Genomic DNA, 232,698 nt, shown 5'->3' with positions numbered 1-232,698 from the left:
GTTGATAGATGGTCTTGCACTTCAAATCACCACTAAACACATCTGTTCTCTTTGGCTTTCTCCTCAGGTTAAGTGTGTTTTTATCCCAGCTGATTTTTATTTTATTTTATTGTATATCTTTATTTTATTTTAATTTAAATTATTCTACTTTCTCTCTTACTGTATTTTGACTGCTTGAACTGTGATGTATTACGTGTTGTTGTCTTCTTGTTGTACCTAATATTTGTGAAGCACCTTGGTCAACTAAGTTGTTTTAAACGTGCTATATAAATAAAATTGACATTGACATTGCACTAGGCACCAAAAAAGGGGGCGGGGTCTATAAAAGGGGGTGGGAACCTCACCTGGGCCTTTCTTCCTGTATGGAGTCATACCTGAGAGAGAGAGAACATGAGGCAAGCTATTGTTTGGTGATTGATCTGGTAAGATCCCTTTTTTTGAATAAAGCTAATTAAAAGCATGACTTTAATAGTGAAACTGTGGAACATGAAATATATCTGTTTGCTAATTGTAACAAACTAAGTAAACATGTCAAACAGTGATTAAAAATGTGTTTGTTAGGATTCTTCATGTGTGGTTAGGGACAAAGACTTGGAGTGATTGCTTAGGCCCATATATGCTCAAGCACAATGAAAGTGAGTAGATCTGTATTCCCTTTATGTCCATTTATAAACTCAGATTACAGTCACCTGTGTTCTATTTTCATAAAACTCTATCCCAGCAGTCTTCATACTGTAATCTGGTCACACACTGTTTATTTTGGGAGGTTTGTTAATTTCATATGGATTTGTGTGTAATTTGTCCCCTTTCCTCCTTCATCATGGTCTGCATATATGCGTCCTATAGCTGCTGTCGAGTTGAGTGGAGACAAACTTTTTATTTCAGGCTTTATTAATAAAATCTGTACTTTGTGGTACAGCTTTTTTTAGTTCCACTTTATCCTGGGTCTTGTGCATTGAGTTTCCCTCAGGGTCAGACTTTATTATCTATTAAGAGTGTGTATTATTTCGACAAATGAAAGATACGTTTGCTGAAAAAGACACTTGTCCAACTCAAAAGATCTGACGGGAGGAAATAGTTCCTTGAGTCTTCATCGCCGTTTTCACGCTGTAACGGGCCGTTAAACAATAACTACAGCAACACTGCAGGAACATCCAGACCTATTGAGCTTGTCTGTGTTGGACTTGTGTACATGAACCCCACAGGATCCATCTAACTGTTACTCCAGCTCCCAGGTGAGCCCTGCATCTCCAACCCAATAAAAAACTCATGGAGCTCCGCTGACAGCTCTGTGCTGCAGAGGGCTCTGATCAAAAAGAGCTACAGTCGTTCTAATAGCCACATCTCATCGCATTATATTTCACACAGTAAATATGACAGTGGCCCCGTGAAATTTAGGACACCGAGCCGACAGCCCATTCTTTAACCCAGGCGGAGCTTTTCCAAGTGAAAGCGGGACAGAGTGATTGATTTGAACTCACTTGTTGTACTTGCAGAGACTGTTTGAGATATAGAGCTGCAGGTTCAGGAACTTTTCATTCTTCATTTACTTGCTAGTAAGATCTTGTAAAGACACATGCAGCTTTCCATAGATATGCTGAAAATATGCAAAACAATTGCAAATTGCAGTCTTATTTTAGTTACAGAATATGTCTACGCTTTTCTCCATAAATTATGGCTTTTGTTGTTACATATAATGAGAGGGACATGTGGCATTGAACAGTGCATATGATTTTGTGCTGCTGTTGCCTTTGAGCGGTTTGCACCAGCTGTTTTGTTTTATTTCCTGGAGGAGGATTTGAAGGAATTTATCTTTACACCTCGCGAAGCACCAATCTTTAGCCTGTGCTTCAGCAGCAGCATAGAAATCTTTCTCCTGCACTTTTCTGTGCCATCATCAGTTCACTTCAGCTTGTCTTTCTCTCTTTTTTGGCAGCTGAGTCAGTCATAGCAGATATCAAGGGCATAAGCAGATAACCAGATAATCCCACTTCAAGCTTCATTCCTGTGTAGTAGCACACAAAAGTGTTCAATTGTCTTCAAGAGATTCGACTCCGAAAGAATCCAGCTGCTCTTTCTGACAGCTCGGCTGACACAGCTCTCTCGTCGTTGTTAGGGTTCATTTACTGGTCGGGACACATAAAGACAAGACTCCTTGAGCAGGTCTATGTGAGATCAGGGTTTTTTTATGACACTGTACCAAAACTTTCTTTCTTAGGAGCTCTGATCAGTCATGTTTCAGGCATTTTATATCTTGTAAAAGATTCACCACTGGAAATATCAAAACCCCGCCAGTGAGTGTCTAATGATTTTCTAAACTGAGGTGAAATCAGGTGATGTTATGCTTTAATGGTATAGCTGTGAGCTTTGAGGAAAGTTTCTCTCTAACAAGGCAGTTGAGCAGGAGAAGTTGTTCAGGTGTCTTGAATCTGGTTATAATCTCATATGGGGAGAAGACTGTTAAATATTAAATATATCTTCTTTCTAATATTAGCTTCTCAGATTGTAGTGAAAACTTTTTGTTTCAAACCATCAATTTCAATCTTAATTTTCACTTCTTTCCCCTCATTTCACCCTGCTGCACATTAAACGAGTTTAATCCTTTTCTCTTTTTTTGACCTACAATGCAACAATATATCAGACAGTGCTGAGTAAGGATTGAAGCAGCCAAACTCATTTCATTACTCGCAGAGAGGATATGACAGACCGAGGAAATGCCACTTTAGGAATCCCGCGGGTACCCCCGTGTTCTGCCGCCACGCACCCTGCACACTTAATGGAATCTGTGCACTGCTGGTTTCCATATCAGTGGAGCTGAAATGTCAGAGGAGTAATGTGGACATCCCCCCTGACACTGCTGACTTAATTAAAGAACCCGGACACGTCTCAGGGATGTACCTAGAAGAAAAACAGAGGGTTGATGGGGGTATTTGGAGGTATATGTTCCTCTGCCACATGGTTAATGTAAATGTACAGGAATAATATTTTCATTCTATCACTAAAGACTTCTCAGGCACACAAATGCCTTAACTTATGTTGTTGTTGTTTAAGTGAGAAAATGCAATGTGCAGTACGTTATGTGTTGTGCCTGCTTTTCAGCGCTCAGTACTTATGGTAGCAAACCACAATGTATTCATGAGCTGCACTCACACAATTGTATGATGTTGTACAAAGTTGCTGCTTGGTATTAAAAAAAATAAAAATGCATGAGCCGCCTCTTCATGCCTTCTGTACACAACCTGGTTGTGGTTCACATTTTGGCTCAAGGCTCCAGAATATCATTTATTGACTCACTCAGTCTCATCCAGTGTGTGTGCATGTGTGTGCACATGCACGTGCTGAGGGCTATAGGAGAGATGGAGCAGCAGCAGGAGGTTTACATTAATATCAGATTTAAACATAAATCAAGCTCAGAGACAAAAGTTGAAATCATTTTGAGATTTTAGACGTTTCACTTCATCATATTTGTTCCCTGGTGTACTGCAACAGTGTGGAATGAGCTCTGAGTCAGCCAGCACCTACCTCAGCTCCAAAAAATGGTTCAATCATGTAGTCACTGGTTGATGCATGCTGGCTACCTTTCTATTTTTTTTTCTTTGTGGGAGTGGGCTTTAGCAATACCTAGTAGCAGAGAGCAGGATTGGCTTACCAGATGCTGGGCACAGCTGCAGGGACACACCCAGATGTTTGTATCTCCAATGTGCCAGCTAAAGAATTTTTAGCTTCACTGCTATTCTTCCACTCAAAACAACCACTACACACTGGAGCATCTTTTAACATATTGTGGGTGACAAGGAATAGTGTTGACCTAGTTGGAGCTTCTGTACTGTGCCATCAAACACCCCATCCTCTATATTCTGGGATCTATTGCATTGGGTTCCACAGACAGATATCTTTACTATCTTAGTATTTATGTAGTTTCAGTGGCAAAACTAAGATTTGTCTAAATCAGGGGCCATAGTTTACTCAGATATGTCCAACATTTATGCACAACTCAACATTTAAGTCATTCCTTGTTTACTGTTAGCTCTATAGCTTTAAGCAGATTCACAGAAGGCTGGGGTCCTCAAATTCAGGTTTGCTCTCAATCCCCACACTGCGAACCTTTGGAGGCAGAGCCTTCTGTGTTGCAGCCCCCACCCTCTGGAACTTTCTCTGTGCTGAAAACCGCAACGCTAGATCTCTGGACAGCTTCAAACAATGACACTGTTCATTAGAGCCTTTGGCCTCAGTCAAGGCTCCATCCTGCCATTAGTGCTGGTAATGTCAATCCTGTTTTGTGCGAATTAGTCTCTTTTCATTTCTTTTCTCTTTTGTCCCCCACGAACATAGTCACTCAACAAAATATCTATCATAATTATAAAAAATATCTTTCATAATTCTGATATGGATCGAAAGATCCTCATGCACTTCTGACCATTGATTGACAAGAGCATGTACAATGGGTTATGAGTGGAAATAATGCATGCTGGCCGTACTGAGCGTACTGTCCATATATATACATGAAGGTCAGTCAATCGATGGTTGGTATTAAAACAAGAAACACAAGGTGATGTTTCCTCAGATCAATGTGCGAGCAAACTCCACAAAGGTCTGACCTTTTCACTTAAATTCTAAATCTCCTCTGATCACTCACCAGCTTTTTTTCTCCCAGTGCCTTTTTTATTTATCTTTGAAGAAATTCATTGCAAGCATCAGTTTGTATGCATAGACTAGTTTCAACACGCTTCAACATGCACATGCAAATGCAGGGATAACAATCCAAACAAACAAAGTTTAATTACTAATGGATCTTGCATGTAGCTGTTAGAAAACTATAGTAATTAATATGCTTTAAACTAAAGTTTGAGTTTTGCTTGTTGCTTGTCAAAGGTCTCTGTCTGTGATCGTTCAGCACCATGGACAGAGTTCAGATCCATGGAAGGCTCCCACCGCTCAGACTGTCTGATGTAAGAAGTGGCCTGTGCTGTCATGGCCTGTTACATGACTAGATAAACTCCAGCGAACCTGGAACAGCTTGGCCTTGTGCGGCGGTCTTAGCCAATCTCTGCTTCCCTTTCATTTCGACCTTCCCTTTGTGAATGTGATACCTGTAGGCCGACCTGCACCTGAACCCTTTTGAGAAATTGATGCCCGTCTCGTAAAATATTTGAGAGCATTCAAACATAAAACCTCAAACTAATATGTCTGTCCCTGTGTGTGTGCTGTGTATTTGCCCGGAAGCCTTGTCTGATCCTGATTCACTGTTTTTGTAGAGAGTGTGAGTCACACAAAGAAGCCCACTGTGGGTGTCCACCCTCATGGGTAGTTCAGGCCTCGGGTGAAGTTCTTAATGCACTTATTGTGATATAGCAATGTGAAGGTCTTGTGCAACACAATTATCTACTAATTCCACATATGTCTGTCTGTTTGCCTGAGTTCAACATGTTTACTTTTACGTCCTTGGATAAACTACGCTGCCGGATCATTTCGATGATTTGATTATTTTCTTTTCACTACATTGGACTGACACAGAATTGCATTGGTGTCGCGAATGTCACAACATTCATAGGAGCACGCCCCGCTTGGAAAATGTTCCTCAAAGTGAGAGCAAATCTTTCGTTTTGTTTGCTGCAGTACAAATTGCAATACTCATTTACAGAGCATTTATTTTTAAAAGGTGTTAAACTGGGTCCGGAGATTATGTTGATTGCTTAACAGACCTAAAACAATGTTTGAAAACATAACAGCAGTTTAGTAGATTATTAAAATGTAGGATGAACACAAAGTTTTTTAACTTCACTCTGCACCACAGACTGCAGTAATGTGTCAAACGCATGCATCTTCAGAGGGCTCCTACAAAGTATCCCAGATAGATATTCAAATATCCAGGTGGAATTCTCAATCAAATGCTAATGAAGTTGTTCTCCAGACTTGTAGTTGAGAAAAGTACCTGTGTTGTGGATAGCTCATGCATATGGCCAGTAAGTGACCTGGAAAGGTGAAAAGAGGTCTTGAAGTTGATGTAAACCCCAGGTGTAATGCCTGCTGCAGCGATAAGGCCTTGTTTGTTTCCCCCCTACTGCAGTAAGCTAAAAATTGACTGGCACTATCTGAGCCTCTGGCGATTATCTGACGTGCCAGAGGGTTCATGCTGCAAAGACTAATTAGTTTCATTAACTTGCACTCAAGATAAAAAACAATTGCTTTCATGTAATTGAAATGCTGATTTTCCTATCCCTCAGCTCCCCCCTCCCTCACCACTGCCTTGACTTATTCTTCTCTGGATGCTATATCTGCACCCCGACCCGCCCCTCCGCCTCTGTACTTCTGCCTCATCTCACCATCACCTCTCTTTTTGAGCTTTTTGCTAATTAATTTTGTCATACACTAACACTTCATCAGATCTGCCAGCTCCAGTGAAAATTGCTTAGGTGTGTGAGTGTTTATTTTCGGGGGTGTCACATTCCATTTGGTGATCTCAGCAGGTTCAAAAACTAAACTCAAAACTGTATATTGCTGTATGCTAATTTACTCACAATATCAGTTCATAAAGAAAAAGCAGAGTAAAGCAACTCAGTCATTGCAAGGCCTGTGGACCAATGCATTGTTCCTTCGTGCTGACAGAATAAAAAATCTAAGTACATAAAAAACTATACATTACCTTTTGAAAATGCATCAACAGTTATAAGTACACATTATTCTGCGTTTTATAGACCTTAAAATAGAGAACTTTGGAAACACTGTTGGCTCCGTTTTATTTAGAAAACTCCAGCTATGAAATGTTTAGAAACTAAGATGTAGACGCTCACAACCACTCGCTGACTGGGTGTTTTTGGTCACACTGTAGCCTTTGCTGTTTCACCAGGCTCCTATCGCTTCACCCTCTTATGGAAGATAACAACTGACATTGGCACTGACTACCGGTATTGAACGCAGCCTGGATAATCAATTACAAGTGTTGCTGACCCTGTTGTCTTTGCTAACAGCTGTTGTGTAGTTAAATTCTGCCTCCTGTGGACAGAGATTGTTTTAGTTAGAAAATGCTGTTTACTAATGAAAATGTAATTATGGATGTAGCCTAAGGTGATCAGCTTGCAAATCATATTTTTTTTACTTTGATTCGAGACAGCTTGCCAGTCAAAAAACTTCATCTGCAAATTGTGTCATTTTCCTTTTTTTTAAATTACTTTTTACCACCATTGTCATCCAACAGCCCCCCTCCAGCATCATTATCATCAGCATCATTAATCAGCATCATTATTATCGTCTCCATAATGAAAAACAACAGCAGTAAAAGTTGTAGCAATAACTGAAACAGAAACAACATGCTGGCTTATGCTTACACCTGGCATCTCCACAATAAAATGGCACTTTTTCATTTAAGAGGACCTTGTGTGAATCTGGTGAAACAGGGATCTGACAAGACAGCGTTGGCAGTATCTCATGGACTTAAAACATGCACACACACAGGAACACTGATGTTGAGAGAGTTATTCAAGCCCTCAGCATACGACACACTCTTTAAATTTTGAAAAAGTTTCACATTTTTAAATTAATATGCATTCACTGCCACATTGCACATTTTATGTTCTCATATTTTACTTTTTATGTGCTCCCCTCTCCTCTTCCCTGCTCTTTTACATTTCACTACTTTTCTGCGATTTCTCATTTTTCAATTATCCATTTCTCCTCTTTGGCCACTACTATCAATCTTTACCAAACCAGCATGGAATTTGCAGGTCTCTGGAAATATTTTATAGTTACATATCATCATAAGTACAACAGCATTTAAAAAAATGTATGTCCATTTGTAGCTGGGCCCACTTAATGAACTGATAACACACATGTTGAACAGAATTTATTTACTTATATGCACATTGAGTCTGATCAAACATTTTTTGAATCAGATGCAGTCCAGTATTATTCTTTAAATTCACAGGTGTGACTCATGAATGGCTGTATTTCTCTGCAGACGGGTCCAAAACAAAAATTGTTGACTCAATTTCATTGAAATTTTGTACTGACATTCGTGGTACCCAGTGGATTAATCCTACAAGCTTTACTGAGCTGTGGCTTTTCTTGTAGCACCATCAGGAGGTCAGAGTTTCCACCTAATGCATTAAATGCTTTTATTTGTATTTGATGGACTGGTTCACCCCTCGGTAGAAACACTCATAGTTTCCAGAGGATAACCAATTAAGGATGATCCCCTAACGGTCACTCCAGTACCATGAGGTGACCCTCAATGAGATTTCTTGACAGCAAACTATTGGATTGTCACAACATTTTATAAATTCATTCATGATTTTGTGAGGAATTACTTTGATGATCCTGTGGATCCTAATTATCCTCGGGTTGATTTGACTGGAAACCTTTGTCTTTTTCCTGTCATCTCTGGGATGGAGCCATCTAATAAATACATAAATGACCCCACAAAATAAGATTTTAAATGTGCTTTGCACGGTGCTTTGGTTTATGACTAAATACTTACAAAGCTAATTACATTCCCATTAATCTGAGCTGTGCTTCATGTGTATTGCTAATTATCAACTGTTATCATGCCAATACACTTGAAAACAATGGCAAACATGGCAACCTTTAAACCTGCCCAACATCCGCATGTGAATGTAAGATGATTTATTTTCATGGTGATTAGTTTTTTAGCGTACCTTAATCTTTTCATTTTGAACTTTGACAATTTACATAATTCAAGTGTTTGTAATTATATCGGCACAAACTATATATATTATATTCTGGTCTTTAATTTAGAGCTGGAACTATATAATGAGGTGCACCTTACATGCAGGTAATGTGAGTTACACGGATGAGGCTGTCCCTGTGCTCTTACTTCACCCACAACCCTAGAGTAAGTTTATATTTGTGGTTTGGAGAAACCCAGCCTCCCATTATCACAGTGAGCATGTGAACAGCCTTTTGCATCCAGCTCTGCATAATTCAGAGCCCCTAACATGGCTGTCCTTCAGTTTCACCTGTAAATTACCCAAACTCCTCTTAATAGGCGGTAGACCGTGGCACCAACCCACTGCTGCCTCCTCTCCTCACTCCCTTTGCTCTCTTTGTCCACTATCTCTCTTCAAACATGGAGTCATATTGCTCTCTATGGAAATAAGGTTGTAGCTCACTGAACCCAGCTCCCTCTACTCCACTCACTTTGCATAAAATCTACCCTTTTCCTCTCCTCTTTAGCGGCTGTGAGCCTCTGTTCTTTTCTAACGTGGATGACGGATGACGTGAGTGATTTTGTGTGGTATTGTTTGGAGTGCAACACACCAGGGTTTGACCGAGAAGCACAGCGGGGACCAGCTCAGGCCTGTTTGCCCTATGAGCAGATATCGGCATTTCAACCAGAGGGGTCCGCGGCCAACATTAAAGATCTTTTCATACACACAGGCTGAATACATGGTATTGAGGCTGCACCGCCAAGCCTCTTGATTGCCCAGGGCTGCTTTGTTCTTTGAAGTGTTTGGGGTTGCATAAATCAAAGATTTAAAGATTTTGATATCCTGCCTTTTACACAGAAAGAGATGACAGGAGTGGGCATGAATAGGGAGAGAGTCGCTGTGCTGTTTCTGACATTTAGCATGTGTAATTTGCCAGGAGCCATAAACAAACATAAAAATAAATACAGAAACAGATTTTCTTTAGTAGCTTGAGAGGCAATGAGTCAGTATTTATTAGCAGATACACTAGATTTACAGGTTTATAGTCATCATTAAGTGGCTTAATAGTATGTTGTAAACATTTATGGGCTCTCTCTGAGGCTGAATTCATGATGATTATATAGTAGTTGTTATTTTGGTTCAACAGGAAATCTCTGTTTTCTTAAGCGTACAAAAATAATAACGACTCTTTGAATTAATCTGTGCAGCCGCTATAACAAGCCCCGGCTTCCTTGACATAAATATATCTATGAATTCTGCACTCGTCTGTCTGGCTGTCTGTGGAACACATATGTTGTGAACCTTTCACCTAATCCCCTCAACACATGCATTCACATGTGTTTACATTGAAATGTTTTTTCGCACATGTTTAATGTGGTTTTGAAACATTTTGGTGGACACTGCATTTGTTTAAAGAATTTCAAATTTTGATGCTCACATGAGGGTTTCAGAGCTGAACACACTGAAAATGTTTGTGTCATGACAGATTACATGTTAATACAAACAGGAAGTGACAGTGATAAAGCACTGCAGGTTGAAGGAGAGAGGGAGAGGGGAGTCATGTCAGTCTACAGCGGCGGCGGCGGCGGCCTCCTGGGAGGCCCCAGCCCCAGAACCTGAGTGGGAGGAGTCAAGGCCACTCATTGCCACCAATCGTTAGCATGAAACAGCACGGTGAAGTCTTTGCGTTGAGATCCTCCTGCTGCTCTCCTCTCCCACTTCTGTGAGGAATTGTAGAGACTTTGTATGCGGCACAGTCTCCTTCTTCCCCATCCTCCCAACATCGCTATCTCTCCCTCTCTCCCCCGCCCCTCTTCCTTGGCAAACACCTCACTATCTTTTAAATGTGATAACACAAAACTTTCCCTCCGTGCAACATAAAGAAGTTGTCAGTCTTACGAAACTTCGCTTCCACTTTCCCGTAGTCATCACTATACTAAGTGGGAAATAATTGAATGCCTCAAACTATAAGGACAACTCAGTAGATTCTTGTCTTGCCCCGGAGGCTTGTTTTCCTCTCAGCTCAGTCACACATCATTTGAGCGTGTCCTGGCCTTGGAAGCAGGGATCCTATTTAGTGGTTGTAATCTAGTCGTGTAATCTGGGTTAAAAGGTGGCTGCAGCTCTCCATACAGCGAGCCTGTTTCCTCTGCGTATGTGACATGCATCGCCACATAAAGCGTGGTTGCGCTGAGCAGTCGAAGCAGCACTTTCCGTCTGTAAGTGGAATGCACTGATGCTCGCTGACATAAATAGGTCCTGCATATTTGGTAACACATTGCCTGGATATATTTGGATGTGGTCCAATAAAACCTCTATTTGCTCTGTCTCCTTCTCCTTTTCTGTCACAACAAAGATGTTTTTATCTCTTTGTGCAAATGAATTGTAGTGGAGCAACCTCTTAATATTCCCACTATTAATTCAGAGGCCAACATGCATAATATTCTCTTAAGTGTAGATTTGCTTAAGAATGTGGATAACGTCCGGGGGGAAAAGAGGCTCTGTAGTCAGTGGTTCTCCAGCTCTCGCTTTCTTACGTCTCATTCTCTCTCCTTATGTGCTGTCAATACTGCAAGTAAGATGAAAGAGCTGTTTAGGTGAAATACAATACAGACATTTCTGCCTCCGGGTCCACTGGCTTCAGATCAATGGCCACCAGGCATGTTTTCCTGTAACTAACACACATGAATACCATTAGTAGATGGATCTGTAGTTAGCACCAAAGCTTTTTTTCTCTGTCTTCCATGATTTGAGACCATCCATGCATGAGGAGAATATTATCTCACCAAGCTCAGTTAAGGCTCGAGATTAAGGGTATTTTCTAAATGTCAGAGATGTTTCTTCATATTGACACACACATTATATTGGATTATTTTTTTTGCTATAGGAGCCCATGCAGTGATATCCTCAGCTCAGCTCCATTGAAAACCTATTGATCTTCCAACTCAATATAAAACAATGAGAGCCAGTGACTGTTCTCTCTGTCTCAAGCAGGCTTTCAGGTTTTTGAGCATGGTTACATTTCTATCCTTTAGATTTGAATGTATTTTCCTGTCATGGCGACTACAGCGTTTTATAAATAGGTGCCACATGTGTCTTTAAATGCCAAGCATTAAAAAAATATGTTATATATAAGCTTTCACACTTGTAGTCCATGCTGTGCCAGAACAATTTTGTCCTCTGGAGTGAAATCAATATCAGCACAGAGACATACTGTATGGCTGAAAGATGCACATAGTATCCAAACCCATTACCTTTAAAATGTCCTGTATAATAAAAAAAAGTCAAAACTGTATTATAGAATGACATTGAAATGTAGTTTAATCAATGGAACAAATAAATTGCAGTATTTATTTACGGGAAGCAAATTGCAATGCACTATACTTAATTCTCAAGCCTGAGAAAATCCTGTGTAACCAAGCTAACCCTCTGAATGCAGCTCATCTGTAACAATCTGTCCCACTGGGCACTTCATTTTAATTTGTTAAAATTCATAGTTGACTTCATTAGTAACACTTGTATGGCTGTATTAATTAACACACCATAATGCATTCATTCATTAACAAAAGAGCCATGGATGAATGGTCTTCATGTAAACAAAGTATTTAACAAATGCTTGTGAAAGATGTGAATGTGTTTAAATAGTCTTTTCATTGCCCTCCACAGCAGAAAGTTTGCTTGAAAGGATCATCAAAGTTTTGTGTTCTGACCTAGTTGTGTGCTCTGTTACACGAGCCACAATGATGTCTCAGTACAGACGACACCCCTTAATACTCATGTTCATCACTGTAGAAACAGGACCCTCATTGGTTTAAGTATGCAAGCATTTTTATCTAATGACCCATTTATCTTTCACGGATAAAAAAAACTAAACAGGAACACTGTCTGTCAAGTTGGGTTTAATAGACACTTGAACATTAAGCATCGATATTTTCAGAAAGTCTCTAATAAGCAGGAATGTGGTGCTCAAATGCCATTTGCCATGTTAACGCTGGGTTCTTTCTAAGCCTGCCTGCTTGAGTGGTGTGCTTTGCCTGTGGTAACGCTGGTTGCAGTCTTCTTTCTGAAACCGTAAAACCGTAAAAGTGACCTGTAGTAACTGAGCAAAGCAAACCTGGCTGCAGGACTCACCTACACAGAACCCTGAAGCTGCACCAGCACTGCTGCACGTAGAGCTGTTCACCTCTTTATTCAAAGTTCAGTGAGGCCACACAGAACAGGAGAATTATTTCAAACATGTTGTTGTTAAAACTGACGATAATGAGTCTCAGCCACCTGCTATGAGCGCCTGTTTATTCAGGGTGTATTATTTTTGTATGTATCACATGTTCAGTTTGCACCAAATTCAACACTGCACTTCCTTGGATCCTGAAATACACACATGCCAAGTGTGAAGCCGGTAAAATGAACCGTTGAGTTATAAAAGCCACATACAGACAGCAAGACACAGATGTTGACAGATTAAATCCAGGTCAAAGGTTTGATATGTTTGAACACAGCGGCTCCATCAGCTCAACAGATCAAGTCACTTCATTTTAACGGAGTAACCATTAGCTTTTGAGAAAAGATTTATGAAGAACAATTAAAACTATAGGTTTTAAAGAATCCTCTACACTTACTGAAAACTGTTTTTACTTAGAGGATTACCTAAACTTGAGTGCGACTCAAGCTTCAGTCTATTTCCATTAGTCTGTTGACAGGAGACGCTAACATGAAGATTTGATAATGGTGTGAAGATCTGGTACTGATATGTTCTGTGCCTATAGATTCTATTGTCCAGATTTGAGCATAGGTTTTGTCCTTTAAGGCTCTCTGCTGTCACTTTAAGTGCTGCGTACCAAATAGAACAAAGCAAAGTGTTTGTTTGTCTGTTGTTGTCAAGTTGAGTTTATTGTGTTTGTGTGTGTATCTTTCTATGAATATTACAGGACACATTCTGCTCCTGTGTGCAAATATGCCTACCAGACAATATTCCTGTTTTTATTTCCCTTTCTGCTGGCAACACAAGACGTCTTATGAGAGCACATGGCTTTTTAAATAAACCCAGCGAGTGTTTGATGTGTAAATGTGTATTCCAGACAAGTAAATAGAATGCTATCAGCTCCTCAGCAACCGTCTGTCAGAGTTTTCAGTTGTCACCAATGTTCCTCTTCTTCATCTACGCACAGTCCTCTCTCATGTGCGTTTCCTTTCTGCCTTGACAAGAAAGCAAACTGGCAAGTCTTGCCTGAGGCAGCACGAGTGTGCCTTTGTTTAAAAGGTTATACATTTGTGCTCATGCTGATAGAGAACTTACAAACCCAGTGGCACAGCAACAATTTGAACATGTTTCATCTAGGACAAAGTGATCACATGTGTTTGTGGATATGACGGTAAAAGTAGATGCTGAGGATGTTCTTCACAAGGATTAAATACATAAATACATTTTTTAGTTAAAAGAGAGTCTCACAAGTGTAACACAACACATACACATGTTCATACATAAATGCAATTACATCCACACCCATCCATGCTCACATACAGCACATGTGTACATACATGCACAGCAACTAAAACACACATTCATCAATGTAGCATAGCAGATAAAATGATACTTGACTTTATAAAAATAATACACTTTTTAAAATTACACTTATTTAACAAAATGATATTACAGCATTTTGCAATGTTTTCACATTGATATTTGAAAATAAGTTTCAGCATAATCCACCTCCAAGCTCCAGCTATGCATTCAATATGGTCCAAACATAGACAGAGTAGTATGAAAGTACACAAATCAGTTCAGAAAATACATCAATGTTTATTTAAAAAAAAGATATAGCCTAATTTTCGTCTACTCCATTATTTTCATGTTACTGTAATTAGATTTACTTGTTTGTTGATCTTGAACATGTTTTGTAAAGTACAAAAATCTTGTCCATGTCCATCGTCCATGTTATTAATCGTAATCTTATGATTTAATTTATGAAAAGGTATACTTTTCTTAAATTGAAATTGAGCTGTCATATGTTAGAGAGGTTTTAAATTGATAGTGGTTGTTATGTGTTGTAGTCACTGTATTGTGTTGTGAGTCTTTTGTAGTATATGGTTGTGTGTTAAGGTTTCTCTGTTCTTGAAGTAGTGTATAGAATATCAGCAGGGACCTACGGAACATTAGTCACTGTTGGTTGATGGGAATCTACAAATACACAGAGCATGGACAGTTTATTATGGTGAAAACTATGGGAACTACTGAGTACATGGATGCACAGAGGTACGGTGGGTGAGGAAGTGATGAGATCATTTTCATGACTGTTTTTATCCATTTCCTCCATTGAAACCTGCAATAACCCGCAGCTGCAGTTTAATATTCTATGTGCAGTAAAGCGTTGACATTCATACATACACTGAAAGAATGGCTGCAGCAGTTACCATAACTTCAGGTCCAAGAAAATGTTGAAAAAAGGAAAAACGTTACTATCTTTTATGTGCCAGCAGGCAGCCAGTCCTAGTTTTTAATATTTTAAATATCAAACAGACATGTTTTAATTTTAATCTTGAGGACACTATTCTTTAGTCTCTATCTCTCACACACACACAAACACACACACACATTCACACACACAGTTGACATTTAAAAGAACACAGATGAAAGGAAATTGTCTTCCAGTTCAAATCAGAATTCCTTATTGGCATCGTTCTGGACACAACAATCAAATTACAGCAGTACAGCTGCAACTGCAAGATATTTTCAGATTTTTTCATCACCACTAGATGACACTAAATTCTACACGCTGAACCTTTAAGACATTGATTGTGTTTTATTTGTGTGTGTGTGTGTGTGTGTGTACAAGATTAAAAACACATATTTGTGTCTTGTGCTCTTGTATCATCAAATTATTTTTGTTGTAACAATAACCCTTCAGAAATAGCCCGACATGAACAGAGCCCCAGCTGAGTGATATAAAAGCCATCTAAAGGTCACAGCCCCCCCCCCCTCCACAGTCACTACTGTACACCGATTACTGCCACCGCTACTGTTTACTTCATAACCCAAAACATTTGTTCATTTCATTTGTGGCTTTTAGAAGAACTAAATATCCCAGAGATATTTGTCCCTTTGTAATGTCTGATCTTACTATGAGCTCATTAAAGATACATGATCTGCATTCCAGCTTTGGCTGTTGGATAACTGCTTTGTTTATCTCCCTCTCTCTACGATTTGATGCAATTAAAAAGTTGTAATGAACATGACTAATTCCACCCTGCAGGGGATTTACATACACACAGTATGATGGCAGCTTGTCAGGATACACAGGCCATGGTACGTAGAGTAAACAGTATGTGCAGCAGTATATTTCCAGCAGAGTGACATCTTGTCAAATGTACCGTAAACTTAAATCAGGCCATTAAAAAAATGCAATTCCCTTACTATAGTAGTTAGCTGTAATAATCTTGCAAAGCCAATTTAAACAGTTCAGAAATTGCATTAATTTACATAGCATATTTAAATGCACCAAATGGTGCTGATGTGCATCAAAGAGCTATTCAATATACATTTAGAAAATAAAAATAATAATGAAAGAAATGAGGCAGTGATGTTAAATGTGGAGCTTGGGTCTCACAAGATAAGATTTTAATAAATGTGACAGACCTGTCAGTGAAATTAAAACAATGGACAAGACTAAGAGCAGGCGTGCCAACAGTTCTGTAAGGCTATTATTAGGCACAGCTGAGCCTTGAGCGAAATGCTAAAATGTTAGCTCAGTGGCATGCTAATAATGATAATGTTGATGTGCTAATGTAAGGTATAATGTTTACAATGTTCTCTAGCATTTGTGCATATTGGAATTAAAATCATAGCACAGTTGAGCTTGATGGGATTGTTGTTAATTCTGCAGCAATTTGGACCCAACCCATAGTGGACAAATTTTGGTTTTCGAGACAGGGATCACAAATGAATTCTGGTCTATATTCAGGCAGACATGTACGTGTGGGCCGAATGCAATGGTAAGGCAGCAAACAGTTTGGGATATATTTATTCAGAAACCAAAAAATCTGACTAATAGGTGGGACAGGGAAAAATTTAGGGAATCACTTTCATCATTATGGTTCATCATCTGGGCACCATGTAGATATCTGTGACAAATTCCATAGCAATCCATTCAATTTTTATGAAGACTATCTATGGTAAATAACGTGTTGTCAGCATCAGAGGAAAAGAGGTGATCACCAAGGCACCAGGATTCTTGGGATCATAAATATTTCTATTAATCTTGATAACAATGCAAGGACAATTCAATCTGGACCAATGTTGTGGAACAAATGAAAAAGCTGTCATTATTTTTTTTATTATAATATTTTATTACCATAGAGCCATTTTTCTAGTGTGGCTAGAAATAACTCCATAATGGGGAAATTAGTGCTATTGCATTTTGCATTTGTGACAATTAGCTTTGAATAGTGTTGAAATTGTAAGCCCACACAACAATTAAAGCTCCACGTACAGATTCAGTCCTGTACGTAACATCTCTGTGTGTATTTATGACGGGGAGAAAGGAGGACAGACTCCGATTTCTGTATTGATATTGCAGTTTTCACACACCACTGTCTGACGCCCCTTGCAGTAATAAAATCTTGTTCTAATTCTTTAAAAAGGTTTTGCTGCTGGGAATTATTGTTTCTGGCATAAATACCTCTGACTCTGGTTACTATAGCTTGTTGATTTTTGACCCCCCCCCCCAAAAAAACACACACACACACACACTTTCAAAAACATCCCAGGTCAAAGGTGGGAGATCAAATGCTGAAGGATTAATAAAACAATGAAGGCCTGGAAACTCTTTCAACTTCCTTGTGCTCTAGCATCCATAATACATGACCCACTATCAAGGACCATCACAACTGAGAGCGACAGACCTGGAGCAGCACACCGGTCATTCCAGGTCATAAATCCGCTAATATATATTTCAGGAGTTATCTGGTGAAAGCGAAGCCCCTCTGTTCTTTATGATGACTTATAAAAGATTCCTTTTTGTTTTCCTCTATACTTTGTTAATCTTGGTTTTAAGTGCCTCATCTATCTTTAATGCCAGCAGTCTTCCTGTCTTTTGTGTGATGGCTTTGATGTTAGCCTGCACTCTGCCTACCTGAAGCCCATGTATTTTTCATATCCTCTCTGACAAGCAGCAATGCATCCACAATGCAGTTCACATTGCTCAGTCAAAAGTACTAGTTTACGATAATAAAGCTGTGCTCATATCAAGAACAATAACATCCAAAGAATCAAACAGTTACAATGAGAAAACTGTTCTCTTCTGTTAGAAAGATAGAAAAGATAGATCAGATAAATCAAGGTCAAAAGCCCCAATTACACAGCGCTTGCTAATTAGAATAAAGAGCAATTTTCCCAGTATGATAATGCTTCAACCCTGTTGAAGTCTGATGAGTTATTGCAACTGAAGGGGGTGATCACACTGCGAATAATAGGCAAATATTGTTGCCGTAAATTTTGCTTCATTTGTTCAGTGCAAGGATAGATGCGCTAAGTCATGCTGTGCTGTGGCAGTTCTCCGCTCGAGGTTCACAGCGCACTGGCTGTTGTATGTACAGCATAGTAGCGCAGGGTCATGTGGGGGTGTCATTAATTAAAACCATGTGCTCCACGGAAGCGCCTCTCTGAAATGCAATAAAACAATTTTATAGGCCTCCGCTGCCCACATTCTTTTTCTCCACTTTTCATCTCTATGACAAAATGCCCTCTCCCCGATCAGAGCATAACTCTCCGCCCAATGACAGCTCCGGGATTATGACTGTGGGGAGGAGGCTGGAGGTGAGGGGGAAGAGGAGAGGTAACAACTGGGCTCCTCAAAGTCATCATGGCAGCCATAGATTACTGAGTATCCTCTCCCTCACTCTTCTTGGCAGGTGGGGGGCGAGCGACAGCATGCATACTTATCAGTCGTGGGAGGGATGAGGGACGAAGGGCAGCAGGAAAAGGATCGTATGGCCAGGGCCCTGGGAAAAAAAGCCACCTGATGCCACAGCTACTGGTGCAGCCCAGGCGCCTCTCGCTCTCCCACTCAATAGGTGGAGACAGGGATGTGACTGGAGCCTTAGCTGTGTTTCCATCAGCGCTTTGTGTCTGCCTTCACACCTCATATCTGGTTGTTTCCAGAATAGCTGCTCACATCAATTCTACGATACACAGCATCACTGATAAGGCATCGCATATACAGTATGTCATATGATCCTACTGTCTTACTTAAGCAGTGGCAATTCATGGTGAGGCTCATGATTTTATATCTTTAGTCCTCCCAGAAGCACACACGCATGTCACAACCAACTGTAAATGATAAAACCCGGTGTAGAAAAAGCACAGAACAGACTATAAGTCAATGACATACAGCTTCACACTTGAGTACAGTGACTAGTGTTTTTATTGGCTCAGAAATGCTGAGTCGAATATGGTTTGATTTGGACACGTGATACGTTCAATGCAAATAAGATACACTCAGGGCTAAGCTGGACCCAGTTGAACATGTCTACTTCTATGTTCTCGAATAAACTACAACTGCAGTTGGAAACTAGGTTTAACCATAATTGCAGAGCCTTCATTTTTAAAAGTTGTGGTCTCTCATCTGAAGACTGTTTAACTTGCTCAGCAGACCTCTGAAATGGCTGACATGCAATGTATTTAACAAAAACATCAATTGGGTCAGTCCTTCAAACTTATATATTAACCACACACGTGAATCATAAATAAGAAAATTCATTTACATTTTTATGAAAAACACTGATTATAAAATCTTCATTGCAGATAAACCTGGTATGATGATACAATGGTTTCTAATCTCACTGCATCACATGTTGTTTATAAAAAGCTCTGCACACTTCTACTAGTTTAACTATAATTTCATTTCAACATGAATCTCGTAACCTGACATATCAAATACCTGGATTTTCCTGGCATCTGATACCTGCAGTGTGAGTTTTGGTTTATAGTTTACTGTCTGATTGAACTGAGCCATATATTCATTCGCTCATAAGGCAATAACCTAACACGGTTTATTCAAAGATGTGTTTATCATCAAATCATGTCCAATAACTGTCTGAACCCTATCCTTTTTTCAAGGAGGTTAAATAAAAAAGAATATTCCATTCAAAATGAACTGTAGCACTAAAATCCCTTTGTGTGTTGAAATGAGCCAGGGGGCGTTCTCTGGCTCGTGTGTTTATCTTTTCAGTTAAAAGTATGAATGTGCTATTTATTCTCTAGAAAGTTCTTTTTAAGCTCAGCCAAGCAGGCAAGGACAACAACATTATGTCAGCGCTCTCAGGTGAATTGCGTACCTTACTGATATTGCCACGACAGTGCTGTCAACCTGCATGTCTGTCACATGCACAGATTGTCTGTGGTCCCTCGGTTCAGACCAGAAAAAAAAACATCAGATGCCAGGCTGCTCTTTGCATCACATTGAATGGAAGATATCAGATCTGGGAAAAAATCTAAATGGGAGGCTTTTCAGTGGCAGTCAGAATATGCCCTTGTCTTTCCATCTGTCCATGATGGCTCTCTGTATCTGTCCCCTCTGTTGTCTGTCTGTCTGTTGTCTGTCTATGCCTGTCACCTTTCTATCAATTTCTCCTCTCGTCCCCCCCCCCCCTGTCTGGTCCCCTTCAGCGCCCCTTCAGAACCACCTCTCTCTCCTTCTCTCTGCCGCCTCTTCTCCCCTGTCTCTGTCTCTCTTAACACCATCATTTGTCCCTTCAGTACCTGGCTCCCCTCTTCCTCAATCTCACACGGATTAACATATATTACACATTTCCCAGGCAACTCTGTAATAAAGGACTGTATTCAGCGTGTTTCTCCGAGAGCAGCAGTACGCACACACCCCCAAGGTCAGGACAGACCTGAATAGCCCACCATAATTCATTTTGGGGGTGTGCCAGTACTTTGGCATGCTGTCTATTTTGCATCGACTAGTGGCCCAGGTGTTGCTTTTAGATTACACTGTGTGCTCACACAGGCAAAGAGAAGGCCTGTAATCATGTTAGCTGAATAAAGAGACACAGTTCCTCACCCTCTTCATAAAATTACAGCCATTGTCAACACTCAGGACTTTTTATCCCTGAGAAACACGGATCCATGTCTGACAGGCCGTGTGTTCAGGCGTAGACACGACAGAGCTGCAGGTTGAAGGTTGAATGCGACAGGACGACAGGGTTGCAGCTAAGGTCAGGCTATAGCTATCTGGATCACCACCGCAACATGCAAAAGATACGCTATGAGACAACAAGTCGAAACACTCACCCGGACCCCTCTCCCACCCTCCTACACAGGTCTCTTTGGAGACATTTGGCAGACAGCGGAGCATCTGCCATTATCTCCGAAATTAGTTAGGATTCCCTCGATCCCTCATCACAGATCCATCTGCCTGGGTTATGCAATCGCTACAGCAATACACATGCATGTACTGTATATTACAATTCACGCCGCCGCCCGTCTGTCAATTAGGGAAATAACTCAAACAAACTGGAGCGGTGTCATTTCACACCGTGACCTCACCACCCACGGCCTAAAAATAATTAATAGTGTTGTAGAAAGACCAGGCGCACATCATTAACTTTCTTCACAGTGTTTCTGTTGGGGAAAACGGAGCAATCAATGAGAAATGCCGCATAAAATCAGACCTGAGGACAATATCCTGTGGAAACACACTCATCTCTCTCTTTCTGCCGAGGGAAGCAAGGAATTGGAATTATTGATGTCGGCCCTGAGCTTATACTTGCCATTCAAAAATATATTGAAATTGAATTGCAAAGTGTATTTTTGAGAAAAATTATTTAATGAACAAGGCAAAAAATGATGAGGAGCAAATCCTCTCACATTCAAACATAAATGATAATTCCAGTTTATTACAACTAGGGTCTTATTTTTCTAGTTTCTCAATTAAGAAATATTCTGTCCCAAGTCTTTAAAACTGCTACAGATATAAAAAGGAGAAAGGGATTTTCCTCTCTCTGACACTGAGTGCAGAGGTGTTCGTTTCACATCACTCCTATAATACTTTATTTCTATTTTTGATTTAGTCATCAGCGTATACAAACAGAAAGAAATGGTGGCGAGAGAAGGAGCAACGTGACATGAGACAAAAAGTCACAAAATGTGTCCCTGCCCAGAGACAAGAGCATTATAAGGAGTTGCTGAGAGTTGAACACACACACACACACACACACACACACATTGATTATTAGCATTCTTTGAAAGCTATTTTAAAGCTTTCATCTGTAGTTGATCAATTCAATATTTAGGACCAATAAACACAGAATGGAGAAACACTGCAGTGGTCAAAGTAGTTCGTAGTGTGAGGTGTGAATATACCATCACAGAGGTACTGTGAGAAAACACCTAAAGAGTATTAAATAAAGTAATTAAAAACTAAATATTTAAAAGGAGCATACTGACGACATGGCTTGGTGTAATTTAAGTTTGGAGATATTTGGAGATAGTCTCATATCACATTATCAGTGTTTCAGTCAGGAACACTTTGTCATGATTTACCCATTTGTTGCAAATGGGGATACAGTTAGGATTGGTGCTGAAGGCTCCATTCTTTGGATGTTCCCTGGATTAGCCGACCAGCGTGCTGAGTTAAACAGGGAACATGTGCAGAACCCCCCGCTGGGAGTAGCAGGCAAGGTACGTTTGTTTGAGATGAATATCATATACCACGGATGTGTTTGGACTCGAAGCTAAAAGTTGGAGGCTGGGGTGGGGGGGGGCAAGTAGCTGGCAGCAGGCTGGGTGGCAGTGTAGCTGAGCAGGGATCAGTGAGGATGAGGTCGTATTTAAGGGACCGTTTGGTGAGAGAATGGGCTGTGATTGGTGGGTGACTGACGAGCACCCATAGACCTTTCTGTAGCTGACAGCTGAGCACATGACTCCGTGTCCTGCATGAACTAATGCTTTGCTTCATTTCACTAAAAAAAGAAGCTTTCTAGAAGTATGCTTTCTATTTATTTCACTTTTTAATTTTTCTTTTCCCCCACTGGTTACGGTTGGACATTACTGAGCAGTGGATGTGCGTCTGCAACATTAAACCTCATTAAACCTGAAAAAATATGCCAGAGACGTCCCACAGCTCTTACCTTATCTCCTTTATATGTACATCATACAGCATCTCGATTATGCATCATGAATTATCTACATAAGCACAATCTTTGTATGCAAACACACAGACCCAAAGTGGCTCAGTAATTGGTTTTATGTGATACAACTTTTTTTCCAGTATTTCCAGTGAGTATTCCTTCTCGTGTGTGTTTATGTGTGTATGTGTATGCGACCCAAAGTTATCAACCGACAACCAGACTGGATTGGGGGATTTAAGATGAATAACACAAATCAGCTTACTCACAATAACACAAAAGGTCTTGCCGAATGCGGAGAGGCTCTGTCAGCACTTTGCGAGAGGCGGCAGGAGGAAACGAGCTCCACTGATGGTGTAAATCATAGATCAGTTCATTAGCAAAATGGCACTGATGGATTTACAATGGGGTCAGAACATTACCGAGCGCCTGGAGGATCCAGACTCTTTTCCACAACCTTGTGTAATGTTCCAGCTCTGTATCCTTTTTTGCTGAACATTTGAAATTCTCTGTTCCTCACCTCAGGCACCAAGTGGAGGAGATATATGTGCTGGGAAAAAAATGCCAGGCATCAAAGTATCTTACTTCTATTCAAAGCATGACATGCAAGCTCACAGCACGGAGAAAATAATTTATGTAATGACATATATCTGTATATAGCAGTCTTATTTGCATTCTGTCACATAATCGTCCTCATTTATCTCCCATGAGAAAACCTGTTATTGACAAAACAATATTGTATCTCAGCGTGAACATATCGACACATGCAACCAAGTAACAAACTGCGTGTCTTTGAACTGACCACAATAATGTACGTACCGACGAAAGAGAGAGGGCAGCATGCAATGTTGCCTTTGTGCTTGGAGCTTGTGAAATTTCCTGATCTCCCTTTATGCATGTATCAACTGGTGTGGATTTAAATGTGAATACTTGCAATGGGATAAACTGTCAGTTCTTCATCCCGCCCTTTTTGCCCAAAGCATGCTGATAAATGGCTCTGATGCTCCCGAACGGGTGAAAAGGCAAGAAAAAGGAGTGAATGAATAGAGAACTCAGAACCGATCATTTTTACCACAATCAATTACAATGTGTAGCTCACATGTGACAGGCCAGTTGTGATGCTATTATAGAACATGCAATTGTTCCTGGGTGATTTGTGCCCCCGTCAAAAAAACTAAGCCTCTGTTTATTTGACATGAGGGTGAAGTAGGCTCCGAGTCACACAAAACTTTCTCCTGCCTACGTAAAGGTTTTGTTCTTTTTTTCTCAGGCATGAATCACTTTTGCCTGGAGCCTTCAGTTTTGAAAGTCAAACAGGGCATTCATGCCCCCCTTAGAAACTCTCCAACTGAATTACATTTCTGTTGTGGAATGAAGTATGAACTCATTTGATCTCGGGGCAGTTAATTGACAATTTCTTTTGCCGGTCATAGCTTCATATAGGAAATGTCTGGAGGTGATTGGTGACTCCTTTAATTGTTGTGCTTTCATGATGCTATACACTTAATCACAGCTCAGCGCTTACACAACCACTGTATTTTATCATTTAGTTATTTATAACAGCCTGTAACCCATCTGACCCCGATTTGTAGTTACAGTCAGCCGCCTCAAGGGGATGTGTGTGTGTCGCTGTTATCAGACTTGTCCAGTGCTGACAGTGTAGGAGCTCAGACTGAGTATTTCATTTCAGAGCTGCAGTACCCAGTGCCCGCCTGCTGAGCGCAACCTAATCCATACAAGGTCAGGTAAAGGTGAAGCCTCTTCAGCCCTGGTGTAGAGTCTGCCATGCTACTGTGTGAGAAGTGTATTGTGGGCTATGCTCACACTCCACTAGACTAGAATGAATGTCACTCCCTGAGAGGAGCTGTCATGGACAGGCAGTGTGCTCCGAGAGGAAGAAGGCACAGCTTCCGCAACCGCCGGCCCACAGAGGAAATGAATGGGAGTGAGGACTGGAGCGGCGAAGGCAGTGGCTCTTAATTAGAGAGAGTTAGCTGAGAGGGATTTTATCAAATCTTGCGGCAGGTGTTTATAGAACATGAAATAGATTATGTTCAGAGTTGAACACTCCCTCTGTCAGGACCCTGGAAGAGCCGCAGAATTACAATTACACACCTGGAGAATTCTGCACTGCAGCGATGGGTGAAAGTGATTAAAAACATTAAATATGAGGTGGTCTCCTGTGAATCTTGGCAGCGCTGCCGTGCCGTAACTCATCGTTTTATGATCTCTAAGTGGCTGTAAATATTTCAAATGTGATCTGGAATGGGATATTATCACCATTATCAGTTTGATATTATTTGCTTCACATTTCACATTCTGCTCAGGATTGTGCTCTAACTTTAAAGGAGACATCTCTATAGAGATATCTCTATAGTTTTTTCTAAATGTAAAAGGTCACCATAGAAAAAAAAAAAAAGGTAAAGGTATCAAACGGTAATGGGAGCCCTGATCCTGAAGCTCTTCCACATTCACATGAGTCACCTCAAGCATCTAATCTGGCACGTCCTCAAACAAAGCCAGGTAGTCCTGAATCTGCCCTTGTGTTTAACGTTTGTATTTGGACCCTTTGAGTACACTTTTTCTACTTATGATGTATTTAGAACCTTTTGTTGTTGATTTATATTGTTGCACTTTCAGTTCTTTATTTCCTGTTTTATTTTGAAACTACTTTCCCCCTGTGTCATCTCTCACTTTACATCCTGTCTTTGTCTTTACCTTCCCCACCTTAATTTATTTCCTCTGTCTTCTTATCTTTGTGTATTGAGTCTCTGCGTTGCCCTTTGCTCAGTGCCAGTTTGTCTCTCTGATGGTCTGTGCAGGTTTTCCCTATGTTTCTTTCACGTGAGTTTGTTTCCCCATGAGATTTCGACCTTACATTTCAGACACCACTACCTTCTTGAATGCCTGTTCACCTAACTTATAATTCATAATAGAGACTATTTAATTAAGTGGCTGAGGCCGACATTTCCTACGCACACAGAGTGGACCAGCTGGCCAATCAGAGCAGACTGGGCTATAAGAAGTTGGGGCATTAAAGAGACAGGAGCTAAACTTAAGTTTTTCAGACAGAGGCTGCAAAGAGGAGCTGCAGCAAACGACAGTATGAGGAAAGCGATGTGTTTGCTGAACATTAAAGCATGTAAACCATGTCAAGTAATTACCCTCATTACATTATTCAGCCTGATTATTAGAATTGTATTTCTTTTTTCTTGATTGTGGGCTACGCCTGATATTTCCAAACAAATATATGTATCTTCATGAGTAACGTGGGGTATACAACCCCCACAACAAGGATCACAGTGTGTAAAAAAAATATATGAAGTATTAGCAAAATCCAATGGTGAACATGTTGCTGCTTATGGCAGAGGTGGTCTCAGACATGGCTGACATCTTTCCTCCACACTCTATATGTATAAAGCAGGAGGAACACACAGGTGCACAGAGTATAGCTCTTTAGGGATCTTTAAAACTGCATGTGGAGTGTGATGTATCAGTTATAAGCTGTTGTCTCATGACAGAGTAATAGTTTGCCACCTTTTTTGGAGCAGGGCTCATACTGGGCCATTCCCTTCGCTGCTGGAAAGGATTACTTCTTTGAAAGCTGGAGGCATAAAGAGACAGCATGATGGTTGCAAGCAGGCTGTGGTGCTGCACCTGTAGTGTGATGAGTCATGTAACTTTGCCTTCTGTGCTTCTTCACAGCTCTATGATGCAACAACCCTCCTTCTGCCACAGACACAAGGTTTTTTTATATGTTTTTTACCCACTGTTTTGTGAGTGGTAATTCAAAAATATATTGCATACAGGTCCCACTGTTGGCAGAAGTATTCAGGGCTATCTTGTTAAATGTTCCAGTCATAGGTTGGTTAAGTTTAGGCAAAAAATAACTTTATCCCATATTTTTGAGGATAAAATTGACCCTTCCACAATGGTTACCATGTGCAAAGGCTTCCTGGCAGAAAGCCTTGAATACAAACCCATGTGCCCAGGTCCTGGGATTGAGGTCACTGATATCCAACATCATCCACTGCACTGTCGTTTCAAGAATGTTGGTTGTGGCTCCCTTCCAAAATGGTGTATAAGAAACAGGAGAGAACAACAAGGAACAGAAACTCAGTGTGTGTGTTTTTTTCCCTGCAGGACAAGAGAAGACACAAAATCAATGGAAGTCTATTGTGCAGACGTGAATGGTACGAATGTTTGCAAGTGCAGGCAAGAATGGACACACATTACGGGTGGGCAGTAATGGTCAGAAATCCAGTGGGAGTGGGGAGAAGGAGGATTACGAAAACAGTCCTGTGCAGGATTTCTAGACTGGGGCTTTCAGTGTGAGTCAGTGGTAACAGACAGAGAACTGTGTCCTCTGTAGACTGGAAACACTAAGTGGCATTAACCAAGACATATCCAACAGATACTGAATCAGAGAGAGCAGTGCACAGGATCTCTCAGTGCAGGGGAGTTGTGAAGTAGGTAATTTAAAAGGTAGTTACAGTAACGGTAGCTTTAATTCATCTGCATTCATATTAGCATAATGCATGAAGTTGTCAAATTAACTGAAGCAATATCTTTGTGTGTAGTTAACTGTGGAAACTACAAACAATTTTGAGCCATGAAAGAAAAGTAATGATTTTTTTAATCTTTATTTTACCCCCTCTGACCAGACCCACCCCCTGTCTCTTTCATCCTGACCGCTGTGAAGGCATGCCCAGGCCGTGCATTCATCATGCAGCCACCATCATACACTTGAGACTCTGTGTGCAGGTTTGCCAGGTCTGCGGTTTTCCTATTTTTGAAGTGATGCCTATGGCTCATTTTATTTGTCCTCCAGTTTTCTATGCAAACATGTCACTAACCAGCTAATTGCAGGTATACTGATACAAAGCAAACATCAATGAATGTTAGCCGAGCTGCTCATACTTTTCCAATTATGAGTTTTGTTGCCCATACAATAAGGCACAATGAAAAGGACTGCTACTTCTTAATAAACACCTACGATTACAATCACAGCTACCAGGCTCCACTCCTGTGGAACCAGCTTCCACTCTGGGTTCAGGAGGCAGACACCATTTAAAGTTGTAAAAGGATAAACTCAAAACATCCCTCTTCTTTAAATCTTTCATAGTTAGGGCTGGATCAGGGGAGTCCTGAACCGTCCCTTATTTATGTTGCTATAGGCCTAGACTGCTGGGGGAACTCCCAGAATGCATTAAGCACTTTTCTCTGTCTCCCTGCCCCCACATTCATTTATTGTGGTTTTCTCTCCCTCTCTTTTTTTCTCTCTCTCTCTCATATTACACAAGTGTCTCTGACTCCAGTGCATCCAGATTACACCAACAATTATTATTATCATAATAATTATTATTGTTACACAACTCCTCCCCCCATCTTTCTCTCTTCTCTCACCTCTTTTGCAAAGTGCGGCTCTTGGATGGAACTGTTGGGTTTCTCTGTCATTTTCAAGGTCTCGACCGCACTTTGTTAAGTGGCTTGAAATAATGTATATAATGTTTTGGCACTATATAAATAAAATAAAATTGAATTGAACTGAATTGAATTGAAATGAACATCTGTTTAAAGACCAACACCTCACAATCAATCCAATGCTATAAATAGCTGAGCCAGAATCATTCTGACTATGCTGTATCTGGCTTACTTTAGGTTGATATTGTAACAGCATGTGGCTTTACTTGAAGCTCATCTGGTGATACGGGTGATATTGACCATTATGTCATCATTCTAGTTTATGTTAACTTTTATCCCTAGAGAAAGCATGCACTCAAATATAAGGAGATTGAAAGATTGCTGGAGGAATTCCAGAAATACATCAGCTTTCCTCAGATGAACAGTCTCGATCTGCTCAGAAGCAGCACAGCACTCGAGGTTAGGTTAAGTTTCTGACTAGGCAAAACTGTCAGTGCTGCTGTGTCCCAGTAAAATTTAACAAACCAACCCTCAGGTCTGTTATCCACAACCTCCTTCGACTCAGCAACGTTGTGAGTTTCAAGAGAATTTCCAGAAGTTGTTCACTGGGCTGCTGTCATGTCAGACACTCATGAAGATGTGGAAAGATGAGTCTGCATATGGGTATAAACTTCTGCATCATACTGGCTCTCATCAGGAGCAGATAGACCACATAAAAGCTGATATAAAGTCTGATAGCTACAACTACACACTCCCTCACCCTTCATGCAAAGCACACAAGGTGGAGGTCTTCTGAAGTCCCCGGGCACGTCCCTGCTAACTGTGATCTCTTCTTTGCCAAAAATGTGAATTACTCTTCATGAACTTTGACACCAGGCTCCCATTTTCATTGCCAAACAGGTGGTTGGATATGGTTGTTAGAGCTGATAATGGTCAGTTTTAATCGTTAAGATGGTCAGATATTACAAAATTGACATGTAACACAACAGCCCCATTTAAGATGAGTGCCCAGGCCTAAAAAAAAGTTAAATGTCTTTTCTATTTAAAGGTTCAGTGTGTAGAATTTTGTGATATCTAGTGTTAAAATTGCATGTTACAGGTGAACACCCCTCACCTCACCCTCTCCTTCCAAACATGAAAAATAACCTGTGGTAGCTTCAGTTGTCATAAAAACTCAAAAGGTGTTTAGTTTGTCCAGTCTGGACTAATGTAATAAACATGATGGCCTCTGTAGAGAGGGTCCCCTTGATGTAAATATGAAGTATTTAAATATAAAGGGCCTTTTCTGGGGTAAAGAAAGTTACAACTCATACAATTTAGATGAAATGAACTAGTTAAAACATCATAAGGATTACATTTCTGCCAATAGTTCCCTTTCACCTAAATCTTAGGTGTGAATTTTTTGTTTTTGATTTAAATGTGAATTTTGTATAACCTGTCAACGTGATTGTTTTTCACAAAGCAGTTTGAACTAGTTTTTCTAAGTCACTTAAGTTAACCAAACTACATTTCTTCCCGGGGTAGCTTTGCTTTAATTCAACTTCTTCCAGGGTGGAGTAATTGGTATCTTGCTAAGCTTTACTTCCAATGTAATTTCTCAACAATGGTTGTGTTTAATGCTGTCTTGTAAAGAAAATTGTCCACGCCAAGACAAAACCCAATGTTTCGGGCCAAAATATTCAGCACCAGCTTTTTTTCCCTGCAAAGAGGGAGGACTTACCTGCTAACAGGCACAACAGAAGAACCATGCTGCTGCCAACTGACACTGCTGCATGAGAAAGTAGATTTCATTTACATATTATTTACATATTTGTTTATTGCACTGCTGCCAGAGAGCAGTGCTCAGTGATTGCTCATTGTAGAAACTGTTCCTGCCTATGATATTGCAAGGTTTCAAGCGCACCCTGTAAAATACCATTATACGATATATGATGTGATTTGGTGTTGTGTAAATAAAACTGAATTAACTGGATAGAGCCCTGTCTTCTCTGTGAGTGTGTTGTTCAAAATCAGGGCCTCGCTACAATCCATAACACTCAAGACCTTTCCCTCACCACCAGCTCCAGGGATGCACAAACAACCCCCCTTCAACAGTCTTGACTTTCACTGCTGAACAGGTGAGAAGAGAACCGAAGAAACTACACACAGGAAAATCAGCCGGCCCAGATGATGTGAGCCCCAGGGTCCTGAAAACCTGTGCCTCCCAGCTGTGTGGAGTTCTTCAGCACATCTTCAACATGAGCCTGAGTCTCCAGAGGGTTCCAGTGCTGTGGAAAACGTCTTGCCTCGTCCTTGTGCCAAAGAAGCCACGATCCAGCGACACTGAGGACTACAGACCCGTGGCACTGACGTCACACATCATGAAGACCCTCGAGAGGCTCGTCCTGCAGCAGCTATGGCCCATGGTTCAACCACTACTAGATCGCCTTCAGTTTGCCTACCAGCACCGTCTAGGAGTGGAGGACGCAATCATCTACCTGCTCAACCAAGTCTACGCCCACCTGGACAAGCCGGCAAGCACTGTGAGGGTCATGTTCTTTGACTTCTCCAGTGCGTTCAACACCATCAGGCTGACGCTACTGGGTGAAAAGCTGACATCGATGCAGGTGGATGCCCCACTGGTGTCCTGGATTGTGGATTACCTGACTGACAGACCGCAGCATGTTAGTTTACTGTGCTGCATGTCAGACAGAGTGGTCAGCAACATTGGGACTCCTCAGGGGACTGTCCTCTCTCCCTTTCTATTCATTTTCTACACCACGGACTTCAGCTACTGCACAGAGTCCTGCCACCTTCAGAAGTTTTGTGATGACTCTGCAGTAGTAGGATGCATTACTGATGGGAATGAGAGTGATGCTGTTGTCTGCTGGGGCAGCAGCTTGAAGAAGAAGGACATTCATAGACTCAACAAGCTAATCAGGAAAGCCAGCCATGTTGTTGGGGGGGGGACTGGACAGTATCACAGTGGTGATGGAGAGGAGAACTTTGTCCAAAGTAAGGACAATATTGGACTTTCCGTCACACCCTCTCCATAATGTCTTGATTAGCCTCTGCAGCTTGTTCAGTGACAGACTCATCCAACCACGCTGCTCGACAGAACGCCACAGGAAATCATTCCTGCCTGTGGCTGTCAAATTGTTCAATGACAACGTGTAAAGTATAAAGATTAATAATGTGTATTGTACTGTGTATACTTTAACTTTACCTTTAACTTACTTTACTCATGCACAAATGTAAATCTATAAATACCCAGTCTTTACTTCTACATATGTATATCTCTATTTCTATTAGCCTTACTTGATTTTTATATTTTATGTTTATACCTGCTTTTGCTGTTTCACCTCTTTCTCAGGGGCTCTGTAACATTTTAATTTCCCTACGGGGATTAATAAAGTAGTTCTGATTCTGATTCTGATTCTGAAATCGATGGAAGACCCTTGTAGTCCAGACAGCCAAAAGGGTCCTCAAAGCCAGCAGCTCAAATCACACACAGATTCACAAGGCTGGTTGAGGACTTCCCCCCATCCTGAGCAGCCTTGAGCAATTCTTTTTCTGTTTTCATCAATTTACATCTTTCCATTCACCATAGGTGCATATGGGCTTCCATGCAAGTTTTTATTTGCTTCATTTTATTCCTGGAGTCCAATAGTTAACCCAATGGTTGAAACTAAAATCAAACCTAGTTTTGCAGTGAAAGACAACTGCATGTCTTAGACTTTTTGATAACAACATGATACCATTAATATATCTAACAACATACAGTAGTTTACATATAATATCAAAAATAAATCAAAAGCCACTACAGCCGCAGAACTCGTTCGATCACTTTCTTTAGTATTTTGTTATGTCAGAGTGAATGTATGTGTGAGGCCACAAATGCATGTGTGCTTTATTGGTCCGTGTAAATTTGTATAGTAAATATATTCTCTATATATACAGTAGGTTTCATAGTTCAGAGACCACTTTAGGAGAGGTGGACTCTTGCTCAGCTGGTGACCCTGCCCATCACTGACCTCCAGGCTCCTCCAAGAAGTGGGCTGTAGAATGGCAGCTGCCCCAAAAAATCCAAATACAGATACTGTGTCGATACATTTTCTTTTCAAGTGTGTTTGTGTGCAAGTGTGTGTGTGTGTTTGAAAAGAACGAGGGGCCAGAGAAAAGGACCCCAGCACTCGGTTGTACATTGACCAAATCAATGTCAATATGTAAATGAGAATAGCCCCCATGAACCCTCCACCCTGATTCCCTGTTTTAATATAATTTACAGATACTTAATGAAATGTGCGTATGTGGGAGAGCTGGCAGCCAAAATAGAGTCTTTGGGTGCTACATTTAGCTCCATCAAAGATTTTGAAACATTCTGATTTTGGAAGCTTTGTGTCATTGTGGGGGTGTGTGAATGGAAGGGAAATCATTTACATTGTACATCAACATAGGGCCACTATTTAGACTGATGTTATGACATACTCCAGGTGCTGGAGATTATAAATCATATCTAACATGGAGTCATCTGGCCATTATACTATAGTTTATTACAAATGCCAATCAAATACCTTCAGAGTAACACATTAGTCTAAGAGACAAGTGATGGAATAAAAAAGAGAAGATTATATTATTTGTGTAGCATACCTTGTAATGAGTACAGTTATTTGTGTTTCAATGTATAGGCCTGAATGCCTTTTCCAGAGAACTGCACCAAAAGCAACTTATAAACACCAGTGAGGCACTTTGCAGCCTATACAACTGACTACAAATGCAGTTTATTATAGACATCAGGCTAAAACTTATGGATTCTAATACAAATCATCCCTTCATGAAGGTTAAAATGTTTGATGATTCAACTGTATGATTATTTTGTCAGGTATTGTTTGTGCTGCTGCATCTGTATTGCATTATACACGGACACATTTCGTCACTGATATAAATAGGACGCACATACCTGAACACAATGGCACAATGGTTCATAGACTTTATGTAGCATTTAAGTGGTGCATTAAATCAGTGATTAATTAAGGTAATGCAACCTATTTTATCTATGCCAAGGTAAAGCTAATCGACCTTAACCACGGCCACATAATGACACCGTCTTTAACTTTATTGCATAATTAGACCTGGCCAATGTGCAGACACACCCCTGGCATCCCCTGACGCTCAGACAATAAATGTAAAGATACAAGTACAGTGAGAGCGGCTCCTCCCTGAATACAGAGCTCTACTCTCCATTGGCCACAGACCATGGTGCTGCAATCTAACCAGCAGCTACTTTAAGAACATCTGTTTTTTTCCATTGCCAAGGAAGTTATGTTTTTGTCTGTGTTTGTTTGCTTGTTTTTCTGGAAGCAGGATTACACAAAAACTACTTCACCGATTTGCAGGAAATTTTGCTGATGGGTGGGTTGCATATCCGAATCAGTGGGCAGATTTTTTTCCCATTGTCTTTAACATTACAGGATCATAATTTAAGGCTTAATGGAAAATCAGACAGGTTCAGGGGACCAATATGAATGACTCTGTGGAATGTGGTGCAGATTGAAAAGTGAATTTAAATGTGGTTTCAGAGGGGGGCTGCTGGGTCTTGGTAGAAGTATGAGCTCTCATTATTTACAATCTAGTCTTAAACATGATACACTAGTTAATTTATGAAGTAGTTTCAGGTTGAGTGAATATAATCAAGCTTTTCCATCAAATATAACCTGTAAACTGTTCTAATAAACAAGGACCATTTGTGGAATATGAGGCAGCTCTTAAAACATCTGATAATAGTGAGAGCAAAGTGGCTAACATATATATATATATATACAATTTCAAAAGCTGGTACCATAGAATCTTTCCATTTCTTGAAGAATGACTTATTATCAAAACAGTTGGCATTTATTTAATCAATTAATTCCTCCCTTCCTTGTTAACTGACTATGGCTTAGTTAACGGGGTAAATAAGGAATACAACAGCGACAGTCTCTCAGACAACACAAGCACTAAGAAAAACGAAGGGATTCATGTAAATGTGGTAGCTGATGCATTGAGTGAGAGATGAGATGCTGTTGTTAATAAACAGAGAATATCTATGCCAAATGACTCCAGGGAAAGTTTACCATGGGTCTCATTCAATAGAAGAGTTTCTCATTTTTTATCTAACTCTCCAGTGAGCCTGTTGGGTGCAGATGCTTTATGTGCACTGAATGCAGTTACTTACTGTGCACTTGATGAAAAATCATTTCTGTACATTCAACTGTGTTGCAGTTATATTGGTGGCCAGCTCAATCTCATGATTTGTCTTCCTTGTTGATGATGCAGAATGCTTAGTTCGGCTAAATCATTTCCAGCCTTAGGACACACACACACACACACACACACACACACACACACACACACACACACACACACACCTCTATTTATATGACTGTACTACATTTTCTGCAATGACAACTTATACTGGGGGGATTAACAATATATCTATCTATCTCTATCTATCTATATATCCATCTAGATAGATAGATTGATAGATATCTCAATTCATGCAGTATACAGTACTCCAACATAACAGTATTTAACCCCTTCACATTTTCCAGAGATTCATTGCATGGTTAGGGTGACAGTGATGAGAAAAGTTGATTTCAGCTCCTTTGCTTGAAATACAATATTCCAGTTTTTTTACATGAAGCAATTAAAGACATTGAGATTGTCACTGTTTTCCCACATTGATTGTGTCCTTGAGCAGGGTATTTTAGCTCCAGCTTCAAGCCCCTTTCTGAAACAAGATGAGTTTATTCTAATAGTTGTTTTCACAAGAAGTCAAATGAAAGTGCTGGCATAAAATACAGAAGACATTAAGAAAAGAAAAGGAAGACAACATAAAAAACTAATTTAAATAGGATTGAGGAGGACATAATAAAGAGGAATATTTCTGCAAGATCTTAAAAGAAATAAATGCTATTTTTGATACTTCAACACCTAATGAACCTGATGTTATTTCCATTTTGGCCTCTTTACCACTCAATTTTATGTTTGATAAACTAGTGAAATTGTGTTCAACTTTCTTTTCTGTTCCATTGCATCCTAAATGCCAGTATCCGTTTGCTTTCACATTTGAAGGTCAGCAATATTTGTGACAGAGAACTGTCCAGATCTTCTGAAAATTGATTGCAATATATGCCACGGGGCTAAATGGAGATCTTGATTATGCTCTCATGTTGGAAGCGCATTGTGTCATTATGTGGATGATCTCCCAGTGGTTTCCTTCTGTGAAAACATGCAAATTAACTCCCATTCCCTGCTAAAACATTTCCCCAAACAAGGTCACAGAGTATTACTTGCCAAGTTGCTGTTTTGCCAACCAAGGGTACATAGGGTACACTTTGGAAGATGGATGCCATCTCCTCTCACCAGACAAACTACTGTCTATAGCACCTCCAGCCCACACAAAGACAGGAATGCACTCTTTCTTGGTGATAACTCAGTATTACATGCAATAAAACTGAAGAGGACACTGTCCTTCTCACGGCCACACTGAACTCTGCACCTGATCCTCGATCAGTGGACTGAACATATGACAGCTGCATTCAGAGACTTGTAATCTGCTCTTACATCTGAGTCAAACTTGGGCTTGACAGACTGCATGTTCCCTTTTACCTGTATGTGCATGAAAAGGATGGCTTCGAATCATGGCTCGCTACACTACCCTATGGCTTTTTATCCTTCAAAGCTGTCTCCTGTAGTCCTGGGGATGACAGCTTGTTCGGAACCTCTGCTCAACAAGCTAAGTTGTAAGCCCTGAGATATGCCTTTGTTTTGGCTGAGATTTAAACTCAATAATGACACCTCACAGCGATACCCTATGGATAGAGGCATCCATGACTATGTGCTAACTCTAAATTACATTCTGAGAAGGTTTCACATACAGGTTTGTGATAACTCACCAGAACCTCAAACCTATCCATTATTTATAACATAATTTTATTTTAGAACCACCAAAGTTTCTCCTAGATGGGAAAGAGTTGTCAGGAGTTGCTGACCACAAAAGCCACAGTGAGGGTGGGAGGGAAAACACAACTGATCAATGCCACAAGGTGCCAAAAAGAGCAGAACAAGACAAAGAAGTTTTAGAGTGCAAAATGACAGAGGACAGAGACCTCACAAAAGTAGACATCAGTCATCAATGGACAGCACTCTACACAGTTTTTATGAATTGGAATCCTAGCGGATTACAACATCGTTAATATGTCAGTGATGCACCTCTAGACATGACTGTTGCAACAAGAAAACAGAGCAAGAGGAATCATGATCCTAAGCACTCATGAAAGTGTTTGGGCCTACACCCACATTGATTTTTACATTTAGATTCCTTTCTTCTGGATGATAGCTGTTGATTCTCTCAACTAGCAAATAATATTGACATGTACTTGTCGTATCAGTTGTAAAGGATTTCAACACCACTTTTTTGAGGCCTTTTCTAATAAGCAGCCAAGTTGGTTAGCGAGAGTTTTCAGGATCACTGAGATAGTTCAGTTCTGTATAAAAACTGACCAATCATTTCTCTTGGAAAATGGCATCACTATTCATAGAGGGTGAACGGCTTTGATGGTGAGAGGGGCTCTTCGGAGGACAATTTCCTCAGAGACCAACAAACCTCTTTAGCTTTTCCCTATTTTTATAAGAGCAGCCCTCATTATTGCAGAGGACCATGTCATCAGCATGAGTGCATGCCTGTGTAGGAGGGACCCTCCTGCCTTCTTAATTTTTTTTTTTTTCTGTTGGCTGCACGCAACATCAAAGCCATTTTATTGTGCTTTTGTACACTGACTACTCTATCATCCTACAGCAGAGACTGATTGAAGAACTAAAGCCTTGTACATGTTGTACTTATAAGATATGAAAATAAGCCTACTTACCACTTTGAAGTATGATTCATTTGTGTTTGTTTGTTTGCCTCCAGGTTGTTTTGATACTGCCCATTTTGTAGCTGAAAGAATAAAGCAACATTTGTCATACAAGTGATAAGAAAATATCTAAACAAAATTATTTATTGAAATACACATTATAGGTTGCTTGAAAAATATATACTTGCAAGTTGACTTGTACATACAGTATATACAATTATTCTGAAAGTAATAAGTCATATTTTGTGGTTCTTAAAGGAGTTTTAGGGTTGTTTTATTTCCATTATTTTATTTATTCATTGTCATTTGAAATGTTTTTGTAGGTGTGATCAGTCCGTGCATTAACATATTTGAGTTAATTGATTTGTGTTTATGTGTCTTAGACTTTGCATCCAGGCAGTTGTAACAGCAATTAGAAGTTTTTAACTCTCTGGAACTTTTGCCCTTTCATTTCAAAACTTCTGTGGTCGGTGGGCCTAATGTATGTTTATTGTATCACCTCTATCAGGGATCTTTACTGTTTGGAAATACTCCTCTAAATATGACCACTGTTTGGTCGAACAGTGTTAGATGGAACTCAGACCATCTCTAGGATAGATATTTTTGTTTGATGTTGAACTCTTGATTAAAATGAGGGAACTGTTGCACAATTTGCTTTAGTAATAATGCATAAGGTCCATTGTTATCTTTAACATCAGACTGGCTAGTCCTTAAAATTAAATTATTTCTAGGTATCTTAGCTATTACTGTAAACTGTGCTTAGTGGGAGCTGTTATTCTGAGAGGCCAACTATAACCTTATCTTAATTGCAGTTTGGTATAACAGTCTGGTTGTGGAATAATGGTTAAGTAGATTAAATAATGTATCTCATATGTGGGTCTGTTACCTGGGCTCAAAATAAATACATTCATTCAAGTCAACACATAGTGTGTTGTTTTATTCATTGGTTTTCATGATTCAAGTGTAAAACTCACTGCCTCCACAGGACCTTACTGTGAAACTAAAAATCTCTACATTATCTCACATAATGGTAGAAAATTTGTTCTGCTGTCACATCACCTGAACTTCATGGAAAAGTCGTACAATGCTGCCGTCTATCAGTGTAACTAAAGCTGAGTTTGCACAAACAGAAATAGCTGAAAATCTGAGGCAGATAGAGTAAGAGGTGGAGCATGAGTCTGAGAGGAAGGGCATGGTGCACAAACACAAAACAACATAAGAATGATAGAATCACACTGGAATCCAATTCAGAGGCCCAATCAGAGCAATGTGAACGGAGTGTCAAGCTGATGTGAGGTGGAACGACACATCTGATGAGACTCTGGGAGTGCACATCAGCAACCATCTCGCCCTGCTCCACGGATAAGATAGAGATTGGGATGCTTGGCTGTGAAAATCTCAGAATGGTGGTGAATCTGACATAGTTGTTTAGTTGAAAAGGTTAATCTAGTTGAATCAGGGTTTGGATCATGAACTGTCAGAGAAAAAGTACTCCAGAATTGTACCTTTTACAAAAGCTTGTTGCCAGAGCAACTATACCTATGCTCACCTTTCCTGCAAGTCAGTTTTTTCACTTTACTATTGGTGCCTTCAAAAGCACAGTTGTACCATACTTAAACACATTTGGTTATTTTCCATAACAACAACCTCTCCCTTAGCTTAACCATTCTGTGGTTGAGTGGCACAGATACTGCAGAAAGTGAAAACTTTTAATAGGATAGTTCACCCAAAAATGAAAATTCACTTACACTGATGATGGTATGGTGTCTGAAATTCCATGTTTTGTCTTCTCTTTGAAGGAAGTTGATCTATGGGTCGTAAGCCCATAGGTCCTGAGGATTGGGAGGGCCATAAGTTTAGGCTTTCAGAGGAAAACTGAACGTATACGTTAGGGCATTAGATCACAGCTCTAACGGTCACTCTAAATTTGAGCTGGCGCCTTTCCCTCCCTGTTACCAGACAGATGAGGAGGGTTGGAGGAAAGCCAGCTGTGTTTTCTTTAGGTTTAGGACAACTCTCATATATAAACAGGGAGTTGAATCTGTTAGGCAGAAAAGATTGACATTGGGCCCGGATCTCTCTCCAAGCAGACTGCAGTGCTTGTATTGATGCTGAACTTTTTGTAATAAACCTTTTATACAATCAAGACGGTGTCAGCGGAGATACCTTCATCATCTTCACATCATCGCTACCCCAATATACAACAATGGAAAAAAAATCTTGAAACAATTGTAGGTGGTGATGGTTCCTGGTTCTAATCCCAGTTATGTTGGCTTCTTTCTGTGTGGAGTTTGCATGTCCTCCCCCTGTCTGCATGGCTTGTCTCCAGGTAGTCTTCGTACCACAGTCCAATGACATGCAGATTGGTGTGAATGTGAGCACGAATGGTTGTTTGTCTCTATGTGTTGGCCTTGCAATGCACTAACGACATGTCCAGTGTGTACCCCTCCTCGCCCAATGTCCGCTGGGATTGGCTCCAACTCAATCTGCGACCCTAAAAGTATAAGAGGTATAGATAATAGATGGAAGAAACAATTGTCTGCTGTCAACATCCTTCATCCTGGCTCTGGGAGAATTTTGACAGAAGAAGCAAGTGTGTACAGAACAATCAGTGGGGGTTATAGCTCTGCAACAAGGTCATGATCCCTCACTGAATTCCCACAAGCTAACTTTGTTGTATAGGATCTTATGGACACTGCGGTCCAGCATGGAAGCCTGGTGAATGAGTGACTTGTTCACCTGCAACATTTGCTGTTGGATAAGAGAAACTATACCTTTAGCTAAAAAATTGTAAACTATGAAAATTAAGCTTCTTTTTAAATCAAAAACACAATTCCTTTTAAATGTAAGGAGTGATTCCTCCTGCATTTATCAGTTGTTAAGTAGAGATGCTACTTATGTAATACATATAATCAATTTAATATATTTAGAAATGCAGTTCAGTATGCTTTTTAAGTATCTCACTGCCACCAAAGAGTCATAGGAATGAAATGATTTAAGATTTGTCATGGCCCTGTAATGGTATTCTTAAAAACCTGAACTTCACACTTCAGTGGCCTGATAAAGAACTGGTCTTGTAACCATGGCCTAACCTCAGAGAACACCTTGTTAATGTTCTTGTAAATGTCTTTCAACTCTCCTGAAGCCAAATCATATTTCATTTTTCTATTGAAGAGTGCACATTTGAGTTCATAATCGCCTCTGCATTACGCCAGGGGCCCATTCGTCTCTCGCTCCTCTGATTTATGTTTCACTAATCTCTGCTCGTGGGCTTGTAAAGAGTGTAAATGTAGCTAGTGGCTGACCTGGATATCTGAGAGCATTATAAAGCACTGCAGGGACTCTCCCGCTTTGAGAAATTGTGAGGATGGCACAGTGCTGTGAGTACACATATTGTTAATGCGCCCTGTGCTTGGAGAGCCACCTCCGTGGGCAAGTTAGTGGCTGCACTTATCAATTAGCTCCAACTTACTGTTGCTGCAAGAGCAAATCACAAAACCACATTGAGGCATTGAATTTTCTGAGGATGAGGTGCAAGAGTTTTTTTTTCCAGGAGAGTCATCAAAATGTTGCACTAACCAACAAGCTATATTTGAGATGAAAGTTTTTCATAATTTCTGTGGTTTGTGTGGGGTCTGTGCAAACTGGTTTGAAGGTTGGGATTCTGTGTTGAAGTGGACTTCGGCTGTGGTTGTTTTCTTGAGTGTAATTTGCACATCAGGGGAGCATTCCAGCTGTGATGAAAGGAACCTGATTCATAATTCATGGAGTTGTAAATGTGGGTGCAACGGGCTAATGGGCAATGTGCTGTTATGTAATGAAACGCAGCATAATGAAATTTAGCAACATTATCTGACCCCTGTGATAGGAACCAGGGATTTCTAATGAATTTAATACTTATGGTTTGTCAAGTCAAGATTCATTTAATTTCTCTGTAAAATATGACAACCCCCTTTGTGTTCAAGGTAAAGTCATTATGAAGGATATATATCCAACTCTCGTCTTCTCACTGTCACCGTCTGCAATGGAAATAATTGACATGAGTCTCTCTTTGAAAGTGAGACTTTGTTGGAGCACAGGTCAGACATTCTTGCAAAAATAAATCATTAAAACAGAGAGATAAAAGAAAGGCAGGAGGACAGATTACAGAGAGAAGGATAAACAGAGGGTGGGAGAAAGAGATGGCAACAGCATGCTAAAGAAGTGCAGCTCCTTTGTTCTCATGCCACACGCAGGAAAAGGCCACATCAATGATGTTGGCTGTTTCCAGTGAATAGCAGGGAAATAAAAAAAAGAGTGGCAAGAGAGAGCTCGGTGAGAAAGTGAGCATATGAGATTCTGGAAGGGACTCAGTCCTCCCTGTCACTCGACCACCCTACCCAGAAAACACAAAGAGCATTATGCATGAAGCCCAGAAGGTCTCTGAGCACGCACCATGCTGTCGCCCAGCTCCGCCGTTACAAAGTCACTCTGACACCATTCCTCCAGGAATTCACAGTGCTGCATAACACAGTAAGATATGTTCAAATCAATGAGGGGTTAAGAGGTGATAATTCTTACAGCTTTCAGCCTTGACCACCTCCTTGCTGCCCCTATTCAAGTGTGACTAACAGCCACCTTTCAGATATGACATCTCCTTTCCTCTGGGTCTGGGCATAATAAAAATGGCATGCAGGAGCCATAAAAGATATTCAAATACATTGTGTCCTTTTTCCTTTTGAAGTCTCAAAGTGCTGTCTTGGATATTTCAGATTTTTGTGGATTTTCTCTTGGGTGGAGGAGCAAAACTCTCTTATTCTGCAATAAAGTTTTTAGAGTTGGGATGCCAGATACGGATGTGGCAATCACCCAAACATTGTGCAGATATTTTTTAAGCAGACACAGTTAGAAGGGGAACAAAAACAAAGATAAAAACCTGAATCAGACAGAATGAGCTATGTGATGGCACGTGCTGATAAAGAGTCACCTTACAACACAACTCCTGGCACAAATCCCAGCATGTCAAGGAGTCTTATCGATAAAACCAGTCAAAGATCTTTCCTTCCACCTGCTCTCTGGCATGCATGTTAATGCTGATATTTTTTTGGGTCTCCTTTTCCTGTATTCATCTGCATGGCTCAAGATTTATTCTCATTATTTCTTTACTCTGCTGTTATAGGGTAAGATAAAATATTACTTGAAATTCATATCATGACATATTCTTGACACTAATAATTCATTTATCTATATACTTTTCCCCTTATTCATCTGAAATTAATATGTGTGGATCCAAGGATGCGTGAGACACCATTCAGCATGTGGTGAGACAGTGAATTAATCCCTTGAACATCTTTAGAACATCTTGTTCTGTGAAAAATAACACACACGTAGACTGTATTTCTGTCTTCATAAACAGATTTTTTCTGTGTGAAGTAAATTATTTGAGGAAGTTGCTTTAAATTTGAAAGCCCACTCCAGTCATCGCCAAATAATCTATACGTGGTCGAGATTGAGGACTGAGGATGTTCTACCTTGTACATATTGTTAAGCCGTATGACTATAGTTGGGTTCGGAATTCCAGTGCCAATCAGACACCAGTTCCTACACAGTAGCATGGCTGCATTTTACATGAAAGAATGCTGACACCAGGACGAGCAGAGAGCTGGGAGAAGCAGCTTGAGTTGGTGGAGGTCGTGTCAGATCTGTTTGTAAACTGATGGAAGGAAGGGAGGAGCATACTGCCTGTGTGACCCCTGCATGCCAAACTCATCAGCCGTCAGTATAGGGGTCCTTGACCCCGTCTGTGGGGAGACAATTAATGACAAGTTCGGGGCTGAAGTATTTTCTGTATTAAGCACTGAAACTCTTTTTTCATTTAAAATAAATGTCTTCGGGATACGTTTTATTTAACTATTACTTAAAACTGTTAAAAGTGAATCTGTTCAATTTCAACCTACAATTTGCCTTAGCATTAAAAAAGCTGCCTTTAACATTAGCCAATCGTTTGTGCTTTTTTAAAGAAGAAGTGTTGGTTCTGGCAAGTATTGAATTATAGCACCTGTATTTGAAAAAACCCAAATGATACCGCAACCTTACATATGATTTGTGGATTATACAAATAAAATTAGATTTGATTATACATATTCCACAGTGAAAATAAAGGAAATGGCAACATTAGGAATATGGAGTTCTAATTCTAAGGATTTAAGAAGATGCTGTAATAGCAGGGACCTTTCTGATTAAAACTAAATCTCTGGAATACACATTCTGTTTAAAGATCTTCACAGAAACACTTAACAATAAGGCCACCATGAAAATGTAATGGCTGAACTTTGTGAGGGGCAGAGCGACACGTGTCATTTAGAATTCAGCTGTGTCACACCCGAGACCAAGCCAGTGCAGACAAATATTGGTTTTGTGTCAAAAAGCTACTTGAAAGTTGGATGTGATAATCTTTCTGCTAATGGCCTGGCAAAGGCCTCCTTAATATTCTGGCCCTAGCCTCCCTCTACTTTGGGTGTCTCCACAAGGTTAATTAGTGGAGGGTCCCCTGAGGTTCCCCATGCGATGTAGGCTTAGGATAGTGGAGGTGCCTCTACACAAACAAGGTTAATGGAGCCTCAGATAACTGCCCTTCTTCTATTTCCCTCATCCACATGCATCCACATGGAGAGTGCATGCTACTGCTGTGCTTGGGTTATTCATCAGCCTTTAAGGTGGAATGGCTGGCTGCCTTGGGAGTTTGAACTGTAGGTATTAGCTATTGAGATGACATTCCCATCTGTTTGCGGTCATTGCATTATTTAAGTAATACTTCAGGTGGCAATGGGGAATGGCAGTATGGTAAACAACCAACTCCTATTTCCGGCTTTAATATGTGATGAAAACAAAGAGGTTTAATCATCATGTGTCAGAGTGCAGAAACAGCAACAACAGGAAACATTTTTGCTACTAAAAAATGCAGTTGGATATCATTTCGCTGGGAAAACCATTTTCAGAACTATCATCCATCAGCGATCTTGCAATGTAGCAGCTTTTCTGATGTAGGCAATAATGTCCTATTGAGCTAATCTGGAGCCCATGGATGTATCTGTCATCGTTTCCCAGGAGAGAGAGAGAGGGAGAGAGAGAGAGGCAGTAACACCAGGCTTAAATCAAAGAAATAACACCCAGAGAGAACGGGGCCCTCCGAAGGTCACAGTGTCACAAATGATTTTGCATCGGGAGTCACACTCCGAATCACACCCTTGAATAAAGTGTGTCTCGAAGCCACTCCTGAGATGTATGGTTGAGCACATTGCACCTTCACATTCACACTCCTCTTTCCCACCTCGCCTGCCCCACCTTCCTCCTCCTCCCACCCCTGTGACCTCCATCAGGAACAACATGATTTATCACACCAATATCCCCGTCAGCACCATCCCGATTGCTTTGATTTCTCTATTGACATTTCCTACCATCCCACCTGCATGCATTTTTCATGCTCGTCCCAGAACGCTGGAAATGCATCCAGAGATTATGAAGACACTCTGTGTTTCAGGAGTTTTATGTCCAACAGTCATGTACTTTATGGTCCCAAGGTTTCGACGCTGGCCAATGCAGCTCAGTCTGTCTCTACACATCTTCTTGTCCATGTAACGACATCACCTTCAGAGGGAAGGGGATGAGAGGCATCCTGCTGCTTCTTCGAGGTCACAGGCAAGGAGGCCGTTGATGTGCTGGAGGTCTGTGAAGGGAATGAAAGGCGGGAGAGGAGCAGCTAAAAGTTTTAAAGCATGACCCATTCCTCCTTTGGTGACGAAGGTGGCACAGCGTGTGCCGAGAGGCTTGTGTAGGAATCTGGCTCCTCTTACTCTCTCATATGCACATCTCAGCACTTTCCCAGCCTCTGCTGTCCTTGCCGCTGTGTTTATGAGTGATTGTGTTTGTGCACATTACGATGTGTGCGTGTTTGCGGCCGCCCATGCATTCTCCTATGTTTATCAGGTGCAGTGCTTGGTTTTGTTTTGGTTGTGAATTCGATGCTCTGCAGTGCAGTGAGCCATGCTGTGTGATACTGAAGCCTGAAATAAAACGGGGCGATCTATTGAAGCAGACATCTCAGATGTCACCTCTCCATGCTGTTGAAGTTTTTTAGCATCAGTTTCCCATTGTGGGAATACAAGGATGCCTCCAAAAATTTCAGAGCAGCAAAAAGTCTTAAATGCATATGATCTGCATTGTATCTCCTGTGTAAAGATGTTCAGCAATGTTCGCTCATGCATTCCCTCGCGTGCACACATGATTACCAGATCGATCATCTTCAAGAGAGCTTCTCTAATGTGACATCATAATGTGACTTCGCTCTGGTTTGATCCCAGACAGTTATTTCCATCCAGGGAACTGCTGCGAAAACCTGCAGGAACACGGCACACATGTAGACCCAACACTTCACAAGCTCCTTTTGATGCGTCTGTCTCCAAGCATGGAGACCCACTGACTGTGTTATTCCACTGCACGTTAATGGAGGGCCTCCAGCTGAGCATGGCTGACAGACATCTGGAGGAGCGAGATAGCTAAGATGTGGCAGCTCCTGTCGCTGTATTGATTCACTCTCCAGCACTGACATCCAGAGCAGACACAAGCCAGGCTTTGGCAGTCTTATGTTCTTGGGCTGTTATGGATTTAGTGAAAGTTATTGCAGGTGATGCTGAGGTGTGTCAGTCAGCACCGGGGGGAAAAGTCGGCCCCGCTCTTCTGCTGGAGTGAAAAATGTTTACTGTGCCATAATCCGTCCAAACTCTCAGGGAGCAAATGTTGAGATGAAAGGAAGGGCTGGAGCTCATACATATGCATGGTGTGACATTGTGAACTCCAAAGGTTAGCGCAGAAATTGATGACTAATTATGTTTGCCGTCTGTCATATCAAAGCATGTGCTGAGCCCTGGGTAGCAATGACCGTCCTCTCCTCCGCCCATCTCCTTCACTTTCTTTCTTTGTCCCATCTCTGTCACTCCTGTGTCTATGTGGTGTCTCTCTTGCCTGTTTTAATTTCTCTGTCAGGCAGTCTGCTCACTGTCTGTGTGACTAAGCTGCTAGATTCCTTCCTTGTTGACTCAGCAGTTAAGTGCATTAATTTCCCATCTCTCTAACTCATTTAGTATTCTGTTGGTTAAAAAGAAAAAAAGAAAAACTGTTCACTGGCTCGCTAATGCCACATAAATCTATATGTAAACAGATAGTAAAACAGAGTCTAAAACTGCAGCTTTGAGCGGGATCACAACACTGTAACCAAGCCGAATAGCTTCTTTCATAACTTGTATGCACTGATGCCTCCTTATTCATGGATGCACCGTCTTTACTTCTGGCCTCAGTGTGTCAGATACATATATTCACAGAGGTCAGAGTTGGTGCTGGTCTTGTCTGGTTTTCTTAGAACCTGACAGACGTAGTGTAAGTGCGGGTGGAATAAAAGTAAATTGATCAATCAGGATTCAGTAGGAGAAAGGGTCATTAAAGTGTCCAGACTATGTGTGTGTGATTGTGTGAAAGAGAGAGTGTGAGACAGAAAGACAGGCAAGACAGAAAGCAAAACCGTTGGAATGCTTGCAGGCTCGTCTTTCTCCCTCTTTGGTGATCATCTACGCTATGCTGTCCAGACAGTCACGTTAATAAGATGGGCAGAGGCGGGCTGTAACTGTCTCATTGACTTTTGAGAAGGGCCCTGGAGTCAGGAGCACCAAGCAGAATTCTCCTTTGAACCCACTTCTGGGAAACGAGTTGAACAGGCAGCTCAGACAGAAGAAGATGCACAAAGACGAGAGGATGACTGACAGTATAGAAACTAAGAAATACCGGGAGGACAACAGAAGGCAGGCAAAGAGGGAAAGTATTACACAAAGCAAAAATGTTTTGGCCCAGATTTGGCCCACGCTGTCATCCGGCCCACATAAAACATAGAATGATGGTACTGGGGCAGTATGCTCCTATTTGCCAGATCTGGGCCACAAGTAAGCCATAGAAATACAGCATGTCAACCAATGAATTACATTTTTTTTTGTGAAATTTCGGCCATAGTCATTTTTTACCACATGGTCCACTTTAGGTTCACATCCAGACTACACCTCGCCCAGAGCACTGCATGTTTGCCAAGAAAGGCCCACATCTGATTTGGGATATTTGGTCCAAGTGGGCAACTTTAGGCTCACATACATTTTGTCCGGGCCACATGAAGGCCAGAAGTGCTGCATCACTGCCTGAAGTGGCTAACATCTGTACGATATCTGGGATCAGAGGGAGACACCTGAGACTGAAGTGGAAAAAGAGAACGGGATGACAGATAAATAGAGATCGACAGTGTGGTCCAGACTCTGGGCAGGCTCAGGGTGTCATCTCCCAGCTGCGGGCCCTGTGGGTTATTGGTCTACGACCCGGTGCTGTGTAAGTGTGACAGGAGGGTCGGACCTGACCACACAGCCTGTTGGGAGCTGTGGTTCTCCCTCTCTGCTACTCTGACAGCTTGCAGCTCACTGACTGTAAACTGACGATAGATTATTGAGGGAAGCCGCAAATTAGTTGCTCTGCCTCCATATTTGCTCGCATTCCTCAGGGGAGCGGAGCAGAGGGAGGAAAAGATGTTACATGTTATGATTACCACAGGGCCACTAAGACTGATTACAACAAGGAAAACTATCAAAAATGTACAAAGTCTGACTTATCGCATATGTTTGGTGACTGAAATCAAACATCTGCATTTTCACAGCTATACAGCCATGTGTGCTGTAAATACAGATGTTTGATATCTACCAACACATGCCGTTAAAGTAGGAATCTGTTTTTACCAAAAATATATGTTTTTTAAACTCCATGTATTTGATCCTCTTTCATATACACATTCTCTCTCTTTCTCTCTATTCTTCATTTTTAATCTGCTTTTTTCTCCCTGTTAATTTTTTTTTTTTTGGGAATCACATGAAAATCAGATTAAGCTTCATCCTGTGTCATAAAGCTGCACTGAAAAAATCCAACACCGACAATGAGAAGAAGTGCAAGATATAAAATCATATAATCACTATGTAATCTATTAAAGTGTTAGAGGAACACATAATTGCAGGTGTTAATTAAAGTTATATTTACAGCAGCTAGAAACTTAACTGGCTAAAGCTCTAAGATTTAAGTCTGGTGTTTAGTGTGTTAGCTTTTATTCTTTGTATTGATTTAAGTTTTAATTAAGCCTTCAAGGCAAGTAAGAACTAAATACCCTGCTTTTCTAGTCGTGTGTTTTACAAGCATCATGGATTGTTTTCTAGAGTTTATTAATTCTGAAAGTGAGAGTACATTGATAGAAGCATTTCTGAATCTTTGGGTGAGATTATATAAAAATATACGAGATAAGCTTCTCCTGTAAAGAGTCCACTGAGCTTTCAAATCCAAAGTTTAAGATGGCTTGTAAAGAAGAAACCGCAGCACCGGTTGCTTTGTATTCTGGCAGAATGACATGATTGTGATCACACTGCAGATAAAAAAAAACTAGTTTTTGTTCTGCGAGAAAGGACAACATCCCAAATGCGAAAAAGTTGAATTGCATTAGTTAGGGCTGTTGATATTCTGACAGTCCTGTCTGAATATCAATTCCCTCGAGAAGAGAAAACGTCCCTAGTGAAACAAAGAAACAAAAAAATGTTCAAGCGAATCATATGTAAGTCATTCTGCTCGGCCTTGGTTCTTAGTGGATTCTTCGACTTAAGTTGCGAGTGCCACTCTTCACTGAAACAAAGAGACAGGCGTTTTATGCATGCGGCAGGAATTGTCGACATATTGAAATATTATGCCAGTGCAGCACTTTTCACTTCATTTGTGCTCTGACTCTGTTTTTACATTAAACAGCAACCAAAAAACGTTTCACTAAGAATATGGATCACTGACTGTCAAAACCTCTTGCTCAAAAGAAGAGAGTCAAGAGCAAAATATCCAATAAACATGAGGAAAATTTCCTCCTCGTTGACACTAAAGAGCTTCATATTCACATTTTGAACTTGTTTCGAGATTCTACGCTGCAGATTTAGGTATCTGACCATAGCAGGGCTTAGAAAAAAGATCTATTGGCTGTAACTGTTCATCATCATCATTTCCTCCCCTCTGACTTGCATACCTGCCAACATTTTTCCCTGGAGTCTCGTATTCAAGGTCACCACTGACACTCTCCTGTTGTGTAATTTCTCCAGGGAAACTCTTTTAATCTGCATGGCCCTCAAACTTTACTACAAATTATCATCACTCACGGATCCATTGGTTCTGTAGGTTTGTCTAATGTATAAAGTAGGCAAATGGTGCAGGAAACATGAGCAAGACAATGTTAATCTACTTGTCAATTGGTTAGTCACAACCCACAATTCAAGTGGTATGCACTGTGCACACAGGCTGTATTTTGCAGAATAGAAGCTACTTTTCCTTCTCTCACCCTGGACCTTACTATCACCATCGACAAATGTTTGGTAGCCCCCACCCAGACCACAAGGAACCTGGGTGTGACACTCGACAGTCAAATACGTCCCTTTCTAACTCAGAAGGCAGCACAGGTTCTAGTCCAGACTCTGGTCACCTCACGCCTAGACTACTGCAACTCCCCCCTGGCTGGTCTACCTGGTAGCACTAGGAAGATGAGAAGGCAACAAACAATAGAAAAGGAAATATAAAAGCAGAGGTGTCTTAAAGGATTTCTTGTTGTATTTCAAATAATATCGTATTTGTTCATCAAGGACGTTTGCTGGTAGTAACAGAAGTAATAGTAGAAATGAACGGGTTTATTAATTTTCTCTATTCACACGGATAGATTATTTTTTTCTTTGCACTTTATTCGAAAAAAGAAGCAAATATGAATAATCAACATTGTGGTGTCAGTTCTACAACCGCTTAATCTCAGAACGTGATCGCACATTTAGAAAATAGTCTGATGTTGTCAAAGAAACTACTGTGAACATGTATCCTGACTGAAAATTACCAAAAGTACAGAAACGCATGTGATACACTCTTAACAAAATAAAGACAAGAAGAAGTTAATTCATATTGTATGTTTTGAAACCTAAATGTTGGAGGTTATGGTCTTGCCCTCCTCCGCTTGCTGACACTGATGGCCTCTAAAAGAGAATCTCATCCCCTTCTCTCTCTGTGTGTGTCATAATCACTGCTCTTTATGATTGGTTTGCCCTCTCTGCCCTTTCAAGACGCAGCATGTAATGAGGGCTCTGGAGGAATGTGTGAGTGGGCTATTTAGCTATTCAGGCAAGATCAGCTCACACATCCCACGCACTCTAACTTACTCCCTACCAATACCTCTCAGCTGAGCAGTGATCCCACTCACAAGGTCACATGCTGGATAAAGCTGCGGACATTTAACATCTGCGTCTGGACTGTAAGCTTCTGATGAGTGTTGATGTAAGTCACATGGCTATAAGTAACCATTAGAGTATTTAACTCCAGTTCACTGACAAATGTAAAGATGGCTTGAGATTATCCAATAGGGTCCACAGACCTCAGACTCTCAAATGTATGAATAGATTATTTCATTTTTATTTACAGACTCCATCCCTCATGTGTTATTTAGAACCACAATTCCTGCATACACACACATGCACCAACACTGAGCGAACTTTGCACAATTCAAAGTGATGCACACTGAACTTGACCTGTCTCTAATGGGACTATCCAGATACATTAATCAGCAACTATAACTAAGATAACTATATTTAGACTGCACTCATTAACATCTTACAGCACAGCAACAAACAAAAATAACATATTGGCCTCATGAATCTTTAAGCATATACACACAGCCTGCTTATATAAAACCCCAAAAGAGCTCCAACTGTGGGATTTGAATAAACACATGCACACATCCCTGTGTAGGCATTCATACATCCATGCATGAATCCAAACATGCACAGCCAAAATATAAAACAAAAAACATAGCCTATATGCAGCAGTTAATCTCAAGTAGTGTATTATGAGCCAAATTACATATCATTTAGCTGACGCTTTTATGCAGAGCGACTTACAATAAGTACATTCAACCATGAGGGGGTGAAATGCTTACATCATAAAACATTGATATATTATATATATATATATATATATATATATACATTTATATTATATCTTTTATCTTTAGTTACATTTTCCCATTTGTGTTAGCATTCTAATCTTCATTCATTCACGCATCCTTCAAATATGAAAAATAAAAGTCATCTGTGTCATCATTATCTCAAATCTGGAGAACACGTTATATAAATAGATAATAAATGTATATAATTTTAATTAATCATTAATTAATTTAATCATTTTAAGATGCAAAAGTCAGAGGCCAAGTAAGTACACATACACAAACACACACACACAGGTTTGTGCAGGTATCCTTATAAACTCCACCAAGGAGGTTATTATTTCATCTGTATTATTTGTGTGTTTGTCTGATGGTTAAGCAGAAATTACTGGATGGATAACCACGAAATGTGTTGGAAGAATGTGGTATAGGTCTGGGAAGAACCCATTCAATTATTGGAATGGATTTGAATCAGAATCTAAGATTTTTCTTGATGAAAATCGTGTTTAGGGGACTGATATTTTTGATTGCATGCAATTTGGCAGAGTCATGTGCTCTCGGAGTACCCTTTTGCTTAGGACATTGCACTGTTTCTATTCATTGCAGACAGTCTAATCAGTCTAAAACCTTATTCCTAACCTTAACCATGACCAATTCATATCGTCTAACCCTAACATTAACCACAATGCAAGTCTTAACCTTAACTAACCTTATTCAGGACCAGGCTTTGGTCCCCATGAGGTGCACTGGTCCTGACAAGGTCAGTGTTCATTTTGGAAGGTCACAAAAACATGAGCAAATCTGCATGCCTGCACGCACACACACACACACACACACACACACACACACACACACACACACACACACACACACACACACATTACTGAGGAACATGACCTTGGTGTCATGGTGGCGTCAACCTTTGCAGGAGAGGATTTATTTTCTTCAAATCAGTTTGAACATTCACAGTGGTGATTATCATATCATGTGTGTGTATCAGGGAGATTTTCTAAAAGCTGTGATGTGTTTGTAGATGCAAACAAAAAGTCAGATGCAGACCTGAGAATTGTTCTTTAAAGAGAACTATCAGACTCTAACCTCCAACATGTAACCACGCTGTATGGTTGGTTCACAGTCCACAGTGCGTGTGCGTGCGTGTTCATGCGGTGCATGTGTGTGTAAGCCCCGCCCTCCTCTGCCGGATGACCTATGAACGGCTCCGCGTTAACGCGCACATGTTCGCGACGTCATCACTCCGTGGCTCTCCGTGTCAACATGGCGGCATCCATGGCATCCCAGGCTGCAGCGAGAGGACTGAGGACGGCAGCTTCTAAACACGTCCTCCTCCACAAACTCAAGGTACTGATGCAGCCGACATGACTGGGAACGAATGTCCCTCCTCTCTCGGGTCTGGTTTGCTGTCGTATGTTTGTTGTCATGGTCTCGGGGAGCTGTCAGTGTCGTTAGTTCGCTAGCTAGGTTAGCATGTGTGAGCACAGAGAGGTGAGACAGATCAGAGTTGAAGAGGGGACAGTCCCATGCTCATGTAACTCATGTCTTCACTGTGACATACAGCTCCTGCAATGACTGCTGCGTTCATATGGTGGAGTATGAGTTCTGACGCTGACTTTACTGGGACCTTTCTGAGGACAACATCACTAAACTGGTCACGTATGCAGTCTTGTCTTGTTGCTACAAAAGTTTTAATAACCTGTAGACTTTAAACCATCCCCATGCAGCGGCTCATCATCAACAGCACAGCTCTCAGTGTGGTCATAATGCTGTGCCTGCAGGAACATTTCAGATAAGACCACAGTGTAAAGGTTAACTCCTGCACTTCGATCCTGATCTGTCCATGAGCTGCAAACAACAGCACAATGCAGTTCATCTGATTTGTCTGTGGACAGCATGACTCCAAATGATTACAGTTAACGGTGTCTTCTGCTTTGCAAACTGAGCGTTAGACTGAATTATTACAAACAGGGTTTCCCCTGGGTTGCACAGAGGGCTGAAGTGATATTTTCACACTGTTACGTTATGTATTAAAGGTTCAGTGTGTAGAATTGAGTGACATGCATGCTTGTCACAGCTGAATACCCCCCCACCAAAAAAACTAAAACAACAAACAAACAAGAAATTCAGTTGTTATAAGAACTCAAAAGGTTTTAATTTAGAGTTTCAGTAGTTTAGACTACCCCCTCCGTAGAGAGGACCCGCTCTGGATGTATATATAAAGTATGTAAAGCGTAAAGAAAACAGCAATTAGTACAATTTAGAATAAACACACTGGTGAAAACATCACTAGAATTATTTTACATTGAATATCTGCCAATATATCCCTTACACCTAAATCTTACACCCTGGACCTATAAATCACAACGCATGTTGTTTTAACTTTACTCTCACTATATTCTGATGTGGTATCAACATCTGGCCTGACTGCTCAGACCAGGATTCTTCAGTGCTAAGAAAAGATGCCAACAGACCCAAATACGTCCTGTGATCCCATCAGTCAAACCACATTCGGAGGTGAACTGGGAAGCATTGGGCCACATCCTCTTTGCTGAGTGAAAGCAAATTATAACTGCGGATGTACAGTTTCAAAATGAATCAAACATCAAACACCCACCCTTCCCTGTAAGTGCTATTACTCATACAAACACACACACATTGACAATAGACACATCTGTAAACTTTGTACTGGGTAAAAGAAACAGAAATGATGTACGTGTGTCTTTGCATATAAAGCAGGAATGTGAGATCCAATCACAGGATTAGACATTTGCTAGAGGAAAAGTGAAACAATGATGCTCACTGATGGAGTGAGCACTTTGTCCTGAAGTAATCCTTCTTATTTTTCTGTGTGAGTGCACTGGCATTGGGAAAACAAGCCATGTGATGAATGGACTTGAACTCCAATTTCCTCATCCTCTCATTGACATCTGACAATCTAACAGTGTTTGTCTGTTTCCCAAAAATTCAGTTACGTTGGGCGCCTGTAGACAGCTCATTGTCCCAGTGGCCTCCAGGCAGCTGACTGAGTTGGTGTGGAAGTAGTTCAGTCTTTTTGAGATCTTCATCTTTGACAGATATAGTTCTTGGCTGTTTGACATTTTTTCTCAGTTTCATTTCTGCAGTAAAGATGTCAGGAAATGCTACAATTTCCTTTTCACTCTTCATGAATTGACTTCCTCTCTGGAACAGGTTACATCAGCCTTCTGAAACTCCGTCCGTTTACACTGGACTAACCAAACAACGATTAACTCTGGAAGACTCAAACACTTGCTAGCCTAGCAACATTAAGCTGCAAACAACCCATAATGCAACACTCTGAGACTGTAATGGAATATTAGAAATAAGAGACAAGAAATTGTCTTATAATGTATCATAAGAAAATATTTGTATGTATTATAAAACAAATGATCCTCTTATATTTAAAAACAGTCACTTTATATTAGAATATATTATAAGAAAATATATTTTCTTTTAAAAATATTGTAATATAAGGTGAGACAATATATTGATTTCTATTATAAGAAAAAAAATATATATGATAAAACATTGTCTTATTTATAGGACAATATTTAGTCTTAGAATATGGTCGTTACCGTTTTCCTTTTCCTCCAGAGGGGAGAACTCTCAGCATAGTTTTTTTTCTGTTCATTCTTAAAATTAAAGGGAAATCTGTGAACAGATTGCTTCCAAAGCCACAAGAAAGGAACCACAAACAAATATTTGTGTCTTGTATTGACTGACAAAGAAATTCCCTCTTACAGAGATGAAAGCAGAATGGTGTTTTTGTTATTGAATTTCAAGCTGTAAAACATGCGCCTAAATAAATCAGCATGTTCTTGTACAAGCTGCTCCTCAGTTGGATGTTTTTCCTCTGAGACAGTAGAAGAGATCTGGTCTCTATTGGAAGTGTGCCTGTGTGAATGTTTGTAGCATGAGTGCGGACACCTTGACTGTAAGGACAGAGCAGGAACCTGACCAGTCAAGTATAGGCACACTCTGTGTTAACTGATTTTTGCAATTTCATGTCCTATTTATGTCATAGCTGCTTTTGCTGTGTTGCCCTGATAGATGTGGTGGAGCCTTTTGTCTTGACACTTGAAACAGTGTGTTGTTGAAAACTGTGATGGCTTGAGATCCTTCAGATCAGTTAGGAATATTGCTTATAACAAGTTTGTTATCAGGGAGAAGGCTGTTAATCTATCATGCTTCCCTTCTATTAAACTATTTTATTAAATCCATAAAGTAATGACATAGTCCAATGGCTATCTCCAGAATTTTCATTAGTAATAAATCTAGTGCTATATTAAGATTGTGCGTCCGAACTGAAGTAATCCAAAGAGGTGATTTCATATCCAGGTGACGAAACATATTGTTACTTGTTTCTTGTTATTGTAGATTGAGGTGATGTCTTTGCAAATGTAATTTGAAGGTCATTACCTCCCGTGGGCAAAAGCCACTTGCAATATCTGAGTCTGGGTTTTATTATAAGCACTCAACTGTGACTCTCATCCATTGTCTCCGTCCTGTTTGACATGATTGTTGCAGATATACAAATACACAACTATTGATGTAAAGAGTGTGATTTATGAGGCAAAGGAATATACTATGGACTATCATGAAACGATAAACAAAAATAAAGTTTTTCTTTTTTCCTATGAGATAAAGTGTTATATCACACAGCCTCTGTTCAGTGGCTGCATTCTGGTAAGTCATTTTAACGAACATTTAGGATAAATGAGCTAACAAGGCCTTGTAGGTCTGGCTGTACTTTTTGAATGCGACCTTTTACCGATAATCCATGCATCAAAGACCCATTTTACAAGGGTTTGGCATTTAGCCATTCTTTTTCATTTACAACCTTAAATGAATGTATAGCAGATTTCCCTGTAGGTCACTCCTCAAACAACCAAAGAAATGTCTCGTTGGAGAGTGGTTCATTATTCTCAGAAACACTGTTCAGAGTATGTCGAGCACAGAAAGACGCTCAGAAGGCACAGGGTGACCCAATTAGGTTGCAGACAGGTATTGTTTGGTCTTTAGGTAAGTGGCATTTAAAACAAAATGAATAATTGAAAGTAGAAAGTACAAGTTTAAAGTTCAGCCAAAGAGTTCTTACACATACCCATCCTTTTATAACCCACATTGAATTAACTAATCACATTTCAATAGAATTAATCTTTTATCACAAATTATTATCCATCTCTCAGCATGTCCCTAAAATGTAAACCTTGAAAAACTCACCCCGGTGTTTCTTTCTTTCATTCTTTCTTTCTGCCTGTCTGTCTCTGATTCCCCCTTTCTCTCGGTCTGTGTGATAAAAGTGATGATCATAGTTTTGAAGCGCAGTATCAGATACAAGGTGTTTCTACAACAGAATCTTATCAGCCTGGATATTGTATCAGCTAAGCTTTGTGATCATTTGTAAACAACAATGCACAATATTCGTATAGTTAGGATTCGTGATGCTCTTAGAGGGGTAGTAGGATGTCGTTTTTTTCCCCCTGCCCTCGCTCTTATTCTCCCTCTCTCATAAATCAAATCTCCTGAATTCTTGTCTGCACAGCGAGATAATCCTCAGGCTGTTTTTCACTGTCGCTGCACAGTGGTGAATTTGTAAACGTTTGCTAAGTTTTTTTCTTGTGGAAGGTGTTCCGGCTTAGTAATAACCTAACGGCGTTGAAGCCCAGCATGGTTTGATGGGAAACACTGGGAAGAGAGGTGGCTCAATGAGACTCACTCCTGAATATTTTACAGAGGGGGGTGGAGAGCCCTCTGCTTGCAACGACTTCTTTTGCTGGAACTTCAAACGACGGGCGGCTTCCCCATCTGTCTCAGCAAGAACACATTTACATTTCCTCGCCGCAAGGGATACTGGAGGACAAAGTTAGCTCTAACTGGATTTGAATATCGCTTCACCAAGGTTAATAGCCATTTCTGTAGCTGGTGAGGTGCTTAGGCTTTTTCAATAATTTAGAAGGGCTGCAGTCATTAGGAAATGTTGGCAGCCGCTGAAATGGGGAATACAATGAGTGAATGCACTCCTATCAGCTTAACTTGGGCTGTTGTACCAGTGTAGATAATGAGGGAGAAGGGGGAGTGATGCTGAGAATTAGTTGCGAAAACAATGTCATTGATTGCTGACAGCTGTAATTCATTAAAAGTGCAGTATGTTGGAGATTATGTTCTGCTGCCATATTAACTTATCCATCATCTCTGAAATTAGATCTTCAAACATATTGTAAGTGTACTTTGGATTTCATAATTGAGTTTGCCAGAGGCCACTCCCTGCGAATTTCAATTTTCTAGTCACGCCGTCCTGACTTGCCCTCGTCAATGGCTGATTCGGTCACCTGATTACGTACCATGAAGACAGTGACGGTGCTGTTACTGGCTCTGTGAACACATGTGACCCTGGTCATCACGGCATTAGCATATATCATGTGTGATCCAATCACAAGTGGACAACTCCTAAAACGTCAGTTCATACCTGGTCTGAAGATTTGTCTCCACATTTGATCCGATTGGATCTCGCTTGCATTCTTTATATGCAAATAAACATATCCATCATTTCTGTTAACCAAGACCAAATGTGCCAGTCTACACTATGAGAGACCAGTCTCTTTTCACACTTACACACCTCTACAATAAAACGTGAATTTGTATAGTCGATAAGAATGTGTGTTAGTAATTGGATCTCAAATGCATCGTCAATGTTTTCATACCTGTGCTCAGAGCTGTCAACCTGTCACCTGAAACAGATGCTAATATTAGTTCTGAACAAGGCCCATGTTGTGGAGCAACATCACTGCTGCCATTGCTAATTGAACGACGAACAAGATACCAAATATGAAATGAATTCTCATTACAACCAGCAGTTGTACTGATACAGCTCTAGACTCCAAGCTAGTATGCTTGAAGAACTGATTTTATGTTTTCTCTAAAGTTGTCTTGATTCTTTTGTTTTGTATTAAAATATAGACTGTTAAGGCAACCAGTAACATGAGTTTGTTGGCAGGAGTGGATGGACACTGTTGCCATAGAAATTCAGGAGTTGTGGCTTCAGGTAGATGCTTGTTGTCAACTTCTTACATGAGGACTTATAAGGAATTGAACCTACTGCGTTCTTGTATTGCCACCTTCTTACTCCTGTGTTATCCCCTTAGACTAAACACCTTTTTGAATATATTACTCAGTACACCCTCTCTTATTAGCCATGCTAATTACTGAAATCCCTATCTGCAGAGACACAACAGTCAAGTTTTCCTTTCTTAAGCCTGTCTGCAGGAGATTAGACCTGCCCTGTGTAAAGACCTGCCAATGATGCAAATCTCACTGATCTAAATCCTGGAGCCATGCTCTACTGCTCCCGCCTCTGTCTCAGCTCCTCTGTTCTATTCCTGGATCTTGAACAGACACATGTCATTTCTCGCTCCCTACTTTAATGGTCTGGATTTGACCTTCGCTTCTAACAGGCAAAGACATAGAAAGCTACAAGTGAGTTTTTGCAGTAAGGACAGCAAATGATGCATCTTTTGTGTTGTAAAATTGTGAATGGTCCATGTGATTTCTGATATCATTAGTGAGCAGCCTGGACATGATAGATTTATAAAGAAAGTCAATTTAAAAAAATGCCATTCCATTGAAAGTATAGGCTAATAAGTCAGAGTGCCTTTCAGGAAAATACATTATTAAATAAAAAATACCAATCTAGCAATGCAAGAAATTCTCAGTTTCAAGTCCTGCATGAAAGATAAGATAAAATGACTTGAGTATTAGCAGAATGTAGTTTAGTTATTAAAGTAAAATATATTATAAAATGACATCTGTAGATGAATACTTAGATTAAGCGTCACTGTGAGAAATGTATAACTGTTGCTGCAGCTGAAGCAAGTTTATACACAATTTCATATCCAGGGACAACAGAAAAAAATCATGTGACCATTAGGAAGAAGAAAAAACAAAGTTCTGAATTAGAGTAGTCAGTTTTCAGCCTTTTTTCCCCTAATCTTTAGTTTTTTGTTATAGATATTTGATAATTTGAACATTTATTGAAACGAAACCACGTGAGAAGCTTAGAGGGAAATATTCTGCCGTCAGCACTCAAGTTTTGGATTGATTAAAGAAGACCAGGCTAGATGGTTTTCTTAATTAGCCCACTAATGCTTCATGAGGCATGCTCCTGCTACATAGCTGGATGTGAGTGGAAGTATGCCTGTGATTCATACTAGCCTGTTTATGCAGAAAATCCACATTACCTCTGCCTCTTTGCCTCCTCCATTTCTTTTTACTGTGTCACCTTCATCACAGCTTACTGTGCAGTGCTTGTCTAATTGCAAGATTGCTTGTATTTATGAGTGGCAGCTAAGTAGCAAACTGCTACCTCGTTAGCAGGAAAACGTTGGAGTGCAATCTGTGTGGCAATGATTTTGATAGGCGTTCAGAGTACTGCGCTCTCTGATTCAGCCTGTGGTCATGGAAGTGGACACAGTAAAAAGTTCCTTTTAAATTCCCTCCGGATGGTTAGCTAAATGGACGGGAGAAAGAGATGAGTTCATAACCTGAATGGGAACAAATCAATTACATAGAATTGGTGAACTGGCAATCTGTTAATTTCTTAAACATTTGATAATGCCCCTTAAGGAGCATTCTGGTTAATTAACTCTGCAGTCATTTGTCGTCACTAATTAGGCAGTGTCATTTCAAAGGGGTTATGGTCTAGCCATGACAAATAATGAAGATTTTAACTTCACCAGACGTCACGGGATACGGCTTCATAATACGAGATATTCTGCTCCTCTGGAAACTCCAGTTCTCCCATCGCTGTGGTTTGCAGTTTAGAACAAAGTGCTCAGCTTTGTGCAAGAGTTAGGGATTTTGTTTGAACAGGGTAAAAAAAGGCATTTTTTCTAGGACCCAATTCTGCAGAATTGCACATCATATTTTCTGTTCCCACAATGTGGTGATTCATGATAAATAATGGGTTTTTGTGTGGAATGATATGTGAATGTTTAAATAAATTTTTTAGGTTCCAGCTCTACTATGAGATTAAATGTTCCCATTATTAATGTTCGTTTCCACAAAAATAGTTTACATTCTCAACATTTAATGATTTGCTGAAATGTAAGTTGTTACTAATCAGTTTCGTTTTACTGAGAAGGAAAAAAACAAGCCACAAGAAACTGCAAAGATCCGAATTTGAAATAGCATATAGCAAAAAGCATGCTTCCATTAGTTCACTCCACAGTAAACCAGACTGAGTCTGTAGCCGTGCTAAATGCTGATGACAGTTGGTTAAATGCTCATATTTGGTCTTGACCAAAGTATTAAACAATGTTTCTCATGGCAACTGATGTTTTACTGTAATGGAGATATTAGAGTTTAGACTGAAGTTCTGAACGAATGGATGGACAGACCACTGACTGGCCGCAGACTGACGTTGCCATCCATAGAGCGACTTTTCTGGCATAACACTACTGATAAGCTTTTACAGTGTAAAATACACAACAATTTAGCTTAAATTTAGCTGCTTTGTCTTTTTTTCATTTTTGAATTCCTTTTTTGACATTTTAATAAATATCCATCAAAAAGATTAGCAGGTAATATGTTGTGGTTAGGACTGTCACTGTTAAGATGACAGAAACATGGGATTTGGTTATATATCCTCACTGTATATGACCTGTTTGAATTCAAAATAAACAGTCTAGCAGGGAAGCAGACCATATTAAATGGTTTTAAATAGTTTACTTAAATCGTTTTAAAGACCACCTTGAATAAACGTTTACATATTACATTACATCACATATCATTTCACTGCCGCTTTTATACAAAGTGACCTGCAATAAGTGCATTCAACAACTTGAATAGAAACTTAGAAGACTCCAATTCCTTGTGATCCTCTGGAATTGAAGTCTTCTAAGTTCATCCTCTTGTTCTTCATGGAGTGTCATGCAGGCCACATCAATACAGATTTGCAGTATCCTCATGAATATGCCTCCTTGAAATTGTGCATTTGAATTAGTAGAGTTGAAAGTAATAGCCTTTCTTTATTTAGCATACACTCTCAAAGGAACCAATCCTGTATTGACATATTAAAATGTTCCCATAATGGAGCCCCATATGTTTAACCTTTGAACACTTGTTAATGTTTATAGCCTGTGTGTTAGAGGGATTTTGTCTTGTGCTCAAGTTACATTCTGAATCGCTTCCATTCTTAATTCTTTAATGCAGCTCTTTGTTGTGCATGTAAAAGCTTTATCTATATTTATAATTTATAAATGGCTGGAATAAAACACCAATGAATAATGAATAACAAGGGTAATTTATAACATTTTTATTTGCTTCTGAAGGTTGGGGAGTGATGAAGGTTCTTGTTCAGGTGTCCTATTAGGTATCGATTGGCTGATGCAGCAGCAACCACTTTGCATGTGTTTTCCGCATCATCAGTCAGAGCCGTCTTTCCAACATGCTGTTGTTCTTCATCAAACAGAGCACTGGGTACTAGGGCTGCCAGTTGTTATTCAGAATTCAAACACTAACTCCGGACCCCTTGTGGTCCAGAGGAGAGTGGTTCTGAAAGTCAGCTTGACCAATTGCTGCTTATTGACCTATCATTAAAACTAAGCTAATAAATAAAAAATGACAATTGGCAAGCAAAGCTGTGCTGATTTGATTACCAGGGCATTAAAGCATCTGTCTTGTGATCGCATGGAATACAAGGCTTGTATTTTAATTAGTTTGAATGTATAATGTGCCAGTTCACATTTGTTTAAACTTGACTTTTATGTTTAAGTAACAGCACTAAAGCCTGAAAACACAGTAGGTCATATTTTCACCAATTAGTTTGGGCCTAGTCTGAACATACATTTGGTTGTTCATACATTCTACACAGGTTAGTTCAGAACTTTAGAGCAAACAATTCTGCATAAATACTGACTTACATCAACAAATATTCTACATCATGAAGGTTCTGGTTTTAACTATTGAAACAATTGGTACAGAGTATGCATGCTGTCCCCATCCCTGCCTGGGATTTCTTTTAGTGCAGTCCAAAGACATGCAGGTTAGGCTGAATTGGCGACTCTAAATTGCTCATAGACGTGAGTGTGAATGGAAATGGTTGTCTGTATGTATCACCTCTAAAATAGACTACCATCCTCAGTCGGTCTTTCCCTACGTGCACCTACCTGTCAAGCACTGATCATGAATATCATTGCTTGACACAGTCCATTTAGCTGTTAACATGTGCCAGAGATGAAGTGGCCTGTAGCTGATTACTTTAAATAACAAATGAGGACACAGAGAGGAGAAGAGAAACAATCGACCAAATGGCCAATCCTACTTACTAGTTACTTGTTTTGCATGGTATTCTGGCAATTTTCTTCTACTACTCTGAACGCTCTGCTCGGAGGACCATCTAGACCACTACTCGTTGATCGCCCGAAAGAAATGGGACATGTATCCCTCTATGGTAGTGGTAAGCATGCAGAAGAGGGGACTGCTAAGACACCTGTATATATATACCGTATAGATGAGCAGTCACACCAACCCAAGTGTTTGGAAAACAGGTTTAATGATTTAATTATATATAAATATATGCCTTACACACGCATAATCACATGCTGAGTAATCAAATTAATATTAACCACAAACAATTTGTCATGATCTAATGATAACATGTGTTTGTGATTAATTACCCCCAAGCACCACATCAACATATATGAATTTTGTGGTATTACTAAAAGATAGCCTGGGCTGAATGGTTAGAACCACAGTATTGCCATCCTTAGTTTGATAAATAGCCCGTGTTCAGACACAATGTTCCCTTAATGTTACAGCTGCCAGTGCAGAATCACATCTTCACTTACTACGCACTGGATCCTGACTGACTTCACTTCCACTCAAGGAATGAATGAGTTTTTTGACCTGCCATTTCAACCCTTTGAATCTTTGAGTGACAGATTGAGGAGCGGTGCAGCATTGACTGGCTGCTGTTTATGGGCCTGATCAAAGGTGATTGCCTGCTTTGTAACCTTCCCCTGTAAATTAGGGCTTATGGCTCTAATAAATTTCCAAGGGAGCCAGAACAACTCTGTCAGATGGCGACTTTTTGACATTGTTTCACTCTCTCACAGTGATAAAGACAACTACTTTAAATTAGCCCTAGGTTATTGACTCCTTAAGTTTAACAGAAGGGCAACCGACAAAGTAGTAGCATGTCTTAAAATGACTTTGCAAAGTGTCGAGTTCAGACGCCCTGTCACTGTGATGACACTTCTCACAACAAGTGTGGTTTGACATTATGCATGCTGCTCTCAACCAAACATGAGACTGCACACTTTGTGCGTCTTAGGAGGAGTCCTGATGTTGCATGATGTTGTGCTGAATACCATATGAACTAGCCAAAGAAGTGTTGGAGTATTGTTATTGTATTACACAAAGATTTTGTCCTTCATGCCACTCATGGATTAATACCATATAGACAAGGACATGTCAACCTGATGCAGCTGCTTCCATAGCACTGTCTGTCCTTTGTGTGCCCTTGTATGAGGGCAATGCTACTCTGAGCTCTCTGTTAAGAGAGTGGCCGTATGGTGACATGGTTTATTCAGCACATTTCATTGTTCACACTATTTTTTTTAACTTATGCATTTCAACATAATTTAGTTTTAGGAAAAGTCGTTGTCAGTTTTGTCTTGATGTCTGTTAACCCACTATTCTGCTGTAGATTTTGAATTTATCTTAACATTATACCACTACCTGCTAGTTTGACGTCTACTTGTATTAATACACTGCATGATTTGTAATTTTAGACATTTTTAACCCCTTTAAGAAAAAAGTAATGCACAAGTGATCCTGTTTTGCAAAATGTGTCACTGTGTAGGGTTAGCTTATTTTGTGTCATAAGGTTATAAGTTTACAAATATGATTACCATGGAAACATGGATGTTTCAAGATACAATTTAGACGAGGGTTATGGAAAGCCATCAAAATAAAAAGGATGCTGCACAGCTCCCCTCAAATACGCTTTATAGTTTACCCGAAATAACCTCAGACAACCGGCTGTTTATTTTGATGGATTTAATACTTGCACTGATCCGCACCTCACTATGTGAGCATTCCCACAGCTAGGTTTGATCAAATCTTTAATTAAAAGCATCATTAGGATCTAACTGAAAGTAGGACTTTTGTTTTTGGCTTAAAACAAAAAGCCCCTTCAAGAAAGAAAGAAAGTCAGTATTCACCTCGGCTACAATGTATTGCTGTGACAACTTGTGATCACTCACTGAATATCAAGACTCTTGCTGTAAGCCTGCTGAAAGCAAAACTCCTCCATGAAATAAGTGCTTCTATGACTTCTGACTCTTTGTCCTCTGCCGAGTTTGATTTCGTTAAAAGAGGTTTTTGCTGTGGGTATAAATCATAATGAGAACATGCGTCTATTATTAGAGTGGTGTCACATTAATACTCGTCTTCATGGATTGAGTCATGGCTTATTTTTACCTCCTTTTTTAAATTCCTGACTTAAAGGGAAAAGCCAGGTACACATATGTTTCTCCTCTTCTCCCTTTATGAAGGGAGAATATTCATTGTGTCCCACTTCTCTCCAATTGGATACATTTATGAGGAAAATCTTGAGTGCTTTCGCGTGTAGATGAGTTTGCTGTGAATACTTTATCCCATCTAGGACCCGTATCAGAGCATTCAACTTTGTTTGTGCTGCAGTGTCTATTCCAGTCGTGTGTGTGTGTGTGTGTGTGTGTGTGTGTGTGTGTGTGTGTGTGTGTGTGTGTGTGTGTGTGTGTGTGTGTGTGTGTGTGTGTGTGTGTGTGTGTGTGAGAGAATTAAGATTAAGTAGAGCAGTAGTTAGGTAGAGGGAGTTGGTAAGGTTGTCTCCAGAGTGCTGCTGATGATAATTACTGTGGAGAGAGTGTCTCATGGGACTGGAGGCCAGCTGCTTGCTTGCTTGCATGCTGAGCTTCCACACTGCCATCCACCCCTTCAGGGCAGACATGCAGCACTCACATTCTTCTTCTCCTGTCTTGCCCTGACTGCAGCAATATCATGATCTGACTATCTGATAGCTTTAAGGAGGACTAGGAGTGACTGAACCCGTAATTGTCATGATTAGTATGAGGAGGATTTTGAGTAAGTGTGTTATACAGGAGGGACGTCTTCATGATGTCTTTCTTCATAAGGTGGCATCTGTATTATCTGCAGAGTTGTTTTTACAGAGTTAGGTGGGTATGGAGTTGTTTTATGATACTGTACTTTCCTAGTTTATATTTTTCCATTAGTTGTATCCTGTTCCTGTATTCATGTTCCCCAACATGGTAAGCTGGGAGTCTCCTTGATAATATTTTTTACTGTTGGTTTGTTTTGCTAGTTTTATTTAGTCTTTATTCAATCTTGGCTTCTGAGAAGTCCAGTTTAGTCTTTAAGTGTTGTACTACAGTACCCAGGACCAGAATTGCTACAGATAAAGTCAGATTAGATTAGATTCGTCAATTAAATTATGTTAGATAACAGCTATTGCAAATTTAGAATGGATAGTTATTGCAGAACATCACATTAAAAGTTTTTTTGTGCCTCAGATCACCATTAGTTGCACACAAAACAGAATTACGTTTGTAAAGCAGACTTCATAGAATCCAACCGAGACCAATTTTGATCATAGTATTTGGTAAGTTGTTGCCATAAACCTTCTAAAGCAGTTCTTTATGGATGGATGTTATAATCATCTTATATTGTCTCTTAAAAGGATAGTTTACCAAAAAATGAAAATTCACTCATTATCCATCTTTATAAGAAATGTTTAGAGTTATAATCTCTTTCTCTAAGTAAAGAGAAAGTATCTCACAGATGACAGTGGTGTTGAACCAGATGTGCCTGCATTTTGGTTCTGTTTTAGCATAGCTTGACTTTGCAATGACAGGTTTCACATACAGCAGTGAAAATCAAGCCTCACTCCATCTTTTAAATTTGGATTTCAAATAGTCAAGAATACCTGCACATCAAAAAGTCTTGAACATCATACGAGTAGGTACAATGTAATAAAATAACAACTGTTGTTCTTCATGGCTCATTAATGATGTGAGTTTCTGGCTGCAGGCTGCCATCAGAGCATAATAAAGAAACGCATAAGAGTAAACAATTCACACATGGAGAAAAGAAAGTGCATTAAAGCAAGTAGTCGTGTCTTCAAAAGATCAATAATGGCAGCCAAGTCAAACAAATGTCTGGACTTAGATTTGGAAAATCAGTGGCGAAACCCAGCCCTAATATATATATATATATATATACACACACACACAGTATATATGCCACAAAATGCTGGCTATAATTATTGATTCTGAAGTTATTATAGTGTATTAAAGAACATCAAGAATAAAAGGCAATTTGTTTCGGATTACTTTTTTATTCTGCATCCCAATGCTTTCACATTGTCTTTACCTGCCAGCCTAGTGTTGACAACACTTTGCTTCAGTAAGTTAGTTTGGTAGCTCACTTGTCACCTGTGTGGAAAATTGTGTTCAGCTTCTGTACTAACAATGTATACTAATGTATAGAAAGTGTAGAGTTGTGAGAGCGACCGACTCTGCAGCCCTCCATCAATTAGGCCCAAGCCACGGTTGGTGAAAGGCATCTGAAAGCCCACTTGGAGTTTGCCAAGAGATATTTAAAGGACTCTGACAGCCTGGGGAAAAACATTCTCTAGACTGATGACACAAAAAACCCTTTGGGAAGAACTCGAGGCACAGTGTCTGGTGAACATCAGGTACTGCTCACCGCCATCATCCCTATGGTGATGGCATGGTGGTGTCAGTATCATGCTACAGGGAGGGCTTCACAGAAGTCGGGAAGAGAGAGGGATCAGAATTGAGAAAAGGATGAATGTATTTTGTAAATATTAGATTAGAGTTCTTGATTTTGAATCAGTTACAAAAACGGTGTATATTAAAGGTCCAGTGTGTAAGACTTAGGTGAAAGGGATCTATTGGCAGAAATTTAATGTAGAATAATTCTCATGATGTTTTCACTAGTTCATTTCATCTAAATCGTATGAATTGGAGACATATTCAAGTACTTTATATTTACATCGAGGGGACCCTCTCTACGGAGGCCGCCATGTTTTTTACATTAGTCCAGACTGGATAAACTAAACACCTTTTGAGTTTTTATGACTATTAAAGGCTACCACAGTTTCTTCTTCATGTTTGGAAGGAGAGGGTGAGATGAGGGGTGTTCAGCTGCAACATGCAATTTCAACACTAGATATCACAAAATTCAACACACTGTACCTTTAATTAACAGAAAAAAGTGCACAAAGTGAAGGTGCCTGACTACTTTCTAAAGTGACTATATTGCGATGGCCAAGTAGAAGTCCATCTTTGATAAGGATTATCTGTGAGTCTGGTACATACCCTTAAAGTGCCCAAGGTTCCTTTCCACTCCCTGGTGTTTTGCCTCAGGTAACTGTCAGTGCCTGGAGGGACACCTCCAGCCCCACTTGACTTACCCAGTAAGCAGCAGCTGTTTGGGGAAGTCTGCACAGCTCCTTTCTACCCTTATCTCCACTCTTTCGTTATTTGGTTGACAGAAGAGCCATTTCATTCTGATAACGTATTGTCAATGGATTATTAGGTCTTGGAAAGTTAACAGCAGATTAGCCAGGTTTTGCTTATCTAAAAAAGTGTGTCTGAGATTTGACTATTCTTGTTCTTTGAGACCAAGAAAGCTTCAGGTCACAATATTGTAAAATATTTAAGTGTATCTGCGTGCATATTCGTCATATGACTCCATGTATAACAGCATTCTTCCTTTTAGGAGGCATTCATTGTTTCCCATCTCATTTTTAGGACTTGGTAACGTTGGTAAAAATGGTTCAACTTCTGTTTGAAATTGATTTCATATGATCAGATGTACCAGATTTGCCAAACTAAGTTTTTAGATCAGGTTGAAATTTCCAATAAATCCAACAGTCCAACAATTATTTATAATCATATGATATGTTATAAATAATTGTTTGATGACACTAGTAATGCTGGAGACAAGAGCTGCCAGGGGGATTTACTGTATGTTGTTATCTTGAACCTCCCAGTTTCTCTAAAAGTAAAGCCAAGGGGCAGTGGCAATTTCACATGCAAAAGCTTGAACCAGTACAGTTTAGATTGCATCACTGATATAACCACCATTTTCTCCCTATTAAGTTATGTTACATAGTGAATGAACTGCACTTGTTTAGCATCTTTTTACCTTTGTGGTTTACAAAGGCTCTTACAATTTTTGCCTCTCATTCACACCCCTTCGCTCACACACATACATGCCAAGTGGAAAACCTGCCACGGAGCAACATCTACCTCAAGCACCCTGCTTTGCCATCATCTGATTGCAGTGCAAACTTGTCCATATTTTGATGTGTTTTGGGATTCAAACGTTTACCTGAATGGTAAGCTGTGTTAGTTAATGTGTCTCAGTGTGATCTGCTGGTACCTCCTGTTGAAAAGATGTGTAGCCTGGTCCTGTGACAGGCTCTCATCTGGCATTTTCTTTAGTCAGATGTAGACCAAAAGGAGGACTGACAGATGGAGACATGCACCCTGGCAGCAATGCACATCCTCCCAAGGCGAACAGTTTGAATGGCAAGGGAAGAGGATGTTTATAGAGTGGAGGCCCTGCAGGTACCTGACAGCAGTCAAATGAGTCCACAAAACAGAGAAAACCTGCTCTGCAGCTTGGCTTGTTAAGGCTTTATGGATAGGTTCTGCTAAACTGGACATGTGGGAATAAAGGACTGGCAGAAAAAGAGTAAATTGTCTCAGTCTTACACACCAGCAAAGTTTTAATCACAGATAGAAACATATAGACAGATTCATGTTGTCCAAATAATTTGACTTTTCATAAATTATGTTATGTTTTCCAGATTAATTCTTTGTTATTAGTGTTGCTTTTCAGATCCTGATGCAGTTCTGCAGTTAAGATATTGTCTGGCTTTGAACCAAGTCTGCTGCGAGTGAGTCACATCATCATCATCATCAATATTGGCTGTTATAGAATGTCATGGAGGACAGATATCACCACAAATACACATACAGACCTCAATAAGTGAAACGTATGAATGTTATGGTATCACAGACGACACTGCCGAGGTGACCCACAGATGCCCCTCATTACTGTATTCAGTTATGCGAGACAAGAGGCCAATATGGATCAGTATGCACTGTTCCCCTAGAAAACAGGCAATTTTGGCTCCATAGAAGTCTCCTGACAGGCTCTCACAGGAGTTGGAGTGGAAAGGCTTGCTAATACAGTGTGTGGTGGCACAGAGTAGGTTGGTTTTGGCATGAATTCTGGATCTGTGGTTTTGTTTTCTGTTGAAGCACATTGACAGGTGTGTTTAGTTTTGGATTAAAACTTGGCTTTCCTCCATAGAGCGACTGTGTCTAACTAATTCATTACTAATAACGACTCAGGGTTAGTTGGGGTCGCATTTTAATCCCTCCATTATATAATGGTTGAATAAATACACTCCCATGCAAACCCTCCACCTTTGTGTTCCTATTCTTCCCCCCTCATGAATGAAGGAGTGACTGACATCTTAAAAAAGCAAAGAGTGGCTTTGTTGTGCCCCATGCACCACTGAATCAAACTGCAGCCTAAAACTGCATGCACAGTTTTTTCTCTTTCCTACTTTATTAATTGTCTTCATAAAATGCTTGATTTGCTTGATCAGCTCTAATGTATTTGTACATTTTTAATCCTTCATCTCTCCATCATCTATGCAGTAGTTTATATATATGTTGGCACACATGTATATGCCCTTTCTATAGACACATGCAAACACTTTAAGGCTTATCTTGTCCTATCTTATGTTTTGGTCACACAAACATTTTATCATATTAAAAATGTTCATATTAAGCAAAAATCGAATCATTATTTCATTATGTTTAAACACTGTGTTGCTCTTGAGTGAAAAATGAAGAAATCTGTAACTTCAAAATTTTGAGGTCGAAAGCCAAAACGGTTGTATGTGTTATACTGTGGTGCTTACAGTGCAAACCTTGACCATTACTTTGATATAAATGACATTTTCATTATAGTGCTAATGGAGAAAATCATATGGCAATATTTATTGCCATTTTTTTTAGCCTAGTCCTACTATATTTTCAATATGAATTAAGTTGGATTTTTTTCTTTAAAACACACAACACAACACAAATGTTTTGTAGCTTTGTTCTGGTGTTAACATATATGTTGGGGGGGGGGTACTTCATGTAAACAATAAAAACTATTGTCAGGGTTGATCAGTTGTGAGTAAGAGAGTCTTTAGACCATTCCTCTGTAGCTCTCCTGTCTCCTCTAAATGAAACTGTTACCCAACATTAAACCTGTTTACTCTTAAACATTCAGAACGTGCTCTGAATGCTGAATGCTGCAGGTTTATAGATGGTTTTTTCAGTTTCCTTGCCCTAAAAGTCTTTGTTTAATAAATGTATTTTAGTGTTCACCCGTCCAAAAGTAGACAGGACATTTTCTTAGGTGTAAAATTCACCGTTATGAGTAAACACAATGAAGAGTTTTCATAGTTATTTAGCTACTCTGGATACCTCTTTAAGTAAATATATCTCATGTTATAATGGGATTTGTTGCCATCTTGAAAATGGTGCTTTCAGCTGTAACTTTTCATCAAACCCAGCCTCTTAGCCGGCTGTTTGAGTGAAATAAATCCACTGACGACTGCCATAATTCTCATCAGTCAGTTTACAAGGACCCAGATTCAATTTCAAGGTGTAGTGAGCTGCTTGATCCTTTTGCCATATTATGGTTGTGTGTTTGTCCCTGCTGTCAAGCGCAGAAGCAACCTGGATTGCTGCTACTTGTTGTGATGATTGTGAGGAGCAGAGTATCAACTGTGCAGACTTAAGCTGATTTGGTGAGATGGAGCATTTGATTTTGCGTTATTGATTTTGTATTGACATTGTGTTATAATAGTATTCTGGTAGTATATATAATTGTGCAAATGCCAACTACCACATCTTAAAAGTATCACAAGATGTCATTATTCTCTAAACTATAATATGCACATGCCTGTTTGTCTTGTGTAGCCTTAACAGTGGATAACAGCTTCGGTCACTTTAATTTGACTTAGTCAGCAACAATGCATACAGTCCTGATGTTATTATGTTAGTTTAATCCTCAGTGGGTGAGGGAATACACACACGAGGCATCACTTACATGCTGAGCCATAATTTACCCCGCAATCCTTGTTTTCACTTTACTTTAATGGCCTTTCTCTTCTTAACGACTCCCCGAAGATCTTTTTCTGTGAAATCATCTGCATGCATGCACACGCATCCATGCTCGTAGTGTGTGCCGGTGTGGAGGGATTCTACACTACCACAGACCGTGTCTCTCTGTCACATTGAAAAGCCAATTTCTTTTTAATAGCAACACCAGCTGGAGCTGATTGGGCCTGTGTCTTCTGATGGACCAAACAGCTCATGAGTCTGTCCTGCAGCCATGTTTCGAGTTACAGGGGAGTGAAGGGGAGCGAAGGTAGCGTGGCTCCCCTGAAAAAGGTCTCAAGCTCTGCCGAAAGCCTCCTGAAAGACGTTTAGGGGGAGCTCTAAAAAAAAAAAAACTAAAAAAAACCCTCTCCTTTATTTTTGACGTACATAACGGTTTCTGTACTAAAGAAAATAATAACAGTCAATATGTCAATGTTCACTCGTGCATTCCATTTTCTGTGTCTATTCCTGCTGTGGTCATCCATGCGTGGTGGCGCTGCACATAAAATCACTATGTCGACGCAGTCAATTGAACTTGCGCATTTTGAATGGGGTTGATTTTGAATGTTTTATTCAGTATGGCGGTTTATAATTATGTCAAAATGTCAAAGACAGAAAAAAAAGATACTCTTGGACAATTTGGATTCACCAAACAATCAAAGATAACAGTGAGTGACAGTGCACTCACTACAGCTAGCTAGTCGCCACTATACCGATTCCTGCTGGCAGTGACAGCTCTGCTGTGGAGGAACATGCTTCAGCAGCATCAGATAACACAGCTGCCATCTGCAGCAGCAAACCCGGGTCTGAACCTGGTGATGGATCATTGCCTTTCAATTGAACTAGGAAGCAATGGAGTGATTGGAAAAGCAGCAATACCTGGTTCTTCACCAAAAATCTAAAGTTGGGATGTACAGTATATGCATGAAGGCAAAAACCCTTCTGTGCAAATGCAATTTTTTTTTAACAAACATCGAGATACTTTGGCCCACAAAAGAGAAGTTAAAATTTCGGGGATGTGGGGAAAAGATATTTTTCCAAACAAGGTACTTGATGCCCATCTAATGCAGGAAATGTCTACGTCTTTCAGATCTGCCTATATGGTGGCAGAGGAAAAATGTCCTACAGAACGCTCACTGCTGTAATGTCCCTACAAAGACTTTATGGTGCAAATGTGGGAAATGTGCATAAATTAAACCATACTTGTTCTGAAATAATTAGGCACACATCCAGTGAAATGAGATCACAGATCAAGAGCTCGCGTACCTGATAATTTACATGAGGTGTGACGTGACAGGAAGGGGAGAGGTGGACAATGCTTTTTTTGGAAGTTTGAGGAACAACTTGAGACAGTTGGGACTCAACGATGGGTTTATGGGAAAAAATTCTCATCTCCAAAGCAACGGATGGAGCAGGGGTACTCTCTCTGGTACGCCGAGTCGGCAGAGTCATCACAAAACCCAAACAAGTTTTCACCCCAGTGCAGTTTATACACTGTCTAGCCCACCTACTTGAGTTGGCTGTTAAAGACTCACTTAAGGAAGCAGCTGGGTGCAACTAATTTGAGTTTTTTATTTCAAAACTGTATGCCCTCTACAACCAGTAATCACAAATTGCCGCCTGCTCCGAGAAGCCCATGCAGATTTGCACATCCAAATCCTGAAAATAGGCTAAATCTATACCATGCACTGTGTAGCTAGCAGTTTTAACACTGTGAAAGTGGTATGGAAAGATTATCCGGCATTGGCAGGCCAATTCAGAACGATGGGAGATACATCTCTCTGTGACACAGAGGCAGAAATTGCGGGGCCTGGACAAACCCCTCACAAGCACAGCACATAAAAACTAGTGGAGGAAAATCAAATGGCGCATATTGGCTGGCCTGTTCAAAAAATATCCCGTCTCCAGTTCAATCAGTCCATAATCGACAGTTTGAAGAAGAGGCTCAATGAAATCAGACCTTATCTTATGTCCTTACAGGACGGAAAACAGAAGACCCCAATTTTATGATGGTCCCGAATATGCAAGTGATGAATTCTGTTTTTATGAGATTTATTCAATAAAGGAGCTATTGTTTCAGCACCATGGACAGCTGCAGTACTGCTTGTTGTGTGCCACCTGAGCAGAAGCCACTTAGTTCAGTGTTTGTTTTTCTTGGTTGTAAAAAGACATTTCAGCCCTTATTCTATTTATTATTTTGTTGCTATACCCTGACAGAAATTATACATCAGGAAAGTGACAGTCAGCGACCGAGCGACAGAGAGGGACGAAGGGAGAGAGACAGGGAGCTACAAGCCACAGACAGCGTTTTTTTTCCGTTGTAGTGGACAAACAAGTTTGCTAAATAATGTTCAGCATTTTTTTGTATAAGTGATGTGTTGTTCTTGAAGGGGTGTGAATTGTGCATTGTGCTTTTGTGAGTTTGTTTTTTTGCTTGCTCTGATAAGGCAATTAAATGATTTCCTTGATTGTTATTTTTCTGTTATTTAGCCTGTTGGCTCTTGTAGAAATAGTAACACTGCAAGTGACTGCACTGCGCGCACTTGAATCTATGCACATGCATGTCACATGTTAAGTACTGGACTGGTGCGCACCGGAAAATAGGGCTCCCAATAAAGCAACTGTGTAATTTTTAACCCTGTCTGCAGCTCAGTTTTGGCTGTGTGTCTCATTCCAGAATAACTAGAGGGACTAAGCTTGTAGTGTTGGGGAGGCAAGGAGGGGGGAAGAAGAGAAAGGAAGGGTGCTGCCCACTCCCAGGCAGGTGTTGGACATGTTTAGGGTTGTATAATGTAAACTAGCTTAGCAGAGAGAGCACAGGCTTGGGAAGATGTTGAGCTGAAGAGGAAAAAATTGTTGTCATTAGGCATGATGGATTCCTCAATATGGGTGCATCATAGCTCTGTCTTCAATCAGTCTTTCTTAAAAGTCAAGCTTACTTATTGTGCTCCTCCACCTCCCCTCCTCTCCAGAGCACCTGGTTGAGTCCCAGGAGATGGCTGAATCTGCAAGAGTACCAGAGCAAGAAGTTGATGCAAGAGAGTGGCGTTGCTGTCCAGCGCTTCTATGTGGCCAACACAGCTTCTGAGGCCCTGGAGGCGGCCAAGAGACTCAGTGAGTAGGATGGACACACACACACACACACACACACACACACCAATGCAGTTCATCTTTCTCTGGAGAGAAAGAAGCCGTCTTCCTTGGTAGGACTCGAGAAGTCAATTTACTAATACTAAAATTATACCTTTCTTTGACATGTGTGGAATATTTACTTTCAGAAAACACGTTTTCTCTTTTGAGCCTTAGTTTCTTGTTGTTTGATGTTGCAAAGTAAGCAGCCAAGGCCTATGTGAATTTTTCACTAAAAAAAGAGTATAATTTAAACCAGCAAATAATCGTATCAAAGAATGCAGTTAAGAGGACCCAACAGAGTCTTTAGATTCTGATTTTGGGTTCTTCACAGTTTTCAACACTTGGTGCAGTGTCAATGCTGTGCCCTATTTCTAACCATAATAGGTAAGCCCTGAGGTTGAGATTAACTATGTGACAAATAAAGTGATGTGTCTGCGTTTGAGCGGTAGTGTCTGTTTTGGGCCCAGTCACATCCCCTTTACTTCAAACTATTTTGAAATGACATGATCTGACATTGCAATAACCACAAACGGTTTCATTATTTTTTGGTGCTCTGCTTTGCCATATGCAACACAAGGCTTGTTGAAATACATTGGAAATCATCAGTTTGTATCTTTTAAAAATGTGGCCACAATGTTTCCTCACTGCATAAGTTTCCTCGTGTCGCAGATTTGAACATTAGTGGATTTTGTATTATTGTAGTGCTGGTAATGAGTTGGATTTTGGGTTTTGTGAACCGTAATTTGGATGTAATTGCTATGTAATTGTACTGATGCACACTGCTAAACCTTGACAGTCGTATTTTGTGCAGCATTGATCTTCGGCCCTGCCACAGGGCGTGCAAATGGTTGTGGTTAATCAGGGCTGAAGTTTTATCAGGTTTAATCGCATCTTTATGTGTTTGCTTATGTGTGGAAGCCTGTGTTTTTTGAGCTTAGTGCCTGTGTCTGCTCAGTTTTTCATCATGTCCCTCATCCGTGCTAATTTGTTTCACAACCTCTCGTGTTCAGTTTCTCACGCTTTGCATGTTTTTTTTTTGTTTTTGTTTTTTTTGTTTTAATTCATTTATTTTTAATCCTCAGTTACAATTCCGGTTTTGCCGCCAGACACTCGCTCAAAGCCGTGTCAGCAAGTGACTGGAACTCCAATTTTATTCTTGTGGCACAAATCTTAACAAATGCATTTTGCGTGCATGAAAGAAGATGATTTCACACACATTTTTATGCACCCACGCATAGCTTTGTCTTCCATTACCTGCCATCCCTGTTCTTCTCTCTTGGCACAGACCAAACTCCCCAACACATACAGTGAAAATTTCCACCCATAGCTTTATATTTTATTCAGTGTCCTCTCCAACTATAGCAGCAATTTTCAGATAATGTTTCCAGGTTCGTTGTCAGCCAGTGAGATGCCACTCTTACTGCTGCCTTTGGGTTCCAGTGCTTGGTTAAGATGCAGAGAAAGATAAACTGAATAGGACGAAGAGGATATAGATTTTCATGACGGTACATATAATGCTTGGGAGGGGAAGAAATGAAGAAACAGAAAACTAAGGACTGGATAGTTAGACGGGATTAGACAGTTTAATAAAACCAATTTACTAACTAGAATCAAGGCTTGATTTGCTCACAACTCGTCATTTTATGTCCTTTTTTAGATGCTAACAAGTCAGATAGCACCTGTACATGGTAATGACAACATTTTGGTGCCGCATTGAATTTTTACTGGCAACAGAAAAGTTCCTTGAGGGTTTTACTGATTAGCAGATTTTAAATAGACCTATAACAGATATATATTGGTATTGGCATATATGTTTTACCAAACTTTTTTTTTTCCTTACAGAACATAAGATTAAAGATGCTTTGAGTACACATAAAGTGATGAATCTCAAAAATGTATAACTAATTTAGCTACTAGATGATTTCATCATTTGTTGTCCCTGCTAAAGGAGTGAACCGAAACAATAAATCACCAGACAAAACCTACCATACTACCTCATTTCAATATAAGAATCTTTTTCCTCCCACATCAGTATTGGCATCTGGCCGTACAGTATTTTAGGACATTCCCATGTTGAAATGCAAAATGTGTGCAGAGGGAAAGCAGCCTGATGGCTGATTTGCAGATTGTCCACTGAAGTAGGCGTGTTTGCTGTTTTGAAATATTTGTATTATTCCCTTATATATCACTCTTTAGTCTTTCACACTCTTTAGTCTTTCACACTCTTTACTCTTTCACTCTTTAAGCTCAGCATCTGGTTTTGATTAGTGGTAGTGCGAAAAGAGTATTAGACTGTGGCCGTGACACTTGTATCATGAGTGTTAGTAAATTCCTGGCTAAATTGAAAACACGTGCCAAAGTGCCCTTAGTAAATCAACCCCTCTGTGTTGTGGAAACAGCATACTTCACAGCTGCTTTATTCCCTCATCTCCATTCATGCACTAATCTTTGGTCAGTGTCCTTGTTTGTGCGTCTGTGTGTGTATTTCACTGTGATTATGGCTGGCTCACTATTAAAGCACGCATGAGCATCTCCCAGTGCTTTAGTTCATGCCCCTGTGTACATGGCTCACATGTTGGGTCCCACATGTGAGAGAGTAAGGGGAGGATGGAGATCAGTAACCTCTTAAGATCTGTCGAGCTTAAATGCAAACTGCCAAGTTCTGACTCCTTGAGGGTGGCGGTAAAGCAGAGTAGGGTGTGAAGCCAGTTCTGGATGGGGATCTGTAACATGGCTTCCACAGTCGAGGACATGGACTTTGACTGTGTTGGTATGGGATGGTTGAGGTATCTGAGCTAACCCGGAGCGACTCATGGATTTCTGTGTGGTGCTGATATCCTGCTGTGAGCCTCTGGTTCCCTGCACACACAACAGGGAGAACCAGTCGAGCATTTAAGCACAGACACAGATGAATGGCATGTAAGCTTACACATATAAGCGCGTGTGCACACACACACACACACACACACACACACACACACACACACACACACACACACACACACACACACACACACACACACACACACACACACACACACACACACACACACACCAGGATCCTCCTCTCCCCTAAACTGCCTGAACCATGAAGTGGTTAAGTTGACAGTTCAATTGCAGCTTTTCTGTATAGAAACTCTTCTCACTCCTCTTATGTAGTGTAGAGTCCACTCTCCTGAAGTGGACGCAGATTGATTGGTTCTATTACAGCTGAGGACAAAATAGCTTAAAAATGTTCTCCTTCTCTATCAAAAAATAAAAATAAAATATCCGACATGGACCACTGATTCCCATTAACCTGAATGACAACTCTGAGGAAAGAGTTTACATCATGGCAGATGGGTGACTCACAACCAGTTAATGGCTCATGGAAAGTAGGGTTTGTTTTTTGTGGCACCATACTGGGTGATCTGGACAGGGAGTTATCAGAAAGTCCAAGGTGTTTGTAATGTGTGCTCCACTGGGACACTGAGAGAGTGGCACATTAACTCCTGCTGTCTGTCCAAAACCAATGACCCAGATCCACACGTCCACACCCAAGCTCTACTAATTTTGGTGTTGTGTGGCAGCACAAGCAGCTGTAAGTTTGAAAAACTTTTGCACCTTGAAGTTACGTCATTTACTTTTCACATTGAAATGTTGTGTTAACTTATCACATTTGCAGGTTCTTTTGTCTGGGTATACAAGCATAACACTACTTATTCATGCTCCCAGAAATGTGCTATGGTATTCAACATCTATTATACTCATAGATGTGTTAAGCAACTAGCACAAAACATCTTTTTTATCAGACCAGCTTATTTTTAAGATCAAAATAATTGTCCAGAACGGATATAAGATGTGTTAACGTCTGTGTAGTCAACAAATGACTATCAAATCAAAGACATTCACTTTCTCTCTCCTCGTCGGGTTGAATCGAGTTACATGGCTTCTCATGTTTGTTGTGTTGCCAAAGTATTTTATTTTAGCACGACACAGCTTACATATAACGTGGCTCTTGTCCAGTTCGCTGCCGCCGTTGACGTTGTAGAAGCCGAAGTGTTTCCACACGTCTGCTATTAAATTAAAAGGATCTGTTTGTATCTCACGGCGAGATGAGTAGCTGTTATTTTTGTTTTCCTCTGTGCGGCGTGTCCGCTCCAGAAGCACTCCCCATAGTGTCCCGGAGATGACACGTACCGCGCTTCTTAGTTCCGCATTTTAGAACCATCTGTATTACTTTATTTAAATAAGCGAAATTTGGACGTTTGTGAATCGATTCAGAATCGTCCACGTCCATATCACGATGCATCTAAGAATCGGACATTTTTCCCACCCCTAATACCACCGCCGTCATTTTGGATCATGAGGAGAATCTGTCTTTCTCCACACTTTGGTGTTTCATCACTTTAGCAGCAGCTCAAAGTCTTCCCATCTGGAGATTATGATAACTCCACTCCTTATTTCACCTGAGGGTTGGTGCTGATGCCACTGACTGATGTATTTGGGTTTTTCACGCAGTTTTCGCAATGATCCTGAAATCAACTTCTGTTATCTGTTCTTGGTCATCCTGTTTCATGCCTGTTGAGCAGTACTTTCTTTTTAAAGACATTCACAATTATTGTATTGGCTATGCTTTTGTGTGTGCAAAGGCTGTGATACATTTTTCCCTCTGTTCTTAGTTTCAAAATGGCCATATTTTTCCCATTCACAGCTCTCTGGTCTTCATGTTGGTTTGCCCTTAAAAACAACCAAAGCAGTCTTTACATGTGAAACCCAAGATTAAAACCAAGAGTAGACATTCAGAGATATTTAATGTGAAACACCTGAAACCAAAAAGCACCTGTGAAACAACAAACAGTCATATGTGCCAATAAGCTATGTGTACCACATTTAGATGTAATTGTAATTATTATAAAAAAACTTTGAATTGGCCATATATATATATATATATATAGCTGGACATAGATGCACTATTTACACACACACAAACACACACACACACACACAAAATTAGTTAGAAAAACATGTCAATCGCATGACAGGTATGTATTTGTATGCAGGTCTTTCTACAAAGGCCTGTTTCCAATCTAGCATATGTGATGTATCAGAGCAACTCCAGTAATGAATATAGATGTTTTCCTTGAAAGCAGATAGTTACGGCCATGCACATGGAACACAAATAGTCACAAAGATATACACATATACCTGTGCCCAGCTACAACCAAAGAGAATGTGATTATGCAGTCCACTTTTTGCATCGCCACCTACTTGACAGATGCATCTGTTGAACAAATCTTGATAGATTTGCAGTCGGAATTCTAAATCAAAACCACATTTTCCCTCTCCTTCCTTGTTGCGAGAGCCCTTCATGTCTGCCATGTCTCCTGCCTCCCCCAGCAATCATTCATTGACAAAGCTGCGATGGAAGAAAACATTGCTTCAGATTCTTATCTTCGCTGCATGGTGAGCCTGTGTGATGAATGGGGGCTTCATACACTTGCGAATATATACACTTCATATCAGATGAGTTAGGAATATGTTGTCCCTCTTTATTGTTGTCATGGTCCTGAATTTCCTTCTGACAAATTGTGTTGTAATTTGTATATTCCTATTTTTGTTCTGTCTGTCTGGTTTTCATTTTTTGAAATTAAATCACTTCTCCGACTCCTTATTCACCTTACTCTACCTCTGCCGTACCTTTTCTCTTCTTTGTGCTTAGCACAGCTTCGCTGCCAGAATGACAATTAACAGAGGTAGGAATTATTTTAATTTATTTCACTTGGCTATGAATATTCAGTGTAAACAGAGCAGTTCTTATGCATGGCTGTCAAATCTCATGTGTGCTTATTAGAGGCATAGTTAGTTTGATATGTTTGCTCACTGAATAATAGCGAGCTACCTTGACATTAGCCAACTCTTTGATGAGGCAGGTGTGTGTTTGTGTGTGTGCGTACAGATGGGCAGGTTTGGTTGTGATTTGACTGTTTGTTAGGAGAGGGGAAAGAAAGAGATAAGTGGCATCCACTCTGCAAACTTGTGTTCATCAGTTTCAATCTGCCATATATTTATGTCTTGAGTTGACTTGCTTGAAAACACACAATAGGTAGCTGAAGTAAACACCAGTTTAATGCCTCGAAAAACGAAATATATATATATATATATATATATATATATAGTGGCTTATTTTTTTCCAGAAAGGAGAGTGGCTCTGTTTTTGGCACTGTGGATTTTTAAAAGCCCTTAAGTCAAGAGAATGAGGCTCACACTGTGCTTCAGATGATGTGTAAATACAAGTAGCTCAAGGCCAAAGACACTTTGTTGTGTGTTTCCTAAAGTGATTGTTTTCAATCTGCTCATTTAGTTGTCGGCGCTCAGTGGAAGCTCAGACCCCCTCTACGCTTCTGGCCTGTGATCTACAAATCAAGACAGATCTCACTGTAAACCTGCAGCTAGCATCTTATCCATCCATACACTGCTGGCTTAAAATGTATTGTGCGATGTTTGCTCAAGTGTTAATGTTAATGTTAATGTCTTCACAGGGAGACCTTAGAATTAATGGTTAGTTTGAGGTACAATGCATGAATTAAATCATCAGTAAATACGGATAGTTTAAAGATTAAAACGTCTTATGTCGGCGACGCAGCCGGCTTCTTACAACATCAGAGGATCAGGCAGCCTTGTGACAACAATCCTTGTGTGGTTGTTGCTGGTTTTGAATTAAGATATTTTAATGTGGTGTCACCCAAACTACCTGAAGTGTTTGAGGAGTGCATCAGAAAACCAAGGATGGGCGATTGTATCTGTTTTCGGACTCTGGTATGGTATGGGTTTTCCGTTGTTCACCCAAGTGCGGAGGAGTCTCCCAGCACAGCAGCCTCCTCTGGATGGACTTCCAGTCCACTGTTATCCCATCACTAACATTGTGGAGAGTCATGGGATACACTAGACACAGAGCCAAGGGCATGTTGAAAGGACCCAGTGGCCTTGAAGGTGGGACGTTCACGGGCTATAAAACCCTATTCTTTGGTGTGGAGAGGAAGTTATATACTGTTATACCAAAATTCCTTCTGCACTTGAGGGAGAGGAATAAGGTTCATGGCAGGTACTGTACCTCCATGTTAGTGTATTACATTTGCTCTTTTGACTGTGTGGAAATTAGCCACAGACCAGAAATCAGTGGTCAGGCACAAAATGTGTGCGGTGCATTAAAAGACAATCCTGTACATCAGTGCCTTTCTGAACTTGTGGAAAATATGTAACAACGGTATACATATTTAACAGTAAGTTTGCAAGTATGCAAGAATATCATGTTGAATGTGGTTGTGGCTGTGTAGGGGAAAAAAAATCATCATTTTGACTTTTGGTTTCACTATTTGCATTCAATAAACATTCAGAGAAGTATATCTCTAAAAAACAAGTTTTCAGTGTTGTTGACAAATTAGAGTGGTATATTAGTAAGGGTGTAGAAAAGAAAAATGCTGAAGTCACATACGATATGGCGTAACACTCGTTATCATACTTGGTGTGCCTCCATATTTTATTTTTGCTGGGGTATCAACAGCTCTGCTTTCTCTGGCAGGGTGTGGAGAAGCATTTACACCTCCTACTGGGCCTGGCGCTGGTGTATGAGATCATCTACATACCACCATATGCTTCCCCACCAACCCGATGCACTGTCTAGTCTGTGCCATCTGTCAACAGCAATGCTCCTCCCCACTATGGATATCACCACAAGCCATTCACAGGGCTTGGTTATCCATGTGTGTCCTTGTCTTTTACGTAAATGATTAATCACTTTGAGTCTTTCTGATTTTATTAACGTTCCCTGGTTATTTTCTGGTTACCTTAATTTTCTCTGAAAAGTATTATGGAGAGGGATGTTAAGAGAAACATGAAGATTTCAAAATCAAATGCCCAAAGATTCGTATAACACATAAAGCAAACGAAGGCCACTGAATACTGCTAGGCTACTGTGGCACATCAGCATCACTCATGCTTCAGGTGGTCTTTTATGTCATTGTGTCCCAACACTTGCTCAATGATTGAGCTATTATCTTGATAATACTGGCCCTAAATTGGATGTTTTATTAAGGCTATTTCATGCTTCATGGAGCAGTGAATATATAAGCGTCAGTGCAGTGATATTTTTTTCTCTATTACTTTTCTTCTGTGTGCCTTTCCTCCAATTTTTACCTACCTGGATTTTAATTTAGCTAAGGTCCTTTGCCATTTAATTTTATTATGCTCAGCTTTCTCTATGTGATACCAATTCTATCTCAGCAATGAAAATGTATGAACAAACTAGCAGTTACATTCTGTGCGCACTGAAAAAGTTGATGTGTTCCACCTTATAGACACATGGGAACTCTCTTCCTTTTCAACTAGGAACAGACACATATATTACTGTCAAACATGGTTAAAGCATGAAACATGGCCAGACCTCTCCATACTGCACATCCCCTCCCTTCTCATTCACACTGTCCCCACTGGAGCCGCCTCATGCACTTCAACACTTCAAGGGCCTTTTAAGACCACTTTCATCTTCCCCTTTCAGAAAATCAGGAAGGGTCTCTGGTGAAAAGCGCTGACAGTAGCAGTTAGTGCTGAGAAGAGTTGGCTCTACCACAGCCCTTATCCTTTTGTATGCTTCTGAAGTGGTGAGGGGTGAGAAGACCCTCTTTGAGCTCTGTGTGTTTCTGTTCGAATGTTCAATAGCTGGAGCCCATGTCATGTCCTCCTCTCGTTGGTCTACTGGACAGAGGCCGCTGGAGCAGCTGCTCATCTATCAAGGCAACCAATCTTATAATGGGTTTTTGAACTTCAAAGAAGAATATCAGTCTTGCTTGATATTGCAGTTTTATCGCCACTATCTTCCATTTTCATTGGTAAACAGTGTGTATTGTCCTTCCCACTGTTTCCAATGTAGAGGCTGTCGGAGCCCTGTCAGGTTCTCAACATTGACAATAAAAAGATTCTCTTTCATCACGTCTATTCAGAGTCACAGTAACACATATGTTCCTCACTTTAGCTTTCACACTCACACACCAACAAACCTAATCAGATTTTTCTTTTCTTCTCAAAGACTTTGCATTATATGTAACAACCCCAGAACTGAATTTGATATATATCGCTATATATTTACACTTCTGACATTTGGCCATTTTGCGTTTGACCACTTGCTTCTGATTTAGCACTCAAAACTGCATCTTGGTGAAAATGTGCATGTTTGCAAAAGAAAAAAATTGCACATTTCTACAGCAAAGTCTGAAATAATGTCGCTGTGGAATAATTGACTATTATTGTTGAAGCGTATACTGTATATACTTATGAGACTGATGTGGTCTGTGCACACTAATGGAAGAATTTCACATGATCCATTTACAACCATTAACCATCCTGCTGCTTTTACGTGGCCAGAGTTTGAAACGAGTATTATGTTCATAAATTCTATGTGAATGGGTTGAGGCTCATTTCCATAGCTATTAACTGGTAATGTCAAGTCAAAACAACATTGCTCTTTCTTTCACATTTTACCCACACATTGTGACCTTTCCCTCCTCCTGTGCATCACTCCTCTCTTTTTAGCCCCACCATTTCATATCTCTGTCCGTCTGTTGTCGCTGTCTCCTGCTTAGCCTCTGCACTACAGCAGCACCTCAGTGTCCTTGTTTGCCGGTTTGATCACATTGTAGAAGAAATAAATAAATGTAGCTCACTACACTTAGAGACAGATGTTTGTCTGTGTGTTTTTTCCTGTCTTCATTACCTGCAGAGACAGCCCACACACCCAAATGAGTGGAAAAGTCAGGGACTGTCTGGTTTGAAAGAGAAGGTTATTAGCTTGGGCACAGTGGCCTTCCGGCAGAAAAGTCCCCAGATTAATTAAAAAACACATTCTAGAAAGAAACTGCAAAAACATACTCAAGCACACGGACAATACAAGAGCTAAGATTCACAATTATCTGGCCTCTCCAAAGAGCTGTTATCATCCCATACATTAGCTTCCTCCGAGGTCTTTCATTTGGTAAGAAAAAGCCATGCAACTGAAATTGTCTTAACAGCTGTAAATAGGCTTTGCAGGGTAGAGCGGCCTGTCTCTCAAAGGCCTGATTTCTGTAAGCAGCTTAGTCTTTCCACCTCCTCATTACGCACCCTAACCTATTCATGTTGTGGGTGAGATGTGGAAGAATTTTTCACACATCCTTCTTTCATATTAGGATGATACTAATGTGCCAGAAGAAGTGAACACGTCGAATATTATTTGTTGTCAGGGTACTTTGCATATATGCAGCCCACATAGTTGCGTTAGCAGAAGTTAAGAGTTGAGTTAAGATGGAAAGAGTGGTGGAGGGAAAATGTACAAACACTTCTTTAGTAGGGAGCTCGAGCCATCAGGTACGCTTCATTACTCACCTTTGGAAATGAGTGTGCGAGTCGTCTTGCCCATCAGTTCATCAGCAGCAGCAGATGTTGGTTGCTCTATGGTTTTATCTGCTATTGTTGGTTATAAACTGATGCAAACTATTTAGTGAGCAGCTCATGTTTTCACTTATTCAAATCATTTTTTACATAGACTTTCTAGAGTCTGTAACCAGGGTTGTATTTCTCCCAGTGAACTCTCTCATGATGTGACTCCATACAAGCACATTCTTTTTACACAGAGTCATCTGAGATGAATGCATTTCCCTAAAGATACTGCTGTGGTCATTTGGCACCCATTGTTCCACGACATCATCATCATTACCGTCACCTCTGTGTTTCTATGGCGATGAAAACTCTCTGCCAGAAGTTTGAACTGCACCTCTCTGTCACTGAGAGGAGAGCAGTGCCGTCTCAGGATGTCATTAGAAGTGTTCTCTATGTCTGAAAGGCAGGTGGACTTGTCCACTAATGAGGATTCAGGTATCACACAGAGTTACCACTGTCCGTCTGGGACACTGATATTCTTCTTGCCTTACAAACACTGAGATGGCATCATTAGAGGCAGAGATGGCCATAGGGGCAGAGGGATTAACCAGACAAGATAGTGAATTGGTAATGGCATGTTTGGTCGTGGGGAACAAAGTTATATTGTTATTACCTCTGACTTTTTATTTCAAAATTTGATTTGTTTAGTCCCAACATTTGGTCCTACAGACATGCCACTAGCAAGAGCGTGGTTAGGATTTATCAGTGTTTGTTGACATTTTAACCTCAACTGAACTGGCAAATATATTCAGCTTTAAGAATTCCAAAGCCATTATATGTCAAGGTAGATGAAAACCTGCAGATTGTTTTGCCCTATCTTTCCTTCCGGTTCATCCGCCATCAATGCATGAACGAAGAGCCATTTTTTGTCTGACCTTTTCATAGCCAGGCAAAATTGGAAATGGTAAAAGTTTATGGAAAGCTGGACTTGTCCATGATAATATCAGCTTTCCCACTGAACAAGGCCATCACACAAGAATTCAAAACCTTAGATATGGCCTGCTCCATTTAGTAGCTGGCTCTAAAGTGTAATTAAAAAAACATCATTTGCATCTAAGGCTAGTACACTCTATATTTTAGCGAAGTGTTTGTAATAAACATGCAAGGGGAACAGCATGAAGATATTCACCTCCATGCTTATGCAATTATTAAAGCTCATTATAGCTCTGTTTTGAGTTGTTAATTCCCTGCCATTGCCTATGGTACTTTTAGCTACAGTGCATAATGACTTCATAGTTCCCAGTATCAGTGAGCCAATGTTGTGACACAGCCCTGCGGTGAATAGCTAGAGTTGCTCCAATCACTTTATGTAGCTATCAATATGCAGTTGACAACAAAATTTGAGCCAAAAGATGAAAGCAGCTGGAATCAAAGATTGCTGTTTTGTCTGCTATATAGGACTTGATTACCACCTGAATTATAAATTATAATATATAAATTATACTTTAATAGTCTCTGAGAAATAAGAGCAAAGATACCAACACTTAAGAAGTCTTTATTCTTTTCATTTTTCTGTAGTGTTAATAGCATTTATTGATTGGAAGGCTCAAGTTCTTGTTGGTGTTGAATCGTGGTTTCGTTCGCTTGTGTTTGTTTTTGTCTCCCTCCCAGGAGTTTGATTAGTCCTCTCCATTTAGCTGCTACATTACTTTCATTACAACACACATGCAGGCTGGGGAGAGCCACCCTGATCTTTTTCTCTCCTCATGCAGATGGTAGCCACATCTTTCCCTCTGGATTGGCACTCAGCCTACGTCTGTCCCATACCAGCCAGAATCTCCCTTATGGCACAGCCTCGAAGGTTTAATTAAATATCAGACCAACGCTAACTCTACTGCCGGCCACCCATGGGCTACATGGAGCTACAGGGAGCTTCTTTAAAAGTGCAAAGAGAAAGAGAGAAAGAGAGAGAGAGAGAGAGAGAGAAAGGGTGAAAGAGACGGTGGTTGTTGAAGTTACATCCTCTTTGCCAGCTGCTGTCACTGGCAAGCAGACTGGGAGTTGATTTGCACTCATTACTGGGAAATGAGTAAGGCCCGAGGATGATAACCACATTACTCCAATTGCATGTGATGTGATTGGAGATGTTGTGCAATGTTAATCTCCTCCTCTGTGTCCCCAAGATATATGAAATAAGTGGAGATGAAAATCTTTCTCTGCATGTTCACAGTAGGTCATGTATGATACAAATGGAAGTAGAGGACTATTATGCAACAATATGTCCCCTTCCCCAAGATAATTAGTTTCATTCGGCTAATAATCACTCTGTAGGAGCTACTTGGAATTTTTTATGGTAGCACATCAATAGATATTGTTTATGTATGTTAGTACATCTGTACGCTGTGCAGTGCACACTGCACATAATGAAAACATACATTCAAGGAAACATTTTGGACAGAATCCACAATGTATTGCTGTCTGATAGAATGTACTTCATTGCTCTGTTTACAGGATTAATATCACATTTTTTTCACTGTACTAACACCTCGAACGTTCCCGACTGGCTCGCTCGCTCGCTCGCTCGCTCGCTCGCTCGCTGATGTCTTTACTGATTAACGTCATCACAGTGTCTGGGTTCAATATAAAAGCAGGACAGTCTCTGGTTTTACTACTTCTACTGTCTGTTCCATTCACTCTGCACTTTGCTCCGCACTCATTAAGGACCAACCTTTGTCTGTTACAGGCAATGTCACGTCTGTCAAACCACCAGATAATGGTCACCCTGGTCTTTACCAGGCACCATGTTTGCTGTGATCTTTGAGGTCATTATCCTCCCCATGTATTCCAACAGAGTGTGGTGTTCCACTGTTAATCAGAGGATTTGGTGCGATTCAACAGAGATATTTTGTTTTTCTCTGAGATTAATGTACTTTTTTCACAATATTAATGCAGTGGGAAAATCTTGCTTTTCATCTACATTGATATTTCCGTTCCTCTTGGTTTGTCTCTTCTTTTATAAAGTTTCCTCTTATAATCAGCACATTGCTCCTTCAGTGCCCATTCATAATTGCTGATATTGCTACAATATTTTGTTGTGTGCCGCATAATAAGCAGGTTTGCTATCAATTACTAGTGCAGCAGGAATGAACACCTGCCTCCTTCTCACCCCATTACCTTTCCTGGCATAATACTCGCCATTTCATATATTAATATGTCATTTTAGAACCACATCTAGCTTTTTTAAGGTCATCATCAGTGGGTCAATACTCTTCATCTTTGTCCACACTTCAAACAATGCAACCTCCTTTTTGGACTACACCTTTGTTCTTCCACTTGTTTCTTTTTTTCTTCTTTTACAAGAGAGTCTTTTTCTCGATACTGTCCCCCACTGCTGCACATGCCCGCAGGACACTATTTCATCTTGCTTTGAACTCTTTCTAATTTTGCGCAGTGGCAGTTTTTTATTAACATATTTATTCATTTATGACTCCTCTCAAAGCCCTTTGCATAAGAGCACACCTTTCTCTCTCTCTCTTTCTCTCTCTCTCTCTCTCTCTCTCTCTCTCTCTCTTTCTCTCCCTCTCTCCGCAGAGACTGGGCCTCAGTAATGCAGTGTTAGTTTAATCCCTGCCACCCTGTCAGAGGCTATTTTCTTGGGGTCCTTTTCTTGCTATAGCTGCAGTGAACACATTCAGAGTTCTTAGGTTCTCTTGAGTCACCAGCTCCTGTCTCCACTCTACTGTGTTTGTAGAGTTTTGTGTTTTTTTTGCATCTCAGTGAAGGGAGAAACTTGTCTCCAGCACTCCCAAGGTCAATGTCTTTCTAGACTTCGCACGGATCATCCCCTTCCACTCTCCGTACCACCCACTTTCCGTCCTGATGGCAGCCACCCGTCAATGGCTGAACACCCCCACTTAGATAATGATAACCTAGCCAGTGACCAGCTTTCAGCATGCGTTCTCGCTCCATTTGAATAGATGGACATTCTGGCCAAGATGGTTAATGGAGAGCGAAGGGCCCTCCTCCTGATGTAGCAACTCTTACAAGGTGGCAGTGACAGAAAAGGGGATGCTGTGTGGTTCTAAAGTTGGAGCAAGGTCATGTGGCGATTTCCTACAGTCCTGTTTAGATATTCTACAGACTTTTGGTATCTGATACTTATAATAGTAAATAAAGAATTTCCAATGTTTTTATATATATATATATTTGAAGAAATGGCAATAAGTCTTAAGAAGTCGTCTTTAAGAAATGTAATTGAGATATGAACCTATAAATATCCAAAATGCACAGATGATTAAGGGTGATCCTTGACTTTTCTGCTTGTGCTGCAATTAGGTCAAAATATTCCTGTAGATTGTACTCTATTATACTCTATGTTTAGTGCTAATTAACAAATGCTGATATATAGCACACCAAACTATGATTTTAAACGTTATTCCCACTAAAATGGAGCATTTTAGCATTATCACTGTGAGAATATCAGTAAACTGACATTAGCAATTAACTCGAAGCATCTCTGTGCCCAGGTACAGTTTCACAGATTCCCTCACAGGGTTGTAGACTTTTAGCGTTGTTTAAAAGATTTTCTTTGTCCATTGGTATTCCTACACTTTACTGTAATTAGTAGTTTTTGGCAGGTGGGCTCTGGTGTACAAACGTTCTTTTTTGCCACCATAATCCTTAATATTTTTACCCATCACATTAACCCCTCTTTTCTTTCCCTCTTCCTCCCTTTCTTCAATAAGATAGACAGATAAGTGGCAGACTCAAGGGGGCATTCATGGTGCTGAGCCTACTTAAGTGTTTTGTTCCACATTCTTTGTCTTTCTTTTCCTTAACTTCTCTCTCTCTCTCTCTCTCTGTGTCATTCAGATGCCAAGGAGATCGTGTTGAAAGCTCAGATTCTGGCTGGTGGCAGAGGCAAGGGTGTGTTCGACAGTGGCCTTAAAGGTGGAGTGCACTTAACTAAAGAGTAAGTATGCCCCTATGTGCATCTCATGCTGTGAGTAACTGCAGGAGAAAGATTTGTATTATTTTCTCACACAACAGCAGCTTTTAGAGTGAGGATGCTCAAAGAGCTCTCTGAAGCTGTTCCCCAGGCACAAAGACACAGTCAGGATTACTTGTGCTGCAAATAAACAGTTTTTCTGTCTTCAGCGTCTTGTTTTGGAACAACTACCCTCAATTAAATGTTGAAAAAGGATTTTAAGGTTGGCAGAAGTGTTATGCACCCCATACTGAGTTTCCCTCTCTCGGTTGATTGGGTTTTGTGCTGCTGCTGAGGTTCATTTTGTTCTGGCTTTGAATTACAAAGTGTGATCGCTGTATTCCTTCAATCTGAAATCTTCTGCATTTTTCAAAAGGCTAAACAACACCTTGAAAGAGATTTTCTTTGCTCAGATGCTGGATTCCCCTCCACCAAGTTCCCATGTACAGACACAGTGCTATCTTTTTAGTTATGGTTTCTGTCGTTTACAGCTGCCTTAAAGGCAAAAAGGTGATTTATGACAATTGGCCCGGACATGTATCACCGTCACCCTACTTCAGGGTTTGGAATGGCTGGAAACTTTTTCAAAGTGAGATATGCTGAAGTTCATCGTCCCCAGACAGTGACATGAGTGCGCAGTTCATCTTCCTCTCATCTATCAAAGGAAGAGTACAAGCCCTGGCTTCATTTGTATTCACTTATAAAACCGGAGCAGGCTTACAGAAGCACACTCGGCATGCGGGCTGCTTTTAAAAAAGAGAGAATGAGTAGAGATTCATTCACAGCGATGTGTACATGTACCAAGTTTCTTCAAAAGCTGTGCTTTGTCAGAATATGTTACATCGATGCCCAGAAAGGGCTGAGGCATGTCTCGCTTCAACAAAACAAAGCTCTGGAGAGATAAAGAAATACTTATTTATCTGTCAGTTCACCATTTTTCCTCATCTTTCATTTCGTCATTGTGTGGTTTTCAGTGATTGTTGTTTCTTATTTATTAAAAAAATACTTAAAAAAGGGTATTGTTTGACCCTTAACCTCTCTCCTTCAGCCCTGCTGTGGTTGGTGAGCTGGCAAATAAGATGCTGGGATTTAACCTGACGACCAAGCAGACACCTATAGATGGAGTGAAAGTGAAAATGGTGAGCCACTCTGCAGACAAAAGGAAAGAAATATATTCTTTACTCTTTCTTGTTGTTTTCTGACCTCATTTCAAGGCATTTTGAGTCCAGTAATACAGTCCTGTAAAATGAACGACCGTGAAGGCAGTCTGGCTCTATGGGTTTTATTTCATATTACATTTTTTGCTCGGTTTAGAAATAAGCTGTCCACTTTTGTTTACTGTGGGTTTGTGCTTCTGGTACTATGGCTCATTGCATAAATAGAAGACCAACTATTAATCGAAAGTGTTTCCATGAGCCACTAACAAGCAGGAATATCATGTTTTCTACTTGCATGCTGCATGCAGTACCTCCTCTAAACAGACATTTCCAGGTGATGAAGCCTTCTCACTCTGTGGCTCTTGTGTGGGTCCTGTACTTTCTCTTTGTCTCTCCCTCATGTTTGTTTACCCCTGCTTTTCCCCACAGGAGCTCCCACTCCTGCAGAGCTTATGTTGAATCAAATGAGTGTCACACTTTTTTTCGTTCAGTTTTACATGCACCTGCGGCAGCCAGACGTTCAGAATCCCCAAAATAATTCCATGACTTGGATGCAGAAGAGAAAGGCGAACGGAAAACAAAGTTAACTGTAAAACTTCTTCTTAAATTGGCCTTTAGTTAATTGTGTCACCAAGAAAATCCTGTAGCAGTGAAATCAGACCTGGTAAGAACAGCCGTCGACTAATCTGAAGGATCAAGCACCGTGACAGTGCAGTCAGAGGCTGGTCTATCAGATGACAGCCAGAGCTCAGCTGTTAACCTGCCAACCCTTTCTTTGCTCAGTGCACCACAGAGCAGGGAACATAACAGAAAACGGGGCAGCAACTCTGCAGCTACATGGATTCGCTGTCATGACACTGATAGAGGGATGCTGTGAGAAGATCAGGACAGATGTGAATGATGGTTGTGGAAGAGGAATGGTTGAGACAAAGCCAAAGGTGTGAGCAAGAAAAAAAAAAAACAGGATAGGGGGGAAAGACTATCTTTAGTTTGAGAGAAGCAGGCTCCAATTCAAATGACAGGGAACATAGGAGAACATTTGAGTGACTGGCGGATGACTTTTAGACACTGAGGTAGGAGCGCTGTCTGTAAACATGGAGCTATGAGGTTATCCATCCTCATATGCTTGGATAAGTGGAACACAAGAGAGGTGTGGTTGTACAAAACCACTCTATCTACAGTAGACAACCTGCAACACATTTACACAACAGTCATTTCTCTTTTCCAAAAAAGACTCCCGCTTGCATCCTCTCTTTGCTTACCTGTGTGACACCCCCTCTAATTTATCTCATTCAAAACATGGGATTTCATCAGAGATGCTTAGTAGATTTTTACCCTACTTACTTGCCTGTGTGTTAAATCCACTATTTGAAATGATGTAACTTTTAAAATGTTTTTGTTTACTGCGTAAACTTGGTATCATAGTGTCATTCCTCCATCAGCCCCTTGTTCTCTTGCTGTGCCATGTCCAGGTGATGGTTGCTGAGGCCCTGGACATTTGCAGAGAGACCTACTTTGCCATCCTAATGGACCGTTCCTGTAATGGTCCTGTCATGGTTGGAAGCCCCCAGGGGGGTATGGATATCGAGGAGGTGGCCGCCAGCACCCCAGAACTCATCTTTAAGGTAAATGATTTGTTGTTGCGCCGCAAATCAAATGAGATGAATAAGACATTTATCTGCCTCAAAAACAGTGCATGCTAAATCTTGTTTAGCACAATATGACTTGAATGTATTTAAATCATGACAGGACCTGATCACTCAGTGAGTCTTCAGATATAAGCTGTGCTCTGTTTGTATTTTCTGCAAATCTAATTCAATATATCGTCCTGTCTTTATGCACACAGCAGCTGAACACTGCTAAAAAGACACTGGGGCTTAACATGAAAAAATATCCACAGACACACATAAAGAAGCATTTTGTGTTTGATATTGCTATTAACTAGGTTCCATTCACAGAACCTAATCGGCTGTTGCACTTTGTTACTTGGCAACAGGACATTGTTAACAGATGGACTATGTAAGCATTACAGATGGAGTGTGCCTGCATTTACAATCATTATATATATCTTTCTATGACTATAGTCCACATATGTAGGAGCAGATTGTCAAGATCCAGCTGACATTTAGATCATCCATTATTTCTGCTGAAGATTTCAAATTATATAGGCATCCCACAGCTGTGGTAAAGCTATCTACATGATAGCGCAGTATACCTTTCACTCATCGCATTAAAAACGACTTTATACGGTTCAGGGTTTATACAGACTTTGTCCATAGCAAGTCAGTTACACTTTTATTCTTTTGTTTTCTTCACCACTGAACACCATGAAATCGCTCATGCATTTTTATTTCTATGAAAAAACGTTCTCTATCTGAAAGTCAAAGATACGAGAGACTAATGATCATAAATCCACTGTTTCAGTCCCAACTGTCGATTTTCTCCATGTCTGGCAGCTTGCCATTACTTAATTATGATGTCGGCAGTTTAATGTGAACATTCACTTTGTGTCAAATTATAGCCCAGTGTTTGAGCCTTCCCGTTCTCTCTCACTCCCTCTCGCCATTTGTTTCTCTCTCTGCCTCTCTATCACTTTCACCGCAAATCTCACAGGAAGTCATTGATATATTCGAAGGCGTGCGCGACGACCAGGCGCTCCGCATGGCAGCTAATTTGGGTTTCAAAGGACCTCTGCAGAGACAGGTAATGGGCGCTGAAGGCTTTAAATCCACAATGCAAAGTTAACTCGCGAAATGATGCCAAGAACTGAAAACAACACACTGACAGCTCAGGTTTAAACTCACAATAAATGCATGTGCTTAGCTGTAGAGTCCATGTTACTCTTGGCATCGGATCACAATTTCTTATTTTTCATTTATGACATGAGAAATCAGATTAGCCCAGAATCTGCTTCTTAAAAGCAAATGGAGAGTTGAAGATGTTTAAGCTTTGTTTGCATCCCGTTGTATGAGAGTCTTTTTTGCAGGATACTGATTAGGCATTGATTTTAAATTGGCAAGGAGATACACAGAAAGTGAGGTTCCGTATCTGCATTGTCAGATTCTCTCTGGTTACTATGACTCAGCTGTTGCACTGTTTAATTACAGCTTGATGCTGTATTATGCCGATATTCTATGACACTTTGTACGTAGATCATGTATAAAAAGGCAACAACAACAAATTTAAAAACTACTGAAAAATGTTTTAATCTGAAGCAACTACATTAGATCATAGTGTGCTAATCTTTGTTTTATTACATGCATTATTTTCCATTTTGAAACAAGCGAATCACATTTTCCCTTCCAGCTCAGAAACACGCACATTCATGCCAAACAAGCTCAGACAGCATGATGTTCAAGGTGATTTGCCATGTTTTATGTAGCCTGTGTGGGAGGCTGAGTGGCCTTGGCGGAGCCGGCTGCTCAGACCCAAACCATCAGGTAATTACTGTCCTCTGTGGACCACGCAGGCAGCAGATCAGATTAAGAGGCTCTATGATCTGTTCCTGAAAGTCGACGCCACTCAAGTCGAAGTCAATCCTCTCGGCGAGACTCCCGAAGGACAAGGTACCCTGTATCATAGTGCTTGTCTTGTGTGTGTGTGTGTGTGTGTGTGTGTGTACTGACTTGCCTTCGGTCTTGTCTGTGTTGTGTGTGTCTGTGCATCCATTTATGTTTTTTCCCTCCTTTCAGTGCTGCTAAATCGCATTAAAGCTCTCTGATAGTTTAACACCTTAAATAATTAGACATGGGTAAGACATTAAACATTTTAGCTTGAACTTGCAGCCGCCTACTAATCACTAACTGAGGTACAGAGACACAACCTCCTCAGGTCTGAATGAAATTAAGAATTTGTAATTGCAACACACTAACGTCAGCTTCTTGTCTGGATCCAAATCCAAAATGCTGCAGGGAGCGGAGCTTTCCATTTTCATTGCATGTTGTGATGTTGATGTTTCTTAGTTGTTGATGATTAATTAAAGGCATGCAGTGTATCATCAACTAGTAATGAAGAACTAGAAATTACAGCAGCAGTTACAGGCACATCCATTATCAGTATCCACTCAGGGATATTTTATGTATGTGTAGGAAAACATCTTGTAAGCATCACATACGGTGACAGCTCACTCAAATCCATGATTACAGATTGTATATTGAGTCTTTAAAGTAAAAGGTTTAAAGGTTTTATTCTATGTAGACATAATCAAATATATTTTACTTATTATTATTTTTGTTTTATAAGTGCTCAAATTCTTCAACAACCAAATTTTAACTTGTGGTGTTTTTTTTAGGAAAGTGCCATTCAGATATTCTCACACTATTCTCTTAGCTCTGTGTCTTAGTTGTATTTCTACAGTGTGCTGAAGTAGAAATACATGATTCACGTACACTAACTTGGAATAGTTCTGTTAAATGACTTTCAATGAATGAAAGGGTGATTAGAACAAATTGGAACACTAAGAAATTACCATTCTGGATTATTTATAGTATGGTAGCCTCCTCTATTTCATGTTCAGTGTGAAATTAAATTGAAATTAACTTAAAGTAATTAGGTTAAGAAAGAACGTATTGACCGGTAGAGCAATTAATACTGTTTCTATTGAATTAAGAGCTCAGATCCTGCCTCAATCCACTGTGATATAGTCTTTGCATGTAGATAACACTAGAATTCATTTTAAAAACAGATAGAGGTGAATAAATATCAGTCCCTCTGTTGTCACTCGACAACATCAGGAGGTGGAGTGGAGGTTCAACATTTCAAATGCTCTTCATTCAAATAACAAAGACATCACACACAGTCCTGAAGCACACCGTAGCTGGTGTGATGCTTCTCATGCTGAACTTGAAATGAACTTGTTTTCTTCCTAAGAAATAAGAGTGATCGTCTTATGTGTCAACCTGAACATAGATTGACTGTGATGACTGCTATTGACATGTAGTACAACACACTGCACCTGCATCATGACTTTGATGTTATTTACTCTGCTCAACAACAGATTCTTGTTCAAAGTACGCTTTGTCAATGATTGACAAAAGCACTTTGTTGTGTTGTGATTCCTTATGAATATCGAGAGAAACTGGCTTGAGCTGAGGTGGTGCTGTGTAGGCAAGCTCCACATTAAAATCAACTCTCGTTCTTTGGTGCGATTTGTTCACATTTCACGAGGGAGCGCAGCTATTTTCCGGCAGACATTTCGACATCGGAAAGGAGAATTCTCAAGGGTGTAAAATTTGTATTTTTGTGTCTCATTCGCTAATAGCTGAATTCATTTTGTAGATGGACTGCAATAATAGATGTGTCCAAAATAAAACAAAGGGAATAGCGAAGTGGGAGAGCTACCTGCAGGACTCAGTGTGTCCACTCCCCAGTCCCAGAAGAGTCTGCCTGCTGCATGTGCTGTGTGTCTGTGTGTTTTAGGTTTCTTTGTCTGTAAAACAAAACCCAAGTCAATTCCCATGCCTCCTTATTTTCTTTCTGTTTCTCATGTGGTGTATCTGGATTTCTACTGTTAATATACTGTTCATTAGAGAACTTTGTGCTTAAGGTTACCAAGCCTGGCTTTACTATCCTCTCTCTTCAAACTATATCAGCCATATTTTGAATGTAAGTTATGGTAGACAAATTCAATTTTGCCTCAAATTTGTAAACTCAGATTCATTGAACTTAGTTTATTGAACCAAGTAGTTTAACGATGTCTATTACCCTGTGCAGACCTGATGTTAACATTCAGATCCAATCAGAACGGGGCAGCCTGTCAACCCACCCAAATACGCCCTCAATGCGTCCTGAGATCCAATCACTCAAGCGGCCACATTATGAGGGGTTCATACGTTCAATTATTTGTGGTAACTGCCACAATATCAACACTATTCACCACATAATGAGTCATCCCTGCTAGAAAACATCATTTGGTCTTCGCGAACACTAATGACGTATGTGATTATTTAGATAAAGAAAAGGGAAGTGAGATCTGATTTAAAGTGGTCACAGAGACACATTCAGGATGCATTTTGATGAGAGGTTTGAACACAAGAACTTGAAGCTGACCTCTTGTGATGGGATCTCTCAGGATGGATGCTAATACAAGGTCTGAACATAGCGCCTAACAAAAAGATGTTACTGACGGTTTAATCAAATTAATACCTTTCTTGTGTCTCTACAGTAAATATGGAAATAGCAGTAGCAGCTTACTATAAAGGAAACAATAGATTTTTAGGGATATGGTGCCTAACTAAGAAATATTGTCTGCCACATACCTCTGTTGAAAACCACAGCTTGTTCTTGGACAAATTAAAGAAGAGTTAATTAAAGAGCTTAAGAAGAGCTGCTAGGCAGAATTTCCAACCTCTGCACAGAGCCAGGCGAGCTGTTTTCTCCCGTTTCCAGTCATGCTAAGCTAAGCGTGGTGGCAATCTTCTCATTGAAGTCTTGGCAAGAAAGCAAAGAAGCAAATTTCTGCAAGACATTGAACTATTCTTCTAAGTTACAGTCACTGTTTAACTGCTGCTGTGTACACAGAAATCTCCTCGACTAATTTATTACATTTCTTGCCTGATATTTGTTCAGGTAGCTCTGTGAGTGTGTTCACTTTGAAATGCACTCTCTTTGAAGTCTTAAGGAAATGTCAATTTACTATAATGGTATATTCCATGGAGGCAATGTCAAAAACACATGCCTTGGTGAGCCCACCTCTGAAGTAATTAAGACCTTAGGCTGAAGGGACACTCATTAATTTCAGGTTTTAGAAATGATAATTAGCTTTTTTTATGTCAGAAACCCTCTCTCTTCCCTTTTCCCTCGCCTGCCATTTTCCTCTGTCTCACTTTTGTTTCCTCTGCTGCCGTCTTTATTCCTAACTCTGTCTTTGTCATATGCCCAATTCCTTCATGTCTTTTGCCCCAGTGGTTTGCTTCGATGCAAAGATCAACTTCGACGACAACGCCGAGTTCCGTCAGAAGGCTGTGTTTGCCATGGACGACATGACTGAGAGCGACCCCACAGAGATGGAGGCAGCCAAGTGGGACCTCAAATATATCGGACTGGATGGAAACATTGCTTGTTTTGGTACGGAAGCAAAACTTCATGACAGAACGGGCTGATTCTTGTACACAGACAATGACACACACACACATTCACCGAAAACGCGACCCCCTCCTGACACAAGACCTTAATGCGTCTCTTAAGTCACATAAGTGAAAAGCTCGGACACAGTTAAAACTTAGTCAAAGTAAAGGCTGCCTGGGCTCTCCTCCAGTCCACATTACAAGCAGCTTTCCGAAGACTCCAGAAGGAATGCTGCCATAACCAATGCATTCTAATTAGCTATAATCCGCCCAGAAAGTCTCCAGTGAGCCAGATTGTTAGCATTCTCATTAAAGGCCCCCTCTCTTGTCATAAATCAAAGCTTTTACAGTGTACAGCAGCACTAACAGGTGCTCTCACTTCTTACCCCGTAGCCTCATAAACACATTAGATGTCTGTTAGCATTACAGCCCCCCCCAGCCCCAGCCCCAGCCCCCACCCCCTCCACATTGACACACACACATCTCATCCTGCATCCCCAGCTCCCAGCCTCTCTTAAAGTAACAACAGCTTTTAAGACCCTGCAGCTTCCTTGAGAGCTCTGTGAGCCACCAAAGTGACAGCTGTTAAAGCAAATTTCCCTTTTATTGAGACCTCGGTCTGGGAGCTTGCCAGGACACAAGTTCAGCTTGGCTAAACCAAATGAGGTAAGACATTTTTGTGCGCACTTGGCTCCCACACAACTCAGCAGGGTAGCCGTGCCGGCAGTTGGCTAAATGATGACACGGGCCACAAAGAAGCATAGCAGAACCTCTTTTAATCATCACTCTTTTCTCTGAAGTCGAGTGTCGAGTCCTAATCAAATTTTCTGTGTTGCTTGACTTCACTCATTGAATGTTCCTGATTAGAAGATTTCCAGCTGATTCACTTTTGAAGCGTGACATTTTGTCTGCTATTTGCTCTTTGGTTGATAAATTACTGCTAGTTCCTTTTATGGGGGTTCTTACAGTACATGTCATCCCTGCTTCAGCAATGGTGATGTTATTTTAATTAGATCACGGCTGTTGGCATCACATTTTACACTCATAGACTTTTGTTTCAATCTGTGACCTTCAGTCTGGGCACATACTTAAATAATGCAGTGCCTGTTCTTACCATGCCTGTTTGGAATGGGTTGTTTGTTTGGCCTGTGGTGATGCGGGTTGCAGTTTTTGTTCTGAAACTGTAAGTGTGACCTGCAGTAATTGAGTTGTGTCAAGTAAAGACCGACTGTTGAACCCTGAAGCTGCACCACCACTGCTGCACAAAGAACTGTTCACCTGTTTAATCAAAGTTGGGGAAGCTCACCTCAGTACACAGAACCCTGAACTGCAGAATCAATTGTCAATTGCCATTGTCTTGAATGCACCCCTTGTCATGGACGCACTGTTGACATGATGGACAGTGTACCTTACATTGCTAATAGCGCTGGTCGCCTGTTTATTCAAAGTTAAATATCGTATCACGTATCCAAATCACACCAATGTCAACACTCATTTCCTTGGACCCTAAACAATACACATGCCAAGTGTGAAACTGATTAGATGAATTGTCTCAAAATATGTATTCCACATACCCACATACAGACAGACTGAAAGTTTATTCGATGGTTAAATATATTTACTACTTTTTATCTACATCAGGTTGTAATACCACTAACGCTGGCTCAACAAGTCTCACTCTGAAAAGACATCATCCATTTAGCTAAATATACGTCTGCTCTTCAGTTGTCCTCAATTTGTTGGCAATAAACATGTTTTGCGTATTGTTTGAACTGACATATTGAATTTTTCACAGTGAATGGAGCTGGATTGGCCATGGCCACATGTGACATCATTGACCTGCACGGAGGAAAGCCCGCCAATTTCCTCGACCTTGGCGGAGGAGTCAAAGAGAGGCAGGTGTATGAGGCCTTTAAGCTGCTCACTGCTGATCCTAAGGTAGGAACAAATACTTGGAAAAGAAAGGTTGATTTTTTTTTGTACTTAACTTGATTCAGTCAAATGCAGAATTTATTTACTTTTTAATTATACTATTGCTTATTTCAAAGCAGACTTACCACCTGTTGAATCGTATTTGATTCTGCACTCACTTTGTAATATCACATCTATAAAGCCTTGTCTGTCTGGTTAGAGCTTTGTCACTGAGACAACAGCACTCATTAGACGAGGGACCTTGGCATATGTCCATGTTTCGCTGAGGGAACCAGACTCCTGGAGCCTGTGTGATTATATGCCTTCATTTTCAGTTGCAGTGGCATGGCAAATCTATCCTCTGTAAAAACCTTGGCTTTCTATAGACAGCGCAAAAATCGAATAGACAAGTTAAAATCCAAGTGTGTTTCTGAAAGGCTCGCAGCTCTAGTGGGTGGCAGCTTGGGGTCTTTTAAAAGTGATTCAGCTCCATGTTCAGAAAGCTTATAAGTCCAAACTAAACAATATGAGCCCTGTAACAACACTGCAGTGCTGATTGCATGTTGACAGTCATCACATTGCAAATACCCACCTCCTCCTCCTCGCTGTCACTCCTACACCACTGTACTGGTCTCAAGTTGCCTCTGTGTAAGCAGCTCTGACAAGGCAAGTAATTCAGTTTACTTCTATTGACACATGTTTATTTGATTCAGCAGTGCATGCTTTCAAAACATATGTTTCACACAAATTTTATAATATATCTGCACACGTGAGAGTTGCCAAATTCAGCTACAGCTTTCCAATAGTGATCAACCAGAGATGAAATACTACAGCAAATACACTTCCACAGTTCATTGAGGCACAAGCTGTCGCATCTTACAGCACTCACACGTTTCCTTATATCTACATGTCGATTTTGTAAACTTGCTGGATAACTCAATTAATTAAACTTTTACAAATGATGGACAGTTAATCAATAATCTGCATTCTTTCAATATTGCACTATGGGAATACTTGGATTTATCGAAACTTAATACTCAGTTGAATGAATGTGTGTGTTAGTGCTGAGGGCCTGTAAAAGGCATCAGCAGTATCTGCACCATATTTATCACAACAGACCGATGTTAAAGCCCACCACCCATGACCCACCCCAGCAGGTGATATATTGCCATACTCACATTTCCACTGTGTGCAGATTCTGTTCAGTCTCACGTGAATTCATGTGGTGGGAAATAAAACTGAATATGGTGGATAAAAAAAGAATTGTGACCAGTAATGGAAAGAGAAAACTACAAGACTTGTCACTCTCTCATAGTATGAGGCATCGTTTTTATTGAACCCTTTTAAAACAAGCTGGAACCCCCCCCCAAAAAAAAAGAGTGATTCTCCTCCATCTCCTCCTGTTCCTCCTCCTGTTCCTCCTCCTTTTTCTGTCTTGGGCCGATTCCCCTGATCCAGATGGGGGAGTAAGTCTGCTGCCTGTCCCTCCTGCTGCTGTGTATGGAAATAGAGACAGGGTGCTCCTCCCCAAAGGTGGGGGGTAAAATAGGATTGACATTTAACTGGGTTATAAGCACCATTAGCATTTCAACAAGAGGAGTTGAGAAACCTTCTCTGATATGTGGAGGGAATTTTAATCATTTCAAAGTAAGAATAAAAGAGACAGACATGCTTATTTGCATTTAGTTTATTTTTATTTTCCACAAATTACCCCTCCCAAAGTCCAAAATATGAGATGAAGAATTGAAACAAATTTAAACATCTTTTGCAATGTGAAAGTGATTGATTTCATGTGTAAATATGATATGGTGAGAGGGCTGCCCTTCTTATTTGTCTTAACCGTAAAGACAATCCGTATTCATGGTCTTCAGATATTCAACCTTTTGTCGATTATTTATACACAGACTCATATTTTTCATTGTTATTGTTTTAATAGTTTTGACAGCACGAGGACACCTACTTTCACCAGCACGCCATGAAATGAGTTTAATAGCTGCTGCAGGGAAGGCCATTACTGTTTTGCTGCGTACATGAATATGTGCTTTTTATTAGAGACCACTGTGAATTTAGACTGGGAAGATTAAAATGGTTTATGCGCTGTGGAAGTGCATCGAGCGGCCAGGTAGACTGTACAGCAGGGAATATCCTGCTGTAACGACAACACACATTTCCTCAAAAACAGGTATTTTGGTGTCCGTCTTCTCTTCCCATCTTTCTTCCTTGGTCGCTTTCCACACTTTTGTCTCCCCCTCCTTCCGCTCCGTCTCCCTCGCACTCTCCCTCTCGGTCTCCGCTTTGAAGTCTCAGGCTCATTGTGCTGAGAGGAGTGGAAGCGATGTCTACTGCTGGCACTGAATAGCAGAGACGGAGCCTGAGATGACAAAGCCTCCTTTTTCTTGTTTGCTGACTTTCCCCTCTATCTACCCACACAGCATTCATTAACTTAAACATTATTATTCTCTGAAAGAAAGGGGATACTGTACTTAAAGTTGGAACAACATGAAGAAGCAAAAAGAGTCCAAATGAAATCATCATGGCAAAAGAATGAAATGCAATTGTGTAGCCTAGTGTGTGAGTTTAATGTGTGAGATGTTATGTAGCTCTGCTAGACCACTCAGCTTTGTTTGAATTTTGGCCCCCGGCTTTATAGGCGGAGACACATTTATTTTTCATGCTAAAATAAATAGCTCCACTTTCTTCATATCCACATTAGGAACAGTTTGTTGACAGAATGGCTGAATTTATTGAAGTTTCCCTCACATCACCTGTAGGCAAGCAGGACCAGGCAGCAAATACCAACAGCCAAATAACCTCGTTATTGCTTTGTGCCTGTGCCGTACTGAAAGTGGCAGATGGATGTTTTGTCCATCTCAACATCCATTTTGTTCTCAGGGCTCAAGGCTGTTCTCTGTAATTTTTATAGGCGAGAGTAAATGATGACATTTTTAAAAAGCACAACCTTATTGTTAGTGTGTCTGTATGAGAGCTGTCGCTGTATCAAACCAGTAATTATAATGCCAAAAAATTATTATATCTCAAATTAAAATCAGATTTTATATTGTTATTTTTTTGCCGTATCGTATGTGCTAATGCCTTGTTCTATACTGTGTATAAACTGTATATTTTCAACATGGCTATATTTTAAAGTAGAGTGAAATGGCTTCATCACAAATTTTTTTAAAACATTTACCATATTAAAAATATGTTTTCAGTTAAGGTAATGTAGCAGTTTGCTGATAAATCAAGTGTGAGTGAATGTGCGCGTGTTACAAAAACAAGAGTAACAGTGATTCAACTTCATTTTTTCTATATAACAGATTAGAAGAGTTGTGACAGTAGAGATAAATAACGTCCCCTGGTTTTCTCTTTGTTTTTAGTCCTAATCATTCATTTATTTGACATTTTTTTGATCGGCAATCATTAAAACCCTTAGTCTTTGTTCATGCCAATCGTGCATACAAAGGATTCAAGAGCATCTATTGTTTTTGTTGTCTGGGTTGTTGCCTGTTGGCTTGTTGCATGCTATAGACATATCCTTGTTAAGAACAGGCAGGCATGCAAAGTGCTCTGCTCCAATTAGCACTATTTCAGCTAGATCATACACCTCCCAGGCAAATATGGAGGTATGTGTTGATGTCGCATTATCACACTGCTTTTGTTTTCCCCTTGGTGCTTCAGCCCCTGACTCTGCTTCAGCTCAGTGACTCTGCTTTGACTCACCTGAGGTCCCCCTTTAACCACTCTCCTCATTGTCGCAGAGACACTCCAAAGTCTCATCTCCACCTCTGCAGGGGAGGCATAACTGTTACTCCCTCTCCAGCCATGTTTTCTCTGAAAGGGTCTTTATTGATATTATTCACCGATGATACGTACCTGGACATTTACTGAGTAGTGGCACCCTGGTGTGTCTCCTACCAATCTCTCATCTAACTATTTCATCAACTGGGTCTTTCCCCTCCCTCATCCTCGTCCTATTCCTTCTTGACGTCTCTGCTTCTTTGTATCCCTCTTTTCTTCCCTGTTGCCTTTCATCCAGCTAAATCCTATTAAAGTCACTGTGAGGAGTTCCCCTCAGTTCCATGCCTGCTAGCTAAACCCTGTAAGAGCCCAGGCACTGTCTTTCTCATGCTCGTATGGAGATGTCTGAGCCCATGTCTAATGTGCTTCAACATGTATGAAGTAACAGAGAGCCAGTGCCTCTGGTCCAAACCAGAGGAATGTGTTACGAATAGTGAATCATCCTCTCCTGCAGAGGAAGGAAGAAAGAAAAAGAGGCCTTCTTTACAAGGCTGTGTCTCTTGGACGTTGCGACAAACGACTATGATGGAAATCACACAGAAACACAGGCACGTGCGAAAACATGCTTGTGTTGTCGCAACCACATCATACATACAACATGCAGCCCCCCAGGGAACCCAACCACTTTTAATCACAAGAGTCACCTGTGATGTGAGATCCCCATTCTATGTTATTTTAGAGGGAAATGAATCACCTCTGCCTGAAGCGGAGGACCTGTGGGAGATGCCAGCTCCCTATGTTAGAAACACAAGCAATGTAAAGCTACAGAACGAGGGGGAGAAGGGAGAAAATATGCTACCATGGTAATGGAGGTAATTCCCACCCAGCAGAATATTTCACAAGTACTAAATAGGGGCCTAGCCATGGAGGGACGAGTACTTAGCCGAGGCAACACACTGGGGCTGAGGCCAGGCCAGAGGAAGAGTGAGCATTGCTTGTAAAAGGCAGATAGTTTAGGGGGCGGCTGTGTGCTTTAAGGGAGAAGCGGCTCTCTGCCTGATATATTTCTTATTTATTCAGTTATGGGCTGTTAAGGTCATTGCATTGGTTTGCCATTATTTGAAAAAAGGCTCCACCTCATCTAATGGTTTTTCCTGCAGATTTGCTTACAGTGCATTAAAGTCCTGTGTTAGTGACAGATATAGGCTTGTTTTTTTGTGTATCATGGGACCTCTTCTGCTCCAGCACATTTAAAATCACTGCAGTAATGTAGCCTGTGTTATGAGCTAAACCCAGACTCTAGTGACCCTGTGTTAGACCTTGACATATTTATTCACCAAGAACTGAATGTATGTAATTGCTCTGTGTGTAGGTTCATATGGCCATTCTATTCAGCCCACTTTGTTACTGTGTTTTCAGTTGTGTATATAGCTTGCGGTTGTGCACTCAAGGCTGCTGATTCAAAGCCTAACATATAGGGCAAATGTTCAACACTCATTTATGCAAGAATAATGAAGGACAGATCTATAGAATAACATGGAGTGGATGTGCTTTCCTTCCTTCTCTTATTTCACCCTCTTTTGCATAGGTTGAATAGACAAGCATATAGGGGCCGTGAAACAAATGTACTATACTTTAAATTTACAGTAGGTGTATGTCTGTTGTGTCAAAGTATTGATCTAAGTGGTCAAGATGGTTTTCCCCAAAGAAGATTTAAGCTTTTTAAACTGCCATTTATTTGTATAAATGTAACATTGCTTGCATAGGTGGGGTTTTAGTGCTGCAATTTTAACATGATGGAATCATAGATGGCATCTGATATCTGTTCTCACTGAGTCAAATAGATGCAATTTATATAAAGATGTTTGTCTCACTGCTCACTTTAATAAAACTAGCGCAGCGCCCCTTCAAAATGTGCCTGTCAGGAGGTGCTGATTGCTTGGCCTGCATTAATCCAGTTTGCAGCTTCCTTGAGAACATCACGCAAATAAGTTGACACAAATCACCCATTCGAGAAACATACTGAATATACAAAGATATTGAGCCTCTGTTAATGGGCAGGCTGTGGTTTACAAGTGTGTGTGAACAGTTTATAAGCCGTGCGCTCACATTTATAGTCCGTGTCCTCAGATTAGTGAACTGCCCCCAGAGCCATGTGCTCAAAACGACATAGTTGGCGAGTGAAAAGCACAGTAAATACAACATTACACAATGAAAGAGGTGAAATGTCATATCTTAGAAAATCTTAACTTTAGCACAAACACTTGGTTTGAAAGTTTGAAAGTGAAAAGCGTGATGTAACCCAATCAGAACAAAATGGCAAATTACCCTCATATAGATCCTCAATTTGATTCTATCAAGTAATATATAGAAAAGGGGTGTTCGAAATTCTCTCAAGGACCACTCATCAAAAAAACTTCACAGCCAACTCTACTTTACATGGGTCCTCGGAAATGCACCTGCCAAATTTGAAGACTAACCAATGAGCAGTTGTGTGGAATCTTAAATGGACTAACAGACAAAAAATGTATAGTTCATTTGTTCACCTCAATAGTAATTTTTACATTCCATTTTATTGGTCATTAGCACAATTATGTTTAATTAGTACAAAAAAATATATTCAGTGCTGCAGGGAAGATTTTTGTAAGGTAACCAAGAAATAACTATTACACTGTTTAACTATAAAAAAAGCTAATAGGATTTTTTCTATTGGCTTTTTGGTTATTGCAGAAAATAACATTTGATAAACAAGTTTATTATACTTGCACATTTTTTACAGCAAGGTTATCTCTACAAATGAACATCTTTTTCATATGTTTGTAGTCTTAATACAATTGCCTGAATTTAAAATCTAATTTTAGATTATAAAGGAACTGCATCACTGTCACATGATGTCAATATCACCACAGCTCAGCCTTTAGCCACTACAACTTGTACCTTAATTAGTCATGCAAGACAATGAGTGTCAACACAAGTGTTTACCACTTCTTAGCAGCGTTTGTTTTTTAGAAAAAGCTAAGTTAACTGATGTGTTTTATTGTGTAGAATAAATTGTAAACATTTCTTGAGCTTGTATAAACTGCATACCCTATTTAAGCATCTAACCAAAAACCCATATAATAAAAACCTTGGGACATGGGAACCAGATGTGCAAAAATGCTAACATAGTTCCAAGTTGTAACACTCCTGGGTGTTTATGCTATTCATTCCTTACTTGTGACTCTTAGAGACACACTTATGTGTCATAATCATGAATCAAATTAACTTACATGTGGATACAGCTTATTTAGAGTAGACACGTGTCAAGGGATTGCTTGTTAAAAACAGAATGCCCTATGAAGCAGCTATTAATGTAACATGCAGTAATGTGATTCTATTTTGAGGAAATTGCTATGATGCTTATGCAAAGTGTTATTTTGCAAGAAGTTGGATATCTTTGCCATACACACACATTTTGACCAAGCTGAATGCATGTTGGACACTGACTAGGAATTTCACCCGACATTGTGATTTTTTTAAAGAGCATTTAAGTTTTGAAACAAACTATTTGACTTGCCAAAAACAGTCAAAAGATAGAAAAAGTAAGATCAAGATCGAGCCAGCTGCTGAGTTGTGCATTTGTGAGATTAGTAAAACCATTTGTGGTATTCATTTATGCATATAACTCAATTACCCCTTTGGATTTGGGCAGGGTTAATATCTCTTACTTGAACAGTGGACATAACATATGAGGTCACATCAACACTCCCTCACATGCACTCTGCATTGCCTAAACTCTTTAACCCAAACTCTGAAAATACAATACATCTGCACACTCTAATGGAAAAAATAACAAATGTGTTAAAATAACATGAATTTGTGCCAAAGCGTACAATTTGCCAAGGAAGGCTCAAGCCATAAGTGAAGGATGGGGTTATCACACTTTATACATTCCTCTCCTGAAGGTTAATTTGAGGAAGTGAAGGAATTGTCCAGAGATGCACCAGGCAGCTGATGACTTGTCAGATTGATTCGCCCTTCTGGGAACTAATGCCATGTCTATCTCTTTTTACATTTGATTTGGGTGAGGACAGTACTCCTAACCCTAAGACTCATGTAATTTTTTCAGTAGACAACACTATCACTTAACCATCATGTATGCACAAAGATTGTGGATTGCTGATGTATTACTCCTGATCCCAGCACCTTGTCTGGCAACAAGTCATCCCCTGGTGATTCTCACACTCATATACAGAGAGAGAGAGAGAGACAGGTCCCATGGGCATGTCTGATTGAGCTTTCTCCTGTCTGCCATTCCTCATCGGTGGGAAATCAATAGAGGATCTGGGATTGGAGCTTGGGCTAATTGAGCTCTGCTCTCTCTGTTCTCTTATTGCTGCCAGGAGTGTTTTGTCATCGCAGCACCTGGTTCACACCATGGGGCCAGGGGGAGGCAGCCAGTGATCAGATAGAGCCTTTGGATGCCACAGGGAGGGGAGCTGCGTGTGATTGAGCGACCTTGTGAAGTCGAGCACTCGGGGAAGGGCATAGCAAGGAAAGGCTTCATTTATTCTCATGTACCTCAAAGGGAGCTGCTTGATGTGTCTTGCTCTTCACCTGCTGATTGAGGAGTCAGAAGGTTCTTCTTTTGCACAAAGTCAGGATCATTACAATAGTGAGATTATCAGTCGGGATTTCATGCAACTCTTCTCTTTCAGCGACACAGTGGTGTGGTGGTTTGCTCAGTAGCCTCACAGCAAGAATCTTTCTGTGTGTAGTTTGCATGTTCTACCCACATCTGTATGGGTTTTCTCTGGGCACGTCTTCCCACCTTCCAAAGACATGCAGGTTTTTTAGTTTTAGCTTCATAGAGGCAAGTCCTTGTTAGAATACTTCATAATAGGTTTTCACATCCCATCTCTAACCAAGAGACATTGGTTGGATAAAGACAATGTCATGTCAACATCAATCGCCCATGATTCTCTATTAATGTAATGCTCTGTTCTGTTCAAATTCCACACAGGGTTTCAACATAGTCATGGATCACTCACACATGTTCAATTTTTACAATGAATTTAGTATGCTGTTGCTAATCATATGTATTTACTGTATATATGTAAATAGAGACTCCATCCTTCCAAACCTTCAGCTTTCATTTTGCTACCATTCCAGTTCTCCATCTGTCCAGGACTTGAACGAGTATCCCCATCACAGACAACCCTGTCCAGTACTGGGAAACATTGCCCCCCCCCCCCCCCCCCCCCCCCCCCCCCCCCCCCACCCCATCATTTCACGCTCTTCTGGCATTTGTGTGTGCACATGTTGAGGGATTATGGGAGGCCACTCAAACAGTTGATGAGATCATTTGTGTTCTCTGAGCCATGTAGCGACACCACAAACACTTTGCAAAAACACCTTTGCTGTTCTCAAGGGCTATTATTTTTAAAGTTACTTTACGAGGTTAAGGTCATTGTTGAAACTCAGGTTAATTGCAGGAAGAGCTGTTGAATGTTTCTGTGAATTCATTAGCCGATTAAAACAAGCAAACAAACAAATAACATGCCTTAGCCTTGAAAACTCTTTTTTTCCCTTTCCCCTTCAAATCAATAAAAGCCTTCCCTTTTCAAAAGCATACCTATTAAATGGACATTTAAACGGAACTTTGTTTGTGAAATCAATGGAGTGCATTGAGTGGGCTGAAAATGCTAGAGAACTACCTACCCTTATTGAAAGAGGTTGACACTCACAAAAGGGGGATAGAAGTTATGATATTGTCCAAATTCCACAATGGAATTAAGGTTTTTGAGGTAAAGTTGAACTGCTTTGTGCTGTTTGCATTTATCTGTAGCTGCTGTATAATTATATATGATCCACACAACTTAGTGGATGCATTCAGCTGTTACCTTAGTGCTGTGTTCCAAGGAGGCCAGAGCTTTCTACCGACCCATATTAACCTTCTGGTTTTGGTCATACACAGGTCTCAAATCTACCAGCCTTTCTGTCTACTGTCTAGAAGAGACCTCCTGGGTTTCAGACAGCGTCATGCAATGATGTAACAGTTCAGCTAATCCTCATTGCTGTCCACCTCCATAACAACCATAGTATGACATTTGCAAGCACAGTGCTGCAATGTTTCTTAATATGTTTCCACGTTAGTTTTCTTTGAAAAAATTGTAAAATCAAGATTTTGTCATTTTAATTAACAGAAAGATATTCATTAGACGGCCAGCAAACTCCAAAACTCTCAAAGCCCAAAGGCTCTTCCTACTCAGATATGACTTGTTTTTACCAACTGTGTTACCTAATGAGCAAGCATTCACAAATACACTTTGTCTGTTTAAGTGTCTTGCCTTCCAGCAATGCCCCTCCTCTTTGGTTGTTGTATTTCAGGTATTTGTTGCTTTGTATGGCGAGACATGCCGGCAGCAGTACAGCAGAAGATTATTGTCAGTGTAATTGGCTTTTCCAGGCCTGATTTGATATGAGCCTCTTGTTTGATCCGCACACTTCTTTATTATCGTACGTAATGGAAAGATGATGAGGCTCACATGAAACGTTCGTCTCATCATATCTCCAGAGAAATCGCCTCTTGCGTCTCGTTTCTGTGCTCGGGGTCAGGATAGAAAACAGCATATCTATGTGAAGATGAACACTCACAGCATACAGACACAAATCAGCATTATACGGGATATCGGCATTAACCAGTTAAACAGATTTCGGGATTAACCAGTTAACCAGATGTCGAGATTAACCACTTTTACAATAACCATGGTTTCATAACGTCACAGTTTCATAACTGTAAGAATTGTAAAAACTGCAATATCTTACCATGGTGTGCTAAATCTTGCGAGTCACATTTTGTGTGTGTGCAGTGCACTTGTTTCCTCCAACATGTCAAACATTTTGCAACGTCTTTGAGATCATTATCCATCCCTGTATGCCCAAATCAAGGTAAAAAAAAACTAGCTAATGTACACTGGCCCAAGAACTCCATCAGAGCAGTTTACTTTCGGTTTCTGATCAGCTCTGAAGGAAGGGCTGATATACACTCCCCCCATCTCTCTATCTCTCTCTCTTTTCCTATTAACCATTGTAAATTACTTTTAAATAGCCAAATGTTACACTATAAAATCTAACTGAATATAGTTGATAGTAAATATTCATTCATTGTTCATAAGTTATATTATCAGCTATTTGTTAGCTATATATTACTTGTTGTGTGTCCTGTTTCTTTCATAGTATCAATAATCGTGAAAACCGTAAAACAGTGATATTTACAAGAACAATAGTCGTGACACCAAAATATCACATTGTGACATCCCTAATACAACTACACTGCATTTATATATACAGTACCTTTATATTAACTCTCTGTCATGCATGCATTCAAACATTTATACATATGCAAGGATTTGGCAAGAGTTCATATTTTTGCATTGTCAGTGTTAATGCATTTCTCGCCACCCCACATTTCCTTATCCAGATCTTATTGTCCCTGTATTCCTGATAAGTGACAGCCGGTGCAAAGAATTTGGTATCAGATCGTATGATCCAGTTCAGTCCCTCGTACGCTGCCCAAGCTGACATGACTGTCTGCTGCTGCAGCTGTCTGCCTGGTTCACCAAGCAGCCGAGCCAAAGTTGAACATGAATCTCCTACACTATTATTTCAGTCAATATCTGCTCCTGCCAGAGGAAGTCACAGATGGATAAGAGATTTGGATTGGGATAGCTGAGAAGCACTGTGAGTGAAGAGACAAGGCTGAGATCTAGCAGAAGCAGAATCTAGAATCAAGACTTCTGTGGATTCCATTTACATATTAACAAAAAAATCGCACAATTTAGCGGGTAGGTTATACTTGCCGTTCTCTTGGAATTTGAATTTCTTGTTAAGCAGCAGATATCATCAGATTGTTCTGTCTTTGTCTTTCTAAAATGTGGTGGCATTTGCTTGACTATACAAAACAACATGTTCCTGATACTTGATTTATATCTGTACAGAACTTGATTCCTTCTTTTCATTGCCACTCTCACGTTGTTATGGATGATGCAACATTTGCTTTATAGAGGTTTGGTTGCCAAGACAACAACCTCTGAGGCCTTTTACCCTCAGATTTATTTTAAGCACTGTAGCCCACAAGATCAGTACATTTGTACACTGGTTTATTGGTAAATACTATATTATCTTACCATAATGGATTCATAATGTATTTATCCAAGGATCCACTTCTGTTTAAGGAGTTCAAGTTTTATATTTGGTACCCTCTTTAGTTGTATTGTGTAACATTTGCACAAACACCTACTCTTACATCAATGATCTGCTGACCACATCGTTGGTACAGTGTTTCATTACCAGCAAAAAAGGCACCACTTGCTTCTTTATTTTAATTTCAAATGGTTATTAGACAGATTTTTTGCTCTTCAACAAATTTTAAAAACTTGTTTGTAGCCAAGTGTATTTACAGTATAGACTGACACACCAAGAATAAATCAGTCAGACAACAGCTAAGATTTCTTTTTATGTAAGTCATGATGAAAGCATGCGTTTTTGAAATTTCAACTTTTGCAACTTAAATAATTTATTGATAAGGCCAAACTTTACACATCAATATCATAAATATTTCCTTTTTTTCACATTTGCAACAGATTGTGGCATTAAACTGATTAGCATAGTTGCAATGCACTGCTTATAATGGATTTAAGACTTAAGTCTACATTTCTATTTTATTCTATTAGGCGTCCCAATAGTTTTTTCTCATACCAGGAAGGTGCCAGCACTCATTACGATTCAGTTTTTATGTCTGCAACAGCTTACCCTGAATTTACTCTTGTCCTTTTTTTCCTTGTCCCCTTTTTGATTTCTATATGTACTTTTTGCACCGTTTTATCTTGTCTTATTCCTACAGCTGGTTGTATCATTCAACAGTCAGGAAACAGCCATAGTTGGTATGGCATAAATACTGTGAAGGGAAACGAGAAAAGATGAAGAACACTGACACTGGGATAGAGTGAGAGAGTTGTGTTGAAGAGAGTGATAAAGAAAGGAAAATGAGAGTCCATTGGGTGAAGAGCAAGGGGGGACTGGAGCAGAGAGCAGTAAAATGGTTGGAGGAGTGGGGATGAGGGTGTGGGGTGGTGGTTCCTAGCAGTGATTACATTGTCCATCAGGCCACAGGACGGCCTGCATCAGCCCACAGGATTGATGTTTGACAGAATAATTAGAAAACTGTCTCAGCCTGTAATCACTGGAGCTCATCTTGCCAAAGAAGACTTCCATTCGCTCTCTGCCCCACATGCCCACACAAGCACGTGTACACACACAAACAGGCTAGTCTCAGCCATCTGTGGTTTACTGGTATATGGGACAGTGGGTTGATAGGGTTGCTAAGATGGGAGTATTCCTGTTTATTTTTAAGGATCTGAAAGAGTTTATCTGCAGAGGTGGGAACAGGAGGTAAAGTGTGGTGTCTTGCACACTGGTTCACTGATGGCAGGAGTGGGGAACCCACTGGTGATTTTAAAGGTGCTGGAGGAAGGGTTTATGGAGTCAAAGATCAGTGAGAGGGCTATCATGTTTATTAAATAGCGGCAAATAACATAATAATAATGCCCACCACAAGTATGTCAAAATTGATTTTTTACAGGGCCATATAGTTCAAATGTCCACAGGAAATAATGATGGTGTTTGGGGGAGGGGGTTTGTAAAGAAAAAAATACTTTTCTTTGAGACTATCATAAACCATATAAGATGAACGACATAATGGTGTCAAACCCTTTTTTCCTGCCCCGGGTGGCTGTATGCAGTATAGGTCATAAACGCCACCTCATCCATGTTAGTGGATGGAAGTGAACCAAATTAAAAAGTCAAAATGCCTGTCAAATACTTTTTTCTCTCATTTAAGGTAGTTCTTATCACACTGTCATGCGGACATCTTACTCCACACCCCCCTCTGAGATAAAATAATTCTAGTGGTATTCTAGTGGAGGTGTAGGACTACGTCTTGAATATTGAGTTTAAAAGTGAATTCATGACCTTGTGGCAATTGAAGTTAACTTAACAGTCTCGCCAGGAGGTCCACTTAGCTGCTCTGGTGCTTTTGATCTTATCAAACAGTTTTCCTCAGCAGTTGCAGTGAGCTACTCTTCATGTAACTGAAGATGTAACTTTTCCTGAGCATCTAAAAGACTTAATCTGTGTTGTTTTAAAATCTTTGCCAGTAGTTGATGAAACAGTCTTAGCCAGTGAGTCCTAAGCCCATATGATTTATCAGTCAATATTGTGTTTGTCATGATCATTTATTAAGTGAAAATTGTCTATTGTATAATATTTATTTTCCAGTATTATAATCGTAATAATATATGTTCATATACAAATTCTACTCTATGTGTACATGCACCATCATACTAATGCATAGCTCCTGCATTCATTCAAATGTAAAACAGGTTAGTTCCATGCTTTGCTGATGTGAATATGTCTGGCAAAATGGCAGGCATCAAGACAGTAAAATTACTCTGTATTAGATCTGCTAAATATCTAAATATCTGGACCTATCAGAAAGTATCTCAAATAACATGTGTCAATTGTTTGTTGTTTCAACTTATAAAGTGTCTTGTTCTGGAATCTCATACCAGTTTCCATTATCAGCTAGAAGAGGCAGAAAATGTGTGGATTCCAGTTTTAAATAAGTTTGAACCAAAGAATTTGCTTGAAATCATTTGCATTTGGAATTTTCAGATTTGTACACATGGTTTTACTGTTTTCTTTTCACTATGTTACTCTCACCAGGAAAATGATGGATTATCTTTTCCACCGTTGTTACTGGTCTGATCAACAACAGCTCTCCCAATCAAATAAGCTTAAAGCTCTGAAGGTCATAGGTCTTCATTAGGATAATAGCCCCAGCAGACCTACAGTTCAGAGGTCACATTTTTTGTCCACCTTATATGCCTCTCCTGACATGTAGCAGGCCCCTAGATGAGACCTCCATCGATCTAGAGTGTACTCAGCCTCTTCTTTTTCCTCCTGAGGCTTTTATTGGTTTCTCTGATCCCTTTAATACCTGAGCAAACCCTTAATGGCTAATTTATATGCTGCTCTGTTCTCTGGAGCTCCATCAGAAGTCTGTGGAGCAAAATGCCAGCCTTCGAACCATTGGCAAACCCCCCCTCCCCTGAAAGACAACAAAATATCTTTCTATTAGCATATGCAAGCAGACCACTTCTATATTTGATGAGGCTTGAGGACACGGGAAAATTTCATGTAACAGCTCCCACTGCAGCGGAAAGTGAGCACGCTAACACGCCCAATCAGTGTATCGATGTCTGGCTTTTTGAAAATTAAACCTTGATTGTGCCCATCTGTTTCTACCAGGTTTGGTGTTTCTGGCAATTTAGCACGCACATACCCAGACCTCACAGCAGCTGCGGGGGTAGGGGAAAGAACGCTAGAGCGTAGTGCAAAATATGTCTATTCTATCAATTTTGAAATTACTCATTTAGCCAGAGCTGAGTGGTGTCGAAAAGCAGGCATCGCTTTCCAATAAATGCCTTGATTCTGTCATTGACGAGGATGGAAAAGAAATCAGTGGGTTTGTAGAGAGGGCTTCTATATATAGAGGCTTAGACGGGGCTGGCAGAGGTTGACAATGTCATATGAAGATAACCTTCCATTAATCAGAATTACAGCTCTCTGAGGGTATCCCAGTCCTACTAAAGTGCCTCTCAAGCTAAACATCCAGTTGTTTTCCTTTTTTTTAATTCACTTTTTATATTTCCTGTCTTACACTGGCACCAATGGTAAACTCTTTTACCGTCCATCTGCAATTTCTATGCTACTAAGTGTGTTTTCCTTTTCTCTGTCATTATCCATAAGTTTGGTAACATACTGTATGTTGTTTTTACATGTAATTGATTCCTTGCTGTGACGCACCAGACCACTAAGGTTTGTTTGTGTTTGTTTAATTGGCTGCTGTTGCCTTTCCTCATGGCCCTGACAAACTCCTACTATACTGTTAATGAACATGTATTCTTAGAATATATTTCAGTTGTGTCTTTGTAATACTCTTAATAGGCTTTAAGGTGAAAATTGCAGGTTTGCCACATATTGTGAGTGGGAAAGTTTAGTTGAAAAGAGTGAAGAAGCTCTGTAAGCAAGCATTTAATGTTAAGACCTTTTAGCGTGATGACTGGAACACATGACTTCATAGATTTCACATATCTACACTGGGAATATGTAAAGAATACTCTGTATACAACTTTACATTATTAATCATATTTTGAACTGGGGCAATGATTTGCCTTGCAAAGCACACCCATCTGCCCTTTCGATGGCTCATTGGTTCTCAAGATCAGGTGCAATCTGAACTGGAATCATTTGGATAATTGACCTTCTGTGTGCATACATTTGAATAAATTATTTTTATTGCAGCATTAGGAACAAAGCAGGAAATGTTGGCTCTTTTATATTCAGCTGCTGGTTTGTTGTAGCCAGTCTCTGAGATGATTATGTATGCCATTCCCCAACTATTATGCATTTGGTCAGTTTAATAAAATAATTCTTGCTCTGAGCTGAGTAGAGCACAACATTGTGAGAGACATTACGGAAGTCAACTTTTTAAGTAAACCTTTAGTCTTACTTAGTAAAAGTCCATGTAAATGTGAGTGGGTGCATATGAATGTAAATTTATCCTAAAATGTTCTGGTGTGTGGGTGAGATTTTGTACATAACTCTCAGGTTCTCATGTTAACATGCTGAAGTGGAGTATTCAAGCCTGCGTCGTGTGGCTTCTTGTCGACCAAGGTTTTTCCAAACTCCATAAGTGACCTTGCAAGTGCAGTGAAAGTGCCCACACTGTGTGTCTACGCCAGGCACACGCTGCTCTGAATGTCTCATTGCTGCCTGATGGACAGCCATTAACCCTTGGTGAAGGGGTTGAGGAATATTTATGTCTACTTGTCAGCAGTGTTACGACACCCTCTGGGGATGAATAATATGCCTGCCCTACACCAGCTCCAATTGTTGAGTCCAATTCACAGCAAAGTGGTTTGTGTCTGCTCCTAGGTTACAGTGTGTGCTATGCTGCATGTACAGGAAGTGTGTGTGTGTGTGTGTGGGGGGGGGGGGGCATTGTGATACCCTGAGGTAAGCAACAGGAGACAACTTCCACATCCGTCACTGACATCTGACAGACCACCCACTCACCGCAGAAGTCTGTCTCTCTCCCAACTCTGCGTCATGCCTGAAACCTCTCTATTGCATTGTATCTGTTCTCTGTCTTTTTCTATGCATCACTCCATATGGCAAATAACACCCTAAAAATTTTAGTAATAATTGCACATTTTCAATGTGAAGTTGGTCTCCTGGCCTTAATTAAAACCATAAAAAAACATATCTCTGTTCCTCAAAAGGACATATTTAGTTTTTTTTCCCTTGATGTGACTTAAATGCAACTTTACTCTTTTTCTCATTTATTATTAACATAACTATGAATATGATAAAACTATGAAGCCCTGCCTCTACATATCCCCACCCCACATCTGCTTGATTGTATAATTGAACTAACACTGAATTTATCTCCATTTTACTTGTTTGACTACAATAATAATGAAAGCACAGTTTTCAGCATCATTGTAATTTAAATTCCAAACATGTTATAACTCAACGTGCCAACCTAGCCTCTGAAACCTGACCTAAGCCTTTGATATGATTATAATGGAGTGAAAAACTTATATTCTCTGCAGTAGTCTTTATTTATTTAGAATTTCCTCTCTGCTGCTATAAAAAATGTTTATTCAAAATTCTTAAAAAAGGTTCATAGAGCAGCAAGTGGTGCATTCATAGCATGAACAGTACCTGCTGCATGTGCACTATCCACCACTGTCCGAGTGTCTTAACAGGCCCTTCAAACCCTTCAACAACAAGATTATGTGCACAGTCAGACTCCATGACAGAGTAAGCTTCCAGGCATTCAGGCACCTCAAGTGAATAAAAAACATGAATATGCACTAATTGACTCAGTCAGTGACCCTATGAAAAATGAAATGTATTGATAAATATGTATATTAAGGTAATATACTATATATGACAGTGGGAATGTTTCACAACTTTAACCTCTATATTACTAGAGCAGTGTATTAAAATGCTAGATTTAACACTGTAAGACAACAGTACATGCAAGATGAACTACAAAACCAAGCGCATCCTCACAAACATATTCAGTTTAGCCCAAGGCAACAAACAGTCAGTCTTAAATTCAAACTGTGTGAAGATGAAAGCTTGTTTTTTTATGGGAATCATAATAATGTAAATGATGACTGGATGTTTTCCCAGTGTGTTGTCAGAATTTGTTCACAAATACTACACTTTTTTTGAACTTATCATGTCGTGTCTTGATTAGTCACACGACTTCCTCTTGAATGTGCCATTGGCCAATGTATGACACCCCACACAAATGAACTATACATGAAAAAGCTGAGGGCAGCTGAGACTTACACATTAACATGGTGACGGCATATGGAGACTGATTTGAGCATTGGCACGCTTTCATTTTAATACATCGACTTTGTGTATTCTCTCATGGCCACTACAATATCTGTCTCAGCTACATCCAGCAAGAGAGTGATCCAAGTTATAAAGCACAGATTGCCTTAACAGTCAGAATCTCAGTTGACTTCTATTTACTATTGGCATTTCTCCAAACCATTAGCACCACGCATGCTGAGCCATCTCCACCATTAGCAGCCACAATCAAGCTCGTGATGTGTTGTCAGCTTGAGTGTTTCTATGACAGGATGCAATGGTAAAACATGCAACGATACCAAGTTCACAGGGTTTTTGGGTGTTTACTAAAGGGGTAAATACCATTGTATATCCTGATACTGATTCACAATTAAGGTCTCCCGTTGGCTCTGTTATCTGTTATCAGTGAAGGTGCTGTTTAATGGTAATGAGCAGAGGAATGTAGAAGTGGAAATAAAATCCCAACCACAGACATGATTAGTTCCACAGAAACGTTCAAATTACTGCAGTATCAGGCAGAGCAGTTTGACACAAGACATGGCTTTGGGAGGGGACCATCACAGTTTGGCCCTCATCCATAACATATACACAGTTTTCCATGACATCATATTTATCCCCTGAGATGGAGCTGTAGTCAAAATCCATATCTTAATGTAGTGGTAAGCCATGGGGCTACAAACTCTTATAATGGGCTTAGATTGGTCACTTAGCCTAATCCTACTGCAGGCCAAATGACACATACAACGAAAAAAACAGCATTATAAGAACACAAACAGCTAGAGCAGAAACTACCAATGCTAGTTAAGATCTGCCTGCCTACCTGACAAAGACAGTAACATCTTTATGGATTTCTTTTTGACACCAATTTGGTTGGATTGTTCCTTGTGCTCCCAGTAATCAGCCTGGACTCATATTCAATATTCACAGATTTTTAGATTCTAACGTTGAGAATGTGTTGAATGACATAATAAATGCATTTAACACATCTGACACATTTAAAATATGATGACTACATGTGTTACTAGGCAAACCCCAAGTCCCAGTCATATGACTGCAGAAATTAGTATTCATCAGCTTTCCTTGCTCATATGCTGCCATTTTCACAGAGAAATCTGATGAAAGGTTAAAAGGAAAAAAGACAAATCTGGTTTAGGGAGACATAAAATCATACTCACAGTCACACGTTTGTCTTTGATCACCATTTTAGACATTGTTTTTATTGGATTGGTATTTTTTTTGTCTCTCACACCAGTCAAAATTAATCTCAGTGGAAATGTCTGGCAGTGACTGGCAAACGACGAAAGATTGCAATCATTAAACACCACATGCTGTATGATTTTTATCTCCCGACTGTCAACACCAACTGGCCCAGACTGGAGCAGACTTGAATCCACTTCAATCACCCATTATATCCAAATCATCAGTTGCCCAAATATTGTCAGATTTAATTTGGCAGTGACTAAATCTCTCACCACGAACATAGCCCTGGTGATATTCTCACTGGGACCCTACTCCAACAAGATGGCTCATCCATAACACTGTCTACACATCTCATCCATAACACATCCTCCAAGCTACTGTGTGCACTAACTCTTCACCCTAAACCCTACTCTATCTTCTGGACCTCTCTTGGAATTTGATGATGTAAAGAACCTTTTCTTCCATGCTCTGGTCACATGGGTTCTACCAGATCTCACCTCATCACACTCCCTCTTTTCTACCTTACTGAAGCCTTTGCACAAACCTCTTTTGGCTGGATGCAAAGTCAGTCTTGACTTTTTTTTCTTTTTCTTGGACTCAGACGGGCCAGGAGATAGCTCGACGTTCATGAAGTACTCTTAGAGATATGTGAGAAGACTAAAAGAACTGTGAGCGTGACATCGATGCACTGTAGGGTTCACACTGTAAAATAGCACAGTACCCCTCATAGGACATGAAAACTCTGGTCTTATACTGCTTTAAAAAGAATCAGTAAAGTGCTAAACACAAATTGAAAACTGGATTATGTATATTTGTCAATTCATAGGCTAGTCAATTCAAATGGCACATATAAACATGAATAAATAGGGTGTATGTACCTGCTAAACTGAGTTTAGTGATCCCATCTTTAAGTCCTCCACATGAAACCTCATCTCCACCAGGGATTGATCAGGCAGGTATCCAGCTGCCTGTTGTGGTGGATGTTTTACCGTCAAGTGAAACTTCAGATGCCACTGTCTGTCAAGAGGTGTCTTTGCCAGTGACATGGGCAATCTTTGACATAATGCTCAGTCTGTCTCTCCACACTTCCAGGATGGGACTGTCATGCTTCAGCAGGCCAGATAATTATTTGCCTCTTATCCCTCTTTGCCAGGACCAATCCTAGCCCTCAATAGAAGCCAGAGACCGCACCACTTCCCATCACCTCTCTCTCTGTCTCTTTTCTTCTCCATCTTCCCTCTTCCATCTGTTTCACTTCGCCTCACTCTCTGACTTCAAGACCCTCTTTTCCCTCAGTCTGCCTTTGTGTCATTCTCTTTCTAGGTCTGTATCCCCGCTAAGAATAGATTTGCACAATCAAAATTGCTCCTCGCTTCGACAGAGGTGATGCTCAAAGTAGTAAACGTTCCATAAAAGATTGCCATATGAGCATCTTTGTTACATGGCTCGCATTACTCATTTGATTCTTCCTACACGTGTCGAAGAACACATGACACTGTGCTCTCTCTTTCATTCACAGCTTTATCGTGAAACAAAATCATATTTACACAGTGTGAGCAGTTTTCAAAGAACAAAATGCTTCTATGAAAACTACTGGCTGTATAAAGTTTGTGTTAAGCTTCATCATTTGTAATGGGTGATATAACGCTTTATTTTTTATTTTTTGTCATCTATATTCAAACAAATCAACAACGCTCTGCATTGATTATTTGCTACCACTGCAATTTCAATTTGTTGCTTTCAGGAATTCAACCAGTTTGTCAGAAGATCAAATGTACTGTATCTAGTTCTCACAACCCATTTAGCTGTCACATCACCTAAAATAAATCTTTGGGGGCCAAGTTTTGTACTGTCTGGTTTGGATACTACTTGAACGGCAACTGTAATGTCAAGTCATAACCAAAGTGTAAAGTAATCTAAAATAACACACACCATAGATGGCAATCATGGACACAAACAGAATAATTTTTCCTCGCCAGAAGCAATCCAGTGATTCCAAGATGTCCGATTCGAGCCAGCAGGCCCTCCTTGATTTGGAAGCCTTGTATGTTAACCTGTGGCCCCAGGGCCGAGCGAAGGGCCCCCAGCAGATTGAAAACAAACAAGGCCTGCCAGCACAGGCTGTGACAGTACAAGCTGTCTCCAGTAGATAAGATGGAACAATAGCCCTTAATAGGACACTGAGAGACACACACCCATATCAATCCCTGCTTTTTTCCATTCCTATCTGCTTGCTGGTAACAAAGGAAACAAGATGCTTTCCTCTTTCTTTCTCTCCTGAAGATTAGCAGTGCTTAACAGGGGTATGGGCATGAAAATGTGTATTTGAGTGATAATTCTGCAGTGCACGCTCAACTCGTGACAAGAAGCCTTACAGAATGAGACGGAACACAATGCTTTTATTCTCTTTTGGGTTAAAACTTGGAGGAGAAAAGTACATCATGTTTCTGTATTATATATTAGTCTATGGAAAGAATATGAAGACTTTCTGAACATGCTATTTCGCTTTCCATTGTTGTCTCCATGTTTCAGTCTGTTCAAATGACTATCAACCTATAATTTGCTAATTTTATTTTAAGTCCTCGTGTCTTCGATAACGGTTTGCATGTTTTGTCAAACATGAATCCAAGTCACATTTCATGAAAACATAAGGGGGTATATTCAGCAGTATAATACGAGGCCACGTGTGCATGTCAAATTGTCTGGGTTACATTTCTTTCTTGTACTAAATGCAGTTAGTGGGGCGTATAATAGAAGGCAGAAAAGCCAGTTTCTCCTGTGAAGGCCCTTTTTTGACTTTGACGTAAAATAGCCTTGGCAGGGTATCGCAATGCCGGCAGCAACGATCCTATATTGTAAAATTTGATTCATTTCGCCGTCACCCAGGTAGAAAGCACTGGCTCATGCTGTAACACTGCCTGAAAGAACACACAAAGATCCTTTAAAAAGGGTAAGTTGGCACAGTATACCTGATGCCTTTATGCTGAGCTCTGATGAAAGAAATCCACCCCGCTGCCAGGTTAGCTCACCTGAAATGAATGCCTTTAAAAAAAGAGCCTGATATTGGTTCTGTGACAGGAGGTAAAATGCTATAGAGTGTGATGTTGGAGATTTTAGATGGATTGGAGTGTGCAATGCTATTTCATACCTTAAGGCTGGATTTCTGAGATGCTGAGAGCTGAATGGAGCAGAGTTAGACTTTTGATTGTAAAAGGCATCAAACCAGGGAGAGTTACCGAAAATGGAGCTTCAATTCTTTCAGCCAGTTCGTCAGTTTGGCATTTTAACCCTGTATGGACCAAAAAGAAGCAATATATTTTATTACTATTCCATAAAGGGCCAAAGCATGTATTGCATTTTAGAAATAAATGAGCCATTCTAAAAGAGAGAACATAATATATCCCCACATATGTTCTTTTACATCGTTTATGTTTTATAATGACACCTTCATGTGTGTTGTTGCAGATCTGAATGTGTGATTTTCATTTGGAATAGACAATAGAGGTACAACTTTTTGACAAAACACCTGCTCATTTTGGTTGAAGGTTGGTGCAGGGAAAACAATGTCCCCTAGGCTGCACATTTGCTACTAAACCTAAACCAGAGACATTATGTGAAATAAGAAAACAAACTTCCAGCAAAATGCATCTCGGTTCTTACCACATCCATATTTCTATAAACTGCATTTACTTCTGTGCCAAGCAGCATAAATCATGCCTTATGTATCATTAATATACATTGGTGTCAATAGGAGATGCATGAATGGAAGAAATATGGTTCTTCCCAATAGAGGCAGAGTTGAAAAATGGGCTGCAGATAGAGGTGAGAATAGAACTTTATATTGAGGCAGCAAAAAGCCATCTAAATCTCTGCTGCCCCCCAGTGGGGACCTGTGTGTGTGTCTGTGTGTGTGTGTGCGCGCACCTAGTCATCTTTTTACAAATACATTTATATCATAAGGTGGCAAAGGGTGTCATAGGAACTGTTTAATATAGGTCCAACAATCTGGCCTCATTTCCCACCTCGTTCTTTCCATCTGCTTGTTTCCAACTCCTGAACTCTCACAGTCATTTTCACTACCTGCCACTTTTCACACAATTACTTTCACACCAGTAAGTTGTTCGAGTATATATTGCTGATATAATCGTTTTCTTTAGGAAGAGTGGGAATGTAGCTTCATTCGAGGGCACATTTTTTTGATAGTAGGACGAACAGGTGGGTGTGTATCTAAATACATCTGATTTAACACCTCCAAGCTGTGAGTAGGGGTTTCAGATATAGGGATGTGCTGTTGTGTCTAACCTCGGTTTGATTTTTTTTCTTCCCCTTCCTTTGTTTTTGGCTTTTTTACTCATTAATTTGTTGTGTCATTTCTGTCTCCTCCTCCACCTCCTCACCGTCTTTGTTCTCCACCTTTTTTTCTTTTTGGGTCATGTTCTTCCCTGGTTTCCTTTTTGAATTTTCTTCTCCTCCAGTTCTTTTTGTACTCTCTGAGCCAGCTTCTGTCACCTTCAGTGCATCACACCTGCTTTTCCAGTTCTTCTTGACTCCTCTTAACTCCACTGTCTTTTGACCGAAAACGGTCAGCCAGCCTTATGTACTCTTCTTTTTGCGACCCTGCCTCTTTTTGGCAACTGTTTTGAGGAGCTCATCGCTCCATCTGCTGCAGTCCATTTTCCACCAGCTTAACTGCTTTATTAAAGCCTTGTTTTCCTCTGTGACACATGAAGTCTGAGATAGCAGAGTAGTGAACATCTCTGAGGCCCTGTACATCTGCATTTTGAGGGAGCTGGTCAATGTACTGCAGCTGCACTGTAACCAGCCTGTTCTTCCTTGGCCCATGGGCAGCATTAAGCGGCATAAGCCCAAATGCCTGTAATATAGAAGCCCCATAAAATATATTTTATTTTCTACCCTTTAACCATGATCTTCTTCACATGTCTGCAGGGAAACCCACTAGATATGGTGTGAATATCTACAACAGTGCTTGGCATACGATACATATGAAATTACTCAGTTTTGTCAAATGCTAACATCACTGAATGAAAATTTTGTGGTTTTAAGTTGTTACATTTACATCGGATATGTTTAAGACACTTTTATGCAGTGGATTTGCTTCCTGTCTTGCCTCTCAATGTAGCCTTGTGTAAGAAGTGTGTGTATTCTTTCAAGCTGAAAGCTGCTGTAACAAAGTCCTACCCTATCATTTACAGCGCATTCATTTTTCCAACACCTAATTATTGAATGAAGGATTAGGTTCAGCTTCCCACTTTGAGACTTCAAGACACAAGAGGGAGAGGGAGAGCGACTGTCAATCACTCAGGGCTCATGTTCACTGTGTAAGTTCAGTGAACGAATCACTGAACATAAAGCGTTCCCTCGCTGTGGAAGGATCTATAACAGACTCAGGCTCAGCCGACCATTTTTTCATAATGCAGATTTCCCCATTTCATAGTCTACAAATCACTTTCTGCTATTTTGTTCTATTACTACTCGTTTCTACATGCTTTTTGTGATGTGTTATACTGCACATTTAATTTCCTTTCATAAGCCATGCACTGTTTACAGTCTGACTAGTTTCTTTCATCACACAAGTGGAACACTTCTTGTCAAAAAAACACAAAAAATTATACTTTTTTTTCTGTTTTTTGGACTAGGCGTCATTTTTTTAACAGCTCTCTGCCTATAAATGCAAAAAATTAAAAAGCTGATAGTGAATGCATTTTGGTCAATGTGCTCTGCCTCCTTTGCTTTCCACACAGACTGTGGGCAACCAGCCTGCTCAAATGTGATCGGTCAAGTCTCATGGATGCATTGAGGCTTACTAGGGATTTTAAGCCAGGAGAACACATACATCTGTTAAGGCCCAACAGTTGCCTTATGAAACCATATTTAAATTCACTAGATACAGATTTTTGTATTTTGATTTGCACAAAATTGCACATAAAGATGGATGAATTACTCCGAACAGATTGAAAAACATCCAATCTTACAATCATAAAAAAGTTGAAAAAAAATCCTGGATCCGCCCTCTGATATGGATCTGTACCCAAATTTAATGAGAACTCCTGATCATTTATTATTACTTGAAATCTGAGTTTAACATGTAAACATCTGGGTTGTGCTCAGTGTTTTACTCTTTCTCTCTGCCTTTGCGTACCTCATCCCATCCCGAGACGATGTATCATCATGAAACAGTTCTCAGTGTTGAACCAACAGCTTGCTCAATTTCCTCGCATGGCGCCAGAATCTTTATGCCTTCTGCCTACATCTGTGTTTGTTTTGGTGCTCTGTCCTGTTTTGGTGCTCTGTCCTGGTCTTCTGGCCCTGTCCCTCTCTCTGCTGTTTATAAGGAGATGCTCATTTGGATAACATGTAGAGGACAATGTCATGGCTGTCGCTCTAATAGCTCTCCAAGTCCTTGATCTTCTCTCGCTGTAAACATCATTACCACACACTGAAAACATACACATTCACAGCAAGCCTGCACACACACACAAGCTGCTCATCCAAATCGGCGCTAACAGATTAGCAGTGATTATAAACAAACATGGGGGATTAATCCTGTGTGCTCTCAGTCTACTTTTCCACTGAGCTAGCCAGGGTAATTACCAAGTGCTAGATTGTTAGTGTAACCACACACACACACACACACACGTCCACACACACGTAAACACACTGCCTTCTTCACTGCCAAGTGATATCAGTTTCATACTTATTTTGTAAGAAAGTTTAAAATGTCTTACAAATAAGCAGCATCTTAAGGGAACATAATACAGACAGTGAGGCTGTTTGGCACAATTTCAAAAACTTCAAGGTATGTTCTTGATAGCTGTTTGGGAAATGTGGACTTACTTGACCCTCGGACCACTGTGCGTGTACTAGATTCGGTTTTGTACTTGATTCGGTTTTCTGCTTATAGGCATGTTTTTATTCAACATACAAGGTATGTAAATCAGTTTTAAAGGCTAAATATGATACATGGCTCAGCTACATTCAAGGGTTTGAAAACCAGCCAGGTTTGCAGCTGCTGTTGTTTGTCATGTCACCACTTCCCATTGAAATATTGCTTTATTATTTGGCTCCAGTGTTGCCTCTTTCTTCTGCTGCTGGCCTCTTAACTTCCACAATGTATTGCTTTATTCTGCCTCCATTGTGACAGTGTTGTATCGCCTCGGGGTGCATGACCCATTGTACACAAGGTTGGCGGTGAGGCTGCCCCACTGCATGTTTAGAGAGATTTCAGTCTTGAAACTGTTTTTGCACCAATGTGATAAAAACTTTTAGTCAATATTTGAACTTTTACTGCAAATGTTATTATGATAATGTTGCAAATTACTTTGCTAATCATGACTGCTTTGTTAATTGTTTGGGAGTTGGTTCACTCACCACAGTTGTTTTTGGCGCTGTGTTTTTTTAACATCACCATCCTGTTCTGATATTGTTCTTATTATTGAATTTGTGTGTGTTAATCCTTTCCTTCCCTCGTCTTTAACAGGTAGAGGCCATACTGGTCAACATTTTTGGTGGGATCGTCAACTGTGCCATCATCGCCAACGGCATCACCAAGGCTTGTAAAGAGCTGGAGCTGAAGGTGCCTCTGGTGGTCAGGCTTGAAGGTAGGAAAACATGTACTTCATCTGTGCACTCACACCTACACGCTCACATATACTGTACACACAAACACTCTCGGGCAGAAATCCATGGTCGACCTCTCTGTTCTTTTTAGTAAGCTGGTACCATCTGACACTTCCACTCAGAAAATACACACATGAAGATCATTTTACTCCATATACCCATTGTAAGCACTTAATGAGGATTTAAATTGTGCTGGATAGTGACCATTTAACCAAGGTCACACCTCCTCTACTGGTCACTCATCTTGATGAACTGTTTGATTTGAGATGGACCATCTTGAGGAAGTTGAGAAACCATCATATCTATCATGCAAACAGATTGTGGTTCAGTAAATCTCTATTTACTGGCTGTAGCCCTGTTCAGGGCCGGCTCCTTCAGAGGATGCGGTCTCTGCCCTTGAAGAAGGAAGTCTGGTCTACATAGGATTTCCTTTATCAGCTTGTCCTGCGCTGAACTGCTGTCACCTAGCAACAGAGCTAACACGACGAGAAAGCTTTAATGCCCCTTCATTTTTTTAAATTTCTTCTGTTAGCTGTTGACTTGAAGTGTGATACTTCTTTTTAAATGTGTAAGTATCAGACATTTTTGCTCTTGTTGCTTGTTGCCGACATTAGCGCAATGAATCCTGGGATAGGTTGGCCTGAGATGGATCCCTAGAGTCTGTGTTGCTAAGAGATGAAAGGACGCATTTGTCTGCTGCATTTAAAGGAGCCTTTAAAATGGGAAAGCTTAGTTGCATCGCTGCTTCACATTTGGCCTTCAAGCAAAGCCTCTGAAGGAGGTTGCCCCTGAATTGAGACACAGCAAGTCTCAAGACCAAGTGTTTTTTTTCACCATGTCTTCAAATGGGTCTTTTACTTTAGTTTTATTTATCACTCTAACCTTCCTGAACTTTTTGCCACCACAACAAATATGGCCACGGCATAAAAGCACAGGTCAATAATGACTCATCTTCTGTTACTGAGGTGGCAAATGTATATGATATATTACCACTTAAGTGTTGCTGTTAGAGAGCAGGGTTAATGCTCCTCTTTCCTACCTTGTTTCCAGCTTTGGAGCCATTGTGTTATAACTGCTGTACTGGGTCCTATCCACCTTCTTTGTGGCGCAGTGTCCCAGTCAGAACAGCAGTGAATTTCTCATAGATGTCATATTCTGCCGTACCCATCATTAGCAGCAGCATAATAAACTGGAGTCGACACTGATTGGCTCACCTCTCACCTGTAAATGCTAATGAAATGTGTGTGTGAGTGTGATGGCAGCAGTGACTCCCAGAGGCATGGGGCCAGTTGGTGGTGAGCTTAATTGTCAAGATCCTGCTGAGTGGTGTGTCCAAATTAAAGAGAAGGTGGAGGCTTCTCTCTCTCTCTCTCTCTCTCTCTCTCTCACACACTCTCTTGTGTGTGTGTGTGTGTGTGTGTGTGTGTGTGTGTGTGTGTGTGTGTGTGTGTGTGTGTGTGTGTGTGTGTGTGCTTCTTACTGTACGTCCTCGCTGTTAATATGGTTTGTAGGTCAGGTCGTGTAAGCTGCTTCTGTGCAGCTGAGGTAGTGTAGTGCAGGATGAACGTGGCTGTTCAGAGCTCAATAGGGTGGGAAAAGTTAAGTTGTCAGATTTACTTTTCAAGTTTAAAAGTCAGGAGGGTGTGAACAAACTCAATGTGCCTCTATCTGATGAAGGCCCATCCAATGCAAATCTCGATACACAGCAGACAGTCTAATAGATATGAAGCAGCTACTAATGCAATAAAGTTTGCACCTATTGTGATGCAGTGTGATTCGTTATAGATGTATTCAACACAATGCAATCCAAGGAGATACTATGCAATGCAAACAAATATGATGCCAGGCAAGTCAATATGGAACCGTTTTATTTTATTTCATTAGCAGAATTGCAAAGAATTATGAATTCATGATAAATGTGTCATCCTGATTGCAAATAAGTTAATGTCCTTGTTGTGAGGCCAATAAAAGAATATCTTTTGACAGCAATCAACAACCTTTTATGATGGTTCAACTTTTCCCATGTAAACATGTGCACAGTGTGTTTTGCCAAACATACCTGAATCAAAACTGCGGCGAGAATACAAACAAATGTTTGGCTTAAATAAAAACTCACATTTTAAACTGCACACAGATTTAACTGATATACAAGTGTCAGTTCAAACACTCAAGGTGCAAAATATGTAACTGTGAAATGTTTATCCACCTCTCTGTCTTCATATTGCTGATTGAGCACAGAGCTAAATATAGAATAGTGTGCAGTGAGTGCACCACATCTGTAATGGGTCACTGTTCTATCTGCAATTATAAGAGAACCTTCATTTGTCACCACACATTTCTCTTACTGTGTAATTCAACCTGACTTGCAAAAAGACTGCGTCCAGAGGGTCACTGCTGGTGGTCGAATCCGAGCTTTAGCTGTGGGTCATTACATCCTGGGCTGCAGTCTCGTGGAGTAGATTGGTTCAGAATCAATCAGCTCAGCTTGCTAGGCTGACCGCAGGGCAGCAAGAATGGCCCAGCGCTCTTCAACAGGATCAGGATGGATTAACTGGCACACTTTTAATTGGGAAGGCTCTTTTCAAAATGCCTGGGTTGATTACATTTGGGTCATCCCTCGTCAAATCAACAGAGGCCTCCTGACTGACCATCTTGGTTTTGCTTCATGCTAAATAATGTTGTTGTGCCAGCTTGTATCTTCTTTAGATACAAAGGCTTTTTAAAATGGGTTGTTACCCTGAGAAAAGAGTGTTGCTAAGAAAAAAATGCTCCATAACTTCCATGTCATTACTTTAATATGAACTTTTAATATACATGCTACATGTTTAAATTTTTCAAAGATTTCTATACACCATTAAATCTCTCTAACTTGTCTACCCTATAGTTGTATATTTGATCTGACTTTATGCAGGGGCTTTCATATCCACTCATTGCATGTCTGAAAAAATTCAACATATCAGATTTATGAGGCATTCAAAAGAAAAACAAATCACACCCATATTGCCTATGTATGACTAATTCTATCCTAAAAAACATCATTCCACTGGAAGTAGCATATTTTAAATATTCATCAGATCCAATGAGAAGTTAGAACATTGAACCAAACTGAATGCACTGTTTTGTTTACATAGCCACGGGCCTCTGTCCCATGTGTTTCTATCTCTGCACCTTTCCTTATTCTTTTTAGCAACACAGACCAAGACATGTCAAACACTTAGGCACACAGGGGACATGTGAAAACAGTGAGTGAATGACCCGCTATCAAACAATAAACATGTCTTCTAGATGCTGATAGGGTTCAGTGAGTTGATAAAGTTATGTATGAAGTCTTGTGGCCTGACCTGTAAGCTTCAGAATTAGCGCTCATCTCCATGCACTGTACACTTGCCCACAGACTTGTTTAAGGTGTGATAAGTAGAGATACCTGAGGAAGTACTGCACTGCCCCCTTTGGCCACAGTGTGAACATGGATGTACTTTATTGTTCTCTGATGATGCTGTCTTTCACTGAGGAGAGGAAAGTGGAAGACAGCATCATCAGAGAACAATAGTTGAGCTCATAGGACTAGATAGATACTGAACCGTCTCACCAGTGTCTTTACAACCAGGAGGTTGATTTCTCCCAAAAAGGAGATCTGGCCCCATATTTTCCTCCTGATGTAAGATTGACATGTCTCATTCAGTCCTGACTCTGTTAGTATATCAAACTCATTAGCCATTGGCTGCAGCCATATACACACAAACAGACAGACGCATAAAAATACACACTGCATTTTAGTCTAATTTTACCAAAGGCTTTCTATCGCCTTTGTGACTCATGAGAATGAATACTTCACATTCACAAATTCTGAAAGCAGTTATGTTATTTGTTAACATGACTTTCTTTAGATAACACTGATGGAAAGCTATGTGCATTGTATAAACAGTTGCTCTTTAAATCTAATATAATGTGCGTCACTCTTAAACAACAGTCTAGACAGCATAAGAAACATGAAAATTCTGATAAATGACTGGCTCACACATTAAAAAAAAACAAACATCTGAACTGTTTAGGCGTCTCCTGCTCTGCGTGCAAATGAGGAGCATTTGATGTTTGACACACAGGATGAGGGAGGGAGGAGCAGGCCTCATCCATTTTTGGCCGTGAAGGAAAAACTCACTGTTTGTTGCTGATTGTCGTTAGGATTAACAATCAAAGTCAGAACGAGTGTGTTGACATTCAGCGATGAAACAAAATGTATTTACACCAATTATTTGAGGTAACTGGGGTTGCATCTTCTCCTCCTCCAGGGTATTAAGTGATATGATGGACTGTTTGTAATTTGAATTTCTTCTTTATCAGCTGCTGTTGTAATCATCTCAGTCCATATCAGCTAATCTATCTACTATCAGTCTAGTTTTGGATTCAGTAGATAAAGAATTACGTTAATGGAGCTAAAAAAAACAAATGAGGATTCTCCCTCATCTGTTTTTAAACTAACATCATTAGCTGCCGCGCTGCAAAACAAGATGAAAAAAAACTGCAAATTTAAGATGGCCAAAAATATTAGCAATATTAATTGACATAAATATAAAGCTAATTAGAAAGTCAAATTAATTATGATTTGCCTTTTTTTCTCTCAAATCTAATAAAACATCTTTACCACAGGTCCTTCACTCAAGGCACTGAGCAGCAGCCCTGTTGGCTTAAAGTATAATATGATAAAAGCTTCTTTTGTCAATAATTCAATTAGTAAGGACTATTGTTCATGCTTTGTCACTGTCTGACTGCTTCAAGACATGAGTACTTGCCTACCGTGCTGCTAACGGATCAGGCCCAGCTTACATCCACGACATGGTTAAACCTTATACCCCAGCTGGTTCACTCTGCTCTGCATCAGCCAATGGGCTTGCTGCTCCCTCACTGCTAGGGTCACCTAGCCGCTCAACAAAATCAAGACTGTAGCCTCTAACACATATGCCAAGATTAGCACAAGTAGTCTGAGGCTACATCAGTTGTGCTACATGTGTTTTATTTGAAAATGCATCTTTTCTACAGATGCGCCTGATGTGTACACTTCTCCAAAGTTTTAGATCGCCAGTGTGAAATCGTTTCCTACTAACAGCAAGTATGTGGCCTGACATTCTGGCCAAAACATCTAGTGTGTGTGTGTTCTGAGGATTACAAGATAACAAAATCAGTTAAATCTTCATTTTGTCATTTGTCTTCGGCCTCCAACATTTTTAAAATCGGTCAAGAGTTGAAAATCCTCTTGTGTGCACCAGCCCTAAATTATTCAACTTTGCATCCTTTCTTTTCTTAGGACACATAAACACATGTAATGATTCTATGGCAGACTCCCGTCAGACTTGAGCTCGTTAAGACAGAATTCGTCACTATTTTTACAGACTGCAGCATCAACACAAATTTCTCAAGCTCAGCTCTCTGGCTCAGCCCCAAACCCCATTATCCTGTTGATATATGGTGGCATGCAATTGACAGATACATTAAAGTGACATTTAACAATGGTCACAAGTAAGCTTGCTAATTAGAGCAGAGATCCAACAGAAATTTGTGGATAAGTGGGAGTATATCACAAAACACTGAGCGCTGCTTGGTCTCCAGACATCCAGGGATCATACATTCTTTAGTGATGAACAAGTCAGTGCTACTGATGAGTAACCCCATCTAGCTCTGGATAGTCTTTATCTGCTTTGCTTGTTCTTTTTAAGGCATTTTTTTTTTCTTTTTTACATGAAATACTTTACATTAAAGTAAAAGGTCATTTGTGTGCCTTTCATTTGTGCATATGTTATGTCCCTACTGAGGCCGTGAGTAGGTCTCTGGCAGCACCTAGTGGCTGCAGGTGAACACACACATTCATATGCTCAGCATGCTCTACACTCACACACACACACACACACACACACACACACACACACACACACACACACACACACACACACACACACACACATGGTGGTGCTGTATCCAGCTGGGCTCTGTCCTTGCCTCCGCTGCTGTGAGCTATCAGTGCTCCCTACTGCTCACAGTGGAACTGCAGTCAGCTCACACACACACACACACACACACACACACACACACACATGCATTACATCTCTTCTTTCTCACTCCCACAGAGGTGTTAGGCCCCCCCTCATACACCACATGGAGAACACAGGGACCATGATGCAGTATTGTATGAGCAGTGCCACAAACACACTATAGCTACTCACGAATATTTATGGGATGAAAACATATACAATCTGCATGTGTTGTTCATTTTCTTTCAGTGTTTTATACACTTTCAATATGCGTATTTGTCTTTTCAGATTATTTATTGCATTATGTATCAGCTGAGGACATATCCTCTTCTTTCAACTGTGTTGCACCTTTGTTTCAGTCGTCCAATAGTATGTCATCTGTCTGTATGATAACATGGATCTGTACATCCTGACAAAGTTCACAGTTCAGCCTGTATCATGTAAATCAGATATCACTGCCCCTCTCTCCTTACTCAGCAGCAACGTTGTCAATTAAAACTATAGATTTGTGTGTGCACACAAACACACACACACACACACACACAGATAGAAAATATTTAGTGCGACCTGATGAGAAAATGTCCTCGGACACTCAATCCCCTGACTGCGAGCCAGAGCAAAGTCTCTTCTTGCTCCTATTCTAATTAATTACTTTGCAGCATTGATTGTTTGGAGTGTGATGCTGCAGAAATGTGTTTGGAATGACTTATTATCTGGCTGGACAAAAGAGATGAAATATTAGGCGTTAAGTGGCACTGGTAATCGAATTCCTCATGAAAAGTCTATTGATCAGGTTGGTCGGGCCTCCGGAGAATTCCCATATCATGCAGTCTTAATTACACGCCAGCTAGAAGAGCTAAGGTCAACCTGGAAGTGTCAAAGCGTGCATGTGCACACACACACACGTTTATACTTCCACTCATTTAACACAGATTTAGAGAGAATGCAGAGAGACGCTAATGCCCATAACACATCACACATTTTAGGCACAATCATGCAGTAAATACTGATCGTGTTTGTTGCACTGCAGCTAATGATCTTTTTAATATTTGATTCTTCTGCAGATTATTTGCTCAGGTGATGTTTCCATCACGTGAAAAGTTTTCAGAACCTGTAGAGACTTTTTCAAATGTGTGGTTTTGGTCAGCCAACCCAAGACCTTCAGTTTAATGATAAAACCATTTATATGTAAATCATTTCATATATATATATATATATATATATATATAAAAATGTGGGTGTGGGTGTGGGTGGCATACCATTTGATAATATAAGTGAGGAGCTTACTAGGTGTTTATGTGGCGGAAGAACTTTGATAAGAAAAAGTCAGATTCCTTTATGCAGTTGGACCTTTTGAGTGGTATATGCAGGAAAAAAGACAGGGAGGTAGTTAGAAAAATAAAATGAACAAATGCTCTCAACACCAGACTGTAAATGGTCCTTTTTTTAAAACCATATTCATGTAAAAACGACATAAACAGTTGACTTTCACTGTTAAAGCAGCAAGGGGCTGAATCTGCCTCAGTTGACCTTCTGCTCCATCTCTCTCTTTTTCTCATTCACACACTCTCTTCTCCATTGTCCTCTCACTTCATGTGTCCTTCCGTCCGATGCAGTGCCCCCTGCCCCGTGTTGTGACAGGCTTGTCAGGCTTGTGTTAGGCTGCGCAGTTTGCAGTGCTGGGAGGCAGCCAGTTCACAGTGTCGAGCCACAGGGTTGTGCAGAGTGTCTCCTGGTCTCTCTGCTTGGTCGCAGGTCTATCAGGGCATAGGCACCAGCGCACCATCCAGCACCTGCTTCCCCTGACCTCTGTACAACCAGTGGCATACACATACGTACATCTTTCACAAATTGTCCTTTTGCCTCGCTGATGTCGTTCACAGACAAAGGCGCCTTTGGATCAGCAGTTGAATTTGCCACCACTCACCCATAACTCCATCCATCTGTCGCCAGGGTGGATTGATTCCTCCAAAGGAACTGTTCGTCTTTCACACAGTGCGGTTTTTAACATCGGTGCAGATGGTAGACCGGGTTCAACCTCGTTAAGCCTGTTTTTTCTTTGTTTGATTCCTGATGTAAAAGTGTTTCCTTTATTCTTTCTGCCAGGGACCAACGTTCAAGAGGCCAAGAGGATTCTGAACGAGAGCGGCCTGCCCATCACAGCAGCTGAAAACCTGGATGACGCTGCTAAGAAAGCAGTGGCTGCCATCAAAAAATAAAATGTCTCAGTGTAACCTCACTACACTCTTCACACCATCACCTTCATTACAGCCTCAGATCATCAGCTGTTCTTTTTCTTTTACACATGCAGTCCTCCCGAACTTCAAGCCTTCACTTTTTCTTTTATCGCCACCTCCCCAATCATACTTTTCATTGTTATATCACAGGTTCTGTATCTCCCTTATCTCCCCTGTGCAGTGCTAATGAGCTGCTTTTAACTTTTTCAAAAAAAAAAATCTTGATGAAGTGTGTTTCAATTCAGATAAATCACCCTGTAACTTTCAGGCTTGTTATTATTTTACATCGTAAAGTTGGAAATAATCTCGTCATTGACCATCATAAAGTTCTCCCGTCCTCTCCCTGAGATTAGATTAAGCCCAACACTTTGTGCATTCCATTTCCCGAGGTGAGAGATGTGGCTTTCTCTGCGTATTATGGCATTTGTGTGGAATATTAATTAAGAAAGGCATTTTCCATTATCAACTCCCCTGCTCCGTTAAAAGTAGAGTCTGACTGACGGACAGCCCGCTCATGAGATGTGAAATCGTTTAATGGCACTCAGCTGAAATGGATTGAAGCAGTTGACTTTTATTGTTCATGTTAGTCCACGTCTGTGAATCCATCCAATGCCTTATCTTTGTCACAAACGAGGTGGAAGAAATACCTGTGAATTTTGTACATCATGTCTTATCTGTAAAGTGCTACTTCACTCTGATACACACAGTGTGAACTGCTGCCTGTTTCGTGAAAGCTCAAGGGTTTTGTAAACTGTGTTGCCAGCTCTTGAAGTCCAAGCAAAGTCTTCAGACTGAGGGTTGAGAAAAACTTATCAAAAATATAGAAGTAATTTTTTATTATCATTAATGTATATTGATAGAATATCTCGGATACAGTGTAACAACTGTGTATATAATTTGAGAGATTAAAAACATTTCAAGATAAATGTTGTTTATTTGTTCACTTTTACATCAGAGTATCCCGGGGAAACAGACGGAAGCGGACTGAAGAGAGGAAATTAATAATTGTGAAGTAATAAATGTAACGTCAGTGTGGGAAACCCTGAACCCTCAGCAGTTTGCACAGTTTTTCTTGTCTTTGAGGCCATAATCCTCAACTACCTGAGCAGAGGAAACACGGGCATTATGCATGTTTGTCTGAGAAACAATGATCCCTCTAATAAATCATTTCCATCAATCTCATCATAATCAACGACGATAAGATTGAAATCAGACATTATAGTTTTAATGAGAATGATTTTGTTTTAATGAGCCAGGCTGTGTGGGAGCAAACCTAACCTGGAGCTCTATGAAATTTCTACAACAGTAAGTTTACAATTGTCAGAAACAAAGAATTGGAATTGTTATAGTATGAGCTTCATAATAATAGATGACAGATTGATTATCAATTAATCGCTGAGGAGTCAGAGAACTCATCAAAAGAAACTCAAACTCTGGAACTTGTTATGGATATTATCAAACTCACACTCGTGTAACATTAACAAACATCATTGCATTATTATAATCGGCTGTTGATAAACAAAATGACATTGTGTTTAACAGTGGCAATACTCTTTTTTTTAAATAAGCAAAGAAAGGATATTGTTTTTTGAATTTCAATTTTTGTCACAGTATCCAGACATTGGTGGTTTAAGAACATTTTAATCAAATATTAAGCAAGGACGAAGTAATACCAGATTTCTACAAACAGCTTTAATCTGTCTATTTATGAATTCAAACATTAATTTGAAGTAATCTGCATTGGTTAAAAAAAATGTCCAGTGAACTCAAAGACCTCAACATGTATAGGCAACATGGAAAATAAGCTCTTCAGAATATTATATCATTTACACCATTGTCCTCAGTGCCTTGCTCTTCATCTGCAGATTAGCACACACACTTTAACTCCTCGATCACCCACCTTCACTACTCAAGTGAAACTCAAGGTTACGTCATCCCAGGAGAGAAAAGAGACCGTCCCTCAAAGGCTGTGTGCAAGCGATATAGAGAAAGAGAGAGAGAGAGTTGAATGAGACCTCTCCCTGTCAGACAAACTGACTGTGTGATGGATTATCTGTCAGGCAATCTGAGAGGACGCCCAGGATCAACTGCCGCCTCCACGAAAGACACACACACACACACACACACACACACACACTCTTTTCTTATCCCTCCTGTTTGCACTGGAGAGAAACACTTGGAAAACGGAGTCTCAAACTAAGCTTGACTCTCACTCTCCACCAACTTGTTTTTCTTTTGGACCAATTCAAGGGGACTCCAGTCAGACCCTGTGGTACTCACTGCTACACACCTCTGTCCTTCATGTAGTCAGAAGTGTTGTGCTGAGTATGAACTGCCAACCTCGACAAAAAGTAACGCCATTTCTGAGGAGAAAATGTCAGCTAACTGCTGTTATTTATTTGTAATGTTTTAATTTCCAGCATCACTATCACCAAGAGTCATCCGAAGACACAAACTCTGAGGTCTGTGTCTCTTATCTGCACCGTGCCCACCGGCCGAGCCGTAGAAATGGGCTGAAGGGTTCGATAATTGCTTTATTTCATGCTCTTCCCGCTGTGTGTCAGAAATATCCCCGCTGATGGATTGGACGGAGGAATTTAAGGCTTGTTAAAGCGGGCATCTCAGGCCCTGATATTGTTTAATTCAGTGTCAAGCTGGAGGTCACAATAAAGTGTGCACACTGATTTACTGGGCAAAATTAGTGCCGCTCCTTCATATAAATATAGATGAGGGGGAGAGAAGCTTTGGAGGTCAGCCTGAAGACTTCCATCATGTCGCCCGCTGCTCATAACTCGGCTAATACCTCCGGAGGTGAGGGAGAGTTGTTTTAAACCACCCTCTGGGCAGGCCCCTCCTTTAATTAAGCTGAATTATTATGCCAGGCGACTTTTATTTTTCACCCTTGGTGCTTCACTTTGTTTGTCTCTGTAATTGTCCATTTTGCTTCCTCAAAACGCGGCGGGTTCTTTTTATACGGCTCTGAATGGATGTCAAAACGGTAATTGCCACTTTACGAAGCTGCCTTCAGTGTTTAAATGTGCTAGCAGAGTCGGTGCTCGTGAAAAAGCATTTTTCAGACAACAGGGTCACGGCCGTCTCTCAGGAAGTATTGGATATTTATTGAGTAATTTGGAAGCAACAACTATGAACATATTAGTTCATAAAAAAAGAGATAGCTGTATGAATTGACTCAGGCGATCATACTCAATATTTACAATTTTCTGCCTGTGCCAAGCGTCGACCAGTGGGCTGACCAATAAGGGCCACGAGCATGTGTGTGTGCACGTGTGTGATCGATTCTCTGCTGAGCTGTTAAAGAGAGTAAAGAATGACCAGAGTGAAGTAGGAGGTGAGTCTGTCGGCGGCGGCGTGCTGTTACTGCGCTGCAGTTGCAGTCCTCAGCTTTGGCCTTGGCTTGCGGATGAGCAGAAAAATCCATTTCCCTCTCTCCAAACTCTCGTGCGTCTGTCTGTAATTGAAGGACTCGGAATCGATTTAAATTACCTTGGCCGTCTCCAGAAATTGAGCGAAGCGGAGGCAGATTTTAAAAAGTTGCAATAAGCAAACACACCTCCTGGATCATCCACTTTCCATGACAATCGCTTGTTTTCAGCCCGTCTCCGAGCGGCTCACAATCAATACAATTTTGAGGGTCTCTATTTCGTGTCCAGTGCAAAGTTTGAACACACAAGTTTGCGTAGAAATAATTTTGGGGGGTGTTTCCAGCAGATAAAATTAGTTTTCCCATCAATTAGACTTTAAGTTGTCCTGTCCCTCCCTCAGTTCAACCTTTCCACCTTTTTTCCTTTAATTCTGTCCACATTACTTCACATCTCCCATCTCTCACTTTGGGCTTTTTTCCTTCTTTTAGTAATTTGTCTTATCCATTCCATTTTTATTTAAATCATTTTCCTTCTTCGTCTACTTTCATGACCTACACTATATCCTCGTGCTTCACTTTATGCCATCTCTCCATTATTGCATTTGAAGTTAAGTTGCTTTTTTATTTTTTTTCTCTCCTGCTTTCCTGATGGCACTTTTCATGTTCTTACTGTTTTGCTTCTCTCTGTACTTCTTAAACTTCCAACTCTCCCCCTTCCTTTTTTCACTCATCTGTTCTTATTTGCCTCTTGCATTTATTAGTCTCTGTTTTCCTTCATTTCATCATCCTTTCTTTCCTGTCAGCATTTCTTACCTTTATACATGAGGAAGAAAGGAAGGAAGGAAGGGAGGAAGGAAAGAGACATTTTCAAAAGCATCATTCCATTCATGATCCCACCATTTTCATCCCATCTTTCTCTATCATATTCCCTTCTCTCCTGCCACACCTCTTCCCTTTCTATCCATTTATTACTTCAGATATTGTGCTTCCTTTCATCCCTTCTTCCTTCCTCTCTTGCTTTATGTCTGTCAAATCCACGTGACACCTCACTGTTCTTACTCGCTTGTCTCCATGCAACCCTGCTTCCTTCCTTTACTTGAAACCTTTATATACCTTTTTGCATTTTAGTCAGCTTTTTCTTATTCCTTTTATCTTTCCAGATTTTTTACTGATATTCTTCTGTCCTTCCTTCCTTCCTTCCTTCCTTCCTGCCTGCCATCTTCCCTAGTAACATCTTATTTTCCTATCTAGAAAAATAAAAGAGAGGATGGACAGAAACAGAGTAAAGTGAGGATGAAAACATCCAACTCCTAGTAATTTTTCATTTTGCCTACTTGCCGGGTAATCTTTTTGCTTTTGTTGTTTTTGGCCGGATGCCCACGGTGCACAGCAGCATCAGGAGAAGAAGATTCCAGGAGTACGACAGTAGTTAAAAGCTCATTTGGTGTGACCTCTGAGAGACGACGCCCCCTAATTAAAACAGCGGCCGAAGCGACAGAATGCTGTTTGAATTGCTTGATAATTAGGCTCCCGAGTTATCCTGGTGGAGCGCACGGCAGGTGTTCAGCTGACACGCTCAGACACTCCATTGTCCCACAATGCCGCGCTCTCAGTCTGTCTGCTAAGTAAAAATAAAGGTGAGACAATCCGGAGGGGCTGACAGTGTGGCACGCTGATGACAACATGGTGCAGAAATTCATGGAGACACTTTGGTTGTTTGTGAGTTATTTTTCCTACATCCTTCATACTTAATCTTTGTTTTCCAAGTGGCTGAAGGTGTGTTTGGTGAACAGTGAGGTGTGCTGATCAAATCCTGAGACTTGCAGCAGCTGTGTGTGTGCGTTCATGTGGGTGTGTGTGTGTGTGTGTGTGTAGCGTGCTCAGTGCGGCCTGTGCCTCGGGTTGAAGGTGACTTTGACTGTTAATAGCGATAACGGTAGCTTTTCACTGCCTCCTTTTCTCCCTCTGCCGTCTCATACTCAGACTGAATATATGAAACCTGTGCATGTCGGGTGCTATCGCCGTCAAATGGCTCTGCCTGCAGCGAGCGCCGAGAGGAGGGTTTGTGTCGAGCACCCGGGAAAAGTGGCCTGTCACCTGTGATTTTGGCAGCAATATAAAGCGGAGCGGTAATGGCAAGATGAAGGCTGCCGCTGCGCCGAAGCACTATCGCTCATCCAGCTATAAACAGACGCAGTGAACAAGGTGAAGAAGTTTAGCATGCCCGCTGAGGTGTGCCACGTTGAGGATCTGCTTCTGATGCAGGAGCTGTGGGTAATCAGAGAAGGTGTGCTTGTGTTTATTTTTACTTGTGGTTCTGTGGATGTGTGTTAAAACCGCATGAACATCAGATCTGTGTATTCCAGTGTGTGCATGCGTGCATTCATCCTCTGTGGAACAGTGGGATGAACTGTTTGTGTGCTCAAATATGCTTGAAGGTTTGTTTGCTAGTGAATTGCATTATCAACACAAGGTAAACTCATCTCCAGCTAAAAGCGTCTGGAATATTTAAATCGCATGGAAGCAAATTTGCATGAGCTGAATACGCTGGACAAAACAATGACTAATTGTAAACTGTCTGTTTACCTGCTGTTGTTTTGCTGAACACACAGTCTCAGAGCGTTTGCGCTGTAGCAAACATTCATTTGTGGAGACTTCCACCGGCTGTAGACCACAGCCTCTTCTCCTTGTCCTCTGCCTGCTGAGGTGCTGCAGAGTCTTGGCTCATCACAGTTTCTGCTCATTCAGACCAAAAAACACCAGAAAGACCAGTTCAAGCTGCAGATCTGTGATTCTGAAGGTTTATTCAACACCAGCAACACTCCACAGTGACTAATCCTCTAAGACCCGATGTGACACAAGTTGCAATCAGTTACCTCATCTTGTCTTTCCTTCAAAACTGAATGTACCTGCAGCTCATTTTACTCATTTACCTTCTTTGAAAATCAAGGTCAAGTCCTATTGTGACACAAAAACTCAGTCAGACTTCAATTTCCTGGATTTATACCATTACAATGAATTGGAAAACAGTTTATTCTGTTCCGTAAATCAATCTACTGATTCCACACGTCTGTCTGTATGTGGGATGCATATCTCAAGAACTGTGATGAATAGCCAGCATCACTCCACTGCCATTGAAAATCAAATTGTAAGTTTGCCATACGTCCTCATACCACCGGCATATTCCAGAAATCGGTCTCTCCGTTCATTTTATAGGCTTCACACTTTACATATGTATTGTTAAGGGCAGAAGGAAGTGCAGTGTCGAATTTGGTTTTGACACGTGATACATTCAATAATAATAAACTTTAAATAAACAGACGATAAGCACTAGCAGCAGCTGGGACTCGTGACAGAGACAACAATATATAACTGTCTAAACCAATAGAAGATTTGGACATCATTTCCTGTGGGCACCCATCATTCATACAGTACAACTTATGCACCCTGATTATCAACAACAGTCAACATAATCCAAAACATACCAGAGTACAAGGTGAACAGCTGTAGTGCAGCAGCAGTGATGCAGCATCATGGTGCTGTGGTCTTTACTCGCAGCAGCTCAATTACTGCAGGTCAATTTTACAGATTCAGAAAGAAAACTGTCACCTGTATTATCACAGGCCAAGTACACGGCCCATTCCAAACAGTCATGTTTAGAACAGGCACTGTGCTAGTCCATTTAAAAACATAAATGTAAGACGGCTATAAGTTACTTCATTTTGCAGTATATATAATCTACATGTATTATATTCGAATGTGTTTGTGTGAGAGGTAGAGCGACAGATTGTAAAGGGATGAGAGCAGCGCCCACAGATGAACACATTACCTACATCCAAAGGATATTTCAAACACTTCCCCTTGAAAAATTTTCCATTACATGGGTCAATAGAGGGCAATGGGAGAAGAATAAATACCAACACCTCTCCCAAAGCCTGCAGCCCTCTCTGTTGCCTGCACACACACACACACACACACACACCGACTGACACTCGCTGTCAGCTCATCTGATTGCCTGTTAGGGAGCCTCACCCACCACGACAAGTGCCCTTTTTCGCCAAGAACCATTTTCCCCACCGTGTCAAATGTAGGAAATATTAATGAATGCACGATGACAGTACTTATGGAGCCGAGCAGCCATCCTGCCTCTGCAAATTTGCCCGCAGGTCACTTTTTGTACAACAGGAAAAAGAAACTGCAGAAACAAAACAGGTGCGGGTCAGAAACTCATCTCCTTTCGCAGATTAAAAACTCATCTTTCAAAGCGGCGCGGCGTTATTGAGACTGATTCTTGGTGCTGTCCATGCAAATAGAGGTGTGATTAGGCACATGAAGGAGGGGGAGGGAGGGAGGGCATTGTCCCTCATTCTCCTTCAGTCCAATTAACTCTTTTAGGAAAACTCAGAGAGAGAGAGGGCCAAAGGTTGCTTCTCCCTCCAAAAACATTGATCAGGAGTTTAGGATTTGTGTATTTTAGACAAAATCTATTTCATACTCACAAACTCCTGCCATGTGTTTACTATTGGTACATTTAAAGCAACTGTAATGAATAGTTTACATCATTTGCTTTATTTAGTGTAATTGAGGTGGTATTCATGACACCTTGGCATTCTCCTTTTAACCTTTAAGATTTCAAGACAGTTAAAAGCCAGTTTGTATTAATGTATTTCCATCAAAATATTAAAGGTAGGGAAAGAAATATTAATTCAATACACTTTTTGTCAAATTCTGTGTGTGCACTTGGGAAAAAATATGGTTTAAATATAGAGCCAAAGCTCTGTATTTGGGAGGGAAAGAAAGCTGGATGACCTGAAGTCGGGGTTGAAGGTGTAGTAGGAGTTAGATGGAGGTCTCTTATAGGAATGGTCATAAACAGTCGTAACCATTGTTGTTCTATCAAGGAAAGGGGCGAAAACCTAAAATTGTCCTCAGATAACTTACACCACTACTACACTTTCAGAATGTAACAACTACTGTTAGTCGCTGGAAATGCTAACTTCGTTATCTCACAGGAAGTTATACCCACAATCATTTTCACAGTAGCGCTGCAAATGCTAAGACCTGCAGCACCACAGACTTGCCTTCCCTCTCAACGTTTTTTACTCCCTCCAACAGCTCGATCACACGTGCACACAAACATGCTCGTGGCCCTTCTCGGTCAGCCCACTGGTCGACACAGGGGGCGCAGGCAGAAAACTGTAAACCCCAGACTACCGGGAGTTGCCTCTGGCAGCAGCCAGTCACTACCACTGGTGGTACCACGTTAACGGTACATCAGTGTCTGCTTCATCAAGGGCAGACAAACACTAACTGTTGTGGCTGAATCGTGTCGCTGAACTTGTAGTTTGTGTGCGTGTGATATGTATTTGATCGCACAGCATGTGAGCGTTAGTGGACAGCAACAAGAAATAATTGGTTGGAAATGGGTGGAGAGGTTAGTGCCTGATGTCCCACTGATCCACCGTTGCTAAATAAGACTGAGCAGCTCTTTGGAAAGAGGAAACATACACTCTCACATTCACGCACGTGCCGTTATGTAAAATGAGTCGAGACTTTGATGAATTCACAGATTATTAAAGCACTACCTCTGATGCCTTTTTAATGAAAAGCACTACGGTGGAGTGCAGCCAGCCGGGGTGATAAAAAAATGAGCAGAGAGATAGTGTCTGCTGTTGTTTCCTCATTAACCTTAAATTATGCAAACCAGCACAGTGGAGTCCACATTCCAGTTAGTGGACAGTACACGTTCACCCTCCTCACACCCCGCCTCCCCCCGATGGCAGAGCGCTTTTATGTTGGCTCCAACAATCCGAGGGTCATGTCTGCTTTTCATTGCCACGATTCCTCCGCTGCTTTTCTCAGTAATGAGCTCTGGTAAGCCGACAAGGTCATGTGGCAAAGATACACGGAAATGTGTTTTCTTTTTGTATGTGAGTGTGTTTGCTCAGGCTCATTTCTCCATCTACAGACATGTGCTTTTTGTAATAACACACACACACACACACACACACACACACGTCTCTAGAATAACCCTATACTCCCTTTCCCTGACACTTCAGGCACTTCCTGCTCTGTGCTGGTATCAGATGGAAGCTCTGCTGTGCCCTCGGTGTACTGCTTCATAAAGATGCACATATTTATCAGCTCTCCTGCCATTGATAATTCTGTCTGGATCGATGAGGAGGATTAGTGTTTCACACCAAATCAGATGACGCCCTGAGGCCTGAATAGCAGCCACTGGACATTTAATGCAGGTTCATAATAGAGAGAAATATAAGAGCATTATAAGTACGGGATGAGGGGGGATGTCATCGCCTTCAAACCAAAATGACCAAAAATTCATCTCCTTTAATTACCTATCAATTCTACCCTGCACAGCCATCAGAGAGGATTGCATGTGCAGATGGAGAATATGTGAGTGCAGGTGAGAATCCGATGGTTAATGCTCTCGTACTCCTGAAATCACTGGAACTGAACGGCATTGAATAGAACTGAATGACAGAGCTCTGTGTCTCACTCGCCCTCTCTTTCCAACACAAACCCATTGACCGACTGTCACAGACACATAGATATAAGCAGCAGCAGGAGAAATTCTACATGTTAAAACATTCATAATGATTTTAGCGTCTTCTGCAGGTAGTCAGGATTCAGCATAAACTCGATAGGTACCGCTTTCGCTGTGAGTGTTCAAGTATACGTCCCTCTACTGCAGCTGTAGGGCTGTCTATCACCAAACCCACACCCCCAAGTTCATCTGGACCTACCCTCACCAAGTGATATTCACAACAAGTTTGAGAAAAATCCATCCATGTATTGTTGAGTTCTTTTGCTTGTGCATTGAGCAGACACACAAACACACACACGGGGGGGGGGGGGGGGGCTTCCCCTGATAAAAATTACCATATCACCTATAAGCATGATTGATCTATGTGCAAGAAAACCTGAATGTCTATAATAATTACTCATTCTTGGACAACATGGATTAACGTTCCCGCATCACCCACTGTTCTTCATGTGCCATTTCACTGATGCGAGGAAAGAACAGGAAAATAACAATTTTAAAACAGTCCTCTCAAGCAGGGAAACAGCTGTCAATTTGCCGTCTTGGTGGAGCTACAAAGCGGCGGCTGCAAGCTGGGAGATCCCTCCTGTCTTCCTCCACCTGGATCCATCGCTCTTGACGCACACTTGCCAAGGACACCTGACAAACTTCACGCTGGAGTTTGATAATGTAGGCAATGATCCCGAAGAGCCTCAACCAGCAGCTGCTTAGGTGTCCGCTCAGGGAGAGGTGTGTTTGTGTCTGTGTGTGTGTGCGTGTGTGTGAGGGAGAAAGAGAGAGAGAGAGCTAAAGAGAAAGTATTTTCATAGAGATGGTGTTTATGTAGATTTATCAAATGATCCAAGAACAGTTGGTTATTTTGAAGGTCCCAGGGGTAGAAGAGAAAACTTGAAGAGAAAAAAAACCTCACAGGACTCATGAAAAACATTAAAATTACTATAAATTACAATTAGCCCATTAGGAACAATGCTGTATTTAGCAATCATGTTATTTAATCATTTACTACAACACTGCAACACTACTGGTCATGTTAATTAGATCTTATATATTGTGACATGTGCTTAAAAGACATGGACTCAAGAAACCAAAAACACGGATACTGATACTGAACTGTCTCTCTTGTCCCAGAAAAATAAAATTCAACAAAATGTCCCTTCCCTAAAACAAAGGTCAAAAAATGAAAGGCATTTAAAAGGAAAAGTTAAACATTTTAAGATATTTTATTATATATATATTATTTATTCACTTAATCCGTCATTTCACTATGAAGCAGGAGCTAGTTCAGTTTTAGATTAAATAAGCTTAAACACAAGGAAACAGCGAGCCTGTTGTCCAGAGGTAATAGAGGCAATTGAGCTCAGTTGAGTTAGTGTCACCAGATACAAAAGCTGTTGTATAAAAATAAAATGTTGCTGATTATTTGGGGGTGTGCTGGACTATTTATTGGCCAGGATAAGCTGCCACTAAACCAGTAGAAACTCCAGAAAGGTACTGTTACCGTCTTGTGGCTTTTATGCAAATTAAACAGATGAGCTATAATTAATGAGCTTTAGGTGCTAGTATGTGGATTTTGTCAGGGGAGCTGGAGACAGACTAACTGACCCGTTCATCATCACTACCATCTGACATCAGGTGCCTTACCAAAGAAAAGCAGTTCCAGCCATCGCATTGCAGAGGGTAGTGTAATGTATGTGTTCAATCATATATAATACTACACATCTGTTTTAGAAAGTATTTAAATGAATCAGTCATACAAAGTAAAGGGTTCACCTCACTTATGTGTTAATGAAATCATTGACATCAATAAAAAGTGCTTCCGTCAAAGATCTTTCATGTCAGCTGCTTTTCAGACACACACTTTCGAGTCTAATGTTGCATCAGTGCATTGTAATAGATTGTTGGTGTGTGAGAGAAACCATGTGAAGGGACCCAGGGGAGCAACAAAATAGCCGGAGGTTCTGATTGACTGACAGGTTTCTATGTCAAGCAACTTACACGTGGTATCGCTGGATACAAACAAACAGAGCAGATCACTTTAAATATTTTACAACATTTATTGACAGATTCTGATAGTCTCAAAGGAAGTGATGGCTTCTCGGAATCAGCTGGTCGCTGTGTGGGACGTTTAGAATCATGTTCATGGAGGATGTGGCACAAAAAGACTTACAGTTCTACAACATGTTTGCAGTTTGTCATAAAAAATTCCCTATAGACCCTCAGCAAAGAAACACTGTTTGTTTAGTCATTATGCTGCTGATAATATGATCTGATCTTCTGTGCATGTCTGTGTGTGTGTGTTTGTGTGTGTGTTTGTGTGCCCCGCCCTCTTCTAACCCCTCTCCCAGCACCTCAGAGCAGCAGATGACATTTCATCAAATATTTATGAAAAACAATCTCTGAACAGTGTAATTAGAGGCTGGGTTTAATGTCGGCACTAATCCTTGGGCTCCTATTTCGCCGCTGTCCTCACTGTGTGGTTATGGGAGCCTACAGTGCCGCAGTGTCTACAGCCAAACAGGCAGGCCAATGAGCACCCTGCCCAGTTATGTCACGCAGAGCACCTCCTTGGTGCCTCACCTATGAATCAACATTTGATTTCTCCCCTCTCTCCCCTTTCTACTGTCGTTCCTATTTATCTCACTCCTAGATATGCACGAAGCGGCCGCACTGCAATATGCTGACAAGACACACACAGGCAAGAGCATCCACTACATTTCCTCTGAATGGTGGTTTGCACATTATTATATTTGCAGGTTATTAATTACTTTCCAATTACTAAAACAAATATGCTACATTGAGTGCCTAATTTCCCTGCTAAACTGCAGCAGATGGATGTGGCTTTGGCTCAAACCAGCTATCGCTCGGTAACTCAGCATAAAAGGGAAGCGCAGAGATGGAGGGGAACATCACGCACTGGCAGAGGCTGAGTGCTGTCCTCGATGTAGCACATTAGTTAATTAGTGAACCCTTTAGCAGGGCAGCAGGACTTGGATGTTTTCTGTGCGGCCTTGCAGAGAAGCAGCTGTTATTTATTATTCATGTACTTTAAAAAAGACAACGTGCTGATCTGGAGTTTTTTACTCAGTTTTGCAAAAGATATATATTTGCAATAAATAACATGCTGTTTGGACGGCTGGTTATCACCTCAGTAACAAATTTCTAAATATTCATCTTTACCTTGAAATGCATGTGAATACATATACCACATGTAGCAGCCAATGTTTGTGCATGTTTGTGCTCATCTGTTTCCCCACACTCACACGGACTCTCGCCCAAAATAGGAGCCAAACTCTTCAGTCACATTTAAAAGCCTAATGGGAAATCTCTCCCCTAATTAAGATGCATGAATAATTCAAGTGGTGGCATGCTAATTAGTATTCCATCAGTCCTCTGTGGCGATGACGGCCTGTCGAGGCACATCGCACCTAGTTACCCCCTGTACGTGGGGAGGACCGGTGAAGTGAAGGAATGCAGACGTCTTGAGAGCTGCTTGACAGAGTATCCTATCATTATTGTAGAGAGCATGACAAGCTTCCTACTCACCTCCTCCGTTATAATCAACAACAACACGAATGCTTTGTCTGCGCAGAATCTGCTGAATAAGATTTAATTTGAGGGGGAAAATGGGCCTCGGGTGATTGACTTGGGCCTGTAAATTAGTTACATTTATTTGTCTGGGCCTGTGTACTTTTCCATTCACCCCGGGCGCAGTGAAAACTTCCATACACACACTGAACTGCTTTAAATGCATGATTTAGCTGTGTTACGGCCCTGCAGTTATTGCCTCTCTCTCAGAGGGGCTGTTTAATGCTAGTAAAAGCAATAAAGAGGTGTTAAGATAGAAATTAAGTCTGGATAAATCACCAAGGTTAACTCTGCTTCGGCTCACAATTATACTCCTCCCCCACTGAAATGTATTACTTTATTTACAACAGTGGAATTAAACCCCACAATGGAAATGTGCTAATGTAGCTGTCATGCTGTATAATCCCTGACTGTATTGTTTTCACTGCGAGAAGTCTGACCCCATGTCAGCTTTAATTTAATTACAGCTAGTTACACATTAATGATGATTAGAAATATGTGAAAAAGAGTGAAGTATTAGCTTCTGTTGAGGCCTGTGGCGATATGTGAGTTGACTGTTTAGTTGCAAAGAGGCACACACACACACACACACACACACACTCTCTCTCTGTCTCTCACACACACAATCTCTGTCTCCACACATGGAAAGAAGAAAGGCTCCTGTGAGACCTCGCCTGTGTGCGTGTGTGTAGCCCCGGGGAGGCAGGCTGAGGTTTTGTGGCGTCTTTGTGTGGGGTTTAACCTTGGCTCTGGGCTAAACACACAGGGAATGTTCTGAGAGGACCTTCAGCCATCAGCGGCAGCTTTTCATATACTGCTTCACTCCTGTGGGAGCGACGCCACAAACACAACTATTGATCCACTGTCATACTCTCACACACTTCTCCCCTTGGCATTTCTCTTTTCTCTTAGCTGCCCGGTTAGCGTGTGCGTGTGTGCGTGCATGCATGTGTGTGTGTTTACATGTGTGTCAGTCAGGCTAAAAAGTATTCTCCAAAGTGGTCTCAGATCCAATAATGTGGTTTTGGGGGTATTGATATGTTATTGGTGTCCTATGTCATTGCATCATATTTCTATTTATCATCATCTCTTTATTTGTCTAATCTATTTATAGCCATTTGTGCTATAAACTATGATCATTTAGAGACTACTATACAAGGACTTCCTGGAAAACTGATTCATTCATGGAGACTCTATGATATTCTATTACCTTTTTTTTTTAATCTTTTCTTTTTTCAGAACTCATCCTGCTCCACCTCTCCATCAATCAAACAGATGCAATGACACATGGAAGAACAACAAATCAATCAGGTTGTATGTGATGCATTTTCTAGCATATACAGTATAACCACAAAGAAATGTTGGTAGCATAATGCTGACAGGTTTATTTATTTAATAGGATAAAACTCTGTCTCAGTTTTTCCCTTTGAATTGGGTAAGTGTTTCTATAAAAATAATAATGTTATTACTCACTTAAGAAAATACTTATATTTGTTAAGTTAACAAGGTATTTTAACACAATTGCTAACTTTAATTTGAAAAGCTTAATTAATTTGAAATTGAAATATTTTTTTAAGCTGGTTTTCTTTCTTCAATTAAGAAACATCTCTAATTCACTTTGTGTAGAAATGTCCAGTCCTCTACAACCAGATACATAAACATTGCAAACTTTTAAAATCAGCACGAGCAGATTTGAGAGACTTGTAAAGTTTGAAATTAAATCGATAGTCAAGATTTCAGATGGTGTCTTATTTACTCACATAATCTTGATATTTTCCAGCCAGATCAGATGAAAGATTTGAATAATAAAATTCGGACTGAATAATTTGTGGACAATGTACTTGATATTCCAACAATTACCTTGGACACCACAGTCTCCCTATACAGCTGGAGCAGGATATTCTTATTAAAAGAGTTTCATGTGCTTCTCTGACAAAATAGCGTCAGACAGCTTTGTTATCCATCTGTCAACCTCCCAAAACTGATGAGTCTGTTGTATTTGGAAATCTGCACCATCATTTCTCTGTCATCAGGTTACCACACATTACTTTTGCAACATTAAGAAAGATAGAATAACGAATTCAATAATAACATCTGTATTGTATTGTAAAAAAATCACCTTTCACTTCTCAGCTGACCCATCTTTTTTTTTTATCACATGACCAGTTGACCCACAGCTTCACCCCAGCACCCTCAGACTGTGAGTCGACCTGTGCATCAATAATGTAATAAACTCAGGGAGTTGTAGGCGCACTGGGAGTCTTTCAAAGTATGGACGAGGGAAATTGTGACAGATACTGAGGCACAAAAAGAAAGATGGAGGAGGGAATAAAAAATGGAGAGGAATCGTTGAGAACGATTTGTGAAAGAAAATAGATAGAAAGGAAGTCCGAGGGCCTGCTATGAATTGTCTCCACATCCTCTGTGTGCTGAATAAATAGCAGACCATTTCCACATCATAAATATCATCCCAGCTTAATGTGCTGAGCTCCAAGGTGGGCCCAGACTCTGCTACCCTGGAGGGCGGGGGGCTGGCTACTGGAGAGGATCCCTTACCTGCAGCCTCAAGAGAGGGGCGTAGGGCAGCTTAATCCCTGAAGCAGGTACCATATCTGTCCTGGTCCCAGTGGGGAAGATGTGCTCCAGATGCCAGGACGGACAAAAAGGGGCATTAATCATTTTCAGCCTGATGACTCCGCTTCATCCCCTCAACCTGGATGTGTGTGTGTGTGTGAGAGAGAGAAAGAGAGAGAGAGAGAGAGAGAGAGTGTGTGACTGAAAGATATGCACATGTGTAGTTTTACCAAAATCACTCATAATACTTCTGCCAAAAGACCAATCTCCAGGGACTGCCTGTCAGAAATTGAACAAAAATAGAAAAGGAAACGATAAAGTTATTTCTTATCTCTTTTATTCCTTTTGAACTGAGACCCCTCATGCTGAGCGAGTCGGTGACATTGGGCTCCTGACTTGTGGAGGGTTGAGCTCATTTTTCTGTATGTCAAACCTCGTCCCTGCTGATGAATCCTGGGGCCTGAGGCCTGGGTGGATTGGCTATAGCACAGCGGCTACAGGCAGGTGATTGATGACTGTGGAGGCGTAGTCCTCAGCTTTGCTTTGATTTCCCCCGACCGGCCTATCTGACATCCCCAATCGCCGGGCGGACATCTGAATCAGGCCTTCTGCCATGCGACACCACTACCACTGACAGATCTCACTGCTCTGTGTTTTGTAACGGTGGAAAATCTACGCTTGAAATGTCTGTTCAGTGAGAGGCTGTGGAGTATTACACCCACGCGCAGAGACATGAAACAACCATGAGCTCGCTCTTTTCACATTCAAGTTCAATTAGGAGGATATTTGTAGAATATCTATGGTCCCATTCTGATCGGCTTCTCTTAGCGTCCTTATGGGCCAGGAAAGCAGTGAGTCAAACCCTCACCTCGCCGCCTCGTCTGAATCTCGTGCGTCAGCTCTTTGGATGAATGCTTGCCTCGGAACACACACAGGTGGAGCATCACCTCCTCAATTAGCACCTTGTCCAAAGCCCCCCATGTCCTATTCCCTCCCACAGCACAGGCATGAAATTTAAAAATCCTCCACCAGCGTGACTGTCCTCTCTTCAGGGCCCCGCCCCACGCCGCTGAGGCAGCATAATGACAACCAGCACGGAGGCCCAGGACAACAGAACTAAATAACGGGGGTGTTTACAGAGGCAAGCCAAACTCAACAAGGAGCCGAGAGACAGTGGCTCAACAACGGAATTAGGAGTAACGTACCGCAGCTCTGTGATGGCTTATCAGTGTTTCTTGGCCACACTTCTCTGTGCCAGTCCTGACTGTCTGTTTGTTTCAGAACAATATCCCTTATTCCCTTCTCTTCCACCCTTCTCTCATTTCAGACTTTCCCTACCTCCCTGTCTCCCATGGCAGCTTGCAAGTTGGGTAAAGTTGCGCCTGGCAATTACCGCCCACCCACCTGGGAGCGAGGGTAAACGTCTGGTTGGTTTGAAGAGGTGTGATTGGTTGCGCCTGTCCCAGCTGATGGATGGCCTCTTGCTTACCTTTGGGCATCTCAGTGGAAGAGAGAGAAGATGATAGTAGGTGAGGTTAGTATTTATTTTGCAGTATTTGTTATGCAGGTATTTCTGTCTTTTATTCAAAACTGGAGCTGCTTTAACTTTCTAGAACTTTTACTCCTCAGGTCTGTGTAGCATTGGATGTGGAGGATGTTAACAACACAAAAACTATACAAGCCATGAGCTGTGAACTGTAAAGCTTTTTCTGCTGACTTGTTCTAAAACAACAACTCTAACTGGAACATATAGTTTGATGCTAAATGTTGGATGCTAGATTTGATCATTATGGAAAATGTGTGTGAATGTAACTTTAAATGAATGTGACGTGTCTATTGCGCAGGTTTTCGGGAAACAACAGATTTTAGGACATGTTCGATGCCAAGAGGACATTCACTGAAGAGAAGAGACTCAAGTTAAATGAATGGCAATCCAATGGAAGTCTTTCTTTACTTTAAGGTGCAGTAAGAGAGACAACAATATAAACAATGATCGGGCCCCAACAAAGAGACATACATGTACGGTTACATGCCTCTGGCTGATGAAGCTTTTTTTATGTAACCTGTGATCCCACGAAATGAAGAAGGTAGTTAAACATGCTACACTGGTTATTTTCACATATTTACAGCTTTCTATGAGAAGTAAAGGAATCTCTGTCTGCACCTTATATATGGTCTTCACTGACAAACATGAAATTACATCTGTGTTCATGTACTGATGATATTAATATAATTCCTCTGCTGCCAGCTCCACTTATTCACCTTCAGATTATTATACCACCTGGCCAAACATTTGTCATGTTGTTAGCATATTTTTGTCAGACCACGGGAAGCACAGGGTCCTGGTTCCAGGCCCCCAGGCCCCCAGACCCTTTGGCTGCGGCGCCAAGTAGCAAATATTATTAAATCACAACCTGCAGCTAAATGAAGATGAGAAACAGAAGGAGGGGACAGGGGAGAGAGGGGGGATATGCCCTCCTCCAGCCAAGCCCAGACATATTACTATGTCTTCCCAGTGTCCTGTACATCAGAGTCCAATCAAATATTCTATTACATTATTCTCCAATTTCTGCCCCCTATCTGCCTCGGGGACCAGGGGCCTCGCTAGCACCATCGGCCCAGGAAATGTTAACTCCGCAGCCATCTGTGGTGATAGGAGGACATATTGGAAATCAAAGCAGGAACAGGAGGAGGGTGCAGAGGGCAGGTCCCCTGACTCTGGGCAGGCTCCTCTTTGGCCAAGAATTACCGCCCCATGGAAGCAAGTAGTAGGAAGAGGTGAATGTGTGCACTGCATACACACAAGAGCTGACTGTAATGCACATACATGTGTCAATGCATACACATACACATACACATACAGGAGAAATACAAGCCATCACATTGTTCAGTCTTTTATTTCCAATGTGAACTATGTGGTATTATCATATTACCAGAATCCTGGATGGAGGTATGGGACCAGTTACACAGAATACAATAAACTTGGATCAGTAGACATGCAAAAAACCTGCAAAACTGAAATTCCAGAAAAAACTGGTGATGCCAAGACAAAAAAAGAAAACAATCTTGAAAAAGCTATAAAGGCTGGAGAGGACAATTAATCCCTCCTCTGCCTGTGCTGCCTCCCTCTGATCAGGGTTTACTGAGCACTCTGTTAACCCCCCACATGTTAATCATTGATATTGTTTAATGTACGACAGCTTATACGAGACACTTAAAGGGGAAAAAAACCTCAGCTGTAATTTTACTAGAATAAAGTTGTAATATTATGGAATTTTAAAAATTATTTTACTGGATTGTTGTCAGTTACACCACCCTGGCTGTTCCCCTCAGTGTCTACTGGAGAAAGTGCAAGGACGCAGAGATTGTGGAAATATTGCAGTTTTGGTGAAAGATAGATTGCATACATTATACAAGACTTCTTTAACGAGTATATACAGAGCGATCCAAAGATCCTGTTACAGGAAGAGTAGGTTTTTGTGTCAGTATTCCAGACTTCAAAGTTTCAGAGAACAGAAGAACCTCAGACCATTTGTCACAGTGAAGATAGTTGCAATGCGGCAGCATTACAGTTACAGATCAGGAGGGTTGTTTTATGTACAGATTCATGCTCAGCATTTATGTTTTTTAGTTATTTTCATCCAACAGTGGGCAACATTTAATTAATGAGATATAAGTATAGATTTGAAAATATGAATATTGTCACTACGTTTATGTCGATACCGGGACACAGAGGAATAAAGGGCAATGAAGCGGTGGATTTATTGACTAAGCAAGCACTAAATCATGAAGAAGTCATGAACATTTCACTGAGTAAATCTGAAGCAAAAACAATAATCAAAGGAAACATTATTAAAGAATGGCAGCATAGCTGGGATGTAGCTCACACAGGGAGACATCTTTATGCAGTACAGCAGGAAGTGAGCACAGTGAGGACAGCAAAAAGGTACAAAGAGGAAAACGTTTTGACAAGGCTGAGGAGAGAACATACTGGACTCAATAACACACTGCACTTAATAAACAGATATCCAACAGGATTATATGATTACTGCCCAATACAGGAGTCAGGTTTACTTGTTGATTATAAGTTCTCCACTATATTCACTATCTAGTCACTGCATCTGTCTGCTGTTTGGTGCAGTGTAACACAGGTTCATCACAGCAGTTTGTGTGTGTTTGTGAGTGACAGAATAATCAAAAAATAAAAAATGTTGATCAAAGCTCACATAAAAGTACAGAAAATGTATCGCTGATTAAAAAACACAGTTACTGAGTACTTTATAATTGAAATCAGGGCACACAGAAGACAGAAGACAAAAGGTTGTAAGATATTTGTTGTTAAATTTTCAGAAGGATAAATACGTTGGCAACAATGACTATTCCAACAATGTGACGCAGCAAGTATGTGTGTTAGGTGAAGCAGTGTGTTCCTTACCCTGCACACCCGATACATTGTTTTCATCCTGTGTGTGTCTGTGTGTGTAGCCACTGTTCTGTGTCCATTAACGGGGGCCAGGCCTGAAGATCACGACAAGGGCGCTCCAGCCAGGTACTAGCCAGCCTTGTCTCTAGTGGCCAATTGTGAGTGAGTGTGTGCGTGTGTGTGCGTGTGTGTGTGTGGGGGGGGGGGGGGATACTTGTCACTACACATGGTTCTGTCTTTGTATTTATGTATCCAATAATGTGTGTGTGTTAGTGTGTGTGTGTGTGTGTGTGTTTGGGGGGGGGGACTTGTCACCAAACATGGTTCTGTCTCTATCTCTGTGTGTGTGTGTGTGTGTGTGTGTGTGTGTGTGTGTGTGTGTGTGTGTGTTCCTCACCTATGACCAGCTCTGCTTGCTCGGAGGCAGCTCTTTGTCTTTGTGCTGACAGGGTGAAGATGACCGAACGCTTTGCTCCTCCAGTTTTATGCCACAGAGACTCACAACTTGAACAGGCAAATAAGTGCTGGTACCTGTTCTCACACGTCGTCATATGTTAAATATTCATTTAGAAAAATGTGAGAACAATTCAGCCTCAAGAGCCACATTTCTTACAGAGTGATACTCTCAGCTTATAGAGGGATTCTATTATCTCTCACTATCATTAGTTTATTAATATGAATTTAAGAAACATTTAGAAGATCTCTATGTCTATGAGAACACAAGACTTTATCCATCCATCCATTATCTATGCCGCTTATCCTCCTTTCAACTTTTCATCCTTCTTTTATTGTGCTGAGATGAGATTAAATGGTAACGTTAAGTTTCACTACAGCAGGAATGAGGAGGTGTGCAATGACTCTGTGATTGTTAGCTGTACTCATGTAATAATAATAATAATAATAATAATAATAATGCATCAGATTTATATAGCGAGATCTCAAAGACGCTTTACATACTCAAGCATAAAATAAGGAAACAAGGTCTTTAATACAAATGATAATGATAGTAATGAACTATAATAAGAAAAATAAAAAATAAAATAAAAACATGGGGCGGGGGGGTGGGGTTAGCTGGGGAAGGCAAGCCTGTAGAGTTGGGTTTCGAGGGCCTTTTTTGACGTGGGGTGGTAATGATTGCCACAGAGGGGGGCGGCGACTGAAAACGCCTTGTCACCCCAGGTCAGACGCTTGGTTCTAGGGACCTGAAGGAGGTTGGCATCAGTAGATCTGAGGCATCGGGCGGGGGTGTGCTGGGGGAGGAGGTCGTAGAGGTAGGGGGGGAGCCAGGTTTTTGAGGGTCTGAGCCTGGGGGTCATGGAGGACTGGGGTGATGTGATCAGTTGAGCAGGTACTGGTTAGTAGGAGGGCGGTAGAGTTCCGTACGTACTGGATTTGTGGTGGACTTTGTTTGTGGCACCAAAGAGTATAATGTTGCAGTAGTTGAGTCTTGAAGTAATGCGATGTACTCATAGTTGTGATATATTTTTCTTGAAGAGTTTTCATATATTTAATGTTAGATAAAGAAATAATTGTTGTCGTATGCTCAGACTGTGTTCGAGCAAATCCTTTGATCACAGTGGGATTCGTCTTAATGAAGTTTTGTTCATGCTTGGGCTGTTGTATTTGCAGTGACTCCACACACAAATGAACACAGTAACTATAGGTACAAATAAAACCTAAATAAAGTGCATGAGGAGAAGAAGAAATACTGAAAATCAGTAAAATGGCAACTCCCCAAAGGAGAAATCCAGTAAAAATCTGATCAGACTTTTTCCACATGAAGCCTCAAAACAAACTCATAGTAAGACTTCATCAGGAACTCCACAGTTCATCCGTTTGCTCTCAATACAGCAACAACTCTTTGTGGCATTTCAGATTCTGCTCCATGTTGACATTAATAAATCACATCGTCTCTGTATATTTGTCAGCTGAACATTCTCATGTTCAACCACATCCTGAAGCTTTTCCACTGGATTCACATCTGGTGACTGGAGAGGTCACTGAAGTTCACTGAACTCATGTTCATGAAACCAGTTTGAAACTTTAACTTTGTGACCTCATCCATTATCCTGCTGGAAGTATCAATCAATTAACTGTGGCCATGAAGTGATGAACACGGTCAGCAACAAGACTCAGATATGTAATATGGAGGATTGTGGAAAGTGAGGCATGTCACATGATTGTAGCGGCAGAGCTCCAGTCGGCTGCCTGAACTAGCTCACAGGCATCGCTCCGTGTCTCAGATGCTGTCCTGCTCTCCACAGTTAAAACAAGTGGTTATTGGAGACAGCGAAGCCTTTCAGCTGCAACCACTCTGGTCCCCTCTCTCATCAACAAAGTGTTTCCCTCCACTGAACTGCTGCTGTTTTTATTGTTTTTCGCTTTGGAAAGACCGGGGCGTGGAGATGCCATGAGATCAGCAGTTTTAGAAATACTCAAATCAACCAAAGTTTCCAAAATCTCCCATTTCTCTGCCATTCTGATGAACTGAAGCTGCTGACGTGTATCTGCATGATCTTATGCATTGGACTGCAGCCACGTGATTGGCTGACTGGATAACTTCAAGAAATAAACAGTTGAACACGTGTTCCTATTAAAGTCCTGGGTAGTGTGTGTCAGCAGTAAGACGTACGCCGGCCATACCCTGTTGAAAAGGAGAAAAGGAAAAGGGTTTGTCCATCTATTCATTATGGAAACTGTTTATCCCATGAGGGTCACAGTGGGGCTGGAGCCAATCCCAGTGATATTTGGTGAAAGATGCATTTACATTAACAATGTAGTGGATGTATATGTCATTAAATAAATACAAATTCATTAATAAATAACCTGAAAGAAAACAGACTTATTAAAAGGCAAATATTTTGATAATTGATTCATTAAACTATGAGAATTTGCAGCTTTTCTTCATTTTACATGACGGTAAGCTGAATATCTCGGGGTTAGTCTACAAAACAAGCAATTTAGAGAATAATGACGGATGTTACCTACTGTTTTCTGGCATTTTAAAGGAAAAAGAAGAAAGAAGAAGAATCTACAGATTAAATATAATCAATGCAGCTCTGCATGAGTCCATGCAATTTTAAAAAGATAGACCAAATCAGCCGACCATACTTCACTTATTCTTTGCAGAAGTACGATGTGATGGTAAGCAGCAGACTGCAGACTGTTTGTTTCCTCACATGATATCCCATTTCTAAGACTGTTATGTTGACGAGTGTTTGCTGAAATATGGAGTTTGTCTTGTGTCCCAGGAGACCATGTGCTGCTGTTGGAATGATTACTAAAGCATGTAACAAGTCTACATCTCCCTGAGCCAGACAGACAGGGAACATATGTACGTGTGCTTGGCCCTGTAATCAACACGAGCTGTGAAGCTGCTGCTGCCGCTGCCAGGGTGTAAAGGCACCTCTTGCCATGGTTCGGGGAAAATAATGTAAACCACACCACAAGCGTATTGAAATTACACACACACGTGGGCAAACATGCTCGGATACAGAAGCCAAAAAGCAATTTCAGAAAAACAGCTTCTTGGCTCTTTCTCCACTGAAAAAGATAAACCAAATGAGATTTACATCGGTGTGAACAGATGGGATAATGCATCCAAGTTTTATAGCCTAACACACACACACACACACACACACAGGCACACACATACCATCAAATTAACAAACAAATCTGAATACCATACTGATCTAAAGCGCATTTTGAAGCTGACAAACGCTTTTTTATTTTCATTGGCAGCCTCATTCTCTCCCTTTCTTTCTATGGCAAGATGTGATCAGTATTCTTCTCTGGTTGTCAGCAACTGAGAGAGTGGCGTAGCCGTGACCCTCTGGGTGCACCCAGACCCCTGTGCGTGAGGGGCACTGTGCCTGCCGTCACTCGCGGCAAAGGCTGTCTGTAATTACGAGTCACACACTGGAGGAGTGTGGGCATGTGTGTGCATCACTCAGTGGAGCAATACAATAAGTCAATGACTATGATGCCTGGAAACTGTGCAATCACTTTTAATTTATAAGAATATATCAATAAATGTATTTGTGCCACAAAGTTTGTGCCACAGGTTGTGTAATTACCAGATATGAAAGCAAGAGTTTGTAGACACCCATATTAACTTACAGTGATATGTTTATGCTGTGTTTACTACTTCTGTGCTTTTCTAGTGTCCAATTAATAAAGGCGGGTTTGATCAACATCCTTTTATTGAAAATTGATTAAACACACAGACACTTTTAGCCTCTTCAGACCTGCAGAGTCTGTATGATCCTGTTTCCAGCTGCAGGAGACAGATGTTTGCAGCAACTGAAAGGCCTGTGATGAACCTGATGTACACAGCAGCAAACAGCAGTAACATTTAGTAACTAGATAGTAAACTTTGTGGAGCAACTTATATTCAACAAGTAAACAAAAAGCTAAAGACACCCCTGAAAAACACAGCCCAAAAATGTCAATTCAAATAAATGCTCCATTTAAGGGAAACATTTTACTAAAAGTTACTAAATCATTCCTCTTTGACAACTACCTTATAGTGATATTGTGTAATGAACGATTTACATTGTTCATCTGAAAATAAAATAAAATGTCTTTGGAAACATGTTCTTCACATCATTGACTGTTTGTTAGGTTATATTGTATATATTGTTTGGTTATTTTGCTCATGTTGGACAGTTTTTATTCAGTGCAGCTCATTGTTCTTTTAGTCGATAAACAAACTGTTACAATGTAAAGGTGTTAGGAACATGGAGTATGATTCAGTGGTCTAGAATGTAAGCTGCATCATTTGAATTCTCAGCACATCTGTCCAACATAAATATTTATTGTAAGTATTTTTTAAAGTTAACATTGTTTCAGTGCAGCAACCTGCAGTAACAGAACAAACTTTGTGATTTTATTTTGCAGTTTCTATTATTCTTACCTCGCTGTCAGATTTTTTCGCTTGCTTTAATAAAACAAGAGTTTAAGATTTGGAATTGTCAACAAAATGACTTGATCACCTGGAGCTGGTTTTAAAATGTTGCCAGTGAAACGATGGGACACAGAACTTAGACATCAGAATCCAATCTGGTGAAAGGAGATGCTCTACATGCAAGTCGATGTTCAGTGGGTTTCGGTCTTTTGTCGAGAAGTGTGTCTGTACATGCCTGCTTCCAAGAAAAGAATAGCCATCACAGAAGAGGAATCACTTGGAAAAAGGTGGAGAGGTTCCAGCAAAGTCCTTGATGTTCAAATGGACGTCACTGACACCAACACTGGTGAATCAGCTGAGGTGCCAACGCCCCAAGCTCAGGTGGACTCTCCCAAGATGAGATCAAGTTGCTGTTGGGCCACACCTACAGAGGCAGGGTAATAGTTTTATAGAACATGTTTGTGCTGCTGTTTGAATTGAAGCTATAAGATCAGGCTCAAATTGGGATCAGTGTGGACTATAGGGTTGGAAATTATTTAAATCCGGAGGATGTCTGGAGAATTGAGTCTGGACTTTCTCGGGAGGTCATGTCTGAAAAGTCGTTAGAAGACTGAAATATCTTGTTCAGCCATGCACAACACAGCGGGAGATTCTCAGACAGAAATGAATCGAGTCTTCAGGTCGGGGGTGGTGCTGCAGGCAGAGGCAGGACATAATGTACAAATTCCACTGAGGAGATCACATGTTTTTATTTACAGCACATTTACACTGACATCGGGTTTTATCACTGAAACATCTCTTGACGTCTTCATCTATGTCTGCAAGGTGTATAGCTTCTTCATCCTGAGATATTTGTTTCATGTTTTTTGTTTTCGTTTTTGCATCCGTCATCAACACACCCACTCAAGCTTCTGTGGAGGATTTCCTGCTGCGATCTCATATCGTCTCCTCCAGACTTTTTACCAAGGGGCTGGCTGGAGAGCAGAATGTTTGGAGGCTCTCACTCAGACATTTGAGTTCACACATGAAGCCCCTCCAGAGAATGTTCTGGAGTTGTATCTGCAGATTCAGGACACGTTGTGACGACAACGTTATTGTGATGTGAACACAGTGTTTTAAAAACTGACTTGACCAAATCAAAGGAATGATTCAAGGTTTTGGGAAATGATTAGTGACTTTCTTCCTGAGAATAAGATGAAAATTACACCACCACTTTAAAAACTTGAAAACTTGAAGTGGAAATCCAACATGTTTGACAGGGGACTTGTCTACCGGACTATTTCTTGACCAAGCCATTAACCTCCTGGAGTCCTGACTTCCCCTGAAGGTTGCCAGGCAACCAGCTGAGATCCAAGACACGTTTAGCCGCAGGTCATGAAATAGTCCTGCACATAAATGTATGAAAAAGTAGATATTGACTTACTGTATTAATATCTCAGTCCTGGAAAAAATATTAAATGTCAAATTAGATGCAGTGAAAATGTTTTAATGACCATAGTAAAACATGTGTCTGTGTTGGGCTGTAGGTGATCTCAAGGCCAAATACCTGAGGCGTCACAGACCTGAACAGTCAGGCTCTGGATGTGTTTATGCTGGCATAAGAAAATCAGATGGATTATCAGTAAGTACAGTGCATACTTACGACTACGTTAGTGGTTTAGGATTTCTAAATCAGGGGCCACAAAGGTGCCGCAATTTACACAGAGCAGCCAATTATATGTCCAACATCAATGCACAATTCCTGAATGATTAAGGTGCACCATTAAGTCATTCCTTGTTTACCGTTAAAAAAACAAATGAATGAATATATTTTGAAAAGGCAAAGGTACTGATGTTGGTGGAGCGTCTTTCTTTGAGCTTCACTTTCTAGAGACCTTCACTTTATAAAAGGCTCCTAAATTGTAACTATTGGATTATTGATTAATAGGTCGAGAAGATAATTTCAACACAAATTCCTTTTAGAAGTTGTTCTGGAGATCACACGATACGATCAAAAGAGGACCCTTGAAAAACAATCTCATCTTCACTGATCCCTGCTCAGCTATACTGCCACCCCTGCCTGCTGCCGGCCACTTGCCCCCACCACCCCAGCCTCCACCTTTTAGCTTCGAGTCCAAACACGGTCGTGGTAAACGAGCCTTTCATACATGCACAACGCAGCAGGAGATTCTCCACTCAGACGCATTCACAACAACACAGAAATCTCCAGAGCGTTCGGGTAAGAGGTGGTGCTGCTGGCAGAGGCAGAATGTAAAGTATTAATTCCGCTGAAGTGATCATGTGTTTTTGTTTACTGCACCATCATTTAGTGTCGGTAAGAAGAAAACAGCATACACCTGCTTTATCCTCTCAATAAAGGCTAATACCATGACAATAATAACTATAACAGGATTCACTAACCATCAATTAACAATCCCACTTCTGAGCCTCCATTCTCAAGTATAATGTATGACAGGATAATGCACTGATATAGTTAGAGTGACTCATCCTCCCTATCCTCCGTTTACATTTCACTTTTGTGTCCTGTACCTCTGCTTCCCTGATATGAACGTCAGATGAGGTGCAGAGACGAAGATGGGGAGCTTCACTTCTCGCGGACACTCTCATCAGCGTGTTACATCGATCACATTAGTATCTCGTCTGCGATCAATGGCTCTCAGTGTCGTCCTGGGCTGTACTCGATATGCAGCATTTCGCCTCACATCATTACATCAGCACATCTAGATATTATCCATCTCGCTGCTGTTAAGTCTCCATCATATGGTGTCTTCCACTAAATATGACAAGTTATTGTTTTGATGATTTAAAATATCTAGCATCACATGTATTTGAATTATTTTGGCGTTTAAAGCCTTCACATATCTTCATTATCCAGGGCAGAAGATCAGGAATTACTGCAAAAATCTGACCTGAACTGTGAGATGAGTTCTCTTCTTCCTCTCCGTCTCTGTGACAGGGAGGCAGGTGTTGGATGAAATAGAGAAGATGAGCTCAGTGGAAAGACCCATTAGACGCCAGCAGCAGGGGCTCAATTGAACAAATAGAAACACTGCTGTCATCTGGATTTCCCATAGCCGACTGAATGCTGCCCTTTATCAAAGGATAAATAGGAGCACGCAAACATGTGCCGTCACACACAGGTGTGAGGAGGTGGTCTGTAAAATAGCCTAAAAACAATCACAGATTCAGAGCTTTGTTTTGATCGTTATACTTCAATCGATTTATTTGCACAAAAGTTACTACATTTTTCTCGTTTGCTCTGAATAAAATGTAAAGATTTTCCACTATAACAGCTTTTTTTCTTTCAGATACTACAACCACATGTGTTGTAACTGTCCCATAATACCCGTCTCTTTAGTTCCCTGTAAAATCACAATGTTCCAAACCTGCAGGTTATCATTTTTATCCTGACCTGGTTTTACTCAATCTGTGACCGTCTCTCCTTCTCGTCCTCCTCCTGCTCATCTGTTGACTTACTGTCACCGTCCCGCTCACCTTCTGGCACTGGCATGTGTGCTGAACGCATGCCACAGCCCCAACCCCCCCCCCGCAAAATTTATTAATATGAATTACATAAAGTTTAAGTTCTCCCAGCAGCCAAGGAGGCTGCTCTAAAATAAGCTGTTGTGGTGACAGAGCCAATGCGTTATGTGTGTCGCAGGCCCGGGGGGCTCTCGGGGCTGCTGGGTAGGGAACGTTGTGGAGGGTCCCTGAGGGCCCGCTGGCCTGGAAATGACATGGAGTGAAAGAAGAGCCCCCATACTCCAGAATCAGTCATCTCATCTGCAGAGGGAGAGGAGGAAGGACAAAGACGCATCGCCCCACCGCCGGGCACACTCACACACACGCATGGGAAATGCGTGCATCCCATTTCTCTTTCACACACACCTGAATATAATATTTCATGTGTGATTTTTAAATATGGCTTCGGAGAGGGATTAATGCCGGGGATGATGCGGGCCAATTATGGTTTCAGGACATCAGGGACACTTGATCTGTTCAGAGCTGCCCAGCACAGGAGCACATTTATTCATGCAGCTCACACATTGGCAAATATGGATGGAGCTTTTAAAGGCTCTGTTCGCCCAAATGATGAAAACATATACAGGCATGTTCTTTTCACTTACTTTATGATGGTTTAGGTCAGTTCATGGAAACTTGCTTGGGCATGTCTCATCTATCTGGTAATCTTTCGTCATGCTGTGAAACCTTTGCACCATAACGCCATGACTCCAAACACAATGCCATGCTTGTTTCAATATTTACAGTATAAAACAACTCAATCATTTATACGACATGTTGCATTAGTATAAAAGTGAACACAAAATGATTCTCAGCGCTGACATGAAACAAAAGGACATTTTACAGACTAAATGAATTCCTCATTGTAAAAAGTCTTGAATTCTTGAGTCATCTTAAAGTCCATTTATTTTCTGCTTAAACTTCAGACAGTCCCACAATGAACATTAGTTCATGGTAAGACATGTACAATATAGACTAATGTATATTTGATTGCAACATTTTAGTAGTTTATGATCCCTATTACTTGTTAAACATCAGATTTCAATTTGTATTTTTAACCTTATTTATTTAATTATTTACTGCATGTATTTATTCTATCAAATATTATTTAACAGCACTAACACACAAGCTATTGAAGCCCCCTGACCTCACTCAGAAGGAGATAACTATGTACACTTTTGTAATTATCTGGCCATGTTTGAGTTAAAGGGCTTGTAATCATGTTTCAGTCACCACCACTTCTGACACAGGATTGCAATAAAATCAATGATTAACACGGCCCGATAATCACCACATCTGCACTGGGATGGGCTGGAAATAACCGTGTGTGGTGTAGCTTACCTACCACAAGGTCAATATATGCCCCCACCTGACGACAGCTGACTGATCTGAAACTACACCGACAGCTTTTTGATGGGATGATTTTTGAGAAACCACCATTAACGCCCCCAGAGGTTTATGCCAATAGCACACGGGTAACACAAACCACTGTCAAATGGGACAGACGGACTCCCCCCTGGAGGGACACACAATACTGCGAGCAATCTATAGGGGGGGCGAAACATGTGAAAATAAAGTGCTGTGAAAAGCTTTTTGTGAGGCCTTTTTTTTTCCTGAGCAGGAATAAGTACGGCTGCAAGAAATAACTCCACACGGCCTGGTGTTACTCCCCACCATTACAGCTGTGAAATTACCCCTGTGTGTTTCCTCCGAGTAGCATGACAATGAAACGGCAAAATGTCAGCACCTCGTTTCTCCTAAAATATTTAAGAAAACTGTGACTAAAAGGAGGGAAATAAATACAGCGAGGGGGGGGGCAGTGTTAGCAGAAACATTCATGTAACATTTTCCCTGATGCTTCATCTTAATTACCGCCGTGCAAGCCATGCAAATCCGATTGGCCGTTTATGCCAGGAAATTCATAACCACAGTGAGATATTAATTACTCCGGTAGGATTCGTGCTATATTTGATATGCGTGAGGCATCGTGGCCATTACCAGCCTTGTGTCTCCGCCTCAGCCCTGCGTGTCAGCGGTAATCAAATCTAAACGTTGACAACAACACATTTGCCAATCAATATGAGATGGGAGGGATCCTTTTGATGGTGGAATTTTAATCTCCTCTCTCCTGTGTGTCTTTATCTGTGCCAATATCCTGTTAGCATCTCTCACACGCAACTGTATTAATTTCTCTCCAACGCTGCTCATTCTGTTTCCTCATTTAAAGCACAGTCTTTTATGTTTCATTGTTCGCAGAGCCATTAGATTAAGTGGAGTCAAAGGCAATTACAGTGCACGGCTGCTCAGCCAGAGCAACTATCAGCTGTATGTGAGGAAGAGGAGATACATGTGTCTCGCTGTGATGTATGCAAAATGTTCCCAGCAAAGCGTGATTCAGAGAGTCGGATGAATGGAAAGCGTGAGGGAGAAAGACCAAATGAAAACAGACAGAAGATGAAGGATGGATGGATAGACAGAGAGAGAGGAGAGAGGGATCCGGCCTTTAACTTCATCAGTGGAGCAACACTGACCTCTGCTGCTCAACTCTCTTGTCAGTGGTCGTTACACACACCGACACCGACTTTAATATTGCTTGCTTAAATCATCCTCCATGTGAATGAGAGGGAACATAGATCAAGCACTTTGAGGAGCAGAAATAATAAAAGAGAAAAAAAACATAAAGCACTGTGCCAATTACTGGCTCAGCTTCTTTGTTGCTCTTATAAAAATGTAATCAATCACTCGCTCCAATGTGGGCCACCCACAACGTAGTCCACAGTTTAACACCCCACAGCTGCAGCCACAGGAAAAAGAAACCCCGTGGGGAGAGGTAACAGAGCACTTGTGTTAATAACATTGCTACAGTCCACACCTTTGGGTGAACTTCAAGAAGAGAGGCAGACAGGATTTCACTGTCATTCAGATTCAGATCAGAAAAGAGAAAAGGAGCATTCATCTGTCTCTCCAACACCGTGTGGCGTGGCTCTATTCTCCACTAAGACGATGCCACCTCAAGCTGATAGAAGAGGAGGGGGTCCTCGCAGGTCCAGACGTCCTCGTTAATGTGTGTGGCTACCTGGGGGGTGCCACGGTAACAAAAAGCAAGTTAAAAACTCTGAACCAGCTCATGAGCAAACAGCTTTCACAAAAGATTTCAGAACCATACACCCCTCTGCGAGTGTCCGTGTGGGCATGTGTGTGTATTCCTGTCTCGCACTCATCCTCAACTAATGATGTACTGGCATGCACGGCGAAGCTGCGTAGCCATTCACAGGGCTGGCACGTGTTAATGGCCCTGGCACCCTGCACCCACGGTAAAGTGAGACATCCAGCTGGCTTGGAGGTGCACACACAGGCAGGACTGAACAGATGCCACTCATTCGTGCCGGCCAAAGTGACCCAGCAATCAGCTGGCTAAGCACCTTAAAAAAATCCCAGCAAGCTAGAAGCGCGAGGAATGAATGCTCCACTGGGTGACAGCGCAGCGTGGAGCCTCGCCACAGTCGCTTCCTCTCTCTTTGTCCTTTTCCTGCTCCTGCCGGTGTTTGGAGCTGAGGCTTACTCGTCCCTCCATCTCTTTTCACTCTCGTACCTGCAGTCTTTGCATCAAGACACAAAGCCAACACGAGTTGATGAACGTCAGCCATGCTTGGAACTCGTGTAGAGCACAGCTCATCATGACCTTCCTGTGCTTGTTTTATAATGTATTTGGTTTATAAATCCTCTGAATCTGCACAACAAATTAACCCTCAGGCACCGATAAAGAAACCTTGCACCTTCAACACTGAACCTTCTCTTAATCTCTGTTTCATCCTCCTTTTCTTTCCTCATTTCACTCTCATTCTATCTATTAATTTGTCTTATTTTATTTTTACACACAACTAATTTGCTTTATTTTTATTTCTGTCCCACCATTATGTCATTATGGTCACCATTATGGTCGTGTTTAGGATCTTAATTGCTCTACCCTGTCACGTTGTGGAGACTTGTCTTCTGTATGAGGACAAAAAGTCCCCAAAACATAAATAATTCAATTTACATTTTTTCAAGGGTTGAGTAAAGGTTAGGTTTAAGTTCAGGTTTAGGTTAACATTAAGTTAGGGTTAAGCAAGTGGCTGCTGTGGTTAAGGTTAGAGTAATTCTCCAGGAAATCTATGTAATGTCCTCTGAAGTCACAGAGACACGACTGAATGTGTGTGTGTGTGTGTGTGTGTGTGCATGTGTGTGTGTGTGTGTGTGTGTGTGTGTGTGTGTGTGTGTGTGTGTGTGTGTGTGTGTGTGTAAGCCTGCATATGCATGTGTGGCTTCTAGCTGATGCACTCTATGACATATTGAGGTAATAAAAAGCTCCTCCGCAGGGATGGCGGTGGCCCACTAATTAAACACCCCCTATGCGACCTTATTGCAGGCGCCAGTTGCCATAGAACCCAACAACATCCACTGCGGCCTGCGTCAAACTGCGTCTCCTGTCTCTGAATCATAGGAAAGCTTGTGTGTGTGTGTGTGTGTGTGTGTGTTGGGGGGGGGCAAAGGGACGGCTGTGAAGTTGCAAGGTCATTACCTCAGTAAGACGAATTACATTGCACACACACGATAATCCCCTTGCACAGAACAGAGGCATTGACTTGCAAGACAGACTTGTTTTCACGGCTCTGTAAAAACATTTAATCTGACAGCGTTACAACAGTGAACCTTCCGCTAAAGCAGCGTAATATTTAGACGGGGCTGCTTCCGTTCTTTCCACAGTCTCATGAGCAGAAAAACACCACATGCACAACTTCTGTGCAGATATTTTATTGTACTTTCTTCGACTGTGTGCTTTATTAATGAGATTCTATTCACCTCAAGGGCAAAACTCTGCTCCAACATAAAGAGAGAGCTCTCCTGAAATGGTGTCATGACACCAAAGTATTGAATGGAAAGAAAAAGAGAAAATAAGATCAGAAATGGCGTTCTGATTTAGAAATAAACAACCTAACAAAAGCTGCATTAAACATTGTTTTCTCTTGTAGGCTTCTTTTCCCCCAAAACACACATGATGAAAGAAATCACACACTGAGCTCAACTTCACAGATGAGTACGAACTGATCTGTCATGTTTGCTCCTGTAATTGGTTTATTTATCTGATCGGGACAGTGCTCATTGCTCAACAGACAAAAAGCTTTAAAGGAGCTAGAGTTAGCTGTATATGCTCTTTTTCATCCAGAGCAAACTGAAATCACATCAAATGATCTATAATTAAACAAAAATATCTGTGCATAACCAATGTGCATTATACCATCCACATTTACTGAACAACATTGAAACATTGCAGACTATAATAAGAACTAAGAACCACCAGTTTGCATCTTCATCCTGTTTCTTTCTTTGCCCCCACAGTCAAAACACATGTCCCTTAGAAGAGCTGAATGAAATGGCCCAGAAATCATGTCAAGATAAAAAAAATGTTTATTTCAGGTGTCACATTATTATTTATTTTAAAATTAAAGACTGAGTGATGTTGTGGTTTTAAACTAGAAAGTATTGATATCTGCCCTATCGATCTGCCCTCACCCTGAGGCTCAAAACCTGCCCCTGAGGCGAGGGGGCATTGTCTGTTTGTGTTACTACATTTTAAACCACATTCTGAAGCTTCATGTATTTGTTTGCTGAAGGTAACAAGGTGCTGAAGGTAACAAGGTGCTGAAGGTAACAAGGTGCTGGACGGAACAAAACATAGACTTCAGATGAAGTTCAACCAGAGAAAACAACTAACAATGCATTTTTTATAGTCCATGTGCAGCAGAGTATTAAGAGCATTTCTATAACTACAATAACTGTGTGTGTGTTGTGTGTGTGTGTGTGTGTGTGTGTGTGTGTGTGTGTGTGTGTGTGTGTGTGTGTGTGTGTGTGTGTGTGTGTGTGTGTGTGTGTGTGTGTGTGTTTGTGTGTGTAGGGTCATGCCTGCTGAAGGAAGGTGTCCTCTGATTTGGTCCGCTGTGGGGCGAGGGTCAGCGCGACAGACGACTCAGCACCTGTCAGTGGCCGAGTCCGACTCATCAGTCACCACCTCCATATGCTGCCCATTAAAATGAGACGTGTGGGCACCGGGCTGGCAGAGTCCACACACTTCTGACCCTCTCCACATCTGTTGACAAAAACCTTAAACACATGCAGCACAGAGGGGGGGGGGACAGGCAACAGGGAAGAAAAGCAAAGAGGAACAGCAGCCATGTTCACATGTTGAGAATTCACTTTCCTGCTTATTAAATTCAGCGAGCAAATACACCTCCTGTCATCATGGTTTATATCATAATACAATAACAACTGTAAGACAGGGAGGTATAATGATCTGGAGAAAGTGAGAAAGAGATCATCACTGGGGTTCCCATTAGTTTACAAGAACTTTCATTTGTACTGTCAAAGAATGAGGGAGAATGTTCTGTAAGTTAAAAGATAATGTTTATGCTCACTTACCTTCAGTGATTATCTTAGTTTTATTTGCCCAGGTTATAAAGCACGACGTTAGTGTTATTTATTTTCTATGTTAACAAATCCCATGAAACATCCATGACCTGCTACTTTCTGACATCCCTACCCTGTGAATGGCACTCAGCCCATTCATCTCTACAGTAGATGTAGACTTCCAAAGATAGTTTTAGGGGAATAGATCTATATGATAGAATTAACTGTGTCTACCCTGATCAGACTTTAAACACTTATTAACAATGAATAAGAAATTCTTCATGGAAATATTCTTCTCTGAGATTTCTGCCACCACCCAAATACAATGGAGGTAAATGTGAGTAGTTTCTCATGAGGATTGCTTTACGTTTACAGTTACAATTACAGTTCATTCCTCTCCCCCAGTTACATTTAGTTGGGGTTCTTTACTTTTTATGTTGGTGCACATGGCTATTTATATACATTTATACAGCATATATTCATAATGTACATATATTTCAGTTTCATCTGTTCTTGTAGTTTTGCTGCAGTGACAGTAAATGATCAGTCCCTGTGAATAGACATTCTACAGAGATTCAGAGAAATAGTATCAGCATCTCTAGAAGGACACTCTCCTGCAGAGAAAATAACCCAAACAATCCTTATCTCAGGAATGCTGCTAAAAGGCAGGAAGAATGTGTTTCTTTATAAAACCAGCCCTTTATCTGCTTTATTCAAGGCAAACATAAGAATACTCAGTTGTGGAGTATAAAAGATGCATGAAGGTTTCATTTGAACCAGAAGGACACTCAGAGAGCACATTCCTCTGAGCACAAGTCTCATTGGCCACCTCATCACCATGTCGCAGATACATGTCTTGAGATGAAGTGCATATTCCATGTAAAGAGAAGTTGTCTGTAAACTGTTAACACTAAACACAGGAAAAACATCCATTCTCTGAAAGAGTTGAAAGGAATGTTTCTTACCGTACAGACCTGAATAAAGATCATCCCCAAAATAAATCCATTCATTTTTAATTAATTCACCTGCACAAACTTTCTGCTCATAGACACTAGCACTCTACAGATGCCTGATGTTTTTCATTAATATCAAAGACAATATCAAAAAAATGCCCTGGTCCAGACTTTTGTGATACTCCATCAGTAGTTTTTGTATAACCTTGCTAACAATCAAAAAACAAACTAACTAACAAAGCAAACGCAGATGAAAACAACACCTCCTGAGCATTTACAGGTGGTAGCTAGAGCTAGGCAGGGTAAATGTGAGTGTAGCCTGAGAAAGGGAGTAGAGAGTTAAAAGTTAAATAAAATCACTCAGTGACACTAGGGTGCATGCATGTGCATTAGGGTGCAAGCCCGTGTGTGAATGTATGCATGTGTGTTTGGGTATTCGTGAGCAATTGCCAGCATATCTCTACTGAAGCCTAATGTGCCTGTGTGTTTTTAGTATGTGTGTAGATCCGAGTGTGAGTGCTAGACTGTGTAAAAGAAATGCAGAGGGCATTCTCTTCAAACAGACGGTATTCAAAGAGCAGGGAGTTTCAAAAGGAGACAGCACTGAGGGCAGGCGGGTTTGAACTGTGTTTGTGAAAAGCAGTCTGCCTTTTAATAAAAAAGAGAAAGAAAAAAAGGAATTCCTGAAGTGCATTTGCCGAGTTTTCTTGGAGGAAGTAGCAGAGCCAGACAGACAGGGAGAAAGGGGGTTTACTGACCAATCAGGGAGCAATGTAAGAGAAGAGGGAGTCAGGGACTGGAAGGCAAAAAAGAAAGACAGGGGGAAGAGAAAGGCAGGACACATAGAGGAAGAACATTGGCCTGGGGCGCTGCTACGTGCTGCGCCTCCTTTCTCCCCTTTCTTCGGCGGGAGGAAAGAAAATGAGAGGAGCCGAAGAAGAACAAAAACCCACTTTCCAATGCGTACCTGTGGGAGAGCTGAAGCCGGCGGTGCCCCATATAGCTGTAACAATCTGACCTCGGCGCTGCAGGAGTGATGGCTAGTGAATTACCATGTCAGTGGCCCGGTGCCCCGTCATGCCAGCTCCCTCACAACCATAATAAACACACTCCATCACCTGCTCGCCTCAACCACACCACCCAAAGAGAGCATATTAATTATAGATGTACGTTAAATTACTTTCATTACCTCCCCTTGCTCAGTGGACGGGATGGAGACGGGGATGATGGATGGAAAGGGGCTCACTATAACTCCCCCAAGTAGTAAATGGCCCATCTCTTACTTTCTCTAACCCTGTCCCCGCCCTGTCGGTCTTTATTTTGCACCAATTCCTCCACGTTTTGTGGCTCTCTTTCCCCTTTTTGTCTCTTTCCCACATGCAGACCTGCTTCATGTCCTCAAACAATCCCAGCATGAACACTCAAACAAATACTGGTTTTTCCTGCTGTGACTCTCTGCCTACAGTGAGTGGGAGGAAAGTGGGTGAGGACGGAGTTGTATGGTTCCTAAGCTGTTTAAAGAAATGTTACTCAGAAATACAAAGATGATTCTGCAGACGTTGTTCTCGTCCAAGTGGTGGATGTTTTTCCTTTTAAGCGTCACAATGCAAAAGTCGCTCTCGGCTATACTCGGGCTCCCCCTACAGGGAGGACGTATAATTCACTTTCTTGAGCCTGATTACCCTTACACTAGCATACAAGCTGACAAGCTAATATGGCAAGCAAGTAGCCAACATGGTTATCAGTGTGCCAGCATGATGTGTATCAATTCCAATTGAGTATTTTGGCTAACTTGGAAGCTACACCTCTGTCCAAACGGGCTTACTTGGATTCTTATGATTAACTAGTGAGTCGACGACTTCATCACAAAGTTTAATGTCACACAGAACAGCACAAGTTTTGAGTTACTTGTCCAATTAGAACACCAGGTGGGCATCCTTCAGCCTCTTTCAGCTCTGGCCAATGAATGAAATATGCTCTGATATTTACTTTTCTTCAGTTTCTTACTCTTTCATTTTCTTGTTTCATCCAAAAAACGTCCCTCGTTTCTTTGGCAGCTCTGCCATGATGTCCACACTCAGAACGACGAGCGAGAGGTCTCTTCCAGCCAACTGCCAGCTCCAGGTGCGGTTGTTGGAGTGTGACGTATGCCTGAAAGCAGCTCGTAATGTTCCAGCACGGTACAACACAGTTACATGGTGCAGTTCCAGGCCTATGATTTATTTGTGTACTATCAAAGTTATTTTGAAGCTGTTATTTTAAGGAATAAAAGTGTTGCTTTAACAGGACCTGGCCACAAATTGAATTCCCTCCATGATAGCGCCTGCAGGGTAACAACTCGCAGGACATAAGGGAGTCAAGCAATCCCACATATCTCAAAAGATTTTATATTCAGTCTTTGCCTTTTTCAAATCAATTCATGTGAATTTCCTTTGCATAAATTCAAAATCCAGAAGTGAAGGCTATGGTTTAGCAGCAAACAGTTCAGCTGTATCACTATGGAAAGGAGAAAACTGAAGAATACAGTATTTTATTGGGCGCCACCATGTATGATGCTCATATCTTTTAAAGTCATATGGGCTACAGTGACTGAATAAATGAATGAATGAATTCTTAAATGAATATGTGACCATGTTACTTTATGGAGTCAGTAGTTGATTTAAATATCTGCATATTTCACAATGTGCTTTAAGTTATGACATGAATGTAAATTGGATTTAATATTCTGTGGAAAACAAATATCACCTTGTTGGTGGGAAGGTGTCGTGACATTTCCTGTGTAAGCTCTTTCTGATGAACCTTTGCTGGACTGTTAATACTGTGTCTCCAGTGGGAATCACATGACACCTGACATCTAAAAGTTCTAATGAAGACATCTCTAATGTGGAAATAGCACACCTCTGGTGTTATCTAGCATTATCCCTCTGTGTTCTCCCTGAGCAAACAACAAAGCAACACATCTCTTCAACAAATCTAAAGGCCACCGCAGGATCCTCAGAGTGTGTGTGTGTGTGTGTGTGTGTGTGTGTGTGTGTGTGTGTGTGCACACTTGTCCTCGCTTCACCATGCTCTGTAAGTTTGATCCCACTCCGGCGACAGAAGCATTACATTGGTAGCCTGTGCTTGCTCAACACCCCGGGCCCATCTAATCTCTGCTGCTCTGAAACATCCCATTCAATTTCTTCTGCTGATAGATGCCAGTGCTCTTTGAGCCCTCTGGGAGCACATTCCTTCCTCCCCGCTTGTCTCAGACTCTTCGCTTGTGTAAGACCACTCCAGATTCATCAGGTCAGCCCCCTACTGTAAACAACCCGAGATGTGACTCACACAAATCCAAAGGTCAGGAGAAGGGCTAATAATCAACATCCACACACTGCTCTCCTGTCCACACTTGCTCTGATAAGGTAGATGCTGCTGAACATAAAAAAAGGAATATGTTCGTAGGGCACAAGCTGAGATAGTTTCATGAAGATTGATACCCAATTACAATCATGCTCCTGCTAGTTTGGTACTTGTTAAACACTAGCTGACAGTTAACTGAGAGCTGTCAATTACAGCTGGTACATGGTGATGCATTCTAATTGTAGTCCTCATTAAGAGATGAGTATTACACACACACTCTATCAGAGCCACTCTTCTTGTGTATCAGCTCCACTTTTTAATTCAGACATGGATGCTCGTCAGTGTGCTTCAAGCTGCTTTGCAATTAAATTGCATTTTGCAGCAGAGTCAGCAAACAACCGCTAAACTGAGCGACTATCTTACTGCATGAGGTGTCTTGAGCAAGGCGCCGAAACGCAAACGGCAAGAGCTGTGGACGCCACGGGGGGGATTTCTCTACTGAGGAGGCCCATGTTAACCTTCAACAGTTAAACATACATGAGACTTGACATAAACACATACCATTACTGTGACAATGAAAAAAACTAACCAAATTTAAACTACCCAAAGGCATGTTCTTCATAATTCTATTTTTTGTTTTACACTATTTTTCAACCAGCATTGCCAAATCACCTGACCACCTCCGAGACCCTCTGGAGACCCAGATGTCTTCTTTAGCATTGAGCATGGAGGACAACGGTCATGAGGGTCTGCAGGAACACACATCATGGGGAGGGCAGGCTGCAGAGGAGGGTCAGCAGGCCAGAGGCAAGCAGGGGGTGAGCGAGAAATATAATAATGATAAACAGATTTCCAGCCGCAGCAGCACCCATCACCTCGTCTCAGGGGTAACATTCCACCTTGTCATGTCCAAAGACCTTGCATAATACAAAGCTGAGGGACAGTAGATGGCAAAAAAAAGTGTGTATGTGTGTTTGCCCGTGCATTTCTAATTTATTGGCCCACCGATTTGCTGATGTGTGTCAGGCTCCATGCAGCTCAGGGCACTAGCCTGGAACATTTGGGCCTTGCTTCATTAGGTGCTCACGCCCTTAAGCTGCTGACATTTCCAAACTTGTTCCCCAGTATTTTAATTGTCGTGAAAAATTGGAAAAAGCCAACACTGGGAGGTCGTGTGGTAGATTCTGATTTGAAGGAATTTCTCGGGTCTGAGTTTCGCTTACGTTGCTGCCTGAATAGTTGATGAAATGTTTGCTTTCATGCGTCCTGGACAAAGAAGAGGGTGATGAAAGAAATGAGAACAGTCATCTGCAGATGAAAATCATCGTCAATATGCAAGACAAATTAAATATGACACAAAAAAAAAAATATATATATATATATATATATATATATATATATATAATTATGCATGTGGGTTTTTTACAGGTTAACAACATGGCATCAATAGTTTTTTATCCAAATGTGTAAAAGTTTTAATAAAGCTACAACACTCACACTTTTGATATTTAACAATTTAGTAAATGTAAAAAGCTTCCATTGAATACTCTGCAACACAGAATTCACTAGTTTTGATTATTTGTAAAACACAATTTATCTTATTTTGTCACCTGGTCACACTCAACAAACACAATTTATTCATATGTGCAAATGCATACAGTATGAAATCAATTAACAGTGAATGCAAACTTTATTTTATTACTTTAAACTTGACTTTAGTTTAATTTATGCCTAAATAACAAATACTTCTCAATGTCAGCAAAAATGATTGTGTTACTATGGGACACACAACAGTTTATAATGTGTTAATAATACACAAATTTAAAAAAGACAGGTTACTGAATATTTATTGCACACTTCAGAACTGAATGTAACATTAATTGACAGTAAATACAGGAGGAAAAACCTCCATGTCTTCAATAGCAGTTTAAGTATTTCATGAACAAAACTTATTGCTGATTTTATAAAAGTACACTCTTGTGCAAAATATCTGGTGCCGGTCCTGTTAAGTTAACACCAGAAAAATTAAAGCGCCCACATTGACTGGTTCATCATTTTCCTCTTCCACCCACCTTGCCATTGTAGCAATGTTGGTAACAGTGTCTGTTCTTGTGAACCAGCTGATAGACCAAACAAAACGTTTCACAGTTTTTATTTTGTAGCCCTGATATTTCATATGCAACATTAGAACTGTGTAATATCTACATCAGAGTAAAAACTGCCTGGAGGTGGGAATCTTATGATGACTGACGCTTTATGGAAAGGAATGCAAACAGGGCGTTTCAGAATGTTCGTGATCAGCATTTGCTGTGGGAGCACAACTTTTATATTCAGTTAAAAGCTGTTTGACAAAGTAAAAGGAAAAGCATGAAAAACACAATATGGGCACTGAAAACTCTTTTGATTAGATTCATCTGATACAAGCGGTGAGCAATAACAGAAAAGAAATGATGACCATGTAACAGAATAAAATTAACCATTCCTGCATTTCATTCAATCAGAGATTTACCCTGACATTTTGAGGCTAGCTGCCTTCATTAGCCACAGTCATTCAATGTAATACAGTGCAGCCAAAGGAACACATCACATACACAATCCAGAGGTAGCTATTAAAGAGCAGTGGTAAAAAAGAAGCAGTGTGTCATCTGCACACACTGCTTTTCCTTCAACTGACCTCTAGGGTGCGAACAAACAAATGGACAACAGTAGATAGATGGTTAACTGAGCCAAGACAGTGAGACTGTATTTTTTACATAAAGCACCTTCTCACTGTCAAGTCCTCCCAAAGAAAATACATGTCTACAGTCAACTGTTCTCATCATCTCTCACCAGCCTGTGGACATGGAGGTAGGTTCTAAATGTAAATGCTGTGTAGCTAATTGGAGCTTCCTGCAGAACTTAGTTAATACTTAAAATCTGAATTAAAAACAAATAAAATATTGTGAAGAGCTGACTAAAATGTCTGTGTTTGGAATGCAATGGAAGGTAATTTTAGATTGTGTAGGGATGCTAGAGGCCAGTGACACACCTGAAGAAACCTGACCAGCAGGAAATGTTACCTCACGGTCGCATTTATGGGTCAAGAACTCCTTATGTCCTTTTTTTTTATTTTCAGGGGGTTTTCACTTGTGGGGGATCAGACCTACAGCCAATCAGAGTAACAAACGTGACAGTGCAGAGTAACAAAAAAATGTAAACAGACTACAGCCAACAGTAGTTGTTTTTCTTTGAGAGAAAATATACCACCCTGTTCATTAAACAGTGTTTCTATTGGATTCAACAGTAGTAGCCATCTTAGTTTTTAGGAAAAGTGCTTCTCATCAACTCATCACTCATCAAATCAAACCCGCGCCGTTTTATATAAATGGCTGTGGTTGGCTCGACCAGTAACAGGACAGACGGAAATCAGTCTGAATGGGAAGGGGGGCCTGGCTCATCTTCGAGGGTGAATAAATATGAGCCTGCTGATTGGTCTGGCTTCCAGGCTGTATCTATATCCAAAGTGGTGCTGTTTTTACCAAGTGTTGGCTGCACTAGGGAAGTGTTCTTGGTGAACGCACTGGTCTATCAAAGAGGAAAAGTTGCAAAGGGTCAAGCTCATGTAACAGAGTGTGAAAACAAGCTTTTGTTCCCAGCAGGCTCTGTGGATGCAGCACAGGTTTAACATGAAGGTGTAATGTGTCTTTCATTACAAATAAAGAAACAGGCAGAAGGACTGAATGTTGTGTGGAGGGATGTTTTTCTGTGCAGCCCAAAGGCCTCTGGGAGCTGCTGCTATACATATGATTGTATTGCTCCTCTATTGGCAGCACATATAATTTCAAACGGTTTACTGTAAACGCTGCATTTACTCACTTAGAGAAAGCAAAATGGACAGAATCCTGTCCGCTCCAGCAGCACTACACTTATGACCCCTAGAATCCAGGCTGAACAGGGGCATATGTTTAATTTGGTGTTCGTGTGTAATTCGTGGATCTCGGTGGATTCACCTCTTTAGCTGTGGGCTCAGTTCCTTCCATCACTGCCTCAGGAGTAGGTTATATCTGTACCTCTGAGAGGCTCACCTGCTCCTGGTTCTCTGAGGGTTTTTCCTTCTGCTCTCTGTCCTTTTCCATCTTCTCTTTATCTAGCATGTGGTAGTTGTAGATGTTTGTCACGAAGAGAAAGAGTCCACCTGCCACGATCACAGAGCCGCACATGAAGAAAAGGTACTTGTAGTCGCCACAGATGTCCACCAGTAAACCTGTGCGGAGAAGGGCAGCAAAGAAATGTTGATATTTCAAACTACTGGTCCATCACGACAAGCAAAACACAATATGTCACTGAATAGTATCTTCATTTGACCACTTGACAAGTTTGGAGATGACGAGCAAGACCAAACTTTGGCTTATGTGTGGAAGAGAGAGAGCGTGAACTGGAGCCAGACTGAGAAGAGCCGTGTCAGAAACGACAGAGGGCCATTACACTCTTCCTGGCTCTCACTGCATCTCTGGGAAGGCTATTTGGGCGGCTGCTACCAAAACGAATCAGAGGAGAGGCCCATTCTGAGAGCCATAAATACCAAGCCCAAGTCTGCAGACAAGTGACAAATGTGGTTTAGATCAGACGTAAGCTTCCAGGTTTTCAGAGACTTTACTGCATCCTCCCCGACCCCCAACACCCACTCGCCCTCCAGATATGGATCGATGGGCGAGTGTTGCCATACCTCTAAATCTAAGATGTTCTGTGTATTCAGGTCAATATATTAAAATCCCCATTTATCTCACTTCAGAACATAAGTAAATAATAACCAAATTAATTGAATTGAAAATGAAAATACCAGGACTGAAATGTTGAAATAATATAATAATGTGAGCGAAAAAAATGGGAGAAAACATTATATAAGAGGAGAAAGATATTTTTTGATTGCTTTCTACAATCTGGGGGTCGAAGTGACTTTTGTACTTTGGTACAAATTTAGTTCTGACAATGATTTTGAGAACTATAAGTTCAATAAGCCTGTTGCTGACTGTGATTCTTGACTAGACAGATGTGACAGGGAAAAACAGAGAATTCACATCAGTTCTGGATCATGTCATGAGAATGAATTAGCTGTTCAGTTTTTTGTATTTGTGTGGGTGTGTTTCCATGGAGATAAGTTAGGAAGCATTGAAGCACCGTTCCTAATCATTTAGAAATTGTCATCAGGCTCACATCATTATGGAAGCTGGTTGTTGTTAAATGTACATGCATAGCAAGTTGTTCATCAAAACTGTTTTATTAGAACCAAAAATGTGTGAGATGAAGTAGCCAGCTGGACTTTAATGAGTAGATGGTTGTCTGGAAGGCAGCCAGCGTTTCTGCTTCCCACAGGTTTTCATGATGAAAAGCGGGAAGCTGCCCACCTTTAGCCTACATGAGAATTTGCATTTTTGTCATAAATTGTGTTTTTAAAATTTGCTCGAAGTGTCAGACTTTTTTTTGTCCCTTTAGATCTACAGTGATCTCATAAATGACTTTTCTGGAATCCAACTGACAGAAATCCATCATAGTAACTAAAAACTTCAATCTCTTTTGTCATATATTATATGATGAAGTCTCTTCCTGACAGAGGCATCAGCCAATTTGGGACGCGGGAATGTTATTGAGATTTCTGATGAAGTCAGGAGGTGTTCCTATAGAGAGACGCTCGCTCCTGCTAATCAGAGACATGGGTTTATTCCTCAGCATCATTTGAGAATTTAAAAAAACAGTGAACAGTTTTTCAGTGTGGAGGAAGTGCATAACATTTTACTTCAGTAAAAGTGAAATGTTTAAGTACCACATTAACTTTTCCACTTGAGTAAAAGTAAGTACTTGCTTCCAGTATATTTAAAGTATTGAAAGTAACTTGCGTGTAGCCTATTCCCTGATGCAATTATCTGTGATCTAATACATCATTATTGCAGGGTGGTGTTTGCCAGTGATGGCGATGCTGCTCTTTGCTCTCGCTAAAGGAGGTGGAGTCTAATGTTTCTGGCACGCTTTGATTGCATCGATTCCCCTTTCATCATTGATGAACTCTAAAAATCTGAAAATGTAGTGGAGTAGAAAGTACCGATATTTGCTGATATATGTAGAAGAGTAAAACTGAAAAGTACCTGAATATAATTCCACTTGAGAAAATTAAAGAAACCTGAAAAATGTACTAAAGTGTAACTAAGTAAATGTACTTTGTTACATCCCACACCTGCAATTTATTTTCACCTCAACAACAACCTTCAGCTTCTTTCTTCTTCCAACCCCGAAGAAATGTTTTGTTCTGACTGCTGAGACAGTTTTACTTAACAATGTGGGAGGCACCTTTATTGCTTACCACACAATCGATTAATTTTATAGGGCAGTTTCCTTCCTTGTTCATCTTAAGTACACTAATTATCATCTTTACGACAGATCCTGATGATGTTTATGTGCGTGTGTGCACTTACAGTTGGACACTGGCATGGGTCACATTTGGATCAGTTCCAAGCATCTCAATGACGGCCGCATCGTCTGATTGATAGCACTCATCTGATGCGTGTACGCTGGTGACATAGGCCTCATTAAGACTATCCTTGATTGGCTGAGCAGTAATTAGGTCTATTTGGTGTGGTCACCTCTTTTTAATGCATTCACAGCTTAATTATGGCCCAGGTACAGGACTTTGACGACGAGAGTTTGAACCGAGCGTCATTAAACACCCAAAGCAAAAGGCTAATTACACCCACTTAACTCGCTTTCTCCTAATTGGATTGACCCGCAGGTTTTGAGGGAGCAGTAACAAGCAGCGGAGTTGGGGGAGAAATAACGATTGTGCCCTCTGGAGGAGAACGTTAGACGTGCAGGGAGGCACTTATTTACCCTATTAAATGAGCGCCTGAGAACATAGTCGCACCAGACAAACTGGGGGCCTATAAATTTTCACCTCATTAAAACCTGGGTTGGAGGCAAAACAGAAGTTTGTCACTGGGACGATATGCACAGTTGATGAGCAGGTACTCGACGCCCTCTGTGTATTTGTCAGGGACACTGAATGAACTCAAAAGTTGGTGGACTGATTGTTGCACAGACAGCGAATCAGTTACTGGTGAGGAAGCTTGTGAGTGTTATGCAGTTTAAATCTGTTTAATGGCTCAAATACTCATTACACGTGCAGATGGATGTTGTGATGTGGACTTCTGTGAGCGCAGTGTGTGGGATTATAGAGACAAAGAATATTAAAGACATGTGGTGCACGTGGTTAATGTAATGCTTAATGTTTCAATTTTTTTCAATTTTTATTTTAACTTGTTTGAAAAAAGGGTTAAGAGTTAATGGTTTCAGCAAATGGTGAATCACCAGACAACAAACCGGTAAACTTTGCAACATGTTTGAATTTAACTTAATGAGAATCCTCCTTGTTTCATCATTGGTGTGATGCAGGAAAATCTTCACCTCCTGGTTTGTGCGGGCTATAACTACCTCTGCCAAGGAAGATATGTTTTCGTCTGCGTTTGATGTCTCTTTTTAGCAGAATAATGCAGAAACTAGAATTAAACTCGATGGAAGGATGTGGCAGGTCAGGGAAGAACCCATTAAAATGTGGTGTGGATCAGGGGGCGGATCCAGGATTTTTTCTGCAAAATAATTCTGGCCTATTTGGCCTTTTTGGTACTTTTTATGCAGTTTTGTGGAAATATATCCATGTGAATTGTTTAAAGACCATTTCACAACAAAGTAGCTGCATTAGCATTAAGCATCAATAAATTCACGTGCTTGAAGAACTTCTTTTCTGCCTGCCTCAATTCAAAGTGCTATTACTCAATTGAAAAACTATTTTCTTGAATGGCTCCTTTCTCAAAGACAGTTTCTATCATTGCATACAAAGCCTCAGTTTTTAATCAATCAACAAAAGAATGTCTTACAGTGGGATTTTCAAAAAGTGCAACTGTCTTGAAAATGGCAGAGAGGGTAAACAATATCAATCTGATTACACAGTCATTCTTACCATGAAGATAGCTGTCCAACACTTTTATCTAAAGCTCTCTCAGACACAGCAGTGCTGGGGTCATACATCATCAGACGATAACAGCTTTTTCTACTATTTCTTCAGCTAAGCAAAAATAACTTCAGTGATTCCAATTGTAGATTTATGCTGTGAAATAAAATAATAACACAAACCCTCACTTATAATACCTACCAAGAGAATAATTTATCAATGATGTCCATTTTATTTATATGATCTATTTATTGAGCTCTGTGACAGGCAGCGATGTTATCGAGGAGACGTGATTGCTGGAGCTCCCGTGAGAAATGTCTGGGGATTAAGAGTCTGCTTTTTTACTGTTCTAACATGTTCACTATAGATTAGAGATCATTAAGCTTCAAAACTGTAGCTGTGGGGTTTGTAATTGAGGTGTGTGACATCATTCAGGCTCTTGTTTTAGATTCAAGTAACAGTATCAAGAAATATAAAATCCCCTTGGCAGTTCAGCGTCAGACAGGAGCACCATAAGACAGCTATCAATTGTCTAGTGAGTTAAAAGTCTCTGTTTGTAATTGAGAGAAAAGGATCCGTTTACACTATTTGATTGTTGGTGTATGGTTTATCATATTCTACAAGGTAGGTACTTAAACACTGACTACATGGACACCAATATTCTGACTTTTGCCCTTACTCTTAATACAATTACTGTATGTCCATTGTGATGTTACATGAGTTGCTGCGAACATATTCCTTTAATAATCCAGTGCACATGTTACAGAGCTAATTCTGATTATGACTCACACCATTACATCCGATGTTATTACAATTACAATCCCAACCTGAGATTGTTTACTGTACGATGCTGCCCTATACTATTTTGAGTGTTTTCTTTCTGATTTTGCAAAAGCTATCATTTATTTTTATTTTTCCATCTTGTTTTCATGTGTCGTCAAGCAGATGGTAACTGTGGAATGTCAATGTCACAAAATGCAGTAAAAACTCCCGTAGGACATTAGAATGTGATTAAGACTACATCAAGAGAATAACTGTATGTCTGTCAACTCCATTTCTTAATTTGATTATTGCTCAATCCCAGTATGGTAAGGTCATCAGTGTCTTCTTCACACTATTGTGTTTATCTGTTTAATATCAGCATGTTAGTGTTCATGTAGAAATGGTCATTGAAAAGCATGTTTGTGTTTTTAAACCAGTCAGACTGATTCTATGTTTTCTGAGATGGATAGTTTTTGTTGAGTGTGTTTAGGTACCTGCAGTAGGGGGTCCCAGTAGCATGGGGAAGCACTCGATGATGGTGACCATTCCAACAGCACTGGGGAAGCGCTGACTTCCCATCAGGTCCATCAGGCATTCAAATATGAGGGCGAAGACCATTCCAAAGCCAATACCAAAAAACACTGTGTATCCGATCAGGAAGGCATGGGTATTCAGCAGCGGGCACAGTAAGTGGCACGTACCGTTGAAAACCATAGCAAAACTGAAGAGGTACTGGATTCTGGGTCTGATCCACTTGCTATTGGCTAACAGACCGGTTCCAGGACGAACAAACATGTCCACGAAGCCCATAATAGAGAGCAGATAGGCCGCAGAGTACTCATCTACACCCTGGCTGATGGCATAGGCAGGCAGGAACACGATGGGCGCATAGGCACCGAAGATGAACATCATGTTTCCTATGAGGTAAAAGACGAAGCCTCGATTCTTGAATAAAGACACATTTAAGAAGTTCTTAGCCTCCTTCATGCAGCCTTTTTTTACCTTAGTGTTGCACATGTTCGGCTCTTCTCCCACCATCTTCTGTGATGCACAAGAGTTACAAGGCAGAAGAACTGGTCTCATCAGGGCCCCAGCGACACAACAATTGAGCATCAGAGCCCCGAGGATGAGCAGACTTCCTCTCCAGCCAAACTTGTCCAGTAAATATTGGTTTAGAGGGGCCACTAAACAAAGAAACACTGGACTCCCAGCCATGGCCAGTCCGTTGGCTAGAGGACGTCTGGCCAAGAAATATTTGCTGATGATGGTCAGGGATGCATTCAGATTTAAGGAGAGTCCACAACCTGTGTGGAGACAGATCGAAAAATAAATAAATGCACAGAAACTTTAAGAAAATATTCAGTAAGAAACTCTTGTTGAACCCAAATTCCAAAGGGCACTTGCTAAATTAGATTAAGAGCTATTCAGCATGGTGCTCATTAAGGTCCCATCTCATTTCAGTTGTGCCAGCTAGAATCTCATCACAGAAAGCTGAATTAATTCAGAAATGACTTCTCCTGTTAAATGGAGAGAAATTAGGCAGTCTGGGTAACATGTTCACTCTCCAGTGTTTTTACCAATAAATCAATCAAGATGGAAGCTACAGGTTGGTATTAGGCTGCTGTATTAGGCTGCTGTATCTGTCTGTCAATTCATTCCTCTCTGGTTCCAAAAGAAAGCTCCTGGAAAAAAGGTTTTCAATTCAAAGTCTGTCCAAACAGAGGACTAGCAGAGGACGTTTCATAGATGTGGAATTGAGAAACAGTTTCTTCCATAAAGAGGAAACAGCTATCTTGATTTTACAATGTCATTATATATAAATATAGAAGTGGAAGTGAAACATTATTTTTGCATCATCAAATGTATTATTAATTAATTATCAAATAATAATTTAATCAATAACCCTCTGTCATAGTTTAGGAAATCAGACTAGAAACTTCACAGTCTGTTTTTTATTAAAAAGGTTCTTATTCATTTATGTAATCACAAATAAGGTGGCTTCTCTGAGTGACTGGATCAATATTTTAACTGTGTTACATAACAAGCTACTCTGAGCACTGTTAGTCACTGTGTAGGTCTGACATGTAATCAGGTTTGTGACAGGTAGACAAACATTTCTGAACAGTGGAGGAAATGTTTGGCCATCCAATAATAAGAAAGATGTGGTAGGGGTCAGAGAAGAACCCATTACATTTTGAAGTGGATCCAGATCGGGGGGGGGGGATCCTGGATTTAACATGTTTGGGGACTGATATGTATAAGTGTGTACAATATTCTGCAATGTAAATTTAAGTGCGTCTTCATAAGAGGACTGTTGGGCCTTGGTGAGGCATAACTTGACATGGCAAGTTATTTTTGAATGATTTGGATTTTCCCCTTATATACCTCATACATTAATTGCCTTAGTAATTGATATATTTTCCCACATCACAACACACAATTACCTATATGACCAAACAATACATTTTTCACCTTAGAGTACATCAACACAAAAAAGACACATCACATTATGAACCCCAGAGGGTTCAACTGTCTATTCAAGCATACTTATTTATACATACATTCAATGGTGCAGTAACAAGGAAACGGTCCCTCAGATTTACGATTAGATATTCAAACAATGTTGTTATAGGTGCTATATGCTATAATTCATGCTTTTATTTCCTCTCTCCTTGACTACTGCAGGTCTCTCTATGCAGGAAAAATAAAGTGCTTTTAAACCACTGCATTAATTGGTATCCAGGGTGTTATCCCTGAACTGCTCGTCCCTTATTCTATCTCCATTTGTTGGAACCACAGACGACCAAATGAGAGGAACTGTCACCTGGGATTTGAACCGCAAACCTCTTTGGTAACAAAAGGTAATAAAACAGCTTAATACATCACTTCCTTTTAAATATCCCATGTGTAAGTGCTTGACTAAAGAATCCACTATCCCCTGCACACTATAGCTTAAGCATTGCACAGCTAACAGCTTTTTTTCTTCCCCCACCATTTTTACATCTCCTGTCACTAACTTTTTTTGCTCTATTAAACATATTTCTGGAGCAATTTATCACTTGAACGTCCTCTGTTGCCCCACATACTTTAAAATATAAACCTTTCAGAGATTGAACGTCTATACGCCGACCTCTGCGCCTCGTATGAATCCACAACTAATTTCTGCAACCTTGTATAATGACAATAAGCCTGACCTTGGTTGTTCATGCCAACTTCAAAATCCGTCCTCCCCTACAGGACATGAGGATAACTGCTAACTGCAAGCCACTCACTGATGCTGTTAAGTTTTTACAACTAATTAGTTATCTCTTTGAATCCGTCAGCATTTGTGCATGCATGTGTGCACATGTGAGCATGTCTGCTAGGTAAGACGTCCTGATGCCTTTGCGTCAGTGTGCCAGGGCACCAGGGAGCAGAGCAGGGCTCACACATGCTCCCAGGCACCACACATGGTCTGGCCACTTGCTGGGTCTATTAATCCATCACAGCAGTCCTTGGCAGGGTAATGAGCCTCACTGGGTGGCAGGGAAGCCCCATGTGACGTCCATAATGGTAGCCTATGGGAGAGTACAGAGGGCCACGTTAGGACCATGCTCTCTGGGATCAGGGAGGCTTCTGTCTTAATTACTGTCCTGGCTCTGTCCCCCTCAGTGCTCTAACCGCACCCCAGGAGCCGGGGCAGGTGCCAGGGGCCCCTGACAAACTGCACAGCAGCCCAGTCAGTAGAGGCTAGTGTGGTAACCCTGTTGTCATGACAGAATCTGAAAGGAGGCAGGCTGCCAACCTCCCAACCACATGGGGGCTTCACTAGGGCTGATGGGAATGGTAAGAAAGAAAGAAAGTAATCCATATTGTGAAATTAGCTGGCTCATTCACTGGATTGCCTTGTTTTAGTTTCAAGCTATGATCTCTTGGTCAACAAAGACCCCTTCACACCTCATATTAACATGCGTCCGGAGTGATCCAATCACAAGTGGTAAGAAATAAGTTCAGGTCTGAACACACCCATGAGTCCTGAGATCAGATCACTCAAACCACATTCAGAGGTCGTCTGGGATGCATGCGGCTACATTCTTTTCGCTGCTTGAACACAAATGCATCCTGAGCCACATATGAAGGACCACCTGCCCAGCTAATGTCCCCTGCCCCACTACAGTTTCATTGATTGACAGTTTTTCTCAAATTGGTCAATTCTTTCTTCACACACAAGCGACACATAATTAATGTATCCCCTCCTGACTCCTCTCTCTCTGACACATCTGTGAATGCATACTGGGTAAAAACAACATCATTTAGTATTCATGAACAGAAATTACATATGTGATTATTTGCGTATAGGGCAGGGAAGTGAGAACTAATCACAAGTTCACATTCAGGATGGATTTCAGGCGTGAACACACATACTTAATATCGTCCCCTTGTGATCAGATCCCTCAGGACAGATATTGATACCTGGAATGATCAAGGCCTAATTTTCTATGGATTCTCAAGGCCAACATCGAAGTAGTAGAATTAATAAAAATGGTAAAGCAGTGTCACATGAAACTGTAAAAAAAAAAAAAAGATTTCGTACAACAATATCCAAGCACTGTACCTCCAATGATGCCAATGAAAAAGTAGATGTAAACGATGGAGTTCCCAAAAGAAGCCGTTACCATAGAGACCCCACACATCAGTCCACCCAGCATCACTATTGGTCGGCTTCCAAAGCGACTGACCAACATACTGCTCACAGGTCCTGCAGAGAAGAGGAGAAAGTATCAACATTTAAATATTACATCTCAATACAACAGTTTTAACATTTAGCTTCCACTCTGCTAGTGTTCAAGGACTCAGAGAACAAGTCCTCAATCGACTGAGTGATGGAACGCCTCTGTACTTTTGGAATTTACTGCAAAGCAACTTGGCGACTCATTATACTCCCCCGATAATGTAGAATACTACACTGTGATCAATCAGCAATTAAACAGCCTTTTATATTCTGTCTCTCTTCCCTCCATCTCATAACCTTGCCTGAAAAGAGTGAAGCTCCAACACCAGCCTTTCAGCAGCGCGCCATAATGAAAAAGTCATTTTTCCTCCCCGCTATGAAGACCAATCCTTTGAATACATAATAATTTAAATCAAACATAGAAAAATGGGTAGAGGTTCAAACTAATACACAGGCTGCCGTGATTATTGAAGGCTTCACATGCTGCGTAGGAGGAGCGTGTGTGTGGATGGTGATAACTGAAAACAGCCTGATCAACAGCAACATTATTTAATATTAGACAAACACCTACTGTCTTCACCAGGATATTTACCAGGCCTCATTATCAATTTCTCAGCGCATAATAAAACCACTTTTGTCTTAAATCTGTGGATATTCTGTATTGCTTTGAATGTGCCAACATGTCTGTGACCACATTCTTCACATGTACAAGTTAATATACTTTGTTTACTTGTGAATTTCTTAAGGTACACTTATACATACATATTATTGATTAGTAATTTTTCCGTCCATCTGTCAAATCTAAATTAATATACATTTATTTTAGCTGAGTTTCCAATATCTACAAGTTTCTGATAAAAATATCTGATTCATCACCTGCTAAATGCAGAAATACCTGTATGAGCACATAGAGGTTATTCTAATCCTATCAATATTATTTATATTTACAGTAATTTTTGTATCGTACATATTTCATATAGATGAGAGGTTCATCGACTGATCCGATATACTTTTTTTTTTAGCTGAAGAATAGTTTTTACATCTGCTGCTTCTCTCGGTGAACATTTGCACATTTGCATCTAACATCATATTGCAGTGGTTTCTTTGTGTAAGTGGTTGAGTAAGGGCTGTACGATGTGCAAGATGTTTATTTTGTGGAAATCAATTGATTACAACATGGACAAGACGTTAACTTTGATTTAAAAAGTAATGATGCCACCCTGAGTTACTTGCGTTAGCAGCAACAAACTTTAGTCTATGATGTTCAGTTGACACAATTTCATATCAAGTTAAATTTCATATTCACTTGGTGAATGTAAAATAAGTTCCATGATAAACCCTTAAAGGTGCTACAACAATGGTGTTTACCTGATACCCGTTTACCTGAGCTGAATTATCAATAATTTTATCTAAACAAAATGAATCTTTCCTAAATTTATCTTGCCAATATTCAGCCATATTTACCAGCTGCTAACTTAGACTGGTATATGGTGCAGCAGACACTGGCTCACAGAGCTTCTTTACAGTAAACTGCTATAGCCAGAGAAACTGGTGAGGGCAGTGAGACTGACCAAAACATTAAGTTGTTGGCCATGGAACCGGAACCAGAAGCTAAAAATGTGAGAAAATACTGTCGACCCGAGGTGGTCTGCAGAGTCTGGTGATAATTCTGTGCAGGTTCTACCACAAGCAACTTCTATCACATTATACAGTCATTTGTTTCACTATAAACATAAAAATATTGCTTAAGCCACAAAATAAAGACAAACTTCTCAAATGCATCTGTGTTTTCATCTCAAGTAAAATTGTATTTCACAGTTCTGGATGCTTGATGCTACTTAACCATTTCTGATTATCCTCATTTCATATGATATTAATGTTCGATATTTAGCCTTCCTGTTGAAAATAGATAGACAGAAGACAGCTCCTTGTCGTACAAAAGCAGAACCACAAGGGCTGAGCTAAAAACACATTTTAGAATATATACAATAGATAATTATAACAAAAGACATGTGTGTCCATCAACAGAACATCATAGGTGCATTTCAGATGTTTAATTTCCCTCAGGCCTATGTACCATAAAACTAGTTTTAACTAGATTTTCTAGTTTCATGTCAAACTGTAAAGGATCTTTCTCAACAGTTATACAGTTAACCAGGCGCCTGCAGGGGTCAAACATAGATCATCTTCCTCACTGTAGCTGTGTCACAATAGGGCATCTCCCACACTTTCACCATTTCCACTTCCATTATAACTTTATCATTTGGACTTCTTGAGTCAGAGGTTTTCTGGAAAGGCTGTCATGCGTCTCCCACGGGGACGAGGCATCAGACCCCAGTGTGCTGAACCCTCCTCTGATATATACCCCCTGTCTTTCTACTCCACTTGGTGACATTGCTGAAGCCTTGCCAAGGACAATATGATAAAGCCCTGTGCCTGAGCCACAGTGGAGGGAAATATTTCACCAGTAAGGCCTCTCCGAGTTGAGTGCAGGTGAGTCGCACGCCCTCTTGTTCTGTAACCTTGAAAAGCGGCCAATGATGAATTAACGTGACACGACACAAGACATTTATTTCAGCGCGTTGTGTGACATCTAACGAGTTCTCCAAGGTTCATTTACAGACTAAAAAGAAGTGATTCCCCATTTCTCTAATTGCTTTGCACCTTGTGAAAGCAGTGGTGAAACTAATTAGTTGAGGCTAGCCTAGGTCTGGACAATAGGGCCAAAATATGTCAAGGTAAAAATAAACCAGTCGTAATTGATAACTATCGAGATAAATCACACATTATTATTTCATAGTAGTTTAAAGACTGATTTTCTCTCCTGAGTGAAGGTTGTGGTTTTAAACTCTTCATTATGAGCAGAGAATGACAAACACTTGATAAATAGCAAAACATTTAACAAATCTGAGGAAGATCAATTCTGTGTTTAATCTCCTCACTGTACTAACACAACGCATATATCAATATTGATCCTTTGTTAGGAAAAATAGATTGCAATAATTATTGAGATTGTTATATTGCCCAGCACAAGACTATTGCCCCATTGATGATGAGATGTTAAGCAGCAACCCAGAGGTTTTCAGTTTGTCATCATCCAACTGTTGTCACACACATTATATAGCTATCAGATAAGTAACAGAGCCAAGCAAATTTTTGAGTGTTAATAATAAAATAAGAAAGATAAACAGAAGAAAGACACTGTTCCATTTTACATAAGTAATCTACTGGGCAGGTGCAACTATCTGATGCGCTTAATGACTAAGTTTTGGCATCAATAAAGTAGTTCCTCTGTCCCACCACACTGGGTCAAGTGGGTATCCCAGGACCAAGCTGGCCCTCCTCAACAGTCTATCCAGTCTCTTGCTGTCAGCAGTTAAAATGCTGCTGCTACAGCAAATAACCAGCCGATGCCCCCACTGAGTCATAAAAGGTCTTCAGGTGCGCCCCCTGCACTCCAAAAGAGATACAGTCTGCTCTGGCCCTTCTTATGGAGTGCGCTGGCATGATAAGTCCGGTCCAGTTTATTGTTCAGATGAACACCAAGGTACTTAAACCTTATATTCCCTTTGCTACTGTAGCATGGGAAATTTCCTTAGTGGGACAAATAAAGGTTTATATTATCGTATCTTAACAGTCCCCTGGTCTGTCAGGGTTATTACAGTCCCTCCAAGTTCTGTTCCACACATTGCATTACCAACAGTCAGGTTATTCACATATATTCTGTTTGAATGAGTTAGAATCAGGAAAAGATAAACTTAAAATGACAGTCTAAACTGTGTCAGAGAGGATAGTTTAATTAAAGTCAGGCGAGTCGTACATGCAACCAACATCCCCCTTATTACGCAGCCTCAAGCTATTTGAGTGGGTTCAGTCGGTCATGTGAAGTCAATTTCTTAATTTTCTATCTGGTCCAAATGAGTCGACAGCACAACCATACACATTCTTCAGGGAGACGATAGATGCCAAATAGTAAAAAGGATTTTTCCATTTGCTAAAACTGGAATTCACTTTCTCAAATTTTAGCCGTAATGTGACTGTATGAATAAAAACCACTAACTTCTTATTCGCTCTTACAGATATGCAAGTCTGCAGTCAAGGGGTAGGTTGTGGTTTGTTCAAGTACAAATTCAAACAGAAGCTATAAGGCAATGTAAACAGTACTTGATCAGTCCATAATCCCAAACATCGTCCAAATACAAGTCCAGCTGGCCCGTTTTTGGCGTATGTTTCAAAAGCCTTTGAGCAGTGAATAGACTGGAGCTTTATGAGGGAGCACTGAGTGCAGTTGCTAGCCTCAAAGGGGTTAACCAATAGATAAGCCCATTAGAGGGCAACACACATGCTACAAGAACGGAAGTTTGCTATTTTTGAGCTGCCATCACCACAGAAGGACCTCGATTGTACAAAAAATATATTTTCATAACATATTTTGAAATTACTTGATTGTGAAATGCAATTTAAAACCAAGGTATTTGGGGAGAAAACTGTTAATAATGAAAACATGAACTTTATAGCTAATGTGACGTGAATGACAATGACTGACTGCACCAGACAACCAGCTAATTATTGATCAATGATGACAAAGTAGATAAAGAATAAACTTTGATTCTGTATTTAATTCAGCTTGGGGGAAAAACAATAAATGAATTAAATAATTAGTTTGAACTGAGTTGGCTTTTGTGAAACATGTTCCTAGACTAGAACATTATCCATATAAACTAAGTTGGTATTAAGGTCATTATCAATAAGCATTAATCAGTGGACAATATTGCTGATAATCATAATCATAAGTGATGAAACCAATGTGATTTTGTCTGACCATTAGAGCATTTACTGACTGAATCCACTCACCCCCTGCATACATGACTGCCAGCATGATGGAGGAAATCCATGCTATTTCACTGTAGCTGGCCCCTAAGTCCTCTTGGATGGCCTTGAAGAAAATGGACAGGACTTTGGGCGTGGAGTAGGCGAACCCGATGGAAATGTGAGCCCCAAACACAACCATCCAGCCCCAACCACCATCCAGAGGTTTGTAGCCCAACGAGTCTGGTGGTGAGGGAGGCATGTTCCTGTTCAGAGAGAGGAAACAAACGTATGTGACACTATATTATCAAAATAACAGAATATATGTTGTACCTGGAACCAGAAAGTAGAGCCTGAGCTGTGCCTGAAAGCAGATCATGATATATGTGTATTCTGTGTTGACAAATTAGGCTACGTCAAATGATTCCAAGGAACAAACATGAGAGCGTCCACAGATTGTTGTGTATTTTCTACAGAGAAAGAAATGGAGTACCTCTGCCACCGCTACAAATCATAGCACGAGATGAATTTCAAAATAAAAGACTAAACATATCACTACCAAATAAAATGACACAGTGCAAGCAAAAGTTTTTTTTTTCGTTGTTTTGATTTTGTGAAAGATTTGATTACATAAATCCTGATTGCAAACACAAGAGCGGACTGTAACTAAGCACAAAATAACCATTGTATAGACACATGTGTACCGGAAGTTATTTTTCAATCATCACGTCAAGCTCTGAATATGAGTGTGGTGGTCACATGTGACCTTTAGGTGAAGATCTTCTTTTTGACTAACATCTAGGTCAGAGACATGTGACAGTGTGTTTGGCTAATGAGGACCACAGCGTTATTTACGCAACACACACACACACACACACACACACACACACACACACACACACACAATATGTAGTCAGTGCCGTATATTTAACGCTATTCAATAATTAAACTGCAACAAGTATTTACGACAAACATACAGCGCACTTTTATCCTCATTGTTGAACCTCAGGCGCTTTACTTTGAAAAGACAAAAAGACGTAAAGGAGATACACGTGGACGACTGGAGTGAAGAGAACACAGACCTCGGGCTAAAACTGTCAGTGTGAATTATTCCTGTTAAAGACGGAGGAGCTCGTGTGTTTTATAAAGTGTGGGCGGACATTACCTTTCATTCAGCGTCTCCACAGCTCGTCGGCTTGTCCACGAAGTCTCAGCCCTCTGCTTTACTCCACGTCTGGTCACGTGGCGCAGCGACTTCCTATGGGGGTTTGACTACATTCATTAACTCACCCTAGTTTTACATTTGACTTTAGAGAAGTGAATATGGGAGTCACAACATTGACTTTATCATAAACCTACTTATAACTCATTCAAGTATATAAATGCAGGATTTCTGTGTGAAATCAAAGTATATACCAAAACTCTACAGCTTTTCAACACTAAAAAAGTAATGAAATCGTTTTTTTACATCATTTATTTTTTCCAACTAATATTAAATTATCAATTAAATAAGCTGTACTGTCACTTCTGCTGGTTACTTTCTCTGTCTGCAATGTTTGTGTATACACAAGTTTGTAAATGAATTTGTTAAACAAGAAAGACTAGATTCAGGATCAATAATGTATAGACCTCTGTCTCCTCCGGGTGTTGTTTACCCAGCAGGTCACACGGCTGCCATCCCAGAGGTACCACAGCCTCACACTGTTGCAACATCCCATAATTCACATATCAATAAGTGGATTGGTAAACTACAGCATACTAAAAATGTACAAAAAAAGACCCACTTTAAACAGTTTTATTTTTCAAATTATGTGCAATGTGAATTTCACAGTTGAGCTCAACCACAATAACCCGAAACCCCCAAAAACAGACAAAACCAGCAAAGTAAAAAGTGAGGAGAGAAATGCATGACGAACACAATGAAATAGCACCCATAGGCGATGCGTGTAGTTGACCAGAAGAAGCTAAGTATGGTAGCCCTAAGGCCACTAACTCTTTAACACCAATAGATTTTTTTGTAGCTTGTTGTATCACATGACTGGTGTTTGAAACATGACGTAACAATATTATTTGATCTGTAATGCTTAAGTTTCGGTGATATGTTACAAAGAAATACAACTGTACTACAGACAGGGGAGGAAAAATAAGGAATATCAAAAATGTATCACTCGTGTTGATTATCTCTTTTTCCTTTCTCAACAGAGCAGGGTTACTCTACCATAACTAAATAGGTAATTACATAAGGAAAAAAAAACAGCCACTGGAGACAACAAAAAGAAAATCACATCTATTTTTTTTTCAAGTTATAAAAGAAACTGAAGTTTAAAAAACTGTGCAAGTACAGCAAACCTATAGTACAGTATATTACACATAACAAAAACATTTAAATACAGTACTGTGTATCAGTAGAAATCCTGAGAGTTCTCCGTTCCTGGTTCACAAATGGCCGTCTATGGACATGTGGATGAAGCTCAAACCTCTCGCCCTTGATGAGGGAGATCGTTCAAGCTGGATCGATTAAGAGTTGGTTCAAAGTCAGTCAACAGTGGATCTTCTCTTGGAGAAGTTATATCCTCAAGTCCTTCCTGGATGCGCGTCTTCTAGTATTCATTTCCATGTAAATCTCTTAAGATGATTGCTATGCGGTCGCTGAAACCTTTCTTTTGTAATAGAGGGGCACTCTGTTAAGATAAAATACAAGGGAAATGTGTAGTGCAAAGATGACACAGGAACCTGCATGAGGAAATTGACGGCACTGAAAATGTCACACTTTGACAGGGAACCCCACTCAGTGGTGGTATTACTTCTTCTATACAAGATTGTCAAAAAAAAAAGAAAACAAAAAGCAGCACCAACAGTTTTTGTCCTCTGTGTGATGGCGTGTAAAGACAGATTCATGGCCGGTCGATAAATTAGCACACAACCGGGGCCACCCTCGCTTGTTTATAGTCTGCTTGAGGGTGCTTGGTAAAGTTTGCAGTTTAAGGACCGCTGAAGTGGAGAGTGATTCAGTGCAACGCTGAGTAAGACTTTTCAGATACTCTTCATCAGAAGGTAATGTTTTTTTTGTTTGATTCTGATGCCACTTTTCTAGCCACAGGCACATTGGCATCCCAAATGATCTGCACTAAATTACACATCACTTCAAGCCTGCACCCATGCAACAACCAAACAATCATTATTGGAACCTATGTGATTTTCACTAGCAGACAGACAGACAAAACAATTAATGCACTTTTACTAAGGTAATATATCATAATACAGCCTAATCACAGTTCCATGAGTTATTGCTACCACAAAATTCTTTTCAATGTCCAGATCAACAATAACAAGACCTCAAATGCTTTTTTGGCATTTAAGAGGAAGGCTCTTTCAACCTTTTACAAAATGTTTAATTCAATGTCAAAAAACAACCTCAATGGAGCACAATGCTGGACAAAGCTTTTCACACAGTAGCTTTGTCAACACGACGGCCTGAAATGTCCCTTTTCTCCTTATCAAAGATCTCTGAAGTGTCTGAGGTAAGCCTGTTAGTTGGTCTGAACGTTCCACTTAGTGTTGTCACAAATTTGACTCCGTCCATATTTCTCCAATGTGGAGAACGTGTACTCTAGCATTTCACTTAAGCTGTCTTTGCATGTGACACAAAATGGATTCCAACTTAAAAGAGTGGGAGTTACGAGCCCCCATGCAACTGGAATCTCAAAGTTAAAGAAAAAATAGCATGGAAGCCACACATAGTGTATTGTTTGACACACTGACGTTTGTGAAGGAAAAGAGGGCCATAAAAATATTATTCAAGCTTCAAAAACACTAAGGTAATGTAAATCACACTTCAAATTTAAACTTATCTATAAAATAAGCTAAAGAGAGACTTGAGCACAGAATAAAAAAAAAACAAAAACACAAACCTCAGAGCCAACAACCTACTACGGTACTCATCTTACCCGTATGAATATATAGTTTATATAGTTATTTATATATATAGAGAGAGAGATTTAATGCTGACATGTAGCATCCATATCACCAGAGGGCACTTTTATTCTGCCAACACCCTCATTTGCATGCTTATCATTTGTAAAAATCCTTACCTATATATGTATCTAAAACAAAAACAGAACAACATGGCTCAACAAGAAGCGGGAAAAAAAAAGAAAATAGGATAATTGCACTTATGATTCATTGAACGGTTTGTTAAACAAGCATCGGTGTGTGTAGTTGGTGCTGTCTGGGAGAAAAAATACTGCAATTTTTAAAAGCACCCCCATTTTGATCATGTTAAACCAAAGTTTGAACGACTTAAGACTTTAACCAAAAATGATCCTTGTGGTGCATCCCAAGGTTACACCAGGCACAAGGCAGGCAGGATCACACCACTCCATCTGCCTCACAGATTGGTTTCACAAAAAATGAGCTACCTCAAAGCACTTTCTGGAGACATTGTGGGTAAAGTTTGGCCACCACACATTCAAAATGGCGGCCCAAATCCCAGAGGCGGTCTGGTGTCTCATAGACTTTGGTCCATGCGTCTGCCTTGTCGTCATACTGGTAAAGGGAGTTCTTTCGGCTGGTGCGAAACACGTGCTCCTCCACCATGACCTGTGTGGCTCGCACAAACAGGTGCAGCTTGCCTTGAAGCAGCATGGCCTTGATGTACGGGCTTGTGGCTTGGTCAAAGGGGAGATCACGCTTGCGGCTCCAAGTGTTCTTCTCTATGTCGTAGACCTCCAAAGTGAAGGTGCGCTGATGGTTCCTGCAGATGCCAGCAATGTAGTAGATGCAGTTCTTGTGCAAGGCGGCCAGACCTTGACTCCGAGGGACACTCATAGGGGCCAGATGACTCCAGTAGTCCTTACGCGGATCAAAGCAGAAGAAATATTCACCTGCAGAAAAGAAAAAGAAATGTTACTTATGTGACATCAAATGCTTTAACATACTTCACCCATTTTCAGTTCTGTTTGAATTAATGATAAATATAACATGATTCCCCATCATCTTCAGTCCACTGTAGAGAGGAAATAGTTTCACAGTTTCAGCTTAAACTCACCTTGGAGGACATAAATTCGATCTTTGTACTCCACAGCAGAATGAAACTCCATAGCAACTGGCATGGGACTGACTGCTGTCCAACAGTTGTCCCTGGCATCATAGTACTCTACTGACTTTAACGCATTCCGCCCATCGCCTTCGTAGACGCGGCCTCCCAGTGCATAAAGCTTCCCACAGCAGTGCACGAGCCTGCAGCCTATCCTCGCTCGCAGTAGAGGTGCACGTGGAAGCCAACGGTTGCCTGCATGTTCGTACTGCCAGAAGTCACTCTCCGCTCTATGGTCTATAGACACCTCACTGTTGCTCGGCCGGTAACCGCCAGCGATGTAGATGTCGTTCTCCGAGGACACCAAGATACCGACCTCCCGGAGATCATTGGGTGGTTTGCAGAGCTTGAACACCCTTCCTGTGGCTGTGTCCAGGCAAGGCACCGTCTGCTTCTTCCCTGAGTGTTTGTGAGCAGCATCGAAGCAGATGACCATCTCAGAAGCGGTCATACCCAGGCGCTGTGGGCAACCATTGGTGCCGGTGAGGCGGGCTTTGGCCTCAGCAACCTCTTTAGACAGGGACAGGGCGCAAGCAAAGGGGGCAGGTATCCCAGTGAGGAAGGCCTCCTCCAGTAAGGGCAGACGGATGCACTGAGAAAAAACCTCGGCTAGGTGGGCCTCACGACCAGACAGATCATGCTCTAGCCAGCGGACAATGCTCTCATAGACATGCTCTTCCTTTTCCACGTTGAGGTCGTCATTGTTCAAAATACTGACCAGCTGCTCCTTGGTCATCTGCAGGAATTCTTGCTCCCATGACACACACAGAAACTACCACAAAAACATAAATTAGTTTAGTTATTTCACAGTATACACACAGGGAAGACACAAAACACTGTTATCAAGAGTATAAAATATCTTTGGGGGAAAACAATTATGAATAAAAAGTTAATTTAAGAAGAGGAAGGCATAATTGTACAATCAGAATACAGAGAAGAACCAAATGTTAGACTGACCTTCTTGCGGATGTAGTCCTGTGAGCGTTCCCTCAGCTCCTGGTGCCCATAGGCATCAGCAAACATGTAGACCCCAATACAGTTCTGTGGGTCTAGCCGGCTAATCATGAACTGGGCACACTGGTCCTGTAGTGCAGGAATCTGGAAAATGCTGGCTGCGGTGAACAGGGCCTGGACATTTGACTCCGAGAGAGTGACCCTGGATGTGTAGGCATAGTCTAGGACAAGGTGCATGGATTCAGATTCCACCCCGACAATTCTGACCTCACGCTGGCTGCTCTCTGTAAGGCCACTGGTGAACATAGACCTGATGGTGAAAGCAGAGAAAATAGAAATACTTTAACTATATTAAACAATTCTCAAGTTAAAACTCAACAAGGAAATGTGATCTGGATATCATTACATAAAATTAGATCGGATGTATCCATCTTACCTAAAATATGGGCTGATAGCTGCAAGGACATTTCGGTGACATGAGAAAGTCTTGCCATGGTCCACTTCTACAACAATGTCTGTGAGCTGTGCTTCATCGTACAAGGCTTTGAGCTGCTGAAGGATGTTACAGGCATGAACAGCATCTACCCCGTTATAATTAGTTGTTGGAGGTGTCCCATTTTGTACTTGTGACAGCTTCCCTACCTCTGGACAACACAGTATAGAGAGAGAGAGAAAACACAAGATTAGCATATCACCTTTGGATCAGAGTAATGATTCTCGTTAACTTTAAAATTGTCAGGTACAGAGAGCACATCTGGTGAAAGAACAGAATTCAGAGAGAAAGACAGGGACTAATGTGAGTCCACACTCTAGATCAATGTGTGTTAGGTAATGCACCTAAAAGCTGTCAGCAAAGAAATGAAAAAACATATAGAGAGACATCATTGATAACCTCAAGATCATCTTCTTTTATGACAAAAATATTATTTTGATTGTGTACTAGTTACCTGGAAATATTACAATATGCACTATGCAATGACTCCAGTATATGTGACCAACACAACAGAAAATACAAGTGTTATACTGACAGACACTGTCACTGGATTCCAAGAACTGGTAGCCATGATAACACACAAAGTACTAGACTTGATCAGACTCCCATTAGGATAACAGACATTTCATATTATTCCTGTAAGCATTGTTGACACACTCAATACATTTATATTGTTGTCCAGTCTTGTGAAAACAGAAAACATCAGTTAATAACAACATATGTACACTGTCATACCTTTAATCAGAGAACATGATACAGGACACAAAGGTGACTAGTTTAAATAATAAATCCAGTGATTACTAATCTACACTGTTCATTTTTTTTGAAATATGTCAATCAAGACAGGTCACTTTAAAATAATCTGAGATAAGGTTACTGTAGCAGTGTGTTTAAGTGAGAAAGGTACTGTATCCGCTCTGATCTCAAAATACACACAATATCAAAGTTGATTTAGATTAGATTTACAATATGGGCCACAAGTGTATCCGACCCAGTTATAATAATTACTAACTGCCACTGCAAAACAGCCCTTTTCTCTGAATCTGCTAGTTTGGAACTTTGAGCTGAAGCTGCCCATATTGTCACAGAACGACTTAAGACATAGGGATAACACATGGGCCTAGAAACTCGTGTTGCTCCCCGACACTGAGGGTCTGCAAAGTAAACATGTTTCTTATCTAACGTGTCATGGCAACTTAAATCCATATGGCATCCCAACTTAATGGCTCCTGTAGTGGGCTACCACACACACATACAGTCAGAGACACAAGAGGAAAAACTTTCCCAGCAAACACCTCGTGTTGAACAGGGCTAACTCCTTAACAGGACAAAGACTCCCGACGAGTGAACAGAGAACCACTGCCTCGCCAGGTGGTAGCTAGCTTGCTAACTCCTCGCTCAGTGCCCGGTACCCACAGCGATAACGTGGGTAGCTAAGCAGACTAACGCCAACTGTAACTGTACAGATTATTAAACAGTCCGGCCACACGAGTGATCGTCTAAATGTTTGTTTGCCACAGCAAAGCTCGCTCGTGGTTAAGTTAGCTAGCTGACATGCACGCTTAACTTTTAGCAAACAGCTAGGGACCGAGCTAATGTTAGCAAGCCTTCTTTGACACAACATTGCGAGATATAAAGGGCGATAAAGATCTCAACTGTTTTCAACTCTCCACTTTTAACTCTTAAAAACACAACAGTGGCTAGCGCAGTCGCTGGGGCGTTGATGCCGATAATAGTAACTGTACGAACAACTTGTCTACCCTTTGTCTCTTCTCACAAACAAGTGTTTACACAATCAGCTGTGGACTGCGAGCTAACCGGCCGAAAGTTAGCTCGACAGCTAGCGCTAGCAGCGGAGCCAGGCTAACGACAAGCAACACTTTTGAGGAGTCGTTCAGAGGCTGACCTCGTTCAACAAGAAGCCAACACGTCACGACTCTGCCCGTCGCTGCACAGAGCAACACCCCGCTAACGCACCGACACACAAACCACGCGCTCGAACGGCGTCACTGAAGTCTGATTGAAACACGAAAACAAGGAAGATTTCGCTAACCTCCACTGGCAGCCATTCTCTCCAGTCTGTCTCGGGGCTCACACCGAGAAACGTCAGTGAGCGCACAGCGGAGCCCCGGAAACAACGGGCAGCCAATCGGAGAGCGGAGAGCAGATGCGGCAGCCAATCACCGCGCTTTCGACTGAAATAGGGAAAAAAGTTGATGTGTGAGGGGAAATGATGAACAGAGGGAACCACTCTCAGGGGAGTCAAGCAAAACCAGCCAGGACAGCCAGGTTGAACCTGTGGGTTGAACAGGTGGATACAAGCTACTCTGAGGGGAAGCTGCGTCTGATCATGTTGCTGCACTGCAGGGAGACATTGTTCTCCTATTTACATACTCGTATGAAATAAAATGGACATAATCAATATGGGTGTGTGAGACCACAACACTGGATTCAATTTAAAACCATCCAGGGCCAGGATCCACATGTTTATACTGATGCACAATGTGTTTGGTTTGTTTTAAGGTTATATTTTCTTTAATTGAGTTTAGTATTTCTTATATAACAAATTGTTTGTATTAAACTAACTAATGTACAGCCTCTATACTTTTCAGCTATAGGACGCCTACATTTCCTTCAGGGTCAATACAATATCAATCTATAAATCTAACTATCTATCAATCTATCTAACTATCTATCTAACTTTCTATCTATCTATCTACATAGTCTGTCTATCCATCTATCTATAATATAAGGGAGGTAAATATATTTTACTAAAGAGGGTATGATATTCACAGTTTGATTCAGGACATACTTTAGTAATTTGGTAAACAAAGGATTTCTTTGTAATATTCACTGCTAATAATTAATTTATGTGTGTTTAGAAGCAAGTTATTCAATCGTGAATAAAAAAAGTTCAAACATTCTTCTGCTCCACTGCAACCTTTGCAGATCCTGCAGTTGTATTTCTAATATATATAAGGAACAACAATGGTCTTAACCCACACAGCTCCCAATGATAGCTACACTGTTAAACTCCAGATATGTTTTTCTTCAGAGTTGGGGTGATGACTATAGTCAGGAGAGAGGGGAGAAAGCTATAAATAGCTACAGATACAGAGATATTTTTGGAGGACTCTTGCTCCTCTTTGAAATTCTATCGTTCGATTTTGTTTCAACAAGCATGCACGTCTGAAATATTTTGGATCTGTGTAGTCAAGGTCCAGACCCAAAATAATAATAATAGTGAAACTGAAAAAGTTCTTCTAATTCGAGGCAGTGAAAAATGTCAAAAGGAGAAAATTGCTGATCGGCTGTAGAATAATATCCAAGCAGTTAATACCCTCAAAGCAAAATGTGCTGCTCTGTGGCCCTGCACGCCTGTCGTCAACCACAACTTTGTTAGCATAGTGTGCTTGTGTGGCACAGTTGGCAGGAACACATTATCACTAGTACAGGTCGGAGTCCAATTCCTACCATAGGTCAATTTATTTGATGCGCTGCTGTGCTGGAATGGACACTTAAGATTGTATTTTTCCAAAACAGAGTGTGGCCTTGTTTACTCTCTTACTTGACTCATTAAGTTGGTTTTCATCCCTCACAGCAATAAAAACAAAAAATGTAAGTGAAATTTGAATGGCTGTAGACTTGTTATGTCTTCAGCATGTTTTCATATTTTTGTTCAGTTTTCTAAATGTATCTGAGCTGTCTGTGTAAACACATAAACTGTATTTCCAATGATTAAAGTTAAATGAATTCAGTTCTGGTAGGTTTATTCATGGCATTACTGCCTTAACCCTGAAAGACAGGTGGAATATTTAAGTAGTACCAGCAGTGACAGAGGAGGGAAAACATCTTGAGGTCAAACTTGACAAATGTATATATTTATCTGACTTTTTCTCTATCAATAATTTCACAGCCATTGTGTAGATTGTATAATGTGCCTGTTGTGTTTATAGATTTATTTAACACAATGATTATGAAAAGGCCGAATCTTTCTCATGTGCCACTGTAGTTTTCTGATGAGATAAATAAGGCTTGAAAAGGAAGAATATGGACATATTTTATTTGGGATAAACTGTATGCGCAATATACAGTACAATAACATGACTCTCAGGAATGGATTTGCTTAAACAAAACTAAAGAAGCAAAAGTTTCTCCTTGAAAAGGTATACTTTAAGATGAAATATGAATAGTTGCCCAGGGAAACATGCATTTTTCATTCCCCAATTAATTCCAACTTAAGTGTTTCATTAAAATGTTCTATTATTATGTTGATTGCATATTTCAAGCTCATTTGTAGTCATGACAGTTGATAATTCATTGCAGTTTGAACTCGCTAACAGAATTGAGGAGTTTGCTGGTGAGGGTCTTTTGACATTCACAACACTGCACCTGCAACCTCATCCTGTCAAGACAAATAAACTGTTCTTTATTGAATACTGTTTGCAATAACATGTTATCATTTAATCTGTATTGATTATACTAATCGTTCACTAATGGATTTGTAGGTATAATTACATAATACTTGATGATGGTATACCCAATGCACTAACCTGCTGCTGATATATATTTTGTATATTTGTGTTGCGTGTATTTAATATGGAGCATCACATAAAGTAATTATGTTTGATCCATAAAAGTTAGGTAACATGAAATATGAAGCTTAAAAAATACAACGTATTTATAATTTTTTTCTTGTTATCTTAGAGCTCCACTGCTTTTACCTCTTATTCCATCCATCTATCCCTCCATCCATCCATCCGTTATTTATACAATTATCCTTTTGAGGGTCGCATTCACACTAATATTCACACCCATGATCAATTTATGGTCTCTAATTAACCCAACCCCAACCTGCATGTCTTTGGACTGTAGGAGGAAGCCTGTACCTGAACATGCAAACTCCACACAGAAGGACCGTACATCAAACCAGGAGTTGAACCAACAACCTTTTTGCTGTAAGGCGACAGTACTAAACACGGCACCGCATGCCTTTACAAGTTATCATTATATTATTATACACACTATCTACTTTCATTGATTACACTTCGTCTGACACCTCAACTCCATTCAATGCATTCACTTCAACTGACACTTCAAAGCCTTTCATGTCTCACGTCTTCACCGGTGAAAAAGAATTCTCCCTTCCTCCAACTGCTTTGGTTTTTGCACTTCAGCTGATGCTGTCTTTTAGTTTATACACGTGACTTTCTGTCAGGAATTCAGCTCCTATACTGACACATATCCATCATATTCTTTCAGTGCTTGGATTTCAGCTGAATCATCAACACATTTCAGCACTTTCAACTCAACTGAACAATCTTCCAGCTTTTCCTTTTAATATGTCGGTTCACTGTCTAGTAGGTGGATTCTATTTTTAAACGTTGCTTCAATATCAGCTGGTTTCAACCATTAATTTTAATGAGTTATAACTATTCTTTAGAAAACTTAGTATTTTCTTGACACAGATGTATTACTTATAAATATAATACTGTGCTGTTTCCAGTGTGCTGTCTCTGTACTTCAGTACATATTAAATATGAAATGACTCAGTGACAGTGAGGGTAAAGTGCTGACTCTCAAATCTTGGAAAGTTGACCCTGTCATTGTGGCTGCACTTTTCAAAAATACAGGACTCTATGTATAATAGAAGGTTGTATACACCATACCGTACACTGTTCACCTGTTTATCCAATTTTTTTTTTCATGGCAGATATATTTGACATGTCCTAATAAAGGAAAAGCACAAGTGTAAATAACAAGATGAATGATGACTGAATTCCATTTAGCCGCTTCGGGTTCAGGGTCCTGGCGTTTTTCATGCTAGCTCAACCGTGTCCAACTTTCTGTGGTTGTGGATAGAACAGAACCATTGGTAATGTGCTTTCCCAACTGTGACATGACAATATGTCTGCTGTGAAAAAGGTCTATGAACTTGAACACTTTCAAACAGTCAGCACTTTGACTTTAGATATTGTTTCATTTCAGATCGAGAGCTGAGTGCGCAGTCAAGTAATAGAAAATGCAACACTGTCCAACAACGTATGGGCTGCACTGTATGTTTTGGCAACGGGGTAACTATAATCATTGCAAGTAATGTCTATCACGTGTTTGTGATTTGATGATGGTGTTAAATGTCATATATGATTTGACAGTGTCTGTTTAAACATGCACAATGACAACACTCTATCGGTCTATGGTGCAGAGTGAAGTTTGAAAACATTGCATCCATCCTATCTGTAATGAAGCTGTTGTGCATATTTGATCAACAGCTTCAACTTTTCTTTGTTTTTACTCTCTAAAATGAAACGTAATATTTTATTATTGTTCACATACTTACTACATATCTGAATGATTTACCTAACTGCTGTTATTAAATCATACATTGCAAGTCGGCTATTTCAGAGGTCTGATCGACAAAATCTTCAGACCCAAGATCACAACTTTTCAAAATAAAAGCTCTGTGATTCAGTTTATCCCCACCTTTACAATACAAATGCCAGGTTTGAAGCTGATAAGATGAACCACATTAGGGCAGACAAGCTTTAGTGGAATTAATAAATAGACTTCTGCATTATTTTAGTAGTATTTGTTGCATGCAGAAGGAGATTGTTGAAAACTTAAGGGTAACGCCATTCTTGCAGTTCCATTATCACTGCTGTGTAGGCTGGAAATGCACTCTAACACTGCATAACACTAAAATGACAGAAGGAGAGACAAATAAAAGTACAACTGCAATCTAAGCAATCGATTTCATATTTTTTTTCCAATTTCTTCCCATTCAGCCACAGCACAGCCTGTGAAATTGGGCCCGGCTACTGCTGAATGAGAGAAAAAAGGCTTCCTGGGGCCTCTCTTATTTGATGATAGCTCTGGTTTCTGTTTACCCCTCCACAGATGTCCCCCTTTTCTTTGATACATTGAAACTGATAACCTGATATCTGCACTTTCTGCTTTCTCCCCATCTCGCAAAGAATTTTCTGGTCACAGCACTATGAACGAGAGATCTATTATTATAGTGTGGTTCACAATATGAGACTGTTTCAGCCCGGAAAACTGCAAGAAAGGCTGCAACCAATGAAATTAGAAGAGGTGACGATATAGGGATATGCCGGATCATCTATTGATGATCACCCTCACATCCAGAAACACCACCACGATTTGGTGTTTCTTCCCATGTACAGTGCATTCAGAAAGAATTCTACCCCTTCACTTTATCATAGGAATTTAATCTATTTTTTAAAATGTAATAAAAAAGAACGAAATATCACATTGGCATAAATATTCAGACCCTTTTAATCAGTACTAAGTTGAAGCAGACTTGGCACGGATAACATCACCTCACATTTTTTCAGGTATGAAACGAAAAAACTTGAAACCTTTGGGGATTTTCTATCATTCCTCTCTGCAGATCTTCTCCAGCTCTTCTGTCAGGTTGGATAGGGACTGTTTTTGGACAGTGGACATATTCGCATCTCTCCTCGGATGATCCATTGGCTTCAGGTCAGGACTTTGGCTGGGCCACTCAAGGACATTTACACAGTTTTCCCTAAGCCACTCCTGTGGTGTCTTCTCTATGTGGCAGGGGTCATTGTCCTGCAGGAAGGTGAACCTTTGTCTGAAGTCCTGAGAGATCTGGACCAGTTTTCCATTGGGGCTTATCTCTTGTCCCCCACAGCATGATGCCATTAACATGCTTCAACATTGGGATGGTATTGGTCAGGTGATGATTTAGGTCAAATAGTTCAATCTCGGATTCATCAAACTAGAGAATTTGGTTCTTCAGAGTCTGAGTCCTATCAGGGCTTACATCTGGCCACTCTGCCATAAAGCCAGATCAGTGAGGTGCTACAGTGATGATTGTCTTTCAGGAAGTCTCTCTCATCTTCACAGAGGATCTCTGCAGCTCAGCCAGAGTGAGCATTGGGTTCTTTGTCTCTCAGCAAGGCCCCTCTCCCCAAGTTGTTCAGTTAAGCTGAGCAGCCAGGTCCAGTAGGAGCTGGGTTGTTCTTTTTTATTTACTACTGGGGACCTTCAGTGCAACAGTTTTTTTTGTGACCAGATCTGTGCCTCGACACATCCGGCCTGAGCTCTGCAGTCCATTAACCATCAGCTGTGAGGCCTTATATAGACAGGTGTGTGACTTTTACAAGCAAACAAAAATCTTGATTCAGACTTATGATATATTCAAACAATTATGTAATGTGTGTGTGTGTGTGTGACTTAATGTACATTATTATCAGGTTCCACTTAAAGTAAATGTGTATTGTACATATATTTACTGTTGAAAATGTGTGATATATCAAAGTAATGAATTATGTTTGTGATTGTTTGTTCTGTGTAGTACATAAATAATCAAAGAAAGGGTATACATTTATAATAAATGTTCTCATACGGCTTCTCTTCAGTTCTGAGCCTGCCTCATGTGATCTCTTGGGAGGATGAGAGAAAGGCAGAATGGGATGTTAAATTGTGGAGTCCCAGGTGCAACAACAAGGAGACGAGATTGGATGCATGAGGAAGAGGAGGCAGGGGGTGTAATTGAAGTTTAAATGTGTGTTTTTGTCAGAGATGGCGGTAATGGGTTATTATATGCCTCTGGGGGCCAGTGGAAGAATGCCTGCAGATGTTGTGAGGAGCCACAAGCTCCCCCAACCCACCACTCAGGAGGAGACAAATAGGAGCACAATGGGAGACTGCTGTAAATGCAGACCTGTAAGTCCTTTGCCATGTTTAGAAAGTCCCATTCTCACTCTGACTTTCTTTCTCACATACGTCACCTGTGGAGCTGATAAGCAGATTGTCTGAGTCTCCCACAGTGCAGCTTAATTTCCACATAGTCCCACCAAAACAGTAGAAACTGCTGACAAAGGTGTTTGCTAATGATTGTTGTTTAGCTGCATAACTAGATTTGGAAGTTTTTCTGGTTTCACTGAGGGGTTTCATATCATGAATCATGATTCGCCATCATGAATAATGATTTTGTGAATGTAGTCTTCTCATCTGGATCTTGACAATAAAACGAGTGAGGACACGCCCCAAAATATTTCATAAACTATACTAGTGGACTTCAGAGTCAATTTTTTAAATACTTTAGTCGGAGCCAGGTTGGTTTCAAACTCACTGACTGTTTATAAAGATGGATGACATGACAGCTCCCTATAAGTGAAGCCAAAGCAATTTATCACCACTTAGTGTCTGGTTGCAACATAGATCCTAAATCCTGCCTTTTCCATGTTAGTGGATGGGACATGGACTAAACTAAAAAGTCAAAGTATGTCTAATACATTTTACTTAAAGATTTTTAATCTTTCAATCTTAAATACCAGGGCAACTTTTAGCCGCATATTGGCAGAACATAATTTATATGTTCTTTAGCAACATTCTTGTATGTAGCAAATGTTACCTCAGCAATGCTAATTAAGGTTAACTTTTTTATTTGAACCTAAAATTGGATACAAAGATGGCCGACATAGCTCCCCAAAATTGAACCGAAACATCTTGATCGCTCACTGGCTGTACTATAGGCTAAAGGTTATAAACCATGCCTTATCCATGTTAGTAGATGGAACATGGACCAAACTAAGTTAAGGGTCACATCAAATACGAGCTAGCCTAACAAGTTGGTCGCTTTAGCTAAATATTTAACAGACAAATATAAGAGTAGTGGGAACCTTTCATTTTATTCCTGACATGAAAGGGAACAAAACCAAAATGTCAAACTGTTATTTTGGCTAAATGTTGTCTAGTTTACATTACACTTCTTTTGTGCCAAGAAGTTAACAGACACAAGTCAATTAATATATGTACAACTCCAGCCTAGACAATGGCCAGCATTCCTCAAGGTTGAGTTCATTAGAGGAGAGATAAGACAAATATGTGTGTGTTGGAAGCAGCCTGAATATTATCCAGTCTGTTGTGATCATAGTGGGTGGTCTTTTCATGCGGCGATATTAACCATTCATGCTTTCATAGATGTGAGATAGAAGACAAACCCCATGGTTTAGCAGAGATAGACCCAAAAAAGGAAAAGTCCTACTGTGTTGAAACTGTGCTGAAAATATAACTGCACTGAAAACACTGGATCAAAGCTGATGTGTTTTGTGCTGACTGCCATAAACTACAGTGGCTAGTAGGAGGCCAAGACTCACATTCGCTGTAACTTTGGGGACAGTTCCAGTCGGCTGCCCTTCAAGTTGTAAAAGCAAACAAATAAGGTTGTGCTGCCTCCCACTGTGAGGTTGACTCATTTGTTCCACTTGTCCGGCTGATGGATTTGGTTTTATAAATTTCAGCTTTTTATAGCCTCCCACTAATTAGTTAAGAGAGAAAAAAAACATGTTCTTCATACATTTTGACCAGATTTGACTAGCCTCTTTTTTCCTCCTTCTAAATTGTCCTCCTGAGGTTTTCTCTGCAGACCTGTGCGTCCACAGCAGGGTTGTGTTCTCTGTTTTAGGGTGAGCCAGAGCGGTGCGGGAGGCTCAAGACACCCAGCGGGGAGGTCTGAAGCTCTAATAGCAGAATCGGATTAGAGGACTCCCCTGGTGTGTGCTGCCATGCACCCGTGCACGAACGCTCTGCTTGTCATCAATACTGAGGCAGTGGCATGGGGAGATCTATCAGCAAATCCGATTGCAGGCAGAGAATTCTAAAGTCCCGGCAGAAAAGGCTTTTTTTTCCTCCTCCCACTTTCCTGTTACATTATTTCAGGCCCCAGGAGAATATTCTTCATCATGTCAATGTAATGTAGCACACAGAGGCAATCATGCAGCCTCTCATGGCCTCAGGGCTGCCTGCTCAGAGGAGAAAATGCAACTTTAGCACTTAATCATCTCACCCAGAGCTGCTGCACCGCTCTACTATGGGATGGTTTTCCACACAATATGAAACCAGATCCCTCATGGTGGGCATGTTGTTGTGTATCCCCCCCATGGTTGAGGGATTTTCCCCTCTGATTCCCCCACCTTCACATTTGAAGATCAGCAAATACTCTGCCTCAGACCCGCACTCGTATGTCAATTCAGCTCATGCGGAAAAAGACCCCAGTTGGAAGCGATGTTACCTGCCGACACCTGCTGAAACATTTAGATTAGACTCCTCACTGAGGAGTGCACGGTAATCAGAGTCTTTCTTGTGTGATGACTGCTGCGCCGCTCAGGAGGACCATGCATGCCGAAGCAGACTGATGCTGGGCTTTATTGATATTGGCTTACATGCACACCGGACATCACTGCTTCATGTTTCAGTGCCGCAGAGTTCATGTTCGCTCAGGAACAGAAACAGTACAGCCCTGATGTGTGTGTCCGTAGGAAGCTATAGACAGAAAAAAAAGAGAGTGTGTGTGTGCATGCATAGAAAGGAAGTGTGTGTATTATCATGTGATTGATCAGCTACACACATGGCTCCAAGGGAAGACATAGGGAGAGGTCAAACAAGACTGTTCCAAATAGACCTGTCGGAATGTGCCTCGGGGAAGCCTAACTGGTTAGACAAGGGTGATACTTTTTTACTGCAAGTGCCCTTGCTTTACTGTGTGTGGACGGGACAAGCCCATGTATTATTCACTGGTCTTGCTGGGTGATAAATGAGGGACCTTCATCGACGAGGGAGTGGAATATTCACAAGTGCTTATCTCTTTTAATCCCATGACTGCAGGCCAAATCACAGAGTTAGTGGGCAAGGCCTAACAGTGCTGTGGAAACTGCAGGGGCTAAGTTGTTGAAGCAGGAGATTTATCCAAACGCTATTTGTTTGTTAGAACAGCTCAGTGGTGTTAGCCAACAGTGTTTTTAGGACAAAACTAAAGGGAACACATGCAGGATTAATACTACAGATGAATTACAGTTTTGACCATAGCCTGTTTATATCCTGGGAACAGTTTTTATTTTAAACAATCTGTACATTCATTTATTTCTACCCCGAGCCTGGTTTGATGAGCAATTTGAAAGCAAACCATCGGAGCAGCCACAAGTGAATGTATTTTTAAACTGCAGTGTCAAAACAAAAGTTACGGCAAAATGTTAATGAATAAATTACGCAACGGCACAGTTCTCAAAGTGATCTGTTTTGAAATATATTTAATTATATTCAGGTCTTTAAAATGCTGGACACCGTCGTGGACATTTTCTGGGCTCTGTCAGGACATGAGGCTGGAACAGGATTATTCTCTGACTCATTTGTGTCTGCACGATTTTATTTGATTTAGTAAAGAATAGTGTATTTTTCACAAGCTATATTAGACCAGAATTGTGTGGATTCTTGCTTCTTGTTTTTCGTCATTAGGTGACGGTTTGAGGCAGTAGTAAGTATATTTAAAGAAACAGGAAAGTGTGTCTATGAGATTGACTCGGAATAAACTATTAGCAAATACAAACCGGGCTTTGGCTACACAGACCATTCCTACTTATACAGGATATTATACACGTCTGTTTTTTTAAAAAGGGAAATAGCATGTTCAAAACACATTGTTCACTTATTATTACCAAAGCATTAAAGTGACACTTTAATATTGTAGCTGGTTGAACTGAACCTAATTAAAACTGCTTCACTTTATAGTAATAATATATTTTTTTCTTTATAAAGTCTGTAAAGTGATAAGCAACTAAAGCTCTGAAACAGATGTAGTGGAGTAAAATCAGATTGTATTTAAAGATGGCTGCTCTCCAAAATGGCAGCCAAAGCATCTTGATCACCACCTGGTGGCTGGCTGTAGTATTTGTCATTCCTACCTCCGCTATGTTAGTTGATGGGACATGGGTTGAACTAAAAAGTCAAAAGTTTACATGTAAAAATAGTTTTTCCTCAAAGATGGTTTCCATCATTTTTGGTCTGGTCAATTTGGTTTTAATTACTTATTTAATTATTAAAACATACAATTTATTTATTTATAAAAACAGGGTGAAACAAGCATGTGTATCGACAGAACCTCACAACCATGGCTCCATCCCTAAATCGCTACTGCGCAGACTGTGGTTCCAAATGTGCAAGATGATGGCATCCTTATCCAGGTAATTTTGGCTTCACCTCCGGATAGTGGGAAGGAGTGGAGATGCATTGTCCATCTTTATTTACCATATATAAACAGATCAGCCTCTGCAATCTAGTGGAGCAGGTAGAATACGAAAAAGACAAGCACAATTTCAATTGTAGTATCTTACTTTACAAAACTTGAATAAGCCACTTCCATAGGTTGTAGCTCCCTCTGAGGCATTAGTCTGATCCAATTAAAAAACTAACTTAAGTGGATCACAATGCATTTTTCTTTGTTGTTTTATGAAGACTACACCTTGTATTACAAAAACGATTTCCCCTTCTCCTCTGCTCTCCCACCTGCTTCAATTCTGTCACACCACAGCAATTTGAAAAAGCAGAATCCTACAGTGCAGCTACACCAACTGGCCTTTGTTTTTCACACACACACACACACGCACACAGAGAAACTGGATGTCTGCCACGGAGCTTTCTAGAATACTAATGAGGGCAGTTAGCCAGTCAAAGTTACTGACCTGAGGTGTCGAGATAGAGCAAAGACCAAGTTGTGGTGGGGTTGAGTGCAGCCAGACACCGTCTGCCACAGAAGAACTGCAAATGTCATAGTTAATACCTCCAGCCTCGCTCGCTCTCCACAGGTTGTGACTGAAGGTAAAACAAACTCATGCCTCGTTTGTCCTATTATGGGGATTTTCTGATTTGGGGGGAAATAGATTCTGTCACATTACATCCACTGTAAAAACTATTTTAAAAGACACACTGTTGTTTCTAAGAAGTGTTTTACACGTGTCACCTGTGTGTGTGTGTGTGTGTGTGTGTGTGTGTGTGTGCGTGCGTGTGTGTGCGTGTGTGTGTGTGTGTGTTAATTTGTGTGTGTGTGGGTGTGTGATAATTAGGTGCGGAACTGCAGAAGAAGTCCTGCTCCACATGCCACATTATGAGCGTTGGTGGAGGAGCAAGTATTTGAGCAGCCTGTGAAAGTGATGTCTCTCTTCTCTCTCTCTATCCACTCTCCGTCTTTGCTCGTCCATTTCGCTTCACTTGCCCTCTTCTCTCTTGTGTTTTCTTTTCATTTTGCCAGTGATTATGTTTCTGTTAGCCCATATCTCCCTCTCCCTCTGCCTACCTGTCTCCCAACTTTTCCAACTTCATCTTTATTCTGTTCCACCTCCTTCTCTCTCCCCGTCTCTCCACAGGTGGGGAAGACAAAAAAACTACAGAGAGAAATAAAAGAAAGGCAACAATCTCATGCTTATCCGTGAACATGTTGAGAGTTATGGTTTGTCAGGTAATTAATGTCGCTGCTTGTGGCCATGAGGAGGCTCTCCATTAAAAACAAAGCCTATTCATGAGCTGGGAGATAACCCCCATTTCTCGTTTGTTTCAGGGCGAGAATGATCATCACCCATGCAAGTGATCTATCTCTGCAGCCTGCAATCTGTTTAGGGAGGCATCCTCCCATTTTCACCATTCCTTCATTCACATTCAAACTGAACATTATGGATTACAGTAGATGTGGATTTCTATCACCCTCCCACTGGAAGCATGTTCTCTAATCTGAGTTGCAGCACAACCACTTTAACGCAGGTACTGTATGTGCAGGGGTTGAAGAATAAACATTCTCTAAAACATAATTTATCATTATTATAATTAAGAATGGAAGTGATTGGATGAAAAAATGTGGAAAGAAATATAAAAAAAATACTTTTGAGAATAAACAGTTCTTATTTTCATTGCAACACATATTTACATCTATTAATTGAAACAAGCCTGAGAGAATTATGTATCATACACGTAGCACATGACTTCTATTCTATTTTCCTACTTTATGAGGATATGCCTGCTCAAGTGTGAAATCTTTCTTTTCCAGCTCTCTCCTTGTTTCATTTTGAATAATTGCTTTGAATTTATTTCATATTCTCTTGTTACCTAATTTCTTAATCAGATGTGTAATAATAACAACTGTTTTCGGGGCGGCTCTGGCTCAGGCCTTGGCCTGCGGGTTGGCGGGTTGTCTACTAGTCGGTGGTTGGTGGTTTGGTCCCCAGCTTCTCCATTCCGCGTGCTGAAGTGTCCTTGGGCAACTAAAGCTTAAATTTAGTGAATGAGTGATGAATGATAGAGGAAGTGCTGCACATAGATTAACTGTATGAATCTTTGTGTGAATGGGTGAATGACAAAACTATACTGTAAAGAGCTTTGAGTGGTCATCAAGAAAAACATGAGAAATATATAAATGTGTGTGTGTGTGTATATGCACACTCCTATGCTCTTATATATTTTTTTACCCATTTCTTTCTTTTCTGATTTTATGCATTTGTTTTAATTTGTTTTATTTATTTTTATTTGCTTTTCTTTTAAATGTCATTTTTTACATGTTTTTACCTTTTTTTCTTTAATATGCAGGAATTGGTCGTAAAGTTGAGTAACACCTCTCTTTTTTTCCTTTGGAGAAGTAACTACTGTGAGGAATCATATTCCAAGAAATGAAGAATGAATAAAATCTGAACAAATTTTAAATCTTGTCACCGGGAGTTACTGGATCACTTTCTTCCATCTCATAGTCATGCTTGCTCATAATACATGTTTTCTACCCTTGTAATTTCAAGATTTTCCTTCATTTGTGTTTCCATATAACAGTATATTTGCCAAAAGTGTGTACTGATAGGCTTAGATTGAACAATTACTGAGTAAAATGGAGAAATAAAAAAATAAGAATGCCCAAGCCATCAAGTGAAGCTTAGTGGTTTTCTGTGAAAGAGCAACATTGCCACCTAGCATCTGGAGGAGAAAATGCAGATTTAAAAAAATGACTGAAGCTGAGCTGAAGGATTCTATTGTAGTTTTAAAGTCTATAACATAATCAAAAAACATTTCTTGTAGGAAACCATCTTCTAGTGTTTGTGTCTCCATGCAAAAAATATATTAGTAATGTCGCTCTTAAGTCAGTGTGAGTAAATTAAACAGGTTAAACAGGTTAACACTCGATTATCCACTCAAATATAAAGTGACAAAAAGTTTATCAAACATCTCCCCCTCTCCGACCACTTTACCCTGACTGACATGCTGATGCTCCACTGACTGACACTCCTCATGCATATGATGCTGCCAGCTTTACCTTGGATGGGAATTCTCTCTCGACCGTCAGCCTGCAGATTTATTCCTCAGGCCTGCACTCAGGTAAGATATTTGCATGGGATGCGGCGATGCTGCCAGGCTGTCGAATGATGATCCCTCTTTTGCTGCCGCTCCTAAAAGTCCCAGCGGTGCCTTGTGCAGGTGTGATGTCATATCTCCAGGCTAATTTAGTGAGGAGTGTTTAGCTTAGTGTGGCCCGCCTGTATGTGTGAGCGATTACGAGTGAAGATGGTGATTAAACATGTGGCTGATGTGTGTTTGCTGGAATAGCAGCAGTGGCATCATGCTGTGTAATGCATCACCTTTATTTTTCTAAATGCATGCAAACATATGAAGTGCATACCTCCACACACAGGAACACACTCAGTGAATGCCACATCAGGATTGATGGGAGGGGCGGCCTCTGTCTTGAACATAAATTCATGCATAATGTCACAGATCTGGAAGCTGCACTGCTCAACTCTTCCCCCCTGAATCCTAAGTCTACATTCAGATTGGATTATTCCTTCAGACGCCTCCGCAAATCATGACTCTATGAACAAACATGGCAGTAGAAGCACAGTCGAAGCAGAAACACTTCGCAGAGACAGTCGACGAACGTCTCAGATTAAACTATCATCTCTGCCGTGCTATAAATCTGCAGAAAATATTTTTTTCAGATATGGTAAAACGTATTTGAAAACTCAGAACACATACAACTGGGTATATGTAAAGTTGCACTACATTTCAAGCAGAGAAGTTCCAGTGGGCTTTGTTGCCTTTTTTTCCAAGCTTAGTCCACAGACTTTCTTTTTATTCTAGCTTTGACTACCTCTCCCGCTCTCCTTTCCCTCCCTCGATCCTTTGCTCTTCAGCTCTAACAGCCCTTGACAGCTGGAGATGAAATAGAAATTTTGATATCAAACACCTACACAAAGGAGGGCTGACCTTTGATCACACCGCTGTTTGATGTTGTGACATAAAATTTGCATCATGGGAGCCCTGGCAGCAGACGCTGCCGCGAAGGGCTAATGCCAGAGCCCCGTCAGGAAGCTGCGAAGGTCAAGGGCCCATTAGGAAGGAACAAGCCCTGTAATCCCACACAAGGGCCCAGCGCAGCATTTGATGTTCGATACGTAGAAATAGAATAGAAAACTGAGCCCTGAGAACAGAGCGGCGACAGCGAGAGCGTTCATTAGGTGTGAACAGGGAGGAAGGGTGTTGTGGAATTATTATTAGAAGTGATATTGTGTTTAGAGCGAGGTATTCATGACCTCTGCTGGTCAAACAACATGAAACCATAACAGGCCTCTTAAGTGTAAAGAGAAATCTGGTCACTCAACACTCTGGTTCGTGTTGGTGTGGGTCACTTTAGAACACATGACACGCTCCCTCCCAATGTTCTGTATTGATCTGCAGACAGGTGGATCAGTGGAGCTCTGGAGCTGTTTAATTATTCAATGCTGGCACGTTTTTTTTTTTTTCATGCTCGCTGCTGTTTCACAAGACCAAAAATAAACCTGTCACTCGGCCTGTCCATCTTTCATCTGGCCATCCAGCGTGCAGCATCATTAGCTCCACAGCACAGGTGAAAGGAGGGGGAGGAGAGGAGAGCAGAGGAGAGGAAGAGAAAGAAAAGGAAAGGAACGCAAAGGAAAGGCAGCACATCCCTTCACTCAACCCCCCCCCCCCCCCACTCTCTCTCTCTCTTACACTATTCAACACGTCTGACGCACTGTGACGGACAATCTCATTTCAGGCAATATCATCATCTTTCCTCTTTTTCATATTTCAGTTACATTTTTTTGCCCCTACTTTCAAATTGCAGTCATAATACATTACAAAGGGTTTGTAATGGAGTGAAGACTGTTTTGAGATTAACTTAGTACTCAGATCAGCTTTGACAAAATGGATGAACTTTCTTGAGGTGGTTATAATCACTGTATTACAGGTTCCACCAGTCCGTCCTGTAAGATGAAGCATGTCAGTGTTATCATAGACCGCTACAGATACAACATCCCACTGTGCAACATCATAGAAACATCACAAAAAGTATTTGAAGTCTGTATACTGAAGTACTTAGTCTCTCCATATATAACTTTGACATTTTTACATACATACTTCATGGAACAATAAAGAGTTACACACTAATTCCACTATAAATACCTCTTTGTCAGGTAACATCCTTAATTTCATATATGCATGAGCTAACACATTAAGTAAAAGATGATTTTACAGACAAAAACTTCTCTTGTCTCTGTCAGCTGAGAAACTGTCTTTCTATCTACTAGACCCAAACAGCTTCAATCTTCATAAAAACCTAAAAATGGCGTTATAATAAGTTGGGGATTGGGGGTTTAAAAGCTTAAGCCGTTAGTGGATAGAATCTGTTATCTGTTTCCAGTCGCATGCTAATCTATGGAGCCAGCTTTATACTTAATACAGACAACTCCATCTTCTCATCTATGTGTCTGCTAAAGTAGGCACATGGAAGCTTGGAATATTTTGTGATGTTTGTGAGGCAGATAAAAAAATTCAGATTTGTTCACCAATGCAAAGTTCGACCATCACTCTAAACTGGCCTAATGAAACCGATGAATGTAAAGTTTACATACACACTTACTACAATAGCAACAATAACTGTTGTAAGCTGAGGTCCTCAGAGGCTGTTATATGTGTCAGAACACAAATATTACTCATCTCTCTAGTCTTTACAGCGTGCACATATTAGATAGACTTATGGTGAAATGCAACAGAAATCTCTCTTCAGTCATCTCATTAAATTAAAACACAAATAAATTCTGAACCTTTGGTATTTTCTTGTTGTGATAAATCCATCGTTCTACCTCGGACAGATATCCTGATGAAATCTGGTCAGAGTTCATGAACCTTTCTCACGTCAAGAATTTTTTTTTTATCTGAGTGATGAAAAAAGCACAAATACAGTGGACTGTATTGCATTACCTCACTCACCATATTTCCTGACACCAGTATGAGGTAAGACTTCTCAAGTCAGACATTTTTAAGACTCTGGAGTTTTGCCGGCCTGATCAATAATTTTGTTCTCTGTAATTATCTCACCATTGCACTCATTAATTACACTTTCAAGGCTCATTTCCAGCGTTGACCACAGATGTCCACTCTGTGGGAGCATCCAGAGGGGTGAGGGTGGAAGAGGGGTGGCGGCGGGGTGGAGAGCGGGACTGATTAATACTCTGTCTCTCTGTCTAAGGTTGGCTGCCACTCGCAGGGGGTAAAATGCAAGTGCTCTGTCATTTGAGACTTCACCAAGTGGGAGACAAACAAGGTCTTTGTCCGAATCGATAAGTTCCTCTGATGAGCCAAATTCAGAGAGCGCCGCTTCTGCTTTGAAGAAAACCACCAACACCCCGGTGACAGACTTTTCCATAGAACTTCTTGAGTTGGCTTCTCTGACTGCGGGATGCATAACATTTGGATTATGACTGTCTACTGTACCAATGACTTTCACAGTGAATTAACTACTTTTTACAGCAGGACCAATATTTTATACACAATAATAGAAGGTTTTCAAATGAATCCCATCCTCTCCTCATTTTCATACATCCTGGAATGGAATGAGTTTGGATGATAACAAATCCGGAGTGATGTGGGACGTTGCTAAATGTGATCACTACCTTGCCAACCTCTCCATCTGTGCTCGGGGCGGGGTTGCCAGATTGGCTGAATAATTTCACTGGACACAAACAGCTGTCAGATCCCATCTCCGGCGTGTTCCCATGACAACACCTGGATACACTGGGAGGAGAAGTGAAGATGCTGATATTATTTTCTCAAGATTTTTTTTAAAGAAATTGGGTTATAGTGCTTGTACGGTGATCATTTTTGATTAGGGCTGTTAATGTGTGAGTTGGAATATTAAGTGTGATGACTCCAGATTCCCTTGATGATTCTCTTGAAGACAATTAAATACTGCAGTCGCTGGAAATGGTATTCTTGGGTCAAAGGCTTCCTAGCCATGCTCAAAAATATTTAGAAAGGAAAACAGAAAAAAAAACCTAAAAGAAGATAGAATTGATGAAATAAAAACTAAAGTAATAAAATAAAACATAATAAAATAAAATATACAACTAAAATATAAAGTTATAAACTAAACTAGAATATATTACTGAGTAGAATGGAAGTTAATCATGGGAGAATACAGTGTTTTTTCACTGCCAGTGCTCTGATTCACTTGTCTTGTGCTAATTATCATATTTTTATGATGAGTGTTAAGGTTTAATTCCAACAGACGGTAGAGAGGTCACTGCCGGTTATAAATGCAGCAGCCACTGTCCTTCTCTGCAAAGCATCAACTGGTCAGAGCTCAGCTGAAAACATTGAGATCAGACACATTGATGCCATCTGCTGTCTGTTTCCCCAAAACCAGATTTTAATATATTTTAGTTTCAACGATTTGCAAGCTTTGAATCTCCTGTTCTATTAGTAAGTCATCTGACGTGTTGGTTAAACTGCTCTCTCAGTGAGCCTGGCGTGCGTATGGCTGCACTCTGAAAACCAAATAATCATTCGGCACTTGAAGGGCAAGTGCAAGAGAGGCTACTAAACTGTGAAAATATATCTGGTTCGCCATGTGGATGGAGGGAGGAGCGATGGAAGAGAAATAGTGGAAGAGAAGGAGTAGGAGGAAGGAGCAGGGCTAGAAGAGGAGAACCAGCTGTGGGTGGATGAAGTGAGTCAGGATACAGCTGTGAGCGCAGTGGCGTGTATGGAGGCTTAAGCTAGGCCAGGCCTAAACACAGAGCAGTTTCACGCCTCAGCTGCAGAGAGGTCAGCTGGGAAATACGGGGCTAATAAAGAGACTGGGAGGAGATGTTTTTCTGCTTTTTCCTGAGTTGATCCACAACACAAGTCTGGTTTAAAGGTGCTAGACTCTCATCTGTGTGTACAGTCGGAATCTGTAGATATGTCGGAGTGTATTCTCCGTGTGTCTGCCTCCTTAATTTGTCACAGTATTTTATATACAGCACCATATGGTAAAAGACAAGGGCCCGATCCTGACCATGAGGACTGAAAACAGATGGCTCTCTGTCAGCCAGCCGCACGGCACAAACAGGTACGACTCCTCCAATAAAACTACACTGCCTTTGGCAAACGTTACAAGGCGTGACCGTTTTTGACATAATCTGAGGAAATTCACGTCATGTTAAAAAGATTTTACATCGCATGAGTGATTTTAATTCTGTCTGATTTGTGCAGACTTTTCAGGCTTGGTTCACTCATCAGACTCAGACATTAACGGAGGTGCTATTTTCCTCCACAAGGGGGCAAACTCCCTCCAGTATTTGCATGTGGGTCCATGTGGACCGGCTGTGGCTGGATTCATGAATAAAGTGCACTGCAGTTACTCCAACCACACGTTTGTCTTGTAACTTAATGTTACGGCCGGCCTCTAGTAGAGTCTGCTGTTCATGTGTTCCTCCTCTTTTTTTCTTCAGAGGTATGCATGCAATTCTTTTCACCTTGGAAATTAATTTCCTACCCTCATGCACAAACTTGGCCGTTTTATCCCCCTTTTTTCTTACTCCGGGCAGGAAGCAAACACAGGAGGTTTTGTGCTCAGCTGTGGTTGGGGTTGAGACCCCCACCAACACCAGCACCCCTCCCACTAACTCAACTTGATGTTGGGAGATGAGACGGGAAACAGGTGTCACCCATGACCTTCAGAGCTCAAACACATTCAGGCCTCACAATGAGGAGGGGGGAAATGTCTTCACAAGCTCCTTTTCACCGTTTCTCTTTCCATCGTTTGTCCTTCTCACCGACAAACATTCAGTAACTCCACACTCAGGTTTGTCATCCAAGATTAGTCGTCAAAGTCGATGGGCGTTCGGTATTGGGTGTTCAACATCAATACTGCCTTACCCAGTGGTGCTGCATTTCTCTCGCCCTCACCCCGATCTCACCTCGACTCAGATAGATGACCCCTCGGACAAAGAGGGGAACACAAAGTAATAACCTCTAAATCCCAACGAGTGGCTTATGTGAAGCCGGAGACGATGGGGAAGTCTGCTGCGGAGAGGGGTAGACGTGTGTCTGTGTCCTCGGCGTGTCTGTCAGCACCGCTGCTATCGCCCACTATGTTTTCCTCATAAGAAAAAGATTAATTCTGCAGATTATCAAGCCTCAATAAAGTACTTACTGTTAACCAGTAATTGAGAAAAGCTGATGCCTTGTCCAGAAAAGACCAGTCAACCTGAGGTAAAGGACACTGCAGACGAGAATACACCTGAGATTCTTTAAAACTATAGGACCAGAAAACCAGTTGGACTGAGACAAATGGAGTAGCCGGCAGACTAGAGGAAGGAATGTATCCATAAATGTCAAGTTCAGCAGTTGGTGCAAAAAGTGGCACCATGTGAGGTCCAAATTTCACACACTCATAGACATCAGTCTCCTAAATACGCCTGAGTTGTTTTCATCAAGATCCATGAATCCATGATTATACCTGGGAAAATGGTGGAAAAGCTGAAAAATGCCTTATAACTATGACTGAATCGTGTGGAAAATAAAATGAGTGAGAATTTGATTTTTTTGCACCTTTTTATGGCCAATTCATAGTATTATCATCATAAGTTTTATTGCTAGTGATATTTCAAAACTATGAAAGTTTGAATTCTTCTGATCATGTCGAGGAGAAATTCCTACATATAATCGGCAAAATGTTATCATCCTTTAGGTTAAAAACATCTCACAATTTTAAGATAGGATCTGACTAACTGATTCTTACAGTAAGAATATTCAGGTGGTTTCTGATTCTTATCCATAGGACTTCGCCTCGTGCTGACAGAGCTCCCCACATCACATTATTCTTCAATTTGTCACCCAGTTATTCTTTGACACATTGACTAACCCTTTTCTTTTGGATTCTGTTCTATTCAGCCTGTATTTCAAACAGACAGCTGTATGTCATAGTGTTATGGCTGTTATCTCACCACAGACATGACCATAGAAATCCCTAACCATTTGTCTATAGGAGGGCGCCTGTTTATGGACTAATGGTTATCCTGGTTGTGTGTCGATGGCATGAGTCTGACAGCCAACTGTTTGACACTGAGGCCACAGAGACAGATGGCAACCAAATGCCTTTTATTGCCTGCCTGTAGCACTTGTGTGTCCCGATCACATCAGTCATGAGCACTGCAGGGACGCCATGACATGAAGCTCTCTCTCTCTCTCTCTCTCTCTCTCTCTCTCTCTCTCTCTCTCTCTCTCTCTCTCCATCTACAAAGTTCCCTCGGCCGTCAGCCCATCAGACCAAAATTAATTCTGTGATACAATCAGTGATTTATGCTTTTCATATTCAAACCTGCTGCATACTGCATGCGTGTCAGTGTACATCATGAATGTGTATTTCTGTGCACATGCTGCAAATGTTTGCGCGCGTGAGTGTGTGTGTGAGTGTGTGTGAGTGTGTGTGAGTGTGTGTGTGTGTGTGTGTGTGTGTGTGTGTGTGTGTGTGTGTGTGTGTGTGTGTGTGTGTGTTCCTGCTTCACAGTGTCATATTGCCACAGTATGTGCTGACACAGCGCCTAGAGCTACAGGTTGCACCTGGTGTGTGAGAGCAGTTCACCAGCTGCTGATGCTTGAGTGTCAGATGCATACACACTCTCAGACACACACACACATGCGCACACAAACACATATTCATACCATATCCACACAACTGTATATTTGTTCATTCCATTCCTTGCACATGTGATCATTGCACTGACATATGGTCTTCCGTGTCATGCACGGTCTGTATCGCATGAGTGCATATTTCTTAATTCACAAATTAAACAAAGAACAAACACTGCATTGATTTTCTCCTCGAACACAATAAACCTGAACATACTCAAAATGTATGTATCTTAAAAGTGGTCTCCATATTCTTTATTAAAGAAATATGTTTTTGCTAATAATAAAAAGTGAACATTAGCAGGTGTTTATTGACTTTGTGAGTTCAGCATCAGAGATCATTTCGTTACTTGCCAACAGCTGTCTCCAGGTGTGGGAAGCAACGCCAATAGTAAAAAAAAGTAAAGTAATGCAGGGTCAGGAGGATAAAGAGAGATCATTTCTTCATTTTATAATTATGAAACACACACATACACATCAGAAACATACAAAAAAACAAAAAAAACAAATGTCCAAACATGCAAAGCCTGAATGTATGAACACTTTTTTGGCCACAACATTAAAATTTAACAGACATACCTTTACTGCAGGGTCACACGTTTGCAGCATGTGCACAGAAATATACAATCATGATGTACACCCACACACATGCGGTATGCAGCAGGTTTGAATATGAAAAGCATAGATCACTGATTGTATCACAGAACATGTGTGCACAAGTAATGATTGTTTCATAAAGCAATATAAACTGGATAATGCAGCTTTAAGATTCCGTCCACCGACCTGTCTCTTCACCTTCCGATACCAAGTCACCGTAGTGTCCATGCAGTTGGCCCTGGGTGATTATTATAAACATCTAGTCTTGAAACAAAATTGATTGCAGAAACAAATAACGGCCATCACCACCTGCTCTCAGCAACAAACTATATTCAGTGGCAGGAAAACGTATATATAGCACCTTTAAATGTGCTGTAAAGTTATTTACAATTTGGAAAGATGGTCAACAAATCTACACTAACACTACGTTCCCTCTGCATGCCTTAGAGCTCAATTCAGATTTTTTTCTAGATCTGATTTTTTTATGTAGCTGCTGACATTATGTTTTAAAATGTGGCCTGGCTGGATCACACTCCCATGTGAGCAACAAGGCGTCACATGCAGCATGCTGTGTAGGGAAGTAAACAAGGAGAAGGTGATAATAAACATGGAGGCCACAGATGTGAGAGTTCACGGTTTAATTTTCTCTTGATAAGCTTTCAAACACGATATGACCCCTCAAGTCATTTCACCCTATATAAGGTCTAAAACCTTACTGTCCCTCGACTGACTACCTCTGCTGTCCTCCATGATAAGTTACGTAAAAGTTGCATTGAATTCAGATACGGGCCACACGGCTCTATAGACTGAGGTTGCATTTAAAAAAATCTGATCTGTGTCTGATTTAGAACCACATATGAAAGTGGCCCAAATCTGATTTGAAAAGATTCCATGTGATTTGTGCTGTTCACTGTAATTAAACAATCGGATCTGGGTCACATAGTGGGGGAAACAATCTGATTCAGGCCCGCAGTGTAAACGTAGTCATAGCCTACTGTATGTAAATGTAGTGTAGGCGACCTACACATAAACACAATTCTCACCCTAGCATGTTACTTTAATATCATGCCAAAATAACATTTTGGGAAATACATTCACTTAATACACTAATATACAAGACTTTCTTATTGATAGATTGAGAAGTTTTGACTGGTTACTATTCTTGAGAGTCCATTTAATATTTGCGGCAGCCAGCTCTCAGTTACCGTAGCTTAGCATAAGAACTAGATGCAGCTATTGAAAAAGTGTGAATAAATTTAATTTGAAACAATGTCAAACTATTCCTCTCCGGTTAAATTCCCTGGTAGAAACAGCTGCTTTATTATTTTTCATGTAATAATCTCCTCCAATCTTTTTCAAATAAAAATTTCACATTTGGTGTTGCTTTTATTTGTTTGTTATTATTGAATTATACTCATTAAACGGTAGGCAGGAACACTTTAACTGTGTCTTTGACATTGTAAATTATCCAAAGCTCAGCCTTTGTGATTCTTAACTCGGTCATGTTCCTCTGGATGTTTACTTTGTCTCGGCCAAGTACCAAGCCACAAGTGCAGAGGTTTGTATCCATATACGCATGGCTCTGCACTGATAGCACGGTAAGGGAATTCACACATTGTCCTGACCGCTAACGCAAACAAGACACGCAAGATCAAAAGACTGTCTAGACTCATAACCGCTGCTCAGAGTGGAGCGCCGAGTCGCCTGACATTTTGTTAAGATAAAAACAGACACGTCATGATCCTGAATCAAGCAGCAATTTGCCAAAAGTGTGTGGCTGAAGTTGGAGATAAGGAATCAAAGTTGAGCTGGCACCAGTTGAGCCACCATTGGGGCTTGAAAGGTGACGCTAGCAGAGTTACTATCACTTTCTTCCAGCGCAGGCTAATCTAATCAGCTGTATTACAGTAAAGACAGACTGGAGGTGACACTGCACAGACGCCAGAAGTCCAACACTCCAGAGATTAAACTCACCTCAGACGAGACAGGAAACAGTCTATGGGATTGAATAAAGAGAATATAAGGAGGGAGAGTGACCCTTTCACTGCACACAAATGAGATTAAAACCACTATTTGTAGAGGATATATACCTTTTTTAATACAGTGATGTTTTCTCAAACATTTTTTGCAATTGAGTCACAGCCTGAATTGCTGGGCCTCTCCTTGGGAATTTCCTCCACGCTCTGTTCTTGTTGACACATATTTGTTTGTGGTGGAGGCAGGGAGGAGAGAGGAGGGCGAGGTGAGAGGAAACCATCATACCCCCTTCCGAGATGAACAAGCCCCTATTATCCCCTCATTCACCCTCCCTTCTCCTTCTCCAAGTGGGGGCTCATAATTGGACCTTTGTGCTGTGTGTGAATTCTTCGCCTGCACACACTTTCCCAGACTGTGTCCGGCCACCAAAACAGATGGGGTCTGTATGCACAGGACACACACACACATACCCACAAACACCGTGCATTGGTCCACAGGAGATGTCACACACCCACGCCAGACCCCTCTCATGCCCCATTTATAGAAAAAATGCAGCAAAATAACAAGAGAAGGGGTTTGAGGAGCCCTCAGCCCCTGCAAGGAGGCCTTGCACCCCTGAATCAGTGGCTCTGAAACGCACAGAATATTCAATAATGTTTTTGTAACTGCAACGTTTGAAGTCATTGAGGGAGACTGCATCATTTTTGGGAAAAGGGGGGAGAGAGAAAAGCTGTGGCCAAAGAACCATTGTTGGATCTTTCCTTGGCTTTGTTCACATTATTGAACATTGTCCTAAGTAGCATGGCTTGGAAGAAAGCAGCATATTGCCACGGCAACCAGAGCCTGTAATTGTGTGTTAGGACTTTAGAGCCTGCAGCTGCAGAGGCTCTTCTGTGAAAGAGCCCTGTTTTGACCATTGACGATAATGGTAAGAAGGTGGAGGAGTGTGTGTGTGTGTGTGTGTGTGTGTGTGTGTGTGTGTGTGTGTGTGTGTTTGCACTTGTACAGATATCTCTTGTGAGAACATTTTAAACCTAAAACTAATGAAGTGAGGACATAAAAAAAAGTTTGTCCTCACTTTCTGACCCACTCTCATAGGTATGTTTGAGGGTTAGGGTTAGAGTTAGGTCTTGATTAGGGTGAGGAGTTTAGTTGTGATGGTTAGGATTAGGGTAAGGGTCTAGGGAATGCATTGTGCCATTGAGTGTCCTTACTAAGCAAGTACAAGTGTGTGTGTGTGTGTGTGTGTGTGTGTGTGTGTGTGTGTGTGTGCTTGCATGCGTGCCCTTTGTCAAGTTTTTCCCTCCTTCATGTCCTCTTCTGTCTCTCATTTCTATGCCATTCACTCACTTTACGATGGAAAGCCACGCTGGACCCATTTTGTATCAGAAGAGTGGCAGGAAAACCTGCACAGTGAACGTTCGGGACAAGATAATGTGATTTATAACCTAAAACAAATATGAGGAGTAAATGGTGTGAAAAAGACAGAAACAAATTATAGGGCAGGGCAGGATAAATTAATGTTACCGTGTGTTTGAATGCACATGTTCCCGGGTGTCTGTGTACTCAAAAGAGAACCAGGGAAAAGTGAAAATGTGTGCCAGCTTACTGCGCAGGACATATGGGAGCGAGACACTTTCGTAATTCAAAGCAACTGCATGATGGATTCTAGCAGGGATTTCCTCCAAATCAATAGTCATGCTCTTTGGGATGGAATGTTGCTGGAACATCTGCTGCCTGAGGTCTGACCAACAGGTGCTGCGGAGCGGCACAGTGTCGTGAGAACACAGAGCGCGCTGGGAGCAGGGCAAGGCCAGGTGCTCCAGAGCCATGTTCATCTGCGGGGGGAATCTGCTTTAGTAAACCAAGCAGAACTGTAAACTTGATCCAGGACAGAGCAGGGTTTAACACGGGGCCAGCTCGCCCACGCAGGCCAACGTTGCCACATGTGCCCCTCTACAGAGAGGAAACGCATAGCTCATCGAGCATCTTCAGACTCCTACAGATCCATGTCACAACAACCTCTGCTGATGCAAAGCAAGCGAGGGGAAGTCTAATTTCCAATTTTTATAGGAAATGTGGAACATGCAGAGGAAAAATACTGAAATATTTGCAGGAGAATAGTTTTGTCTGGCTGCATAGTCTGCATACTAGAGGGAAATTTACAGAGGGAAAACTATTCAGGAGAAAAAAATAACTGAAACAACACTTCACCCAGAAATGTTTGTTTTTCCCATTTTGGTGGTATTGACTTAGCTGTTCCTTCGTTCCGGCCTGTCCTGTCCTTTCACAAACACACCCAGGTGCATGTTGGGAGCGCAGCAGCCAGTCAACCTTGTCGCTGCAAGCCTTCACCAGGGCAACAAGCCCAGTGGAATTGAAGATTTTCAACACTTCACCCTCAGGGAGTGTGTGTATAGATCGCTGTCTAAGTCAAAAATAAAACTATTACCCACAAATATAAGATATAGAAATGGGTTAATATCAAATCCACTTGAATTCAAGCGATTTCCACACAGATGATTGCATGTTCCTCTGAAGCTTGGTATTCAGGCGTGATGAGCAAATCTTTTTTGTTAATATTTGGTATTGCTGCCAGAAATGTGGTGTGATATTTCACTTGGAGGGGAGAAAAGTCCAGCTGTTGGCTTTGACAGCTTTAGGGCACAGCTGGTCTCTGGCCTATGTATGTCTGTGTGTGTGTATGCGAGTGCATTACTTATGCAGTGGCTCGTATCCATTAAGAGCAATTACAACAATTTTAGTAATCTCTTAAAAGCTGTTGTAATGAATGTTCACCAATTAATTGTACTTGAGATGTGATGTATGCAAGATTAAGAAAGACAAGAAAGAGAAATGATGAGGTGTGAAATATTGGTGAGATGAAGGTGTAGAATGACTTCACTTAAACACCTCTGGGCTGGGAATAGTACTTTGCAGAATATAATAGGAACAATGTAATTATGAATATTTGATTTACCCAGTTCAGTCCTGAAGACTGATACAATCTTTTCTATGTCATCAACACTATCTCCCCTTGCTCCTAGCTATGGGTCTCCAGTGGATGGATGGAGGGTGGGAAGGAAGGATGAGTGAGGTAAGCTGTCACGTCCCCCGGGTGTGCTGCAGGGTTGGATGTGCCTCGGCTGTTCCCTACAGGGATCAGACGCTGCACTGTCAGACCCAAACACCGTCCTCTACACTTCTCTCCTCCCCCCCTCATCTCCTCCTTTCTCATCTCCTCTAACCCCATTGTTCTCACCTCTCCTTCTTATCTGATCGGGCATCCACTCTCTCCTATTTGCAATTCTAATGAAAATCAGACACCTGCCCTGCCAACCTTCGCCCCTTTCTGCAAATCCCTGCCACAACAACAAGGAGAAAGAGACAGAGAAGAAAAGCGGCCTGGAGAAAAGAAAGCAAGGTAAAGAAAGTGGGAGAGAGACCCTATCAGAGGAGGGATATTGTGTTACTGCTGGGCCTGGTAGATTGGATTGTCAGATGGCCCAGTGAGGAAAGAAAAAAATGGTTCCTTTCATTCCGGATTGCTACGACAGTGGTCTTCTCACACAGTGGAAGAATTACGATATGATGTTGGCTGTCAGACTAGTCGGGGGATCTAATCACCCTCGCGGGAGGTCTATCGCTGGGGTGACCCAGGCCTCTGTCATTCCTCTGCATGTTTGGGGAAGAGGTCCAGGCCTTTAAGGTGGTGGAGTTATGAAGTCCTTAAGGATTGTAAAAGAATTAGCGCTGATATGTGTCAACAAATCAAAGAGGAGCTTTCAGTTTGGGGCAACCATCAGATATCACCTTCAGATTGTCTTTTCATTTTGTAAATGATATTGCATGATGTGTAATAGCTGTTAATATCACGACACACAATGTGCACCTCACCCTGGCCCTCACATGCTGATATCCCTGGGTTAAAAGTATCAACCACCTTGAATGGGGCCTTTAGCAGAGAGCAGACTGAGAGAGAGGGAAAGAAGCAGGTGGGGAAGGAGTGAGATCAGCACGATGCTATCAGTCCATTACAGACCACCGAGGACAAAAGCAGCTTCTCTCCCTTTCAGTGTGGCCTAGTTGTGGCCAATGCAGGACCACTTCCCTGCGCTTCACATATGGGTACCTGGACAAAGACGCCTTGATCCAGGTGTCAAGACGGTGCCATTCATTTTGACTGGTCTGTGTGCTGAGTTCAACGCTTGTTTTAGGTTACTCTGCTGAGGGACAAAGCAGCAAATTCCCAAAGAGGCCTTCTGCCTCCATTTGACCATTATATAAAGACCACCCTAAATGTTAGGATGTATTCAAAATAAGTTCCTGATTCCGACTTTGTTGTAGCTACTGGGATGCATGTGCCACAGCCATTAGAAATACTTCAACAATCAAATTTAGTTCAGCCTTGACTTTAACCAGCCCCTCATTTGTCCTCCTCCCAATAACCTCAGTGCTACCTTGCTGGGACAGAGAGAAGTGGTTTTGACATGAGTGGGGGCCTCGGGGACAGCTAAGAAAAAGCAACACACACCTGTTTCACCCCTTTTAATGCCTTCCCCACCCCTTCCTTCCCCTTGTGGAGCAGCTTCTGGGGCACGGAGAGTGGACTGTACCGGTGCTTAATCCAAACGGGCGAGGACAGTGGTATTGTCACCTATTTAGAGGGTGCCGGGGACACGTGGCTCACCCTTTAGCATGCTCTAGTGGGTGTGGGTGAAGGCAGGCTGCGGGCCGCAGTGGCAGGTGCTGTGACGGATGTCCTGTAGAGTGCCAAAGCAAACACAGGGAGGCGAGGTGGGGTCAGGGTGGGGCAGTCAGAAGGGCAAAGTGGGTATGGGAGATTAGTGTGCTATGGCCCTGCCCTTTAAAGCGAGGGGAAGGGGAGGGAGAGGGTGCGGGGAGTGCAAAAGAGAGGTGTCAGGACACAGGGTCACATTCTGCTGCATCACGCCTCTGGGTTTTCGAGCAAGTTGCAGAACAACTGACTTCAGAGGAGAGTGCAGTATGAAATAATGTAAGGGAGGAAATGAGGAATGCCTCAGTAAGCTTTAATTCATCTGCCAAGTAAAGGGGCAGTGTTTGATCTGCAATTATCTCTCCACCTACTTGTAAGACAACTTTGAAGTCCAGCTGCCACTTGCAGCAGTGGCAGCAGTGACAGGAAGTATGAATCAGGTAGAGTTTCACTTGCCTCATGTCCTCTAATGGCCCACCCAATCACCAGGACATGAGCATTACACAGAACATGTGCACAGGAAGCCTGGAGGTATTGCTGTTACACAACAGAAACTGGATACGCCATGTTCGCTAACTTTGGGTCCCTGTCCTGCCCTCGCCCCCCCCTCACACCATTATGAGGGCGATGAAAGAAGAGCACGGAGAATGTGTGAGCTTGAACCTATTCTGGACCCTCCACTGGTGGGCAGCTCCGCAGGCTATACGGACAAACTCTGTGTGTGTGTCTGTGCGGACAAAAGGTTGCATGGAGGTTGTGGAGGGTTTGCATTGCTAACTAAAAGTCAGAGACACATCTGGAAAAGTCTGTAAGGTTTCCATAGCGATGACATGCAAGGGGGTGGAGTGTTTGGTAAGGGATGGCTGTGAGGAGAGCATTAGATGAAGCAAAGGTTACCCTGCATGCTGATTTGATTAGGCAGAACGAGGGGTTTATACAACTGTTAGTCTGTGCTTTTGAGAAGGGGCCCTTTTGAAGTAGATTGAAGAAATAACCCAATCACAACTGCCCAAATATAATGTGTTCTCTTCTAGATGAGCACCGTCGCCAGGTCAGTCATCACATGGGGAACCAGGAATGAGAGTAGCAGGTGGCAGTATAACTTCCAGTTACTGGCCTTGAGTGAGCCACGGACCTCAGGGAGCCTCCAGGTCCAGTCAAACTGAATACAACTCCTTTTCTGTTGTTTTAACCTTTTTCTATCTTTTTCCTCTACATGCTTGTCTGACTCTCTAGTCAGTCCTCATTATAGCCGCCTTTCTCTGTGCTTCAACACAATACAGCTGAACACATGTGTAGGTGCCATTCATAGCCATTTGAGACAGCCACACTCAAAGGCCTGCTGTCACAGAGAGGGTGTGAGATGTGACGATCACCAGTTTTCTATACGCTTTCCTGAAAGACATTCACATTGTTGCAATCATTTTAACAAACATCCAAAATGAGAGAGGTAATTTCAGATAATAGGCAAATTGCTGTTTGAATACATTTTCAAATGCAACCTCCCTTCAGTTTCGATGTTTGATTGTTGTCAGGAGACTAGATGTCAGACACAAGCACTTTGGTGGAAGCTTACAGCTGCCTTTACTCTGTCTTGTCCAATTTTCCATTGTGCATCAGCAGCGTGCTGTTCCAACACCAGAGATGTCTAGTCAACCAAGCAGCGTACATGAGCGGTAAACATGAGCTGAGGAATGTCTGATAGAA

The 232,698-nt window shown here is 40.8% G+C and overlaps 3 protein-coding genes across 3 annotated transcripts; 1 reads left to right on the top strand and 2 right to left on the bottom strand.

The window, feature by feature from the left end:
* The first annotated feature begins 52,371 nt into the window (after positions 1-52,371).
* suclg2 (succinate-CoA ligase GDP-forming subunit beta) lies at positions 52,372-136,344 on the top strand. Its single transcript, XM_020087074.2, has 11 exons — positions 52,372-52,505; positions 74,419-74,560; positions 89,840-89,939; positions 91,003-91,093; positions 92,584-92,736; positions 93,725-93,814; positions 94,581-94,677; positions 98,015-98,176; positions 99,971-100,113; positions 127,019-127,139; positions 135,288-136,344. Exons 1-11 carry the CDS (start codon positions 52,422-52,424, stop codon positions 135,398-135,400), a joined length of 1,296 nt encoding a protein of 431 aa, XP_019942633.1. The 5' UTR covers positions 52,372-52,421; the 3' UTR covers positions 135,401-136,344.
* A 40,587-nt stretch (positions 136,345-176,931) lies between these two features.
* LOC109629297 (monocarboxylate transporter 2-like) lies at positions 176,932-194,651 on the bottom strand. The gene is made up of 5 exons (XM_020086967.2): positions 194,534-194,651; positions 193,414-193,634; positions 188,443-188,586; positions 184,343-185,152; positions 176,932-179,354 (listed from the first exon to the last, which is right to left on the bottom strand). The coding sequence occupies exons 2-5, from the start codon at positions 193,628-193,630 to the stop codon at positions 179,149-179,151; spliced, it is 1,377 nt and encodes a 458-aa protein (XP_019942526.1). The 5' UTR covers positions 193,631-193,634; positions 194,534-194,651; the 3' UTR covers positions 176,932-179,148.
* Positions 194,652-195,147: 496 nt separating this feature from the next.
* kbtbd8 (kelch repeat and BTB (POZ) domain containing 8) lies at positions 195,148-202,098 on the bottom strand. The gene is made up of 5 exons (XM_020087015.2): positions 201,964-202,098; positions 199,854-200,061; positions 199,421-199,727; positions 198,416-199,235; positions 195,148-198,251 (listed from the first exon to the last, which is right to left on the bottom strand). Exons 1-5 carry the CDS (start codon positions 201,977-201,979, stop codon positions 197,788-197,790), a joined length of 1,815 nt encoding a protein of 604 aa, XP_019942574.1. The 5' UTR covers positions 201,980-202,098; the 3' UTR covers positions 195,148-197,787.
* Positions 202,099-232,698: the final 30,600 nt, after the last annotated feature.

The sequence above is a fragment of the Paralichthys olivaceus genome, chromosome 2 (assembly GCF_024713975.1).
Source record: "Paralichthys olivaceus isolate ysfri-2021 chromosome 2, ASM2471397v2, whole genome shotgun sequence".
In the NCBI taxonomy this organism is placed as follows: Eukaryota; Metazoa; Chordata; class Actinopteri; order Pleuronectiformes; family Paralichthyidae; genus Paralichthys; species Paralichthys olivaceus.
The sequence above is the reverse complement of the archived record's forward strand: the minus strand, read 5'-3'. Positions and strand labels throughout refer to the sequence as shown.

Bases quoted from the DNA above. Each gene is read 5' to 3' on its own strand.
- suclg2 (XM_020087074.2), top strand. From the start codon at position 52,422: ATGGCGGCATCCATGGCATCCCAGGCTGCAGCGAGAGGACTGAGGACG. The intron at 91,094-92,583 runs GTGAGCCACTCT...TGCCATGTCCAG, and splicing joins ATGGAGTGAAAGTGAAAATG to GTGATGGTTGCTGAGGCCCT. The intron at 127,140-135,287 runs GTAGGAAAACAT...TCTTTCTGCCAG, and splicing joins TCTGGTGGTCAGGCTTGAAG to GGACCAACGTTCAAGAGGCC.
- kbtbd8 (XM_020087015.2), bottom strand. The intron at 199,728-199,853 runs GTAAGATGGATA...TTTCACCATCAG, and splicing joins GCTATCAGCCCATATTTTAG to GTCTATGTTCACCAGTGGCC. The intron at 199,236-199,420 runs GTCAGTCTAACA...TTTTTGTGGTAG, and splicing joins AGGACTACATCCGCAAGAAG to TTTCTGTGTGTGTCATGGGA.
- LOC109629297 (XM_020086967.2), bottom strand. From the start codon at position 193,630: ATGCCTCCCTCACCACCAGACTCGTTGGGCTACAAACCTCTGGATGGT. The intron at 188,587-193,413 runs GTGAGTGGATTC...TCTTCTCTGCAG, and splicing joins GGCAGTCATGTATGCAGGGG to GACCTGTGAGCAGTATGTTG. The intron at 179,355-184,342 runs GTACCTAAACAC...TTCTCCGCACAG, and splicing joins ACTGGGACCCCCTACTGCAG to GTTTACTGGTGGACATCTGT.